The sequence below is a fragment of the Ornithorhynchus anatinus genome, chromosome 14, assembly GCF_004115215.2.
Source record: "Ornithorhynchus anatinus isolate Pmale09 chromosome 14, mOrnAna1.pri.v4, whole genome shotgun sequence".
NCBI lineage: Eukaryota > Metazoa > Chordata > Mammalia > Monotremata > Ornithorhynchidae > Ornithorhynchus > Ornithorhynchus anatinus.
In genome coordinates, this window is record NC_041741.1 from 15,557,540 (window position 1) to 15,845,897 (window position 288,358).

At 44.1% G+C, this 288,358-nt stretch overlaps 3 protein-coding genes and 2 non-coding genes across 8 annotated transcripts; 3 read left to right on the forward strand and 2 right to left on the reverse strand.

The window, feature by feature from the left end:
• Nucleotides 1-359: 359 nt before the first annotated feature.
• Nucleotides 360-497, reverse strand: LOC114816816. The gene has a single exon (XR_003764623.1). It is a non-coding gene; the product is annotated as a small nucleolar RNA SNORA7 (small nucleolar RNA).
• Nucleotides 498-14,081: 13,584 nt separating this feature from the next.
• On the reverse strand, nt 14,082-49,092 carry WIF1 (WNT inhibitory factor 1). Its single transcript, XM_029079550.2, has 10 exons — nt 48,895-49,092; nt 46,183-46,322; nt 27,687-27,795; nt 24,142-24,282; nt 22,164-22,259; nt 19,864-19,959; nt 19,112-19,207; nt 17,601-17,696; nt 16,903-16,998; nt 14,082-14,914 (listed from the first exon to the last, which is right to left on the reverse strand). The coding sequence occupies exons 1-10, from the start codon at nt 49,073-49,075 to the stop codon at nt 14,793-14,795; spliced, it is 1,173 nt and encodes a 390-aa protein (XP_028935383.1). The 5' UTR covers nt 49,076-49,092; the 3' UTR covers nt 14,082-14,792.
• Nucleotides 49,093-61,063: 11,971 nt separating this feature from the next.
• Nucleotides 61,064-104,252, forward strand: LEMD3 (LEM domain containing 3). Its single transcript, XM_039914116.1, has 14 exons — nt 61,064-61,434; nt 61,522-62,089; nt 81,747-81,784; nt 84,288-84,354; nt 87,011-87,078; nt 93,199-93,278; nt 93,370-93,515; nt 94,482-94,583; nt 94,705-94,807; nt 95,067-95,245; nt 100,086-100,167; nt 100,707-100,812; nt 100,890-100,968; nt 102,011-104,252. The coding sequence occupies exons 1-14, from the start codon at nt 61,084-61,086 to the stop codon at nt 102,172-102,174; spliced, it is 2,133 nt and encodes a 710-aa protein (XP_039770050.1). The 5' UTR covers nt 61,064-61,083; the 3' UTR covers nt 102,175-104,252.
• Nucleotides 104,253-109,774: 5,522 nt separating this feature from the next.
• Nucleotides 109,775-223,849, forward strand: MSRB3 (methionine sulfoxide reductase B3). 4 transcript variants are annotated; one of them, XM_029079155.1, is made up of 7 exons: nt 109,934-110,009; nt 124,877-125,003; nt 147,010-147,118; nt 149,206-149,283; nt 163,114-163,142; nt 211,879-211,976; nt 220,838-223,849. In XM_029079155.1, exons 2-7 carry the CDS (start codon nt 124,928-124,930, stop codon nt 221,000-221,002), a joined length of 555 nt encoding a protein of 184 aa, XP_028934988.1. In that variant the 5' UTR covers nt 109,934-110,009; nt 124,877-124,927; the 3' UTR covers nt 221,003-223,849. The 4 variants fall into 4 exon arrangements, with proteins under 4 accessions (XP_028934987.1, XP_028934988.1, XP_028934989.1 ...); XM_029079156.2 differs by lacking the exon at nt 109,934-110,009 and adding an exon at nt 123,529-123,642; XM_029079154.2 differs by lacking the exon at nt 124,877-125,003 and having other exon boundaries at nt 109,775-110,009.
• LOC114816782 lies at nt 203,232-203,369 on the forward strand. Its single transcript, XR_003764590.1, has one exon. It is a non-coding gene; the product is annotated as a small nucleolar RNA SNORA7 (small nucleolar RNA).
• Nucleotides 223,850-288,358: the final 64,509 nt, after the last annotated feature.

Here is a 288,358-nt window from a genome sequence, read left to right on the forward strand (position 1 = left end):
TCTCTCCTTTCACAAATTAGCTGGACTGGCTCTCCTTATCTTCTAAGCCTTCCTAAAATCCCACCACCCCAGAAAGTCTTTCTTGATTAACTTGCAATCCCTCCAGTCATGTCAAACCCAATACCGCTTGTCTTGCTTGTCTTATGCTGTCGAGTCGTCTCCAACTCATGCGATGCCACAGACGCGTCTCTCTTAGAACACCCCACCTCCATCTGTAATCGTTCTGGTAGTATATCCATAGAGTTTTCTTGGTGAAAAATATGGAAGTGGTTTACAACTGCTTCTTTCCACACAGTAAACTTGAGTCTCCGCCCTCTACTCTCTCCCATGCTGCTACTGCCCAGCATGGGTGAGTTTTGACTTATAGCAGTTTGCCTTCCATTCCCTAGCCGCTGCCCGAGCTAGGAATGGAATGGGTTTGCTTCTGCTTGACTCTCCTTCCCATAGCCGTCACTGGTAGAATACTGAAAACTCTCCAGAGGTGATCCTGAGAGGGGATAGTCTCCAGAGATACTGTAAATTCATTGTGGACGGGGGACATGTCTATCAATTCTGTTATATTGCACTCTCCCAAGTGCTTAGTACAGTGCTCTGCACTCAGTAAGGGCTCAATAAATACCACTGACTGATTGTTATGTCTGACTTACTCAGGCCCTTCAGTATTTTGCCCATTGTGATCAGAGGCATGGAGTTCCACAATGTATTTATGGATGGGAATGGGCTGAAGTCATAATAGCAGATTACCTCTGTTTTTTAAAAATTTTTTACAGTATTTAAGTGCTTACCGTTTATCAAACACTATTCTAAGTACTGTGTTAGACACAAGACAGTCATGTTGGACACAGTCTCTGTCCCACATAGAGCTCACAATCTGTTAGAGGGAGGAGGATTTAATCCCCCTTTTACAGAGGAGGTCAATGAGGCCCAGAGAAGTAAGTGAATTGCTCAAGGTCACACAGGCAAGTGGCAGAATCAAGATTAGAACTCAGGTCTTCTGACTTCCTGGACCTTGCTCTTTGGCCTTCCCCAAAAGGAAACTTGGCCACTAGCTCACACCTTGGGGGTGTTCTTCACACTGCAGATCAAAGCACATCTGGCTGAGGGAAATCTGGAAACCCCAACCAGTGTTTGGCAACAGGCTTGGAGGGGAAAACCTGAAACATCTTAACCTCTGCAAATGTCTTGGAAACCAACCACAGATTAGCACAGAGTCTGTAATTAGAATCTGCAGACAAGGTTTCTCCAAAACTAGAAAAAAACCCCAACAGATTTGGGGGTGGTAGGGGAGGCGAGATGAGGCCGTTTCAACATTTTACCTTGAAAATGGGATCAGCAGAATTTGGAAGGAGAGACGATAGTGTGTTTCTAAACTACCTGGCACCAAAACCTGAGTCTTTCATCCCTTAAAATGCAGCTGAAGTGGGAAAGCTGACCATTGGAAAAATCAGCCCATGTCCCAGAGCCAAAATGCACCTATCCAGGTGGATCCAGGAGTGGCCAGATTGGTGGCAACTTCACCTGCCCACCCTCCATTCCCCACCCCAACCCTCCAGTCACAATCTCTATGACTCAACGACACATCAGGTTTGATGTTTGCCATAGGATGCCATGTTAGGGGAAGCAGAATGGCCTAGTTGATAAAGCACGACCCTGGGAGTCAGGAGGACCTGGGTTCTAATCCTGACTCTGCCACTTGTCTGCTGCATGACTTTGGGCAAGGCACTTCACTTCTCTGCACTTCAGTTCCCTCATCTGTAAAATGGGGATTAAGACTGTGAGCCTTAAGTGGAACAGGGACTGTATCCAACTCGATTGCCTTGTATCTACACCAGCCTGGTAAGCGCTTAACAAATACCACAGTTGTTGTTCTTATTAGGGATGGCATTTCATCTCCTTCTGGTGTGATGTTAATGGAGGTGGGGGAGTGAGAAGGGAAGAGAAGAAAGAGGATTTCTAACAGACTCCAAAGGACCTAAGAGATGAAACTCTTTAAAGAGCTTTCAACATCACTAGAGAAAATGGCCCAGAAATTGGGAAATAAGGGGGAGAGATGTCCTAAGTGTCTAGGGCTGTGGGTGAAATGCTTCAGTAGCTGAAGGAGACTTCTAAGCCTGGCAGTTCTGCCCCTTGCCCCTTGAGTTGCATATGCTTGGCATTGGATCAAATGGTTCCCATCTGGCCTATTTGTACAAAGTTTATGTCCCTGTCCTTACTCTGCTGCTTCCTCATCTGTAATTTATTCAAAATTTATTTAAAATAAATTATTGTCTGTATCTCCTACTAGACTGTAAGATCACTGTGGGCAGGGAAGGTGCCTACCAACTCTACTGCACTGTACTCTCCCAAGTGCTTAATACAGAGCTCTGCACATAGTGAGTGCTCAATAAATACCACTGCTTAATGGAAGCTACTCTTCCTCTTTGTTCTCCCATCTTCATATTTTACCTAAATTTTGCTGTGGCCACAGAAAAGCCCTTTCAGCTCTCTTGTAGACCCCTCCACCCCTCTACAATCTTTTCTCTGCCTAAACTGCAGTCCTCAAGTTATGTAATTACTTTCTTTTAGTAAACACTAATCTTGACCCTCCACTTATGACAATTGAGTGTTCTTACCTCCTGGATATTCTTGGTAGACAGGCATGGTACACTTCTGGTTCTTGAGAAATCCCTTTGACCATGGCTTCTTATTTTCTTTTGCTGGGTAGTATTTCTAATAATAATGGTGGTATTAGTTAAAAGTGCTTTCTACATGCCAAGCCCTGTTCTAAGCGCTGGAGTAGATACAAGGTAATCAGGTTGGATGCAGTCCTGGTCCTACATGGGACTCACATTATTTTACAGATGAGGTAACTAAGGCACAGATAATTGAAATGACTTGCCCAAGGTGCACAGCAGATGTGGCAGAGCCAGAACTAGAACCCATGTTCTCTGACTCCCATGACCAAGCTTTTTCCACTAGACCAAGCTCTCTACACCCTGACACCTTAACGTCTCTCCTTAAGATTCGGTTATGAACCCACTAATCTTCTCACTTTATGTTCAAGTTCTCAAAGTCCTTGTAAAGCTTTTTGCAGAAGACTTCCAAAGTTAAACTTTCAGCCCTGATTTCCCTCCCTGCTCTACCTTTTCCTAGTTTATCCTGTCTTGGAATTTTTTTTTTAATGGTCTTTATTAAGTGCTTACTATGTGCCAGGCCCTGAACTTTAAGTAGATACAAGTGAATCAGGTTGGACACAATCCTTGTCCCACATAGGGCTTTGAAGATGGGGAGAGTATTGTCTGTCAGATATGAATTATTATTATTATTATTGTTCTCAGTTATGGAATCTCTTGTCAGGAATTATAGATGAGCCTTGGTCTGGAAGTCTTTGTTGAAGACTTAGAACTCATTCAGAGGAATTGATTATATGTAACTAGAGAGTTAACACTCTCCTAAACACCTAGGAACCACAAATGGTCTCTTTTCTTTTTCAGTCTATCATTCAAACAGTAGCCCATGATACTTGCTAATTCCACAGCGAGTGAGTTAGTCAATCATATTTACTGTATGCTTACTGTGTGCAGAGCATTGTACTAAGCTCTTGGGAAAGTACAGTACAACAATATAACAGGCACATTCCCCTCCCACAAGGTGCTTACGGTCTAGAGGGGGAGACAGACATTAATATAAACAGATTTTCAGTTTTTGTTGTAAGGGTCTCTTTCTCAGGTGGTCTTTAAGAATGAGTTAGATTCCCTGTAGTCCTGCATTAAATTAGGGCTAAAGCAGTCTTATAAATGGCTTTGAGAAATCACCACACCAGGAAGTTTATCTGACATCCTCTAAATCTGGTTTGGCAATTTCCCAGACTCCCCTCTCCTTCTGACCATTTTTTATAATATTGGTTAAGTCCTTCCTATGTGTCGAGCACTGTTCAAAGCCCCAGGATAGATAGAAGTTAATCACGCCAGACACAGTCCCTGTCCCACGTGCAGATCACAGTCTAAGGAGGGAGAGCAGATATTGAATCCCCATTTGACAGTTGAGAAAACTGAGGTACAAAGAAGTGAAACAACTTGCCCAAGGCCACACAGCAGGCTGGTGGCAGAGCTGGGATTAGAACCCAGGTCTCTTGGCATCTAGGCCCATGTTTTATCCACTAGGCTAAGGTGCTTCTGATTCTCTCACCTCCATTCTCATTCTCACTTCCCACACGTATTTACCATCTGTCTAGCCAGGAAAACACAAGCATCCCACCAATAGCCCCAGATGACTGGAAATGACAGAAAGAAACAAATGTATAAACTGTCTTTGTGGACCCTTACCTGATTTCCATCACTCCTCCTTAATTAGAGCAACATGACCTAGTGGAAACAGCCCAGGACTGGAAGAAGGAGACCTAGATTCTAATCTGGGTTTGCCACTTGCCATCCGTTTGTGACTTTGGGCAACTCACTTAACTGCTCTGTGCCTCGGTTTTCTCATCTTTCTTTTTTAATGGTATTTGTTAAGCACTTACTATGTGACAGGTATTGCACTAAGTGCTGGGGTAGATACAAGCTAGTCAGGTCAGACACAGTCCATACTTTACATGGGGTTCACAGTCTTAATCCCTGTTTTACAGTTTAGGCCCAGACTAGTGAAGTGATTTGCCCAAGTTCACACAGCAAGGCTAGGAGAAGAAGCCAGATCATTCTGACCTCCAGGTCTGTGCTCTTTCTACTAGGCCACATTAGTTCTCAAATCTGTGAAGTGGGGATTAAATTTTTTCTCCTTCCTGGTCTCCCATGTACCTGTTTGCCCTTCCCCTTATTTGATAAGCCTCATATATGCCAGGTACCATGTCTGATCTGAGTGTATTATCTACACCAGAACTTCATGTGTTGTAAGCACATAACAAATACATTTATTACTGCTGCTTGTTATTTTCAATCCTGGAGTAGTGGTTATTTCCAAAGCTGAACATGATGGCCACTTAAATTCTTTTTCATCCCTTTGTGCCTCTGAAAGCGAAGGGAAATTCAATCAAATCTTTTGGGAATCCAGTTTGGTTTTGGCCCACATAGAGAAGCAGCATGGCCTAATGGATAGAGCAGGAGCCTGGGTTTCAGAAAGACCTGGGTTCTAATCCTGGCTCTATCATTTTCCTGCCATGTGACTTTGGGGAAGTCAGTTCACTTCGCTGTGATTTATTCCATCATCTGTAAAATGGTGAATTAAGACCTTGAGCCACATGTGGGTTAGGGACTGTGTCCAACCTGATTAGTTTGTATCTACCCCAGTTCTTAGTACAGTCTTTGGCACATAGTAAGCACTTAACAAATATTTAAAAAAAAAAAAAAACCCCAAATCTTATCTGTGCCTCATTTCTTTCATCAGTAAAATGGAAATAAAGACCGTGAACCCCATGTAGGACATGAACTGTGTTCAACCTGGCTTGTTTGTATCTATTGAAGCGCTTAGAAGAGTGCTTGTCACATAGTAAGCTCTTAACAGATAGATAGAAAAAATGTTTGGCTGCTTGGAATTGGGGACCGGGGGCTAGAAGAGAATGGATAAATTGTTCCGTGTTAGGAACGAGAATAATGATAGGGTGGATGAGGTTTCCAAACATGTAACCAAAATCAGACGTATTATTATGGGGGTCGGACAGGTCTGTGACTTCAAGGAAGCAGGTTCAGGGGTCGAATGAGCACATCTCTCTGTTAGTTCAACATGTTCTTGGCTCCAGAAGAATGCTGAATTCCTGCTCCAGCAATGGCTTCTGCTCACGGCTCTGTGACGACGTTTGCATTGATAGCTCTGTCCTGCCAGCAGCTAATGCTGAGGCTCTTGCATCTCAAAAAACATGACAAAATATGATACCCTCTAGACTGTAAGCTTGTTGTGGGTAGGGAATGTGTGTTTATTATTAAACTGTACTCTCCCAAGCACTTAGTACAGTGCTCTGCGCACAGTAAACACTCAATAAATACCACTGACTGACTGATGGTAACAGGAGTTCTCAGAGCCCCTAAATACAGATATTTCAGGTCCCAAACAGGGACTATTTGCTCCTTGCAAGGGTGGCTAATTAATTCTCTCTCACATTTTCTAGGCAACTGCATTCCACCCCAAAATGCTTCTAAAAGGATAGTGAAAATTAGGCATTCTCTTTGGTTGGGGTGTGTGTGTGTGGTGGCAGGGGGGTGGGGTGGAGGGATGGGGGGCCGGGCTCCACTTGCCCAACCATTTCAAGATTTTGTAGTGATTTTTGTGGCTGCCGCAAGCAGTTTTTTTTTCCCCTCGCTTGCCTAGATAATGTAATGGACTTTTAATCATTTGTTTTCTCCCGGCAAAATTGTTTCCATGACCCCATTAGAAATTCTTCTGTAGTGATTCCAGCTGATTTATTGGAACTACTGGTGACAGCCAAGCTGATAAACTGCAGAGTGCCTGCTGAGAAATCCCAGCCAGTGAATATCAGATACCTTTCCTTTTCCCACGAGCCCCCAGAGACGCTCATCACTTTCATCCAGTAAAATGTTTTCTGCCTCACTCAGTTGAAATGCAAATACACTTCAAATGCATACTCTAGCTCCCAGACTGCATCCTTACCTACCTGGCCACCAGATCCAACGGTTTGAAACAACGTGTGTGTGTTTTTTTTAATGGAATGTAAATGCTTATTATGTACCAGGCACTGTACTGCTACTGCTATTAATAATAATAAAAATGGTATTTGTTAAGTGCTTACTTTGTGCCAAGCACTGTTCTAAGCGCTGGGGTAGATACAATCAATCAGGTTGGACACAATCCCCGGTCCACACTGAACTCACAATCTTAATCAACATTTTACAGCATAGGTAACCGAGGCACAGAGACATGAACTGCTTTTGCCCAAGGTCACACAGCAGACATGTGGCAGAGCTGGGTATAGAACCCACATCCTCTGACTCCCAGGCCATGGACCATGGTCTTTCCACTTGACCACACTGCTAGGAAAGATGCAAGCTAATCAGATTGGACACAATCCATGTCCCACATGGAGCTCACAGTCTTAATCCCCATTTTACTGGTGGGCTGAGTTAAGTGACTTGCCCAAGGTTACCTGGGCAAACAAGTGGTGGAGCAGGGATTAGAATCCAGGTCCTTTGGACTCCGAGGCCCGGGCTCTCTCCACTAGTCCATGCTGGGTATTTGTGTTTTGTCAGAAGTCAGGTCAGAGACCTGTTGTATTGACTCTGTTGTCCTGTACTTTCCCAAGCATTTAGCACAGTGCTCTGCACATAGTAAGTGCTCAATAAATACCATTGATTAATGACAGCTCCATGGAATGAAGCTCCTTATATTGCTGCTGTCATGTTAACCTTGGCATGGTAACTGAGACTTTGGGCATGCTGTTGGGAAAATTTTATTAGGAAAGTGTTTGCTTGTGTTTTTCTGGTGTTCTCTCAGAAGAGCCAGGGTAGACTCTCAAAATGAGAAGATTTCTGCCTTGGGAGAGAATTCAGTCTCTCTCTCTCTCTCTTCCTCTCTCTCTCTCTCACACACACACACTCACTCACTCACTCTTAAGCTCATTGTGATCAGGGAATGTGTCTGTTTATTGTTGTATTTTACTCTCCCAAGCATTTAGTACAGTGCTCTGCACACAATAAGCACTCAGTAAATACAATTGAACTGAGAATTGAATCGAGTCTCTAACCTGTACTGTATCTCTCAGTTTGAAGAAACTGGTAAAAATAAAAAATAATGAGGGCTCAGGTCTAGAGCCAGGGTGATGGAGAAGAGGAGTAATACTTGTTTCATTGCACAAGCTCTCTGGTCCATCCAAGGCTGTTTGGCCCAAGAATAAATGTCAAAGACTCCCCTTTTCATTGATTGCACACACATTTCCTCCCTTCCTTTCATGTCGCACAGCAGTGTATGGAGATTACTCAGTAGAGACGGAGTAATCATGGGGATTGGAGGGAATGTTCTGTCATGGATAGAAAACTGGCTAAAAGATAGGAAACAAAGAGCAGGAATAAATAGCCCTTGAGGGATGGGGAAATGTGAAAGAAGGTCCCCAGGGATCAGGATTGTTCAGTGTCTTCATGGTTATGTTGTATTCATGCCAGTGCTTAGTTCAGTGCTTGGTATGTAGTGTGGGTCTATGTTGACATCTTATAGAAGAAAGAAGCAGCATAGCCTAGTGGATAGTGTCTGGGATTGGGGCCTGGGTTCTCATTCTGGCTCTGTCCTTTGCCTGCTATGTGACCCGGGACAGATAAATCACTTCACTTCTCTATGCTTCAGTTCCCTCATCTGCAAAATGGGGATTCAATATCTGTTCTCCCTCCTACTTTGACTGTGATAATGTGGGACCTGATAATCTTGTATCTATCCCAGCATTAGCAGAGTGTTTAGCATGTAGTAAGCACTTAACAAATGCAGTTATTATTATTATCATTATTGTTAGTGTAGCACAGGTATGCCACAGCATTCAGATGGTTTGCCATTTTTTGTGAATCTAGCATTAGACTGTGAGCTTTTGGGAGGGTAGACTAGGATTCTACTTCTATTTCACTATCTCAAAGACATAATATGTGATTAATAAATTCCGATTGTGATGATAGTAATGATATCTTCAATAGTCTGGTCAGTTGCCATGCCTTCACATACTGGTAGATTTTGCAGGGTCTCGTTTTGAAAAGTAGAGGCTACATTTAGGAGACAATTAATGTCCTCTTTGCGTCTCTTTGAGATTTCCTCTTTATCTGTAATGACACTGGAGCCAATTCTTCAGGATTTTGTCACAGTATGAAGAGGGTGATATTTCTTCAATGATGTGTGAAAATTTTGATTTGGTGGCAGTCTGCATAGCCTTGTGTTGCTTCCACTTTGGAAGCGGTATTGCTTAGTGAAAAAAGCACAAGCCTGGAAGTAAGAGGACCTGGGTTCTAAGCCCAGATCTGCTGCTGTCTTGCTGTGTGACCTTGGCCAAGTCACTTGAACTTTCTGTTCCTCAGTTTCTTCATTCATAAAATGGGGATTCAATATCTGTTCTCCCTTCTACTTAGATGTGGGACAAGAGCTGTGCCTGACCTGGTTATCTGGAATCTACTTCAGAGTTAAGTACAGTGCTTGGCACTTAGTAAGTACTTAAGTCATCATTAATGGTGTTTATTGAGCACTTATTATATGCACAGCACTGTACTGAACACTTGGGAGAGTACAATAGAGTTGGCAGACATGTTCCATGACCACATACCGCAATTATTATTATTACTATTATTACTATAATTGCCTACCACCTGTAATGCATGTTCCTTAACTTGGTTAGCTTGTCTGCAATATAGGTTTCTGGAAGCCTCACTTTTGTCTCAGTCATGAGATGCTGCAAGGTGTTTTGGATGCAATTCTTGTTTTGCTACAAGCAGGTCTATTAAATCTCTGTTTTTTCTATCAAATCAGTCTTTATGACTTTGCTTGGTCGTGCCTAAAGTGACTTGCCCAAGGTTATACAGCAGGTAAATGGCAAATTCAGGATTAGAACTCAGGCCTTCTGCGTTAGAACTTCTGACTCACAGGCCTATCTTTCCACTTTGCTTCTCATGGATATGGCATTTCTGACACAGGCAAAGCAATATCTGTACCTACACACAACAATAACAATAATAATAATGATATTTGTTAACAATAACGGTATTTGTTAAGCACTTACTAAGCACTAGAGTATATACAAGCTAATCGGTTGGACACAGTCCATGTCCCACATGAGGCTTATAGTCTCAATCCCCATTTTACAGGTGAGGTAACAGGCAAAGAGAAGTGAAGTGACTTGCTCAAGATCACACAGCAGACAAGTGGCGGAGCCAGGATTAGAACCCATGACCTGTCTCCCAGGCCCGTGGTTTAATGAAAGATGTAATTTATTAATGTCACTATTTGCCAAGCACTGTGGCAGATACATGATAATCTGACTGGGCAGCAGTTCCTGTCACATAAGAGACTCACACTTTAACAGGGAGAGAGAACAGACATTTTATCCCCATTTTACAAATAAGGTAACTGAGGCCCAGACAAGGTAAGTGACTTGCCCAAGGTCTCACAGCAGGCCCGTGACAGAACTGGGACTAGGATCCAAGTCTTCTGACATCCAGACCTGTGCTTGTACCATTAAGATACGCTGCCACACACTGAAATACCATACTGAAAGAATCGCCACGGTCACTGCCGATTCTACACGGCACTTGGTTAGGGCTGGAAGTTTCTTTGCCCGATTTAGAAAGCTCTGTTTTCCAGCTGTGTGGACGTCAACGATTGGAAGATTTTAATCTTTCCCCAGAGGGGAAGAATGTAGTATGGATTTGCAGATCTGGCTTGGTGTGTTAGGGAAGCAACAATGAGACACTTGTGGTAACTTTTAGAAATTGCAGCCCCATCACCCAGTGCCTTCTAGGTAAGAGGAAGCGGCAGTTTCTGATGTACCCCAGGCCTGCACTGCCTTGCCTCTTCTGGGCCTCCAATAAGGAACATCAGGGTCAAGTTGGAATAAACTCATAATTATCCTGCTGGTTAAAACTGATTACAGAATTCTGACAGATCTCTTTCCCTACAAGGCTGCAAACCATAAGCTACACATTCCTTTCCCCTCTTGGTACAACTAAAGTTCAAACCCTTATGACAGAGTTGGAACAAAAAGTAACAAATTATCTTCCCCTCATCCTCCTTTTCCTTCTTTGGTTTGGGGTTGGAACACGATTACCTAGGAGAAACGTGGCAAGCATTTCGGGCAGGCGTGTTCAATAGTTCCTGAGGCCGTGGACTCTCGAATCAGCCCAGGGATCAAATGTGAAGATGAAGAATGAGCTTCTTCACTCCCCCCAGAACCTGGCTCATAATTGTGGGCTGCCCTTCTAAGTCTCTGTCCTGCTTATAGACAATCAGTTGATCGTATTTATTGAGTGCTTACTGTGTGCAGAGCACTGTATTAAGAGCTTGGGAGAGTACAAAGTCCACAACAAGTTTACAGTCTAGAAAGGGAGACAGAGATTAATAATCCAAATAAATAAATGACATATATATATATATATATAAGTGTTGTGGGGTTGGGAGGAGGGTGGAATAAAGGGAGCAAGTCAGGACAACGCAGAGGGAGTTGAAGAAAAAGAAAAGAGGGCATAGGCAGGGAAGGTCTCTTGGAGATGTGCCTTCAATAAGGCTTAGAAGAAAGGAGAGTCACTTTCTGATGGATATGAGGAGGGAAGGTGTTCAAGGCCAAAGACAGGACATTCCAAGCCAGAAGCACGATGTGGGTGAGAGGTTGGTGGTGAGATAGACGATATGAAGGTACTGTGAGAAGCTTAAGTTTAGGGGAGCCAAGTATGCGGGCTGGATTGTAATTGGAGATTGACCAGCCTCCTACCTTCTCTTCACTGGCAGGTACTCAAGATCTTCAGTCCACAGGATATCTGTTCACTGAAGCCAGGAACTTCCAGGAGCACTTTCTACTCTGCAGGTGGCTGAACCACGACTCCCCAGCAGCCTCCTTGGGCAACCGGTTAGTCAGTCAATCTTTTTTTGAGTGCTTATGATGTTGAGAGCATTGTATTAAGTGCTAGGGAGAGTACAATACCCCAGTAACAGACACATCCCCTGCTCATCATCTTCTCACCTGCCAGATCTCAGTCTGATGCCTGGAGACAGACTTGAGATGTAGGAGTGTCTTCTCAGGTCACTGATGGGGCAGGGATTTCTAATCGTTATTACTATATTGTACTTTCCCAAGTGCTCAGTACAGTATTTTGCACATAGTAAGCAATTAATCAATACGAATGAATGAATGAATGATGGCTGACGGAGATGAGAACAAGAATGAATAATTTTCTGGACATTCCTAGTAGCTGTGATCTGATCAGGTTACATTTTTTTAAATAGAATTTGTTAAGCACTAAATATGTGCCAGGCAGTGTACTAAGTGCTGATACAAGGTAATCAGGTTGGACATTGTCCTTGTCCCATGTGGGGCTCAATGTAGCCTGGCACATAGTAAGCACTTAACAAATACCATAATTATTAATTATTATTAATCCCTATTGTATAGATGAGGGAACTGAGGCACTGAGAAGTGAAGTGACTTGCCCAAGAAAGTGAGATGCCAATAAATCAACCCCAATCTGAACTGATTTATTCAACAATATAATTTGTGATATTTATTAAGCATTTACTACATGTCAACCACTATTCTAAGTGCTGGAGTAGATACAAGTCAAACAAGTTGGACACAATCCCTATCCCATTAGGGCTCACAGGCTATATAGGAGGGAGAACAGATATTGAACCCCTATTTTACTGTTGAGAAAACCAAGACAGAGAGGTGAAGTGACTTGCCAAGATCACGCAGCAGGGAAATGGTGGAGCCGGGATGAGAACACGGGTCTTCCGATTCCCATGCCTTTGCTCTTTCCACTAGGACACACTGCTTCAATATGTAGAAAAACGGCATAAACCATTTAAAGGAAGGGTATTTTGGACCACTTTGTCACACATGGGGCACACAGTCCAAGGGAGAGGGAGAAAAGGTATTGAATCCCCATTTTACGTATGAGGAAAAGAGAAGTCCAGTGACTTGGCCAAGATTCATTCAGTTGTATTTATGGAGAGATTACTATGTGCAGAACACTGTAATAAGCACTTGGGAGGGTACAATATAACAGTAAACAGACACATTCCTTGCCCACAACGAGCATCACACAAGCAGATAAGTGGTGGAGCTGGGATTAGAAGCCAGGACCTCTGGCCTCCAGTGCCGTGTTCTTTCCACTAGACCAAGCTGCTCCTCAGTCTTCATTTTCTTGGCTCTGCCCTCAAGTCATTGGATATAAAACTTTTGCTTCCTGGTGTTTATTCTCTGCTGTATTATCAATCACTCTTTGACATTTTCTATGTAGGTCTCCAATTCTTAGATTATTCAAGATGTCTTTTCAGGACTGATTTCTGGTTGTTGATACCAGTTGACGAAGGAGAGTTTAAGTGATTTCGCTGCCCCCTGTCAGTGTAAGTAGGACTTGGAATGCAGTTCTATTTCAAAAGCGACTTGAACTAAGCATAATGGGCTAATTTGAGTATTGTCTTGCACTAATGTTGCACTGAAATGCATAGAAATTCTTCCAGCTCCTAGTTTCTTCCAATTATCCAATCAATCATATTTATTGAGAGCGTCCTGTGTGCCTAGTGGTTGGGAGAACACAATATACTGAAGATGGTGGATATGCTCCTTGACCACAAGGAGCTTACAGTCTAGAGGAACAATTTGCTAAGTCAAATTGGGCAGGTCTTGTTTGGAAAAACACTGCCGATTGAACTCTGCTTAAATAGGCTTAGTTTTGGATAGCGTACTTAAGTTTATAAAACGAAGCTGTTTTTCAGCTGACAAATATGTATGTCTTACTGCTAGTACCATCCTGATGGATTCACATCTCTCATTCTGTTTGCTCTCTGCTATCATTTCCTGGTTTCTTCATTACTGGTGGCTTCTAGATGCAGTATCTTTCTCCCATGGTGAGCCTCTCTTTATCATCTGAAGCTGGAGATTTAGTTAGCAATACTTTCAGGTGTCTAGAAATCTCAGAATTCTCTCAGGCAATGAAGAACAATCTAGAATCGGGGGCTAAATTTTCTCTCTCTTTTTTTAGTGGTATTTGTTAAGGGCTTACTATGTGCCAGGTATTGTTCTAAGCACTGGGGTAGATATGAGCAAATTAGGTTTAACACAGTTCCTGTCCCATATGGGATTCAGTCATTCATTCAATCACATTTATTGAGCGCTTACTGTATGCAGAGCACTGTACCATGCACCTGGGAGAGTACAATATTTAATCCTCATTTTACAGATGAGGTAACTAAGGCCCAGAGAAGTGATGTGACTTGCCCAAGGTCACACAGCAAATGGGCAGTGGAGCCACAATTAGAACCCAGGTCCTTCAAACCTCAAGGCCCATGTTCTATCCCTTAGGTCACCCTTTCTACCCTGCTGACTCTCTCTCTGTGAGGCCCTTCAGAGCCTCTATTCACTGCTGGGGACCTACAACACGGTCATGTTACATAAAACCAGGCAAACACAACACACAACAACATTCAGAAAACTAAAGCAGCACCTTTATTTTATAAAAAGTTTATCTTCTAAGAGCTGTGTTTTGTTTACAATATATTATATTGCCTCCAGCCAATGCGAAATGATCCTACATTAGAGTTCTATTTTATTGTTTACAATATATTATATTGTTTAAATGACACTCCAACAATGTAGTCTTAATACCCAGTTCTCTGGAGTCACGTGAAGATCAAGTTATAGTGTATTGATTTTATTTTTTAAATAGGAAGTGTTTGAAAAACAAAAACCCCAAAATAAAGATCTAAATATGCGATGGTAAGAATACATGAAAGAGTCCCAAACTTGAGTCTTGTACATCACACACTAGCTGGGATTGACATTTTTGGTCCAACTCACTCTCTCTAAAGCTTGGAGTATCAGTGCGTTGTTCTTTGCTGACATGGTCTGAGACCAGATCATGAAGAGCAAAGGTTTTAACTCACTCCACTGAAACCACAGGCCAAAAGCCATCCAAAAGCGCCCCCCGAAAGAAAGCCTCTATCATCCTGCTACAGAAGAACTAGAAAACTTAAAAAGGAAGCGTAAATATCATCTCGATGATTTAAAATGGAGGGTTAATAAAAATCAGGCCAGTACTGTCAACTGCAATGAACAGAATTTTAACATTCCACACTCAAAAGGTTACCGTAGGCTAAGAAGGTGGTTTAATGGAAACCATTTCGGAAGTGAGAGATCACCAGATATAATTGGATTCGGGGGGAACTTGCTTCTCTTCAGCCTTTTTCGGTGGAGGTGGGTGGGGTCTGAGTCTGGGGCTCGCTGGCTGTACGGCTTGAAGAAGGTGGGCTCCGTACCCTGAAAAATAGGAGTCACAGCTGAGGAAGAAGGGGATGACAAAGAGGGAAACTTGAGGTACACTGCTAGCTGTCCCACTGTAAACCTCCGGGCCAAAGCCCACCTGAACAAGTAGGTAGTAGAGGTATAATTAATCTTGGGAAAGATTCAATGTGGTCCAGTGGATAGAACATGGGCCTGTAACTCAGAAGGTCCTGAGTTCTAATGCTGCCTCCTCCCCTTGTCTGCTTTATGACCTTGGGCAAGTCACATCCCTTCTCTGGGCCTCAGTTATCTCATCTATAAAATAGGGATTAAGATTGTCCCTGTGGGACATGGACTGTGCCCAATCTGATTGCATTATATCTACCCCAGACCAATCATTATTTGGTGAAGGAATACTGCAGCCAAAACAGTGCACTGCTGCCTGGCCATTTCTGTTCCTTAATCCAGGCAACATTTTAATTAATGGGTATTGGCTAAAAACCAGCTAATCTTGGAGCCCTCTATCTGCAATCTGATTTACCAAGGGCCCCAAGAGAGACTCCTTTTTTTAAAAAAAACAACGGTATTTAAGCACCTATTATGCATGGCCTAGTGGATAGAGCATGGGCCTGGGAGTCACTTCACTTCTCTGTGTCTCAATCCTCTCATCTCCAAAATGGGGATTCAATACTGTCCTCCCTCCTTTTTAGATTGTGAATCCCAGTGCTTAGTACAGTGCCAGGCAAATAGTAAGTGTTTAATAGAAACCAAAACTATTATTAATACCTTTAACAGTAATGATAATAGTACTATGTGCTTCTTGTGTGCAGAGTACTGTATTAAGCGCTGGGGAAAAAATACCCAGATAAGAGTTAGTCAGGGTCCCAGATTCAACTAGTGCCAAAGGAAGAGAAAAAGCAAACTTGGTAAAGCATTTAGTACAGTGGTCTGCACAAAGTAAGTACTCCACAAACACCACTGATTGATCTGGGTTCTAATCCTCGCTCCTCCACTTGCCTATTCTTGGACCTTGGGCAAGTCACTTATCCGCTCTGTGCTTCAGTTTCCTTATCGGTAAAATGGGGATTCAAAGCCTGTTCTCCCTCCTACTTAGACTAGGGATTGCATGTGGGACAGGGACTGTGTCTGACCTGATTATCCTATAACTATCCTGACACCTAGTATACTGTTTGGCACATAGTAAAGTACCTAACAAATGCCAGAACTATTTATTATTGCTAGACTAATCAAATTAGATGTTAACAAGTGTCATCTGAATAGGTTTATGCTTCTTTCTCATCTTTTTCATATTATCCAATGGAACCAAAACTCAATCAGAAAAATATTTATTGCTTTAATAATAGTGGTATTGAATCGCTTACTACGTGCCAAGCACTGTGCTACAGACTGGGGTAGATACAAGATAATCAGGCACCTCACAGGGCTCACAGTCTAAGTAGGAGGGAGAACTGGTATTGCATCCCCATTTTGCAGATGAGGGAACAGAGAGGTGACTTACCCAAGGTCACAGAGCAGACATGTGGCAGAACCAACATTAGAACTCAGGTCCTCTGACTCCTAGGCCCTTGCCTCTTTCCACTCAGCCATGCCACTTCTTGAATTTTAATGGGAGACTAATAATAATTATGGTATTTGTTAAGCACTTTCTATGTGTCGAGTTCTGTTCTAAGTGCTGGGGTAGGTACAAGGCAATCAGGTTGCCTATGTGGGGCTCACAAGTCTTAATCTCCATTTTACAGATGAGGTAACTGAGGCACAGAGAAGTGAAGTGGCTTGCCCAAGGTCACACAGCAGACAAGTGGCGGAGCCAGGATTAGAACCCATGACCTCTGACTCCCAAGCCCGGACTCCTGCCACTATGCCACGCTGCTTCTCTAATCAACCAGTTAATGGGAGACCGACCTGAATGACAAAGATTCTATCCTTCCGATTTAACCAGTAATAAGTGGCAGAAACCTAGAGGAAACCTCAGTGCCCCCATCTAAATGTGGATTCTCACTCACTTTTGTTGCAGCGTCTTCCATGCCAGCCTTCTTTACATTGGCATTTGTTGGGCTCCATGCAGGTTCCGTGGGCTCCACATCCTGGCTCACAGACGGCTAAAATAAAGGAGATCACCATCAACTGCGCTCAGACTCTCTCAGAAAGAATTGCACAACGGCTTTTCATGAAGCTCCTCAGAAACTGTAAGCCTTCGGCCCCACCTGGGGTTTTTAGTTCGGGTTTTGGTGGGTTGTTTTTTTTCTTTTACGTAAATCTTCACTAAGTTCATTTAGCCTAGAGCTCTGAGAAGGACCCTCAGAGAGATGACAATTGGTTGACACACCCTAAAGTCAGGCAGACACATTCTCTGCCCACAAGGAGCTTAGGAAATGTAATGAAGGATCAGAAATTGAGGTGAGAAAGTCAGCGACAAGTACGGAAATTTTTATTTTTCAATAGCACCTGCTTAATGCTGGGTAGTTTAATGCCTTAAGGAAACTCATAATTCTACATTTGGGGTTTTGTGACTAGTGAGGATTTTATCTCTCACTCCCTCAGCCCATATAAAGGAAAAACACATGTGAGGGAAGAACAGTTATAGTACACTCTACTGAGATACTTGGGCATCATGCAGGAAGAATAGAAGTTACATAAGAAAGGCTGCGGTGCTAATTTCATTATCTTATAAAAGAGATGATAGGGGACAGTTAATACTTACGTTTTGAACAGAGATCTCCGTGGTAACCTTTGGAGCACTTACATTTATTTTTCCCTGTACATTTACCTCCATTTCTACAGGGTTGATGGCATTTGCCTGAAAGAGAGAAGGGTGTAAGTAAATGATACTCGGGGGATTTCCCATCACCAATCAATCCATGATATTTATTGAGCACTTACTGTGTGCATAGCAATCAATGGTACTTAATTCAATTCAATCGTATTTATTGAGGGCTTACTGTATGTAGCACACAGTACTAAGCACTTGGAAAGTATAATTCAACAGAGTTAGCAGGCACGTTCCCTGCCCATAGTGACTTTACAGTCTACAGCACTGTACTAGAGTGTTTGGGAAAGTATCATGTAGCAAAGTGGGTAGACATGTTCCCTGCCCACAAGAAACTTTAGAAATGAAATGAAGGTTCTGAAATTGAGGAGAGAAAAGCCTTGGAATGTTCCCACATCTTCATTTCCTTTCCAGCTTTTATGCATTTTCATTTCAGAAATGGACAGTTCTTCTTTGCCTGTTTTGTTTCCTTCTGAGATCCTTCAGTGAAAGACAGTTTCCCTCTGATCTCAAGTCCAAAGCCCTTCTGTTTCTTCAAGCCTTTGTAGTTCTTGCTGATTATTTTCTTCACTGTGCTCCCCTCAAAATGACCCACCACCTTGGGCCAGAGGTAACTGAGAAGGCAGTGGGGGAAATAGGGTGATAAAGAACACAGACCTCTCTCCCTCCCAGGACAGAGCTGAAGCCACAGTCAGGTCTGGAACATTTTGTACAGAGCTAAAACTCTTGGCTTTTCGTAAACTATGGAACTCGGTCTTCTTTTTATGTTTTGCTACTTTAAAAAGGGTCTTGCTAGACATGCTTCCATGGTCCACTATGAACATTCAGAGAACCCAAACAACTATTTCAAATTTCTTCCATCTCAATCCCTTCTCTGTCCCAATCTGCCTGGTGTGCCAGAGGCTTACACTCTTTAGACCATAAACTTGTTGTGGGCAGGAATATGTCTGCTTATTGTTATATTGTACTCTCACTGGTGCTTAGTATAGTGCTCTGCACACAATAAGTGTTCAATAAATACCACTGATTGAATGATGAGGCTCATAGTCCAAGTAGGAAGAGGTACAGGTATTGAATCTCCCATTTTACTAATGATGAACCTGAGGCACAGAGAAGCTAAGAGACTTGCCCAAGGTCACACAGCAGGAAAGTGGCAGAGTCAGGATTAGAACCCAAGGCCTTTGCTTGCCCTCCTTGTCCCAGCAGGGAAGTAGCAAATGGCTCCCTCCCCTCCCTTCCTCACCCAGTCAACCCGACGTGGGTCCTTACCTGCATCCGATTTAATTGCGTTCTAATTCCCTCTAATTCCCTCAGCACTTAGCAAAATGCTTGGCACAGAGTAAGCACTTAACAAAGTCTGCCATAATAATTACGCCCAACTGTCTGTACAAATGTCACTCCTCCCGATCAAAGGAACAGTAAAATGGTGAGGAGCCGGAACTTACTGATTTCACACTGGTCTCCCTCAAGCCCTGGAGGGCACACACACTTTCCAAGGTAGAAGCAAATCCCTCCATTAAAGCAGGTCGTTGTGCAGTTTGCTGAAAAAAAAAAAAAGCAACAGGACATTACCGTAATCAATGGTATTTATTGAGGGCTTACTGTGTGCAGAGCGCTGTCTTAAGCGCATGGGAGAGTGCAGTGCAACAGAGTTGGTAGGCATATTCTATGCCCACAAGGGGTTTTTACAGTTTAGAGGGAGAGATAGACATTTAAATAAACTATAGATCTGTAAGGAAGTGCTGTTGGGTGGAGGGTGGGGTGAATATCGCGTGTATTTACTGTGAGCTTACTGCGTGCAGAGCACTATATTAAGCACTTGAGAGAGTGGAGTTATTGTTGACCACAGAACTTAGTACAGTTCCTGGAACAGTACTTTACCAGTCTCCACTACGGGAGGGAGAGTCGAGCAGAGGCCTTTCCATTCTATTCCTAGCTTGGGCAGTGGCTAGCGAGTGGAAGGCCACCTAGTACATGTCAAAACTCACGTGTGCTGGGCAGCAGCGGCATGGGAGGGAGTAGAGGACGGAAACTCAAGTTTGCTGTTCGGAAGAAGCACTTCCATATTTTTACCAGGAAAACTCTATGGATCCACTACCAAAAAAACTGCAGCTAGAGGTGGGGTGTTCTGGGAGAGATATGTCCATGGCACCGCTATGGATCGGAGAAGACTGAAGAGCATAAGACAAGCAGTTACCTTTGTCACAGTTGGTGCCGTAGAATCCAGGAGGGCAGAGGCACAAACCAGGAGTCACGCACAATCCTCCATTCATACACTGAGGCATACACAGAGCTGGGGGGAAGACAGAACCGTGATTAAAGCCCGGAAATCCGGGTCGGCCACCACATGGTGAAATGGGAACTGTAGCCCTTGGAACTTTTTGAATGACTCAGACTCTGGGAAGGTGCCTGCCGGGAGCTCAGCATTGCAGTCAGTCAGTCATATTTATTGAGCATTTACTGTGTCCAGAGCAAAGTGCTAAGTGCTTGGGAGTCCTATGCGGGACTGGGACTGTGTCTAACATAATTAATTGGTATCTACCGCAGCACTTAGAACAGTGTTTGACACATAGTAAGTGCCTAACAAATACCACAAAATTAATAAATAATAAATGGGGGAGTACAATGTCACAGTATAACAGACACATTCCCTGCCCATAACAAGCTTACAGTCTAGATAGAGGACTGGCATTTTTGTGGTACAGACAATGTGATTTACCCCTTTCGTGTGTTCGGTTACAAAGGATAAAATCTGGGGTTTTGTCCTGAAATTCCTCTAATTTCTGACTTAGTGTCAGAAACAGTATACTGCAATGACATTACTATAACTGAGACTTGGACACCCTCTACAACTATAAATCATTTCCCGTGGAACTATGCTTTTGAACCTCAGTGCAAAACTGTCATTCTCCCCGCGCCCCACCACCCCAATGCTCTCCCTAAGAATTAAGAATGTTAATACTCATCAGACAGTCCTTATTGTGACAAACGTTCTACTAAGCCCTCTTTTCCCCTACTCTCTCTCCCTTCTGCATTGCTTATGCACTTGGTTTTGTGCCCTTTTAGCACCTGATATTCACCCCACCCTCAGCCCCACAGCACTTATATACAATATCCACAGTTTATTCTAATGCCTGTCTCCCCCACTAGACCTTAAGCTTCTTGTGGACAAGGAATGTGTTGGCCAACTCTGTTGTATTGTACTCTCCCAAGTACCAATTGGATTCTTCTTTTAAAAAAATCTTATTTTTTCAGTTATTTCCTGCACTATTTCTTTAGAAAAGTCTCAGTTTTTTTTTTGGACTGGGAACACTTAAGAAATACCTATTATTTTTTATCAAATATTAGGCTCACAACCATTTTGTACCATGTTGGAGTTTGTTATTTGGGAATCAGAGCTTTGGAAAAGATCATTTCAAATCAGTGCTGTGGCTCCAACAAGCAATTAGAGTCAGCTTCACTTCAATCAATCAGTGGTATTTATTGAGTGCTGTGTGCAGAGCACTGTTCTAAACACTTGGGAGAGTACAAAACAGAGTTGGCAGACACTTTCCAAGTTGGGGACGAGGCTGATGTAGTAGTCAAGGAGGGACAGGATAAATGTTTTTAGTTCAGCATAGTGGTAGTTTGGATGGAAAGGGAAAGGTGGGTTTTAGTAATGTTGTGAAGGTTGAACTGACAGGATTTGGTGACAGACTAGACATGTGGGTTGAATGAGAGAGATGAGTCGAGGACAATGAGGTTATGGGCTTGTGAGATAGAGAAGATAGTGGTATTATCTACAGTTTTTTTTCTTCACATGACAAGAACGTCTCAGAGATGGTCATGTTACCTTCGTAAGTTTGTGCTGATCGGATAGTTGGTGTGTGTGGTGTGAATAGGGTATTATCACTATATTTGTAAAGAATTTACCAGGTGTCAAGAACTGTTCTAAGCACTAGGGTATTAATCAGGTTGGAAACAGTCCCTGTCCCACATGGGGCTCACAGTCTAAGCAAGAGGGCCATTTTGGGACCCCTTTGCTATGAGCTCGATATAGGCAGGGAATTTTTCCGCTAATTCTATTGTACTCTCCCAAACACTTAGTACAATGCTCTGGACACAGTAAGCCCTCAATAAATACAATTGATTGATTGGGCAGGGAATATGTCTACCAATTCTGTCATACTGTACTCAGCCAGGTGCTTGGTAGAGTGCTCTGCACACAGTAAGCAGGCATTAAATATGACTGATTGATTGACTGATTGAGTCTTGAGGGCTATCAGGAATTTCCTAGATGCCCATTTATATAGCTAAACACACTAGGTGCAAAGTTTCCACTTCTCATGAGTCCCTGGGGTGTGACCAGCCAACAGTGGATTTAATAAAGCCATGCAATTTTCTTCAATCAACAGTATTAATTCATCACCATCATCATCATCAATCATATTTATTGAGCCCTTACTATATACAGAGTACTGTACTGAGCGCTTGGGAGAGGACAATTGGTTCCATTACCTTTCTCACAGTGTGGCCCATAGAATCCGTCAGGACAATCGCAGACACGTCTCTCGTTACAGGAGCCTCCATTCCTGCACCCTCCTGGACATTCAGCTTCACCAAACAGAAGAAAAACTTATCATTAACACTAAACATCAATTCAAAGTTTGGAGAACTACAGCCACCGGAACTTTTTTTTCCTAGTATTTGTTAAGCATACACTTTGTGCCAGGAAGTACTCTAAGCACAGTGGTGGATACAAGGCAATCTGGTTTGAGAGAGTCCATGTCCCACATGGGGCTCACAGCCTCAATCCCCATTTTACAGATGAGGGAACAGAGGCCCAGAGAAGTTAAATGACTTCCCCAAGGTCACACACAGCAGACAAGTGGCAGAGTCGGCACTAGAACCCAGGTCCTTCTGACTCCCAGGTCCGTGTCCGTGTCCCTGGGCCAGCCTGCTTTCTTCATTCAGGTAATCTAGTCCTACTATTGGATGCTTTGTGGCTCACTGGTAGCACTAGTGAAATTGTTTCAGAAGTTCCAGGCTAGGTGGAAAGGGAACAGGGACGTAATCCCCACTTGGCAGATGAGCGAACTAAGGCATGGAGTAGTCCAGTGACTTGCAAGTGAAGTGACAAAGCGGGCAGATGGCAAAGCCGGGGTTAGAACTCAGGTCCTCTGACTCCCAGGCCGGTGCTTTTACCACTAGGCTTTACTGCTTCTCTTAAATGCTTACTATATGCAAATCCCTGTGCAAAGCAGTGAGGGGGAGAATACACAGGTGGGAATCAGACATGATTAAAGAGTTTCCAGATAGAGGCTGTTAATGACTTCTGTTTTCTTCAGACTTGTCAAAAAAGCAGTTCATCATTCACATATTGCACGTCTTCTTTTGGGGTGCACCCCTCTAAGCAACAGTCACAGCGAAGAGAACTCACAATAGTTTTCACAGTCCCCTCTCTCCCCTTTCTTCCAGAAGATGGTGAAATCTCCGATATCTCGTGGGTTTTCCTCAGTGTCTCCAAGAGCCTCTGCAGGCACCCAAGAAGAATAAACCCTCTGCCAGTTTGTAGATCTTGGCAAGGGCTCTATGAGCTCCTGCCGCTTTGCCGTTCTTCATGACTCTGAGCGCAGGGGTGATTTAATTAACTGTACTGCAAGATTTATACCAAAGTCATTTTGCTTTAATACAAAGGTCTCTCTCCCCTATTCTCTTCTTTGTGGAGCTAAGACTCCATCACACAATCAGAGTTTCTGACCTGCCTCTAAAGAGCCGGAAGGAGCCAGAATGAGACGGGAAAGATAAACTGTACTCCTGGGCTGTTCCCTGAGATCTGGGCCTTCGGCTCCATCAGAGACTATGCCCTCATTGGGGAGGGAAAGGGATTGATGTCAGTAACATCTTGTGCCCATACTATCCCCACCCCCTTGGGCACCCTCTCTTTGTATTTGCCCACTCTTCCCAACCGGCTTTAATTTATCAGGAAGTTGTCCATCTAAGGAGGAGGAGGGGAGGATCAGTTGCATTATACTCCGTTCTAGTGTACTTTCTCAAGGGCTTAGTGTAGTCACTACACTGAGAAGCATTATGGCCAATTGGTTAGAGTACTGGCCCGGAAATCAGAAGAGCGTGGGTTCTAATCCCGGCTCCGCCGCTTGTCTTCTGTGACTTTGGTGAAGTCACTTCACTTCTCTGGGCCTCAGTTAACTCACTTGTAAAACAGGGATTAAGATTGTGAGTCTTGTGTGGGACATGGACTGTGTCCAACCTCATTACCTTGTATTCATTCAATCGTATTTATTGAGCGCTTACTGTGTGCAGAGCACTGTACTAAGCACTTGGAATGTACAATTCGGCAATCTACCCATGTTAGAACAGTGCTTGGTACGTAGCGCTGAACAAATACCACTAAAAAAAAAAAAGATAGCTCTTCACTTTGGACTCGACAATTCATGATACACTTTGAGATTCTACTGTGATGACAATTCTGTACCTTGCTGACATGTTTTGAAGAATATGGCATTTTGAGGAGTTTGGAGGATAATGTTGCCTTCGGAATTCATGACAATTACAGTTACTTCAAAGGCTGCCACTCCATCTTGTTTTCCAAGGCAGGGAAATCCAACTTGAACAACTGAAAGAGAAGCAGACAGTAAAAAAACCCAATAGCTGACTCTCCCTAGCCAATGATTCAGTTACTTGGTAACAGCAAAAGTGAGAAAGGTTTGGATATTTAATGTTGTTAGGCAAAGATATTCACCTATATTCACTACTTTCAGGGATGAACCAAATTTGATGTATTTCTTGGGAAGCTGTTAATATGGAGACCCTTATTATTATTATTATCATATTTGGTAACTATGAGAGAAGCAGCGTGGCTCAGTGGAAAGAGCGTGGGCTTGGGAGTCAGAGGTCATGGGTTCTAATCCCGGCTCCGCCGCTAGTCAGCTGTGTGACCTTGGGCAAGTCACTTAACTTCTCTGTGCCTCATTTACCTCATCTGTCAAATGAGGATTAAAAAAACTATGAGCCCCACATGGGACAATCTGATCATCTTGTATCCCCCAGCGCTTAGAACAGTGCTTTGCACATAGTAAGCGCTTAACAAATACCACAATTTATTTATTTACTGTGTGTCTTGCACTATTCTAAGTGCCAAAGCTCACAGTCCAAGGAGAACAGGCAATGAATCGCCATTTTACAGATGAGGAAACTGAAGCACAGAGAAGTTAAGTGACTTGATCAAGGTCATACAGCAGGCAATCACATAGATTAGAATTCAAGTCCTTTGACTCTCAGGCCCATGCTATTTCCACTAGGCTGCACTGCTTCTCAACATGTATACTCTGGCTATTAGGTTCTGGGGTTGTGGGAGATCGAGCTGTATTAGGAAAGATCACCTCCTGACCCAGGTCAATAATACAGAATATATCTTAAGGCTGTGGTTCCTTAAACTGGTACTTTATCACCCCCTGCTTCCTTTTCTCCTCCTTCTCTCTTCTCTCCCCACTTATGGCTGCTTTCTGCCGCCCAACCCTCCGGAAAAAATGATTTCCCACAGTAACTGGAGAAGCAACAACCATGCGTCTCTTAATTCTTTCTTCATCTTTACTTCTGGATGCCAGATCTCACCCATGCCAAGCTTGGGCAAAGGCCACAAAGCCAGGGTAAATCAGTTTCCTTTAGAAGTTTTTCATGCGCCTTTTTTAGTTTCTCCAGATAATTGGGCTGAAAATCAGGTTGCAACATTCTGCAGCTTACTGCTTGCAAACCAGCCATACAATCGCTATGACAGGACAACAGAAAACCTCCTGTGTTTTGGCTTTTCCCAATTTTGTTATAGTATACTTCCCCAAATCACTGGGAATGCTCTTTTGCCTGCATATATAAGAAAATAAATAAAAATGTTTTAATTCCAAAAAACAAAATTGTGCATGTCCAATCTGATTAGCTTAAATCTACCCCAGTGCTTAGAACAGTACCCGGCACGTAGTAAGTGCTTAAACAAATACCATTAAAAAAAAAGGAAAGGCAGGGACTGAGTCAGAGAAAGAAGTGGGAGTCAGAGAAAGAAGACAGCAAAAGACCCAAAAAGAGACTTAAGTCAGAGAAAGATGCAGCAAAGAGGGAAAGAACAGAGATTATAGAGAGGCAGAGGCAGACATAAGGGAAGCAGCATGGCCTAGTGGAAAGGGCATGGGTCTGGGAATCAGAGGACTTGGGTTCTCACCCCAGCTCCACCACTTGTCTGACCTTGGGCAAGTCATTACCTTCTCTAGGTCTCAGTTTCCTCAACTGTGAAATGGGGATTCAAGACCTGAGTTCCCTCCTAACTGTAAGCCCCTTATGGGACAGGGACCATGAATATCTTTTATCTACTCCAGCATTTAGAACACTGCTTGGCACATAGTAAGCACTTAACAAATACCATAATTATTCAGGGTGAAGCCCAGAGAGATGGAGAACTTGACAATCACTGAAAGAGATCGGAGGAAACAGGGACAGAGAGGAGTTCTGTTGAGGTTCTCTGAAGGGGTCAACAAGCCTGTGATGAGTAGGGAATCAGTGGACATATTAAATTGTGGGTTTTCAAAAGCTTTTTGACAATTCACCCCCTCAATAAATAAAAAATAGTAGTATTAAAAGTACTAATAAAAAAGTAGCAACTACAGGGTTGAGGGAAAGTTTTGTTGGTCCAGGAAAAGTGGCTTAAAGATAGGAAACAAAAAGTAGGGGTAAAGACCCAGTCTTCAGTGTGGAGAAGCATAAACATTGGGATCCTCCAGGAATTGGTGCCAGAGCAGTTTTGTTTAATGTCTTCATAAATATCTGGAAGGGGGTGTATGCTGCAAAATCTTCAGGTTTTCGGATAATATTAATAATAATGTTGGTATTTGTTAAGTGCTTACTAAGTTCTAACAGCTGGGGTAGATACAAGCTAATCAAGTTGGACACAGTCCCTATCTCACATGGGCTCACAGTCTTAATCCCCATTTTATAGATGCGGTAACAGGGAACACAGGTCTTGAATCCCCATGAGGTAACTTGACACAGAGAAGTCAAGCGACTTGCCCAAGGTCACATAGCAGACAAGTAAGCTCTTCAAGTTGGTGGATGTGGTATCAGTGCGGAAAAATTACAGACTGTGAGCCCCAGGCAGGACAGGGACTGTGTCCAACCTAGTTCACTTGGATCTACTCCAGTGCTTAGAATGGTATTTGACACCGAGCAAGCGTTTAACAAATACCATTAAAAAAAAAAAGCCGAATGGGCCCAAAACGCAGATAAAATTCAGTGTGAGCAAGAACAAATCAAAGCACCTTGTGAAAAAGTCATGCAAATTCTAACTACGTGATAGTCTCTGTGCCATCAGATAGACTGAAGGGAAGAGTTCCTTCATTGTTGACGGAGTGATTGATGGGTTCAATAATATTTATTGAGGACTTACTGTGTGCAGAGCACTATACTAAGCACTTGGAAAGTATAGTTCGTCAACAGATAGAGACAATCTCTACCCAACAACAGTCTCACAGTCTAGAAGGGACAGACAACAAAACGAAACAAGTAGGCACCAATAGCACCAAAATAAATAGAATTAAAGATGTTTCATAATTACCATAATTAATTAATTCAATCAATCAATCAATGGTATCTATTGAGCGCTTGCTGTGTGCATAGGTACTCTTCCTAGCACCGGTTACAGTGCTCTGCCCACAGTAAGTGCTCAGGAAATACCATTGTGTATAGAGCACTCTACTAAGACACTGGGAGAGTACGGTACAACACTTTCCCTGCCCACAGGGAGCTTACAGTCTATAGGGGGAGACGGAAATTAAAAATAAATTATAGATGTGGACATAATTGCTGTGGAGCAATGTCACAAATGTTTTTAGATAATTATGGGAAAAAACTACACAGGGTATAATTTTTTTATAATTTTAAAAAGAAAATTTCTCCTATAGAGGCCTGAAGGCTAGGTGGCTCAAGAGTTTGAACATCAGTGATCGTGAAAGCTTGATTCAAAAGATAAACACCCACCTGATGCCTGGTGAGGGACTGATCCGAGCAGAGGTATATTTATAGTTGGATTAGCCATAATGCCTTTATCCAGTGAACGTAAGGACAGGAACTCATAAAAATACTCAGCCTGTAACAAAATGAGTGCAAAATCAATTATTAGACATTGCATTCAAGGGAGGAATCACTCATTCAAGAAAACAAACAATGCCATGGAACTGGTTGCATCAATGATCCAGCGCTTAGTACAGAGCTTTGGCCCGGATCTATCTATTCCACGTTTCTCTATTCGAGGGTGCGACATAGGACCTGGAAGTTGATATCAGGATACGTTTTCGATCCAAAAGGAATCTCTTCCAACTCAGTGGTCACAGGGCTCTTCGAGTGAGTCACCCACGGCTCCCGGCATCCTGGACTTCCCCACACAAGAGGACATGTAAATGGTTAGGAACGTTTCTGAGGTGTGAGGACCCCCAAATTCCAAAATACCCTTGAGTCCATTTCTGAACAGAATGATCCTTAGGTATGGAGCGGAGGATGGTGGCAGCTCACATTTCACGAGCTGGCGGCCAAGCTGGAATCCAGGGGGGCATAAAATGATGCTAGTTAGAAGAGCCACAGACCTTCCAAACGAATCAAACCCACAGCTTTGAACAGCACAGTGGAAAGGGTGGGTTATGCCACTTATGAGCTAACCCGCACAGCATCTTTCCCAGAGAAGTTAGAGTTCAGTGGCGGGGATCGTTCTGAACAAGCCCGTTCTGAGCCCTGGATATGAATGAAACACTTATCCCGAGCCAGGAAAAGTGAACTCCCCAATCCAACATTTGCAAAGAAACAAAATCTTCATTTGAGGAGTTTGTCAATTCTGCCAGGCATTTTCGTGTCTTGGGTAATGTCAGGTTGTAATTGGCTCTAATTGGAAAACTCCCAGATTGCAGCATTCTTTATGTGTTCCCAAGTGGTACTCTGAAAGTAGAAATTATTTCTCATCTCTGAAACCATCAGAGAACATGCATATTTTCTCTCCATACCTCACATGGAGTCCTCTCCTCCAAGAAGGCTTCCCTTACTAAGCCCTCCTCTTGTTTCTTCTCACTCCCTTCTGCATCACCCTGACTGGCTTCCTTCATTCATCCTTCCTCCCGCCTGCCCAGCCACACAGCACTTATGTATGTGTATGTGTGTGTGTAATTTATTTATGTATATTAATATATGTCTCCCCCTCTAGACTGTGAGCTCACTTGGGCAGGGAATATGTCTTAGTAGTTGTATTGTACTCTTTCAAAGGTTAGTATAGTGCTTTGCACACAGTAAGAGCTCCATAAATATGATTGAATGAGTGAATGAACCATCGAAAGCTCCAAACTATTTTGTGAAAGGTAAATTTCAGACCCAAGAGAAGCAGCAGGTCTGGGAGTCAGAGGACCTGGTTCTAATACTGGCTCCACCACTTATTCGCTGTGTGACCTTGAGCAAGTCACTTCATTTCTCTGTGCGTCAGTTACCTCATCTGTAAAATGAGGATTAAGACTGTGATCCCCCTGGGGGGCAGGAACTGTGTCCGACCTGATTAACTTGTACCTATCCCAGCGCTTAGAACAGTGTTTGACCCAGAGTAAGCACTAAACAAATATCATTAAAAACAATTATAACCTAGTGCTTAGGATAGTACCTGACCCAAGTAAGTGCTTAACAAATACCACAAAAAAATGAATTCTCCAGAGCTAAATGATCATTATCCAGGCTCTTTAAGGGCAAGGTATCATGGCTCTATTGCATTGTACTCTCCCAAATGCTTAGTACAGTGCTCTGCCCAAAGTGAACAACTAATAATTACCACAGATAGGTTACCCAGTGTAGGTCACTAGCATGTTAAGTTAGAATGCCTCAGGAATGGGACAGTGAGCAGATTAGGGTTGCGGGGAGAAGGTGTGGGAAGAGGGTGTGGGAAGGAGGAAATACAGGACAGCTGGGGTATGGAAAGCCTTAAAGAACAGGTGCAACTGAGAAATCAGGCAATCAGTAGTACTTATTGAGTGCTTACTTTGTGCAGAGCACTGTACTGAACTCTTGGGAAAGTACAATACAATAGAGGAAAGGGAGGGAGTGTGGGAAGTGATAGGGCGAAGGGAGAGGGTGAGTAAAGAAAAACAATGTCCAAAAAATGTACCTGGGTGAGAGATGGCTTTGTCAGAGACGCCCTCTGCCCATGGCTCAGAAAAAGACCTTTCCCTCATTCATACAGTCGTATTTATTGAGTGCTTGCTGTGTTTAAAGCACTGTACTAAGCACCTGGGAGAGTACAATTTAACAACAGACATTCCTGCTCATAAAAGTCTTGGAGAGGAGCTCCCAGAACAGACCACCAAAAACTTGTGAATTGTTAAAGAAACAAGAAAACGATAGGAAGTATGATTCCTGTGTTCTTCACTTTCCATGTGGCCCCAGACTTTCATGAACTGGGATAACTGAGGGAAGTCAGTTCATTTGAACGGCTGACTGAATGAAATTCATTTAGTCATATATATTGAGTGCTTACTGTGTGCAGAACATTGTATTAAGCACTTGGGAAAGTACAATATAACAATAAAGAGACACATTCCCTGCCCACAATGAGCTCTTCTTCTTCTTGCTATTACTAATAAATAATAATTCATTAAAACAAACTACTAGCATTAATGATAATTAAAATCAATCGCATTGATGATAAAAATACTAATGGTATTAGAATAATAATAATCGTGGTATTCGCGACTGCTTCTTATGACGATTATGGCAATTTGTTAAGCGCTTACCATACATCAAACACTGTCCTAAGCACTGCAGTAGACACAAGTCAATCGTGTCAGACACAATTCCTGTCCCACATGGGGCTCACAGTCTAACAATAATAACTGTGGTATTAGTTAAGCACTTACTCTGTGTCAAGCACTGTTCTAAACGCTGGGGTAGATACAAGTCAATGAGGTGAGACGCAATCCTTGACCCACATGAGGCTCGCAGTCCAGCAATAACAACTGTTGTATTTAAGCATTTACTCTGTGCCACGCACTGTGCACTAACCACTGGGATAGATACAACTCTCTCCCCTCAGATGTGACTACAGCCTATCACTCTTCCTGGCTCTTAAAAAGACAAAGTGATAACCCCCTCTAGACTGTAAGTTCGTTGTGGGCAGGGAATGCGTCTGCCAAATCGGTTGTAGTGTACTCTCCCAAGCGCTCAGGACAGAGCTCTGCACATAGTAAGTGCTCAATAAATACCATTGATTGGTTCACTGTATCTAGTAAATACCCACTGAGGGGCAATGCACTGTACTAAGCACTTGGAAAGTACAGAACAGAGAAGAAACAGAACGAGCAGCAGAAGACGAATCAGATAGACTGTGACCGCATATTCAGCATACCTTAGTTCTTTCTCCGAGACATAGTAAAGGCAGAGCCGATGGCTCAAAGACAGACAAACAGGCCTTTTGCATTAACAGTTCTTTGCATGGATGACCCTCTGTCATGCATTCCGTCCTACACATTAAGTAAGCAAACATGTGAGAGATGGAAAGCTAACTTTTCTTCCTTAGAAGTTCAGACCTGGCAGGAAATCTGAATGGTTCTGCATATTTCCCCCAAGTGGTGGAATATTTATTTTAAACCATTACATTGGGACTTAATTAAAGGGAAGATAGGAGAAACTCTGCCTACCTAAAAGGCAAATCTGAGCGGCTAACCGCTCCTAACTAATGTGACTCTCATTAGGCATTCCTCAGTAAATATTCTCGCCTGCCAATGTCTTCCATTACCTTTGCAAGTCCACGTACTTCATTTTATTTAACTGTTTCTGTTGGATACCTCCACTTGTGTTTACTATTCATTCAATCGTATTTATTGAGCACTTACTGTGTGCAGAGGACTGTACTAGCTTTACTCTTTACTATTACCATAGGCTTTAAAGCAATCAATCACCTTGCCTCCTCCCATCTTATCTCCCTGATTTCCTACTACAACCCAGCCCGCACACTTCACTCCTCTAATGCCAACCTACTCATTGATGCGTGATCTCATCCATCTTGCCATTAACCCCTGGCCCTACGTCCCGCCTCTGGCCTAGAACGTCCTCCTCCTTCACATCTGACAATCGCTCTCTTTCCACCTGCAAAGCCTTATCGAAAGCTCATCTCCTCCGAGAAGCCTTCCAGACTAAGCCCTCACTTTCTCTTCTCCCACTCCCTTCTGTGTTGACCTCACACTTGGATCTGCACCCTTTATTCACCCCTCCCTCAGCCCCAAAGCACTTACGTCCATATTCATCATTTATTTATTTATATCCATGTCTGTCTACCTGTCTAGATGGTAAGCTTGTTGTGTGCAGGGAACTAGTATGGGTTCCCTGTTAAACTGTGAGTTTCTTGAGGGCAGAGATCACGTCTTATATTAGGTCTTTGTGTTCCCCAAGACAGTAGATACTCCATAATAAATGTCGTTGATGATATCAATGATCTAACCCTTGTTTATATTAAATATTACTATTAGTATTAAAGCAAGATGCTAACTTTCCTCATTTCGCTTTCTCATTTAAATACACTTTAACATATTTGAAATTTTAGCCTATGGATTTTATCGAATCAATTACCCTGGCTCTCTAAAAGATCTGAAAGAATGGTGGCTTCAGAGTTCTTGGAATCAAGAACCATATGGACCACAGGATGAAATCAATCAATCAGTGGTATTTATTGAGCACTTGCCCTGGGCAGAGCACTGTACTAAGCACTTGGGAGAGGACAATACAACAGCGTTGGTAGAACCATTACTAACTCTGTTCTATTGTACTCTCCCCAGTGCTTAATACAGTGCTCTGCACACAGTAAGCGCTCAGTAAATACAATCGATTGATTCCCTGCCTACAACAGATGAGCTTCAGGCTAAAAGACTTTACAGTAAGATAGCCTTAAAATAAGAGTTATGAAACTGATATGACTCCACAGTTAATTAGCTAGTTCCCACTGCTCCCCCTCCCCATCCCCGAAAAAAATCAGACAGATTAAAATACGCTCATCTGTCATCTTTCAGGGACAGCACAGATCTGATGTGGGGAGAGAAAGTTTCCAGGACACAGATAGGTTAATCCGGTTCCTGAATTGAGGGGGAACTGGTTAACTCATTCAGCCTGATTTTGGCTACACTTCAAACCCCTAAGTCTTTGTTCTGAAGGCTCAGAGGACAGCTTTGAAGTTCAGGATAAAACTTCTCTAACACACCATTACCCCCAAAAAACAACCTTTTGATTATGATCTCATGAAAGTATAATCAATAACTTACATAAGTTAAAACTGCAGCAAACGGTGACGGTCCCGGAATCAGATCTTTATTGATTCCACATGTTCGATCTCTGCATTAAGTCAGAGCCCCCTGCATAATAAATACTGTGTCTCTCATCCCAGGCTTAGTTGTTGGAACGTCCTCTAAAGGCTATGAAACTTCTCATCGGCTACTGTCGACCCTTTCAGCTTCCACACTTGCGTAAGTATACAAGATGGTCTATAAGCCAATAAACAATCATTACTGTAGGCTAACAGCACAGGCCGGTGTTTTTATTCATAGCGAGGCAATTTGGTGCTTTTTTTAAAATGGTATTTGTTAAGCACTTACTATGTGCCAGGCACTATACTAAGTACTGGGGTACATGCAAGACAATCAGGTTGGACACAGTCCCCGTCCCTCATGGGGCTCACAGTCTTAATCTCCATTTTACAGCTGAGAGAGCTGGGGCCCGGAGAAGCAAAGTGACTTGTCCAAGGTCACACAGCAGACAAGCGGCACAATAGAACCCAGAACCCAATCAGGTTGGACACAGTCCCTCTTCCGCATAGGAATCGCAGCCTAAGAAGCCTGGAGTAGGATTTAATCCCCATTTTACAGTTTTTGAGGAATTGTAAGCCCAGAGATGTTGGGTGAGTCGCCCAAAGTGACACAGCATGCAATTGGCAGAGCAGGGGTTAGAACCCAGGACCTCTGACTTCCAAACCCGTGGTCTTTCCACTAGACCACGCTGCTGATCTTGCATCTACCCGAGCGTTTAGCACAGTGCTTGGCATTCAGTGAGCACTTAACAAATGCCACTTTTAAAAAAAAAAATGAATATAAATGGGGAGGTGACAACTCTGAACTTTAACATTGCCACCTGCTGACCACGTCTGGAAATGACAACACTATGATTTTTACATTCTACAAGTCACTTGCAGAAAATCCTAAACCCACCCCGGCTGCCGATGAGAAAATCCCCTGAATTTTCAAATGTCAGGAAAGAAAGGTCTTCACTGATCCACCCAAGGGTGTCTCTAGAAACCCAGCTGGGCAAATACGTGGCTACCTTTCCCAAGCGCTTAGTACAGTGCTCTGCACTTTGTGGGATCTCACTCAGTAAATAATAATAATGTTGGTATTTGTTAAGCGCTTACTATGTGCAGAGCACTGTTCTAAGCGCTGGGGTAGATACAAGGTCATCAGGTTGTCCCACATGAGACTCACAGTCTTAATCCCCATTTTACAGATGAGGTAACCGACACACAGAGAAGTTAAGTGACTTGCCCATAGTCACACAGCTGACAGGTGGCAGAGCCGGGGTAAGAACCCCTGACCTCTGACTCCCAAGCCTGTGGTCTTTCCACTGAGCCATGCTGCTGGCTATCGATGGATGCACTGAGAGATGTAATGATGGACTGAACTGAAAGATTTCTGATCTGAAGAGCCATCCTATATGCTGGATGTAAGTTTCTTGTAAACAGGGCTGGAATTCAGACCTAAGTAGCGTGGCTTGGTGGAAAGAGCACAGGCTGGGAGGACCTGGGTTCTAATCCCAATCAGTTGCTTTCTGGGTGAGCTTGGGCAAGTCAGTTAGCTGCTCTGTGCCTCAGTTTCCTCCCCTGAAAAATGGGGGTTGAATCCTACTCCCTCTTTCCTAAACTTTGAACCCCATGTGGGACAGGGACTGTGTCCACCCTGATCAACTTGTAGCTGCCCCAGTGCTTAGAATAATGTGGACACATAGCACAGAACAAATACCATAAAAACCTCAACTCTAAATCTCATATCTACTCAATGTTCATTTTACCATCATCTTTTCTTCCAGGGCAAACGAAGCTAAGCCACCCAGTTTTAACCTCAACTTTCAGCCTAGAGGAACCTATAATTTCCACTTCTCAGCCCAGCCTTTGTTATCTTGTAATAAAGAGGTAACCACATCAACTTTCCTAAGCTCGATGTTAAAAGAATTTGAACCAAGGATCTCTCCAACAGAACCTACCTAACCTAAGAGGAGACTGTGTCCAACTTGATTTGTTTGTATCCACACCAGCGCTTTGGTACAGTGCCTGGCACATAATAAGTGCTTAATAAATACCGTCATTATTATTATTTGGCCCAATGTCAAATCAGTGGTCTCAATGTCTGACTAGCTCAGCTAACAGTAGGAGGATTTCCTCGATGTCAATCAATCAATTAATCAGTGGTATTAACTGAACACTTAATGTGTGCAGAGCACTGAACCAAGCGCTTTGGAAAATGCAATGTAATAGAATTGGTAGATCCCTGCTCGCAAGGAGCTAACAGTTTAGGATGGGAGACAGACATTAAAATAAATTACAGATAGGGGAAGAGTAGAGTATAAGGAAATGGACATCAGCGCTGTGGGACTAGGGTACCAAAGTGCTTACTAATGGTGGCATTTTTGAAATGCTTACTATGTGCCACGTACTAAGCGCTGGGGTCGATACAAGCTGATCAGGTTAGACACAGCCCCTGTCCCACACGGAGCTCGCAGTCTTAATTCCCATTTTACAGATGAGGTAACTGAGGCACAGAGAACTTGAGTGACTGTTCCACAGTACCCAAGTGGCAGAGCTGGGATTAGAACCCAAGTCCTTCTGACTCCCAGGTCACTCAGTAACAACATCATAGCATCCCGCTGGATCAAGGAACGTCAGCTCTGAGAATGTGAACAACGAATGGACACACGTATTCTCGAAGAGCTTAGTAAAGTACTCTGTACTTAAGTGCTCGATAAATGCCCTTGATTGATTGAAATAGAGAGCTACCGGCCCCTCAAGAGAAGCTCCATGGTTTAGTGGACAGAGCACGGGTCTGGGAGTCAGAAGGTCCTGGGTTCTAATTCCGGCTCTGCCGCTTGTCTGCTCTCTTTAGACAAGTCACTTAATTCCTCTGTGCCTCACTTCCCTCATCTGTAAAGTGGTGATTAAAACTGTATGAGCCCGATATAGGACAGGGACTGTGTCCAATTCGATTTGCTTGTATTCCCCCCAGCACTTAGTACAGTGCCTGGAACATAGTAAGTGCTTAACAAATAACACAGTTATTACTATTATTAATAATATCATAGCATCACCACCTGACCAAGGAATGTCAGCTCTGAGTAAGGTCGTGAACAACGAATGGACACATGTATTCTGCCAAGAGTTTAGCACAGCATTCTCCACACAGCACTGTTTGACTGCTCGACACTTGTCAGAGACACTGTCCACCGGGCATCCAGCAAGACCGTGAGAATGGCAGAGAGACCCCAACCAGGCTTGTTGGACAGAAATGATTCAGAGACAAACGAACTGTCCATTCTCCATCTCTAGAACAATAATAATAATTACGGTATTTGTTAATAATAATAATAATAATAATGTTAGTATTTGTTAAGCACTTACTATGTGCAGAGCACTGTTCTAAGCGCTGGGGTAGATACAAGGTGATCAGGTTGTCCCACATGGGGCTCAGTTTTAATCCCCATTTTACAGATGAGTTAACTGAGGCACAGAGAAGTTAAGTTACTTGCCCACAGTCACACAGCTGACAGGTGGCGGAGCCGGGATTCGAACCCATGACCTCTGACTCCAAAGCCCGTGCTCTTTCCACTGAGCCACGCTGCTTACCATGTGCCAAGCACTGCTCTTAAGCGCTGGGTTAGATACAAGGTAATCAGGTCAGGCACAGTCCTTTTCCCACATGGGGCTCACAGTATTAATCCCCCTTTGACAGATGAGGTAACTGAGCCACAGAGAAGCAAAGCGACTTGCCCAGGGTCACGCAGCAGACACGTGGCAGAGCCTGGATTAGAACCCACATCCTCTGACTTCCAGGCCCGTGCTTTTTCCGTTAGGCCATGCCGCTCGTGGTCCCACCCAATCCGATTTCAGCAGCTGCTGAAGGAATCTTTTGAGGAAGCTGTTGGCGATTGCCACAGCAACCACACGCCTCCCGTCCAATCTGTTGAGTCTGACGAACAACTTCAAAAGGCTTTGAAAAAAAAAATGAAGCTTAAGAAGAAATGCACTCAACAGACCCTCCCAGTAGCTAGTGGAACTTAATTCCTTCCTGGGGATCTGTCAGGTTAAATGTCAATGCGGGAATGGTGGGAGGAGGGGAGGAGAGGGGAAAGTGGCGATAGAACTGAACCGTCAAGAAATTTCACACATTTTCATCCCTGGGTGTGAGGGGGAAGGCACATGATTGGACGTTAAATAACTGTGGCATTTGTTAAGCGCTTATTGCATGCATATTGTTATAGTTTACTCTCCCAAGCGCTTAGTGCAGTGCTCTGTATACAGAAATTCAATTGAATGAATGAATGAATGAAAGGCACTGTACTAAGCCCTGGGGTGGATACAAGTAAATCAGGTTGGACACAGTCCCTATCCCCACATGGGCTCCCGGTCTTAATCCCCATTTTGCAGCTGAGGTAACTGAGGCACAGAGAAATTAAGTGACTTTGCCCCAGTCACACAGTTGACGAATGACAGAGTCGGAATTAGAATCCAAGTCCGTCCGACTCCCGGCCCGAGCTCTACCCGCTAGGCCATGCTGCTTTGTTCCTCCCTAAATACAAGGCAGTATATTCAAGGCTTTGAATTCCAAACCAATGTCAGTGAAGCACAAGATCCTTGTAGAAGTCGTCTTCCACCTTTGCCATGTCCTGCCAGCTGTGTGCTTTGCTGCCGTTGGCCACAGGCTGGCTCAGTTTGAGGCCGGGCAGTGGTCCAGGGAGTGGCACCATAGCTGCCCCTGACCCCCTGACTCCTCAAAAACCTTCAGTAGTTGCCCATCCACCTCCCCATCAAACAGAAACTCCTCACTGTTGGCTTTAAGGCACTCAATCACCTTGTCCACTCCTAAATCGCCTCGTTACTCTCCTGCTACAGCCCAGCCCGCGCACTTCTCTCCTCTAATGCCAACCTTCTCACTTTACCTCGATCTCGTCTATCTTGCCGACCCCTCGCCCACGTCTTGCCTCTGGCTTGGAACTCCCTCCCTCCACAAATCTGACAGACAATTCCTCTCCCCCCATTTAAAGCCTTATTGAAAGCGCTTCTCCTCCAAGAGGCCTTCCCTAACTAAGCCCTCCTTTCCTCTTCTCCCAGTCCTTTCTGCATCACCCTGACTTGCTCCCTTTATTCATCCCCCTTCCCAGCCCCACAGCATTTAAGTACATATCTGTTATTTCTTTCTATTGGTGCCTATCTCCCCCTCTAGATTGTAAACTTGTAGTGGGCAGGGAATGTGTCTGTTATATTGTTATGCCGTACTATCCCAAGCGCTTAGTACAGTGCTCTGCACACAGTGCTCAATAAATACGACTGACTGACTGACCAACCCCCCCCTACCCCCAGTCAATCGCCAAAGGTTGCAGCTCTGATGAACTGATACCTCCCCAGAAATAGCGGTTGGGAAAGGAGGAGAGGAGAGAGCAGACAAGACCAACGTACTACTTTCCAAACAAGCTGCCCTCTAAAATCCAGGCCTAGGGGATATTTACTTCACAACAATAATAACAATAACAGTATTTAAGGGGTTACTATGCGCCAAGCACTGTACTAAGCACTGAGGTAGGTACAAGATTATCAGGTTGTCCTTCGTGGGACTCACAGTCTAAGTGGGGGGAAAACAAGCACGAAGCCCCAACTTCATCAGGTAGCCTTGATCACAACGTTTCCCAAGCCCAGCCTATTCCTTAGGGAAATGCTCAGTTCCCAATCACCCTGTCAATCAATCAATGATACTTATTGTGTGCTTACTGGGTGCAGAACACTATACTAAACACTTGGGAGAGTGCAATACAATTGAGTATAATATGCAACATTTCCCAAACATAGAAAATGAGGAACAGCCCCAACCAATAATTCCCGCAGCTATTCACTAGTCTTCCCTTTTCCTAGAAGCAGCATGGCTTAGAGGATAGAGCACAGGCCTGGGAGTCAGAAGAACCTGGGTTCTAATCCCGGCTCCGCCACGTGTCTGCTGTGAGACATTGGGCAAATCAATCCACTTTTCTGTGCCTTAATCCCCTCATCTGTCCAAAGGGGATTGAGAGTGTGAGCCCCGTGTAGGACAGGAACTGTGTCCAATCTGATTAATTTATATCTACCCCAGTACTTACGACAGTGCTTGGCACATAGTACCATTTAACAAGTGTTTAACAAGTACCATTATTATTATTATTATTATTATTATTATTATTAATAATCCTGCAAGTCACCTTCCCATTTTCTATTTCATCCACTGAAGCAACTCGGCTAAAATGAAAGGGCAGACCCCCAAAATGCCAAGCAGGGCTCTTTTTCCGTAATTCTCCAACTCTGCGTAAAAGAGTAATTGTGTAGTTTGCATCATAGGCCATGTAAATTACTAGGGAACCAGATGTAGCTTACAAGGTGCCTTGTAACTCATCGCGGTTAACCAATAAAACCTTTCTTTCTGGCAGACGCTTGAGAACTACTCCTGTTTTCTATCAGCAGATACGACAGATGTCTGGCACATGCCGTTTTAGCAAAATGAAGTGGGACTCCGGGCTCTCCCCGGCATTGATTCCCAGTGGCACGTCTACGACACCGTGATGCAAAATACCACAGCAGAACAGAATCTCAATAGTCAAAGGTTTTTTTTTAGCCGCGCTTTTGATAGGAGAGCCGCCTTTTAAAATGTCCTGTCTGCAGTATGTAAACATAATCGCATTCCCACTTTGAAATTGCGGTACAAAGGTCAGAAAATGAGGCATTTCCTATGTTTGGTGACATATAACCGCAGCGAAGGTACTAATATAAACCCCAGGAGTGCCAAGTTAAGCAACTGCCGAGGCCGAAACTTCTAAAACGTCCGTAATTCCATTGGCGGGGGGAAAAAAAAAACCATGCACAGTACGCATTAAGCAATTTAAAAAATAATAAGTGTTGCCATAACTTCAAGGTTGGAATGAGGTGTTTAACGGTGTTTGGCAGTTCCTTTGAAGATTAAGGGGAGGTATTTGAATTAAAATTCACCCTCGGTTGTTTTGCTTTGATTTTGTCAAAGGAGGGGAAAAAAGGGGGAGATCTTTCAAAACAGTTCTCTTCACCTCAACTAGAGCACGCGAGAGGGCCACTGGACCACTCGTCAAGAGGCGAAGCTGTAAATTTGATCTTTCTGAGACAGATTTTCTTGTTCTCCATGTAATTTCCTCTCGTCACTTTATGAATGTGCCCTACACTCAGATATACCGCATAAATTACTGTGGAACCAGATGTGGCAAGACCCCTTTGTAGCTCATCTCTAACCATTGAAAACTTTCTCTTTCGCAGGATCATCGATGCTGTAATAATAATGATAATTATGGTATCTGTCAAGTGCATACTTGGTGTCGAACACTGTTCGAAGCGTTGGGGTAGATATAAGTTCACCAGGTCGGGAACAGTCCCACATGGGGCTCACAGTCTAAGTGGGAGGGAGTAGGATTTGATCCCCATTTTACAGAACTGAGGCAGAGAGAAGGGAAGTGACTTGCCCAAGGTCAAACAGCAGACAAGCGGCAGAGCTGGAATTCGAACCCAGATCCTCTGATTCCTGGTCCTGTGCTCTTTCCACTTGCCAAGCTGCTATGGAGTTAACGGAGTCTAGAAGGAGCTTCCTAAGATTATCCAGTTTTCCCTCTAGACTGTAATCTCGTTACGGGCAAGGAACGTGTCTGCTAATTCCATTTTATTGTACTCTCCCAAGAGCTTAGTTCAGTGCTCTGCACATAGTAAGCACTCAGTAGGTGCGATCGATCGATTGATTTTCCTCGGACTGGATATTGTTCCTGTATTGCTCATCATTTATAAGGACTGAAGCGAGATTCCAACATTACTTCTACAGTTAGCTCTCCTATTGCCCAAGGGTGTTGCAGCTGCTTTATTTCTCAGCGTGTGCCTCCCACCTCCTGGAATAGATTTTCTTCATGTAGACACGTGGGTCGCTATATTACGGCTGCTGCCCCTGGCAAGGAAAGGCAGGATTCAACTCAGAACAACAGCAGAGGGCTAATTCAGAAGCAGCGTGGCTTAGCGGATACAGCAAGGGCCTGGGAGGACCTGTGTTGTAGTTCCGGCACCACCTCTTGTCTGCTGTGTGACCTTGGTCAAGTCACTTCACTTCTCTGGGCTTCATTTACTTCATATGTTAAATGGGGATTAAGACTGTGCGGCCTATGTGGGACAGGGACTGTGAGCAACCTGATTAGCTGGTATCTACCCCAGTGCTTAGTACAGTGCCTGGCATATAGCGCCTAATGAATACTATTTAACAAAAAAAAAATTATTGGGCCAGGAAACAGAGTTCTACATCCATCCATCCATCCATCCATCCTCTTGGGCATCAACAGAGAATTCCACCCTTCTGACCTTCTTTCCTCACCCTTCAAAATTCATTCATTTCCTTTTTCTAATATCACAAAATTGAGGAAATAAAACTGCCTCAGCTCCACTGACTTGAAAGCAATCAGTGGCATTTACGGTAGAAGTGTGTCTACCAACTCTGCCGTGTTGTACTCACCCAAGTGCTTAGTACAGTGCTCTGTTCAAACTAAGCGCTCAATAAATATGATGAAATGATCAACTAACTGTCTGGGAGGAGGCTCGATCTGATACTTCAGGCTCCTTAATTGCAAAGTACCGTGGTGTTTAAGTGCTTACCCCGTGCCAATCACTATACTAAACGCTGGGATCAATGATGTGAAAGCAGATCGGAAATGATCCTTGTTCCACATCTAAGGAGAAGGGAGAATAAGTATTGAATCCCCATTCTACAGATGAGGAAACTGTGGCACAGAAAAGTTAAGTCGTTTGTCCAGGTAAACGGCAGATTCACACAGCACACAGCAGACAAGTAGTGGACCTGGGATTAGAACTCATGACCTGCTGGCTCCCAGACCCGTGCTCTATCTGCTACGCCATGTGGCTACATCACCTCCTCTGTCTGCCCAGAGGCTTGAGACTTGTTTCGGTGAAGGTTTTCCTAGTGTAAAATGCTTCTTGCTGCCCGAACTAGGATAGGACTCAGCTCAAGACCACAGTGCTGAAATGTTTGGTTGAAGGGGGTGGAGCCGGGCACCAAACTATTAATGCCGCCTCACAAAACTAGAAGAACACCACCTGAGTCGTGATCCTCACCCACCCTAGAGAGCGACTACAGAGCTTTCATAGGCCAAGAAATTTTGCAGTGGGAAGAGAGGAGATTCCAGCATCCTGGCAAACCTGGATAACAGCTGTCAGTCAAGTGGCCTCTGGACCAATAAGGAGGCAAGGCGGAGGACCCACTCTCAGGGCCAAAAGTTCTAATAATAGTGATGGTATTCGTTAAGCGCTTACTATGGATCCCGCTCTGTTCTGAGCACTGGGGTAGGTACAAGCTGATCAGGTTGGACACAGACCCTGTCCCCCATGGGGCTCACAGTTTTTAATCCCCATTTGACAGAGGAGGTAACTGAGGCCCAGGGAAGTGAAGTGACTTGCCCAAGGTCACACAGCAGACAAGTGGCAGAGCCAGGATTAGAACCCAGGTCCTTCTGACTCCCAGGCCCGGGCTCTAGTCACTAGGCCACGCTGCTTCTGCTTCCTCAAGCTCTGGTATCTAGCTCAAGCCAACCCTTAAACGTTACAGGTTTCAAGCCTTCCCAGTTTCCTTGTGGCCGAAGTGAAAAGGGAGCAGAAAATATCTGCCGCATCAAAAAAAAACACCCGGCTCCAGGATTTCTGCCCTCTGCATCTGAGGCGGCAAAGGAAATTTACCTCCAAAATGGCTAATTAGCGAACCACAGAAATGGGCCACCAACCTGGGCTCTTATTCAGCGTGGCGCAGCGGAAAGAGCACGGGCTTTGGAGTCAGAGGGCAAGGATTCGAATCCCGGCTCTGCCACTTGGCAGCTGTGTGACTGAGGGCAAGTCATTTAACTTCTCTGTGCCTCAGTTACCTCATCTGTAAAATGGGGATTAAGACTGTGAGCCCCACGTGGGACAACCTGATTACCTTGTATCTCCCCCAGCGCTTAGAACAGTGCTCTGCACATAGTAAGCGCTTAACAAATACCATCATTATTATTCCCACCTTCGAGCGGGTCTGGGGAACGGTAAGCAGGGCTTTCCAAATGGCCACCTAACAGCCATTAAAGGGTTGCCAACAGGAAAAAGAACCCTTCTCTACCAGGACATATCTACAAATTTAGCCTTTGGGCACTGACTGGGGGTGGAATTCCCCAGGAGCCCTTACAGGTGGTCTTCTGTTTACTGTAGGCAGGGAACGTGTCTACCAACCCTGTTGTCTTGTGCTCTCCCAAGGGCTTGGTACGGTGTTCTGCACACAGTAAGCGCCCTGCTTCATTTGACTGATTGAGTGATTAATTTCCCAGGATGTTGGGTGAGAGCACTGGGGAAGCGAGGAGAGGACAGGGGAAGTTGAGGAAAAGGAGTTTAGGAGTTTGGATGGGCCAGAGAAGCAGCGTGGCTCAGTGGAAAGAGCCCGGGCTTGGAAGTAGAGGTCATGAGTTTGAATCCAGGCTCCGCCACTTGTCAGCTGTGTGACTGTGGGCAAGTCACTTCACTTCTCTGGGCCTCAGTTCCCTCCTCTGTAAAATGGGGATTAAGACTGTGAGCCTCATGTGGGACAACCTGATTACCCTGCATCTACCCCAGCGCGTAGAACAGTGCTCTGCACATAGTAAGTGCTTAACAAATACCAACATTACTATTATTATTATTATGTCCATGAGAGGGGGAAGAGGGAGAGGGTTGGCAAATGAAGTCTCCCCAAGCCATGCCAGCATCTGGAGATGGCATTAGTAAACCATGCCCTTTCCAGGAATATCCCGCTCAGATTATGACCTGAAGTTTGAATCCTCCACTGCTTCTCCCCTGCCTCACTCAACTATAAAAGTCCTCTGGGCAAGGAAGTCACTCATTGGCATTTGGGGCAGAGCAAAGATCTTGAGGGTAGGGAAGGATTTGGGAGGCAGGAGTGGATGACTTTGGGGGAGAAGAGGATGGATTAGAGCTTTTGGGGTGGCCAGGTTGAGGCAAGGTTGGCTTGTACATGATGGGAATGCGGAAAATACAGTCCCACCATGCAAGGCGATTGCTTCCAGGGGAAGTCCACTCTAGAGGTTGCCACGTGAACAAGCGTGTGTGATATGAAAGACGTATTTTAGGTAGAATGAGACCATTCTCTTGAGAACTTACAGCTTCTTAAACTGCCTAAGGACCCAACTTTTGGCTCCAAATGACATTTTTCCAAAAGGTACTTTGGACATGACAGAGGCAAAAGCAATATTAGGAAGCATTCTAATAAAGAAGGTCTTTTTCCACAGATCATTTCCAGTCATTTTTCCTACCTTCTAGTCAAGCAGAGTTTGTTCCAATTGAAGAAAAAGACTCTTTCAAAAAAAAAATTAACAACTTTCCAAGTTTGGACCAAGTGTCCATGAATATGTATAATATGTACTTGAATATGTAGTAAACTAAAAAGGAAAAAAGGTACAGTTTTCTAGGACAAATGGTCATTTGGATGTATGTAGGAATTCGGCAGACATCTGCAAGACCACATCACAAGAAGATTCATTAAAATCTGATCGTTTTCTATTTAAAAGTCTCCTACGTCTGCATTACAGCAAATTATGAGAACCTGCCTTTCAGTAGGAGAGCAAGGTAATTTCGAATCTGGGCTGAACTCCCATCCAGATCAAAACCGTACATATCTAGGTATCTCAGAACAGATATTGTTTTGATGGTAGAGTGCTCTGCACAAAGTAAGTCCTCAAGAAATACCATTTATTGATTGGTCTGTAGGGTTGGGCGGGAGGGTACTGAACGAGAGCTTCCTTTCCACTTCTTCCTCGTACTATCCAAGGGACATTTTTCCAAGTTGTTTGCATGTAACAGTGGGTAGGTGGATTTCAATAAAAAGGAAAGGAAATAAAGGGGAAAGAGGTGAATTGCTGGGGTTCCTTTGGCACTGTTCACCAATAATTCCCTTTTTTAATAGAATATCTTTGAAGAGGAGAAGATGATCAAGGAGGGAAAGGGCTTGATGCAGAACAGAGCTGTGTCAGACACCTGAATCTTTGAAGGAAAAGCAAGAGCTGAAAGAGAGAATTTTAGAAGAGTGGATGCAGAGGTAAGAACTAAGAGAGAAAAAAGAGGACAGATGTGAAATGACCTGATATTTTCTAAATTAGGCCAGTCTGACCCTTCATCTTTCTCAGGTTTGAGTATTTTTATTTTTTGTTTTACTAGTTAGTTTACAGAATGGGCTCATGACAATTGGATCTAAAATTACTAGTCAACATTTTCACAATCCTTTAAAAAAATCCACATAATTATTTCTGGAAATAAAATGTACCTGAGAATAAGGGCACTTAGCCATTATATGTGAATCATTCCACAATTTTCAATCAAATTAGTAATTTATCACAGTTTGCCACCGATAAAAAGTTCTCTGTTATACCAAGTTATAGGAGTTTTACTATCCCTTTTCCTTTTTTTAAAAAATGCCAAGTTATTCTATAGACTGACTTTATGCATGTATCTTTGGACAGTTAATATCTAGGGGTTAATATATGCTAAAGTGAGAATTTAACTAATGCGCGTTCTGAAAAATAAGGCCTACATTTTAATTACCTTTTAAAAAATCCAGAATAATCACTTTGGGACCAATATTATAAAACCAGTATGCAATAGTATGCAACCTTTTTGATCTGAAATTTGGGTCCATTCCAGCTATTTACTTACAGGTCAAAGGTGCAACACATTACAAGATGCATAACGAGATGCCTATTGTTAAGATTATTCAGTTTGGCATTAATTTAAATGTTATGCTTAAAATCCTGAACCCCCAAAGTTTAATCAATAGGATTGGCAGGTCCACCTTACCAAAGTTTTTTTTTTTTTTTAATGTGACTCCTGGTGGTCCCCCAGAAAACAAGGTTGTTCATTTAGGGGTTCACCTTAGGGAACAGCCTGACTGCCTTAGGCCTTTCAGCATTGTTGGAAAAGTCATGATTATCCTGGCAGCCAACCAAAAATCAAGGAGGCCCCGTTCTTTATTTGCTCAACGATTCAGATAAGTTCTCCCTTGATGGATTTTTTTTTTTTTAATACGTGCTCCATGTCGAGCAAAGCCTTTAGCCTTATAAGGCTTATAAAAAGTCATTTTCTATTCCTTCTCAGGGTCCCGGTACCTACCTGTCCCGTGGCTTGCCAGGTAAAATTCATGGACTGGATATTAACAGGAATAGCGGGCATCCTCTGCTGGGCTTTTCTGAAATCATGAGTGAACGGGGCCATTTTCCCCTCCGAAACGATGAGGATGTTTTCCTCGAATCCTGTTGTAAAAAACAAACAAACAAACAAAACCCCGAAGGATAAAACCAGATGAGGAGAAGGGGGAGGAGAGAAAACCGATTAAGAGATGCAGAAAGGCGGAAAGATAAGAGTGAGTTAAAAGAGCTTCCCACACCTGTCTCCTGAGACAGCGGCTGGGATGAGGGATGGGGAAATCTAGCCGCGATGGGAAAAGACAAAACGCTCCCAACAGCATCCCCATCGCTTCCCGGACAGGATTTAAGGGAATCCTAGAGAAGGACACTTCTTCTTCCAGGACTTGCAGGATTTAAGGGAATCCTAGAGAGGACACTTCTTCCAGGAGCTGGATTTTAAAGGGGACAAAAGGAAAGTTGAGGAGGACTGTACTCTGGACTTTCAGCTCGTTCTGGACGGGGAACCTGGGTGCTATTTCTGTGGCATAGTACTCTCCGAAGCGCTCAGTACAGTGCTCCGCACATAGAGAGCACTCAATAAATATCACCGACGGTTTGAGAGCAGGAGAAGCCGTGTTGCAAGGCGCTCAGGGGACGGAACGCCGACGAAATGGGGCTGATTCCACTCCTGTTGTCCTCGCCCAAGCGCTTAGTACAGTGCTCTGCACATAGTGAGCGCTCAGTAAATACCCTTGATTGTTTGAGAGCAGGAGAAGCCGTGTCGAAGGACACTTTCTCCAGGATTTGCACTTTGGAGGGGACGAAAGGAAGGTTCAGGAGATTACTCGGGTTCGTTATGAGCGGGGAGCCGTCCGCTCATTCCGCTGGATTTGTCCTCTCCCAAGCGCTTAGCACAGTGCTCTGCACATAGTAAGCGCTCAAGAAATACCCTTGATTGATGGACAGCAGGAGAGAAGCTGTGTCGAAGGACACTTTCTCCAGGATTTGCACTTTGAAAGGGACCAAAGAAAGGTTCAGGAGACTGTAAAACTGTAGAATCGTTATGGGCAGGGAACGTGTCCGCTAATTCCGCTGGACTGTCCTCTCCCAAGCGCTTAGTACAGTGCTCTGAACACAGTAAGCGCTCAATGAATGTCCTTGATTGATGGAGAGTAGGAGAAACCGGGTTGCGAGGCGCCCAGGGGCTGGAACGCCGAAGAAATGGAGCTGTTTCCACTCCTGCTGTCCTCTCCCAAGCGCTTAGTACAGTGCCCTGCACACAGTAAGCGCTCAATAAATACTCTTAATAGACGGGGAGCAGGAGAAACCGGGTGCAAGGCGCCCAGGGGCTGCAACAGCGACGAAATGGAGCTGTTTCCACTCCTGCTGTCCTCTCCCAAGCGCTTAGTACAGTGTCCTGCACATAGTAAGCGCTCAATAAATACCCTTAATAGACGGGGAGCAGGAGAAACCGGGTGCAAGGCGCCCAGGGGCCGGAACGCCGACGAAATGGGGCTGATTCCACTCCTGCTGTCCTCTCCCAAGCGCTTAGTACAGTGCCCTGCACACAGTAAGCGCTCAATAAATACCACTGAACGGACGAACGAATGACTTAGAGGAGCAGCGTGGCTCAGTGGCAAGACCCCGCGCTTGGGAGTCCGAGGTCGTGGGTTCTAATCCCGGCTCCGCCCCTTGCCTGCTGTGTGACTCTGGGCCAGTCACTTCTCTGGGCCTCAGTCCCTTCCTCTGTAAAATGGGGACGAAGCCTGGGAGCCCCACGTGGGACAACCTGATGACCTTAGGTCTTCCCCAGCGCTTAGAACAGTGCTCGGCACATAAGTATCTGTTGCCAAATTGGACTTTCCAAGCGCTTAGGACAGCGCTCGGCACCCAGTAAGCGCTCAGTAAATAGGACGGAATGAAAAGGGAGTAGTAAGCGCTTAACACATATGCCATCGTTATCATAGTGATTAATAATAATAATAATAATAATAATGATGGCATTAGCTAAGCGCTTACTAGGTGCCAAGCACCGTTCTAAGCGCTGGGGGAGACCCAAGGTGATCAGGTTGTCCCACGTGGGGCTCACCGTTTTAATCCCCATTTTCCAGACGAGGTCACTGATGAGGATGAGCGTGGCTCAGTGGCTTGGGAGTCGGGGGTGGTGGGTTCGAATCCCGGCAACGCCGCTGGCCCGACGGGTGGCTCGGTGGCAAGAGCCCGGGCTTGGGAGTCAGAGGTCGTGGGTTCGAATCCCGGCCCCGCCACTTGTCAGCCGGGGGACGGGGGACTGTGGGCGAGTCGCTTCGCTTCTCTGGGCCTCAGTGACCCCCTCCGTACAATGGGGATGAAGCCTGGGAGCCTCTCGGGGGACGATCCGATGATCCCAGCGCTCAGAACGGGGCTCTGCACATAGTAAGCGCTTGACACATACCAACCTTATTATTATTATTCTGGATTAGAATAATGGATTTAAGGGCATCCTAGAGAGGCCACGTCTTCCAGGAGCTGGACTTTAAAGGGGACAAAAGGCAAGTTGAGGAGGACTGTACTCTGGACTGTCAGCTCGTTCCGGACGGGGAACCCGGGCGCTATTTCTGTTGCCTGGGACTCTCCGAAGCGCTCAGTACAGGGCTCCGCACCTAGAGAGCCCTCAGTAAATCTCACCGATGGTTTGAGAGCAGGAGGGAGCTCTTACCTATCAGCACCCGGGCTTGGTGGGCATCGATCCACATGTCGAGGCTCCCCTCGCTCGGCTGCAGCGGCGGCGGCTGCACGTGTCGCGGCCGCTGCAGCTGTCCGAGCGCCGGCGGCGGGAGGAGAAGCCAGGGGAGGAGGCTGCAGAGCTGCAGGGCGGCGGAGGAGGCGGCGCGGGCCATGGCGCGGCGGGGGCGCGGCGGGGGGACGGCGGGGGGACGGCGGGGGGACGGCGGGGGGACGGCGGGGGGGACGGACGGGCTCCTCCGGGGCCCCGCTGGCCGCGTCCGCCTCCGGGCCCCGGGACGGCGCACCGACGGGCGGAGGGGACGCGGACCCAGCCAGCCACCCACCGGACCCCCCACGGCCGGTCCCACCGGCGCTGCGGGACCCGCACAGGCGGACGCTGGGGGGCGCCGGCGAGCGGGGGGCGGGGTTAAGGCCGGGGGCGGGGCCCAGGGCGCGAGGGTGGGCGGGGCCCGTGGCGCGGGAGGGGCCAGCGGCGTAGGAGTGGCCCAGGCCGGGAGCGAGGGAGGGGCCGGCCGGTGGCGTGGGCGGGGCCGACGGAAGGGCCTGAGAAGCAGCTTGGCGCAGTGGAAAGAGCCCGGGCTTGGGAGGCAGAGGTCATGAGTTCGAATCCCGCCTCTGCCCACTTGGCAGCTGGGTGACTGTGGGCGAGTCACTTCACTTCTCGGGGGCCTCAGTTCCCTCATCTGGAAAATGGGGATAAAGACTGGGAGCCTCACGTGGGACAACCTGATGACTCTGTATCTCCCCCAGCGCTTAGAACAGTGCTCGGCACATAGTAAGCGCTTAACAAAGACCAACATTATTATTATTATTATTAAGGGTATGGGCGGGGCCGATGGGGTGGGAGGGGCCAATGGCGTGGGGCGACGGAGTGGGCGGGGCCGACGGAGTGGGCATGGGCGGGCCGATGGAGTAGGCGTGGCCAATGACGTGAGGGTGGGCGGGACCATGGCGTGGGAGGGGCCGATGGAGTGGGCGTCGCCAATAGCGTGGGGGTGGCCCACGACATGGGCGTGGGCGGGGCCAGGGAGGTTGGAGCGGCCCGTGGCGCGGGCGTGGGCGGGGCCGATACGTGGCAACGGCCAATGGCGTGGGCGCGGCCAACGTCATGGACATGGGCTTGGCCAATGGGGTGGGGGCGGCCAATGGCCTGGGCGGGGTCAACGGAGTGGGCGGGGCCGACGGCACGGGTGTGGGCGGGGCCGGTGGAGTGGGCGTGACCAGTGGCGTGGGAGTAGCCAATGGCGTGGGAGTAGCCAATGGCGTGGGCGTGGCCAATGTCACTTCACTTCTCCGTGCCTCAGTGACCTACCTCATCTGCGAAATGGGGATGAAGACCTGTGAGCCCCACTTGGGACAATCTGAAAAACGTGCATCTCCCCCAGGCCTTAGAACAATGCTCGGCACACAGGAAGCGCTGAGCAAATGCCATCAGCATCATCGTTATTATTATTATTATTATTATTATCGCCCATTCATTCGTTCAATCGTATTTATTGAACGCTTACTGTGTGCCCGGCACTGTCCTAAGTCCTTGGAAAGTACAATTCGGCCACAGATGGAGACGATCCCTGCCGAATGACGGGCTCTCAGTCTGGAAGGGGGGAGACAGACGGCAAAACAAAGTAAGTGGACAGGCATCCATCCATTCAATAGCATTTATTGAGCGCTTACTATGTGCAGAGCACTGTACTAAGCACTTGGAATATACAATTTGGCAACAGATAGAGACAATCCCTCCCCAATGACGGGCTCACAGTCTAATCCATCCAACCGCTGGTCTGCCTCTTCTACGTTTTCCCTGCACTTTTTCTAGCATCAGTGTCTTCTCCGGAGATTAGTGCTCCCGATTCACTTGTATTTGTTAATAATAATAATAATAATAATGGTATTTGTTAAGCGCTTACTATTTGCCAGGAACTGTACAAAGTGCTGGGGTGGATACGAGCAAATTGGGTTTGCTCTCCTTGCTCTTCCATTCATTCATCCAATCTTATTTATTGAATCAATAATTGAATTATTGAATCGTAGCCCCCCCCCCCCCCCCGCCGCAGCACTTATGTTTATATGTCTGTAATCCCATTTATTTATTTTGATGCTTGTTTACTTGTTATGATGTCTGCCTTCCCCACTTTAGACTGTAAGCCCGCTGTGTGCAGGGATTGTCTCTCTTTATTGCTGAATTGCACAGTGCTCTGCACACAGTAAGTGCTCAATCAATACAATCGAGGGAACGAATGAATCGATTGGACACAGCCCCTGTCCCACGTGGGGCTCGCAGTCTCAATCCCCATTTTACAGATGAGGGAACTGAGGCACAGAGAAGTGAAGCGACATGCCCAAGGCCACCCAGCAGATAAGTGGCGGACCCGGGATTAGAACTCACGACTTCTGACTCCCAAGCCCGGGCTCCTGCCATTAGTCCATGCTGTTTCCCATGTAAATTTTATTTTTTTATATTCATGTCTGTCTTGCCCTCTAGGCCATAAACTCGTTGTGGGCAGGGAATGTGTATGTTATGTTCTACTGTACTCTCCCAAGCGCTTAGTAATGATAATGATGGTGGTATTTGTTAAGCGCTTACTATGTGCGAAGCACGGTACAAGGTGATCAGGTTGTCCCACATGGGGCTCCCAGTCTTCATCCCCATTTTACAGATGAGGTAACTGAGGCACAGAGAAGTGAAGCGACTTGCCCACAGTCACACAGCCGAGGAGCGGCGGAGCCGGGATTAGAACCCATGACCTCTGACTCTTAATCCCGGGCTCTTTCCACTGAGTCACGCTGCTTCTCTAAGTACTGTGCTCGGCACATAGTAGACGCACAATAAATACCACTGATGAATTGGTATTTAATCAGTGCCCTCAGGAGGAAGGCTGCTCCAATTGCCCCTGTCCTGTGTGATACCAAGGGTGGAGGTTGGGGAAGGACCGCATTTTTCTCCCGGGCAGCCAGTCGATCAGTCAATCAATCAATTGATTATATTTATTGAGCATTTAGTGTCCAAAGCACCGCACTAAGCACTTGGGAGACTACACCATCACAGAGTGAACAGGCATGTTCCCTGCCCACAACCTTGATTCTATTTATCTTGATTCTATTTATTTGCTATTGTTTTAATGAGATGTTCACCCCCTTGATTCTATTTATTGCTATTGTTTTTGACCCTCTCCCCCGATCAGACTGTAAGCCCGTCAGAGGGCAGGGACTGTCTCTCTCTGTTACCCGATTTGTCCATTCCAAGCGCTTAGTCCAGTGCTCTGCACATAGTAAACGCTCACTAAATACTCTTGAATGAAAAATGAACCTACATCCAATTAAAATAAGCTTTTCCCGGCTTCTCATTTCAGAAGCCATAAAAATCATACAACAAACTTCCAGAAAAATTTGAGTTTCAAATGATGGAATCCCAACTCCTGAAGAGTAACTAGACAAGAAGCAGCATTACGTAGTGGATAGAGGACGGGCCCGAGAATCGGAAGGTGGCGGGTTCTAATTCCGCTCTGCCACTTGTCTGCTGTGTGACCTTGGGAAAGTCACTTCACTGCGCCTCGGTTACCTCATCTGTAAAATGGGGATGGAGACCGTGAGCCCCACGTGGGACAGGGGCTGTGTCCAACTCGATTGGCTTGTATCCACCCCAGCGCTTAGTATAGTACCTGGCCTATAGTAAGCATTTAACAAAATGCCTTTCCCTGAGTGGGTCACGATTACTCTAGGGCTGTGTCATCACTAAATAGCCACCGAAAGATAGATTCATTCATTCAATAGTATTTATTGAACGCGTATCCTGTGCAGAGCACTGTACTAAGCGCTTGCAATGTACAAATCGGCAACAGATAGAGACAATCCCTGCCCACTGACGGGCTTACAGTCTAAGCGGGGGAGACAAAGACAATAGCAATAAACAGAATCAAGGGGATGAACATCTTGAAAGCATATAAAAGTACAATGCATCGCCATACAAAACACGTTTTCCTTTTGAACTCTTCTCCTAATGGGGGCCAAAGATTTACCTGACCTAAAATGTCATGGCACTTATTGATTTCATGCACTTCATATTCATCGATTCAATATTTGAATGGTTTAGGCCGATGGGAAGCATTCTTCACTAAAGTAAATTTCTTCACTTCAATTCCCCCATGCTGTCCATTATCTGCAACAATACTGAAAACAATTACCATTCATATATGTATATATTTATATATATGTATTCATATATTTTGGTTTAGCAGGTGCTATTTTCACTGGATTTTACATTGAGGCTCCTAATGCAAAGTCGCCCTCTACAGGCTATATCGATGAATTACAAGATTATTATTATTATTATTATTAATAATTATTATTATGTGCCATCGAGTCATTTCCAATTCATAGCGACTCTATGGATATATTTTCTTCAGAACACCCTGCCTTCTGCCATAATCCGTAACCTTTCTAATGAGAAGCAGCGTGGCTCAGTGAAAAGAGCCCGGGCTTGGGAGTCAGAGGTCATGGGTTCGAATCCCAGCTCTGTCACTTGTCAGCTGGGTGACTGTGGGCAAGTCACTTAACTTCTCTGTGCCTCCGTTACCTCATCTGTAGAATGGGGAATTGATTGTGAGCCTCATGTGGGACAACCTGATGACCCTGTATCTACCCCAGCGCTTAGAACAGTGCTCTGCACATAGTAAGCGCTTAACAAATACCAACATTATGATCCATCTAGCTGCCGGTCTGCCTCTTCCACGTTTTCCCTGGACTTTTCCTAGCATTAGTGTCTTCTCCAGAGAATTAGTCCTCCTGATTATGTGTCCAAAGTATTGTAATCTAAGTCGAGTCATCTGGGCTTCCAAAGACCACTCTGGCTTAATTTACTCCAACATCCATTTGTTTGTTTTTCGGGCAGTCTATGGTATTTGCAAAAGCCTTCTCTAAATTGCAAGTTACTGAAACGAAATAGAGTAACAGAACTCTGTTGTGTGGGAGAGCATTAAGAGAGCAGATTCATTCTTTCATTCAGTTATAGTTACTGAGTGCTTACTGCTTGCAGAGCACTGTACTAAATGCTTGGGAGAGTCCAATATAACAATCAACAGACACATTCCCTATGCTTAACAAGTACCTTGGACCACCTCAGCACTTTATACATTTCACAGCTGATTGAGTGATTTTCTAGTGTTTCACATTTTTTTAAAATATCCTTTTAACTATTGTATAATTGTCAATTTACTCGCCTCTTCCCCAAGCGTCTAGCACCATGCTCTGCTTAGAGTGGCCTTTGATAAATATGGTGGGTAGTGATCGATCAATCAGTGGTGATTACTGCGTGCATACTGTATAAAAAGCACTATGCTAAGCGCTTAGGAGAGTACAAGACAACACAGTCGGTAGACAAATTCCCTGCCCACCACGTCTAAGCTCATTGTGGGCAGGGAACGTGTCTACCAACTCTGTTATATTGTTATAGCATACTCTCCCAAGCGCTTAGCACACGATAAAGGCTTAATAAATGTGATTGATTGATCAATAAATATGATTTATTGATGGCGATGATGATGATGATGGCGTGGGGTGACAATTGGCTTGGACATTCTCTGTCTCCTTCCGAGGTGTGAACTGGGAATGAAAAGTGGGCTTTCTGCTTTCCTTCTGTTCATGAAATGACCTTTCTAGGCAAGGTTACTAATCTAGGGACTAGATTGAAGCCGAGTGGATAAGGCCAGAGTTCATGGGAAGGGGAGAGTTAAAGGACTTCTTTGCACAGTCGTGAGCCACAATTCCAGGCCAGGAAAAGACCGGGAAAGATACCTAAGGCTTTTATGCTGCATGCACCCTCCCGACCAACACCTCTAGTCTGTAAATTCCTTATGAATAGGTATCATTTCTCCCTACTGTATTGTGTTGCAATGATTGATTGATCATTAATCGCCATGCTTACTGAATGCCACTTGAAGCAGAGCACTGTACTAGGTGCTTGGGGAATATGCAAGTATAAGATATCGGCTCCCAAGGTGCTTTCAATCTAATGGAGAAAGTCACCACACCCTAACTGACAATTATAGAGTAGTTAAAAGAAGGCGATTTAGATTTCATGATTTGAGGTTTACACCGGGGAAAGATGATCACAGTTTGGGGATTTGGGTGGAAGCAGGCCCAATAACAATAAAAATAATAGTAATGGTACTTGTTAAGTGCTTATTATGTGCCAGGCACTGTACTAAGCTCTGGGCACCGTACTAAGTGTAAAAGTAGTTCCATTTGGCTCTTCGCCTTGCTAAATATTTGCTCATTACTGTCTTTGGACTCACCTAAAGATAAATTGAAGCACAGGAATCACCCGCCGCATTGTACAGGGAACAAGAAAGCTCTGAGCTTGAGTCGTCAGAAGGGAGGCAGGTGTATAGCTGAAAGGAATGTACATGAGCATTATATGTGCTGCTGACTTTCAAAATCCATTCCTGAGATTTTAGAGCCTCCAAAGCAAACCTATAGAGTTTGTTACTGAAAACCTCAGGCTTTATCTCAATTCACATGTTTTGATACTCTGTTTTAAGTATGCCAACACAGGAAAGAAGGGTTTTTTTTTTAATAAGAACATGGAATGTGTCTCCTTTTTTCACGCCTACAAAAAGTAGCAATTTCAAAGTTATAAAAAGTAGAGAATGGAATATCATTTGCATTGTAATAAAACACCACACAGGAAAGATGCTATAAATGGCACTCAGCCTGACACAGAGATTTTATCATTTAAATGCAATGCTCACCATTGTTGTTTATCATTTTTACAAGGGTTTTATTTTTTTTTTCATTTGTCACAGGTGGGTATCATTTCCAAACCCAGAAAATGTAATGCAGATAAGCATTAAATGACCATTTTTCTAGTCAAAATAATGGCACAAAAAGGTATCTCTATTCTTCTGTGCATGTGCGTGTGTGTGTTTTACTAGACACTTAGTTTCTTTTAAATGCAACAAATACTGAATATAGACTGGCTATGCCTTCTTTCTAATATATGCAACTCAGCCTTTCTTCTACCCCCCAAAATAAAAAGGCAGGAGACTGTAAACTCCCTCTAAACTGTAAGGTCCTTATGGGCAGGAAACAACATGACTACTAATTCTATTATATTGTACTCTCCCAAGCATTTAGTACAGTACTTTTCACACAGTAAGTGCTCAATGGATACTATTGCTAGTGCTCCAGAGGCAGTTGTTTAGCAGCCTCTTTTGACCATCCAAGAAGAGTTGGGTTTTTTTTTTTTTTGGTTGGTTGGGGGAGCAGAATACATTGCCTTTGATTTAGGGTTGACTTTTGTTTTCCATGAATAATGCCATCCTTTTTGTCCCTCAGATTAATGTCACATGCTGCAGGAAAGTTGCTGACGTTCTTCTGGGCAAGTCATAGGCCACGAGAAAACTTGTCATTAGTATTCATCGGAACTTTCTTTTGTGTGACCAAGTGCCTCGCTATGTATTCAATCGATGGTATTTATTGAGCACTTACTGCGTGCAGAGCACTGTACTAAGCACTTGGAAGAGAATAATACAACAGAGTTGGTAGACACGTTTCCAGCCCACAAGGAGCTTACAGTCTAAAGGGGGAGACAGACATTAAAATGTATTAAGGATAAGGACATAAGTTCTGTGGGGCTGAGGGCGGAGTGAATATCACAAGTGTTTAAAGGATACAGAACCAAGGGTATGGGTGATGAAAAGGGAGAGGGAGTAGGGGAGATGAGGGCTTAGTTGGGGAAGGCTTTTTGGAGGAGGTGTGATTTTAATAAGGCTTTGAAAGAGGGGAGAGTAGAAGAATGTTACATATGGAGGGGGAGGGAGTTCCAGGCCAGAGGGAGAAAGTGGGCAAGGTGTCAGGAGAGAGATGAGATTGAGGTACAGTGCATAGGTTGGCATTAGAGAAGCGAAGTGTGCGGACTAGGCTGTAGTAGGAAATCAGTGAGGTAAGGAAGGAGGGGGTGAGCTGATTGAGTGCTTTAAAGCCGGTGGGAAGGAGTTTCTGTTCGATGAGGAGGTAGACGGGCAACCACCGGAGGTTCTTGATTAGCGGAGAAATGTGGACTGAACTTTTTTTTAGAAAACTGATCCCAGCAGAAGAGTGAAGAAAGGACTGGCGTGGGGAGAGACAGGAAGGCAGGGAGGTGAAAGAGGAGGCTGATGTAGTCATTAATACTTGGACTAATGATTTCACCTGAACCTTCCCTCTCGTGTTCTTTAGCTGGAAAATCAGAGACGCGTTTATGGACATGTTCTTTCACTCTTTTGCTTCCCCTCGTTGTAATTTATTTTAAAGTCTATCTCTTCCACTAGACTGTAAATTCCTTGATGACAGGGATCACGTCTACCAACTCTACTGTACTCTCCCAAGCACTGAGTAGAGTGTTCTGCACAAAACAGTGCTCAGTCAATACTGAAGGAGGGATTGGTTGAGGGAGTGAGGGGAGACAGGCGATTTTAAGGGAGAGTGAGGGGGAGGCTGAGTGGGGGTAAACCGAGATAGAGATAAGGCTGAGGAGTTGGAGGGGTTACTGTGGCAGGTAAGAGAGCGAGTAGCTGAGAGCTACGATTTATACAGTGTTCCTGGAGTCCCCATTACGTAGTCCTTGGGCAACGTACCACTGGACATATTTGGGGTGGAATGCAATTATCAAGCCCAGTATCATCTGCGGCTGGTATGGTAGTGTTTACTTGAAAGGTATGCCTCACCGCTTATGCATGAAAAGTATTTCAGGAAAATCAGGTCAGCTGTTCTTTCTGGGTAACTTTCTGGGACAATCACCATAGTAACAGAATGATATTCTTTTATCATTAGAGTGTTATATTTTTATCCAGTTGGCTTTTGCTCCGTGTTTAAAAACAAAATGCTACAATAATTTAAGGGATTATAATAAAAGCAGGGTATTTTGGCAACATAAATTTAGCAAATAAGAAGGAGAAATTAAAGGATTTAACAGACGAGGCCATAAATTATCTTTGCATGGATGGAACCATGAGGTAGGTGGAACTGGGAGACCACAGCAATAAACCCTTCCTCAGCCACCTTAGCACTATGATTTTATGGGTTTTTTTATAGTATTTGTTAAGCACTTACTATGCAGGCACTGTACTAAGTGCTTAGGTAGATATAAACTAGACAGGTTGGACATCGTCCGTGTCCCTCCCGCAGTGGGGCTCCTCATCTTAATCCCCCTTTTACAGATGAGGGAATTGAGGCCCGGAGAAGTGACGTGACTTGTCCAAGGTCACACAGCAGACAAGTGGAGTAGCCAGAATTAGAACTCAGGTCCTTTTGACTCTCAGGCCTGCGCTATATGCACTAGACCATGCTGCTTCCCTCCTTTTTTTTGGCTGCAAGTAGCTCTTTAATCCCAGAGTTATTCTCATTGATCTGATGCTCGTATCTTTCTCTGGCCAGCATTCTCCACCTTAAAGGGAATCTAGTAACAAGTAGCAGTTAAGAAGCAAGAATCAGGCATGGTCAAAAGGTTGGCTTGGGGTGAGGAGCAAAACGTAAGAGCTGGAGTGTAGTGAGTGAAGAGAGCAGATAGTTTAGATTCGGGACCACGTGCCTTTCTATCCAGATGTTTATTTTCTGCTCCGATCCACCACACCACATCACAGCCCCTGTTAGAGTTCTGCGGCTTGGAGGGGATTTCCGAATTCACATTGGCCTGGGAAGGGTTTCTGGAGCCATTAAGGAGGTCAGGTACTGTGGGAAAAAACAGTTTTAGTACTGGGACAAATTGGCAGCCATTGGCCGCAGCCACAACACATGTGATGTCGCATGCGTCTCGGAGGTCTGGTTTTTTTTGGAGTGCCATCGCTGACTGGCCAACCCCATCGAGAGGCACCAAGGCACTTATGTTCTTTAAGAGTAGGGTATCCTTAGGCAGCTCTCGGCCGCTATTAACCGGTTGAATAATAATTATAATTATGGTATTTGTTTAGTGCTTACTATGTGCCAGGCACCGTATTAAGTGCTGGAATAGATACAAGCACATCGGTTGGATCCAGTCCCTGTCCCACATGGGGCTCACAGTCTCAATCCCCATTTTTCAGAGGAGGTCACTGAGGCCTAGAGAAGTGAAGCGACTTGCCCGAGGCCACCCAGCGGACATGTGGCGGAGTGGGGATTAGAACCCAGCTCCTTCTGACGCCCAGGCCTGGGCTCTAGTCACTATCGTACTCTCCCAAGCGCTTAGTACTATGCTCTGCACACAGCAAGGGCTCAATAAATACATATCCCGATGGGACCATGAGCCCGTCATTGGGCAGGGATTGTCTCTATCTGTTGCCGAATTGTACATTCCAAGCGCTTAGTCCAGTGCTTTGGCTCAGTGGCAAGAGCCCGGGCTTGGGAGTCAGAGGTCATGAGTTCTAATCCCCGCTCGGTCCTTGAGCTGTGTGACCTTGGGTAAGTCACTTCACTCCTCTGGGCCTCAATTCCCTCCTCTGTCAAATGGGGATGAAGACTGGGAGCCCCACGTGGGACAACCTGATCACCTTCTATCACCCCCAGCACTTAGCACATTGCTTTGCACAGAGTAAGTGCTTAACAAATGCCATCATTTTTAAAAATTTATTTCTTATTTATAGTAAGTGCTCAATAAATACTACTGAATGAATGAATGAAAGAAGGAATGAAAGAAGGAATGAATATATGAATGAATGAATAAAAGAAAGAATAAAATAATGAATGAAAGAATGAATATATGAATGAATGAAAGAAAGAATGAATGAAGGAAGGAATATATGAATGAAAGAATAAAAGAAAGAATGAAAGAATGAATATATGAATGAAAGAATGAAAGAATGAACGAATGAACGAATGAAGGAAGGAAGGAAGGAAGGAAGGAATATATGAATGAAAGAAGGAAAGAATGAAGGAAGGAATGAAAGAAAGAAAGAATGAATAAAGGAAAGAAAGGAAAGGAAGGAAGGAAGGAAGGAAGGAAGGAAGGAAGGAAGGAAGGAAGGAAGGAAGGAAGGAAGAAACAAGGAATATGTGAATGAAGGAATGAATATAAGAAAGAAATAAAGAAATAAAGAAAGAAGGAATGAATAGAATAATGAATGAATGAAATAATGTTGGTATTTGTTAAGTGCTTACTATGTGCAGAGCACTGTTCTAAGCGCTGGGGTAGATACAGGGTCATCAGGTTGTCCCACATGAGGCTCACAGTCTTCATCCCCCATTTTACAGATGAGGGAACTGAGGCACAGAGAAGTTAAGTGACTTGCCCACAGTCACACAGCTGACAAGCGGCAGAGCTGGGATTCGAACTCATGAGCCCTGACTCCAAAGCGGAAAGAAAGAAAGAAAGAAAGAAAGAAAGAAAGAAAGAAAGAAAGAAAGAAAGAAAGAAAGAAAGAAAGAAAGAAAGAAAGAAAGAAAAAGTGAATGAAGGAATGAATATAAGAAAGAAGGAATGAATAGAATAATGAATGAATGAAAGAAGGAAAGAAAGAAAGAAAAAGAAAGAAGGAATGAATAGAATAATGAATGAATGAATGAAAGAAAGAAAGAAGGAATGAATAGAATAATGAATGAATGAAAGAAGGAAAGAAAGAAAAAGAAAGAAGGAATGAATAGAATAATGAAAGAAAGAAAGAAAGAAAGAAGGAATGAATAGAATAATGAATGAATGAAAGAAGGAAAGAAAGAAAAAGAAAGAAAGAAGGAATGAATAGAATAATGAATGAATGAAAGAAGGAAAGAAAGAAAAAGAAAGAAAGAAGGAATGAATAGAATAATGAATGAATGAAAGAAAGAAGGAAAGAAAGAAAGGAAGAAGGTATGAATATATGAATGAAAGAAAGAAGGAAAGAAAGAAGGAAAGAATGAATGAATGAATACCGGCGCGAGGAACCAGGTAGGCTGCGGGGCCCCGCGGGGAGGATGGAGGAGCTGCGCGCATGCGCGCCGACGCGCGCTCCTCCCGCCTCAGGTGTCCGTCCCTCCTCCCCCCGCCGCCCCCTCCCCCCCGCTCAGGTGAGCCCTTTCCCGGCTTCCCATTGGCCAAGGCTCCGGAGGCGCTCGGCCGGGTCTAGTTCAGGGTCTCGGGCGTGGACGTCACTTCCGGTGCCGCGGTCGCGCGCGCGCGGGGCGGGGGCGGAGGGGGGGGGGAGGGGCCCCCCCGCTCGTAAAAGACCCGGGAGAGAAAATGGCGGCGGCGTCGGCGGCGCAGAGCCCCGGCCCGCCGCTGTCGGACGAGGAGCTGTTCTCGCAGCTGCGGCGCTTCGGCCTGTCCCCGGGCCCGGTGACGGAGAGCACCCGGCCGGTCTACCTGAAGAAGCTGAAGAAGCTGCGCGAGGAGGAGCAGCAGCAGCAGCAGCAGCAGCAGCAGCAGCAGCAGCAGCGGGCGGGCGGCCGCAGGCCGAGGGGCGGCCCCAACAATAAGACGGCGGCCGCCGGCGCCTCAGGACCGGCCCCGGGCGCCGAGCCGTCCGGCCCGCGGCCGCCCGCCGGGAAGGTGCTGCTGGGCTTCAGCTCCGACGAGTCGGACGCGGGGGAGGCGGACGGCGGCGGCGGCGGCGGCGGCGGGGGGCAGGACCGGCCGCCAGCGCCCGGCGGCCCCGACCCCTCGGCCTCCGCCAGGAAGCCGCACTCGTGGTGGGGCGGCGGCAGGGACAAGCCCCGCGCCGTCAACGGACACCGGGCCCTCGCCGTCCCGGGCCGGGAGGACTACTCCGACTCGGACGACGACGCCGCCGCCGCCGCCGCCGCCGCCGCCGCCGCCGAGCCCGTCGCCCGGCCGCGGAGGGGCCACGGCGCCGTGGTGTCCTGCTCGCCCTCCCGGGCGCCCGCGCCGGGGGGCCCGGCCGACGCCCCCCGCTTCCGCGCCCACCCGCCCAAGAGAGGCAGCCCCCTGCCGCAGAGCCCCGCTGCGGACGCGGCCCCTCGCCGGGGCGGCGATCCCCCGGGGGCCCGAGGAGCGGCCAACCACCTGAACCACAACCACACGCACCCCAAGGGCCCGCCCGGCCCGCCCGAGGAGGAGCAGCTGCTGCAGCAGTTCAAGCGGGAGGAGGTGGCCGCCCCCGCCGCCTTCAGCGCCCACTCCCTGTCCATGTCCCTCCTCACCGCCGCCTGCCTCTTCTTCCTCCTCCTGGGCCTCACCTACCTCGGCATGAGAGGGACGGGAGCCTCGGAGGACGCGCGGCTCAACAGTGAGTATCGACAAATCGCTGGGGAGGAGGAGCAAGAAGAAGAAGAAGAATGATGGTATTCGTTAAGCGCTTACTCTGTGCGGAGCCCTGGTCTGAGCGCTGCGGTAGGTCCCGGCTCATCGGGTTGTCCCACGCGAGGCTCACCGTTAACCCCCGTTTTACAGAGGAGGTCACTGAGGCACAGAGAAGTGAAGTGACTTGCCCACAGGCACACAGCTGACAAGTGGCGGAGCCGGGAGTCGAACCCATGACCTCTGCCTCCCAAGCCCGGGCTCTTGCCACTGAGCCACGCCGCTTCTCTGAAGAAACCTTCCCCCCTTCCCCGTGCCCAGCGATTTTCCCCCCTTTCCGGGGCATTTAGGCATTCACTCATTCGATAGGATTTATTGAGCGCCTCCTATGTGCAGAGCACTGGACTAAGCGCTTGCAATGGACAAACAGAGACAGTCCCTGCCCTTTGACGGGCTGACAGGCCGCTTACGGGGCGCAGAGCACTGGACTGGACACCAAGGAGAGGGCGGTGGATGCCCGGTTCAACCGCAGAGCCCTCCCGCACACTTCCAGGGGAAGGGGGAAACGCTGGCATCTTCAGAATGGTTTTCCTGGAGAGCTTTTGTGGCGCTTGGCCATCCAGTAGTCAATTAGTGGGATTTACTGAGCACCTGCAGGGTGCAGAGCACTGGACGAAGCGCCAGGGAGAGGCCGGTGGATGCCCAGTTCAACCGCAGAGCCCTCCCACACATTTCGAGGGGAAGGGGGAAACGCTGGCATCTTCAGAATGGTTTGCCTGGAGAGCTTTCGTGGCGCTTGGCCATCCAGTAGTCATTAGTGGGATTTATTGAGCACCTGCAGGGTGCAGAGCACTGGACGAAGCGCCAGGGAGAGGCCGGTGAATGCCCAGTTCAACCGCAGAGCCCTCCCACACACTTCGAGGGGAAGGGGGAAACGCTGGCATCTTCAGAATGGTTTTCCTGGAGAGCTTTCGTGGCGCTTGGCCATCCAGTAGTCATTAGTGGGATTTATTGAGCGCTTGCAGATGCAGAGCACTGGACTAAGTGCCAGGGAGAGAGCAGTGGATGCTCAGTTCAACCGCTGAGCCCTTCCATGCACTTCAAGGGGAACGGTGAAAGGCTAGCATCTTCAGAATGGTTTTCCCAGAGAGCTTTTGTGTAGCTTGACCATCCAGTAGTCATCATCGGTGGGATTTGTTGAGCGCTTGCAGGGTGCAGAGCACTGGACGAAGCGCCAGGGAGAGGGCGGTGGATGCCCAGTTCAACCGCAGAGCCCTCCCGCACACTTCAAGGGGAATGGTGAAACACTGGCATCTTCATTCAATAGTATTTATTGAGTGCTTACTGTGTGCAGAGCACTGTACTAAGCGCTTGGAATGTTCAAATCGGCAACAAATAGTCAGTCCCTGCCCATTGACGGACTTCGGAATGGTTTTCCTGGAGAGCTTTTGTGTAGCTTGACCATCCAGTCGTCATCGTCATCGGTGGGGTTTATTGAGCGTTTGCAGGGTGCAGAGCACTGAACTAAACGCCTGGGAGAGGGAGGTGGGTGCTCAGTTCAACCGCAGAGCCCTCCCGCACACTTCAAGGGGAACAGTGAAGCGCTGGCATCTTCAGAATGGTTTTCCCGGAGAGCTTTTGTGTAGCTTGACCATCCAATAGTCATCATCATCGGTGGGATTTATTGAGTGCTCACTGGGTGCAGAGCACTGGACTGAGCACCTGGGAGAGGGCGGTATGACAGTTGATAGGCACGTTTCCTGCCCACAGAGAGCTTCTAGTCATTAGATGCCCAGTTCAACCGCAGAAACCTCCCACACACTTCCAGGGGAACAGTGAAACATTGGCATCTTCAGAGTGGGTTTCCCGGAAAGCTTTTGTGTAGTCTGACCATCCGGTAACCATCATCATCGATGGGATTTATTGAGCGCTCACTGGGTGCAGAGCACTGGACTAAGCACTTGGGAGAGGGCGGTATGATAGTTGATAGGCACGTTTCCTGCCCACAAAGAGGTTCTAGTCATTAGGTGCCCAGTTCAACTGCAGAGCCCTCCCACACACGCAAAGGGGAACGGCGAAGCCCTGCCATCTCAGAATGGTTTTCCGGAAGGCTTTTGTTTAGCTTGAACGTCCAGTGATCATTATCATCATCAGTGGGATTTATTGACTGCTTACTGGGTTCAGAGCACTGTGCTAAGCGCTTGGGAGAAAGCAATACAACAGAGTTAGTAGGCCAATGCCCTGCCCTTAAAGAGCTTATAGTCATTAGAGGCCCAAATCAAATGCAGAACCCTCCCTGCACTTTAAAGGGGTGAAAGGGGGAGTGGTGAAGCACTGGCTTCTTCGGAGAGGTTTTGTTGAGCTTGACTGTCCGCACCTTATCAGCTGTGTGACTTTGGGCAAGTCATTCTCTGTGCCTCAGTTTCCTCATCATGTGATCGTCATCGGGATTTCCGCTAAGCCGCACTGCTTCTCTGTACGACAGAATTGGTAGCCACGTTCCCTTCCCCCCAGAGAGCTTACAGTCATCAGATGCCCAAATCACCCGCAGAACCCGTCCACTCAGTGGTATGGAGTAAGCAGTGTGGCTTAGTGGAAAGAGCATGGGTTTGGAAGTCAGAGATCGTGGGTTCTAGTCCCGGCTCCGCGACTTATCAGCTGTTTGACTTCACTTCTCTGTGCCTCAGATCCCTCATCTGTAAAATGGGGATTAAGACTGTGAGCCCCACGTGGGACAACCCGATTACCTTGTATCTACCCCAGCGCTTAGATCAGTACCTGGAGCATTGTAAGTGCTTAGCAAATACCATTATTATTATTATTACTATTTATTGAGTGCTTACTGTGTGCAGAGCACTGTGCCAAGCCCTTGGGAGAGGACACTACAACCAAGTTGGCAGACAAGTTCCAGCCCACAAGGAGCTCTAAGTCTAGGGGATGAGCACACGGTTTGCCAAAGTCAAACACAGAACCCTCCCCGCACTTTAAGGGGCGAAAAGAGAACTGGCATCTTCAGAATGGTTTCCAGAGAGCTCTCGTTTAGCCTGCACGTCCATTAACCATCATCATCAATGGCATTTATCGAGCGCTTACTATGAGCAGAGCATTGTACCAAGCGCTTGGGAGTGTACAGTACAGCAGAGTTGGCAGTCAGGTTTCCTGCCCTCAACAAACCTCCAGTCTAATGGGGTAGACATTCTCAGACATTGATGAGCTCATGAAAGATGAGTTGGAATTTGCAGATCAGTTATTACGGTTTGCTCACATCGATGAGTGTAAACCTTCAGGCTGGTTTGCACTCATATACTCTTCCTTATACTTTGAAAATCTCTGATGTAGAGCCTTGTGTCCAGTGCATGTGTGTGTGTGTTCGGGCTAGAAAATGGAAGAATAAGAGGAATGGATAACACTTTTTTGCTCTCTTTAGCCATGGCAATAGACAAACTTTTTTGGGGGGGTGGGCGGTGGGGGGAGAGTGGATCCATCAAAATACACTTAATCCTTATGTATTTATAGATGGTGTTTCAGTTTGTGTGAATGGACTCTGTTTCAGATTGGTAGGTTAACATTTGAGAAGAATGATGCAGCCTACCCACAAATGAGACTTTTTCTCCCCATCCAAAGTGCTTTTCTAACCTGGGAAGAGAATCTTTTGTAATGAAAGTCATTTGTTTTTTTCTATGAATGAAATTCCTGACCCCTGGTCTTGCCCAGCGTCTGATGAAATGTGATTTTATATTCATACCAAACACCAAAGAGTATAATCCTTGAATTTTCAAGTAATAGATGTCTGCTGTGTTTTATGTTTGGCTTATATACTTTATTTTTAATTTTAGGGGAATGCATTGGGATAGTCACAGACCACATTTTAGGAGTGGAAGTGAATAGCTCCTTTAAAATTTAGGATCCAAAATCAGTCAACCCAGCTGCTCAGGTAGTATTGACTCCTTTGATAATCCTGTTTGGATCCATTTGGACATCTTATACTTGTTAAAAGAGAAGCAGCATGATCTAGTGGGCACAGCTAGGCCTCGGAGTCAGAAGGATCTGATCCTGGCTCTGCCACTTGTCTTCTGTGTGACCTTGGACAAGTCACTTCTCTGTTCCTCACTTCCCTCCTCTGTACAATTGGAATTAAACCTGTGAGCCCCATGTGGGACACGGACTGTGTCCAAACTGGTTAGCTTGTATCTACTCCAGCGCTTAGTACACTGCCTGCCACATAGCGCTGAGCAAAGACCGTAAAGAAAGTAATGGAACAAAAATGTTTTTCAGAAGCCAAACTGCGCTCATGCTTTATTTTAGAAAATTAATAGATTTTTAACAAGTGATACCTATTTAAATTTTAAGACAAAGTTTCCTGCATTTAAAGAAAAAAATCAATACTTATTCAGTGCCTGTTTTGTGCCGTACACTATACTAAAGCTTTAGGACAGCGCACTTTGATTGGAGAGCGGTCCCTGGCCTCAGCTTACAGTTTGTTGTGTTTTTTTTTTTAACAGGGGAGATTGATAACCAAACACAAGCCATTTACAAGTAGAGAAAGATACAGTCTTTCAGCTGGTGATAGTTGAAGTGTGGAAGATTAAATGTAAATTATTATAAATTAAGAATATGTGCAAATTCTGTGGGTAGGTGACCATGTGTGCCCAGAGGTACTGTTGGCATGGACACATCCAGGGAAAGGTGGAGATTAATTAAGGAAAGCCTTTTGTAGGAGGTGGGTTTTCAGGAAGAATTTCAAGATATTAATAATAGTATTTAAGCTCTTTGAGCTGAGCACTGTACTAGTTGTTGGGGTAGATGCAGTATGATCAGATCAGAGACAGGCCCTGGCTCGCATACAGAGCCCACTTTCTAAGACAACGAGAGACCAGGTATTTGATCCCCATTTAAGAGGAGTAAACTGAGGCACCAAATTGTGGCTTCTCCAAAGCCAACCAGAAGGCAGGTGGCAGAGGAGGGATTAGAACCCACGACCCTTTGATTCCCAGGCCCGTGCTCTATCTGCTTTGACCAAGCTGTAGTATGGTGGATTTGTAGGGGGAGGGCTTCAGATGGGCTAATTTTGGAATGAGTGAAGGGCGTGGGCTGGGATGTAGGGAAAGAGAGCTGATGTACCTTAAAGCCAATGATTGTGGTTGGTGCAGAGAGGGATAGGTAGCCGTTGGAGGACCCTTTTTTTAAAATGGTATTTGTTAAACATTCTTACAAGCCCGACTTGTAAGTGACTTGAGGTCAGGAACTGCCTTCTCTTGTACTCTCCCAAGTTCATTGTACAGTGCTTCTGACACAGTAGGTGACTCGATGTGTGCTATTAATGGATCAAGTTGATCCTGGCTGGTCGATAGTTATTTTCAGGGTTGAATTGGCTGAATTAAGAATGAGTTGCCTTTATGAAACAGCATTCTGTCTTTAGAAAACAAGGTGATAGTTGTGTGAAATACTAGAAACGATGCTACCTTTCCATTTAAATGAAAACCAGGAATAAGTGTAATTTGACTAAGCATCTTCAATTTGAGGTAGTTTACAGGCACGTTGATGTATCACTTCACTTTTCTGCGAGACAGAAAGAAAGCTTTTGTTGAACCCTGGCCAGGATTATTTTTACTGAAGCATATTTTTTCATCATCACCAATAGTGTTTGAGCACCTCTTTTGAGCACATTACTGTGGTGAGCGTTTAGGGACCTTTCCCTAAAAGTAAACACAGCTCCCTACGCTCAGGTGTACAGTCCAAATGGGGAGACAGGCAAGCACAAAATGTAGGCATACAATGGGAACAAGAGTGAAAACCGAGATACAACTGACACAAATGAAGCTAACTAATAAAGGGAGTAAGCAAGCAGATATGGCTAACGAGGGTGGCTGATGGAAAATTATGTGGTCTCACGAGAAGGGCTGTTTTTTTGGGTGTCAGGAGACCGGCTGTAGTTAATTATACTGTTGACCTGCTGCATGACTTTGGGTGAGTCCCTTGACCTCTGTTTCCCCAACTCTTAAATGGGGATGATATGATCTACCTTTCCCTACCACAGAAGAATGTTGAAGAGGATAAATTGAGGTAATTGATGTGAAAGTCCTTTGGAATAAAGAGCATTGCATAACTTAAAACATTATTATTAAGGAATGCTATGATCAGAGAAATGGAGATGAGTTGGGAATGCCTTTTGGAGGAGGTGGCTTTTAAGTGGGGAAGGATGCTTTTGGGTGGATTTGAGAGGGAGGGAATCCTAGGCGGGAGAAAGGGCATGCACAATTCATTCATTCAGTAGTATTTATTGAGCACTTACTATGTGCAGAGCACTGGACTAAGCGCTTGAAATGTACAGTTCGGCAACAGGTAGAGACAATCCCTGCCCAATGATGGGCTTACAATGGGACAGAGACAGGAGGATCAAGAACAGGGTGGATACCAACTTACCTTGGGAAGAGTGGAGAATGTAGGGATACAAACTGCCATTTCACTAGGGGCAAGAAACAACCTCTCAGTGCCTCAGTTTCCTCAACTGTAAAATGGGGGATTCAAAATTGTTCTTCTCTTTACTGTGAGACCCATGTGGGATAAGGATTGTCTAACCTCATTGTCTTGTATCTACCTCAGTGCTTAACACAGTGCTTGTGTAGAGTGAGTGCTGAACAGATACCAAAATCATCGTAGTAAATGCTTAACAAATTCCACTGTTGTTATTATTTCAGTTATTTTGAGCAGAAGGGATGGAAGACAGGTAGCCTAAGAAGATGCTTGATTTGCAGTTAAAAAGGGTGACTATTTAAGAAAGGCTTTCTGAGGTGGGGGGGAGTTAGGTACTTCAAGAAGATTATCGGAGCAATTGACTGTAGATTAGAGGGAAGAATAATAGTAATAATCATGGTATCTGTTAAGCGCTTACTATGTTCCAGACATGGTTCTAAGTGCTGGAAGAGAGGGGCTGGAGGCAGGGGGACCAGAAAGGCGATTCATGCAGTCCTTTATCCAGGAGTTGATGGGGGTTTGGACATGGCTGTTGGCTATATAAGTGGAGAGGAAGGGGTGGACCTGGGAAATACCGTGGCTGAAAATCCAGCAGGATTTAGATTTAGCGAGTGTAGCAGGCGATAGGCAAAAAAGAGTCAAGTGTGTGAGTTTCTGGATGTCTTCCCTTCCTCTTGACCCTTTCCTTCTCATAGAAACTTTCCGGCCTTAGTTTCACCGACAGCATTGCGGAAGTGAAGGTGACCTTTGGGAAAGTTCAAAACTGACATTCTCTTTGCTGGAGAAAGTCATTAGGATTATAAAGAGGAAGGATGGGGGGCACCGTGGGGGCTTTAGGAGGGAGGTAAAGGCTTGGAATAGGTGGGGGGCATGGGGAGGGGGCCCATAGACGTGGGAGTCCGTGTAATGTGTTTGAACTGGTGAAGGGGCAGAGTTCAGCCAGCACACACGAAGGGGCAGAAGTCAGCCTGGCTGGCCAGTTTCTGCCACAACACTAATCTCCGTGGGTGCAGAAGCTGAGGAGGCAGGTTGTAGGGGTTGATAGTGCAAGAGAGATGGCGGGGCAGAGGAATTGAATTTAGTAGAGCGGGTTATATTGAAGGTGTGGAACTTTGCTTTTAGGGAGGACGGGAATGACGGGGACTCCAGGATTGGTGGAGGGGGTCCAGGGGCTCGGGGTCTCGGTGATGAAGGAGACTTGGGAAAGGTCAGTGGTTGCAGGTCGGGTGAAAAGGAGCTTGTGGTCAGAAATCGGTAATTCAGCATTGGTAGGGGGCGGAGGTGGTGAAGTCAGAGCTGTGGTCACTTAGTCATACTTATCGAGCCGCATACTATCTGCAGAGCACTGTACTAAGCACTCGAGAGAGGGCGATTTGACAATGTAACAGACATATTCCCTGCCCACAACGAACTTACTGGTAGTTGAGTTCCATCTTGTCATGTGACTGACGTGAGGTGGAGTGGGGAGGTCAGCAGAGTCTTCTAGTTGGGGGAAGCAGGAGGTGTGCAAGATCAAGTGATGTATCGTGATAACTAGCACCGGTGTCTTAAAAACACATTTGAAACCAGAGAATTCCTGTGATCTGAATCAGTCTCGGAACAACCTGTTAATCTTGCTCATTTCCAGGAATTTGGAACCATCAGGGTTTCTTACTCCTGTCCTCTCGCGGCTTTTGCCCTGTGCATTTCCCTTTCTCTCATTCCAAAAGGCAAATACATTCTAGATTCAAGTGACAAATTCTGTGAAGTTACTGAAGTTGGAAAACTATTTTACTACCTTCAGAGAATGTCAGGAGTGTCTCCATAGGCCAATTTTTTATGGTCACTGTTCAGAAGGAAATACCTTATATTCCACTCTTTGGAACTTGTGCACCAACTCTGTTATATGGTTCTCTCCCAAGCACTTAATACAGTGCCGTGTACAAAGTAAGCTCTCAGATACAGCTGATTGATTTCAAATTTGATAGAAATCACACCTCCTCCTGGAGGCTTTCCTTGATGATTTCCAGGTTCCTCTGTTCATATCCTCCCCCTGCCAAAGAATCGATTAGTGGTATTTATTGAGCCTTGCTGTTTGCAGAGTACTGTAAACCCATGGTGGGCAGGGAATGTGTCTGTTGTTATATCGTACTCTCTCAAGTGCTTAGTACAGTGCTCTGCACAGAGTAAGCACTCATTAACTATTATAAGCACTTGGAAGAGCACAGTAGGGTTGGTAGACGAGATCCCTGCCCTCAAGGAATTTGGTCTAATGGAGGAGTTTACAGTCTCATTGCATTTCTACCCCACCTAAGCACTTAAGTAATAATAAGTGTTGTTGGTGTTTAAGTGTTTACTCTGTGTCAAGCAGGATTCTAAGCCTTGGTGCAGATACAAGTTAATCATATGGGACACAGTTCCTATCCCACATGGGACTCACAGTCTAAGAATGAGGGAGGAAAAGCACTGAATCCCCATTTTGTAGATGAGGTACCTAAGACACAGAGAAGTTAAGACATACAGCAGGCAGTTGGCAAGACCTAGGATTAGAACCCAGGTCCTCTGACTCTCAGGCCCCATGTTCTCTCCACTAGAGCAACCTGCAACCCCAGTTGCCCATGGTATTTTAGAGCTCATCTTGTATAGCCTTTTAACTCAGAACCAACTCATATCACACCTATCCCCCTCTTCCCTGTACTGTGCCTCTTTCCCACTTGATTTTATTCTCCTCGAGGGCAGGAACCATATGTGCTAATTCAATTGTGTTCACCCATGCACTTGGGGCAGTGCTCCTCATACAGTAGGTGCTCAATAAATACTGCCGATTGCTTAGTGGAATGGGAGAAGGAAGCAGGGAAGTTTTCAGGAGACATACACAAAGAATCAATCCTATGCATGACATACCATTATTATTATCTTTATTATCATTATTACTGCTAATAACCTGCTACCTTGTCTGCATCCACCCAATTTCAAATTCTAGCATACAGGGTTGCAGCAAAGTATTCGTTTCCAACTCCATTTTTTAGCATGAAAATTAGACTAGTAACTTGAATGCTGTTGAGCTGGAGGGATTTAATTTTTGTTTTTTGTTCTTAAACGTGCTCCTTGTCCCGGTCTGCTAACAAACTTTTAGGTCCTGAAGCAGGAGTCTCTTGCTTGTTGGTATATCTGTAGTCGCACTGTACATTTTATATGGGTAAGGGTACTTATGCTCCCAAAATAAGGGCAAAGGCGCTCTTGTGCAAAGTTATAAATACCAAAAACTGTCAAACGAATAAAAGTGTACAGAGAGGCTCACAATCTAACATTGACTGTGTAATACCGGCAAATGCCATTTTTATGGGATACATTCAGCTCGGCTATAAAATGTGTTTATGACCCAATTTGAATACAACACGTTCTTTCCCACAACAGGAGTCTGTTCTCCGTATATCACGACTCACAGGTCGGTGCGATTCAGGGTAGAAAGGAAGATTTGTGCACTGGCCCGCCATGGTGTGAGGCTCCTGTGTTTCTCGGCCCCTGTTTTTGCTTTACTGACCTGCATCGTTACGGTATTCTGTATTTTCACAACTGTACGGTAGTGAATGCAGTAAAATAACAGGCAAGTTTATAAGCCTTCTGTTCACGACGGATGTCGTAACAGTGCAGACATTTGTCCTTAAAAATATCAGCCGTTGTGGTATCCCTGAACCTTCTGTCCCCCTTACCCCTAAACCAGTCGTGTCCAGTTTTTACTTTAGCACAATTTTCCCAGAACAGGAAGTTTTTCAAGGACATGCCCTCTGTATTTTAGGTCACCTTTGGACATTTGATCGATTTGTCTGCAGTGTATGGAACTATATCCTTTTACGAAGTTGAGTACCAGCTGCCCAGCACCTTGACACAGGTGACCTTCTCCCCCGAGATACCTTTGTAAATATTCCATTGGAGACCCCAAATCCACAGTTTTCTTGAGGCGCCAACCAAAGCAGGTATAATGCAGCCAGTTGCGCCTGACTGTTGGAGTGATAAGTCCGGCACCAGGCTTTTGCAGTAACAGCCCTGGCGACCTCAAGGACTGCTGCATATGAGGTGGGCAGACAGGACCCTTGAAGGTCACGAAAGCAGGATTCACACAACGGGCGATTCGTTTCTGTCTGGTTCTGCACGCTCTTCTCTTTTTCCAGTAGGATGACACACTCTGTAGAAATACTGCAGCTCAGCTGCCACCCCAAGTTCCCGCTTCAAACTGGGGGTGCTCCAGGTAGGCAGTGTGTGTTTCCCCAGGCGGGTTCCCGGTATAAGTCGTGGGCAGGGATCTGTCGCTCTTCCCAAGCACTCAGTCTCTTGCTTGGCCCAGGGGATAGAGCACAAGCCTGGGCATCAGAAGGACCTGGGTTCTAATCCTGGATCTGCCACTTGTCTGCCGTGTGAGCTTGGGCAACCCACTTTACTTCTCTATGCCTCAGTTCCCTCCTCTGTAAAACGAAGATTAAGACTGTGAACCCCACATGGGATGGGGACTATATCCAATCTAATTAGCTTGTATCTACCCCAGTGCTCAGAAAAGTGCCTGTTACCTAGTAAGGGCTTAACAAATACCATAAAAAACAAAAAAATCCCCGGCATCCTTAAGCCCTTCTCTTCCCCCTTCTGCCCCTCCCCTGTCTAGTGGGCAGATCGGAACAGGGCTGCTCAGCAGACAGTGCACACCGCCGGCTGGCTCAGGTTTCGGAAACTTCCCAGGGTGGCTCATCTGTCACGGGTCCCCCGTGCCAGCAAGCAACACGGCAAGCTGGCAAGACACCTCCTGCCAGTGCGTGGGGAATCCTGGTTGCGGTTTTCAAATCATTATTCTCCTGAGGGCTCCAGGTGAATACTGGCCGTGGCGGATCATCAGAAGTTACGAGAAGCAGTGTGGCTTTTAGTGGATAGAGCACGGGCCTGGGTTCTAATCCTGGCTCCACCACGTGTCTGCTCTGTGACTTTGGGCAAATTGCTTCACTTCCCTGGGGCTCAGTTCCCTCACCAGTAAAATGGGGATTAAGACTATGAGACCCACGTGGGGCAGGGACTGTGTCCAATTTGCTTAACTTGTATCTACCCTAGTTCTTAGAACAGTGCTTGGCACATAGTAAGCGCTTAACAGATGCTATTATTATTGTCATTTTTATGATGATGATGATGATCTGATTGAGCTTGAATTCAGGCCACAGAACTCCGGTTCCAGCCTAGAAGTGGAAACTACTTGTTGCAAGGGGAACCCTGAGAGCCGTGGGTATCTCTCAGGAGAGAAGAAGAGAGAAGAGTGGTTCTCTGCAGAACTCTGGGTTTGGAAACGCTATACCCTATCTTTTAACTGCTGTGCCCAGCTGTGTTGGGGAAATTGGGAATACTGGCCCTCTAAATTGGGGATTCTTGATTCTCCTCCCTCTAGACTGTAAATTCATTGTGGGCAGGGAATATCTGTTTATTGTTATATTGTACTCTCTCAAGTGCTTAGTACAGTGGTCTGCACATGGTAAGCGTTCAATAAATATGATTGAATGAATAGAGCAGAATGAATATTTTAGCCATCAACGATACCAGTGATGACATGTCAAGTGGGAGGTCAGGACCCTTAATGATGTTGATAATTATAATGGTAATACTGGCATGTATGTGCTGTGTGCCGACCCCATACTAAGCGCTGAGGTAGATGCGAAGATCAGCAGGCCCCCATGGGGCTCATACTGTAAGTAAAAGGGATCCTTGCCTTCGAGGAGCTTAAAGGCCTAGTAACCGGAGACAGATGGAAAGTGATTTAGAAATAGAAGAGAAAGGAAAAGTGGAAGTGCAGATGAGTAAGTATTTATAGTCGGGTGTGGAAGCTGATATGTGCTATGGGTGCATAAGTGCATTACAGGAACTACTGGGTTCTAATCCTGGCTCTGCCACTTGTCTGCCCTGTGACCTTGGGCAAGTCACTTCCCTTCTCTGGGCCTTAGTCACCTCATCTGTAAAATGGGGGTTAAGGCTGAGAGCCCCACGTGGGGCAAGGACCATGTCCAACCTTGCATCCACCCTAGAATACAGTATAAATTAGACTGTAAGCTTGTTGTGGGCAGGGAATGTGTCTATTGTACTCTCTCAAGCACTTAGTACAGGGCTTCATACGACTGACTGATTCCCCGGGGGCCTGGCACCTGGTAAGCACAAAACAAATACCATAAAAAAACAAAACTTATGCCTACCCTGCTCCCTTGTGTCCGCAATGAAGGAGTTTGCCAATTCAAGTTAAAGGACACGTTCGTACCCTTTGAAAATATAAACCTTTTTTGGGGTTTTTTTTGTTTTTTTAAAACCCGTAGTGCAGGAACTTTACCCCAAATTGGCCAAAGACTGATTTTTTTTTTCCAGCTGATCAAAGATCTGGTTTGGAAGAGTAAACACAGGAGGTTGGAAAATTTCCCTTTTCATACATTTCAGCTTTCTTAAACATCCTGACAGGTCACAGTGTTCATTTGACATGGGGTGGTCAATTCTGGAAAGAGATTTGGAGGGAAAGGAGAGCAGAAAAGTTTGACTCTTCCATTTTGGAGTATAGTGTTTGAATCCCTTACAACTTCCAGCCCCTCCTTTTAGCTAATACTTCCTTACAGGAGGAAAGACTGAAGTAGGAACAGGCCAAAATAAAAAAATCAATGTTTCTTTTTCTTTTAGACTCAAGTAGGAATTAAAAATATTAGAGCCTAAATGTTGTCTGCCAGTCAATCTAGGAAACTGAGTTGTTTCTGACAAGGAGAAATTTCAAGCTCATTTTTTGGGTGTGTTTAATGGAAATGTGCATTTTGAGAAAGGCGATGGTCCAAACTGAAGTTATGAACTCTCTGCCACACGCATTAAAAACAAAATACACCAAAGTATCCCCATTTTATGACATGGTAACGGGTCAAGATCCAGTAACACCACCAGCTCAGTCGTTCTGAAGCAGCCTTAGAACTATAGGAGCTTCTCAGGGCAACCAAATTTACCAAGTAGGTTCCAGAATTTGTCTGTTAGATGGTGCATGTCAGATGGTTTTGTCAGGTCTCTGGGGCTGTGTAGAGAATTTGCTTCTGTTCCCTCCACTTCTCCCGAATCTGAAGTGCAGCCGAAATCATCTCCGTCGTGCTTCACCGACTTCTCAAGCCACATTGTGATTCTGTAAGAGTGCAGTAAATGCTATTTTTAGCAGTCTAGAAGGACTCTAGCTAGGAGCTCGTCAGCGGTTGAGGCCTCAGTAATAGTCTGATCTTGTTCTCGAGGAGGCTGACGCCGGCGGCCGTGTCTTTGAGATGGTGTGGCAGCTCAGGAGCGGGGTATAGGTGCTGGTAGGTCTCAGCGGGCACGATTCAGGATCCAGATGTGTGTCCGGTTTTAATGCCCTTGATCCCTGTGTTGATTGCCACAGTAGTTGGGAGAAGTTTCTTGCTTTTTGCCTGTTAGGTTCTCTTTCAGTAGGAGAGGGTGCTTTTAGGAGAATATTGGAGTGTGATGATTTAGGAGAATATTGTCTGTGATGAAACCATCTTCACTCTTCAAAGGGCCCATGTTAGCACGGAAAATACCACACAACTTTCTTAACTCTGGGTAGAACGTGGGTCCCTTTAAGTTATCGGAAGCAGGGTGGCCTAGTGTTTAAAGCATGGGAGTCAGAAGGACTTGGGGTCTAATCACGGCACTGCCCCTTGGCCGCTGTGTGAACTTGGGCAAGTCACTTCATTTCTCTGTTATTCAGTCAACTCATCTGTAAAATGGGGATTAAGACTGAGCCCCACATGGGACAGGGACTGTGTCCAACCTGACTAGCTTGTAACTACCCCAGCACTAGGAACAGTGTCTGGCACATAGTACTCTGTGTGTGTGTGTGTGTGTGTGTGTTAAATTATATTAACGTCAGTCTCCCCCTCTAGACCTTAAGCTCATTATGGGCAGGGAACATGTCCGCTGATTCTGTTTTATTGTACTCCCTTAAATTTAGTACAATGCTCTGCACATAGTAAGCACTCAGTGAATACGGTTGATTGATAGAAGTCTTTTGTGTGATGGCAGTCTACAATCCTTCAAATCTCTTTTCCCGGGGCACTGCATCACGGCCTGTCGCACATTTGTTAGCTTGATTTGCTTGCTGCCATGCAGGGATCTGGAAGCCTCTTTTGTGAGTCATGAGGTGGTGCAGGATTGGTGTAGCAATTTTTTGCAAGTTGACATTCGTGCCCCCTCCTCCCTCCCCCCGATCAGTTGCATCAAACCAATCTTGGTGACTTGGCCTGGCTCTACCGATTGTCTTTAAGACTGCATGGGAAACGATATAACAGAAGAATGACCATTAATCCTTGACAGTGGCTTCTGTGGTTGGAGTTCCTTGTGCCAGCAAGGCTGTTGGATATTACCATGGAGCTTATTTTTGAGTTTTCGCTCTCTGTCAACTGAACGTTTAGTCATTTTGACTATGGGGGGCCACTTTTCTGTAGTTGTGTAGTCTATGTGACCTGGATGCTTATTAGAGCACACGTGTCTACTGTCATTTGTACTTAAATTTCTGCTGGACTAGGATCTAGTGAACAAGAGGCCACTTTTTGAATTGTGGATGCATTCAGAATGTTGTGTTTTTTGTTAGAACATTCATATGGAGCTGTGATACGGTCTTTTAAACAGTCCTCTGTAAAGAAGCTGTAGAGACCGTAGCTCCTTGTGGGCAGGGACCATTCCAACCATGTTTACTACTCTGTTATATCGTACTCTCCCAAGCACTTACTACACTGTGCTGCACACAGTAAGTGCTCAGTAAATACCATTGCCCTCAGGATGCAGTTGGGCTCCATCATGCTTCCTTCCAAATGAGAATCCCAAGGACTCCCAAACTTGCCCTCCCCTAGAACGCAGGTTCCATCCAACTCCCTGACCCCCCGCAACCTGTTTTGCTTTAGTATAAATTGAGAAAGCTAAATGAAGTTTCAAGTATGGTGTTTAAGAATGTGACTCTCTAAAGGATGGGTGGTAACTTTTCGTGAATTCCAAGAACCAAAAATGTAATTCACGAATGTACGGAAATCCTTTTCCTCTTATGTATCTACGTCACTCCCCCCTCCAACATCCCCTGTCTTCCTTCCTGCTTTCAAACCTGATTTGTTCTCTTTTTTTTTCCCCTTCGGTTCATCTTCTTTCTACTTCTCCAAATCCCCAATTAGGGGATTGAATTGTGGTGAATAAACCTGACAGAAGCACAAGCCGAGCATCTCCCTAACTTTTCAAATTTATGCAGATGAACTTCAACTTATTTCATGTCTCCTCCTGCTTAGTGCTTAGGCTTTTTTCTCCCTTCATTAAAAATTGCTGTTCTTTACCAAATTTAGTCAATGATGTGAGAATGGTCCTATTTGCATCCTCGCCACCTGTAACTGCCTTTCAGTTTCTCCATTTCATCGGCCCATATTTCTATTTTGATTTTAGTAATTCCACCTTATTCATTTGTTTAATTTTTCCATGTTACATTTCAGAACTGCAAAGTTCTATTCATTTTTTTGCTTCCTCCCTTCGGCAACATTTGCCTTTCAAGAGGTTTTCTCTGGCTCTATTAAGCTGTTGGAAACAATAGTGTTATGCAGTAGGAAACGTTGTTTCAGTCACTCTAAATCCTTGGTGTGGAAAGGCTATGCACCTTCTTTGAGATATACCTGCTGATGTTTTAAAATCCTCTAGAGCTGTTGTTAAGGAGACTGAAACCATGACATTGTATTAATATAAAAGTTTTGTCCCAGTTGTTTAGAGTAATGAATCAAACCGCTGGACTAATTTGCTTCTTATTTTTAATTTTCCCCAGTTATTTAATGAGCATCTAGTTTTTTTCCTTAGGATCTTAAAAGCAAAAGTATAATTTCAGAATAAATCTGTGCTCATGATCTATTGCTCATTGCCTTGGAATGAGCAATATCTACTGTTCAGTTAGACATATTGTTTCAGTATGTAAGAATGAAAGAATGTTTGTATATATGTGTATGTATATATAGAGAGTAATGCATCTCTGTAGCTGATAAAATTAGACTCAGACAGCAGCTTAGTACCAAATACCTTCAAGAGTTGTAGCTCATTTAAACTTGAATTTTATTTTTTGGTAGAAGGGAATGGGTGTTGATTTTATAATATCACTAGGTATTCACACTTCCCTTCAGTCTTACCTTTTAGAGGTGTTGGAGAGAGTAAAGACCTGGTTTTCTGTTTGTTCTCCTCATGTGGCTGAGTAGTATTTATTGATCTTTCTGGGAACTCTAAAACCAAGTACCACACATTTACACTTACCTCAGAGTGGAGGTAACCTCAAATTAAACTAACTACAAGACTTTTTCTCTAAGCAAAATGGTATTCTAATCTTACTAGAACAGATTTAAGCTGGGATGTTTTGCAGTAAATGCAGTTCCTATTTGGGCTGAATAACCTGCCAGAAGTTTTCAACTTTTTTAGAACTCAAACCCCTGCACTGTCAAAATTGAATCTTGAAGTATTGCTCCCTTTCTCCGTACCAGTTTCATTGTTTTCCTTATTTGGGGACTCTTCTGTCTTTTCGCTGTTTCCATCCTCTCGATCTTTTCCTCTGTTCCTCGCTGAAAGTCTCCCCATCTGTTTTTCTCGACTCCAGGGCAGGGAACGTATTTGCTGATTCTTTAGTATTGTACCCTTCCAAACTCTGCATATAGTAAGCATTCAATAAATACCTCTAATTGATTGATTCCTATCCCTCTCCTTTCTTTCCCCCTTTGATTTACCATCTTCCTTCCCTGTCTTCTATTTCCCTGATTCCACTTCTCTGCTTATCACTCACCACACATCTCCCAGCTTCTGGGATTTTTCCTCTTCCTAGCTTCCTAATTCCATACTCCATCTTCCTATGTGCCCCACTCCCAGAAGCCTTCATCATCTCTTCCTCATGTCCTTATCCTCTCTCCGCCTCAATTGTACCTCTAGGTTGACATCCCCCTATCCTCCCCAAACTCCCCTGGTCCCCTTCTCTGTTTTTGGCAATTGTTAATCATATTTACTGCGCACTTACTGTATGCACTGTACTGTACTGTAGAGTACAATTTAACAGATTGGTAAGACACCCTGGGGATTGCTAAAGAATACATGAGACTGGTCGAAATGTCCCCCAAAGTCTTTTTGTTTAGCCTCCCTGCCAAAGCTCTTCCCTGCCAGCCTTCCTTAATAAGTAAGAGTATTTGTTAAGCACTTACAATGTGCCAAGCACCGCACCAAACACCGGGGTACGTATAATACAGTTGGACTCAGTCCCTTTCTGCATGGGGCTCCCAGTCTTAAGTCGGTACCTGGCCCCTTTCGGGGATTTGTGTAAAAATGTGGCTAATTTCAAGGCGTGTTACAATATCCAAAACTGTTATTTTCTGCCACACACACATAGCGTTTTGAAGATTTCTGTCTTAAGGCTTTATTAAGGATCTCACACATGGGGACTAGGACACGCCAGGGAAGATTGAAATGATAAAAGCAGCAAAACAGGATAAACAGAGGATCTCTTCATCCCCTTCCCCCAGAAAAATAGAAAAAGAGCAGGGGCCTAGGAGTCAGAGGACTTGGAAGCAATAGCTTGGTAAGACTTGGAAGCAATAGCCTGTAGTTAGGAAGCTTGCTTTCTACTTGTGGTTCTGACTTGGAGAAGCACAGCAATATCGAGGCCAGCTTTTCTGAGACTCCCTAAAACTAACCTCGGCTCCAGCATTAGCTGTTTAATAATCTTGTGTTAAGCCCTCATTGTGTGCCAAGCTCTAGGGGCAAATACAAAATGAACAATTCCCATATGGTTCCTGTCCCACGAGGGGCTCACAATCTGAGGGAAGGCATCTGTGTGTGTGCGCACACACAAAATGAATTACAAGCAACAATAAAGTACAGATATCTATTTGTTAATTTCTGTCTCCCTCTTTAGACTGTGAGCGCATTGTGGGCAGGAATATGTCTGTTTGTTATTATAGTGTACTCTCCCAAGAGCTTAGTATAGTGCTTTGCACACAGTAAGTGCACAATAAATATGATCAAATGAATACAGATCCAAAAGTTCAGGAAAACAATGTTATTACATTTTTTAAAACATTTTAACTGAGAGTCAACCCTCAGCTTCTTCCCTGCTCCGTGCAATTTTTTTTTTCTTTTTTATGGTATTCTTAAGCACTTTCTATGTGCCAGGTTCTGTTCTAAGCACTGGAGTGGATACAAGCTAATCACGTTGGACACAGTCCATATCCCTCATGGGGCTCATAGTCTTAACCCCCATTTTGCAGATGAGGTAACCGAGGCCCAGAGAAGTGAAGTGACTTGCACAAGGTCACACATTAGACAAATGTGCTGCGGAGCCAGGATTAGAACCCAAGTCCTTCTGACTCCCAGGTCTGTATTTGCGAGGAAGCCAGACAAGGGTAAAAGGTAAAATGAACTGGATGAGTGGAGAGATGCATATAGTGTCTCCTCTGCTTCCTCCCATAGCCATGCCACTATTTTGTACTCTCCCAAGTGCTTAGGAGAGTGCTCTGCACACAGTAAGCACTCAATGAAATTGATTGCTATCTCCGAGCCAAGGGATCTTGGGCAGAATTAGGAATCCTAAGTGGAACTCAGTTTTGGCAATTCAAGTGGCAGGATGGAATCCCCTACTTCATGACTTCCATTCCTGGACTGACATGGAGAAAGAAATTTGGCTGGCTGTGGCTCAAGTTGGGGCAATTGAACTCTGGGCATTGCCACAATGTAGATTTTTTTTTACATGTTTTAAAAGCTAGCTATGGGTTGAAGTAGCGGTTTCAGGCGGATATATTCAGTTGATCAGTCGGTCATATTTGAGTGCTTACTGCATACAGACCACTGTACTAAGTGTTTGGGAGAATACAATATAACATAAGACACATTCCCTGCCCACAACAAGGTTATAGTCTAGAGGGAGTTGCTATAAGGATAATTGGAGAAAAACTAGTTCAGATTAAGGTAAAGTAATTCCGAACTCTTCACCAGTCATTATTGCTATTTGGTAAACTACTGATCATTTTGTGTGCATTTTGGGTTTTGACTATAAATATCTGTAGCTTTAACCAAACTCATAATATATAATCTGCAACTTTTTTCACACGTTTTTTTCAGGGTGTTCTAGGTGATATTAATTATTTTCTTCTTTTTTTCCTCAGTAGTAAAAAATCCCTTTGGTGGAACATTTGAAAAAATACAAGTAAGTAATGCATTGCTCCAGACTCTGAGTTTCATTTTGGGACTATCTGCAAATACCAGTAGGGTGACCTGTATTTCTTAATGGGAATTTAACCAAACGGTCAGGATATTCTTTCCTGTTAAATTTCCCTGTAGCCACCTTAAAGAGAACGTCACTCTAAAGTGTGTCTAAAGTCGACATAATTTTACAGTTTAGATTGGCGCAGTAAATTATTTGGTCCTCATTGAGCCCCTAAATCTTCCTGCTCCCTTGCTATATTCAGCAGTGCCAAAGGAACATAGTCTTGTTAGCTACAGCGATTGTAGTTAATGTGGAGTAATATAGTTGGTTCAACTTTGAAGATAGGTTAATTCCAAAAACAAGTCACCAGCCAACAATTTTCTCTGGCCCTCCCTAATACTTGGGGTGGATGTAGCTGATACGACTGTGTGAAGTAACCTCCACTTCAGTATTGCTGTTGTAGCGCATGATTGTTTTTCAGGCCTGCAATTCAAGGGTCAGTGCTAATGCGCCTGGTTGCCCTAATTAATGCACAATAGGATTCTTTTTGGGAAAGAAAAAAACATTAATTACAAGTAGAAATTAGGTCAGGTCGGGCACTGAGGTAGATATCTCTGGTCTTGCCTTGAAATATGCCCACTGGATTTCTAAGATTTCAAGGGGAACAGGGACCACTGGAGCCCTTTCTTCATCATCATCATCCCAATAGCAATTCATAATTACCTTGTAGCCTTTCTTTAGTAGTAACGCAAATGGATTCGTTCAGTCATATTCATTGAGCGCTTACTGTATGCAGAGCAGTGTGCTACGTGCATGTGAGGAGTGTTTGTGAACCACAGTGACTCCTACATTTTCTTTATGGGACTGTCTCTATCTGTTGCCGACTTGTTCATCCCAAGCGCTTAGTACAGTGCTCTGCACATAGTAAGCGCTCAATAAATACTATTGAATGAATTTATGGTGAGGTGGGGTCATATTCAGTCCTTTTATATTTCATGTGTGTGATCTGGATAGGGAGTATAGAAGCAGCTTGGCCTAGTGGATAGAGCCCGGGCCTGGGAATCAGAAGGACCTGGGTTCTAATCCGGATTCACCTGTCTGCTATGTGACCTTGGGCAAGTCACTTCACTTTTCTGTACCTTAGTTAACTCATTTGTAAAATGGGGATTAAGGCTGAGTCCCACGTGCGACGGACTGCATCCCACCCATTTTACTTGTATCCACCCCAGCGCTGGTGCCTGGCACATAGTAAGCACTGATCAAATACGACAATTATTATTGGTACAGAACATTATCCACAGCATAAAGCTGTCTGGACAGAACGCAGTGTCAGAAGAAACCCTTCTGGGCATATTTGCGATGTTAATCAGTTTCCTGTGCTGTAATTTAACTTTAACACTGGGTTTAACACGAGTTCAACCCCTGCATTTTAGGAGAACTTGTTGTGCTCCTGTGCATATGAGGCACCCTTTCCTTCCCCAAATTTGGGGTAATAGCACTTAAGGCCGGGAACACAAGTGCTTTGTCCCCGCTTCTTTTGGTCCCTATGTCTCTCTCTCTAACTTAGGCATTCTTCCAGTAATTGAATCATCAGGGAGTCTGTTCCTTGATTTGTCCCCAGGCTTCTTGCCACCAACTAGCCAATCTCCCGCCTCCTCGTCTCCCCCCAACCATTTGCCATTTTAGGCCATTTAATTGGATTTTAAAAACAGTTGTCTCAGTCATTCAGTAATGTTTAAGTATCCAGAAGGTCTTTTCCTTGTGTTTGCGAGCTCTCTCCACCAATCGCCAGCTTTACCTTTTCAAACTAAAGAATTGTAACACCATAAAGGGTTCCTTGGGGGAGAGAACGTGGGGGGCGGGCAAGGGAGAAAGGCTTGAGGAAATGACCATAGAGAATTTCCCACATAAAAGGTGCCCTCCCTTAGAACCCTCTCAAATTTAAAAATATTGCTGTCTTCTAAGGATAATATGAGAGAAAATGGCAAGGTCGATAGCATACCTTGAGGGTAGCCCCTTTTACGGTTTTGGATTTGATATTCGGGTAAAAGGCCCGTAAGTCTGTTGGGTTGGTGGGTGAGTGGGGAGAGCGAGAGAGAATGGATGAATCGTAGCTTGGAGAGGAAAAAAGGAAGCTGAGTATTCACTTCCCCTGCCACTGCTACCACCCAGCAAATGTTCAGGGAAACCAATGGTGGTCATATTTGTGAGCATTTCAGTTAGGCTGCCTTGGGATCGTCTACATCAAAGAAGGCTCACCTGCCCCGTAGGAGATTGTGTTTCAGCTACTACGAGTTTTTCTGTTGCTGCCGGTGGCATAGCAGAAAGTGGGGGAGAAGAAGCAGCGGGATTGAGCATTTTCCTCTCAGCCTCCGGCCCCCTGCCCCTCCCTGCCAGGCTCGGCTTCTGCAAATTCTGGATCTGGGGTGGGCAGGGAGTCCCCTTTACTTGGGAATTTTTGTTAAATTTTTGACTACCATTTAATAGATTTTCTTAATTCTAGGCAACAGACAAGAATATCATGATGAACACCTTATACAAACTTCACGATAGATTGGCCCAAGTAGCAGGTAAGTTCTTTAAAATTCACCGTGATTAGAAAGCATTTCCATTCATTCAGTCCTACTCATTGAGCGCTTACTGTGCGTAGAGCACCGTACTGAACGTTTGGGAGAAGACAGAAGAACAATAAAAAGACACATTCCCTGCCTACAATGAGCTTTTGAAAGCTCATGGTACCTGATGCAGCAGTGAGACCATTTTTCCACTCATAGTTACCTGAGCCATGTTAAATGTCTTGAGAATACTTTAGTCACAGGAATTTCATACCCCTGTGGTATTTAAGTACTTACCATGTGCCAGGCACTGTTCTAAGCACTGGGGTGGATGTAGTCTGTGTTCCACATGGGACTCAGTCTTAATCCCCATTTTACAGTTGAAGTAACTGAGGCACAGAGAAGTTAAGTGACTTGCCCAGGGTCACACAGCAGGCATGTGGAGGAGCTGGGATTAGAACCAAGGTCCTTTTAACTCCCAGACCCATGAGGTATCCACTAGGCCATGTTGTGTCTCCTGTTTTCATGAATGTTTTAAGAATCTGAGTATATAATTATTTGTATGTAAAGTATAGTATCCAAAATACATTGGATAAAATGAAAAATTTGGATATCATATGGATTCATCTCTTTCATTCCACCCACATACTGAACTTGTCACCAAATCCTGCCGGTTTTACCTTCACAACATGGTTAAAATGCATCCTTCCCTCTCCATCCAAACTGCTACCATGCTGATTCAAGCACCTATCCTATCCCACCTTGACTGGTGCATCTGCCTCCTCACTGTTGCTGTCTCTCCCCAGTCCACTCCACAATTCACTCTGCTACCTGGATCATTTTTCTGTTAAAAAAAAAAAAAGAAGGAAAGTTCAGTCCATGTCTCTCCAATCCTCAGGAACCGCCAGTGACTGCCCATCGTCCTCAACATCAAACTGAAACTCGTTACCATCGGCTTTGAAACACTCAATCAGATCACCCCACGCATCCTTTCTTACCTCAGTGATGGCCTACATCAGCCCGGCTGACACACACCACTCCTCTACCGCTAGTTTACTCATTATACCCCGATCTCATCTGTCTCTCTGCCTACCCCTTTCCCAGCCCCTCCCTTGGAACTCCGCTTCTGCCCCCATATATGCCAGACCACCATTCTGCTCACCTTCAAAGCATTATTAAGGGTACATCTCCTCCAGGTGACCTTTCCTGATTAAGCCCTCTTCTTCCTGGCTCGCTCTCCCTTTTGCATCTTCCTTGCCTTTGGATCTGTGACCTTTGCGCATTTGATATTCACCTCACCCCCAACCCCATAGCACTTAAGGGCACATTTTTAAATGATATAGTATAAATTATTTATATCGTCTGTCTAGATCTAAGCTTGTTATGGGCAGAGAGCACTGTATTGATTCAGTTGTATCATTTGTACCCTCCCAAGCATTTAGTACAGTGCTCTGCACATAGTAAGCACTCAGTCAATACAGTTGATTGTTACCAGGAGTAACATTACAAATATTAAATCTATACTTGTCACATTTTTCTTTTAACTGAAATACCAGTGGAAAAGCTTGATTTCAGGTTGAAAACCTGAGCCAGTCAAATTTTCAAAGATTCTGCATTTTGCAAATTAATGAAGTTGAGTATACGGTGTGTATATACCTATATTTGTATTTCATAATAATAATAATGTTGGTATTTGTTAAGCGCTTACTATGTGCCGAGCACTGTTCTAAGCGCTGGGGTAGACATAGGGGAATCAGGTTGTCCCACATGGGGCTCACAGTCTTAATCCCCATTTTACAGATGAGGGAACTGAGGCACAGAGAAGTTAAGTGACTCGCCCACAGTCACACAGCCGACAAGTGGCAGAGCTGGGATTCGAACTCATGAGCCCTGACTCCAAAGCCCGTGCTCCTTCCACTGAGCCACGCTGCTTATTTCATAATAAAATAGGATATTTAAAATGGTCTATATTTATATATATTATCTTTAGTATCTTGTTAGTTGTTCAGGAAGTTGTCCTTTGAAAAATATTAATAATGCTCTTTGTAGAGTAGTTATTGCAGAATGAACAGTATTACCTCTAGTTGAGCTGTCTTTTTAAAGGATTTTGTAGGAACTATGCTCTGTAGTCTAGTGGATGGAGCATGGGCCTGGGAGTCAGAAGGACCTGGGTTCTAATCCTAACTCTGCCTCTTGTTTGCTCTGTGACCTTGGCAGGTCACTTCACTTCTCTGGGCCTCAGTTCCCTCATCTGTACAGTGGGGATTAGAACTGTGAGCCCTATATGGGTCAGGGACTATGTCAAATGAGATTAGTAGATTAGAAGATTAGCACTTCTGAACAGTGCCTGGCACATCGTAAGCGCTTAACAAATACCACAGTTATTATTATCATTATTATTATCATTATTAGTAATGATAACAATAGTTTGTTTTCCTTGTATTTGTGTAAGACACTCCCATAATTTTATAATAAATTCCATATATGAACTCTATAATATAAATGATAATAAACTTCACCCCTTCTAGACCGTGAGCCCGTTGGGTAGGGATTGTCTCTCTTTGTTGCCGAATTATACTTTCCAAGCTCTTAGTACAGTGCTGTGTACACAGTTAGCACTCAGTAAATACGATTGAATGAATAACAAACTGGCTGAATTTAATCTTTACAGGAGACCATGCGTGTGGCAATTCTGTCCAGAAAAGACTTTCCATCCAGGAAGCAACTGCATATTTAAAAGTAAGCAAGTAAACTTTGACTTTTATAGCCATTCTCTTTTTTAAGGTTTTCCCTAGTAATCACCACACCAGTCCCAGTGACCGTCTTTTTTATCGAGCACTTACTGTGTTCAGAGCACTGAATTAAGCGCTTGGGAGAGTAGAATGTAACAGCTGGTAGGCACGTTCCCTGCTCACAACAAGCCTACAGTCTAGAGGGGGAGACGGACAATAATATGCATCAGGAAATTACAGATATGTACTTAAGTGCTGTGGGGCGGAAGGAGGGGTGAATAAAGGGTACAAATCCCAAGGGCAAGGATGCCACAGAAGGGTGTGGGAGATGAGGAAATGAGATCTTAGTCGGGGAAGCCTTCTTGGAGGAGATGTGGTTTTAATAAGGTGGGGAGAGTGATTATCTGATGGCTGTGAAGAAGGAGGGCGTTCCAGGCCAGGGGCAGGAAGTGGGAGAAAGGTTGGTGGCGAGATAGAGGAGATGGAGATAGAGTGAGAAGGTTAGTCTTAGAGGAGCGAAGTGTGCAGGCTGGGGTGTAGTAGGAGAGCAGTGAGGTGAAATAAGAGGGGACAGGGTGATTTGAGCGCTTTAAAGCTGGTGGTGAGGAATTTCTGTTTGAAGTGGAGGTCGGTAGTGGTGGCAGGGAAGAAGTGTGCCCTGGGAAAGAAGTGGACGGGAGGGTTGTGAAATTCAGAGCGGGTCCAGTAATTTTAGGTTTGTGGGAGTCCCTTTTGAACTTGGGAAAATCTGGACACTTTATGACTTCATTGAAGTGGCTCTGTTTCGGGGCCCAGAGGAGAGAGGATTACAAAAGTTAAAAATCCCCTTGTCCCCTCTTACCTCACCTCATAACTCTCCTACAACAACCCACCCCGCACACTACACTCTTCCACTGTCAACCAACGCACTCTACCTCTGTCTCGCTCTCTCGCCACCAACCTCTTGCCAACATCCTGCCTCTGGCCTGGAGCGTCCTCCCTTTTCATATCCAACAATTCCTCGCCCCGCTTCAGAGCCTTATCGAAGGCACATTTCCAGGAGGCCTTCCCTGACTAGGGCCTCCTTTCCTCTTCTCCCACTCCCTTCAGCATCACCCTGACCTGCTCTCCTTTATTCACCCTCACTACCAGCCCCGTAAGCACTCAGGCACATACCCTTAATTCATTTATTTAATCATGATGTCTCTCTCCCCCTCTAGACCGTAAACTCGTTGTGGGTGGGGAATGTGTCTGTTATATCGCTATATTGTGCGCTCCCACGCGATTGGTACGGTGCCGTGCGCTCAATGAGCGCTCAATAATCCATCCATTTATCGATGGATAAGATCTAAAGCACGTTATAGCTGGATTTTAAAAGTTAATAGGTCCCCCTAGTGGCGAATCTTAATGCAACATTTCCATGTAGGTTGACTGTGTAGTAGACTGAATCAATCAGTGGTGTTTAATGAGTGCCGCCTGCATCACCATTTTATGTGCTGAACGCTGGGTACAGTGAAAGGAAATATAAAGGCACTTTCCATGCCCTCCTGTAGTTTGCAGGCCTTGAAATTAATGGCCCAGCCCACTCCTGGCAGTTGTATATAATGGCAGTGAACTTTAGTAACCATGAAGAACATCTTTAGCCTTCAAGTTGTAAGAACCAGAGAGTCAAATTTGATTTAACAAGTAATATTTATTTGAACTCTTAAAAGTTTCCTCCTTTTCTTGTTCCTTCAAACAAAGCCGTCATTTCCCCTACGCACCCTCCCCTGTGAATGGATTAACCATGAAGAACATCTTTAGTCTTCAAGTTGTAAGAACCAGAGTGTCAAATTTGATTTAACAAGTAATATTTATTTGAACTTTTAAAAGTTTCCTCCTTTTCTTGTTCCTTCAAACAAAGCCCTCATTTCCCCTAAGCATCCTCCCCTGTGACTGGACTGTGCGCTTGGCTGTGAATCCCTTGAGCACTTTGATTCTCACCCCAGTCTCAAGCCACTTATGCACATCTTTAGACTCTTCTGCTTCCCTTGTCTCTAGTCGATTTTAATGTCTGTCTCCCCCTGCTAGACTGCAGGCTCTTTGTGAATAGTTTGTCAACTGCTGTGTTAAATTTTTCCAAGTGTGCACTACAGTGCTGTTCACATAGTAAACCCTCAATAAATTTCATTGATCGATATAGCCCTTGGATTCTTCGGGAGACATAAAACCGAAAATGGGACCTGCAGAGGCATTTCATCTTTACCTGATTTGAGAGGCTGGTCGTAGACATTTAGCCATTGACTCTTCAGCTGTACTTCAGTACTCTTCAGTACTTTCAACATTGAGGCAGAAGGTTGGCCTCTTAATTAAGCATAATGATAATAATAATAATAATGATGGCGTTAAAGTGCTGGCCATGTATAAAGCTCTGTTCTAAGTGCTGGGGAGGATACAAGGTGATCGGGTTGTCCCACGTGGGGCTCACAGTCTTCATCCCCATTGTATAGATGACGGAACTGAGGCGCAGAGAAAGGAAGTGACTTGCCCAAAGTCACACAACGGACAAGCGGCTGAGGGAGGATTTGAACCCATGACTTCTGACTCCCAAGCCCGTGCTCTTTCCACTGAGCCATGCTGCTTCTCGTGTTTCACTCCACCAGGGCCCTAAATAAAAACACCCCCTCCCCAATCTCACTTGCAGTTCTTTAGTTGGAATTTGGAAATTTTCTGCAGTAGAACTGTAGACTTGTGAGATCCTTGACAGTGATCATGCTAATATCTCTATCGTATTGTGCTTTCCCAAGCGCTTAGTACAGTGCCCTGCCCACCACAAAGTGCTCAATGAATACCATCGATTGGCCCTAGAATGATCTTAATTGTAGGTAGCGCATAGAGGGAAAATTAGCAGGGCTAATTTACAGCTGTACGGCAACCGATATTTCGAATGTATCCATGTGTTCAGAAGCTCAGCAGCCTCGCGTAATAACTTACCAGCCCATCCTCTTTTAGAACTTATATTCCTTTCTAATAGTACCCTTTTGTATTTCCCTCCTATTCGCTTTCTCTGCCCTTTATATCCACATATAGCTCCTTGGTATCTTTCAACCGCAACCACCTCCGCTGTGGCCGTTGGTTTTTATTGAGTGTCTGTTGAGCACCGTATTAGGCTCTAGTGAAAGAGGGAATACGTGGCATTACTGAGTTATTAATTAGGTTGTATTAGTCATCTCTCACTCATTTCCTTATTTGGCAAGGCAAAGGAAAGGACGTGGAAACTTTTCACCTGTTAGATTTGAGAAGCCACCGGGTCAAAGTGCAGTTGTAAGGTGATGTGGTTCCCTCGCTGGCTAGAGAAAATGAATTCCCCGGAGCCGATAGTAAAAATGTCCAGAATTGCTCTATAAAAATATTTCTTTGTAATGCAGTAGTCGATAGACTATTTTAAGTAGTCTCACTTGAGATCTGTTTTTATTATGTCTTTGAGGAGTGGCTAAATAGCAGACTGGTGTTTGAGAGTTATTAAATTCATAGACGGGGGAATTGCGATCTATTATTTCTGAAATTGGCATAGTAAAAATCAAATAACAGTAGATATGGAAGTAGGAAATATCAAAAGTTATTGTTTTCTTCTCCACATCCCTTCCTCCTTTTTTTGTTGACCTCAAAGCAAAAGGCTTTCTTTCTTGTCTTTTCTGTTAATTGTAACTGATGCTGTTTAGAATGATTTTTTCAAAAATTTAATGTGTAAAATTTTCGATCTTTTGATGTGTCCAGGTAACAGTGTTTGGATTTTTCTAATCTGTATTGAGAGCAAGTTAATACTTAGTAATGCACATTTTAAAACATGGGAATATTACTACTTCTAACTACCGAACCCAGTCAGAAAATTTTTTTTAAAGTATTTTTCAATAACTCAGTCTGAAATATAAATTTCAGTTTTACTGCGAAATCTATTCTGTAGAGGCGAATGTTTAGAAAGCAGAGGCGGGAGAGTAAACTTTGATGTCTGAAGAGTGGAAATCTGAAATAATTACTCTGTTGATTTAGGCAATCAGCTTTAATGGAACAAACTTTCCCCTGCATATAGTATCAGCAATCTTCATTTTTTTTCATGTAGAGTCATTTCTTAATCTTGTTGAAATATTAAAATGACTATTTCAATTTTTATTTAGTAATAGTGTGAAAAAAGTTGGAATTGTTTTTTAGCAAAGTATTGTTCAGTTTTCAGAACTGAACAATCATGGGTAGGATTGGAGGGACTATTCTGTCATGCATAAGAAATCGTTTAGAAGTGGAGAGACATTGTGGAGGCGATCATCATTTTTCAAGATGGAGAAGTGAAAAATATTTACTCGCCCCTCCTTCATAAGTACGTAGACTAAAATTTCGTACCTTTTTCAGGTTTTTTTAATTGGCTTAAATGATACAATTATGTCTTACCATTTTAATTTTCTGCAAGCTATATTCATTGATTTTTCAGAGCTATAAATGATTCCACGAAAATCTTGAAATCCCCGCATTTAAAATAGCCTTGGCTTTTGGTCCTCCCTCCAGAAAGGCCAAGGTTTTGGCTGACTCTTCTTGCAGCAACTGGAGTTTCACTCCACCAGGGCACTAAATGAAAAGACGCCCTCCCCAATCTCACTCACGGTTCTTTATTTGGAATTTGGAAGTTTTCTTCAGTGGGACTGTAGACTTGTGAGATCCTTGACAGTGATCGTGCTAATATCTCTATGGTATTGTGCTTTCCCAAGCGCTTAGTACAGTGCTCTGCCCACCACAAAGTGCTCAGTAAATGCCATTGATTAGCCCTAGATTAATCTTAATTGTAGGTAGCGCATAGAGGGACAGTTAAATTCCATAGAGAAGGTAGATGTTCACATCACTTAGGAATTGGGGTGCTGTCTTCTGTACATGCTGAAAACTTCTGGTTTGCTTTTAAGCTTAGCCTGCTAAAGAAGTGTGTTGCAGTAATCCAGTCTGGACATCCAGAAAGTTTGGATGTGTATTCTGAAAACCGTATACTTAAATTATTTCAGTTTTCAAAAAGCTTTTAGCAAGACTCTTCTAAAATCATAGTAGCCATGGGTCGGATTGGATCATCATCATCGGTATTTATCGAGAGCTTACGGTGTGCAGAGCACTGTACTAAGTGCTTCGGATACATCCGGTGGTTACGTTCCCTGCCCACAAGGAGTTTACAGCCTAGAGGGGGAGACGGACGTTAATCTAAATAAGTAACTTATAATAATCGGAGGGACTTTTCTGTCCTACATAGAAGAGTGGCTGAAAGATGAGGGACATGGAGACAGTTGACATTTTTTAAATGACCATATGCTTGAAAGATGTTATTTCTTTTTTAGATGCAAATGGGAAAAGCTCGACCGGGACAATTGTATGATCTGGCTAAGGGTCATTCATTGCACATTAATATATTCTAAAGTTAATAATGATAATAGTGACAATTGTGGTATTTCAATGTGTATTATGTGCCAGGCGCTGTACCAAGCACTGGTTCAGTTACAGGATTATCAGTTTGGAAACAGTCCCTGTCCCACATGGGGCTCACAATCTTAATTCCCATTTTACAGATGAGGAAACTGAGACCCAAAGAAATTGTGCCCTGCCCAAGGTCACACAGCAGACAAGTGGCGGAGCTGTGATAAGAAACCAGGTCCTCTGGCTCCCAGGCCCGTGTTGTTTCCACTAGGCCACATTGCTTCTCAGAGTTGATAGAAAGTGATAGAAAAGTTGAGGGAAAGTGGAAAGTGGATGGAATGGCACCTCATCAATTGTGCACAATGGCTACAAAATCCATCTAGAGATCATCCAGACCAATTATCTGCCTTCAGAGGGGTGAAAGATTAAACTACCTATTCTTAAAGCACTGTAGGAACAGGAGAAGACACAACCCACCACACCCTCACTCAGCCTATTTCAGTGTTTTATCTTCCTGAAGAAGTTATTCCCAAGATCCAACCAAACTGGTTTGTGCTTTAGTTTAAGGCCACATGCTCCGTTTTCTCTGTATTCATGGAGAACAACCTGGGAGTGACATGTCTTCTCCTCAAAACAGTATCTTCATCTTGCTGACCTAAATCTAACTGAAGCAAGAATCCAGATCCCGGGAAATTTGGAAATTTCATTCTGTTTATTTTGCTGGTAGAATTTAGGCCCTGAATATGAAGATGTATTTAACACCTCCTTGAAGTGGATTTTAGATAATGGACAAGATGTTGGCATAAGGTAAATGATTCATTCGTTTTGTTTTCATCTTTCTATTTTCAGGAAATGGCTTGGCCTTAGGTTAACTACCTTTCTTTATTGTTTAAAATAGGTGTATAGGTAATGGCACCGATGAGGAATTGAAAAATATAACAGATGTGCAATTCTTGCAGTCTACCAGACCTCAGATGTCTTTCTGGTGTCGCTTTCGACGTGCATTTATTACTGTAACTCACAGGTTATTGTTACTATGCTTAGGTAAGTGCAGTTTGTTTATAAAAGACATCCCAGTTAATTGTATGGGAGGGCAAATATTTTGTAGAAATTTTGCACAGTGCTGAATTTTTGGTTTGGAGATTAAATATATCAGCTATATCAACTGCCTATCAAGGACTTCTACTTAAAGCTCTGAATATCTAAAATTGACTTTAAAAAGAAAATTAGTATTAGTCTTAGAAGGCTGTGGAAAAGGTATGAGCTCTGAATCTTGATAGAAGCCATGTCAAGAGATTAATAAGTGGGAAAATGTCATGAACCTCTAAGAACCCAGTGACAGAAAAGAGAACTGGAAAGAATTTTAGAACAATGAAGGCAATAACCGCATTCAGTTTCTTCATACCATTTTATTTGGAGTATTTTTCATTTGGGGCGATAAATGTTATGAAAACCCATATTTTGAGTCAGGCTTTTTTGTTAATAGGCATTCCTCCTTTTTCCTCCTTTCTGTCGGCTTCTTCACTCCCCTCTTCTTTCCCCTCCTTCCCCCCTCCCCCCTTTTTAATGACTCACTTGTCTGGAGTGCTGTAAAATGAGTTTGCTATTTGAGGAAGATAATGGGCACAGGTATATGTGAGTACATTTAGATCTGAGGGTAGATTTAGATATGTGGTATATTTAGATCTGTACTCCTTTTGCCAGGGAAAAGTCATTGTTGTGACTCTCTAGAAAAAATCTATTGTGAAATGGAGAAAGTACAGGAGGAAATGTAAATGGACAAGCATTCCAATAAGCAAAGAAAGTCTCCTTATTTCATTCTGTAGTTTAGTGACAAACCTGGGAATTTTAAAAATAAAACTGACCATTTTTGTAAGCGATTTGAATTACTGTTGTTAAAGTAGTATTTCTAGTGTCTTAAAACTCCTTGCCAGCTGTAAGCCTTACTAGTACTAAGATTTGCAAGTTTCTAAGCAATCATATTTTAAAAATGCACAATATTTATTTCAGGTATAGTAATGGTTTGTGTAGTGCTACGTTACATGAAATACCGTTGGACAAAAGAAGAGGAGGAAACTAGGCAAATGTATGATATGGTCGTTAAAATTATAGGTATGAAATTATCTAATAGACTCTAGTACTATTTTTTTGACTAGTAAATATGGCAGAAATCTCGTTTTGAGAAAATAATTTAGCAGAGAGCCATAACAGCTATTTATTATTGGGCTTCCAGATGTTTTGCGAAGTCATAACGAAGCCTGTCAGGAAAATAAAGACTTGCAGCCATACATGCCTATTCCACATGTGCAAGATTCCTTAATACAGCCCCAGGACAGGTATGTTCAAAACGCTGTGTGTGTTGGGGGAAATAACGGTCCGGGGTATTTTCATGCAGCCTTGAAATTAGCCGTCCCGCCCGAGATGGTCCGGGTATTGAGTTATACACTTCTGGCGATAGAGTAGCTACTAGACATCTGCATGGTAATAGTAACAGTATTAAGCGCTTACTGTATGCGTTTCAGTTTGGCGACAGTTTAGGGAGTGGAATGAAAAGCATCAGCAGGATGGAAATAGTTTTCATCTTCCATATCATAGGAAAAAAATGAAGAAAGTCTGGGATCGAGCCGTCGACTTCCTGGCAGCAAATGAATCCAGAGTTCGTACCGAGACGCGGAGAATAGGTGGTGTGGATTTCTTGGTCTGGAGGTGGATACAGCCGTCTGCATCGTGTGACAAAATTTTAGTGATACCGTCGAAAGTTTGGCAAGGCCAAGGTAGGCAGCTGTTTAATTCGTCTCTTCCGTTCCTGCAAGTAAAGAGCGTCTCAGAAAGGGTCGGGCTGGTTCATTATGAACAGATTCACTGCCAGTTCAGAACGGGTTTCTTGACTCGGAGGATCCGAAAGTCATTCCCACTACAGCGTGATGTTTGAGATACGCCATTTGACTAGAACCCTAAGGCATTAGGATACACTAGTGCAATACGGTGGCTGTGACTTGGTCATAAGCTGAAGCAAATAGCTCTGATAATACCGTTCTGTAATACTGTAATCCTAGGTCTATGATACTAATTCGCTGTATACACTTAGTTCTATAATCCTAGTCTGCTGCCTGTGCTAGTTCTATAACATTGATCTGTTAGCACTGGATAGGGAACTAATTGTAACTGCTTTTAACTTCACTTTTTCAGCGAGCGTGGAGTAAGTGAACTTTAAACCGTTACAATTAGTTCCGTCTGTAATGCAAAAGTATTACTGATTCAGTGTCGAGGAATCACCATGGCATCCTCCGAGGGCAGACTGCTTGAACCAGGCTTGGAAAGGATCGTTTTGTTTTCCCCACACCCTCTGACCTCCTCTGTGTACTATTTCAACTATTTTTTAACCTCCTTCCACCGCCCCCATTATTTCCTGCTAAAGCAGTGGTTGATGCACTGCCATTTTTGGATAACACTGGGGTTTTCAAGAGTGCAATTACCACATTATAGCAGGAATGACTGTACTTGCATAAGTAATGATTAGTAAAAAAAAAAAATAATCAAAGGGCTTTACCATCTAGGGAAACATAGGGAGAGCTATTTTGCTTATAGCCTTATAAGGCTTACCAGTCTCTAGTTGAGAAACAAACTTGGAGTTGAATGATTTTAGTAATAGTATTTGTAGAGTCCGTCGTATTTGAGCCTTTACTGTGTGCATACCACTGTACTAAGCGCTTGGGAGAGTACAGTATAGCACATTCCCTGCCCACAGTGAGCTTACAGTCTGGAGAACGCCCAGTTGGAGCGTTGCATTGTATTAGGGGCTTGGAAAGAACACATTCCTTGTCCACAACGAGCTTACATTCTAACCGGGAAGACAGATGTAAAAGCGTTTATACTAGTTATACTAGTGAAATAATTTGAAAAAAATTCAATCAACTAATCGTGCTTATTTAAAAATTTTTTTTATGGCATCTGTTAAGCACTTACTAAGTGCTAGGAAATGGCAGCTGAGCAGGTTGGACCCAATCCATGTTCCACATGGGACTCTGTGTTAATCCCCATTTTACAGATGAAGGAATTGGAGCCCAGAGAAGTGAAGCGACTTGCTCATGGTCACACGGCAGACAAGTGGCGGAGCCGGGATTAGAACCCAGGTCTTCTCCTAGGCCAGTGCTCTATCCACTAGACCCTGCTGCTTCTCTATGTATTGAGCACGTACTGTGAGCAGAGTAGTGTACGAGGCGCTTGGGAGAGTAAGACACGTTCCTTACGCATAATTCATTCATTCATTCAATAGTATTTATTGAGCGCTTACTATGTGCAGAGCACTGTACTAAGCGCTTGGGATGAACAAGTCGGCAACAGATAGAGACAGTCCCTGCCGTTTGACGGGCTTACAGTCTAATCGGGGGAGACGGACAGACAAGAACAATGGCACTAAACAGCGTCAAGGGGAAGAACATCTCGTAAAAACAATGGCAACTAAATAGAATCAAGGCGATGTACAATTCATTAACAAAATAAATAGGGTAACGAAGATATATACAGTTGAGCGGACGGGTACAGTGCTGTGGGGATGGGAAGGGAGAGGTGGAGGAGCAGAGGGAAAAGGGGAAAATGAGGCTTTAGCTGCGGAGAGGTAAAGGGGGGATGGCAGAGGGAGTAGAGGGGGAAGAGGAGCTCAGTCTGGGAAGGCCTCTTGGAGGAGGTGATTTTTAAGTAAGGTTTTGAAGAGGGAAAGAGAATCAGTTTGGCGGAGGTGAGGAGGGAGGGCGTTCCAGGACCGCGGGAGGACGTGACCCAGGGGTCGACGGCGGGATAGGCGAGACCGAGGGACGGCGAGGAGGTGGGCGGCAGAGGAGCGGAGCGTGCGGGGTGGGCGGTAGAAAGAGAGAAGGGAGGAGAGGTAGGAAGGGGCAAGGTGATGGAGAGCCTTGAAGCCTAGAGTGAGGAGTTTTTGTTGCATAAGCAACTTACAGTCTAGAGGACATAATTACAAAAGTCCTAAAGAGAATGGAAGAAAGTCTAAAAGAGGTAACGTTGGCTGAAAGGGTGATCGGGCTCTGGTGTTGGGACAGCACCATTGTGGGCAAGGAACTTCTCTACCAATTCTGTTGCAGCGTACTCTCCCAAGCGCTCAGTACAGTGCTCTGCCCACAGTAGGTGCTCGATAAATGCGATCGACCGATCGATCGAAAGCTTGTTGGCGGAGGTGGGAGTTTGAGATTTGAATGTGGGGAGGGCTGTTGTCTGTCAGATGTGAGGAGGGAGTTCCGTGCCAGGGGAACTGCGGGAGCGAGGAGATGGACGTGGGCAGGTCGAGGGCAAGTCACAGCTAGCAGGTTGGCTTGGGAGGTCTGAAGCCCACAGATTGTGGAATAATGAGGGCTGAGAGCAGAGGGGTCAGGTGAGCCTGGGCGGCTTGGAGCCTTGCAGCTGATCGTAAGAAAGTTTTGTGGGATGTGGAGAGGCACAGGGCGGGTTTGAGGAGAGATGTGGGCTGAAGAACACTTCTGGCAGGTGATCCGTGCCTCAGCGTGTCATTTAGACTTGAGGTGGGAGGGGCCGGAGGCCATGTGACCAGTGAGGAGGCTAATGCACCAGACTAGCCATGACCTGATCAGAGCTTGCACTCAGACAGTCGGATTAATTGAGCACTTAATGTGTTCAGACCACTCTACTAAGCGCTTGGGAGAGGACAAAAGAACAGTAAACGGAGACATTCCCTGCCCACACTGAGCTTACAGTCAGTGAGAGACGCAGCATAGTGTAGTGGAGCGAGCCCGGGACTGGGAGTCAGAAGATCATGGATTCTAATCCCAGCTCCACCACTTGTCTGCTGTGTGACCTTGGATGAGTCACTTAGCCTCTCTGTGGCTCAGTTCCCTCATCTGTAAAAAAAAAAAAAAAAAAAAAAAGTAGGGATTAAGAGTATGAGCCCAATGTGGATAGGGACGGTGTTCAACCTCATTAACTTGTTTCTGGCCCCAGCATTAGAACAGTGCTTGGCCTATATTAAGTGCTTAACAAGTACCATAATTATAATTATTATTAGAGGGGAGGTTTACCAATTGGGAGGAGAGGAAGGGGTGGATCTGGGAGTCAGTAGACATGTTGCTTGTCCAAAAGGAGCTTTCAGTGTTCTGCACAAAGTAACCGTGTAATAAATACTATGACTACTCACTGCTCCAGGATTTGGAGGTGGGGAGGTGGGGTAACACAGTTTTGTTTTTGCAGTTTTTTTCTGACATTTGTAGAGAAGGGTAAAAAAACAGAGGAAATCCAGGTGCAGAGCACTGTGCTAAGTTCTCGGAGAAGTGCAGTACAGTTGAGTTGGTAGATGTGATCAGTATCCAGGAGCCTGCAATCTCTAGGCCAAATTAACAGCTTTAAAGAGGCTTGTGCCGTTCAACTGTCCCTCTGTCCGAAACCTGGATAATCCTACACAAGACACTTGTAGTTTGTTGCCCAGTTACCTGTGTGATACGTAGGAAACAAAAGTCCACATCAGCTGGCACGGCAAGATGTCTAATATGGAGGTCCTGGGACATAGCGAGCTCACCAGCATCGAGGCAGTGAACGCTTGGAGTTTTCGAGCTCTACTAGGCAGACTTTATGAAGAGAGCAAATAGAGAAGCAGCGTAGCCTAGTGGAAAGAGCACAGACCTGGGCATTGGAGGAAGTGGGTTCTAATCCCGGCTCTGCCCCTTGTCTGCCGTGTGACCTTGGGCGAATCAGTTCACTTCTCCGAGCCTCAGCGACCTCATCTGCAGAAGGGGGATTAAGATGGTGAGCCCCTTGTGGGACGTGGACTAGGTCCAACCTGATTAGCTTGCATCTACCCCAGTGCTTAGAAGAGGGCTTGGCACATGGTAAGCGCTTAACAGATACCACAGTCAATTAAGGAGAATAGGTGATGGCATCTTCTGTCCGGGGAACTAAAAGGAGGCAGACCAAACTGAGAGGACAGACACATTATGTGAAAAGACGGTGGAGCAGTCTCATGCAACATGATGGAGTGATGGGCAGACCACTGCAGCAAAACAGACCAGCCTGGCAGCAGCATTGTGGAATAGGGTTTTTCATGCCTCTGTGCTTATACTTGTCATTTTGACCTGCATGCCTGAATAGGATAGCTCCAGGAAGCTGGTCTGTTAATTGTGTTGTACTCTTCCAAGCTCTTGGTATGGTGCTCTGCACATAGTAAGCGCTCAATAAATACCATTCGTTGATAAGCACACTTGAATTCTTCAGTGTGAAAACAAAATAGTATATGGCTTTGGATTATGGATTTTGCTTTTCATGTAGTAGAGCTCTGAAATGAACCAAAATTATAGTTTTCGTGGAACTGGGTGAACTAAGAAGAACTTGGGTTTTTTTTCTTTCCCCAACAGGCAGCTCTATGTTTGGTTGTAATTTTTTTACAACATAGAATTTCTCTGATTTTGAACACATTTGCTTTTTAAACCTAAAGAGCAAAATTTTGACTCTGCGTGTTCCATAGTTTCCAGATTACTCACTTTTAGGTAGAGTGAAATTGAATTCATGCTTAGGGAATATAAAATCTATGAAGTGTGACTTTGTCAACTAAAATGGCATAACCACAAACTGTTATTAAACTGCTTTGTTTTGTAGCATTTCACTTAGATAGAAGAAATTCACCACCCAATAGTTTGACGCCATGTCTAAAGATTCGAAATATGTTTGATCCAGTTATGTAAGTACAGCAATTAAAGAGATCACGTAATTGCCATTTACTCCAAGTACTTCAGAATTAATTACTAAGTCAGCACCGGGGCTGAAGGGGCAGGGGAGGGAAATTTTAAAATTCTGGTATTTCTAGGAGTATTGCTCTGGAGATGCCATAGTTGTTGAAAGTCTGTTTCCGTTCCTTATCTCTTAGCCGCGACCCATTTCTGAGTCTGACATGTTCATATATGCAAAATCTCAGTTCTCCTCGCTTTATATTGTCATTTTTACTAACAAGTTTATCCAGCATATTAATATACTACCCAGTTTTATATAATGTTTATTTTATCCATCTAAATGGAATTATCTGATCTTGCACCAGCTAGTTTCGAAGATTAGGGTCAATACTGACCCTTTAATTGAACTTCCTTTTGTCTACTGCTTCCATAATTAAAGTCACTAATCCATTTGTGGGGATGTATTTTCATTAAGGCTGTGTTTTCCTATATAACAGTTCATAGTAGGTTAAAAAAAAATGTTCTTTTCTTTTTTTTTCTTTGTTTTTAGGGAAATAGGGGATCACTGGCATTTGGCAATTCAAGAAGCAATTTTAGAGAAATGCAGTGATAACGATGGCATTGTTCACATCGCTGTAGACAAAAATTCACGTGAGGTAAGTTTGTTTTCATTATTCAGTACACATTTGGATTTGCTGAAGTTGATCTAACATGAGCGATCTTGTCCCCACAGGGCTGCGTATATGTTAAATGTCTATCTCCGGAATATGCTGGGAAGGCTTTTAAGGCATTACATGGTTCTTGGTTTGATGGTAAGAAACTTGAGTTTCCTAAGCAATTTTAACCAAAGTCTGGGTCTAGGCGTACATCGGTTCCAAACAATACCGGAAAATCTGCCCTAACTGCTGACGCGACCTAGAATCCAAGAGCTTTGTCTGTTTGGTGCAGGGAATTAAATTCCCTGTGGACCCTTCCCTCCCTTCCCACCGTTCACTTTCCGCTCTCCCCTATTCTGATGAATCTTCCTTCCCCCTCCAGGCTCTCTCACCTGCCCCCCACAACCTCCTTTTTTGAAGGAAAACCATAGATTTGGCGGGGGTGGGTGGGGGGAGAGAGTTCGGCGGGGGGGGGGGGGAGGGACGGAGAAGGGTGTTGCTCCCAGCTCCCGCATGTCTGTAGCGTGCAGAGGACAGTCTTGGGGTGGGGCGGTAAGGAGGGAACCCAGGAATGTCCATCTTCGGGGCCCCTCTGTCCAAATTTCCCCTCCAGGGACTCGGGGCCCAGAGGGAGCACACTAAGCAAGGACCCAGGAGGGGAAGGCGGCTGCAGAGGCAGTGAAGCCCAGGGCCACCAAAGGCCCCAAGGAAAATGGCGGGAAAGAGGGGTGGTGAGAGGGTGTTATGTAATTTCCTCTAGATCTCGGTCATATCAGAAACAGGAAAACAGCAAGTTAGGTCTCCCCCCTAGACTGTAAGTTTGTTGCGCGCATTGAACCTGTCTACCAACTGTGTTGTATCGTGCTCTCCCAAGCACTTAGTACAGTGCTCTGCACACAGTAAGCACTTAGTAAATACCATCGATTTGATTTAAAATGGTCCCCAAAGCTTGGTTCACAGTAAACCCACATTTTCAAGGAAGAGATTGAATACGAATCTTGGGGTCATTCCGTATGAAGCCGATCAAGTTAACCCTGTCGGTTGAAGATCGACAATGTACTTGGTCAGCCATTTTTTAGCAGTAGCAAATCTGTTCCTTCGGGGGTGTTTTGGGGCCGGTGTGTTGTTCTGGGGGAATTTTAGTTTCTCTCTGTGCGGTTAACCAGGTCTTAAATCGTTCTTTGTTGTCTTGAAACAGGGAAGTTGGTAACAGTAAAATACCTGCGGCTAGATAGATATCATCATCGCTTTCCCCAGGCTCTTAATTGCAACACTCCCTTGAAGCCATCCAACAAACATATGAACTCCATGTCCCACCTCCGTCTTCGGACAGGCACAAGTAATCCTCAGGGAGGGTCCTGAGAAGACTTTCTACCACTGTTAGGACTGTTATTTGCAGCAGGAAAGAGTTCCTGTTGGGCTGCCCGTCTTCCTTTTTTAACGCTTTTTTGTATGTAATATTTCCAACGATGACTACCGGTCTGTTCAAATGGTCCAGAATCGTACGTTGTCCAAAAGGAACTCAGCGGTGAATGGGTAACGCTGCGAGGGGTTCGAATAATTGTCCCGTACAACTTTGGGAGCTCAAATAAACCGTCGTGTTTAAAAGCTTTGCATGAAGAGGAATGAATTTATTCATCATTTCAGATATGGTGGTTGGGCTTCTTTTCTTCCCTCTCTCGTTTTTTTTTTCTTTTCTTTTTTCTTTTTTTTTTTTTAAATTGTACCAAGAAGTATTTTGATGATCCGAGTGCATGGCAGAGAGAAAACTTCTGGTATTTCCATAGTTTCCTGTGAACTAATGTGAATTTTTATCATCAACCACCGAATACAATTTCTGATGGCTTGGAGGTCAAAGCGTTCATTTCTCACTTTAAACTTAGGTTACTGTTTGCTGCAAGAGATTCATTTGCTAGAGCTGGATCATGGCAAAATAAATTCATCGGGCTTTAGTGATTACATGTAAAGTGTGAAGGGACGCAGATACACTTCAACAGGTTTTTGTATATATGTGTAAAATGCTGGTTGGGGGCAACTGTAGTCTTGTTTTGTGAGGATGTCTGCATTAAAGCAGTGAATAAGCTTCCTATTTTATTCATAATCTGTTTTCTATATTTTGGGCTGTACCATCGCATAGGTCAAATGGCCAAACACCTAAAAGTATTAGATACAAGTTTCAAAAATATCTTTTCTAAGTTTTATATCAAGTGTCTGACTATGACTTTTTGTGAAAGGTCTGATCCCAATTGTAATGGATTCAAATTCACGTGAGCAATAAAGAAGCAATTGGCAGATACTGGAAAAGCATCCCCGTGGAAAGCTGTATTTATTGTAAAGACCAGGGCTGTGACAAAATACCATTGGGAATTGGTATAATTTTCTCAAACCTATTGATAATAAAGTTGCAATTACCCCGTTATCTGTGAAGCTGGAAGCAGGGCCCGTTTTTGGCAAGAAAATGTGTATTTTTCGGACTGATTTAGATTTGCGATTTTGGGTCATGAGAGGTGGAAGGTACAGTCATTGAATGAGTGGCAGTTACTTTATGCCTCAGTATTAAGTTTTGAGTATCAGCGAATAGTTTCATTACCGTTTTACTTGGTAAAACCGTGGCGGGGTAGAGGTAGGTAGGAATCTGCCAACTCGCACGACAAATACCTTGTTGATACGGCTCATCGTTGTCAATCATCCAGATATCGCTGCGCGAGAATGGCAAGCCAGGGAACGCATCCGATCGGACAAGTCGGTTTTAAAGCTGTTTTTGTTTTCATTTTTCGTACACGTGTTGGGTTTGCAGCATGGACTTGCACAGATAATGCACGTTTTCTGGTTGAGTAAACATGATGCACATATTCTGCAACAGAAATTCCTATTGTGCCTTACCTTTGTGCTTTTGTGGGCACCATGTTTATGAAGAATAATGGCGGATTTGTTACCTGAAGAGAATACATTTTAAATTCTCAGTTTACGTCTCAGATGCTAAAGTGTGAAAATATTAAAAAATATATATATATGTGTACATATATATAATATATAAAGTAACTGATCTTGCTGTATTTTATGTGCATCGTAGTAGTTTGTTGACCTGAGCTTAGTGACCCCATCTTGTGACCTGTTGCAAGAGTGAATGTAAAAATAAGCTGTGGCATTTTTAAAGGTCGCCTTTTGGATGCAGTTGCATCTCTTTCTTGCTTCTAAAATATATTTCATGTAAACACTGTACATTTATTATTGTAATATGTACCATTATGCAGCTTATTTTACCCTAAAATGTTAAGCTGACCAATATCCCTTCCTGCAAGACAGATGGGAATGTGTATAATATCTAGACATTTGAAAAGTTCAGATGTTTGATGTAATTTGTCACTTGTCCTGTAAAAAAACAAAAACCCACAAAACACAAAAACTCTAATTAAAGGTTTATTAGGGGTTTTTATATATGTCTCGACTTATTAGATTTGTTTTTTCAAGTCTCTTCCACGTGTCTGAGTAGGCCTTTGGTCTTGTTTCTACAAACGATTGTTGGTTGATGTGTCCTGAATAGCTTTTTTGAAGAAGTTACTCGTTTCACGATCTTCATACGCTCGGACAGGTCTTTTCCGTAGAGACGGGGATGTACAAACGAAGCATGAGGCCTAGTCTGCAGGGAGGAAGTGGAACCACAGGGGGAAATTTTATTTTATAAAAGTCGGGAGTGACCAACCCCCAGGAGGATTTTTCTATCTGTCTTTCCATTAGTAGTCTAGTCCCGTCCGATTCCCAACAAGGCGGTAGGGTGGGTTTTCCATGAGGTTGACCTAGGCGCCCAGCTGTTGCCCAAAGCCGGGGTGATTTATGCTGCTGCTCTCCCCATCGCCGACTTACCTCTGGGCAGGGAAGGTGCCTATTGTTCCGTTGTACTCTCCTGAGCACTTGTTAGAGTGTTTTGCACACGGTGTTCAATACATACAGTGGGATGAATGAAGATGCCTTGGTTCAGGGCAGTGGCCGAGCAGGAGAATGGACTTTTGGGCAGCGTTTCAGACCGTCAGTCGGATGATTTTTATATCTAGGTCCCTAGGGAGGACCTGGAAGGACTCCAGGAGTCTGGAGTTCGTTAGCCTTGTCCCGAGTAGCTTCAAGCTTCCCACAACGTACCACCGGCCCCCTCACCGGCATAGTCCCGGCCAAAAGACGCTCACTGGGAGACGGAGCTATTCAAATACATTAGGTTTAGGCATCGTTGACGTGGCCAGATTTCAGGAAAGGGTGGTATGATCATAAGCGCTTAGTACAGTGCTCTGTGTACAGGCACTCAATAAATGCCACTGATCTGATACCATTACGGTGTTGTCCGCATAATAGGACCCAATGTGCCATGTTATCGAAGAAACCGCTTGCGTGCACGGTTTTGAAATCGGTGAGTACCATGAAAGAAAGTTTCCCTTGATGTGACACTGTGTCAACACAACCCTTGAATGCAGGCAACCAGAGGTAGTCAAGGGACTAGAGTTGTTTCCATTTGAGGTGCTCAATAGGTATTGATTGAGGAAAGGTTAAGACTCTTCATTCAGTAAAGATAAAGGCTAAAAGCGGGGAGTGGTACAAGTTGATCATCAGTTCACGAAGGACACAGTCAATACGGAATTGTTGGCCAATTCTCATTACCTCAGGGTGAGGGGGTTTGAAGGCAGCTTGGAAAAATTGATAGCCAAATGGGTCTCTAGCAGGAAAGTTGAGATGAGTGTGTGTGCCAAGTACTCTTTTCCAGCTGCCAAGTTTAAAAAAAAAAAAAAGACATCTCCCATTCCTTCAAATGTAGAGAGGCATCAGATACCACTGTTTGAGATTGGAGTTGTTTTTTGGGTTCTTTTTAAATGTTTTTTGTTAAGTACTTACTATGTGCCCAGGCACTGTATTAAGCACTGGGGTAGTTTTAAAGCTAATCAGGTTGGACACAATCCATATCCCACATGGGGCTCACAGTCTTCACCCCCATTTAACAGATGTGGTCAGTGAGGCCCAGTGAAGTGATTTGCCAAGGTCACACAGCAGACAAGTGGCAGCGTCAGGACTAGAACCCAGGTCCTCTGACTCGTAGGCCCATGCTTTATCCACCAGGCCTTGCTGCTTCCCTCTGAAGGGATATAATGGTTACCAGAGCAATGCAAGGTGCCAAATCCCTAACTGCTCTTCGTCCAGTGTGCTTCAAGGGCCTATCAGCCGTTCGGGTGATTTAGTGAGTGGCAACCAAAGCACTCGGCTTCAAGTGCCTCTCAGTCATGCAGAGGATTTGATGAGTGGCATCCAGTCTACCCAGCTCCAAGTGCCCATCGGCCCGACAGATGATTTAATGAGCGGCATCCAATCCACCCAGCCGATAAGGTCGAAGGTGTGGGAGAACCAAGGTGGCGGCAAGGAGCTCGGTCCCAAGATCAAAACGGCCCCACCGGAGCAAGAACGTTGTGTCTCAACTTGATCGGCAAACGGGGACTTTCCGAGATCCTGAACGCCTACGTGAGCAGCACTGAAGCTGCCACGGCTAATCGCCGGATTCTTCCCGAGTGCCATCCGGGTAAGAGACTGAGATCTGGGAGTCTTTTGCTGCGGTGCCTTGTCAATATATTCGAGCCTCACTGTCCAAAGCTACCGAAGCATGGTCGGATTCGTACCAGGTAGCCGTTAGACCGATTCCTGAGATTAGGGTCTTTCTCGCTACTGTTGTGTGGCTGTGAAGAGGAAGGAGCTCTCTGCCATACATGCCATTCAGAAAAAGGAAGGGATATAAGTTCAAAGTGCAGTGGAAAACTGATTTTTTTTAGGGAGTTGCAAATCTTTGAATGTGGCTGAGACTATTTCCCAAACAAATTGATCACCCGCAGACATTGTCCTCCAGAGATTTTGTTTGAAGGCGGGATGGAAAAGGGAAACCAAGATTTAAATTATACACTGGGGGAAAAAAAAACTCAACCAGAAAGCCAGCCCCTTAATACCTTGATTAACCTTTTCTACAAAGTTTGATTAAGAGATGACTCATGTCTCAGCCCAGACTCAGGGAAAAACAGGCAAAACAGGAGTTGATTTTCCTTAGCGGTGTCAGCGGGTCACAGATGGATTTCATTCATCATGGGAACTCACCCCGTGTCTCAGACCACTTGTTACAGTATTATGATATTTATGCATAGTACTGCACTTGGTCTTTTTTCCCCCTGTTCCTTCTCAGACTGATACGTTTGCTCGTTTCTCCTGCACGTTCTCCTTAAATGATGTAAATTATAATACCGATATTCTTACAGCATCAGCGTGAAATGGCAAATGATTTTCAGATCAGCTTACACAGTGAAAACTTTAATCATTTTGTAGACTTTTTAAATAGACTTTGTCTCTATCCATGAGCTAGAGACCATGTAAACCACCGGGCAAGGCTCTGTACTAAGCACCGGGGTGGATTCCAAGATAATTAGGTTGGACACGGCTCCTCTCCCCCCTGGGGCTCTCAGTCTAAATCAGAGGGAGGATGATTTAATCCCAATTGAACAGGTGAGGGAACCGAGGCACAGAGAAGTGAAGTGACCAGCCCTAGGTCACCCAGCAGATAGGTGACAGAGCCGGGGTTAGAACCTAGGTCCTCTGACTTCCGAAACCGTGCTCTTTACAGTAGGCCACGGTTGTCTCTCTAGGCCTCACTGGTATAAATGCGGTAAGACTGAGGTAGCAAGCAGAGGGGGCGGTTGGGGAACTTTCCTTATACAGAAACTGAGTTCCGGCCATCTCTGGCTCACTTCCAGGACTGATATGTCCATCTGTCTCTTTCTCATTATAGTAGGGCTTTGTGCTCAGTGGATATCCTGCTGACGGAAATTCACCTAAGGGTATGTATGATATTTCACCTGGGAAAACAATCAATGCAGAAAACACAGCCCCGAATGCAGGAGGGATGCCACCGAAGATGCAGTCTTGCACTGTTTGGAATTCAGAATTCAGATGAGCGTATCTTCAGGCAGTCAAGAAGCACGTATAAACCCTCTCGATGTAATGTGACTTTTATTGTTGCAGAGGATTTGCCATAATACCAGACCGCTACTGCCGTTTAACCAAAGGTAAGGGTGTGCCGAAGTGACTAGCCTTGGAAATGATGTCCTGATCCTCCAGCCCAAGGGCTCCTGTTAATTCAAGCTTGGTAGTAAATTATTTAGAGTAATTAACTCTTCGGTAGAAAATTTGTGATCAAGTTGCATCGCCTTCAAGAGTTGGGGTCATCTGGACTCTTCAGATTGAGGTTTGGGTAGAACCGTCAGACGAACATTTGGAGTGAGGGCTTACCCATTTTAAGGCCAGACAGCCTGAGACTTGGCAGGCGATTGTTTGGCGAGAGAGTCCCTGGGGACCACTGGCTTAATCAGAAATGAATTTATAAAGAATCAACATTTAGGGGGAATCGGGATGAATGGCACTTGCTTTAGAGGCTGGCCATTTCTCTCTCTCATTGTCAAATACGGTGGGAGGGGGAATTCTAGTCGGGAAGGGCAGCGGGAACTAGATGTCAGCAATGGGATAAACGAGAGTGAGGCACAGCGCCTGGGGTTACGCTGAGCAGAATAAGGAGTGCAAGCTGGGGTGCAGTGGGATAAGGGAGTGGGTAGACAGCAATGGCATTTATTGAGTGCAGCATCATCGTCAAAGGTATTTATTGATCACCGTACTTTACAAGAGGGAGAGGGCTGACGAGTGCCTTACAGCCAGTGGTCTGGAGTTTTGGCTTGGAGTGAGGAGGAATGGGCAAGCATTGGAGACTGTTGAAAAGTGGGCATTTGGGTGTGGGGACCAGGACCTTGGTGGTCCTCCAGCGGTCTAGAGCCCCATCTTCGGGGGCGTGGGGGTCCAGGGCCCTGTCGGGGGTTCCAGAGTACCACCTGGGGGGCGGGGTGGTGGTCCGGGGTCCCTTCTGACAGTTAATGGCCCATATGATGGTGCCTGGTCCCATATGTTGAAGGGTGGAAAGCTCCATCTGGGGGGTGTCCAAGAGTCCTGTCAGGGGTCGGGGGAGGTCTGGAGCCTAGTATTGGGGGGGGGGTGTTCAGAGGCCTATCTGTAGGGGGTCCTGAGCCCCGTCGGAAGGAGGTCCAAGAGCCCTGTCTAGGGGGAAGGTCCAGAGCTTTGTCTCTGGGGGGTTAAGCCCTATGGGGAGGGGGTCCAGAGCCCCATCTGGGGGAGGGGAGGTCTGGAGCCTCATCTTTTGGGTGTTGAGGCCCATCAGTGGGGGGGCGGGCAGAGCCCCATCTCGGGGTGTGGGGAGGGTCCAAGAGCTCTGTCTGGGAGAAGAGTCCAGAGCCCTGCCTGGGGGGTTCGGAGGCCCATATGGGGGAGGTCCAGAGCCCCATCTGGGGGATCCAGAGCCCCAACTGGGGGGATCCAAGAGCCTCGTCTGGGGGGTCCAGAGGCCCATCTGGGGGGATCCAAGAGCCCTCTCTGGGGGGGATGACCCGGAGTCTCATCTTTGGGGGGGGATCCAGAGCCCCATCTGGGGGGATCCAAGAGCCCTGTCCGGGGGGGGGGGGGGTTCAGAGCCCCATCTGGGGAAGGGGGGGAATCCAAGAGCCGTGTCTAGGGGGAAGGTCCGGAGCCTCATCCCTGGGGAGTCCAGAGCCCTGCCTGCGGGGTTCAGAGGCCCATCGGGGGGTGGGGTGGGGGGGAGGGTCCAGAGCCCCGTCTGGGCTGGGGCGGGGGAGAGGGGGGAGGGTGTAGGGGGAGAGAAGGTCCGGGTCCCCGCTGCCTGTGGGTGCAGGGAGGGCCGGGTGCGTGTGAGGGGTTTGCGTCCCGTGTCGGGGGTGCGGTGGTGGCGCCGCATGCTCATATTAGGAGTTGGCCGGGCGCAGGAATTTCCCAGCCTGCCCCGCGCCGCCTTGGCCCCCAGGACCGGCCGCCGGAGGGACCCGGGACCCCATCCCACCCCACCCCACCCCACCCCACCCCACCTCACCCCATCCCATCCCATCCAACGGACCCCTCCGGGCCGGACCCCGACGGGCGGGGAAGCGGGGGACGCCCCTGACCCCACCCCACCCGGCCCAGGGCGGGGCGCGGCTCCTCCTCCCGGTCCCGGTCCCGGTCCCGGTCCCGGTCCTCGTCCTCCTCCATGAGCCCGCGGCCGCCCCGCGCCTTCCTCTTCCTCCTCCTCCTCCTCCTCGCCGCCCCGGGCCTCGCCGGGGCGAAGACCGGTGAGCGCCCCCGTCCGCGACCCCCGACCCCCGACCCCATCCTCTCCATCCCCGGGGTGGGGGGCAAGAGGAGGAGGGCTGGGCGCACCCCGGCCCGGGGGTGGGGAGGGGACTGCGGCAGAGCAGACCCCTTTGGGGGAGGGGGGGGAATCCTCTCATCGGATCAGCTCCCTCCCCCCACCCCAGGACTCAAGGATGGGGCAGGGGGACAGAGCAGACGGCACTCCTCCTCCCCTCCCCCCCAAAAGGAAAGAGGACGTGGAGAGATGCACTGGATCAGGACCGGTCCAATGAAATAAGGGGGAGGGGGCAGGGACAGAACAGACCCCCTTTCCTCCCCCCCCCATGATGAATTAAAAGGGGGCAAGGGCAGAGCAGACCCCCTGGAGGGCATGGTGGGGGGTGTTGCCCAGGGATGGAGCCCCAACCTCCCCCATTCCAACGCCTCCCTGCGGGGACCGTGACAGTGATGCCCGGGTGGCACAGTGGTTGGCCCTGGCACGGAGCCGATCTCGGCTCCCGGGGAGGGGGCATCAACAGGGGGGCTCACCAGGGGTACCCCACCCCGTCCCCGGCTACTCATTCCATCCAGGCTGGCATGCTCGATGCCCCACAGGCCTTTAACGGCCTGCAGCCTGGCAACTCCCAAATATTTTGTTGAGGCAAAAGGCGGATGGGAATGTAATCTCCCCTCGCTCCCCCCTCCCGCCCCCCAAATCGTTCACCCTTCCTCTCATTCGAACTTTAGAGTGCGATTTTAGGATCCCAAATATTTAAGCATCAAGCTTTTTTCCAACCTCTTGGAAAACTACGTAAGCGATCGTTATTAGGACCTAGCGAATGCTTGTCATTTTTTTGGATGTACTGAAAACGAAAACAGGCTCAGGTACTTGCCTCCTTGAGCCAATCACCTTTGTTTATCTTCACAACGGAATTGAGATTCAGTTGAAACTTTGCTCCGTGCTATCTCTGCTGCCATAGTCGTTGTTTACCTCTTGAGCTAAAAAATAAATAAATAAAGCGAGTCCAAAACATCCTAGGATGTATGGGGCCGGTCTTGAGGCTTGCAAGTACCCAAGACTAATAATCGACTTATATCCTACTTCAAACCAAATTCAAACCCTCAGTCTTCTTGCCTTCTTATTTCTCTGTGGGGATCATCAATACTGCAGGCTTTATAGAATATCGTGTAATGGGGTAAATAATCCTTGTGTATGTGTATCGATTCAAGTTATTACTAATTTTTGTCATAGATGAATGTCATTATATCTGGAAACTGAAGCACAGTACTTTTACAAGGCAAAAATCCTCTGGCTGTTTGGCAGATATTAGATGCCTCGTCTCGGCCAAGCAAATTTAGCATATTCGGATCCAATTTGTTTTTCAAATGATGACTTTGTTTTCTTTTTTTTCCCCAAGAGAGTTGATTTTCTTTTCATACCCTCTTAGTCATAAGGAGCCATTGTTACTTAGTTCTTTGGCAAATAAACATATCCTATTATCTTAGTGTTTCTTATGCAGATAGGTTCTAAAGTTATTTGTACTGACAGGTGCATTAGCACTTGCTGAGACCAATCGTGAAGGCGGCAAATTTGTTTTTCCTTTGGTTATCATTAGTAGTGATATTTTAAAATGCCGGGACTGTACTAAGCACTGGAGTTATTACAAGAATACAATTTGATACAGACTCATTCCCAAAAGGGACTCAGAAACTAGGAGGGGGAGAACAGACACATGACCAGGACTAAAATAGAAATAGAATGGAAGCAAGTTAAATTTCAGCAATGAAAATGTATTTTCTTTGTGGAAAGAGAGCGGAGTTTGGTAGTCAGAGGTCCTGGGTCCGCAACCCTGCTGGTGGCCGCTTGTGTGACCATAGGTAAGTCACTTAGCTCTTCAAGGCCTCAGTTTCCTCATAAAATTAGGTTACAGAATCTGCTCTTCCTACATCTTAGACTGTGTCGGACAGGGACTATATCCCAATTGGGTTATTTTGTCTGCCCTGCATTTGGTACTTTGGCTTATGATGATAATGGTATTTATTAAGGGTTTTAAAAGTCATGAATGCACACATATACACATACGCACACAAAGATGATAGGACTTAAAGGTTTAGTTCATTGCTCCAGTGAATGAATAGTCGTTGATTTCAAAGCACCATAGCCTTCCCAATGTTTTAACGGTGGGAAAATAAGAAGCAGTGTGGCCTAGTGGAAAGATCCTTTTCCTGGGAATCAGAAGGACCTGGGTTCTAATCCTGGCTCCTCCACTTGTCAGCTGTGTGACCGTGGGCAGACTTCTCTTTGCCTCAATTACCTCATCTATCAAATGGGGATTAAGAACGTGAGCCCAGGGTGGGACATTGACTGTGACCAACTTGAGTAGCTTGTAACCGCCCCAGGGCTTAGTACATAGTAAGTGCTATCAGATACCCTTAAAATCAAACAAAAGAAAAGGCAGGCTCGGTTTTTGGTTTCCGCAGTGGCAAGCAGGAGGAAGGAGGCTGTCCTATGTTGCTGGTGATGTTCAGTATCCCCCGTGGTCCTGTGGAGGAGAGGTCACATGGTGCTCTTCTGCCTATATTCCACTTCTGAGGGGGCGGCTTTTTGGAGTCTCACATCTAGATTGCCATCAATCCGGGAAACGCTTTCTCCTGAATTTTCTTTTTATTCCCGCAGTCATCCCCACCAGTACCTGCCAGGATGGCTCCACACTTTGTAACCAGACCCTCCTCTGGGCCGATTCCGTCCTTGTCCCTTCTGTTTAACCATCCCCCGAGCTGGGGGCTGGAAGAGGTGGTCCTGCCCCTGCCCCATCCCGCCCAGCACCCGTGGCTTTGAGGGTGCCAGGGAATGTGGGCTGAGGGATCCACACAGTGGAAAAGGGACAGGCGGGGCCATGTTGGAATGAGGGTTCCAAACTGAAAAATGTGATTCACTTGCATCCCCCCAACCTCAAACCTGCCCCTCTTCCCGGCCCCACCCTTGTTCCTCCTTGGCAAGACCGGCCCTACATCCCACAGCCCAAACGAGCCAGGTTTTGTTTTGTTAACCTTATTCCGCCACTCCCACATCCCCGTCTCTTCTTTGCCAGGCAGATCTCTTGTAAGGCCACAACTCCCGAGCCCTGGCTGGGACCCTAACAAGCTGGGTGGTCTTCCTTCTCCTCCTCTTCCCCCTCCCTCTTCTCTTGCTGTGTGACCTTAGACAAATCACTTTACTGCTCCTTGCCTCACTTACCTCATCTGTAAAATGGGGATTAAGACTGTGAGCCCCACATAGGACAACCTGATTACCTTGCATCTACCTCAGTGCTTGGCACATAGTAAGTGCTTAACGAATACCATCATTATTATTATTAGTCTCTTCTTCCTCTTTCTCCTTTTCCTCCTTCCTTTCTCTTCCTCCCTTCCTCCCCCAGCTTCTTCCCTCCCTCCCCCTTCTTTTCCTTCCCCTCCTCCTCCTTGTGCTTCTCCTCCTCTCCTCGCCCAACTCCCTAAGGACCTGCACACCAGAGAAGAACCAAGGTTTTTTTGTGTTTGTGTTTTAAATGCCAGGTGGGTTTGGGTTACAGGGTGTGGGACCGGCTCAGCTGTGGGAAAAGTTCTAGGGACGGAAGTTTCAGGAATGAAAGGAGCTTAGATAGCTGCTGGCCTACTTGCCGCCCGTTCTTCAGTACTTCTCCCGAGCTGCTCTGCAGTTGACACCCTCCAGAGTTTCTTCCACAGTTCAGTTCAAGCAACACTTTTGAGGCAGAAAGTGATGAGAACGGGAGCTGATGTGAAACTGAACAGGAGGAAATGATCCAAAACTGATCCTCAACAACAGGAAACCTGCTTTTACCCTTAGAGCCTGTGCAAAAGAATTAGCTTGGAGACAGTGAAGGGAGGAGCCAAAATGGACAAACTGTCTTTATTTGGGCCATATAATACCTCTTTGCTGCTGAAGGAACAAGTGAAGCTTTTTGGAACTGCCAGCAATCTTAATTTAAAACCAATATTTTATTTTTAACTCTAGCACTGTTTGCTCTAATTAAAGTCTTTGTGTACTGTAATAGAAAAGTTCAGTGTAGTTTAGCAGAATGAATGAAATGACTATGTAAAAAAAATGAATAGCATCTTTAAGCATGGGGAAAAGTGTTAACAGAAGTAATGATTTTAAGTGCAAGGTCGATGTGGAGTCATGTTTCACTTCAGTTTTAACTCTATTTGCAAAATGATGGAAAAAAATGGAATTGTGAGTTTATTTTTAAAAAGTCCCAAATTACATCCCTGTTTAGAATAAATACTGATTATGGAAGTGAGGCAAAAGCTCATGTAAATATTTCCTAATTCTCAAAGCAAGTCATTAAGAAAATTGGAATTAGACTTTTGAGCTAATGAGCCACTTGCTTAATTCTCTAAACTCTTTCTTTGGCCAACACTGCTTCTGATTACCTGTTTTGGCCTAAGTAACTTGGCACGTGTTAATAGATATTAATACTTATTGTTATGGAGTCCTTTTTTATTGGTATTTAAGCATTTACTATGAGCCAGGCACTGTACTAAGTATTAGGGTGGATATAAGATGATCAGGTTGCACCCAGTCCATGGCCCACATCATCATCTTCTATTGTATTTATTGAATGCTTACTATGGGCAGAGCACTGTACTAAGCGCTTGGGAGAGCACAATACAACATATTGAGGCTCATAGTCTTAATCCCCATTTTACAGATGAGGTAACTGAAGCATGGATGAGTTTAGGTGACTTGCCCAAGGTCAACCTGGAGGGAAGTGGTGGAGCCAGGATTAAAACCCAGATTCTCTGACTCCCTGGCCCATGCTCTCTCCACTGCACCAGGCTGCTTCTCTAAAAAGGGGTATCCAAGTGCAAGGGCTTGAGGTAAAACTTTGGTGATCATCAATCAGTTAATCAATCAATTGTATTTATAGAGTACTTACTGTATGCAGAGCACTGTTCTAAGCGCTTGGGGGAATATGTAATTTATATTAATGTCTGTCTCTCCCTCTAGACTGCAAGCTTGTTGTGGGCGGGGAATGTGTCTGTTTATTGTTACATTGTACTTTCCCAAGTGCTTGGTACAGTGCTTTGCACACAAGCGCTCAATAAATCAGATCAAATGATTCAATGAATCAATGAATACAGTGTAGCAGAGTTGGTTGGATACGTTCCCTGCCCACAAGGAGCTTACAGTCTAGAGGGAAAATCCTGGAATGGAGAAGCAGTAGAAACAAGGAAGGGTCAGTAAAGAGTCACTGGGAAGTGCGGAGTGGATCTGACTGAAGCTTCGGGGGCAGGGTTAGCAGATGTGGAATGGCAGAATGAAAGAGAGCTTGTGCGAAGAAAGTGGACTTTGATATGGCTGTAATAACGATAATAATGATTGTGCATTGTTTTAAATTCTATACTAAGAACTATACTAATAGCTGGGTTAGATACAAGATTATTAAGTCCCATATGGGGAACCACAGTTTAAGTAGGAGGGACCACAAATTTTTAATCCCCGTTCTGCAGATGAGGGAACTGAGGCACAGATAAATTAAGTGATTTGCCCAAGGTCCCACAGCAAGTAAGGAGCAGAGCTGGGATTAGATCCCCGGTCTCCTAACTCCTAAGCCTTTGCTTTCTCCTTATGGTATTTTTTTAAGTGCTTACTATGTGCCAGGTACCGTGCTGATCACTGAGGTGGGTAAAGCTAATCAGGTGGGACACAATCCACGTCCCACTTGGAGCTCACAGTCTAAAGTAGGAGGGAGAAGGATTGAAACCCCATTTTACAGATGAGATAACTGAGGGACAGAGAAGTGAAGAGACTTGCCCGAGGTCACACAGCAGACAAGTAGCAGAACTGGGATTAGAACCCAGGTCTTTCTAAATCCCAGTGATCTTTCCAGTAGTCCATGCTGCTTCTCTAGAACTGTAGAACTTGGAATGGAAATCTAGATGTGGACTGGTCTTGGTGAATAAATCCTTGTCTTGTCTTATGCTGTCGAAGTCATCTCCGACCCATAGCAACTCCATGGATACATCTCTCCCAGACCGCCCCACCTCCACCTGCAATCCCTCTGGTAGTGTATCCGTAGAGTTTTCTTGGTAAAAAATACGGAAGTGGTTTTCCGTTCCCTCCTTCCACGCAGTCAACTTGAATCTCCGCCCTCGACTCTCTCCCACGCTGCTGCTGCCCAGTATGGGTGAGTTTTGTTTGTAGCAGATTGCCTTCTACTTGCTAGCCACTGTCCAAGCTAGGAATGGAATGGGTATGCCTCTGCTTAACTCTCTCTCCCTTAGCGAGACTGGTAGAGTACTGGAAACTTTCCAGGTGCGGTCCTGAGGGGAGAATAAATCCTACAGGGACATAAATAGTTCTTGGCCATTCCCGGAGCTCAACAGGGGCAAGTGTCAGAGAGGAGCATTCAGGGAGTCAGACTTCAGCGTAGCCTAATGAAAAAAGCACAGGTCTAGATGGTAAGGTTGTTGTGAGTAGGGAATGTTTCTGTTTATTGTTGTATCATGTTTTCCCAAGCGCTTAGTACAGTGCTCTGCACACAATAATCACTCAATAAGTACAATTGAGTGAATGAATGAATGCACTTGGGTTCTAGTCCTGACTCCATCACTTTGTCTCCTGTATGACCTTGGGCCTCACTTAGCCTCCCGGTGCCTCAGCTCCCTCATTTGCAAAATAGGGTTTCTCCCTCCTACTTTGACTGTGAGCCCTATGTGGGACCTGATTATTATAAATAATAATGTTGGTATTTGTTAAGCGCTTACTATGTGCAGAGCACTGTTCTAAGCACTGGGATAGACACAGGGGAATCAGGTTGTCCCACGTGGGGCTCACAGTCTTAATCCCCATTTTACAGATGAGGTAACCGAGGCACAGAGGAGTTAAGTGACTTGCCCACAGTCACACAGCTGACAAGTGGCAGAGCCACGATTCGAACCCCTGACCTCTGACTCCAAAGTCCGTGCTCTTATCTGTCCTATGTTCCAAAGGAGTGATATGTTTTCAGCCCACAGGGAGCTTACACTCCAAAGGGAGAGACACATGTAGAGCTATTTACCACTGGAGAAATAAAAATGAATAAACAAATGTACGATTGAATATGCACGAGTTCACAAGCAGGATGGGTTTCAGTAGATATAAAAGTGGCTGGTGAGATAGACAACTTGGGGTGTAGGGCTTATACAAGGAAAGCTAATAGGAGAAGGTGGGATTTGGGGAGGGCTTTGAACATGGGAAGAACTGGGGGGGAATCTGACAGATTTTAGAAAAGTGGCGGCGGGGGGTTGAAAGGTGCTCTGGTAGCCTCGTGGTTGATTGGAAGGAGCCATGGCCAGTGAACTTCTTCACCCCATGTTACTCAGAGCTACAGTGAGTGGGAGAAGCCGGTTGTCAGTTGGGATTCTGATGAGAGGGAGCAAGTGGACATAGCAGCTTACTGAGGCTGTGGAAACAGGGTGGCAACTGAATGCCAGCCCTGAGCGATGTAACAACTAGAGCAGAGGGGAGAGAGGCCTAGACTGGGGAGAGGGGGACTTAGGAATTTAGTCTGCCCCTCCTCCATGACATAATCACGCTTGAGTTGAGACTTGCCTAAGAAATACTTAGAAATACTTCGAATCCTTGCCTTTGGTCTCACCACAGAACTTACATTTTTGCCTGGTTTAATGTTTCTTCAAGTCCCGCCCTCTGTCCAAGCAGGCACACACAGGCCACGGAGATTGTATTTCCCCAACTCGTTCCAACCGCGTCGCTCTCCGGCTTGGCGGTAATGGCCAGAGTCTAGCCAGGCCATTTTGTGAATGGCAGAGGAAGGGGAAAGTGAGAACAAAAGCGGCTGCTGTTTGCCTGCTTTTTCTGCGCTGCCTGAAGGAAAGATGATGGAATTTCCGCTTGGGGGGCGGGGAGATTTATTTGCAGATTTCTTGGGGTTTTGTGAATAGCAGCACTTTTCGCGAAGCCGAGAGAGAAGATTGGCAACCTAGGAAGAACACTGAAAGGACCTTTCTCCAGGGAATAGGGGTGGGCAGGCTAGACATATTGAACTTCCATTTAGAAGCTGCTAAAAATAGAATGGCATTGCATGACCCAGATATAGAGTAAAATGCATGTGTACACTGTGGAGAGATTTACCCTATGTCATTCACTCTAGATCATAAGTAAGCAAGTGGAGCGCTCCATCAAAGACTCAAAACCCGAATAGCGAGAATTGTCTTTAGGTAAGGAGATTGATTGGCTCGTGTTCAGTATAAATGAGAAGCAGCATGGCCTACTGGAAAGAGCACGGGCCTGGAAGTCAGAGGACCTGGGTTCTCCCGTGGGCTTTGCCGGTTGCTTGCTATGTGACCTTGGGCAACTCACTTCATTTCTTCCGTGCCTCAGTTCTCCTGTCTCCCTCCTACTTAGACTGTGAGCCCCGTGCGGGACAGGGACTGTGTCCAACGTCTTTTTAACTTGTATCTACTCCAGTACCTTGAACAGTGTTTGATGCATAATTAGCACTTACCAAATACCATTAAAAAAATGCAGCTTAAAACTCTCATCTCTGTAGGAGGAGAGATTTTCACGACAGAACGTTGCCTGCTAAAAATTTTCTGCCTTCTGCACTGTCACATTTAGCTAAAGGGCAGCTGCTTCTGGATTGCCCTGGGTTTCTGCTCATGACCAGAAGCTGAGAGGGCATAACTAAGGTGACTAGATGGGATGGTCACAATATTTGGGAGTATAATGGTATTTGTTAAGCACTTACGTTGTTCCAGGTACTGTTCTAAGTGCTAGGGTAGATGCAAACTAATGGGATTGGACACAGTCCCTGACCCACGTAGGGCTTGCATTCTTAATCCCCATTTCCCAAATGAGGGGCCTAAGGCCCAGAGAAGTGAAGCGACTTAACCAAGGTCACACAGCAGACTACTTGAAGGGTCAAAAATGAAGCCTTTTAGGAACCTGTGGTTGGTCAGTGAATGGGAGAATATTCTCTCTTTCAAGAGGACTTCACTGACTAAGACCTCATTGACTCTTCTCCTTCTCCCTTCTGTAACACCCTGACTTGCTCCCTTCATTCATCTTCCCTCCCAGCCCCACAGCACTTATGTACATGTCTGTCATTTATTTATTTCTATTAATGTGTGACTCGCCCTCTAGACTGTAAGCTTGCTGTGGACGGGGAACGTGTCTGTCACGTTGTTCTATTATACTCTCCCAGCGCTTAGTACAGTGCTCTGCACTCAGTAAGCTCTCAGTAAATATGATTGAGTGGCCGACTGACTCAGAGCCGCAGTGAAGCCCTGCCTCTTCCTTCTCCTCTTCCGTGGCAGTAATTACTATCCTCACCATTGGTATTCAACTGACTGCCAACATGGGGCCGGGGGGGGAGCAATTTCTGGAAAGCCGCATGGCCTAGTGGAAAGAGTACAGGCCTGGGACTTAGAGGTCCTGGGTTCTAATTCCCCCTCCACCATTTGTCTGCTGTGTGACCTTATGCAAGTCACTTAACATCTCTGGGTTTCAGTTTCCTCATCTATATAATGGGGATTCAATACCCGCTCTCCCTCAGATTGTGAGCCCCATGTGGGACAGGGACTGCATCTGACCTGATTAAATTGATTCTACTTTAGCGCTTGGTACAGTGCTTGGCACTTTTACAATTGCCACACTGATTTTTATGACTATGATTGGAATCTTGTACTGTCCCTGCTAAAATAGCCCTCCTAGTTTCTGACCTGTGGCCAAAATTTTCCCATTTTTAAAAAAATTGTATTTCTTAAGCGATTACCATGTGCCAAGCACTGTCCCGATTAGACTGTAAGCCCGTCAAACGGCAGGGACTGTCTCTATCTGTTGCTGACTTGTTCATTCCAAGCGCTTAGTACAGTGCTCTGTACATAGTAAGCGCTCAATAAATACTATTGAATGAATGAATACTGAGCACTGTAGATTCCATCTCTGTCTTCTCTCTACCTGGGGCTCCCCTTCCTCTGGTTTAGTATTAGTAGTAAGAGTGTTTGAGTGTTGATACTGTGCGCTGTTCTAGAGACTTGGGGAGTCGCCAATAATAAAGGGATGCGTTCCTTGCCCACAAGATGCTTACATTCTAACAGAGGTTGGAAAACAGAAACATTTATAACTAGAAAGGACAGAAACAAAGCAGATCAATAACGATGATGTCATTTTAACTGTACCTACTACATGTTAAATTCAAAATATTATATTTGAATTAATCAATCAGTGGTATCTATTGAGCGCTTACTTGACTGTAAGGGAATGTGTCAGTTATATTGTTATACTGTACTCTCCCATGTTCTTAGTACATGCTGTGCACCCATTAAGCACTCAATAAGCACTCAATTAAATATGATTGAATGAATGAGTAAACTCTCTCTCACACGCTCATGTGTGTTCCCCCACAGTAGTCTCAGACCTTTGTCCTGTGGGCTGGATGAAAGTGAGCTTCAGGCCTTCACACTTTGCTGCTCCTTGATATATCCTCAGAAAACTGAAGGTCCATCTTTCCCACTCTAGATCTCGAGGGAAGGGGGCTCAATGTTGCGCCGCAGAGTTTGGAATCAGTCAATCGGTGGTATCTATTGAGTGCTTGCTGTGTAGAGCACTGTACTGAGCACTTTGGAGAGCACGGTGCAACAGAGTCGCAGATCCACTCCCTGCACACGAGGAGCTTACTGTGTTGAGCTCCCCCGAGACGACTGAGTCAGCAGCTCTTCGGTGATTCTCGGCTCTTGGGCTCCTCTTGGAGCTTTCAATCAATCCGTCAGTGGTATTGAACATTTAGTCTGTGCTGTGCTCTGGGCTAAGAACGTGGGGAAGTACAGTAGAGTTAGTAGAAATGATCCCTGCCTTCAAGGCGCTTACTACCTATCTGGGGAGACGGATGTTAAAAGAAATTACAGGTAAGGGGAAATAATTGATGGTTTTTATTGAGCATTTACTCTGTGCAGAGCACTGTACTAAACGATTGGGAAAGTATGATACAAGGAGTTGGTAGACATGATCCCTGCCCACAGTGAGCTTGTAGCGTAGGGCACGATATAGCAGACATCCACTAGGCCCCGCGGCTTCTCAGCATCTTGTTAAAATTTTTGACTTCAGCTCATTACACGATCACTGGGGTAACAAAAGAAAAAAATAGCTTCTTTAGTGATGAGTCGAAGTTTGGTGACCATTAGCATTTCCCTGGATTTCCTCAGGTTACCACTCTGTCACATCTGTTTCTTGATCTATAGCTCATGTTGCATGATTTTGAACCCCCTCTCTTGCAGTAATCTTGAAGAGCTGTAAAACATGGATCATGTCTTGCTTTTCTAGCTTTGCCATAAATAGTTTTAAAATTTCTGAATTAAAGGCACTGAACCAGCCTCGGTTGCTGTATTCTTGCCTATCTACAGTTCTTGGAGATGGTGTCTTTTTGCTTCTCTACAGTTTAGAAGGTGTGGGGAACATGGTATACTGAAGGTGTGTGTATTCGCGGTTCACGTTGATACTTGTAGCTGAGATTCCTTGGTTCAGCAAGGCTGCTGGGATGATTTCATAGAGCTTTTTGCAAGTGTCTTTATTTGCCAAAACCTGACCGTGAGCCAACAGGATGGTAAGGGTGATTATTTTCAAAACATTATTATCAATAATAATTATAATAACTTTGGTATTTGTTAAGCACTTAGTATGTGCCAGACACTTTACTAAGCCCTGGGGTAGATAGAAGCAAATCAGGTAGGGCAGAGTCACTGTCCCACATGGGACTCATTATCTTAATCCCCATTTCACAGATGAGGCAGCTGAGGCCTAGAGAAGTGAAATGACTTGCCCAGGGTCACACAGCAGGCAAGTGGCAGAGCTGGGATTAGAACCCAGATCCTTCTGAGTCCCAGGGCTGTGCTCTATCTACTAAGCCATACTGCTTCTCTCTTAAAGCTTTTAGAGCTCTTTTATAGATCTTTTCTATTCATTTTATGGCTGGTTGGAAACTCACCAGAGTGTATGAGATGGTGGTTAGTTCAGTCTTTGGGAGCAATCATGACTGTGGTAATCTGGACATCTTTCAAATCTCGCTGGGAAATGATATAATCAATCAATTTTATTTATATCTAAAGGTATTTGATACTTTGCATCCAACAGAAACTCCTCACCATTGGATTTAAAGCACGCAATCACCTTGCCCCCTCCTATCTTACCTCACTGATTTTCTCCTACGACCCATCCCACTCTCTTTGCTCCTCCAATGCCAACCTACTCACTGTACCGCGATCCCGTCTATCTCACTGCTGACCCTCTGCTCGTGTCCTGCCTCTGGCCTGAAACTCCCCCTTCATATCCAACAGACAGCCACTTCCCCACCTTCAACACTTTATTAAAGCCACATCTCCTTCAATTAGACCTTCCCCGACTAAGCTCTTATTTGCCCAACTCCCTCTCCCTTCTCTGTCACCTTTTGAACTTTTTTTTCACCCCACTCTCAGCCCCACAGCACTTAAGTTTGTTGTGGGCAGGGATTGTGTCTGTTTATTGTTATACTCTCCCAAGTGCTTAGTACAGTCCTCTGCACACAGTAAGTGCTCGGTAAATATGATTGATTAATTGTGTACTGTTGAGCACAGGGCACTGTAAAACAAAACCTCAATGTTCCATCCCTGCTAAAAACTGGGAGTCAGTTGCTGAGAATAGACCTGCATGACACGGTGCCATCGAGAAGGTTTTTCAGTGGTATATAAGTGCTTACTATTTGCCAGCACTGTACTTAATGTTGGGGTAGATGCAAGTGGATTAGGTTGGATGCGGTTCATGTCCCATGTGGGGTTCACTGTCTGAATCCCTATTTTCCAGATGAGGTAATGGGGCCAGAGAAGTGAAGTGACTTACCCAAGGTCACACAGCATTCAGTAGTATTTATTGAGCTCTATGTGCAGAGCACTATCCTAAGCACTTGGAATGTACAATTGGGCAAGAGCAGACAAGTGGCAGAGCCGGGATTAGAACCCAGGTCCTTCTGACTCCCAGGCCCATGCTGTAGCCACTAACCACTGGGCTACGCTGCTCCCCTCCCCCCTGGAGAGGCTCTGGGGCAGAGGCGTCAGGCAGTGGTGGTGCTTAGACTTTTTACAACCTTTACTCTAAAATTCTTCAGTTGCTTTAGAACTTGGCACATAATAAGCGCTTAACAAATGCCATGATTATTATTATCATTATCCTCTAAGTTTTTCATAGCAGAGATGGGCATTTTTCTCTCTAGGATTTATTTTTTCCATGACATTTCAATCTGGGCAGAATGATTTTCCCACTAGATGGAGCCCTCCTATTTGGGTAAAACTACGGATTGCCTTCACCATAAATCAGGGGACCTGGCAGGCCTGAGGCCTCCCCCAAACCCCCCTGCACTTGAGTCAGCCAGCTTTCTAATTGTAGAATACATCTTTGTTGTTCGCCTGACCTGCACAGTGACATCACTGCCTTGTTTCCTGTTGCACTGTATCCCGCCTGACTCACAGGCTTTGACACAAGCCAGATGGCTGCGGTGATTGGTAGGGGTGCAGTCTGCCTGGTACTGCAGCTGATGTAACGGAATAGGAAGACGTTTTATGATCGACCGCGGGAGCACAATAAGACTGCAGTTTTGCTAGGTAATTACGTTTCACCGCACACTTTATTCCTCCCAGTGAAGGTCACGCTGAAAAAAAAAATAAATTTTTATTTGGAGCATTTGTAGGTATAGACCTTTGATCTTTTATTAGACAGTAGTCTGCTGCAAGGGAATGTTCCTTTTTTTTTTTTAATGCAGTTCTGCAGTCACTCGTGAAAATGACATGTTTGTTTATGTTTAATGGCTCCTTCGGGCTGTGCATTGAGATCCTTACCTCCCCCTCCTCCCATGTCGTAACACAAAAATGTTTTGGTTTTGTAGCGAGTTTAGTTTGGAGAAGTCAGAGTTGAGGCATGTTAATACAAGCAGATTTCTGTCAAATACACTCCGGGGTGATTGGGCAAAATATATTACTGTTTCTTATATCTTTGCCCCTAATGTCTCTGGCCCCCTTAAAGAACGGTCCTTTTTTGGGTTTAAGAAATGGAAAGATATCTAAATTGTGGGACGTTTGTGGACTTTGGGGATTGATCTCTCTCTTCCTCTCTCTCCCTCCGTCCTGCTTGCTTTAAATAAAGCTTGGGAAAATTGACCCCACACAGAATTTTACATTTAATCATTTAAGGTCAGTTACTGCAATAAAGTCTTGAAATAGGGTGCACTGCTGTACCTCACTCACCCTTTTCTTGAGGTTTTGGCCATTAAGATGATGAGGCAATTCACATTGTGTTGAACTGTCCTCGCTTATGGGGGATGAGGAACGTTATTTGCTAGAATTAATACTGTACAGGGAATGTTGAACCAGCAGGTGACAACAGTGCTACTTTTTCCCTCTCAAAGGCAAATTCGGCCACCAGTAGGTAATATGATCCCGTCGAGAAAATAAAGAAACCCAAGTTTGACCCAAGTGATCTCTTGTTCTCACCATTACTTCAGTAGAGCCCAAATAGGAGGCTATAACTCTAAATTCATTTTTTGGTAAGAATTGTGTTGCCTTCCTGATTTTTTTTTTTTTTGGTAAGTTGTGCTCCCTATTTAATAGGTAAATTATATCTGTAATCTGCTGTGACAGTGTGTTTGCCAGGCCTGAAAAAATAAACCCCAAAGCTGAAAGCAAAATATTGGAGTCCAATCAAGTGAAACATAGGTATCCGGCCTGTCTTGGTACTGTGTGTTCAGTTCCAGATAAAATTACATCCATCTATTTTTTGCTATAAATATGTCTTAACCTTTAATGATTTAATTTGTTTTCATCTTTTTTTCCCCCTACTCAGCTCTCGCCCCTGTCCTTTGCCTCTCGTTTTGTTGGTGAAGATATTACAGTGATGTCTGCATTCAACCTACTGCATTTGGTGACAAAGAGCCAGCCAGGGTCCTTGCAAGCCTGTGGGCTGCCCTCAGGTTGAATGGGTGCTGTTTGCAGTGTCATATGTACTAAAAGCCTTGTAGGTCTGGGTGTTTCTGCTACAGGAAATGAGAGTCTCTTACATTCTGCTAAATTTAGTCTTTGCTCACTCACGCTCCCCCTTGAAGCCGGAAATTGGTTATAAATCACCACTTTGCTCTGAGTTACGTTCATTTCCACAGTTCTTATAAACCCTTGGTCAATCCTGGTCAGTTTACTTACTCAGGGTACAGTCATCACTGATACTTATTTGATGGTTATCTTCTCGTTCCTTCCTATACCCTGTTAGTTCCCTGTGAAAAAATGGCAGTGTGGCTAAGTGCCTTACAGAGTTCCGGACAGGAACTCCTTTGTGTCATTTAAAGTCGAGAATTCGAGTCTCTTCATTGACTAAATTGCTGTCAGTTTCAGGAACAAACCCTTGGCCATTTGTTTTGTTGATTATTTCTAGTTTAGAAGCAAATTTAAATAGCGAACTTGAGGATTCGAAAGGGGACATTGTGCGTTGCAGTTACAGTGGAAAGATGGCCTCCATGCCTTCAGAGCATCAATGCAGAACATGTGGTTTATCAGATTAAACCAAAGTCCTCACACTCAAACTTTCCATAGTTATGAGCAATGTTGAGCTGTTGGGTAAAAAATGAAAAGTCTAAAAATCCTTGGACATGTCACTTTTATTGCAGTATTGACATTACTCTAATGGCGAATATCATTTCCAAATAATATTTATGTACTCTTCTGTGATCCTGAGATCCCATTAGATGCTGTGCAGAAAATCTTCAATAGACACAACTAATGCTTTTGCCTAATCTTGTATAGAGGCAACATAGGTAGCATAAAAGCCTGAGGACGAGTCCTTAATCTCACAGCATTTAGCCAGTTTAGGCATGGCATTAATAAAGTCCCTCGGGGAATAATGTTAGATTTTATATGAAAATTGTTTTAAAATGACCAAGACTAATGTGGAATCGTATACATTTTACATTCAGATTAGTCGTTCAGGCCAAGTGTGAGCTTAGGGATATTTGCGGTTGAGATCATTCCGATGTTGAAACTGGTGAAATAACCGGTATAAAAATGCCGGAATATGAACTGCAGTGTTTTGGGGGTCAAAATGGGGATTATTTGGTATTTTCAGATTCACATCCATTAGTCGGGATGAACTTCGTAATCATGAGATGAGACAAAGGTCAACAGTTTTCTAAAATTAATTGCATTTTATTTGCATTACACAACCAAGACTTCCAGTTTTGTGACATGCAGGTCTACTCTGTCTCTCCGTATGCATGTATAACTCCCATTAACCTTAATAGGAATTACAAGTGCACATTATTTATAAGAATAGGGTCCATTGTGTCAGTTTGACCTTTTGTTTGCTCTTATATATTCCACTGACCCCAATCTCAAGCCCCAGGGACAATAAAATTTTCCCAAGATTTACAAGACTGCTTTTTGACTTAAAGCTTCCTTTTTTAAATTTAATAAAAACAGATCTGCACCATCAATATTTCAGGAATAATTCTCAAATTATTCAATTACCAATTACTAAGGAAGTGTCATTAGAGTAATTCTTCCTTTTGAAACAGATGCAGAAGCCAAAATCCTTTTCTTCTGTTATACGTTCTAAGGCAGTAAGATATTTGTGCTTGTTCTCCTCTTGGTCAGATATTTGATATAATGTCCTGGTTAACTTCGGTTTTATGATAAACCTGAAGGAACAGTTATTTTTTATAACAAGCAAAACATTTTCTCAGAAAGAGCCAAATTCTGTAAGTAAAATAAAAGACTTGCCACTTGTTCTGTCTCCGCAAGTGGGAAGAGGAGAGGGGAGTAATCTGGGATTCATCACATTAAACTTGTTTGGGGTCTTTTTTTTGGTAATTAGGACAAGTTTTTTTTTTCCTATTCAGAATGGCTTCTTCCTTTCCTGTGATAAACACTCCTCTGAATTTTTATCGTCTGCATCCACTTTAAGTTAAACTCTCATCAAATGTTAAACTAAGCAAAAACAGGACAGGCTAATAATATCTAGGGAACCTGCATAAAAATCTGGAAGAGGAAGTGGCTTTGGCAAGTGAAGGGAGGGCATTCTTATCTCTGAGTCACAGCTGCAGCAATTCTTGGGAGGGTATTGGGGAGCACTATATTGATAAATGTTTAAAATTTTTTGACTATCACAGAAGAATCATTTGCAACAATTTGTGGCTTCAGAAGTCCCTCATGATAGACATACTATTTGGGGATTTGCCTAATCAGTACCTCTAGTTATAATATGGCATGTTTTACTTTACATTAACCTCTCTTTTCCTTTTCAACTGGCCTCCCTTAGAGGAGTCTAAAGGACTCCCTTAGACGTGAGCTAAAGTGAACCATCCCCACAGCACTTATATGCACATCTGTTATTTCTTTATTTATAGTAATGTCTGTCTCCCCCTCTAGACTGAAAGGTCGTTGTGGGAAGAGAATGTGACTGTTAATTGTTGTACTCTCCCAAAGGCTTACTACAGTGCTCTGCACACAATAAGTGCTCAATAAATTCAACCCACTGATTCACATTTGGAGAGAGGCCCACGAGATAGAAGTGAATAATGAATTTGGTCACATCTTACCATCAGTCTATCAGTCAGTCGTATTAAATTGAGCACTTACTGGGTGCAGAGCACTGTACTAAGCGCTTGTGAGAGTGCAGTACAACAGAGTTGGTGGACATGTTTCCTGCCCACAAAGAGGTTCCTGAACTGTAAGCCCGTCAAAGGGCAGGGACTGTCTCTGTAACCGATTTGTACATTCCAAGCGCTTAGTACAGTGCTCTGCCATAGTAAGTGCTCAATAAATACTATTGATTGAGTGGACATTGGAGATGCACAAAGACAGTGTAATTCCTCTCCTGAACGTGCAGCTTACAGTACCTTGAATATTGCCCTTCTACAACTAATGAGTTCCCTACATGAAAGAATTAGTTGAATGTAAAGTGATCCATTTGATCTAGTAAGCAAAATCCATTTGATACAGCAAGTAAAGTGATTTGAAAGTTGAAGATAAATGTATGGGTCATGTCATTCAAAGGGTATGAGGCTTTTCCACTTTCCCACCGTTAGTATGATTCTCAAATAGTGTTAGCATTTTCTGAATGACAGTTACTAAATAAATAATAATGATTATAGGGATTCCATTTAACTATTCACTTAGCAAAAATGGTGGTCAGTCATCAGAAACTCATGCAAAAGTATCAGAAGTTTCTGACCAGTCAATATTCATCTTGCCACTGTCCCTGGAGGAGTAAGAAAAGATGGGGTTCTAATCCTGGCTGTGACACATGTCAACTGTGTGATCTCGGGCAAGTCACTTAGCTTCTCTGTGCCTCAGTTACTGCAGTGGTAAAATGGGGATTAATATGTGCGACATGGGCTGTATTAGCGTGTATCTACCTCAGCATTTAGTACAGTACATGGCACATAAATAAGCACTTAACAAAAATCATAAAAAAAGCATTGTGGCCTAGTGAATAGAGTTTGGGCCTGGCAGTCAGAGGTCCTGGGTCTAATCCCTACTCCTCCACTTAACCTGCTGGGTGACTTTAGGCAAGTCACTTAACTTTTTTGTGCCTCAGTTCCCTCATTTGCACAGTGGCGATTCAATGTCTATTCTCCCTCCTACTTAGACTGTGAGCCCCCTGTGGGGCCTGATGATCTTGTATCTACCCCAGCGCTTAGTACAGTATTTGACACATAGTAAGTGCTCAACAAGTACCGCAATTATTATTATTAACAGAAAAGCTGGCCACAAGGAGCTTAAAGGGAGGAATAGCATGAAGATACAGGTCTCTGATAAATGCGATAGCTGGGCTTCTCATTTGCTGGGTTTCTGGTTCTCTTCCCTCAAAACCTTTTGGATCAGATCTCTGGGACCTACTTTTCCCTGGCCTCCTCCAAGACTAGTACACTTCCTTTCCAGTTCCTCTCCCTTCTGCCTGCCACAGCCTCCTTTCATTCGATCGGGTCCCCAGATTAGTTCAATATGAAGATCAGTATGGAATCCAGACTCCCTCTTATGCACCTTCCACACATGGCCTAGTGCATTTACCCACAGGGCTGAGAGTCAAGAATTCTTGGGTTCTGACTCTTCCACTGTGTCTGACATGCTTTTTATCTTGAATAAGTAATGAACAGTCATTTCTGCTTTAACCAGTGCTGAACGTTTTTTTTTAAAAAAAGAACAACAAAAAAAAACCAACCCAAAAAACATTTCTAGCTGGAACACCAACTTCAGAGGCACTTGGCTCTGCTGCCTGCAGGCAGGGTGGGTGAATAAAGTTTTGGGGGGGTGGAAAGTTGTTCCACCCTTTGTCACCCTGGAACAACTGTGCCGGATGTTTTTTCAGTTCCAGCTTTACTTTCAGTGCTGTCAAGAACACCTACTTCCATGACCTGTTTCGGACAGGACGGTTGTAAGAATCAGAGTGTGTCCTTTCCACAGTTAAGAATATAATCAATGGTATTTATTGAGCGCTTACTATGTACAGAGCACTGTATTAAGCACTTGGCAGAGAACAAACAAGGCGGAGTCACAAGTTGGGGCACAAATAGTTCTGATGTAGAATGAATCAGTTAGGCAGGTGCTTGGGGCCTCAGTCGAATTGAGGGAGCACCGGCCTGGGAATCTGAAGACCTGGGTTCTAATCCTGACTCCACTACTTGTCTGCTGTGAGACCTTGGGCAAAGTTTCTCCTCTACGTTTCAGTTATCACATCAGTAAAATGGGAATTCAGACTGTTAGCCCCATGCACAACAAGGACTGTGACCAATCTGATTAACACATATCCACCCTAGCAATTGGTATAGTGCCCGACCCATAGTAAGTGCTTAGCAAATATATAAAAAAAAACCAACAAGCAAAAATGCATCCCAGCCTGTGCCTGGGCCTTACGGTGAAGGGATGCTCAGCACTTTGCATTTTTTTGCTTTGTCCAATCCATCAATCAGTGGTATTTATCAAACATTTACCGTGTGCATAGCACGGTACTAAGTGCTTGAGAGAGCATAATCCGACAGAATTAGCAGACACCTTCCCTGCCCATAAAGAACTTCCAGTCTAGAAGGGGAGTTTGGGGCCACTTTTATAGTTATAAGATAGTAAAGTGACAGTGACTGACAGGTTGTAAAGCCGTCTAATAGAGATGGCCATCCCGATAACAGGAATTCACATTGAAAAATGGCAATGATGTCGATATCTTTGACCTCCCCCTATTCCCTAATCCATTAATTTCCACTGAATCACCAGTCACTCTGGCACAATTTGCCCCCAGACGCAAGTATTTCAAGAACACAATTACTACACTGTAGCGGAAATGGCGGTCATTTTTCTCTATGCCTCAATCTTTCCATCTCTAACAAAACTAAACTAATGAAGATTCAGTTCCAAGTGATGTGAATCGATCACAGTTTGACACACACTTTGGAAATACTAATATTGCGTGAATGTCACTGGGTGGCGAGAACACGAGGTTAAACTGTTTTGCAGAAGGAACAAGCGAGAGGAGGAGATGAAGTTTAAATGACTTGCGGGAGACCACGCTCTGGGCAAAATTAAGAATCGATTCCCACATTTCTGAATTCCAGTCCTTTGTGTCTAATCACATTCCTGTCACTTTACTCTTTGATCGTTTGTGTTACCTCACATTCCCACCCTCCCCCCCAATTTGGGAATCTTTTCACTTTCACTACTACACTACTATCTCTTGGGTTGTGCTTTGGGGGCCATTTGATTATTTTTGAACGAGTAAGTACAATTTTTAAAGGAAGGAAAGCCTCATCTGAATTCCCCGAAACTCCATCAAACTAATAATATCCAAAAGAGTAAGTGAGCAGTTTATCCAGAAGATGGCACTAGTCTTATGCTCTTTCACCGATAGGACCAGAATGACCTTAGTCATCATTAACACTTAGCTACTCCATGACAACTTAATAAAAAATGTTTCAAAAATCCAGTCAAAGGAATAAGCAGTGATAAAGAGCAACGATTTAGCAAATGTTAAACTCTCATCTTGAAGTGCAAAAATTTCCAATTTCTAAAATTTCTACAATTTCCTAGGCATCGTAGGGCCATTCTATTCTTTATGTGAATTACATTAGGGCCAACATTTTAATTGTCTTCTATATGACTTTTGGAGTGCAATAATGCCCCTCCTTTGAGGATAAAGTAAAGGAATAAGTTCTGTCACATATATGAAATAAAACCATAATGATACAGTTTCTTATATGCCTATTTTCTGTAGCAGACCACCCACGTTTTAAAGAAAATTTCACTTGTACTTTGTTGTGTCCTAAGTTGTGGGCTCTCATTTATTTTAAAATGATTTTTTAACACTTTAAATGTTCATTATACTGCTTGCCGTCATACCTCTCTGTGTGAAATTGAAGTGTTTTATAAAGGGGAGGTGAATCACTTGTAAACTATTGATAATTGAAAGGTATGATGCAGAAAACCTAAAGAAGTCAGGGATAACTTTTCATTTTATAAGCCTTTTCAATAGCTGTTATACAATAGCTTTAACTGATGTTTAGAAATTGCAGAGCAACGTATGATTACTGCTTTGATTTTCTTTAAATATTTGCTGGCAAATGAATATATTTCCAGGTTAAATTGTAATACTTCAATACAACAGGATATTGGGCATATGGTGTAAATTTTATGAGAACTACTTGAACCCTAATTCTTCCTAAGAATTTAGCACCCATTAACCCATTCGGAGTTACACTACCTCTCTGGCAAGGCAAGTGTAGGGTATATGAATGGGAAATTAACAAAATTAATTAGCTATTTTAGTAAAGATGTTGGAAAAAAAAACCAACCTACCCTCTGAGAGTGATTTTAGAAACCGAGAACTAAATGCTACTAGAAAATTCTGTTTGGAGTTTTGGATTTTCTACATTATTAGTATATCATGTAGTTATATTAATTGCTCATTAGTTTGCCTATGCTTTCTCATAAAGTATGCATTGCATTTCTTAGATTGTTGCACCAGATATTTATTAGGTATAATGTAATTAATTAATGTTTCTTAGTGGCAATCTTTAAGAGTGCAAAGACAGTGTGGAAGCACTAATATTAATGGTTATGCCTGTAAAATTTTCATTATAAATCTGACTCTTCCTAAGACTTCTTTATCAAATTTTTCATAGAGTTTTCCTGCTCCCTGTTTAATGCAGCGATTTAAAACTGAAATTACATTTTTTTTACATTACAGAAAAAATTCTGACACATTTTTAATTGATTTTATTTTATTTGAAGAAAAGGGACATTTCTTTATGATTTACAAGTCCCATGAAATTTGTTTAAAATGACCAGGTATTTTTCCAATTATTTTTCATTTCAGACTACGATTTAAAAAAATAGATTGGATCTATAAAATGATTTAAATAATAAGGGTGAGGTGTTTAGAAGAGCTATACAATAATGTGGAGTTAATTCACACAAATGAAGTCTTCTAAAAAGCAAAATTTACTTCCTAAACTCAATCACATTGGCCTGATCAAGCAGACTCTCAACAATGGCTGCAAAATGAAAGCCCTTCATAGCAAGTAAATTGACCTTAAATTGACCATGCTGACTTTAAAATGTGATTTTGATTATTTTATTTTTGGATGAGTAAAGGAAATTTAAGATGTAACAAATGTATTTTCACCTGCATAATTGTATTACCTGGCTCAGGAAATTATCTGTTTTTTAAAAACCATTTTAATGAACACTTTAATAAAATGTTGTGTTTGTTCTCATTTTTGTTTCGATTGTAACAGATACTTTAAGAGTTTTGATCAGCCGTTGTTGGTGGTAATGATAATGATGATGAATTATTTCCCTGGCCATGTCTGCATGGGCAGGTTTATTTTTGGAAAGGATTTCTAAGCGCTAATAAGGTCCCTTTTTGACCTGGTTTTTGAATGGGGCAAATCTTACTCTTAGAACAAAATCGACTTTCCAGAGCGAGTACCCTGAAGACAGGGATTCTATGAGTAGAGCCTCAGTTTCACCTGTGAGTACAGCTCATGTCCCCTGATGCCCGTTTGTCTGATTGATAGTTAGACTTTGCAACTGTGGGGCATGTGGGAAGCCTGGCCTGTCTCCAGCTTTTGATTCCGATGAGGTTGGTGGGACAGGAGAGGGCGAAAGGGAAGAAAATGAGGAGAGCGGCAACTTGCTTAAGGAGTTAGTACAGCTTTCTAAAAGCAATTGTCAGTTGGATAAAACCCTTCTCTATGACCCCAAGTTACTGACTTGAAGCTGATCTGAATTATGGCAAAAATAACCAGTCCCAAATTCCCCTTCCATTCACTTGAAATGAACTTCCGAGTCAGTCAATTGTATTTATTGAGCACATACTGTGTGCAGAGCACAGTACTAAGTGCTTGGAAGGGTTCAATATAGCATGTAACAGATACATTCCCTGCCCGCAGTAAGCTTACAGTCTAGAATGGGGGAGAAATACATTAATATAAATAAATTACAAATATGTACATAAAGTGCTGTGGGGCTGGGAGGGGAGATGAATAAAGAGAGCAAGTCAGGGAGATGCAGAAGAGCGGTAGAAAAGTTAGCAGAATTTAGGAGTTAGCAGAACTTTCTAACAATTGCCAGTTGGTTAAATCCTTTTTTACTGTCCCCAAATTACTGACTTGAAGCTGATCCAAATTATGGCAAAAGCAACCAGTCCCAAATTCCCCTTACATACAGTTGAAATGAGGTAGCAAATCAGTCGATGATATTTAGGGAGCGTTTATCATGTGCAGAGCACTGTACTAAGCTCCTGGGAGAATACAGTAGAACGATATAGCCGGCACATTCCCTCCCCACAGCGAGCTTACAATCTAGAGGTTTGTGAGTGTTTGCACTGGCAAGAAACACACAATTTCAGGATTTCTTCCAGTGAGGACTGGTTGTAACTCTACACCAAAAGTCTTCTGTTAGGTGTCACCCTTTGACCCGGGACAACAGTGGAGAAAGCAATCTTGACCTTCTCCCTCTTTAGACCATAAGGTCATTGTGGGTGGGAAATATGTCTGTTGTTGTAGTGTACACACCCACACGCTTAGTACAGTGCTCTGCACACAGTAAGAGCTCAATAAATACGACCGACTGACCTTAGCTTTCCTTCTAACCCAGTGACTTCATTGCTGTACTTCTACCTTATCATCTGATGATGAGGTCGATGGAGGTTGGTGTATATGGATAGATTCTATAAGGCCAGACATTGTATCAATCCATCACTGGTATTTGTAGAGCCCTTGCTATGTGCTGAGCACTGGACTAAGTGCTTATAGAGAGTACAATAGTAAGTAGACATGATCCTTGTCCTCAAGGAGTTTGCAGTGTAGCAGAGTTTGACATTAACGTGAATTACAGGTGGGGAAACGGTCGAATACCAGGATATGTACATAAGTGCCATGAGTGGGCGCCTATTGCTCAGCGGGGAAAGAATCAAGTGCATAAGAGATGCAGTGTTGGAGGAAATAGGTTGGGGAGTTGAGATTAGTCAGGAAAGGCTTTCTGGAGGAGGCATGATCTTTTTGATGTGAGCTGTGAAGGTGGGAACGTGGACAGAGTCCCTAGTTAATGCTGTGAGAGCAGAGCCAGATTTAGACGTTTGACCCTTCTGAAGTGGAAAATAACTGTGGTATTTGTTAAGCACCTACTTTGTGACAGGCACTGTACTAAGCGCTTGGGTGGATGCCAGCAAATGGAATTGGACACAGTCCCTGCCCGCCCCCGTGGGGCTCACAGTCTCAATCCCTACTTTACAGATGAGGTAACTGAGGCCCAGAGAAGCGAAGTGACTTACCCAAGGCCACACAGCAGACACGTGGCAGAGCCAGGATTAGATCCCACGACCTTCCGACTCCCAGGCCCGTGCTCTATCTGCAACACCACGCTCCTTCCCCAAGTAATCGCCACCCGTCCCGAGAAGTGCAGGTGTTGCTGTTTGCATTCCAGCCTGACGTAGTGTCGTACAGGACATTTTGGAGAAATCTGCCCAAGTCCACCCAAACTCAGGCCAGGAATATGTTCGTATAAACAAATTAACAATGAAGCATTTTAACATTATAATTAGCAGAGCTCAAAATGGTAGTACTTCCAAGTTCTCAATAGAAAATTCTTTTAGAATTTGAGGCTACCCCTCTTTGATAGTGAGCCCGTACGTAGCTGTCCCTCTTACTGCTTGAAGACGGCCCTGGGCAGGGAATGTTTCTCTTTATTGTTATATTGTACTCTCCCAAGCGCTTAGTACACAGTAAATGCTCAATAAATACAATTGAATGAACTTATTTAACGTAATGCCAGTTTACCACAGTCTTCAGCAATGAAGCGCTTGCTTAGTTCTCGTGCTTAATGAGGAGACTCTAAGTTGAGTGTGCTTTATAGTTATAATAATACAAAGCATGAGTTTCTTCTGAGAAACCCCAAGGATCTTTGCAATCCTGACAACTGATCTAAGAAGTAAAATAGTTAGCGATGTGATATTTGTTCTGCAGATGGGGAGAAGTGGAAGGCAAGGTCTGAAATCATAAAGATAGATCCAGTGGTTTTCAATAGAGATCACCCTGCCATCTAAATATTTGGCCTTTAATTAATTTTTATGCTTTAGGCACTTGAGTGTTGAGAGCTGTTTTTGACTACTTATCTTTTTTATTGTGCTCTCCTAAGCGCGTAGTGCAGTGTTGTGTTCACAGTAAGCATTCAATAAATACCCAGTGGTTGATTGATTTTACAGAGAGTAACCAGCTAAACTGTGATCCAGATTTCAATCTTCCACACAGAGGCACAGAGGATATTTAGATATGGTAAATGTATCATGCCACAGAGAAGGTGTGATAAATCCTCTTGTTCCTTTGTATACAGGCCAGACAAAACAGTGAAGTTCGTCGTGATTTTAGTAACTTTAGGACTAGAGGGAAAGGTTTTTTTTCTGCTTCACTGGAGAAGTGGTTTAGAAACACCCATTTCATGCTCTTGTTTATTGATTGATGGTTAAGTGTGTCCAGTTAATAATAACTGTGGTATTTGTTAAGGGTTTGCTGTGTCCCAAGCACAGTGCTGCTAAACTTTGTCCTACATGGGACTCACAGTCTAAGGGGAGGGAGATCAAATATGGAATCCCCATTTTATAGGTGAGGAAACCGGGGTACAGAGAAGTCAACTGACTTGCCCTAGGGTACACAGCAGACAGGTGGCAAAGCAGGGAGTAGAAGTCAGTCCTCCTGACCCCCAGGCCTTATGGAGGGGTTGTGTTCATGTAGAGCCCGGTGAAAAGAACAACTCATATTGTAGTATTCACTGTCTGTCCAACACCACGTGCATGGGTACAACCATTTCTAATAACATCATGTTACCGGAAGAACATTCCCTAATTTAACTATCATGTCCTGGCAGAACTGTGTATTTAAATTCCCCTTTAGATTATAAGATACTTTGGGTCAGGAATTGTGTCTGATTTGTTTCTCTGCAGTTTTCCAAGTTCAGAAATTTACCCAGTGGAGATCCTCAAAAAATGGAGGGTTGTACTAATTGAGTCATGGCCAGAGACTGGGCATATCGGTCTCTCTGATCCCATTCTAATAAGAAATACAACAAATCTAGTGATAATTCTCTCTATTGAGTGCTTACTGTGTGTAGGGCTCTGTCCTAAGCGATTGGAAGACTATAGTATAACAAAGTTGGTAGACACATTCCCAGCTCTCAGTGAGTTTACAATCTAGCTAAAAACAACACTTGGGGTTCTGAGGGGAGAAAGGAGTAGTGCAATTTATTTTATTTTTAATGGTATTTGTTAAGTGCTTGCTATGTGCCAGGCACTGTACTAAGACACATATGGGGCTCACAGTTTAAGTAGGATGGAGAACAGATATTGAATCCCTATTTCGAACATGAGGAAAGTGAGGCAATGAGGAAGTGAAGTGACTTGCCCAAGGTCACGTAGGCAAGTAGAGGAGTCACCATTAGAACCCAGGTCCTTCTGACTCCCAGGCCCATGCTCTATCCACTAGGCCATGCTGCTTCTCTTTGTCTCTGGGGGCCACTGTTACATTGTCTCTGTTGCCGAATTGTACTTTCCAAGTGCTTAGTACAGTGCTATGCACACAGTAAGTGCTCAATAAATATGATAGAATGAATGAAATTAGTGAATTGCCTTGGCACAGCCCTCTAGGAAAGAGCAGGCAAAGATTATGAGGAGAGGAATGTCAGCATTGTAGTAGGTATGGCCCTAGCTTTTTACTACTAGTTTCCACCACAACAACAATGGTTGTCAGAAATTAGAAAAGCACCCAGAGGTCGAGCCTTCACAGCTGTGATAGGGAAGTGAAGGATTAGGGGAGGATCCAGATACTTAGAAAAAGAATCTCCTCTTTTTCTTCCGGCCTTTCATTTCCCCCCAACCTAAATTATCCAAGTGACAGTAGCTGGATAGATTCTGCATGAGTTTATTCTCTCCACGAAGAGGCAAATCTAGACTTGTTCTGTGGATTAAATGTGTTGTCAGCCTCGCTTTAGAGCTTGGTTTATATGATGATATAGTTGTGGAAATATGTGGAGCTGAATAGAAGGGCAATACCAACCTTTTATTTTCCTCTAATGTAGTAGATCTGTGCATTATTTTACATTTCAGTGTAGTTCTGCACATTAATCTGAGGGGAATCTTTACTTCCTTGTTGTGGGTGGCTAGATCCTTGAGCTCTCAGGGTTAAGGGGGAAGGGAGAGAGAGCTGTTCTCTGCAAGACGTTTTGATTGCTTGTGAAACTTCCAATGGAACTGAAGTTGTCTGTTTTTAATTTTTTTCCTTCTGTATGTGCTATGATGTTTTTACTGAATGCCCATACTGGAAAAAAAAATTAAAAACAGGCACCTCCAGCTTGATTATATGATTCACATGAAATCACATAGACTTGAAGTGAACTGACTTTCTCGTCCCCTGTTGCCTCTTAATGACTGCGGTTTATTAGGAAAAAATTCAATTTGAGTAGCCCTACAAGTTAGGAAATGTTATTTAGAGGAAGATACTCTCTTCAGTCGTTCTAAGCTCCTCAGCTGGGAGGCTTTAGAGTTCATAGCAAAATGGAAATCAGTGATTTCAGAGATTCTGAAGTGGATCTTAGAAATCTTAACAAATTTTTTTAAATAAGAGACTGCTGCTTGTGCTGAATCAGCAGCGGATATTTGGCTCTTGGGCATGAGTCAATCAATCAGTCAAATTTATTGAGTGCTTACTGTGTCCCCTGGATTTGTATCTGTCCATAAGTATGAGGAAAACAGCAGGATGGATATTTTAAACTTGACTTTCCATGTTTTTTCAGAGCCCATTTGAGATCTTGAAGCGATTGTCCAGTTGACAACCTTTTATCTTCTCCAGTGCTTAGTACAGTGCCTGGCACAGAGTAAGTGCTAGGCAAATACCATAATTTTTATTATTATCATTATTATTATTGGCTGTTGTGGGAAAACCTTGTTTTGGCCCCCACTATTTTGGGCCGGACTTCCAAACCTCATCTACTGCTGGGCTCTGAAAAGCTTTGAAGAGGGTTGAAAAGAGAAAATAATTTCTGAGAGGGGAAGAAGAGAGAGCCCCTGCAGGCCAAGACTTCCTGATCTATAGCTCTTTGAAATTTGCTTGCTGCTTCCTCCCTGCCCCCATCCACAAAATAAAAAGTTGATGCCTAAGAAATGCCCTCAGAAAACTAAAGCTTGTTCCATGAAAAAGAAGTTTAATCTATGATGGGATCCTAGCGGAATTCATTCTTCTTTTCTTTCAAGAAAAAAACTATCAAAGGAGATAAATGAAGTGCTAGCCAGAGATAATAATAATAGTAATAATTATGATAATGGTACTTGTTAAGCACTTATTATGTGCCAGGCACTCTACTAAGTTTTGGGGTAGATACAAGTTAATTAGTTTGGCCACAGTCCCTGTCCCACATAGAGGTCACAACCTTAATCCCCATTTTACAGAGGACGTAACTGAGGCACTGAGAAGTTATATGATGTGCCTAAGGTCACACGGCAGACAAGTGATGGAACTGAGATTGGAATCCAGGTCCCCTGACTCCCAGCCCCATGCTCTTTCCACTAGGCCATGCTGTTTCCTGCTGCCAAATCATTAAAATTAAGGCTTTGGAGTTGCAATTTTAAATGATTTAGCATTGGATAATAATAATGACGGTATTTGTTAAGCGCTTACTATGTGCCAAGCACTGTGCCAAGCTGATGTCCATAGTCTATTTGCTTTCATTGGTTAATAGAGCTCTCAAACTCTTCTTTCTATCTCCATTCTCTGCTCCCCTGAAATAACTCCATATTCTCAGAAAAGTTTACGTTTGAAAGGCGCATTCTGCTACTAGAAAAACTTGACATTGTGAAGCGAATTGCCTACCTCCTTCAAATATGAAAATCAGATCAGTTTAATCATCCCACTGTGAACTGCTAAAACATTTTAGTTTGCTTAAATTGAAGCTTTAAAATGATCTGTTCTCCTGACATCCTGGCAACGTCCATTGATGTAAATTGGGACTTCGCTTATGGACTAATAAAATATACTAATTGAAATAGATCTGCAGAATTATTTTCTCTGAAGCCCTCCAAATATACAAGAAAGCCTGAAACTTGCACTCCACAAGCCACTGGCACTATAGTTAATTCTTCTCCATCAGGATCAAGTCTCATCCATTGCTCCTGACAGGAGACTTCATTGCAACATGTCAAATGAACAGAGAAACAGAAAACAAACAGGTTCTCATGTATAGTATCCTCTTTTATTCACCTGGCTCAATCTCTGGCACAGGCAAAAAATCAATCCATCTGTAAATCATATATTTATTGAGGGTTACCCTGAACAGAGAACTGTTCTAAGTGGAGAGTACAGTAGAATTAGCAGACCAAGTTCCCTGCCCGTAACAAGCTAACAGTCCAGGGGGGAGCTTACAAACGTGGTAATTAACAAATAACTTCTCGTGGTGGAGGCTGGAGAATTTTCAGCTGCGGTATCCCACCACATCTGTTTGGATGGTGCATCTGAGATGAAAACGCTTCAGCTTTTTGCCACGTAACTTTCAAGAGTTCTTTCTTTCCATTGGCTGGAAACTTTTCATTCAGTGCACCTTTGCTCCTCCTTACTTCTCGGCAATAAGGGCACAGATAGTCGGCTACATAGACGAGGACAATAACTTTTGCCGGGTAATAACTTGAAGACAAGGCAGGTGAAGTTACTTCTTTAAGTCCTTTAAAGCAGCAGTGCAATTAGCACAGACCCATGGACCCAGAGCCCAAAACAAGGAAGGCTTGGCTTAAAATAAATTATACTGCAGGATCGTAAGAATGTTAATATTAATGTAAATGAATGACTAAATCAATCATATTTACTGAGCACTTACTATGTGCAGAGCACTGTACTAAGTGCTTGGAAGAGTACAAATGACAGAGTTGGTAGACACATTCCCTGCCCATGTAAAACTTACCGTCTAGATGGGGAGACGGACATTAATATAATTATGAATGTGTACATAAGTGCTTTGGGCCTGAGGGAGGAGTGAATAAAGGGAGAAAATCAGGATGACGAGGAAGGGAGTGGGAGAAGAGGAAATGAGGGCTGAGTCAGGGAAGGCCTCTTGGAGGAGATGTACCTTCAGTAGGGCTTTGAAGATGGGAAGAGTAGTTGTCTGTTGGATATGAAAAGGGAGGGCGTTCCAGGTCAGAGGCAGGAAGTGGGTGAGTGGTCGGTGGCGAGATAGATGAGATCGAGGTAGTGCGAGAAGGTTGGCATTAGAGAAACAAAGTGTGCGGGCTGGGTCGTAGTAGGAGAGCAGTGAGGTGAGGTAGGAGCGGGCAAGATTATTGCTTTAAAGCAGATTGTGAGGAGTTTCTGTTTGATGCGGAGGTGGATGAGCAACCACTGGAGGTTTTTGAGGAGTGGAGTAATATAGACTGAACGTTTTTGTAGAAAAAGGATCCAGGTAGCAGATGCCCTATATTCCTCAAGACACTGGGCTGCTAACATATATGGTCATGAGATCATCCTCCAACTCTTTGATCTTGGCCAGTGTGGGTAAGGTTAATGAAAATATTTTCGGCTCGTAGAGATTTTTATACATCAAAATATTGTCTGAATTTTAAGGCAGGTGAAAAGTTGCCTCACTGTTGTTGTCATCCTCATCGGAATAATCATCATTATTATCATCACCAACATCCATTTTTTATGTGACACCATCTATCCTGGCTGGCAAAATGAGATTGCTTTTTTTTTAAGGTATTAAGCACATACTATGTGCCAGGCACTGTTCTAAGTGCTGGGTTGGACACAGTCCATGTCACTTATGGGGCTCACAGTCTTAGTCCCCATTTTCCAGATGAGGGACTGAGGCCCAGAGAAGTGACGTGTCTTGCCCAAGGTTGCACAGCAGACGAGTGGCAGAGGAGGGATTAGAATCCAGGTCCTCCTGACTCCCAGGCCCATGTTCTGTTAACTAGGCCATGCTGCTTCTCATGGCCTGTAATAATCAGTTCAATAATCAGTTGAACTCCTTTGTTTCCTGCTTCGGAGAAGTTAAATTCTATTTTGAAAAGTATTAACGAAAGGGGACCACCACACATTTTAAAGAATAATCAAAATAGCCCCACAGTTTAAAATTGTGCCTCAGTCATCAGATATAGCTATGATTTTCCTTATTCTGATTTAAGCATTTTGGTACAATTGTTCTTAATCCCTTAAAAAAATCATATAGAGATTATTAGTCTGAAAATGAATCAGGCTTCTCCAAAATGTTAGGGAAAAAGAATTCTGAGGTAAAGCGATTGAATGACCCTGTTGTGTGTCAACTCTAAGAATGCGTGGCCTAATGAAAAGGATATGGGCCGGGAATGAGAGGATCTGGGTTCTAATGTCGGCTATGCCACTCATCTGCTCTGTGACCTTGGGGAAGTCACTTCACTTCTCTGTGCCTCAGTTACCTCATCTGGAAAATGTGGATGGAGACTGGAAGTCCCTTGAGGGACATGGACTGCGTCCAACCTGATTAGCTGGTATCTACCCCAGTGCTTAGTACAGTGCCTGACACATAGTAAATGCGTAACAAATACCATTAAAAAAAATTGGGATTCCTGCTGGAAATACAGGCATGTGCTCCTTAAGTGGAGTGGCATTACTATGCCAGTGCTAATGTATTCATACTAAACAGAAAAGGCCGAAGAACCAGAGAAATATGATTATGTATTACAAATATATTACCTTGGGTAAATAATTGTTTCACCATTTTTTTCTAACCTTAGGGCCAAAATCAAAGTAGTATAAGGTGAACTTTTGGTTTTGCTTTGTTCTCTCACACAGAAACCTAAGATTTATGACCTAGAAATGCATTAAGATTTGGGGAAGAAATGTGATTTTCTAGGAAATTAAGAAGCTTTCATGGTTTCTAGACTATATGAGACCCTTGTTCGAACCTTGTCGATGACAAGATTTCCTTTGTTGAGGGAACTAACAAGGAAAAGAGACACAGGCTGATTGGCTACTTAACTCTTGGGCAGAAAGTCCAAGCCTTCAGACTCAGATCCTCCAGATTGTAAGCCCCTTCGGAAGCAGGGAGAGTGTCTATCAACTCCATTGTATTGTACTCTCCCAAGCGCTTAGTACAGGGCTCTGCACATACTAAGCTCTCAAGCAACACTATCGATTGATAGATTCAATGGGATCCTGTGTATCCACCATTGATCTTTATTGAACTTTTTAAATCCTTCATGGGTTATTGATTGCATGGTAGCTTTTTTTTTTAAAAAAATGTATTCATTAAGCACTTCCTTGTTGTGGGCAGGGAATGTATCTGCCGACACTGTTATAGCGTACTCTCCCAAGCACTGAGGGCAGTGCTCTACACACAGTAAGTGCTCAATAAATATGAGTGATATGATGTGTCAAACACTGTTCTAAGCACTGGGGTAGATACAAATTAATCGGGATGGGTATTCCTTCCTAAATATTTAATTCCTATGTCCATGCCTCATTTATGGCAGTTTAAAAAAATAGGGCAATTGTAGAAACTCAAAAACGGGTTTTCATTACCATGAAATATCTAAACTACAGTTTTCTCAGTGATATATTCGTGATGTTAGGAAGAATTTGAACTAAAAGATAAACGTTACACCTGTTGATGTTTTGTATATCAGTGGCCAGATAAACGATCATTAGTAGAAAACAAAGGACTCTTTTCACACACATGCTCTCTCTCGCTCTCTTTTTTTTCCTCTCTCTCTCTCTCTCACACACACAGAGTGTGTAAAGTATGCAATTAAATGTATGAACAATGGGCGAGGAAGATTTCCCTCCATACTGCTAAGTTAATTTTTATGTCACATATCAAACATTAGACAAACTTGAAATGGTAAATTTCACTCCACAATAGCAACTATATAGTACCTAATAAAGATGATAAGGAAAGAGTCCACCTCATAAATTTCATTTTTGAGAATTCTAAAACAGCATGGTTTTCTCAAAAGCAGTCATTTGAAATCATAGACTTCTGAAAAATGAGCAAGAAATGGAGACAGAAAGAAAAGAAGAAAAATCATTTCAACTTTTCCCAAACTAGCATAAAGTTGATTTCTTTTTATTGTCACTGGACTGGAGTTAGAGGTAGTAGAGCAGTGAGTTTTACCATCTCACTGTCGTAACCTCTTGTTGGTTACAGTCAAGATACACTGTGAAAAATTGATGAGTCCTAGCCTTGTGGAGTTGCCTAAAACATTTCCTTTTGCTGTTAGCTGCACTCTGAAACGGCTTATTGGTTCAGAAATATCGAGGACAAAACCCTCCAGGTTTGACAACTTTAAATAAGCAATAGTACTTTTTAAGGAGCAAACCTCACTTACAGTTAGGAAACAATATTTATATTTAAGGTTGAAAAGCCAGGAGGTAGGAAAAATTTGCTAATTTGAAAGGTGACCTTTAAGTGCACCAAAACCAAATAATTTGTAGGCTGTGACACAGGGCACATTCCTGCAAAATTTGTGCGAATACTGCTTTAGTGGTTCTTGAAAGACAAACAAAGAAACCTGGAATGAAATTTTTATTCCCCCCCCAAAAAAAAAGAAAAAGAAAAGAAAGATTGAGGGTAACAAAAGGCTGCAACAGCACCCTTTCAAAGCTTGCCATTACAACGAGGGCTCTGTAGCAGTTAATGAGATGGTTCAGAGTGGAAAACAATCTGTTTTTAAGAATGTTTAGATCAAAAGTAATTTCTAATCTATGAAATAGTCACTTCAATACCCCTCATTCAACTAGTAAAGCTTTTTATGTTTGCATTATTTACTTCAATCAGATGTTTTCAATTTTACTTTTTTTTCCTCAATTCAAATACTTGACATGGTTAGTCAATAGTGACCAACAGTATTATTCTTTTTCTTCAAAAAAAGAGAGAGAGAGAAACATCTTTGCCTAAATGATTTGCAAGCATCTGTACTTTAAGCTACTTTTTATGAACACTCCTTAGTAATGACTCAAGGTAAAAAAGCAGAAAAGCATCCAATGTTAGGAAATTTTAGGAAATTGCAATCCAATACCATGTAATTTAAACCTGCAGTTGCTTCCCTTGTACTAAATGACATACAGATGGGTAACTCCATTCCCTCTGCTTTGGGAACACAATTGGCCTTTTTATATGAATGAACCTATATTAGCAGCAAAAATATTTTTTCCAGGATTGTTTATGTCTAATTGTTAGATTTTAATGACCTCAGTCATGAGAAAGAAGTAATTTAAACAAGATATTTTGTCAGCTTAAATGAACAAGTAGTCAGTTTCTTTGACCAAGTGATTAAAGGCGAAATCCTTTGGAGAAAAGGACTCTTAAACGCCAGCTTTTAAGAAGCCCACAATGAATTAAGCGAAATACACTTCTCTCAGAGTGTGTTCAGCTTGTCCCTGCAAAGGTCGCTTTTAGCTTATGAAGAGCTGAGGAAAAATTAGGGCAGAAAACCATCTGTAAGGGACATTGGACCAAATTTAAGGTGATGTTCCTAGTAGAATCAGGAGGTATTTTGAGATTTTAAAAAACCTAAATGGTCCAGCTGAGAGAGAGACTTTTTCAGAGTGGATTGACCTGGTGTGGAAGATAATAATTAAGTGCTTACTTGGTGCCAAGGCACTGTACTAGGCACTGGGGTGGATACAAGCAAATCGGGTTGGACACAGTCCCTGTCCCATGTGAGGCTCACAGTCACAATTCCCATTTTACAGATGAGGGTAACTGAAGCAACAGAGAAGCGAAGTGACTTGCCCAAGGCCACACGGCAGACAAGTGGCAGAGACGGGATAAGAACCCATGACCTTCTGACTCCCAGGCCCATGCTCTATCCATTACGCCATGCTGCTGGATTCCTTTGTTGGTGGATATTGCGTTTGCCTTTTTTTTCCCCCCAGGATCAATGGTGGGGCATTATAGGAGGAGGGTTCCTGCTGGAAACCAGTTCCTTTGGGCAGATCAGGAGAGCTCTGTTTGAGAGCCTGCAGAACACATTCCATGGCAGGCTTATCTGGCCCTCCTTTCCCCATGTTCCTCCCTCCCCCCACCCCATTCACAGCTTTTCAGACAGTTGAGTAATCCTCTGTGTTTGTCTTTGGCTGTGGATGTGTCTCCGTAACTCTTCTCTCCACCCCACAGCCTCTCCAACACTATTTTGGGCAGGGTGCAGCAAATTGCAATGAGCTAGTGATAATTTCATCTTCGGAAACCTACATGCTGCACAATTAGGCATCTGGTGAAGAAACCAGTTGCATCCCAATGACTGAAATGCTCGAAGGGTGAGTTCATATGATGCAGGAGAAAATAAGTGAGCTTTTGTCTCTTGTGGTAATGGAAAACAATGAAAAAAATGACATTTGGACCTCTCTGTGAGAATTCCACCATCGTGATGGATTGCCGAGAAAAGCAATTTCATTGCAATGAGTAATTCTTCTACTCTGGTGGAGGCAGGATTCTTTCTGTCACTTTTCAGGTAAAATGCAATTTTATAGGCAAACAGGTGTTATTCAGAGTTTCTTGCTGCAAGATGTTCCATGTAGATAGAAATAAAAAAACTGCCAGTATTATTAGATCCTTATTCAAACAATTTTACTTTGAAACACCCTTTAATCAGGGAAGCTTTCCTGAGTTTACCCTACTGAAGGAGCTAGTTGAACTTTCAAGTAGATATCGACCTTCTTCTCTCTCCCCCCCCCCCCCCCCATTTTTTGTGGCATAACCTTTTGGGAGAATTTCTAGAATTTGCCTAATGACAAATTCTTTCTCCCGGAGCTCCTTCGACTGTCTTGCAACTCTTCAGATCTCACTCTGAAGCATTCGTTTTCTCGGTTCGTACGACTCTAACGGAGTGGTCCGATGGAGACATTGAGAAGAGTCAGTCCACTCGTAGAGGAAAAACACAGCTCTCTGGACGTTGAGGAAAATCGATCTGTGCTATAATAGTTTCAGTCCACCCATGGTGGAAACGTACTGACTTTAGAATATCTGCCCATTGGAGAATCGTTGAGTGCAAAGGTGTGATTTCCCATCATATGCCCATTATCTTGTTTCTACAGTCCAGCTGTCATAAATGCACAGCGATGCATTGAGCGTAGAGTCCAAATTTCCAGGCGGGATTTTTATTTTTTATTATTTCTTTCTGCTGTGGTAGAAGGGATGTGTTGCATTCCTGGAAGGGCCGTGTGAAAAGGCTCAGCATCGCACACAGAAGGCTTTTGGCCACGGCACGTCGTCACTGCTCCAGTGACTCATCTGGCTCTTGAGCAACCTTCTTTTCAAAGTTGGACCAGAAGAAATAATCAGCTGCAGTTCAGCTGAGCCATTCTCATGCATTAGGGACCGATCTGGTCATTGACAAGCCAATGCAGAAGCTGGGCTGGGGCTGGGAGCCAAAGCAATTACTCAGGATTTAAGCTAAAAAGGTTCCTTCTCCCATATCCTCTCCCTTTCCAGGGTCACGTAGGGATAAAAGGAGCTGTAAGGTGGTCTTTTCCCAAGAGGAACTAAGGAAGCGCCTGACACCCCTGCAGTACCATGTCACTCAGGAGAAAGGGACGGAAAGGTAAGAGACCGAATGGAGGAATCACGAAGCAATAGTCTCCTCCTCACCTGTCCTACATCCTGATCTTCTTTGCAGACTCTTTCCGGGAATTTAGAATTTAGTCTACTAACCTCCACAAATTCACACCCTCGAAATGCCAGAGAGAGTACGGGGCCAATAGTGGATTGTATTTTCTCTCCCCCCGCCCCGCCTCCTAATGAACCCATATATCTTACCAAGTCACAGAGCTTTTGTTTAGGGCCTGTTTTGAGTTTACTACAAAATGTGTGGAAGTAATAGCGGTTTAGGTACATTCTTTTGGAAGATATCCCAGTAAGCAGAACCAAGAGGGACCTGGCCCGATGCCAGGGAGCCGAAATTTTGAACGTGGTCATTGTGAGGATAGACGTTTTGGCTGGAAAAAAAAAAGAAAAAGGTAGCATAATTTAGTTCCTTTCCACCCCACTCCGATTTCTTTTTGAAGCACATGTGGAGAAAGTATTTATTGGCTCATTTGTGGCTGGAATGTCAAAAATTTCCAATAACTGCCCTCACATGGCTTTAGTCCTTGGAAATTTGCCCTAGGTCCTGAAAAGAGAGTGTGTTCAGCTCCAAGACCGGTTTTCGTGAATAAAGTCTCTCTCAGCTGATTCCAGCTCAAAGGTAACTGGCCAAGGCCTAACTGTTTTGTTGTCTAATTTATACCGCAGAGCTTGGCACAAGGACCTAGCTTACCTCTGATCCAAATTTATTAATGATGTAACTGCTTCTTTCCATTCATGACCTGAAAGAGCTCTTTGCCACACAGGGGATATTTGTTAATAGGCAACGCTCTCTTGCTGTCACAGTAGATACTGTTCAGTGAATCGACCAAATAGGACCCTCTAGCCCAACCCCACAGTGAGTTAGCTGGGGAAGCTCTGCTTCCACTCAGGAGAACTTCTACGAAAGGCGGACGGTTGTGTGTGTGACTAGCAAAATGATTTAACACACACAAACAACCAGAGATTAGGTCATTCTTAAAAATTCTGTTTATAAAAAAATTGGACCTCATAAAGAGGGTGAAAGGATAATAAAAACAAGCTGCAGAGCACATAGACTTTTTGTTGGGCTAGCACAGCTGATTTGTATTAGCTGAATGACCTCCTAGCCTCGAAGATTGTTAACTTGGAAAAATATTCCCTTAAAGCTGCAATATTCCTTTTCCAACCAAAAAAAAAAAAGATGATTTGCTTGATGGGAAACCTCGGCTCCTCTACTTCATTTTCAGATGGACGTTTAGGACATGATGGTCAGTGCCGAGACACCGAAAAACCATCTTTTCGTAAATGTTGGGCCGTTATCTTTTAGCTTAGCTAAATGCTCTGTTTAGCATTTGAAGTCAATGAAAATTCCATTAAGAATCTATATGTCAATTTTTAAAGGAAAAGTCAGCCAAAGGGGTGGTAGACACCATCAGAGCCAACTAAGAGACCATCGAATCTAAATTCCTGACAGTTGGAAAATTGCAAAGATTACTTTCATACACATAATCGGATTTTTTTTTTCCTTTCTTTGTCAGCTCTGGTTTGGAGCTGTTAAACATCTTCAGAGATTTCTCCCAAGGTTCCAATTGTGTAATTAGTCTTGCAGTTGTGGTGGAAGTAAGTGGGGAGAAACTGAAGAGAACAGAGGAAGGAGATCACCTCATTAGTAGGTAACTAGTGGCCTCATCCTGGCCAAGTAGTAGGAGGGGAAGAGGAGGAGGAGGAGGCGGCATGATGGTAGCATTATTCTATACTAGGTGCTTTGGAAGTACAGAATAAAGAAGTGATATATTCTCTGCCTACAAGGAATTTACACTCTAAAGAGAAAAACTCCCCTTCCAATTCTCCCCCACCTTTTGCCACTACTCAGGGGCAGTGATCGATTGGAAGTCGACTTAATTAGAACTCTAGATGCAGGTCCTGGGAGCTTTTGAGGACCAAGTAACATCCGCGCTCTGATGATGTTGTAGAGGATTGGCTGGCAGGTTATTTTATCCTAGAGCAAGCCTGAAGAAGTTGGAAGATAAAGATAACTTTTACCTTACTAACCGTCTTTACTCTGTGTTTTGCTTTGTTTCCCAGTGCCTTTGAAGGAGAATTTACACATCACAAAGCCCCCGGCACATATAAGTGTGTCGTTTGTGGAACTCCTTTATTCAAGTAAGTGCAATTGTTAAAAAAAAAAGTGAATTTCTGACCACAAGGTACAGAACATGCTCTTGTATCAGGGTCTGTTTCTTTGCTAAATTATCAACGTCGTCATCAGTGGCATTTATTGAGTGCTTACTGTGTGCAGAGCACTGTCCTAAGCAACTGAGAGAGTATGATCCAACAGAGTTGGGAGGCACGTTCCCTGCCACAATTAAATGATCAACAAATACCTGGAAAGCAAGCATTTTTCCATCTGCCAACCTAAAATCATCTGGGGAGTTTTAATGACAAATTGTTCATATTTCCAATTTCCAAAGCTATCTGAGCTTTAAAATGCACAACATGAGCCTATTCACTTAGCTCAGCAGGAGATCTTGGGGAAGATTCAAATTTATGACCTTCAGGTCACCTCTAGGCGATTGGCCATGGATAGGTTATGGGAGGATAATGATGCTGTAGTCCGAGAAAACCGTATACTTCATGGAATACTGATGGTAGTGAAGAACTCAGGGTTCCCACCCACTTATTGAAGGGAAATGGGCCACGGTAACAGTCAGCTATGCGGGGCTGAAGAGTTATCTTTGACAGGGAATGCTGAAAAATGGCATTTGACCTTCTTCCAAGAAATACAGTCTCTGGTGAAAATTTTTTCTTTGTTTATTTGGAAAACTCTCTCCCCAATCCACCCGGTTCTGTAACACAAGGGTGGCGTTCTTGTGAAACCCCGCGTAAAGGGAAACCGTCACTGGACCACTCACCCGTTCTGAAACGGTGGGTCTGCATTCAAGGAGAGTCTTTGAAAATGAGGCATGTCGAGCCCAAACAAGCTTGCGTTGTCGGAAGGACGTTCCCTAATTCCCTAACCAAAATGGTCATGAAAATATATGTTCTAACCAAAATGGTCATGAAAATATACGTTCGGGCCAAACTGAGTAGAACCACATTTCTGAATCGCTCCTTGGAGCCGGGGATTTCTTTTGATGGGTAGTGCTTCTGGGGGGATATTTGTAGACTAAGTGTTCTACTAGTGAAAAGAGATTATTCATAATAATAATAATAATAGTAATAATTGTGGTATGTCCATATATATGGCAGAAGACAGGACTTTCTGGAGAAAATATATTCTTAGAGTTGCTATGAATTGGAAACGTCTCAACACTTGAAAATAATAATAATTGTGGTATTTGTTTAGGTGTTTGTTAGTACTATGTGCCAAGCACTGTACTAAGCACTGTGGTAGATACAAGATAATCAGGTCCCACAGGGGGCTCATAGTCTAATCAGGAGAACAGGTATTGAACCCCCATTCTGCAGATGAAGGAACTGTGAGTCAGAGAGGTTGTGACTTGCCCGAGATCCCATAACAGATAAGTGGTAGAGCTGGGATTAGAACCCAGGTCTTCTGACTCCTAAGCCTGTGCTCTTTCCACTGGGCCATGCTGCTTCTCAAGACTTTTTGTTCTGGAGAAAAATGAAAACAAGAAATCTGTAGTTTCTGAGTAATACAGTACACAGAGCTGCCCTGCACTTTCATAAATAGCTTACTAATGAGTTCCTATTTGCATGTGTGGGGAGGCCTCAATAACCTACCACACAGGAAGCAGTGTGGCCTAGTGGAAAGAGCACGGGCCTAGGAGTCAGAGGACCTGGGTTCTAATCCCAGCTCTGCCACAAGTCTGCTGTGTGACCTTGGACAAGTCACTTGTGCAGACCACTGTTCTAAGTGCTTGGGAAAGTATAATACAACAATGAACAGACACATTCCCTACCCACAACGAGCTTACAGTCTAGAGGGAAAGTGGGGATTCAGGGAATCAAACTCAGGGCCTCATACATGCAAAGCGTGTGCTCTACCACTGAGCTACACCTCTACACTTCACTTAACCTTGAAGCTGTGCTCCTTTCATGCATTCATTCATATTTATTGAGCGCTTTTCAACGTACCTTTGGTGGGAGGCTCGTGTGAGGGGAACGGATGACAGGGGGATACTCAAACAGCCGCTCTATGGTGAGCTGAAATTGGGCTACCAAAAACAAGCGGTGGGAAGGCGGCGCTTTAAGGATTTCGCAAAATAACGCCTTAGATAATACTGCCTCTCTGTCGAAAACTGGGAGGCAGTTTCCATCGGTGTCATCTTCGAATAAGAAAGACAGCTCTATAGAACGATACTATACTGTCTGGTTCTGGTACTGTCTCCCAGAAGTGAAAATGCTGCCCCCGTGAGCTTCACGCCCTGTAGCATCACTCAATAATAACAGAAATAACAATAATAATAACAATAACAACAATGATCATAATAATAGTATTTGTTAAGCGCCTACTACGTGCCAGGCACTGTTTTAAGCCTCTGGGGCAGATACAAGGTAATCAGTTGGGACACAGTCCCTGTCCTACATGGGGCTCAGAATGTCAATCCCCATTTGACAGATAGGGTAACTGAGACACAGAGAAGTTAAGTGACCTGCCCAAGGTCACAGAGCAGATTTCCACTTTAGAAGCCATTAGTCAATTAATCAATGGTATTTAGTGCATGCTTACTGTGTACAGAGCACTGTACTAAGCACTTGGGAGAGAACAATATGACAGAATTAAGAGACATTTTCCCTGCCCATAACAAGCTTACATTAATGCCTTTACTACTATCCACAGTAGAATCTCTTATTCACACTGTTGTTGTTGTCGTCGTCGTATGCTGTCGAGTCCTGTCCGACCCATAGCGATGCTATGGACACATCTCTCCCAGAATGCCCCACCTCCATCTTATCTAGTCGATAATATAATTGCACAGGACAGTAGTAAAACCCTCCCTCTTATGACACTTCTGCACAAAGTTTTCCTTTTTAAACTACTGAGGGTTAAGGTTTTCCTGAAATATAGAGCTTAACGGTTTCCTTGGAAAAAAGATTCACGAGTTGGAAAATCTTTTGAATCCTACGACCGTTAATAGAGACCTGAAATCTGTTCTGAATTCTTACATGTATTCATGTTAAAAAACTGACCCTTCAAATTGTCATCCATTTCTCTCTCCCAGCTCCCCAGAAAACCCACATGTCTACATTTCAGCACCTTTGATTTGTATCCTGATGGTTGCTCTAACACTTAGGGTGGTTGCTGAGCCAGGTTAAACTTGTTAATATCACAAATGGTAAAAATTGGCAATGTCCCCATTGCTTTTAGGTTAAGCTTTTCCAACTTTCTTACTATCGAGTGATTTAGTTGAGTATTGGACTTATTGTTAAAGAAGACTTGCTGTTTTCAATAAGAAACAGAGCCACCATAATTTAAGGATTTATCCTGTGAGAGTTGAGACCACAATCCTAAAAGCAAGTCTTTCATCCAAATATAAGAAATGGTGGGAGTTAGGTTTCCAAAAATGATAGGACTCGCTCCTTTCTTTTTTTTTGCAGTAAAATTTTTTTTTTATTTTGCAATCAAATCAGTAATATTTTTTGAATATCTATGGCTGGCTGAACACTGTACTAAAAACTTGGGAGAGAACAAAAGACGTAAACAGGAGTCTTTTCCTCAAGGAGCTTACCAGCTAGTGGGGGAAACAGAGAAAAATAGATAAGGAGAAGGAAGATGAGAATGGGAAGATACAGAGATGAACAAAGAAGTCTTTAAATAGTAGAATGCTTAAATCCGTATGTACAGAGGTGCTGTGAGCAGCTGTGGGGTCGAGGTGGTTGTTGAAAGGACCTGACCTGGAGGAAAGATGGGAAAGTATCCTAGTAGAAGGTGGATTTCAAAAGACTTTGAAATAATGCTACTTGTTAAGCGCTTACTATGTGCCAGACACTGTTTTAAGTGCTAAAGGTGGGGAGAGACAAGATATTAGAATCATAATCCCAGCCCTTGATGAGATATTTAGTGGTGGGTGCTCAGAAAGAGAAAGAGCATACCAAGGAAAGAAGGAGGTAAAAGGGAGCAAGGAAAGATGGAGAAATAAGCCTAGAAGTAGCCCTGCTGAAGAAAGGGACATACTACCAATCAATTAGTGGTATTTATTGAGTGCTTACTGTGTGCAGAACACTGTACTAAGCACGTGGGAGAGTACAATGCAACGTAGTTGATAGACATGCCCCATGCCCACAGTGAACTTTTTTTAATGGTATTTGTTAAGCGCTTTCTCTGCACTAGGCACTATACTTAGGGCTGGGATGGATATAAGCTAATCAGATTGGACACAGTTCATGTCTGACATGGGACTCACAGTCTTAACCCCCCATTTGAGGAATTTGAGTTTTTCAAATGCAAGTGCAATTTCCAGACAGCATTCTTGGGGTTCTGCCAGCAAAACAGTGATAGCTTTTTAAGAAACAAAATTCATAAAGGAAACCCCCGACCCAATTCGTAGTTATACAACTGAATGTATTACTCTTGGATTTTACATTGTAAGATTAAAAAAAGGAGCAAAAAAGGGTAAATATATAGTCTCTATACTATTATCTACTCAGACTTTATTTTAGAATTGAAAGCATTGATGCCTAAATTGAGGGAGAATGAAATATGCCAAAATAAGACCACTAGCTGAAAGCAAACTGATGAATTTTAAAAGCCTTCAGTTATAGATGAGGTAACTGAGGCCCAGAGAAGTGAAGTGACTTGCCTAAGGTCACCCAGCAGACAAGTGGTGGAGCCAGGATTAGAATCCAGGTCCATCCTACGCCCAGTCCCGTAGTCTATCCACTAGAACTTACAGTCTAGGGGGGAGACGGACATTACTATGAATAAATCATTTATAATAGTTTATAGTACTATAATTCATTTATTATAATTTATAGTAGTGTAAAAGGTAAAGATAAATGCCTGTAAAAGAGTTTGCTCAATTGCTTTCTTTTGTTTCATTCACATTCCAGTTTTGAAAAAACAACCTCTTCATTCACTTTCTTGCCTCAAGTATACCATATGCTCCATTCAAAAAAAAAAAGCATTCAGAGCAATAGATTCACTTTCAATCTTAGTTCCTTCCTTATATGTATATACACATATATATTTCCTAACAAATAATAGGCTACTTTCTTGCTGCTCGCTAAGTACAAGAACCTTATTCAGTGGCTTCTTCTAATGTGTAATTTATTCCACGGTTCACATTTTCATTTTTTCATGTTCACAAATTTTTACCCAACTAGTTTAGAAATAAAGAGAACAAAACACATTTCTATGTTAGTACTTTACTCATGTCTTCCAGTGAGTAAATTGACCGAGAGGGCAAGAACATTCTCTCCTTTGGTTCTTTAAACGTTTAAAAATTCATATGGGGAATTTATTGCTTATGAAGGGAATTAGATTGATGGCCCTGGGAACAGAAGCTCATTCGTTCCCCAAATTGTAGCCCAACTGAGCCAGTGTGATTTTTTTTTTTCCCATCTTTCCTCCTTGCCCTTTGTCTAGCCTGCCGACATTCATTCAATAGTCTGTATTGAGCGCTCACTGTGTGCAAACCACTGTACTGGGCATTCGGGAGAGTACAATATAACAACAAACGAACATGTTCCTGCCCACAACGAGCTCGTCCGCAACTAGTTTCTGCTGCCGCTAGTTGAATGACCAGAACGGTGCTGATTAAGATATTATTTGTGATAGATCTTGCTATGGGGTCTTGTTTAAGGACTCTGTTTCACTTAAGCAGAGAGGTAAGCAGGCATAGAGTCCAAAGAGCATCGTGGCCTAGGGGTGGAGTTACGGGCCTGGGAGTCAGAAGGACCTGGGTTCTAATCCTGACTCTGCCACTTGCCTGCAGAGTGACCATGGGCATGTGTGCCACTTCACTTCTCTGGGCCTCAGTTACCTCATCTGTCAAATGGGGTGTAGACTGTGAACCCCATGTGGAACATGGACTGTGTCCAAACGGATTAGCTTTTATTTACCCTGGTGCTTAGTACAGTACCTGGCACGCAGTAAGTGCTTAACAAATACCATAAAAAAATTCAGTGCTTCTCCTCCTATCTAGAAACTTCGTCTCATCTCTTCTCCGATCACTGGGCAAAGATACACAAGGGTTTGCCTGCGACACATAACTTTGTGAGTTCCAATCGGTAAACCGAATTCAAAGGCAATAGAAGAGTAGTAGTAGTAATGGTAATCATATGTATTAAACGCTTACGGTGTGCAGAGCACTGTAGTAAGCACGGGGAGATAATACACAGGTCAGTATTAGACATGATCCTTGTCCCTCCGGGGGGGTGGAGGTAGGGGGTGTCACAATTTAAGAAGGTATGAGAGGCAGAAGGAATAGACAGCAAAACAGAAAGGGGAGTTACGAAACCACCTTTATATCCGTTGACTGGTTTCCTTCATCACTGGGGGCAGAAGGTGAGATGAGGGCTTAATCAGGGAAGGCCTCTTGGAGGAGGTGTGATTTCAATAAGGCTTTGATGGTGGGGAGAGTGGTGGTCTGTCATATAGGGTGGTCTGCCATAGAGAGACAGCATGGCCTAGTGGAAAGAGCAATGGTCTGGGAGTCAGAGGACCTGAGTTCTAATCCCATTTATCTGACCTTGGGCAAGTCTCTGTCTCTCAGGTCCCTCATCAGCAAAATGGAGATTCAATACCTGTTCTCCCTCTGCCTAGGCGATGAGCCCTGTGTGGGACTTGATTATTTTATATCTGCCCCAGCATTCAGTACTGTGCTTGGCACAGAGTAAACAGTTAACAAATACCACAATTATTATTACTATTGTGAAGGGGAGGGAATTCTGAACCAGAGGCAGGAGGTGGGCAAGGAGCTGGCAGTGAGACAGATATGATCAAAGTACAGTGAGCAGGGTGGCAGTTGATGAGTGATTCCCCGTTGGGTTTTGTATTAGGAAGGTAGATAAAATAGGAGGGGCCAAGCTGACTGAGTTCTTTGAAGCCGATGGTCAGGTGTTTCTGTTTGATGGGCAACCATTGGAGGGTCTTGTGGAGTGGGGAGACATGGACTAAACTTTTTTAAGAAAAACGATCTGGGCAGCAGAGGGAAGTATGGACTGAAGTAGGGAGAGACAGGAGGCAGGGAGGCCGGCAAAGAGGCTGAGGCACTTATCAAGGTGGGCTAGGATAAAAGTGCTTGGATCAACATGGTAGCATTTTGAATGAAGAATAAAGGGCAGATTCTAGCAGTTAAGAAGGTAGAACTGACAGATTATAGTGACAAAATGAATACGTGGTTTGAATGAGAGAGATGAGTGGAAAATCATGCCAAGATTATGGGCCTGGGAGATGGAAAGGACAGCGATCTGCAGTGATGGAAAAGTTATGGGGAAGGCAGAGTTTGGGTGGAAAGTTAAGGAGTTCTGTTTTGGATATGCGAAGTTTGAGGTGTCGGCAGGACATCCAAGTGAAGAAATCTTAAAAGCAAGAGAGAATGTGACGATGCAGCAAAGAAGAGAGTTCCAGGACTGGAAATGTAGATTTGGGAGTCATCTCCTAGAGATGGTAGTTGAAGCCATAGGAGTGAATGAGCAGGGATTGGAAGGAATTTATTAAGGGCTTACTGTCTGCTGAGTCCTTTACTAAGTGCTTGGGAGCTTACACTACAATAGAGTTGGTAGATGTGTTCCTAGCCTGAGAAGAGGAAGTATATAAGTTTTTCTAAATTTCAAAATCATTTTCCTTCTAAGTAATCTTCTGGGATGATCACTGTTTTTTTAATTTTCTCTGTCTCTTTCTGAAACCCCACTCCCAGAATTTTTCAGGGAGTCAGAGGACCTGGGTTCTAATCTCTGCTCTGCCAATTGCTTACTTTGTGACCTTGAACAAATCACTTAACTTCTCTATGCCTCCCTTTCCTCAACTGTAAAGTGGGGATTGAATACCTGTTCTCCCTCATACCCAGATTGTGAGCCCTAGGAGAGACAGGGACTAAATTAACTAAATTAACCCACCTAAATTAACTCCTACCTACCCCACCTAAATTAACTCCTACATACCCCAGCCCTTAAAAGAGCGTTTGACATATAGTAAGGGCTTAACGGATACCATAATTAAAAAAAGGGAAATTTCCTATGTGAAAATTCAAAATGCGTCCCCCTCCGTGCAAGCACACCCGTGAGACTATAACATTCCAGCTTGTGCATGAAGAATGCTTGCCATATTTCGCCCCCTCCTCTGTCATGTTCAGTGAAATCACCCTCAAGCCGGATTTGAGGATTCCATTCATTCCGTAGGCAACGGAGTCTTCGGAGGCTTCGCTGTGGCACTTTCCCTCTTGCGTATTCTGAGTGTTTCTTCCTCTCCAGCCTTACCAGCTGCTCCAGAGAGCCCTTCCCTGCAATCCGTGCAATATCGTAAAGCAGCTGGGGACAGATCCGGAGCAACAACTTCCTCTGTTGTGAATTCTTTCTGTAAATCATCCTATGAGGGTACAGCAATGCGACGGGAAGGAGGGAAGATATGAAAAAGTCTGATTTATCTTTTTTTATGATATTTGTTAGGTGCTTCTATGTGCCAGGCACTGTTTTTACCACTGGTGTAGATAGAAGATAGGTGGCACACAGGCCATGTCCCACATGGGACTCGCAGTCTTCAACTCCATTTTACACATGGGGTAGCTGGGGCATGAAGAATAAAGGTGATAACTGTGGTATTTGTTAGGCACTTACTATGTGCCTGACACTACACTATGCACCGGTGTAGAAACAAGGTAATCAGGTCCCACTTGGGGCTCACAGTCTAAGTAGGAAGGAGAATGGGTATTGAATCCCCATTTTGCAGGTAAGGGAACTGAGGTCCAGAGAAATGAAGTGACCTACCCAAGGTCAAATAGAGAAGGGGCAGAGCCAGGATTAGAACTCGGGCCCATTGTCTCTACCCTTGGAAATAATCCTCACATAATTTATCCAGCCATATCAGTGGGTGTCAAGGTTCTTCTATTCCAAACCAAATTTGCGGAGACTGGGTTCAGCTGAGCTCCCCTCTGCTGCCAATGACTCCACAGTGAAGTTGTTTTAGAGAAAGGTAGTATCTAAATGCAATCTAAACATTCTCTGGAGCTCAGTTCCCTCATCTGCAAAATGGGAATTCAATACCCATTCTCCATTTTAACTTCTCTGGGCTTTGCTTTCCTCATCTATAAAATGGGGATTAAGACTGTGAGCCCCATGTGGGGCATGGACTGTGTCCAACCTGATTAGCTTGTACGTAGTAAGTGCTTAACAAATACCATTAAAAAAAGATTAAATGCCCATTTCCCTCCTGTTGAGACTGTGAGCCTTATGGACAGTTTAGACTGTCCGTATGGGACAGGGACTGTGTCTGTTCTGATTACTTGTGTCTACCCCTGTGCTTAGTGCGTGCTTGGCGTAGAGTAAGCACTACCAAAAAGAGTTAAAAGGATAAAGAAGAAGATGGGGGAAATCCAAAAGATTACAAGCAATTATCTTTCTTTCTATAGAACTCTAAGGAAAAGCAGTCACAAACAATTCCTAGTCAGTAACCAGCATGGCCTAGTAGAGTCAGAAGGACCTGGGTTCTAATTCCAGCTCTGCCACTTGCCTGCTGTGTGGTCTTGGGCAAGTCACTTCACTTTTCTGTCCCCCCAGTTATCTCATCTGAAAAATGGAGATTAAGTCTGTAAGCCCCATATGGGACAGGGACTGTGTCCAACCTGATTAATTTTTATCTACCCCAGCACTTAGAACAGCGCTTGACACAAAGTAAGCACTTAATGAGTACCATAGTCATTATCATCATTATCATTTTAGCAGATCTCTGAAATTAGCTAATAGATGTAGCCTATTGGATGGCAAGGTTCTGGAATTGCAATAGTGCCCAGACTTTATTTTAGTGGAAAAATGGCTTGGATTTTCTGGTGGCTTGGAATAGTCTTGTATGGAGGCTTATGTGAAATGTCCCATGTGTGAATAGTTTTGTGGGAAAGTTCCAGCTGGAGCCCTGACTCCTCCCGCTCTTACTTGCTGCTTAGCAGATGAACCTTCTGCCATAAAGCCTAAACTTTCCCCAGATTCCAGAGGTCCACGAAGCAGCCGCGGCAGTGTACTGTGGTCTTGAATCTTGGTCCTGCAAGTGCAGACCTGGGAGTCAGAAGGACCTGCGTTCTAATCCCGGCTCTGCCACTTGTCTGCTGTGTGTTTCTGGATCAGTCACTTCCCTTCTCTGGCCCTTGGTTCCCTCACCTTTAAAATGTGAGTTGTGGGATAGGGACTGTGTCCTACCTGATTCACATCTATCTACCTCAGCACTTAGAACAGTGCTTGACACATAGTAAGCGCTTAACAAAAACCATGATTATTATCATTGTCATTATTCTTACCATTCTGGGTGACTTTTGAGTGGCTGTTTATCCTACCAACCTCCAAGGACTGATGGAAATTAATTTGGGTGTATGGACACATAACTTCAGAAGTAAAAGTCCCTATCCCTGCTTTTGAGGATCTCACAATCAATGGGGAAAACAGAGACATAAGATGCCTCCTTGAGCTAACTCTTGAAGACCACTGAGGAACTTGAATTTGTATGAAATTCAGAAGACTGTTCTTTTAAAAATTGGTTTGTATAGGTCCAGGATTGCCAGATTTCATCATCAGCAGAACAGATTTACTTGCCCTGTTGATCATTTGTAAAGCTATCGCGCCTTCCCTTTCTTTCTGAATGAACTTTCAAAGAAAATGGGGCCAGCATCAAACAGAAATTGGACAGTAATGAACAGGTTTCATTCCACTGGTATTGTGTACCATGCCTGACTGTTTTCTTCTGAGAGGAATTAAAATTTTAGTAGAGTATATATAGTATAAATTGTTTATTTAAGTTAATATCCTTGGCCCTTTCTAGACTGTAAGCTCACTGTGGACAGGGCCTGTGTCTACCAGCTCTGTTGTATTTTATTAGTGGAAAGACCACGGGTTCGGAACACCTTCGTGTGTGTTTTGGTTTTTTTTTGGTTTGTTTTTTAAGTGGTATTTGTTGAGTGCTTACTATGTGCCAGGCACTGTACTAAATGCCAGGGTAGAAACAAGATAATCAAGTTAAATACAGTCCACATCCCACATGGGGCTCACAGTCTTAGTCCCCATTTTACAGACGAGGTAACTGAGGCCCAGTGAAGTGACTTGCCCAAGGTCACACAGCAGACGAGTGGCGGAGTCAGGATTAGAAGCCAGGACCTTCTGACTTCAGGCCTGTGCTCTATCCTCTAGGTCATGGGCTTCTCAATTCCCACTGAATGGAGAGACATAGCTTTCTATGGATAAGAACAGCAACTAATTCGCCTCTAAATTCTTCTTGGAGAAATCGTAGCAAATGTTTGTTGCTCTTCTTATCCATCTTTGTGATGGTTTTTGTAACCTGTTGAACTTGAATTAGTGTCTCTCTCAAGAACGTGAATTTATATGTTCCTTTCCGCTGCGTCTCACTAACTCTGTTAAGGAAATGCAACTGTGTCACGTATGTTGTGGGCAGGGAATGTCACTGGGAAGCAGCGTGGCTCAGTGGAAAGAGCATGGGCTTTGGAGTCAGGGCTCATGGGTTCGAATCCCTGCTCTGCCACTTGTTGGCTGTGTGACTGTGGGCAAGTCACTTAACTTCTCTGTGCCTCAGTTCCCTCATCTGTAAAATGGGGATTAAGACTGTGAGCCCCACGTGGGACAACCTGATCCCCCTATGTCTACCCCAGCGCTTAGAACAGTGCTCGGCACATAGTAAGCGCTTAACAAATACCAACATTATTATTATTATTATTGTTATTGTACTTTCCCAAATGCTTAGTAGAGTGCTCTGCACACAGTAAGTGCTCAATAAATATGATTGAATGAATTAATGAATGTAAGAGTACAGGGTAATTAAATGTACTTATGGGTTTTCTTGGTCCCCCAGATGAGCAACTTCCTATTTAGCAGCACTCCTCACTTTGGTTTTCTTACAACCGGACATTGTGCTGAGGGAGGAGCGGAGGACTGGCGTATGTTTCATTTAAAAACAGAAAAAAGAAAAGAAAATGGCAGTTTGTTTTCCACCCTGTCAATCCTGACAGTCATTCAGATTGGATTCAACTTCAGATTGGATTCAACTTTAGCGTCCTCATTCGATTACCTGTATGTTGATTTACTTTTCCCGAAACCTGCCGAGAAAACCCTAAGGAGAAAAAAGCAGTGGAGAGCAGTGTGGCTTATTGGAAAAAACCCAGGCCTGAGAGTGAGAAGACCTGGAGTTCTAATCCCAGCTCTGCTACTTGTCTGCTTTGTGGCCTCCAGCAAGTCACTTCACTCTCTGGGCCTCAGTTCCCTCATCTGTAAAGTGGTGTTTAAGACTGTGAGCCCCATGTGGGACAGGGACTGTGTTCAATCTGATTATCTCCTATCTACCCCAGTGCTTGGTACAGTGGCTGGCACACAGTAAGTCATAACAAATACCATTAAAAAAAAACACATGTTATTTTGTGTGTTATCTTTTTACCTAGAAAAAACATACTCCATGTGGCTGGGCGAAGCTCCCAATGAAACCATGTGAGGGTGAAATAGAATGTAAGTTCGTTGAGGGCTGGGAACATGTTTACCAACTCTGCTATATTGTACTCTTCCAAGTGCTCTGTGCAGCACTCTGCACACAGTAAGCACTCAAGAAATACAATTGATTAACTCCCAGACTAGATTCCTGACATAACATCCTTCACTGCGGAGCAGGGTTTCTGGAGTAGTCAGCGATGAGCACACTATGCTAATGATTTTCTTTCCCATCAGCAATCAGGATCCATTGGGGTATTTTTTTTTCAAGCCAATAAGGAACCTCTTTGAAATCCTCAACAAACAGCTGCGATCCAGGCAGTCTTTCCTCATTGGGTTCTTTTCCCTCCACGACGTCTTTCTTGATCCAAAACGAGGAAACCCGCGGTCAGCTCCCAGCTTCCAAAAATGCGCTGGTCTCTTGGAGTAGTCTCAGAGGATCAAAACTTTCTTTTTCCACTCAGTTTTCACTGCATTTCCTCAGAGAGTTCTTTTCTGTCAGTGGATGACATCCTTGAACAGACTCCTATTGGCCAATTCTTCTGTCTTCCCGGGGCGGCCGTGAACATCTACACAACGGATGGTTAATATGTGATATAAATCTGACTGGGGCGCATGGCCACTAATTGGTTTGAGAGCTAGAGACAGACAATGCTGTCTTAGAGCAGCTTGTGCCGATAGGCCTAGTCATAGGGTTAATTCTGCTTGACAGCCACATCTTGAGAGTAATTACCCGACTGAAGCTTTCCCACAGCTGAATAGAGAGCTTCAAAGACCTTGGAATTTACAACCGGTATTAACCTATATCTGAAACATGATGTTCCCACTGGGGCACAATTTTTTCTCTCTCTTATTAATTGCACAGGTTATTAGGTTCATTTGCTCTCTGCTAAGCACTCAGAAGAAATGATGTGTGGTTCGAGACTGAAAATCTACAATGGTCAACAAAAGACACTTGTACATTTTGGCATTCCTTTTCATTCCGGGGATCGGATCGTTGAAACAAAGTGAAGAGAGTGGCTCCCTGGTTGCTTTTTATGATTCCTCTCTCTCTCTCTCTCGCCTCCCTCGGAAAACAAGCCGAGTTAGTCTTTTTTAGATTAACCTGGCTTCCAGATTTTATGCAGATGATATTTACTTCCATAAACGGGCTCACATATAAACTCACACAGGCAGCTAGAGGCAATAGGTGACTGCATTTTAAAAACGTGGAACAATTGTGTACTTGTGTGTTAACTTGTTCCATTACCTGCCGCTCAACGGCGTGCAGTCTGTAGCTGAGGCATCCTGTTTCCATGCAGTGCTCACTCTTTTCACTTCCCTCCCCAAATCCCAGCCCCCAACACCACCCTGCCACCAACAGTTTTTGTAATATAAAAATTCTCTTTTCCTTTACAGATCAGAAACCAAATTTGACTCCGGCTCAGGTATGTTTTCCTCGACAACGTTGTTCTGAGTATGTTGCGATTAATTACTGTCCAAAGAGTCATTTGTCCACCAAGTTCAGCTTGATTTTATACAGACGGGGCAGGCTGCTTTTCAAAAAATAGCCAACTCTCTGTCTCCAGGCATTTCCACCACAGACCCATAGATTGGCTCCCCGGACGATTGTTTCCGAGGAGCCTCATTTTGCTATTTCTGGAATAGGTATCTGGTGTTTCCTATCTACAGACCGATCCTTTTCCAGACAATTCCAGGGAGGTAGCTGGGAATGGCCATTGCTCTGAGTATGCTATTTTTCTTGCCAGTCGACAAAATCTTTTCTAGGGAACTTGAAGTCTGCACAAACCACGTGTCAGAAAGTAGGTGATGTGTCCCGATTTTGAGTGACAAATGCGTTGATCCATGCAAGTCAGGCTGCCTTATTTATTAGGAGGGAGGCATCCAATCAATCAATGGCATTTATTGTGTGCTTACTGTGTGCACACTATTTTAAGCACTTGGGAGACTACAAAATAACACAGTTGGTAGACATGTTCCCTGCCTACGACAAGCTTACAGTTTAGGGGACACAGACATTAATATAAATGAATTAATTACGGATAGGTACATGAGTGCTGTGGAGCTGAGGTGGGGGCGAATGAAGGGAGCAAATCAGGACGATGAAGAAGGGAGTGGGAGAAGAGGAAATGAGGGCTTAGTTGGGGAAGGCCTCTTGGAGGAGATGGAGCTGTGCCTTTAATAAGGCTTTGAAGGTGCGGAGAATAATTGTCTGTCAGATATGAAGAGGGAGGGCGTTTAAGGCCAATGTGAAAGCAAGATTCATTTAATTTGGGTGGGAATAAATAAAACAAAATAATTTCCCCCAGCTATCTGATATCTCTCCCGGTGAAACGTTTCTAGGCTGTAAGTGCCTGTAGGGCAGGGAATGTGTCTCCCAACTCTGTTGTATCCTACTCTCCCAAGCACTTAGTACAGTGCTGTTGACAGAGTAAACGCTCAGTAAATAACATCACTGATGATGAAACATACAGTTAGAGCCAACAATGGAAGTACACATGAGCAAGTTTTGTTCAAGAGGTTTAGCAGATGATAAGATGTACTTGGATTTGACTAGCTGGCCAGTTTATCTCTCTGGTATTTGTAGAAATGCGGGTACTCAGGGATTAATTTGAGTTGCTTTCATTATAGGTGGAAAACTCATTAGAAGTGGAAAACAAGCCCAGTGTCAGAAATAGGAAAGATGACTCTCTTGAAATGTTCACATTTCCTTGTTCAGGAAAAAAAAAACCAAAACAAACCAAAACTACTTTTTCAGAAAACAAGAGCATTACTCTCATTTTGGATGTGTTAAAGTGGTATGTCCTAAACAAGGATGTTATTCATTATCTTTATGAGGAAAAGACCTTCAACATTGTATTTGTACTTGGGAAGGTGATGAAGATAAAGTGGCTTTAATTTGACATTAGAGAAAGTTTTCTAAAATTATGCACCTTTACAAATCTTGTCCAAATTGATGTGGCCCCCTGAGTAGGAAATTAATTATTTGTAGTTAGTGCAGAACTGATTTGTTTCTCATTTTAAATGCCAGGCACTGCAGTAAGCACTGGGATAGATACAGGCAAATCAGGTTGGAGACAGTCCGTGTCCCACATAGAGTTCACAGGCTTAATCCCCATTTTGCAGATGAGGAAACTGAGGCACAAAGAAGTTAAATGACTTGCCCAAGATCACGCAGCAAACAAGTGGCAGATCCAGGATTAGAACCCAGAGAAGCAGCATGAGCTAGTGGATAGAGCACAGGTCTGGGGGTCAGAAGGACCTGGGTTCTAATCCCGGTTCTGCCACGCATCTGCTGTGTGACCTTGGGCAAGTCACTTTACTTCTCTAGGCCTCAGATATCTCATCTGTAAAATAAGGATTAAGACTGAGCCCCATGTGGGACAGGGACTGTGTCCAACCTGATTACCTCGTATCTCCTCCAGTGTTTAGAACAGTGCTTGGGACATAGTAAGTACTTATCAAAAATCACAATTATTATTATTATTAGTTTGAGACACCATTTGATCATCTAACATTTTCTACTGATTTAAAGCAATGCTCCGCACAAAGTGGATGTTGTTCTCTGAACAATGAGTCAGGTACAAATAATGGTGTCAAAGCTGGACAATGTCTGGAAAACAGCTTTTTTTTTAAAAAAAAATAAGACCGCCTTCTAGGTTCACTGGAAGCACTGTTCTAAGCTGAAATATTAGGCAGCCATTGTCAAAGTAAGTTAATTTATGTTAAATTCAAATCCAAATTAAAGCATGCTCTTAAATTTCTGTATTGATAGTCAGTATTTATCATATGAATAGTTATAACATCTGCCCAGGACACACATCCTCCACTCTTGTGACTGAAGTTTTGTTCTCGAGACTGATTTTTTCATGTGCTAATTTTTTATGTCTCTCATTGACAACATCTGTATGCCTTGCAAACCACAAAGTTCTTCAGACTCTAAAGCTTCTTATGGGAAATAATGATTAAAAGTCAGTTTTTTCTTTCAGTTATGAATTTAAATTCTCAAGGAAGGAATTCAAATAGTTTCAAATTAAGAACACCAAGTAACTTGGTCAATTACTTCATTTTATATATATTCTCTCGGCTTATCCCCGAATTAGAGAATCATGAAAACCCCTGGAAATTTAGTTCTTGGCATTCTGAATCCTGCAAATTATAAGAAGGTAGCATATTGGAACAATTAAATGTCTAACTTTAACAGGTCCGATTTCTCTATTGTTCATCAGATGCTGAAAGTAAATTGGATCTGTTTAATGTTGTATACAGCTCTAGCTGTGTCCTGACAAAGAATGATTTTTGAAATGAAGGAAGATGGCAGTCTTCCTTGGGTGGGGGGGGGAGAAAAAAAATCTTGAAAAATAAACAGTTTGGCTGATAACTAGCCATCAAGGTAATGGTTACACATCCCAATTTCACACATATTTAGGCCCTATTTGAAGAAACTACCCAACGTCCACAGAATTTATTGCACGACAGCGTGCAGTTTGGTCAAAGGTGGTTCGGGTTGTGAAAAACATTCAGGAGAAGTAGAGCTTGAAGTGACAGCGTATGGGAAGAATTTCCAGTAGTTGAATATGCACCTAAAGTGAAAAACTTGGAATGATTAGACAAAATCTCTCCAAGCATGAACAATTGGGTATATATCGCTACTTAAAATAAACACACACACACCCCTCACCTCCACCCCACAAAGGTCATGGTTAGTATCTCACCCTCATTGGCATTTTCTTAAAAAATGGATGAAATCTTTATGTCTATGGGAATGATGGACTGTTGGTTGGATTTTGTTTAGCATAAATTAATTTGGTTTTCATGGGGACTCAGCTGGGCCTTTAGCTGTCTTGAGGTTTTCATCCATCAGCCCATGGTATTTACTGAGCGCTTACTGTGTGCAGATCAGTGTACTAAGCACTTGAAAGAGCACAGTACAACAGAGTTGTTAGTCACATTCCCTGAGCACAACAAGTTTACAGTCTAGAGCAGGAGCCCTAATTTGTTTTCCTGTTTCCGAGATGATGACCGAAACCTAGAGGAAATTAGAAAATGCCCTGTAGCTCTCTCCCCACCCCGCCTCTACGCTTAGAGAAGCAGCATAGCTTAATGGAAAGAGCACGGGCTTGGGAGTCAGAGGTTGTGGGTTCTAATCCCAGCTCTGCCTCTTATCAGCTGTGTGACTTTGGGCAAATCATTTCACCTCTCAGTGCCTCAGTTACCTCTTCTGTAAAATGGGGATTAAGACTTTGAGCCCCCCGTAGGACAACCTGATTACCTTGTATCTACTTCAGTGCTTAGAACAGTGCTTGGCACATAGTAAACACTTAACAAATACCATAATTATTATTATTATTACCCCCTCCCCTTTCCCTCCATTTTCCTTGGGGTGCAGTCACCCTTCCCTAGTGGGTCCTTGCTCAGTCCACCCCCCGGACCCCAGATTTCCCAGATGGGAAATCTCGTGGCCAGGAAGAGGGACATTCCCTCCCTCCCTGCCGCCCCGTCTAGACTGTGAGCTCGTTCTGGGCAGGGAATGTGTCCGCTTGTTGTTATATTGTACAATCCCAATGGCATAATACAGTGCTTTGCACACAGTATGCACTCAGTAAATACGACTGAATGAATGAATGCCGCCAGAGGCTGTGGGGATTAACTCTGTCCTCTGTGCGCTAGCCACTACAGACTAGCAGGAGCTGGGAGTGATGCCCCCCCGCCCCCCCAAATAGTTTTCCTTCAAAAAAGGACGAGGTTGATGGAGAGCCTGGAGGGGGAAGGAAGATTAATCAGAACAGGGGAGAGAGTGAAGTGAATTGTGGGAGGGGAGGGAAGGGGCCAGAGGGAATTTAATTCCCGGCACTGAGAGGACACAATGTCCGGCCGAGCTCCCGGGCCTAGGTTTTAGAGGACCTGGCTTCTAATCCTGGCTCTGCCACTTGTCTACTGTGTGGCCTTGGGCAAGTTACTTCACCTCTCTGAGCCTCAGATACCGCATCTGTAAAATAGGGATAAAAACCGTGAGCTTCATAAGGGACAGGGACTGCGTCCAATCTGATTAGCTCGTATCTACCCCAGTTCTTAGAATAGTTCTTGCCACATAGTAAGCACTTTACAAATACCATTATTATTAGTGGTATTAATACTAATAATCAGGTTGGACACAGCAGACAAATGGCAGAGCTGGGGCTAGAACCCACATCCGTGTGATTCCCGTGCTCTATCCGTGTGTCCATGCTGCTTCTCATTTGCCTGCTGTCTGACCTTGGGCAAGTCACTTAACTTCCCTATGCCTCAGTTACCTCATCTGCAAAATGGGGAGCAAGATTTGGAGCCCCATGCGGGACAGAGACTATGTCCATCCTGATTAGCTTGAATCTGTCCAAGCACTTTGTAAAGTGTGTGGCATATAATAAAGCACTTAGCAGATACCATTTAAATAAAAGAAAAGGAAACTTCTGTAGACACATAGAGGACTGTTGGCTGATCAGATTAGGAGATAAAGCCACATGTATATTCAGATTTATTTGCTGATTAGATTATTAGATAATGTGGCATTTGGTGCTGTTATCTTTCTAAAGTTGTTATTAGAATGAGAGCTTGTTTGTTAATCGTACTGCCAGATCAGCAGGACCTGCTGCCCAAAATAATACTGCTAAATCCAGGGAGAATTTTATGTTGGACTCCCTGAATCCTTTTTGGGTAGATTTCAAAATCTATTACTGGGAATTGCTGCAGACTTTGGAAGTGTCTATAAGTAAAAGATTTCACGTTCCCTGGGAGGAGAAACTAGAGAGGCCATTTGGAGGCAAACAGAATTGAAAAGCAAAACATTTACTCTGGATTAGTCATCTGAATTTTTTTAAATGATATTTCCTAAGTGCTTACTCTGTGCCAGGCACAGTACTAAATGGTGTGGTAGATACAAGATAATTGGGATGGTCACAGTTGTCCCTGTCCCATATTGTTCCCAGTCTTAATTTCCATTTTACAGATGAGGTAACTGAGGCACAGAGAAATGTTTTGCTCAAGGTCACATAGATGAGTGGCAGAAGCAGGACTAGAACCCAGGTCCTTCCGACTAGCAGGCCCTTGCTCTGTCCACTAAGTCTCACTGCTTCCTTGGGATACCTAAATCACTCTCTTATATTTGGAGTTTACAATGGCGATCTGCCAGTCCTCTGGTCCTGTGGCCCTTTGTAGTGATAAATTACACACTCTTGCCAAGATTTCTGCAATTTCTTTCAGCTTCTTCAGAACTTTGAAGATGCCACCTTGTTGTAATGATTTACTTACATATAATTTTATCAATTTTTCTCAAATGAGCTAATTGGTCCCCAGCCTTTCCATGCCTTTGAGTCATCTCCCAAATCTTGGAGTTTTTTTAATCTTTCATTCATTCATTCAGTGGTATTTATTGAGCACTTACTGTGTGCAGAAAACTGTAGTAAGCGCTTGGGAAAGTGCAATACAACAATAAACAGTGACATTTACAGTATATGAGCTGACTATTCTAAATGACTATTCACATATTTCTTCAGTTGTGGTACCTTTGCTTTGGGCACCCATTTCTACAAAAAAAACTCATACTCAGTTCCATTTAGTATTAGCTTTATGTTCCATTCAATGAATAATTCATTAGTATTTATTTGATGCCTAATCTGTGTAGAGCACTGTACAAACACTTGGAAGAGTATGATAGTGTTAGAAGCCCTCAAGGTGTTCACAATTTTAGTGAGGGAGTCATATACAAAATAAGTTACAGAAGAGAGTGAAAAAGTGATTATGTGGATGAATTAGTGCTTGAGACATGCTGGAGGTGAAAGCATAAATGTAGAGGTGGAGAAGAAATGCCAAGGCAGGGATTGGGGGGATACGAACTGGGCAGAAGAAAAGTTAATCAGGGATGGTTTCAGGCTTTGCCTTTAAATATCCACAGTTTTCTTTCTTGTCTACTGTAAATAGCTCAAGTTCTATAACTTTAGAATGATGGTGATGCTTTTTCTTTTTGGTTGCTGTACCCCGGTTGCATAAATTAATGCAGAATTGGGAGGAAGCATAGCTTAGAGGAAAGAGCACGGGGCTGGGAGAGAGGAGACTGTGATTCTAGATAGCACGTATGTTCTTGGTTAAAATTTATTTTAATGTCCGTCTCCACCTCTGAACTGTAAGCTCCTTATGGGTAGGGAACATGTCTACCAACTCTGTTATATTGTACTGTCCCAAGCCCTTAGAACAGCGTTCTGCACACATTAAGTGCTCAATAAATACAATCGATCGATTGATTGATTCTAGTCCTGGTTTTGCCACTTGCCTGCTGTTTGACCTTGGGCAATCACTTAACTATTCTGTGCCTCACTTCCCTCATTTATCATTTATATGGGGATAAAATATCTGCTCTCCCTCCCTCTTAAACTATGAATCCCTTGTGGGACCCAGACGGTACCTGATCTGATTATCTTGTATGTACCCCAATGCTTGGCACATAGTAAGCACTTAATAAATAACATTATTATTACTTTGGAATCATTATATCCACTGCAGCAGAAAAACATCTTTTTCCCCAATTCAAGACTTCTTTGTCATCTACCTTTGCTGTGTTTTTTGGCTATTAGTTATTTCCCACTACATTGCATAGTTATGTTTTCTTTTTTCATATGACCATACAACCTTGTCAATCATTGTTTCATGTTAATTGAAACATAATGAATTCATGTCAACTACATAACATATTTTAAGTTTTCCTTAAATCCAACTTATTTACTTCCAGTAGTTTTTTCCATATGTCTTCACAATCATCTTTAATCCAAAATTGTGGCTTTGACTTAATTTCTTTAACATTGTTTATTTGATGAGTTCCAAGGTATATTTTTGGCCTGACACTGGAATTTTTTCCCTGTTCTATTATCCTCCTGTAAACAGTAGTGCAATGCTAGGTTACCACATAATTGGTACTCTCTTCAGGTCTTGAAAGATGAAAACTATTAAGTAATGAGACAACTTTCCCTCCTGCTGCATTTAGCAATATCATCGCAGCTTCCTAAAGGATCCTCTTTCAGATTTAGTCCACTTGCCTTTAGGAACAAGCCAAACTCGTTGAGAAAAATGTTTTCAGTCTGAGCAATGTTCACTATCTATTTATATCATTGGTCCTTTTAGCTGTTCTAATGTACTGTATTTGCTAACCTAATTGCCTATTCTTCGTAGTCCCTCCACATCCTGCAATATAATTTTTTAGGAAGAAATATATATATATATATTAGGAGTGATAGCTGTGTATTCTGGGTTTAGGAAAGGAGAAAGGTCAGAATGTGCTGACACCAAAGATGCAGACTCCTCCTGGAGACCTTCATCACTGAGATCGATTACTCAATCGATGGTATTTATTGAGCACTTACCATATATTAAGCACTTGGAGGAGACAATAAAACAGAGTTGGTAGACATGTTTCCTTCCCTGAGATGTGTGAATTCCAGGTAAGTCCATCAATCCATCAGTGGAATTTATTTAGCACGTATGGTGTTCAGAATACTGTACTAAGTCCTTGGGAGAGTACAGTACAGTAGAGTTGGTAGTACCTATCCATGCTCTCAAGGAACTTACACTATAGTCGGGGAGAAAGATATTAGAACAAATTGCAGGTAGGGGAAGCAGAAGGGAAAAGGGGGTTAATTCACTGATTGCCTATTGTATGAAGCTCTTGGGAGAGTGCAACGGAGTGAGGAGATAGTTTCAAGTGTCCTCTTATCTTTGGCTTCCTTCTCCTCTCCTTTCCGCCTCCATTTATTTCTGCTCTCTTTTCTCCTTGGCCCCCTATTGCTAAATTTAATTCCCATTGTAAATACTCCTTCCCTGTTCTTGATTTGCAAAAAATGATGCCAAAAATGGCATAATTATGCAAGTATCTTTCTTTCCTCATCAGTTCACATTCCGAGTTGTTTTTAAATGATATTTGTTAAGCACTAACTTTGTGCCTGACATTACACTAAGCTCTGGGGTAGATAGAAACTAATTAGCTTGGCTACAGTCCCGCGTGGAGGTCACATTACTAATTCCCATTTGACAGGTGAAGGAACTGAGGCACAGAGAAGTTAACTTGTCCTAGGTCATATTGCCAACAAATAGCAGGCCCAGGATTAGAACCCAGTTCCTTCTGACTCCCAGGTCCTTGGTCTATCCACTAGGCAATCCTGCTTTTTTAGGCTATGCTGCTTCTCTAAAACGAGTTCTATTCATTCCTTTTTTATGATACTTTTTAAGTGGTTACCATGTGCCAAGTACTGTACTAAGCACTGGTTAGTACATTGCATAATCCTGACGCAATGTCACTTCTATACATTGATAAATACCTGGGTTTTTGATGTATTTGGAAGTATTTATTGGTCAACTTCTATTGCCCCACTCTGCCCTCTCCTCTAAGCACTTCTGCTGCCAAAACTTTCCTTATTCTTAAAGATGAATTACACTCTCCGGACAGGTAACTTGTGAAACCCATTAATGCTAACATTATGGACCGATTTAAGTTTGATCAGTTGCCCATTCCCCCTTCTGAAAAGTAAGTGCACAGATGGGGAGGAGGAACGAGAAACTGAACCACCACCAACCCCTGAACAATTGAAAGTTGGCCAGAGCTTCATTCCAACTTTGCCACCCTTCCCACTTTCTCCACCCTTCTTCATTACACGATTTGCTTCAACCTGGTTAGTGGACAGTTGATGAACATCTTTTCCCTGAACTTCCAGATACAAAGTAGAAAGTACAGCAGGGGAACTATCAACCATCGATATAACATTAAACTACTTTCATTTCCACTCTGAAAACTAATCAAAAAGAGGGAAAAACAGACCGGCAATTTAGGGGTAAAATAGGAATTGAAGACACGAAGGGTAAAAAAGCGCCCACAGTTAGAATCATAGAACCAAAGGACTGAGAGAATAAATATTCTAAGACCTCTTTTGAAGGAATGTAAAAATAGAATACCCTATATCAGGAGGCTTACCTCCTTGCGAAACTAGGACTAGACGTAGATAAAAGGCAGTACATTCTGAAGTTAGAGAGTACCGCTTTATGATTCAGAAAGTGAAGATACCATCTAGAAACCACTTCTTGCCCCTTGGAGGAACTTAAAAATAGAATACCCAATTTCTGGGGGGCTCATTCACTCACAAAGCCAGGACTGAGCCTTGATAAGGAACAGCTTTATGATTTGGAAAATGAAGATACCATCTAGAAACTCCTTCTTGTCTGTAGGACCAACTTGATTGAGAAACTGGACGTAAAAGGAAAGTCTCTGACTACTGATCCTTGTCTCGTTCAGGCTAGTAAGGAAATAGACTCACAGAACACAGCAGCACAAAGGTATACAATTTCAAGAAACCGAATCATGGGGATTAAGAAGCGTAATGAGCCCGGTGCAGCATGGGGAGAGGAGGAGGTAACATGGTATTAAAGCTCAAGACTGTGGAAGAAGGTTAAAGAACCCTAAATGACACGACAATTAAAGACCCAACGGAGTAGAATTACTCTGAAGGCGGAGCGGGGGGAGAAAAAAAACTAAGGAACAAAGAACCACCAGTGTGGCTTCTAAAGTCTGCAGTTAAAGAATCTGGGCCCAATATGGAAAAGAATAAAGCTCGAGGCCAAAGATAACGGCAAAGAAAATAGGTCGAGTGAGTGCTCGGTCACTAGATGGAAGTGAAATGAGGAATTTTGCAAGTTTATGAAGGAAAATATTAGTACAAGAGATTCATACCATTCAATAATAATGAAAGATGAATTGGTATTTCTAAATTGCCCGAGCCAGGGATTTTTCTTGTATAGAAAGTGCATTAATGGAACGATAAGAAAAGTGTTTGTAGTTTAAAATTAATTTCCATCATAATTTCTTATCTCTGAGGTCTGTCTCTGTTTTATTGGTCTCACCCTGAGATCTTAAGCAGAATGTCCCTGAAGCCCAAGAAACAGACATCTGTGTGGAGAAGGAGCTCACTGAGATGGGAGCTAAAGCAGTTTTCTAATCAGATTAAACGCAAGCCTCAGGGGAACTAGAAAATCCTCAGAGAGGACTATACATTGTACAGGCGTCAACCAACCAAGATTGACCTTCTCTGGGAAAATAGCCAGTGTCAGATAATAATAATAATACTGCTAATAATAATAATAGTAATAATAATTGTGGTATTAAGTATTATATTCCCAGCACTGTACTAAGCAGTATTAGATTTATATTAATGTCTGTCTCCCCCTCTAGACTGTAAGCTCTTTGTGGGCAGGGAACGTGTCTACCAACTCTCTTGTATCGTGCTCTCCCAAGCGCTTTTTACAGTACTTTGCGCATAATAAGTGCGAATAAGCACTGCTGATCGATTGGAGTAGATACAAGATAATCTGGTCCCACTTGGGCCTCATAGTCAAAGTAGGAGGGAGAATAAGGATTGAATCCCTGTTTTGCAGATGAGGGAACTGAGGCCTGGAGAAGTGAAGTCAGTTGCCCAAGGTCACACAGCAGACAAGTAGTGGAGTCAGGATTAGAACCCAGGTCCTCCGACTCCCTGACCCATACCCCTTCCCCTGGGCTATGCTGCTTCACTGGGTAAGAGAGATTTCCAAATTGTGAGACCTAGAATAGCATCCTTTTTTAGGTTTATGTGTCAGGGAGACAGTTCTCTAGCTCTCCCTGGTCAGCACAGAGATCTTCCTATCACCTAGAGCCACCATCAGTGTTGTTTCCTCTTTATATAATAATAATACTATATTATTGTTGCATTTGTTAAGCACTTACTCTTTACCCCGTCTTCCACTTTCCCTCTTCCCCATTAGGCCTGGAACTTTACCATTCGTATCTCAGCAGCTCCAACACTGCCATGCCGGCCCCTACCCCGAAACCTCAAAGTCCAAATCTGCTGCAACCAACCAATCAATCATATTTATTGAGCACTTACTGTCTTACTGTGTGCAGAGTAATAATAATAATGATAATAATGATGGTATTTGTTAAGCTCTTACTTTGTGCCAAGCACTGTTCTAAGTGCTGGGGTAGATACAAGGTAATCAGGTTGTCCCACATGGGGTTCACAGTCTTAATCCCCATTTTACGGATGAGGTAACTGAGGCACAGAGAAGTTAGGTGACTTGCCCAAGGTCACACAGCAGACAAGTGGCGGAGCCGGGATTAGAACCCAAGTCCTCTGACTCCCTACCCCGTGCTCTTTCCACTAAGCCACGCTGCTTCTCTGAGTGCAGTGTAACAGAGTTGGCAGACGCGTTTCCTTTCCGCGAGCTTACAAGCAATCACTGGTATTTACTGAGTGCTTACTCTGCACGGGTCACTGTACTAAGCGCTTGGGAGAGTACAGTATAACAGAGTTGGCAGATAATGTTCCCTGCCCAAAATGAGCTTAAGTCTAGAGGGAGAGACACACAATATAAATAAATGAATGACGGATACGGACGGAAGTGTTGTGTGGCTGAGGGTGGGGTGAATAAAGGGAGCAAATCCTAGTCCAAGGGCTATGCAAAAGGGAGTGGGAGAGGAGGAAACGAGGGTTTAGCGTGGGAAGGCTTCTTGGAGGAGATGTGCCTTCAATAAGGCTTTAAATGGGGAGAGAGTGGTGGTCTGTTGGATATGAAGGGGGAGGGAGTTCCAAGCCAGCGGCAGGGCTTGGGGGAGGGGTTGGAGGGCAGATTCACCCATTCATTCAATTGTATTTACTGAGCGCTTACTGTGTGCACAGCCACTGTACTAAGCGCTTGGGCGATTACAACAGAGAGATGAGATGGAGGGACAGTGAGTAGGTTATTTCTGGGGGGAGTGTCTTGGCAGCTTCATCACCGACACACCAACCCCTACCCCAAAACCTCAAAGTCCAAATCTGCTGCAACCAGCCTCCAGTTCCTGAATCCCAATCTAACTCCACCCATCCCCTTTGCTGTTGTTTTTTTAAACAAACAAAAAAAATCATATTCTCCCCTTTCTGCCCCTCTCCTAGTTCTCTCCCCCACTGCACTGGTTTTATTCCAGCCCGTGTTGCTCCAGTAACCTAAAGCCAAGGTGTGGCAGGGAATGTGTCTGTTTATGTTTGCACTGTACTCTCCCAAGTAGTTAGAACAGTGCTCTGCGATCGAATGGTGGAGATGGGGCTTGACTGAGGAGGTTTGGTAGGGTCGGGGTGGGAAGGGCAGGACCTGTTTAAAAATCAGTCATATTTACTGAGTGCTTATTATGTGCAGAGCACTGTTCTAAGTGCTTGGGAGAGTGCAGTATAAAAGAGCTGGTGAACACATTCCTTGCGCCCAGGGAGCTTGTGGCCTAGAGGAAGCAAATCAGCAGGAATGGTCAGGATTTCAGGCTAGAGTAAAGGGGGCAGTGCATGAAGGGAAAGTGCATTTGAGAAGCAGCATGGCCAGGGAGTCAAGGGATCTGGGTTCTAATTCTGGTTCTGCCACTTGCCTGCTTTGTGTCTTGGGCAAGTCACTTAACTTCTCTGGCCTCACTTTCTTCATCTGTAAAATGGGGATTCAGTGCCTGTTCTCTCTCCTATTTAGACTGCGACCCCCCATGTGGGACTGGGCCTGAGACCGACTTTCTTATCTTGTATGTACCCCAGCCCTTAGTACAGTGCTTTTCACATAGTAAGCACTTAGGACATACAACTATTATTATTATTACTAGTTTTAAGGAGTGGCAGGAGCAACGAAGCTCTAAGGGTGGTTTGGGAAGAGGGCGAAAGGTCATGGTAAGTAAAGGGGCAATTTATCTAGATAAATCATAAATCTAGCAGGAAGAGAGTGCGTTAGCAAGCTACATCTAGCTAGTTGACACGCTAACCCATCAGCATCCTCGTGCCGAATGAATGTTTGAAGATGACTACTGAATATAATTTAGAACCAAGATGCAAATGTTGTTGGACTTGTGGTTGTGTGAACAGAAGGAATCATAATGTGGGGTTCTATTTCAACATGATGTCGGTACAAATATAAACACGGCAGCAAATGGTTACAAGCTGTTTCATCTTTAGCGATCATTTTGGAGGTTATAAATTTTTCTCTTCTCGGTAGAAAAATTTCTGATTCCCAATCCATTTCGTAACCCAGTTGTTTTGACAGTTGTGCATTGCTAACAGTCCTTGTACATTGGTAAAAACACAAACTCCACGCAGATGTTGGAAAAATATTACAAAGGACCGGAGATGAACTATCACAAGGAAGCGTTGGTATTATTCACACCAACTCTAATATAGTGCACAATTTTAAATTTGAGGTCATTGGCAACCGTTATTACAGGGAGTGTGTCTGCTTATTGTTATATTGTACTCTCCCAAGTGCTTAGTACAGTGTTCTGCACACAGTAAGTGCTCAATAAGCATGAATGAATGAATGAATGAGTAAATCACAAGGGAAATATCAGTGGAATAATAGAAATACAAACTGTATTCACAATGTATGCAGAAATGCCAGGTTGAAGAATAAAACGAAGGACCAAAGATGAAACATCACCAAGTATTCGTGTTATTCAGACTGTAAGCTCTTTGTGGGCAGGGACTATGTCTCTTGTATAGTTGTATTGGACTCTCCCAAGCACTTAGTACAGTGCCCTGCACACAGTAAGCACTCAATAAATATGATTGATTGATGGACTAACTCTAATATGGTGCACAATTCATAAGTGAAATATCTATGGAAAAAGAATAATCTGAATGTGATCCTGAGTTTATACTTGACCTTTTGGCATGGTTGTAAGAAATTAATTAGAATTCCTTCCATCTCTTTTGAACTTATCTTTTAAAAAGGAAGCATAGAGCACAGCCTAGGCCTTTGCCCTCATTTTTTTTTATTACCTTCACAAGCAGTCTTGAACTTGGCTAATTTATTCCATATATTCTGCGCTTTTCCCTCATTATTTTAATTGCTCATTAGGTATGTTAATTAGGTTGTCAGGACTGTTCTTTTCTAATTATTTATGACTGATTTTGATTTGCCGGACTAATCTGAGAGGTACGAATCTGCATTACAAAGAAATGGGAACTTTTGTATTTATCTGTCATCTGAATTTGGCACTGAGGAAAAATAGATTCCAACTATTTCTGAGTGAGAATGATTTTATGTAGGGTGAGCAGAAACAGGAAAGTTGCAGTTTAAAAAAGTTCATCTGTTTCGTGTTAACTAAGCAGGAGACTCTGGTAGAAATAACATAATTAATGATTAAAGAAGATTAAAATATTTTCACATTCTGCTTTTAATGGTTGCCCCCTTGGCTTGTGCTCTAAATTTGTAACAAATGAAATATTTCTGGTGAGATCGCCTCTAATTTATCATTAAGATAAATGTAATGATTTATAATTAATAATAATATATAATATAATAAAATAATTTATAATTAATAAATGTAAGTATTTCCCTATTCAAACAGATTAAAATAGCATTTTTTTTTGGGTGTCAGTTTGAACCTGCTCTCTAACCAAGAGAACAGAAGGAAAATCAGTTTAATTGTACGTTCCTTGAGGGTAGGGCTATGAAAAATAGCAAAAGTTTTTTCAGCCTGAAGAGAGCATATTTGGTGAGCAGTCTTTTAAGCATCGTATCATCTGTTTTTGGTGAACAACTTCTTTTTAAAGACAACTAGAAGTGTGTATGTATTGAGAGAAGAGGAGGAGACAGGAAAATAGAGAAAGCAAAAATGTCCTGAGACTTGATCGGATTAGTTTTAGTCGACTCCTTAACCTATTGAGCATAGTTTCAGATTCTGTAAGTGTCGGCAAAGAAAAGTTGAAACAAATACTCTTAACCAAGAGAGTAACATTACTCAAGTATTTATATTCTAATCATTGGTTTCCTCCACAACTCTTATTCTCTGCTAGCTGTTCCACTCACCTTCAGTACCCTAAGACTTTACTTTCTTTCTCATGGTATTTCATAAGCACTTTTTTATGTGCCAGGCACTGTACTGAGCACTGGGCAGACACAAGATGATAACCAGGTGGACACGGCCCCTGTCCCACATAGCGCTTGCCACATAGTAAGTGCTTAACAAGTATCATAAAAAAAACTATTACTCCATCCTTCATATTAGGCAATGCATTCCCTCTTTAATTGACAAGGAGCATTTTTTTGAAAGATGTAGCATAATGGATGATACCAGAAAATCCAGAAAATCCAGCCAATATTGATGCCCCCCCTTTTTTTTTTTTTAATAAAATCAGAATAACTATTCTCAGAGCGACTGGGACCTTTCTACCTGTGGGCCTAAATTAAGTTCAGTCCCCACACACTTAATGTTCAGTCCCCACACACTTAATACAGTGCTCTTCACACAGTAAACCCTCAATAAATACGATGAATTGATTGATTTTACATATGAGGTGACTGAGGCACAGAGAAGTGAAGTGATTTGCCCAGGGTCACACAGCAGACAGGTAGTGGAACGGGGATTAGAACCCAGATCCTCTGTCTCCCAGGCCTGTGTTCTGTCCATTAGGTTTCTCCGGGATTTGAGTCTCCTGACAAATCCTCACTCTCGCCCAGCAGCTGGGAATGTGATATAGTCGGGCAAGCATATACTCCCACCTATTTTGGAACCACCAGATGCAGACGTAGACAGACTTGGATAGAAAACTCTTTCCTGCCCTTCTGCTTCGGGTCAGTGCTTGAAGCCACAAGCCGGGTGGCTCCAGTTCAGAAATAGCGGGTGGAAAATTACAAGGCGGAGAATAGGGAAGTGGAACTCAGGGTTAGAGATGAGTGAGTGGTAGTTGGTTTGGAGAGATCCGGGGTATGACTGGGAAGTTTGATGTTAAGTATACGATGTTAGAATTTATCATGTATTATCATCTGGGAAGCAGCATGGCCTAGTGGACGAAGCACGGGCCTGGGAGTCAGAGGACTTGGATTCTGATCCTGGCTCCTCCACCTGTCTGATGTATGACCTTGGGCAAGTCATTTCACTTCCTCTGTGCCTTAGTTTCCTCATCTGTAAAATGGGGATTTAAGACGGTGAGCCCCAAGTGGGATAGAGACTATGTGCAACCTGATAATCTCATATCTACCCCAATGCTTAGAATAGTGCTTGACACATAGTAAGCGCTTAACAAATATCATAAAAAAACTATTATCCCATCCTTCGTATTAGGTTCTGCATTCCCTCTTTAAGTGACAAGGAGCATCTTTTTGAGAGATGTAGCACAATGGACGATGTCAGAATATCCGGCCAATATTGATGCCCAATTTTTTTTTATAAAATCAGAATAACTATTCTTAGAGGGACTGGGACCTTTATACTTTTGGGCCTAAATTAAGTGATACCAATGTTCAAATTGGTTATCTTTCAGACTTTTTTCATTTTTTAAAAAATGAAATTGATTATCATCTTTTCTATTACTGGGATGGGACTAACTGAAAGGGATTCTGACCATTTGCTTGGAGGCTGAGGGTCGTGTTTACCTAAACGTGAAGCTTAAGTAAATAATGATAATACTGATAACGATAATAGTAAGTGCAGTAAAGACCTTTTCAATCGCATTCTCAGGGATAAATTTCATTCCCAGAGACATCATCTATGAATAGGAATAGGAGGGACAATTATATTATGTCTCTACTCTGGGAAAGATCTCAAATCAATTTATATTTTTTGACATTGCATATGATAGTGAATTAAACAGATGGGCATGCCTTCCTGAGTTCACCAGTAGAGGAGCAAGTAATTAAAGAAATATATCTTCCCTGTAACTAAGTCTCTCATTCCTAAATTTAAGATGAACTGTATTATACTACTCTTTAAGAAGTATATGATTAAAATTTAGGATTCCTGATTCTCGTGGTTGATGTTCATACCCAGTTCCAAATGATGGAACCAGATTCCAATGCATGAACTTCTGCTATTTTTCCATGTCCAGTGAACTGTCCGAGATTACAAAGAAAAAAGACATTTAAACATGGGGTGGTTGTCCCATTTTGAAAAGAACACTGAGTTCCAAAGCAAGGAAATTGATCAAAAAATATTTTGAAATGTGTTGAAAATCCCTTCAATCTTATGATTCTCTGTCCTTTAGTTACACCTTGGTTCCCTTGAACAGGAGATAGGTCAGGAGCCCCTTGTCCCTTCTTTATTGTTCAGAAATGTAAGTGATAGATGCACTAGAGAATGTTAAACTTGGCCATTTTTTATCTGTTCTTGGGTATCACTGCTTTAGTGATGTTTGTGAGTTTTACGATATCATATTTGTGAAATGAGAAGTGGCATGGCCCAATGGATAAAGCGTGGGCCTGAATTCAAAAGGACAGGGTTCTAAACCTGGCTGCTGTGTGATTTTAGGCAAGTCACTTCACTTCTCTGTGCCTCATCTCTAAAATGCGGATTAAGACTGTGAACCCTATGTAGGACACAGACTGCATCCAACCCGATTAGCTTGTGTCTTCCCCAGTGCTTAGAACGGTCCCTGGCCCCTAATAAGCACTTAACAAATACCCTAAAAAACATTAAGAAAAATATTTCAGATGACTGTAAGGACTGTCTATGTTAGGCTTAAGTAATCTGCACATGATACCAAGACCTGCATTGTATGGTAAATGACATGAAATTGAAAGATGAAAAATCAGGAAAGGGTAACACTGTGAACTCCAGATTGAGGTTAATATGCTTTGTGTATGTTTCCCATGTTATTTCTTAAATGAAGTCCTGGTCACTACAGATCTTCATCTGTGATATTTTTCACAGAGAACATGAACATGAAAAATGTCATTCTGAGGCACACTGATATATCATCTCTGATCAAAGCACTCAACACAACACCACTTTTTAAATGTCATTTTCCATTTTCTGGCACTTTGTAAAATTAACAATTTGTTAAAGAAGCTCGAGGGATAACGTTAGGACTTCACTTTGTTTGCAACAGTTCTCCAAGTTGAATGTCGCCAGAGACATTTTTATGTCAGCTTCAATGTAAGTTAAAGAATAAAATTATCTGTGAGGCAGACGAACCTGCCTTTAATATGAACTCTATTTACAGAAACTTCTCACCCATATCACATTATTTGAACATTACCGTTTATTTATACAAGGCTACAGAAAGGCTAGTGGATGATGGGAATACAGTCATCTCACTGATTTTAAAAGCATTCAGAGAAGCCAGTGGACATGACACAATTTGGGTGTTAAAAAAGATAGAGAACCAGACAAGGGAAAGATGCTAAAAGGAGGGTAAATCAAAGAAGAGGCACCTGATGAAGGCAATAATAGAAAGCAGCACTTTCAAACACAACTGCAAATATAAACTTAGCCTCCCTTGCTAAACAGAGTCTCGACACCTATTCAGACAATTAGCATGGGATAATAATCCGAATAGTTTATAAATAAGAATTATGACAGCTTTTAACCTCTTAAGGGTCTAAGATGAACATTAAGACTGAGAGTCCCATGTAGGACAGGAATGATGTGAGCGGGGAATGTGTATATTGTAATATTGCACTCTCCCAAGAGCTTAATGCCATGGTCTTCACAGAGTAAGCGCTCAACAGATACAATTGACTGACTAACCTGATGATCTTGTAACAACCCCATCTCCTAGAATAGTAGGCATTTAACAGATAGAATAATAATGATGATAATAACTGTATCATGAATGTTTCACTATTGAAGATCGAAAAATAAGAGTTCGTTTCAATCAATGACATTTGAGCGCTTGCTGTATGCAGAGCATTTCACTAAGCACATGGGAAAGTACAATACAATAGAAAGTACAATACAAAGCTCTTTTTGTTAAGAGCTTACTATATACTATGTGAGTACTGGGGTAGATACAAGCTAATCAGGTTGGACACAGTCCATGTCCCACATGGGGCTCAGCGTCTTGAGCTGGAAGTTAGAAGTTAGAGTTGAAAGACATGCTCCCTACCCTCAAGGAGTTTACAATTTAGAGTTTCCTTGTCCAGGATGCCATAGAGCAGTCTCTTCACTGTAACAGGAACCACAGGACTGTGGTTATTCGTTGAAGTTTTCTGTAACCGTTCATTCTGCATTCAACAAATCCACCGTATTCCTTCGGTGCTCACTGTGCGCAGCACTGTACAAAGAGCATGAGAGAGTACACTAGACATAATAGACACAATCCCTGCCCTCAAGAGGAATAGGGCAACCACTTGTCATCATCACCAAAGCCACCTTTTTTGAACATCTGTTTTTGGAACATTCACACCACCGAAAGCCAAACTATGCATTCTTCGAGCTTTAACCATCTATTGCCTGCTTTTTGTCGAGCAAGTGTTTTGAATTACCCCATATTTCCCTGGAAAACATTTTCTGTGTAATTAAAACAAACCAATTTTTTTGGTTTAAATTTATGAAATTTTAAGAAAAGTGACACATGTAAGTGACTGGGCGCCCTTGGAAAAACGGGGGGACTAGTGAGATAAGTCTAACCATGTGGGGGGAGTTATTTTACAAGCTGTAAATCTAGTAAAAATGATGCCAAATGGATAAAAAGCAAAGGATAACTTGAGTTTTTCATGATTTGCTATTGGCTCCCTCAGTTCCATTTTTTCTGTCGTCAAAGACTGGGAAGCAGCCTGGCCTAAGGGACAGAGCAAGGACCTTGGAGTCAGAAGGACCTGGGTTCTAATCCCAGCTCTGCCACTTATCTGCTACGTGACCCTGGGCAAGTCACTTCACTTCTCTGGGCCTCAGTTCCCTCATCTGTAAAATGGGGATTAAGACTGTGAGCCCCATGTGGGACATGGACTGCATCCAACCTGATTAGCTTGTATGTACCCCAGTGCTTAGAAAAGTGTCTGGCACGTTGTAAGCTCTTAACAAATACCGTATACTTTTAGGCTACTTCAATCAATCAATCAATTGTATTTATTTAGCGCCTACTATGTGCAGAGTACAGAGCACTGGAAAGAGTACAATACAGCAGAATTAGAGGACACGTTCTCTGCTCATAACATGCCCCCTTTCCATTTTTGTTCAATAGAAACAGCCGGGATCCATTCATCAGCAAGCTTGCTTTCCCGAGCAGGCTGGCTTTAGCTCACTCATTTCAGATCAACCTTCCTGCCTGACCTGTGGTCTCCAACTTGATTGTTGAAGTAAAAGACATTTTTCCAGACCTGAGGGGATGGGGTGTTACGAGACACCAGAACGAGTTACGTAGGGAGATGAGCTGGTGTTGGATGGGTGAGGTTTTTTTCCCTGATGGTGGTGGTTACAACTTGAACTTGAGGCAAAGTGTTAAATGGCGGTGTGCAGTGTGACCTAATGGATAAAGCATGGGCCTGGAAGCCAGAGGACCTGGGTACTAATCCTAGCTCCACCACTTCCCCGCTGTGTGACTCTACCAGAGTCACATTTTACAGTCTCGCTTCTCTGGGCCTCAGTTTCCTCAACTGCAAAATGAGGAGCAAAATAACCTATGCTTCCTCCTATTTGACTGTAAGCCCTGACTGTATCCAGCTTGATTAACTTGTATCTACCCCAGTGCTTAGAACAGGGATTGAAGCGTAGGGAGCATTTAATGGGTATCATAAAAAAAAAAAGGACCACCCTCTGGATCTGCCTGGTGAAGTTAACATGGAGATCAGTCCGATGTCATTGTTCTAATGCGTTGAGCAGTAGTTTCCCCGCCCTAATTCCATCCGACTGCCCTGTGTGCTATTCATATTGTTTATCCTGCGCTGGATTCTTGGCCCTGGGAGAGCTCCTAGTGAAGGATTCCTCTCTCTCCTGTGAAGAATATCATATTCTAGACATCGCACTGCTCTTTTCCAGACTAAGGAGGAGGGCCAGCCTCATTCAGACATTAACGGTGTCCACTTACTCCTGGCATCGCAGATCCACAGGCTTCCCTCACCTCAGGACCTCTGCGGGATCATCTCGCTTGGTCTCATCTACATTCTGCCAAATCTGGAAAGAGAATTTTCTTTTAGTGGTATTCATTAAGTGCTTACTATGTACCAGGCACTTTTCTAAGTGCTGGGGTAGATACTAGCTAATCAGGTTGGACTTGGTCCCTGCCCCACGTGGGGCTCACAACTTTCACCCCCATTTTACAGATGAGGTAACTGAGGCACAGAGGGAATGAAGCAATTTACCCAGTGTCACACAGCAGGCAAGTGGCAGAGCCGGGACTAGAAGCCAGGTCATTCTGACTCCCCGGCTTCTTTAGTGCAGGCACTAAATGCCCTGTGAACCAGCCCTGGATTGCAAGGAGGGTTGGAAGGGCACAGACTTCTGTTTAGCTCCTTCCCGGGAAGCGAGAAGAGAATGTAAAGTCTTGGATTCTTGACCTTTCTGCCCCCGACCAGTGCCAGTCTGCAAGTGCCCGTGCCAGCCCAGAGGGGCAGAGAGGACCAATTGAAATGAATTCATCACCTCCTTTCCCAGAACCCACCAAACTGTTGTTCCAAAAGAGCTGCTTTTAGTCACTCCCAACTTAAATTTTTATGTTTTATGGGCTTTGTTAAGCGCTCACTATGTCCCTCTAGACTGTGACCCTCTAGTCCTTAAGCTTGTTATGGGCAGGGAGCATGTCTACTAACTCTGTTGTAGTGTATGGTATTTGTTAGGTGCTTACTATGTGCCAGGCACTGTCCTAAGCACTGGGGTAGATACAAGATAATCGAGTTGGACACGGTCTCTGTCCCACACAGGGCTCACAGTCTTAATCCCCATTTTGCAGATGAGGGAACTGAGGCAGAGAGAGGTGAAGTGACTTGCCTCAGGTCACGCAGCAGACAAGTGCCAGGATTAGACAAGTGCAAGTCTCTCTGACTCCCAGGTGCTTAGTATCGTCCTCTGCACATGGTAAGCACTCAGTAAATTCTGTTGATTGATTGCCAGGCACTCCACTGAGTGCCGGGGTAGATACAACCTAATCTAGTCCCTACCCCATGCAGGGCTCACAATCGTAATCTCCATTTTATAGATGAGATCACTGAGGTACAGAGAAGTGAAGAGACTCACCCGGGGTCATGCAGCGGACAAGCGGCAGAGCAGGGAGCAGAACCCGGGTCCTTCTGACTCCAGGACCATGCTCTGACCACTAGGCCATTCTGCTTCTGACTCCCAGGCCAGTAAACCAGTGACCTCGAGGTGAAAAGCTCCACATCCGATTACCAGCCCAGCCACTCAGTCACTGAATATATTAACTTTTTCTAAAGAGGTGAATATCTGGAACGTGAGCGCGAAAAACCCCAAGTGAACCTGCCCGCGCCGCTGCCTCTGTTTGCAGGGGGAGGAGGACCGAATGATCATGTTCCATCTGCTCTCAGAGCGGGACATCTCTGCTCAGTCAGACAAACACTTTCTGATTTGAAGGATCTAAAAGGCTTGGGGGAAAGCGGCAAAGTTTAACTCCCAGGCTTCCAGCTGCCGCTGTTCACAACACTTTTGACAGTTAAAATACATTACACATTCTCTTGTCCGGCTAATGTAAACATTTACTATTTTCAGTGGAGACCAGAATCAAACCCCAATAGGAGGATGCAAACTGATAAGGTCAGAGATGAAGCTAAGCAGTAGACTAAATCACTGTGTACGTAAAAGTAGCCTGTAGTTCGACCCACAGCGAAATCCTGCATTTTACACCAAGTTTAATTTTTTTTTAAGAGACTGAGCAGAGGGTTTTTATTGCTTGTTCATTTTTTTTTAACAGCGTTTACCAGAGGAGAAGCAGTGTGACCTAGTGGATAGAGCAAGGGCTGGGATTTAGAAGGACCTGGGTGCTAATCCTGGCTCCACCACTTGCCTGCTGTGAGGTTTTGGGCAAGTCATTTAAATTATCTGAACCTCTGCGACCTCATCTGTAAAATGGGGATTAAGACTTTGAGCCCCGTGTAGGATGGGGACTGTGTCTGACCTGACTAGCTTGCATCTACCCCAGCTCTTGGTCTAGTGCCTAGCCCATAGTAAACACTTAATCAGTACTGTAAAAAAGAGAGAATTCCATCATTTAGAATGCTGGAAAGAAAAAGGAAATAAGGACATGTGAACGGAGCATTTTCCCCCTCCATCTTAAAATGATCTGAATCCACAGAAGAAAACCAGGGCAGATTGCTTTCAGACATAATTGACTTCAACCTCATTTCTCTGCAAATTCCAAGCCCTCCAACCTCCGCCACGAGTTCCACTCTAGGTTGTTCTTGAATTGGATTTAATCATGACAAGTAAAAATTCCTCTCGGGGGGTGGCACAGGGGCTGCGACTTGTTGCTTTTCTGTTCTCAGCCCGAGTCTCTGTTCAGAATCCCGGTAGTTGAAAAGGTTAGGGGTGAGTAAAATGCAGCTCTGCCCGCAACATACGGTGCGTTTAGAGCTGATTTGCACCAGAAAGGAAGAGGAAAAAATAGAAAACAGGTTCAAGTTTGTTAAATTTCCTGTTTTGCTTAAGCTTTTGCTATGCTGCAAATAAATTCATCAAACTCCTTTCCTGGTGACAGTTCTTCATTAGATTAGTTTAGTGAGTATTCATGGAGATTTTCATCTTCTGAGTCATAAAATTCTTTTATTCCCCCAAGAATTTCCTGTGTCTGACTGGAATTTCACATCTTTGTAGTCGTAGCCGGACTCCTTGAAGCAGTCGCTCTCTAACTGGCCCAGGTTCTGGAGGTCTGCACAAAGTACCTGGAGTCCTGGCTCGCAGATTGACGCCTGTTTCTGAAGAAAATCGATCCCCCTCGGTGCCTCCGCTAGAGTAATTTTATTCAGAAATTTGCTTAAACTTTTTAACCTTTTCCTTTCATGCCAGTGAAGTTTTCACTTGCTGCCTGTGCAGTTTCCCCAACACAAACCTCCTCGCGCAGATACTCGGGCGTGTTTTGGTCTATTCTGGAGGTTGTATCCCGGTGACTTCAGTGTTAGTGTTCTTGTCTCATCAGGTTTTCATCACTCACTCGGTGTGGAGGAAAAAGAGATAGAGTTACGAATATGTTGGGCCATTTAGCAATTGATGAGAAATGCCTTTTGGATATCCTTTTTCCTCCCTTTTTTCATTCTTTTTGAAGGGGGTGAAATTCAGGTTAGGGTGAAATACCAGAACCCCTGTGTGTTCTTGTTTGAAAGGTTCAGCCAATTGAAGATGATCCTTTCTGACATGTGAGTTTCAGAAATGTTTAGTGATTATAGTGAGAGCGAGCCTTGCTTCCATGAGGATTCTCCATTGTGTGAGCATGTGCGAGACTGTGTTCAAGCCGAAGAGAGGCTTCCATTGGTTATCAGAATGAACGGCTGTCTTTCAATGCTGCGTGGGCTGGGGTTCTTCAACGGTTGGGATTCATTCATTCACTCAATTGTATTTATTGAGGGCTTACTGTGTGCAGAGCACTGTACTAAGCGCTTGGAAAGTACAATTCAGCAATATAGAGAGAAAGTCCCTGCCCACACTGGGCTTACAGTCTACAAGTGGGGAGACAGACATCAAAACAAGTAAAGAGGCATCAATATAAACAGAATTTTAGATATATGCACATCAGAACAAGTAAACAGGCATTAATATAAGTGAACAGAGTTATAGATATGTACAGATATACATATGTGCTGTGGGGTGGGGAGAGGTGGGTAGAGCAAAGGGATTTAAGGTTCGGTGTGATTTCAGTACACATCTAGTCTCAACTGACAGAGCAAAAGTAGCCATTCATTCATTCGATCTTATTTATCGAGTGCTTACTGTGTTCAACAGCAGTGTTTCTCCATGTGGGTAGGGAACGTGTCTGCCAACACTGTGGCCATTTGTCGGCTGGGTGACCTTGAGCAAGTCACTTAACTTCTCTGTCCCTCAATTTCCTCATCTGAAAATGGGGATTGAGAAGGTGAGCCCCATGTGGGTCAGGGACCATGTCCAACCTGATTAGCTTGTATCTACCCCAACACTGAGTACAATGCCTGGCACATGGTAAGCACTTTACAAATACTGTAAAAAGAAACCCAACAATGACATTGTTGTATTGTACTCTCCCAATCTCTTAATACAGGGTTCTGCACATAGTAAGTGCTTAATCAATTGATTGAGTGACCCAGGATGATTCAGAATTGCGTGTCTAGGAATAACTAATTAATTGATCAGTCAATCAGAAGGAGTTATTGAGCATCTACTGTGTGCAGCGCATGGTACCAAACACTTGAGGGGGAACAATAGAGTTAGTAGACGTGGCTCATTCTCTCAAGTAGCTTGCAATCTAGAATGGAAGACAGATGCTAAAATAATTTACAGAATGGACTGTGAGCTCCCTTTGGGCAGAAAGCTCCTCAATCAATCAATCAGTGGTATTTAATTGAGTGCTTACTATGTGGAGAGCACTGGACTAAGCGCTTGGGACAGTACAATGCAGCAGAATTAGCAGCCACGTTCCCTGCCCCTAATGTGCTTACAGACGAGCTTAGACTGTAAGCTTCTGGCGTGCAGGAAATGTGTCTACCAACTCTCTTGTTAGGCTGTACTTTCCCAAGTGTTTAGTTCAGTGCTGTGCACAAAGATGCGCTCAGTAACTATGATTGAGTGACAGACCAATCTGTGGAAAGAGACAAAAGGGAATATGGACAAGAGATTGTGCTTAATTACGTGTATGAAAGCGTAGTGGGAAATCGTGAGTTCACAAGTGCTCAAGAGGAGTAGAAGTGATGAGATTTATTCGGTCGTATTTATTGAGCGCTTAATGCATGCAGAGCACTGTACAAAGCCCTTGGGAGAGAACAATATAACAGACACATTCACTGCTCACACCGAGTTTATGGTCTAGATGGGGAGACAGACCGTAGTTGTGGGGATATAACCCTAGGAGAGCAGTAATAATGAATGATAATTATGGTATTTGATAAGTGTTTACTACGTGTACTGTTCTAAGCACTGGGATAGATAGACTGTAACCTCATTTTGGGCAGGGAATGTGTCTGTTCATTCTTGTATTGTACTCTCCCAACTGCTTAGTACAGTGCTCTGCACACAGTAAGCGCTCAGTAAATACGATTGAATCAATGAATGAATGTAACCTATTCGGGTCGGACACAGAGAAGACCTCTCGGAGGATGTGTGATTTCGGTAGGGCTTTAAAGCTGGGGAGATCTGCCGTCTGTTGGATTTCAAGGGCAAGAGAAGAGCATCAGCAGTAAGAAAGAATGAAATCCAGTGAGTAAGCTACGTTGGGAGAAACAAAGAGTGCAAGGTGAGGTGAAGCGGGAGAAAAGAGTGGATAAAGAAATAGAAAAGAGAGAGTTGGTTGAGTGCCTTTTACAAAAATATTTATAACCCAGTTACTGGAATTTAAAGGGAAATATAAATTTCCCTCTGCAAAGTTAGATTAATCAGAGAAATGAAATTTTGTCTGACGTGTCAAAATTCATGGCTTATGAAACCCTTCGATTATAGCCATTGTTCCATTTCTCTGATGTGTAATTTTATCCTTTTTAATCTCAACATGGGAAGCCATGTTTAAAAACACATAAGATTGCGTCTGGAAAATCAAAAACATTTTAGAGGGCTGATTTCTGCATTATTTTGGAGATGGGAAAAAACAATGAATTAATTATTTGCTATACACATGTATACAGACAACGCAAAATTCTTGGAATGTAGCGGACATTATCGTTGCATAATCTATATCCATATGCTGTTTACAACAGGCTGAAATGTTAGACCCATGAGAAAGGAACCAGATTCCAGAGCAGGAGAGGTTTTTTTTTAGTAAAGAAAGATGACTGGAATCCATAATTAAAAAAGAAATAATTACATAAGTATTCATAAAAAGTTGATGGTAGCATCACAAAGTGAGGATATTGGTGTGGATGTGTTTAGGGCTATGGAGCCTAGCTCAGCAAACATTTTGAGTAATTTAACTGTTTTTTGTTTGTTCGTTTATTGATATACCCCCTTCTCCAAAACCTCCCATGCTCCCTCCATAGGCCTGGGAGTCAGAGGAGCTGGGTTCTAATACCGACTTTGCCATGTGCCTGCTGTGTGACCCAGGTCAAGTCACCCGACTTCTCTGTGCCTCAGATCCCTCATCTGCAGAATGGGGATTCAACGCCTGTTCTCCCTCCTGTTAGAACTGTGAGCCTCATGTGGGGCAGGGGCTGTGTCCAACCTGATTAACTCGTATTTACCCCAGCGCTTAGAACAGTGCCTGACACATAGTAAGTGCTTAACAAATATAATAATGATAATAATTGAGTCTTGTCCCCAAGAGATTTAAGGGATTGTATTTTCTGAAGCTCAAAGTGGGACAAGGAGGGGGCACCCCAAAAATCAATCAATGGTTTTTATTGAGCACTTACTAGATGCAGAGCACTGTACTAAGCACTCAAGAGAGTGCAACAGAGTTGGTAGACACTATCGTTGACCTCAAGGAGCTTCCAGTCTGGCTAGGGTCCTAGAAATGTAGGGACACAAAGATAACTGTGGTAAGCGCATAGTACAGTGCTTTGCCCTCAGTAAGCGCTCAATAAATACGATCTAATGAATTGAATGAACAAGAGAGAAAGGGAGACAGAAAAGCTAGTGAGGGTGAGGGTTGGAGAGAGAGAGACTTGGACAAAGAAGAAGAACCCTCTCCCCAAACAGATAAATCCTTACTATGACTACTACTCATTCATTCATTCATTCAATAATATTTATTGAGTGCTTACTGTGTGCAGAACATTGTACTAAGCACTGGGAAGAGTACAATACAACAATAAACAGACACCTTCCCTGCCCACATCAAGCTTACAGTATGGAGTGACGGGAGACAGACATCAATATAAATAAAGTTACAGATGTGTACGTAAGTGCTGTGGGGCCGGAAGCCGGGAAGAAGAGAGGGAGCTAGTCAGAGCGACGCAGAACATACTACTACTACTAATAAGAATGGTGGTATGGTGAAGCATTATGTCCTAGTGGATGGAGCGCGGGTCTGGGAGGCAGAGGACCTGGGTTCTCATCCTAACTCTGCCACTTGTTTGCTATGGGTCCTTGGACAATTCACTTCACTTTTCCATGCCTCAGATTCCTCAACTGTAAAATGGGGATTAAATAACTGTCCTCCCTCCTACCTAAACTGCGAGCCCCATGTGGGACAGAGACGGTGCCCAACCTGATTAGCCTGTATCGAACCCAGGCCTTGGATCTGTGCTTGACCCATAATAAGCGCTTAACAAATACAATAACAATAAAAAACTGGGTTATCGGTTCAGCACTTACTTTAGGCCAAGCACAGTACTCAGCACTGGAATAAATGCTGAGCTAATCAGGTAAGACACAGTTCCTGTCCCTCATCCGTCTCAGAGTCTAAATAAGAGGGAGAACAGGTATAGAATCTCCCTTTTTCAGATGAGGAAAGTCCTCCCTCACTGCCGCTACCATGGCTTATGGTTTCATAGACCGTGTTTTCCACAGTTCCGTTCCCGAAGGTTGAGTACAAGACGGTTTCACACTGGCTAGCTCCACAGAGCAGCCCGGAGCAACGATAGGACTTCACATCGCGGCCTTCAGTAGTGAGACCGCTTGCTGTTTCTCTGTTTCTTGAGCCACAGTCGTGTCTGACTACCCCACTTTAGAGGACCCTGACTCAGAGAGGGTCATATGGGATTCTGTCGGCCCCCTTTGGGTCAAATTTCAATCCCCGCTCAGAGGTCGATGCCGTTCTGTCAAATAATGACCATAATTCATTCCATCGAATTTATCAAATGTTTACTCTGTGCAAAGCACTGAACTAAGTGCTTGGGAGAGTACACTATAACAACAAACAGACATTCCTGCCTACAAGGACCTTGTAGTCTGTATGCAGGGCACCATACTAAGAGCTTGGGAGAGTATAACTATGGGATTTGTTAAGTGCTAACTATATGCCATGCACTGGGGTAGATACGGTGAATTTAGATTAGACACAGTCTCTGTCCAACAGAGGGCTCCCGGCTTAAGGGAGAGGGAGAGCAGGTATTTAATCCCCATTTGACAGATGAAGTAACCGGGGCAAGGAGAAGTGAAGCTACTTGCCCAAGGTCACACGGCAGACAAGCGGTGGAGCCAGGATTAAAACCCAGGTCCTTCTGACTTCCCAGGCCCGTGCTCTGTCCCCTAAGCCATGATTTTCTCCAAAGCACTCTGAGCTACATGCCCGCCCGGGGATTTTCATGTTCCAGGCATGTTGCCAATAGTGCATTCCCAGTCCCTTGCTGGTGGCCCAGTGAAATAGTGCCAGACTGATAGAGTTTTTTCCCTTGTAAAGAAGTGGAAGTGGCAGGCGTACGCTTCCATGAAATCCCACGTACAGTGTCAAATATCAACGGGTCGATCGATGCATACCTCGCTGCTTGCCGTTGCTGTTTCTTTCCCCTTTCGTCTCAGGCCTCTTTGGACTAGAATGGTCTCGATTTCTGTGGAATTGTGGGTGGCTGCTTTCCTTGCAATATGATATGGATAGGAAATTTGCAGAATGACAGAATCAAGTGAAGAAAAGCAGCAGAGAGGGCATTTAGACCACCGATGATCCGGTCTAGTGACATCAAAGAATCGTTTCAGCCAAGCTTTAGGAAGCCGAGAGTAGAACGAGTGACGATAGAATAAAGAAGCCATTTCGATCAATCAGTCGATCAATTAAAAGTACTTATTGAGCACCTACAGTGTGTGGCGCTCTCTACTAAGTGCTTCAGAGAGTACAGTAGAATGAATAGACTTAGAGGAGTTTACAGTCTAGTGGGAGAGATAGATACTGAACTAAAATTACAGGTAGGGGAAAGAAATAGTATAAAGATATATACATATCTTGGAGAAGCAGGGTGGCCTAGTGGAAAGAGCATGGGCCTGGGAGCCAGAAGGACCTGGGTTCTAATCCTAGCTCTGCAACACGTCTTCTGTGTGACCTTGGGCAAGTCGGTTCACTCTTCTGGGCCTCAGTTACCTCATCTGTAAAATGGGGGTTAAGAGTGTGAGCTCCATGTGGGACAGGGACTGTGACTAACCTGATAAGCTTGTATCTGCCCCAGGGCTTAGTACAGTGCCCGAATCATAGTAAGTGCTTAGAAAATATAATAATCATTATTACTACTACTGTGTCCAGGACAGTACAGTGCTCTGCACATAGTAAGTGCTTAATAAATACCATTGATTGAATGATTGTTCCAGGCTGAGGGTAGGCTGATTATCAAACAAGGTCAGTAAGTGAATTGTATTTATTGAGCACTTACTGTGTGCAGAACACTGTGCTAAGCGCTTGGAAGAGTACAATAGAACAATAAATGGACACAGTTCTTGTGTTGGACAACAGTTTATCCCCGATTCCCAACCTTGAATTTCACCTTTTTAAAAAAAAATTAACCCCTGATTTCTGTCGCTGGAAGAAATGATAAGTCTTTAGGTTTAATGCCACCCTGAGCTCATATCAGATTTGGTGCGTAGCCCTAGAAGGCAAACCACTTTTTTAAAAATTTTTCCTTACTGTTATGCAATTTATGTGGATACACTCAGTTACTTCAGCAAATAAAGTTTTAGCACTGGGAATTTCCCATGAGGATTAACCTGCTTGGGGGCATCCCCAGAATTTATGATGATTTGTCTTGGCTGAGCCTTGTGGTGGAGATGCCTAGGTCCCTATTGGAGATGGAACTGAAGGAAGAGCAGGAAGTGAATTCATAGCAGTTTCCTCCCCCTGGGAACTGTATTTTCCAGAATACTCTAGGTTATAGGAATAATAAGACCCAGATACCAAGCAAGGGAGAACTCTTACATTTGGAAGAGTTGAGGTATCCCCTCTTTAATCTGATAATTACAATTATGATAATTGTTAAGCAATCCCAATCTGCCAGGCACTGTTCTAAGCACTGATAATAATATGATGGTATTTGGTGAGCGATTACTATATGTCAAGCACTGTTCTAAGCGCTGGGGTTGATACAAGCTAATCAGGTTGGATACAGTTCATGTCCCACCTGGGGAACACAGTCTCAATCCCCATTTTTCAGATGAAGTCACTGAAGCCTAGAGAAGTGAAGTGACTTGCCCGAGGTCACCCAGTAGACTCCTTGCACCTTTCTCCCTGGTCTTTTTGCTCATTTTCCATAATCTGGCTGCTCCTCATGGTAAATAAATATGCCCAGACCCAAGAAAACTTGTGTGTTTATATGACTTTGTCAGTGTATTTATGGAAGTTTGCTGGTCTGTTTATGGAAGTTTGTGTATTTATTGAGGCTGGTATAATTAGGGAAGTGTAAGCATTTGGATCCTGTTGCCTTTTCTCTCTCTGTATTATCTTTCTGGGGTGGTTGGAGAATGGTCACGAACAACCGTTAATTTCTTCCTGGTTCCCTCATCATTGATATTGGTTGACCAAATTTCCCAGAATGGCTCACGGAGGGTAATTGTAATCCTATGCTACAGAAGCTGGATCTGAGACATTTAAGATCTGGCACAATCTAGCATGGCCTAGTGGAAAAAACACAGGCCTGGGAGTCAGAGGTTGTGGGTCCTAATCCCGGCACTGCCACTTGTCTGCTGTGCGACCTTGGGCAGGTCGCTTTATTTCTCTGTGCCTTGGTTACCTCATCGGTAAAATGGGGATTAAATCCTACTTCCTCCCACTGAGACTGTGAGCCCCATGTGGGACAGGGATTGTGTTCAACAGGATTGTCTTCTATCTACTCCAGCGCTTAGTAGGCAGGCAACACCACCGTTCTTTCAGTCTCACAAGCCCTCAACCGCGTTATCCTCAACCCGTCTCTCTCTTTCAAGAGGAGCAGCAGGGCGTAGTGGAGAGAGGTCAGAAGGACCTGGAATCTAATGTCAGTTCTGGCAATGGCTTGCTGTGTGACCTTGGGCAAGTCATTTGACTTCTCTGTGCCTGTTTCCTCAGTTGTAAAATGGGGTTACCTGATCTCCCTCCTACTTTATTTAACCCCCTTCTCAGCACCATAGCACCTATGTACATATCTGTAGTTTATTTCTTTATATTAATGTCTGTCTCCCCTCTAGACTGTAAGCTCATTGTAGGGAGGGAATGAGTCTGCTATATTGTTATATTATACTCTCCCAAGTGCTTAGTACAGTGCTCTGCACACAGTAAGTACTCAATAAATACGAGTGACTGACTGATTTAGACTGTGAGCCCCCTGCAGGACAAGGACTTGTGTCCAACCTGATTACCTTGTGCTGATTACCTGATTACCCCAGTGCTTAGAACAGTGTTTGGCACATAGTACACACTTAACAAATGCCACAATAATTATTATTAGTACAGTGCTCTGCACACAATAAACTCTCAATAAATGTCATTGATTTATTGATTGATTGGCACATAGTAAGTGCTTAACAAATGCTTAAATTATTGTCATTATTTTTACTGCTATCAAGTATAATAATAATGCTCCTTCTCCTACTAATAATAATAATGTGACTTGGGAGACAGTGTGGTCTAGTGGAAAGAACTTGGGGCTGGAGCAGAGGACCTGGGTCCTCATCCTAGCACTACCACTAGACTTCTTTGTGACTCTGGATAAGTTGCTTAAACTCTCAGTACCTCACTTTTCTCATCTGTAAAATGGGAATAATGTTGCCTTCCTCTACCTACCATACATGAATGTTTGGAGGATAAAATGTGAAAACTCTTGAGGAAAAAGGAAAAGCACTATAAAAAATATAGGAATTTTTTTTCATTAAGATTTGCCCCAAACCTTTGATCATTAAAGATTCATACTGCTAACCAGTTGTGAAACAAGGATCACATGACTCTTCACTAAACATGATCTAGCCTGAACAGAAAAAGGGGAATTCTGCTATTTTTGCACATAAAATTTCTCTTCACCATTTCTTGTTTTATCCAGATTATTTTTTTTAACAGAAAAAGGAATCTGGGGCAAGGAAAAGGGAGGAGACAGGAGAAATGTGAGAGAGCACGGTAGGCACTCAATGAACATTATCTTTAAAAAGCAGTTGAACGCGTAGGCTAGGAAAAAACAAAGAGGAGGAGGAGATTTTAAAGAACTATTCCTATTACAATCAGTCTTTTGACAATACCCCACCTCCCAACCCACCCACCCACACCTCAATTTGTCTTCAATGCCAACATTACCAAGGAATCTCAATATTTCATTTCTCACCGACCAAGTTCTTAACTGAACTCAAGTTTAGAATTCGATCCATCAGTGGTATTTATTGAGTGCTTGTGTACAGCGTGCCGAGTATTGTATTAAGCACTTGGGAGAATATAGTACAACAGAGTTAGTAGTCACCATCCATGCCCTCAAAGGAGCTTACAAAAGTAGAAAAAGGCACAGATTATAAATAGCGTCCTTGCCTTTCAATCTGAAGGTTATGCATTAACATATTAGTGCCTAGTGAATTTCTAACGAATAATGAATCTCCCCCTCTCGACTATAAGCTCAACGTGATCAGGGAGTGCACCTACCATCTCTGTTAGATTGTACTCTCCCAAGTGCTTAGTAGAGTGCTCTGCACACATTAAGCATTCAATAAATATGATGGTTTGATGGATCAATAATGACAGTTTTTGTCTTCTGTTTGGCTTAACCAGGGTTCTTCAGTAGACACTTAGTCAATAGTATTTATTGAGCACTTACTGTGTGCAGAGCACTGTTTAAGTGCTTGGGAGAGTACAGTGTAGCAAGGTACCAGACACATTCCTTGCCCACAGTGAGCTTACAGTCCAGCCGAGGAAAACAGTCTACTGTCCTTGGTAGAACCGGGACTGTTTCCTCTGTGATTTGCTTGTATCCATCCCAGTGTTTATTACAGTGCCTGGCACATAATAAGCACTTAACAAATACCACTCTCATTCATTAGAAAAGAAGGGACAGTTTTCTAAGGAGGCCATGAGTTGGTCCCGTGCCTTTGTGTTTGGAGTGAGTCAGTTCAGGGCTTTCTGATATATCTTATTGGAAAATTTTAATAGAATGGGAACTGAACAGTGTTTGATAAATGACTTCAACCTTGCCATGAGCCTCCTGCAAATGCAAAACATCTTTTGTCATGTAAACAATTCTGAGCAATGTTTTTCCTCCCCAAGATTTGTTTTTAATAGCTTTTCTCAGCAATCTGTTCTCTTTAGACATGTCCTTCAGAAATGGCTTTCCCACACCACGTATTGAAGGCTGTGTTCGTGAAGTCAATTTTAACATACCTTAATGGCGTGATACAGACCAAACCCTCAGAGATATGTGTGTTCAGGGAACACATGGAAAGGAAGGACTATTTTAATTTCAGATTTTGCTTAAATAAAGCCCAACAGCATGGCTTAATGGATAGAACACGGGCCTGGGAGTCAGAAGGACCTGGGTTCTAATTCCGACTCTGCCATTTGTCTGCTATGTGACCTTGGGCAAGTCATTTAACTTCTCTGGGACTCAGTTCCCTAATCCGTTAAATAGAGATGAAGGCTGTGAGCTCCATGTGGGTCAGGGATTGTGTCCAACCTGATTAACTTGTATCTACCCCAGAGCTTTGAGCTTGGCACATAGTAAGTGCTTAACAAATACAATAATAATAATAACATATTATTATTAATTATTATTACGGGATCTTAATGTTTGACCAGAAGTTTGGAGGAACTGATCTCATTTGGAGAGAACACATTTCAAGAGAAAATACAACTGAAGAAAACAATTTTGAAAACTAGCTGCCTTTTCCAAGAAGAAATCATCTCTTCAGAGGTGCTTCACATCCTACTGGGAGAAGAACCGTTTGGCATTTGATGTGAATTATGAGTTCATTAGAATCAGTTGTCCAACAGCGAGCCTTTTCTTGTTTAATCGAAGACACTAAAATTGAGCTGTGGCACTAAGAGAACTGATAAAGTACTTCAAATGGACTGGTCAGTTGCTCATTCCCAATCTGTACTTCACATAGAGAACAAGGGACTCTGTATTTTATTGCTTGCATTATATCACACTGCCGGCCCTGTTAAAATCACCCCACACTTTCAACAACCACCCCCCTCCCGCTCTCTAAGCATCATTTCTCGGCCTTAAAGAGCCAATAGGGTTTATATAAATTGTAAAGCTCTATGCATTAGCTACGCTGAGCAGGAGAGTTTGGGGAAGCAAAATAAAACAATCATCTAATGTTGGATACTTTGGATGGAGGTTACTAGGTCAACACTAAATTTAAAAACAGTTTGACAGACATTTTTTAATGGCAGTTAAAAATTATAGCTTAAGGTTAGGCTGTTTCACGTGATGTTACTCAGAGCCTTTGACGCTGAAGGTCCACAACTGACTTATGTAGGAGATATATTTTTAAAACATTAGCCATGATTTAAAGGAAGAAGAGACACTGATGGGGCAGGGAAAGAACACCCCATTCCCCCCACCCCAGCTCCTTCTATTTACTCCAGCCCCAGTTTGGTTAAATAGAGTCAGGTTCAGTAGTTTTTTTATTAAACATAAACCAAAAAAGGAATTATTCATAGCCGTTTCTGCCTCGTGCTCCTTTAATATTTCTGACAAGGTTGTGGCTCTTGACAACATGGCATCTCATCCTCCTCATGCGTTCCTGATCTCATGCGTTCGGAGCCATTTTAAAAATCGTGTGCAGCGCTCAAGGAGTTAGTAAAGCCAGCCGAAGCAGAGTTACATTATTAATCTCTAAAGAGAATAGGCACCAGATGTTCACACAGCTCAAGAGACACCTAAGTTGCTCTTGACAGCCTTTCGACATGCTGTTTGTCCTTAATGGGTTCAAATGCCTGAAATAATTCTAGACGTAAAGGATTTGGGATTTCTAAATTTAGAATTTTTTTGTGGTCATTTTTTAAAAAAGCCCTCATTTTTGATAAGCAAGACAAAGAAAGAACAGTTTGGTACCAGTCTGCAAAATTCTAAAACAGATATGAAAAGAAAAAAAAGCCCTCTTTCCTCATTTTTCTAACTACCCCAATAATATGCCAATTCAAAGCAAATGATTTTCATCTGCTTAACTCAGATTCTGAGATTACAAGGCAAAGGATTTTGTGGGTTGTTGTTTTTTTTTTTTGCAGCCATCCTTTGAGTCAGAGTTCTTAATGAATAAAATCAAATTGGAATGTTCATTCGAAACCTCCTCCTCTCCTTTCTCCCATTCTGTGAGACTAACATAGTAAAGAAGGTGCTAGCCATGGAAAGTTGCCAGAAACAAACTTATTTGTTTTGCTAGATGGCCATTTTGTAATGTTTGAAAGGTTTTTATTTAAACCTACCGTCATTGATATCTCTTCCCAAATGCCTCCGACATCTCCCCGCCGGGTTTTGGACTAACTCAACCGTCTATTTTGGAATATTTCTAGCGGTTTCAGTGGTTTCTGACAAGAGTAATTTTAATACAGGAGTCAGAATGAGGCCCAATTATCTGCCAATGTGAAAAGGTGGCTTGCTTAATTACTGAATTTGAATGCTCACAAAGAAAAGCGACAAAACCTGCCTGTTGGATAATATAACTCAGCAGGACTTCATTGCCATTCCAGGTACAAAATGTGAACACTCTCACTCCTGGTAGTAGAAAATTGCCCTGAAGACTTGAGTCTGAAAGTCAGATATGGGTTCCTAGAGTCCTATTTTCAGTGTCGGTTTTCATGGCTGTGGTCAGGACTACCTGTAGTTAGGATCCACATGTGGGAGCATGTTCATTCGTTCATTCAGTTGTATTTATTGAGTGCTTACTGGGTGCAGAGCATGCATGTTGGAAGAACTGTAGAGAAGCAGCATGGCACAGTGGATAGAGCATGGGCCTGGGAGTCAGAAGGTTATGGGTGCTAATCTGGGCTCTGCCACTTGTCTGCTGTGTCACCCTGGACAAGTCACTTTACTTCTCTGTGCCTTGGTTTCTTCATCTGTGAAATGGGGATGATGAGCCCCACGGGGGACAGGGACTGTGTCCAACTTGATTTGCTTGTATCCACCCTAGCACTTAGTACAGTGCCTGGCACATATGGGTGCTTAGCAAATACTAAAGTTATTATTATTATTACTAAGAGCAAACGTAGAGATAACGTGAAGACTGGAGCTACATTCCCTGCAAAGCTTAAAGGCCACGGCAGGCTAGTTCCACAACTGAAAGAGTACTCCCAAAGGAGCTAAATATTGAGGCCAAAAATCAACTCTCAATTATGCCCTAGTTATGAACAGGAGTGGATAATAGAAGACAGTGGATAATTCACCAGAAATAAACTTATTTGTCTTGCTAGATGGCCATTAGATGACATACTTGCTCAAAAACAAAATCAAGGACTCGTGTTTGGCGAGAAAGAGTGCTTAGAAGCAAGTTGTTGCCATCATCGATCAATCAGTGTGGCCTAGTGGCTAGAGCAGAAGTCAAAAAGACCCGGATTCTAATTCCAGCTCCACCACCTGTTGTGCGACCTTGGGCAAGTCACTTCCCTTCTCGGTGCCTCACTTCCCTCATCTATAAAACGGGGATTACTGCTGTGATTCCCATGTGGGACATGGAATGTGTCCAACCTAATTATCTTGTATCTAACTCCGAGCTCAGAACAGTACCTGGCACACAGTAAACACTTAACAAATGCAATAAAAAAAGAGCTTCCTGTCTAGAGATCACCATCATCATTATCAATGATTAATCCATCTCCCCACAAAAGGCCCTTAGCATTTCTGTGTCACCTAAACCCTTGTACTTCTCTCCCCCATCCCGCTACAAAGTTTATACTTATACCTTTACACTCGATCACTTCACCCAACTTGTGAGTTAACGGTTTTCTCCCCTGCTGGATTATGGGTTCCTTGAGGGCAGGGATCCTGTCAGTGAATCAATCAAAAAATTATGTGTGGAGCACTGTACTAAGTGTTTGGGAGAGTATAATATAACAGAATTAGCAGACACTCTCCCTGCCCATAACTAGCTTACAGTCCAGAGGAGAGACAGACAGTAATATAAATACATAATTCATGTTATATCATTTAAAGATATGTACATAAGTGAAGTTGGGAGTGGGGTGAATATCAAATGTCCAAAGGTCACAACATCCAAGTGCTTTGATGCTGCAGAAGGGAGAGCGAACCGGGAAAAAGAAGGCTTAATCTGGAAGGCCTCGACTAACTCTATACTCTCCCAAATGCTTAGTACAGTGCTCTACTGTACTCAGAGTAAGTGCTCAATAACTATGATTGACTGTCTGATTGATGATTGATATGGGAAACTAGAGTTCCAGGTACCTATTCCTCACACCTTTCCATCAGAGAAACAGAGGGGGCAGAGGTCAGTGGGTCCACAGCTTCCTAGGATACAGTACCACATTCCTGGGAGCTCAATGTTGGGAATGCTCTCCAGGAGTCATCAGGACTTGCTTTCAAAATTATAATAGGCCACGTGGAACCGACAGAAATTTATATGGAGTTTGTGTGTTCTAAGGTGGATTTAAATAAACACTTGGCATTGGATCCCTTAGTGTGTGCGGTGGGATGTAGTCTAGAGTCTATTTTTTAGGTGTTAATGTCCTCAGGAGCCTAGAGTTGGGCTCTTTATGAGTGGCTAACCCTAAGTATCTTGGGAGAGTAAGGAGAGTGTTCAGTCTTCTCCTCAAAAACCTCCAGTCGTTGTTCATCCACCTTCTCACGCAACAGAAGCTCCTCACCATCCTTACCACCCTCCTTCCTCACCTCACTGATTTAATGATAATTGTGGTGTTTGTTAAGTGCTTCCCATGTGCCAGGCACTGTATCAGAGTGGATACAAGCAAATCGGGTTGGACGCAGTCCCCATCCCACGTGGGGCTCATGGTTTCAATCTCCATTTTCCAGATGAGAGAACTGAGGCCCAGAGAAGTGGAATGGCTTGCCGAAAGTCACATGGCAGTCAAGCGGCAGAGATGGGATTAGAACCCGTGACTTTCTGACTCCCAGGCCCGTGCTCTATCCAATATGCCATGATTTCCTACTACAACACAGCCCACACACTAACACCAGCCTAGTCTTGTTTGCTCATTCATTGGTTTCGTTTTATTTCTTATGTTTATTTCTCTTTGTACATTTGCCACCGGTTCCCTCCCTCTTTAGATTATGAGTCCCTCAGGGATTGGGCCTGGATTATCATCTTTGTACCTCTTCCCAGCTGTTAGTAAAGGGCTTTAGAGAAAGCACTCACCACGTGCAATAAATAATAACAGTAATGGACTGCCCGGTTATGAGATGAAGTCTCTGTTGGCTCTTAAAATCACTGACTATTTGCCTTGGAAATGTAGAACCTGTCCAGTAAACTCCCTCACCTTCCCCCATTTTTTAAATGGTATTTGTTGAGTGCTTCTTGTGTGTCAAGCACTGTTCTAAGCACTAGAGTAGATACAGGATTCTCAGGTTGGACATAGTCCCTGTCCCACATGAGGTTCACCATCTAAGTAGGAGGGAGAACAGGTGTTTTTATGGTATTTGTTAAGCACTTACTATTTGCCAAGCACTATACTAAGCACTGGTGGGTGGGGCTTGGAGGGATACAAGTTTATCAGGTTGGACACAGTCCCTGGCCTTCATTGGGTTCACAGACTTAAGTAGGAAGGAGAGCAGGTATTTTTTATAGTATTTGTTAAGCACTCACTATGTGCCAGGCACTGTATTAAGTGCTGGGGTAGATTCGAGTTCTCTTCTCAGGGTCGCACCTGGAGAGTTTCCAGTACTCTACCAGACTCAGCTACGAGAGGGAGAGTCAAGCAGAGGCCTAACCATTCTATTCCTAACTTGTCCAGTGGCTAGCCAGTGGAAGGCAATCTGCTTCAAGTCAAAACTCTCCCATGCTGGGCAGCAGCAGCGGGGGAGAGAGTCGAGGGTGGAGACTCAAATTTACCTGAGGAAGGAGGCAATGGTAAACCACTTCAGTATCATTACCAAGAAAACTCTGTGGTTACACTCCCAGACCATTGCAGATGGACAGCGGGGCATTCTGGGAGAGATGTGTCTGTTGCGTCGCTATGGGTCAAAAACAACTTGACGGCAAAAGACAAGATTCGAGTTAATCAGGTTGGACACAATCCATCTCCCATGTTGGGAAACACAGTCTTAATCCCCCTTTTACAGATGCGGTAACTGAGGCACAGAGAAGTTGAGTGACTTACCCATTGTAGATCGTTAAAAGACCCCTGGACTAGACCTATCCACTTACTGAGGAGCATTCTAAACATTTAAAAATTGTGAAATTTTATGACTCATGAAAAAGCATAGGCGGAAGAAATTCAGGCTGCTTCAGATTCATATCTGCAATTACAAAAAGATTCAGGTTCAAGAGATCTACAGATTCATAAAAAATGACAGTCACTGTGATTGTAGTCTTTCAATGCCTAATATGTACTAAGCACTAAGGGCTGGGGTAGATACAAGATAAATAAATCAGAAATTGTGTCCAAATAAATGTTCCACCCAGTATTTTTCAGATGTAGCACCCTTGTATGTGATGTATGTGATGGAAGTGGGTAACCAAAGCACGTACACACACACACACACGCACGCACGCACGCACGCACCCTGCCCCATTTTCCTTCATTTTCAAAGATTTTGCTCTTGATGGCCAGATCTTATTCCTGCCTATGAACTTGCCTGAGTTCCTTGCTATGCTGTTGTTTCCTAGTAGAAGGAGCATGGCCCCGGAGGTCAGAAGACTTGGGTTCTAATCGCGACTCCACCACTTTTCTGCTGTGTGACGTTGGGCGTGTCGCTTAATTTCTTTGTGCCCCAGTTTCCTCATCCGTAAAATGGGGATTCGATCCCTGTTCTCCCTCCTACTGAGACTTTGAGCCCCACGTGGGGTGGGGATTGGATCTACCCCAGTGCTTCATACGGTGCTCAGCACATAGTAAGCGCTTAACAAATGTCTCGGTCATTATTATTATCATTAATATCTCAGTCCTCTGAAAACATCGGCTCAAGTTGACTGATAGTTTCCTGCTTCCGCTCACCAGGGTGGTCCGTCCACTTCAGGAGTCTCCAACAGCCCGCGGCTGTGTCTTTTTGTTTGGTAGTGCTGCAGAATGTCTTTAAAATGTGTGGGCCTCCTTCCATGGTAATAATAATAACAATAATAATAATAATTGTGGTATTTGTAAGTACTTTCTATGTACCAAACACCCTGCTGAGTTCTGGAGTAGAAAGCAAGTCCCTTTCACTTCAGGCTCACTTTCTAAGTAGGAAGGAGCACAGGTATTGAAACCCCATTTTGCAGTCAGTCAATCATATTTATTGAGCACTTACTGTGTCCAGAGCACTGAACTGAGAGAACGGAGCCACAGAGAAGTGAAGTGACTTGCCCAAGGTCACCCAGCATGTACGTGGTGGTGCCGGAATTAGAACCCAGGATCCCTGACTCCCAGGTCCATGCCCTTTCTACTAGCCTGCGTTGCCTCTCATAACCCACATATCTGTAATTTATTTCTATTAGTGTCCATCTCCCCCGCTCTAGACTGTAACCTCGTTGTGGGCACGACTCATGAAAAATTTATTCATTACTGTTATTATTTATTGCATGTGGTGAGTGCTTTTTCTAGAGCCCTTTACTAACAGCCGGGTAGAGCTACAAAGATGATAATCCAGGCCCGATCCCTGAGGGACTCACAGTCTAATGAGGGAGGGAACCAGTGGCAAGTTTATTGTTTTATTGTACTCTCCCAAGTGCTTAGTATGGTGTATAGTGCAACTGTGTTACATTGTATTCCCCCAAGCACTTAGTACAGTGCTGTGCACACGCAGGTGCTCAATAAATAGGATGGTTCGATTTAGGGGGGTGTCGCTGATGCCCAAGTAAACGATGATGGCGTTGAAGGGCACTGGCAACCTCATTCTCTTGTTTTTTGTCTGCGTCTGTGGATTTTCCCGTTCTCTTAATTGCCTCTAATAATAATAGTAATAATGATGGTATTTGTTAAGCACTTACTATGTGCCAAGCACTATTCTAAGCGCTGGGGTAGATACAAGGTAATCAGATTGTCCCACGTGGGGCTCACAGTCTTAATCCCCATTATACAGATGAGGTCACAGAGGCACAGAGAAGTTAAGTGACTTGCCCAAAGTCACACAGCTGATAAGTGGCAGAGCCGGGATTAGAACCCACAACCTCTGACTCCCAAGCCCGCGCTCTTTCCACTAAGCCACGCTACTTCCGTTTTCTGCTTCGGAACGGACGTACCGGAAGGAGTTTCACCCGGAGAGGAGAGGCTCAGTGGGTTGAGGTAGGGAGATCCCAGCCCGTGGATGCTTAATAAATATTTCATAAGAACGGCCTGGCAGCTGAAAACCGCAGTTTTCTGGATTTTGAAATGAGGAAGCCAACGGATCCAATCCAGCCCACCCGATCGTAACAAAAGACCATCACGGTGGTGGGGAAAAGCCACACTGTGTTTACACAGGTCTGCGTGGGACTTCCTTTTAAAAAGAGCATGGAACGTGTCCAAAACAAATAGTTGTGTGAGATGACCAAGAAGGAAAAGCACAGAGAAAGGAGGATGGATGATTTTCTTTAATGTCAAAACTGACATAAACACGTCCCCCGACCCTTTTTCTCTAGATAATTTTCTCAACGAGACACAGATTGCTTCAGTCTTGGCCTATCACCCTCCGAAGCACTGTCCTGATTATTAGGAGGCGGGGGGGCCGGGGGAGAGGATCCTTTGAGGATTTTTACAGCAAGGAAGAGCTCCCTCCTTTAAATAGTTTCACATGATGGAGGAATTCCTCTTCCAAAATACTGTCATCGCTGTGGCTTCTCTGCCGTTGGACTCTTCGTTTTGGAGTAAGGGATGTTCTGGGCTTGATCGCTGGTGGTGAAACCAAACCGGTGAGGGTCCTCTGCAGAACTTTGGGTCGGGTTTCCCTTTTCTGTAGTGGGTGGCAGGAAGCTGGAGGACAGCAAATTCATCCCTTCGTTCATTCATTTCATTGTATTTATTGAGCGCTTACTGTGTGGCAGAGCGCTGTATTAAGTGCTTGGGAGAGTACAGTTCACCAATAAACAGTGACATTCACTGCCCACAGAGAGCTCGCAGTCTGAGGCAGGAGGAGACAGACATCAATACAGATAAATAAAATGACAGATATGTACATAAGTGCTTTGGGGCTGGGAGGCGGGAAGAGTAAAGAGAAGCCGTGTGGCTCAGTGGAAAGAACCTGGGCTTGGGAGTCAGGTCATGGGTGTGAATCCCTGCTCTGCCACTTGTCAGCTGTGTGACTGTGGGCGAGTCGCTTAACTTCTCTGTGCCTCAGTTACCTCATCTGTAAAATGGGGATTAACTGTGAGCCTCATGTGGGACAACCTGATTACCCTGTTTCTCCCCCAGGGCTTAGAACAGTGTTCTGCACATAGTAAGCGCTTAACAAATACCAACATTATTATTAAAGGGAGCAAGCCAGGAAGCAAATGAGGAGGATCAACAGGGTTCAGTTTGGAAAGGGACAGGCCCTGACAGGAAGTCAATCAATGTTATTTCATTCAATCGTATTTATTGAGTGCTTACTGTATGCAGAGCACTGTACTAAGTGGTTGGAAGAGTACAATATAATAATAGACACATTCCCCGCCCCAGCAAGCTTAGTGTGTACAGGGGGAGACAAGCATCAATAGAAATAAATAAATGACAGGTACAAGGGTGATGAGAAGCAATGTAACCTAGTGGAAAGAGCACGGTCCTGGGTGTCAGAGGACCTGGGTTCTAATTCCGGCACCACCCTGGACCTGCTGGGTGACCTTGGGCCAGTCGCTCCACTTCTCTGTGGTTCAGTTCCCTCATCTGCAAAATCGGGATTCAATACCTGTTCTCCAGACTGTGAGCCTCATGTGGGGCCTGAATAGGTTCTATCTACCCAGGCGCTTAGTACAGTTCTTAGCACAGAGTAAGCGCTTAACGATATCAGTTATTCAGTGTGGTCGCCTTTATCTCCTGTTCCTCTTGCACTTGAATCTGTGGCCTTTGGGTATTTGTTATTCACCCCACCCTCAACCCCAAAGCACTTACGTACATATCTAAAATGATTTATTTACGCGAATGTCTGCTTCCCTCCCCAGATGGTATGTAGGCAGGGAACAGGTCTACCAACACTGTTGTATTGTACTCTTGTACTTTACAGAACCTTTTTTTAAAAAGAAATTTGTTTGTTGAGTGCAGAGTCGGTGCCAGGCACTGTTCTAAGCGCTTGGGTAGATACAAGCTAATCAGGTTGGATGCAGTCCCTGTCCCACATGGGGCTCACAGTCTTAATCCCCATTTTACAGAACAGGGAACTGAGATGCAAAGTCACCTGCCCAGAGTCACGCAGCAGACAAGCAGCAGAGTCGGAATTAGAACCCGGGTCCTTCTGACTCCCAGTACAGCATTCTATGTGCACACAGTACACGCTCAGTAATCGCCATTGAGTGATTGATGGAGTCCAGAACTTTCCTCCGCAACGTCTGGCGAGGGCTATTGAAAGCGCCGTTGGAAGAATGGTGTTCCTCGAAAAATTCGCTGTGCTATCCCACAGTGCTCCCTTCCCTCAGAACCTCTCCCAGCATTTAGGGGATGCCAAGGTAAACAAACGAATGTCCTTTTTCAAGCGTCGACACTTTCCCAGCACACACTGAAACCATTTGAGACTTCCTCCCCACTCCACCCTTTGCTAAAATCTGGTGGGAAATCCTGTAAATAGCATATCCCTAGACATGACATACATTCGTCTTCATAGTCTAAGAGATTGCTATCATTTTTGCAAAGCCCCATTAGCAGCAAGTGTTTAGCGTTATTAGCCCGGATTCAGCGACGGTTCCCTCTACGTCCAGAGCACCGTATTGGTTATCGAAGAGTGTTAAAAAAGAAATGAGAGACAGACTTCCTGTGGTCACATCACTTTACATCTAATGGAGGAGCCGGGAAATACGCTAATATATACATATAATCCAAACTGGCAGGACCCAACTGTATTCACTCGTACCCGACCGAGCGCAGCTTTTCAGGAATAAATGCAGTGTGCTATAGAGCCAGGTAAGATGTGGATGATGAAGGAAGGAGTCGAAATTCTCCATTTCTGTTTCTGGAAGGCATTACCCGCAGGTCCTTGCATGTTTCAGCGAGGCCTAGTGGATAGAGCATGGGCCTGGGAGTCATAAGGACCTGGGTTCCAATCCCGGCTCGGCCACTTCTCTGCTGTGTTACCTTGGGTCAAGTCACTTAATTTCTCTGTGCCACAGTTACCTCATTGGTAAAATGGGGACTGTGACTATGACTACCATAGTCCCAACCTGATTAGCATGTATCTACCCCAGCGCTTAGTACAGTGCCTATCCCATAGCACATGCTTAACAATTACCATTTAAAAAAAGGAATTGCAATGTTTCGTTTTTGGTTTTTAGGGTATTTTTTTCCCACATGATGACAGTTAACATTAAGCCCGATGCTCCCACTGTCTGTGTTTATTCTTGGGGAGCCCTTGGAAGGAATATTGTACTTTTTGACCGAAGGGATTATCTAGTTCCCAGCAAAACTGTATGTAGTATAGGTAGTTAGATGCACTAAAGTGGGGCCTGTAAGAGTTATATATAGGCCTAATTTTCTTCCAGGATGTAAACTTGGAAATTAGGAGCTTCGGTTCAGTGCTATCGGCCTGGGATTAATTTTATAGTTATGCAGCAGTGGTAGAATGTTCAAGATGGTAGCACGATTGATTTCTGCTGGTCTCTGTATCTCCATTATTAGCTTTCTCTGGCTTGTGCTGTCTCTAAATAATTTATGTCTGCTGGCGTCCCCCTTTAGATGGTTAGTTTCTTGAGGGCAGAAAATGTGTGTTTTGCTTCTGCTAAATCAATCGGTTGTATTTTTGAACGCTTACTCTGTGCAGAGCACAGTACTGAGGGTTTGGGAGAGTATAAGAGAATGCTGAACTCTCTCAAACACTTAGTACAGTGCTCAGTATTTAATAGGGGTTCAGTAAATGCTACCGTTTTATTGATCGATTCCCCTTAGGCAGAGATGTCCTAGCGCTTTCCTCAGGAGATGACTGGATCGTGACTCAGAGTCTTGTATTGAGTAACTAATGAAGCTTTCGTACCTCAGTCACATGGGATTTGTTAAGCACTTACTATGTGCCAGACGCTGAGGTAGATTCAAGCCAATCAAGCGGGACGGATTAGACTACAGTGCCTGGCTCATAGTAAGCGCTTAAGGAATACCATTTTTTAAAAAAATTGCAACCTTTCTAAAATGAGCAAACAAGACCGACCAACTCACTTAAATGGTCCAAGATAGAAGAGGTCATTTGTGTTGACTTCTCGGTCTGAGAAGGCAAAGACTACCTACTTTTGTGAACCGTCGCTTTATGGTGTAAACCATTAAAGTTTTCCTGGTGATTTGTGGACATCTTGAAAGCAAACTAATCTAAATTTAACTTCCCTTAGTCAATCTAATAGTCACCGCTGAATGCAATACTGTTGGATTTGGTTGGGTTTTTTTTTTTCCTCTACAGAGTTGGCCCAAACTAATTAGTTTTTCTTTGAAACCAGAAGTCTGTTAAATGTTGAAATCTGTTTTATTTCCTCAGTCCTGTTAACAGTACAGGGCACACTTTTCAAGAGCAGTCACCTTTCTGCAGGAATCAATTTTGTTCCTGCAAAAATGCACCCGTGATTCAGCAACTTCACACGTCTTTCATCATTTGGGTGCACAAGCCCTCCAGCAAGCCTCACATTAGTGTCTGTGGGCTTATTTTGGGGGGAAATTTACAGAAAATGGAATCCTTAGGACTTGATGAGGAAAATCGGAATGTATGTCAGTGCTCAAGCAGTTAGTGGTATTTATTGAGCACTTACTATGTGCAGAACTTTGTACTGAGCACCTGGGCGACTACAGTACAACAGAATGAGCAGACACATTCCCTGACCATAATGAGTTTACAGTCTAGAGCTTACAATGGTGGTAAACTTTTCTCATTCGGCTGATTCCGGGCTTATCACAGCTCTGAATGCTCTTCCAAAAACATTAAGCTAAACCCATTTTAAAGTTGGGGTCTTTAAACCGGGTGCCAAAGCATACTCTGGAGCCATGATGGTGTAGAGAATTGACTTTCAAATGGAAGAAACATTTTTTTTTATGGTATCTGCCAAGCGCTTACTATGCGCCAGGCACTGTCATACATACTTGGGAAGATACGAGATAATCAGGTTGGACCCAATCCCTGTTTCACATGGAGCTCACAGACTTAATCCCCATTTTACAGGTGAGGGAACCAAGGCCATCTAGCAGACGAGCGGCGGAGTTGGGATTAGGATCCAGGTACTTCTGGCTCCCAGGCCCGACCTCTATCCACTAGAAGCTTCAGAGACTGTATTCTATTCTCAGAAGTTCTATAGTTTACTCCACTTCTCACTCAGGGAAGTTATTTAGGGAAGGAGCTGAACAATGTGTTTTAATTGAACATGAAAGACAGATTGGAGCTTTCTAGAGAAGCGGAGACTGGGTGTCCTTTGGGTCTGAAGCTGAATTTCCATCAGTGGGTGTGAATCAGTCAATCGATCAGTTACCTCATCCATAAAACGGGGTAAGTTGTGAGCCCTCTGTGGGACGTGGACTGTGTCCTACCCGATTATCTTGTATCTAACTCAGAGCTTAGAACAGTGCCTGGCAATAGTAAGCGCTTAGCCATTACCATTAAAAAATATGCTGCTGCTGCTGATGATAATCAGTGAATCGATTGTATGTATTGAGCACCTACTATGTGCAGAGCACTCTGCTAGATGCTTGGGAGAGTACAATATATCAGAATAATGGAGTTGGTAGACACGGTCCCTGCCCACAACGAGTTTTCAGTCTAGAGGAATGATTGGTCAACCAGTCATATTTATTGAGTCCTTACTGTGTCCAGAGCACTGTACTAAGTACTTGGGAGAGTACAGTATAACAACATAACACTATAACAGTCACCATTCCCTGCCCACAGGGAGCTTACAAGTCCAGAAGGGAAGACAGATGTAAATATAAATAAATGAATTACAGATATGGACGGAAGTCCTGTGGAAGATAAGACTACAAGTCCCTGGAATGAATAATGGGGTTTTTATGTAGTTGATTTTAACCATAGTAGAAAGAAAGCCATGGACCATAACATACATCCTTTACCTCATAAACATACTTTACCTCAAAAAGGGCCAGTTCCTTTCATTTTGACTTTCTCAAATCGAAAAGTTAAGTGTGAGACATGAATGGAGGATTTCCATTTTGTAAAATTGCATTTCTAATCCAAACCCATTTTATCTCTTGTGTCTGTGTCCCATCTCTGTTCCAGGGTGGCCTTCCTTCTATGACGTGATCGGCTCTGATGCGATTACACTCACTGACGACTTCTCCTATGGAATGCATAGGGTGGAAACAAGCTGTTCTCAGGTCAGTTTACAACACATGAAAACTTTGGCCTCAAAGTGCCAAAGATCCATTTTCTCTCTCCCTTGCAAAACCCTTTTGCAACTTTTGATTGTGTCACAATGTGCTTTAAATGACCGCACTGTAGATCACATTGAAAAGCAGCATGGTCTAGTGAATGGAGCTCAGGCCTGGGAATCTGAAGGAATCTAGTTCCGGCTCCACCACTTGTCTGCTGTGTGACCATGGGCGAGCCACTTTACTTCTCTGTGCCTCAGTTAACTCATCTATAAAATAGGGATGAAGACTGAGGCCCCATGTGGGACAGGAACCATGTCCAACCTGATTAATTCCTATCTACCTCAGTGCTTAGAAAAGTGCCTGCCACATAGTAAGCACTTAACAAATTACTTATCATTTATAATAATAATAATAAATAAATAATAATTATTATAATTATTATCATAAGAATGACAGGAAAGGAGGATAACTTATAAGTCATCATCATCCTCATCAGTCGTATTTATTGAGCATTTACTGTATCATGCTGAACAGGGCCAGTGAATCAATGCCACTTATTAGCTCCCGCTTGTAAAATGAGATTGTGCAGGAGGAATTGACCTATCTCAGCCCAATTCTTTCTTGCATTTCTCTGCCCTCTTCTGTTTCACAGGCTGCCATTATTTTTGTGTATCCTTATATTTCCAAATAATCAATCATTAGATGGCATGCATTTAGTATTGAATATATTGCACTCTCCCAAGTGCTTAGTACAGCGTTCTGCACACGCTAAGCCCTCAGCAAATACGATTGACTGATCCATTGACTGATTTAGCTTTAGCTTCAGCTGTGAAGCTAATGTCCTCAAGGGGGCTTGTGTTGGAAAGTCAGAACCGATGAGTTGTAAAGCTCAGTTAGTCTCACTATAGACACACTGAAAGTAGCTTCTAATAAGACTTATTAGCCAAGAATTGACTGGCATTTGCTTTGTTTCTTGCCATTTGCCTGTTTTTGGAATGACTCAGACAAATGTCAGAATGGAAGAGGGAGAGATTGCCCAACACGTAAAAAGAGAAAGCAATCCATCAATCCATGGTATCTATTGAATGCTTACTGTGTGCAGAGCACTGTTCTAAACTCCTGGGCGTGTACAGTGCAACAGCATTAGCAGAGCCATTCCCTGCTCGTAATGAACTTACAGTCTAGAGGGGAAGGCAGATATTGAAAAAATAAATAATTTTTTTAGAAAGTATTTAAAGCTATGGGCAAGAGAGAAACAAAAGATCAATCAGTGATATTTACTAAGCCCCTAACGAGTTGCAGGGTACCTCACTAAGTAACAGGGAGAATATGCTGGAAGCAAAATGCATATTCCTACCTCAAGAATATGCCTGGCACATAGTAAATGCTTAACAAATACCACAATCATTATGATTATTAGAGGCTATGAGAACTTCTGAGATTGGCAGGTACCTACAAACTCCAGAATACGCCAGAATATTTCTTGATTTGACAAGGTGGTGGATATGGGATGGTAAAAAGGATATTTACTCAACTTTATGTACCTCAGGATTTGAGGGGTGGGTGGGGATGGGTGGGCTGATTTGCTCAGTGTTCTCACCAGCTAGTAGATCAAACTGGAGGAATGGTCTGACTTTGCTGGGAAAGGGAAATGGGGCTAAGTCCCTGACTAAGCTCTCATTTCCTCTTCTCCCATTCCCTTCTGATTTGCCCTTACACTTGGATTTGCTCCCTTTATTCACCCTTCCTTCAGCCCCACAGCACTTATGTACACATCTGTAATGTATTTATTTCTATTAATATCTGTCTCCCCCTCTAGACTGTAAGTTCACTGGAGGCAGGAAACGTATCTCAATTTCCTCATCCTTAAAATGGAGAAAGAATGCCTGTTCTCCCTACCCCTTAGTCTGTGTGAAGCAGCGTGGCTTAGTGGAAAGAGCAAGGGCTTGAGAGTCCAAGATCATGGGTCCTAATCCCAGTTCTGCCACTTGTCAGCTGTGTGACTTTGGGCAAGTCACTTAACTTCCCTGTGCCTCAGTTACCTCATCTGTAAAATGGGGATTAAGACCGTGACCCACATGGGACAACCTGATTACCTTTTATCTACCCCAGCTCTTAGAACAGTGCTTGGCATATAGTTGGCACTTAAATACCTTTATTATTATTATTATTCCCTGATGGGTCAGGGGTTGTGTCTTCCTCATTATGTTGCATCTAACCCAGTGCTTAAATACAGTGTTTGGCACATAGTAAGCCCTTAATGAATACCACAATGAAACCAGGTTTTGTTTATTGGGTTCCCCCCGCTATCCAAAGAAATAGTAGCCTCCAAAAAAAAATCGGAGGTTTTTGACAAAGGCAGTGTTATGCCTTGTACAGCCTTTTAAGATGATGATACCTGCAGCTATATTCAGGATATTAAGGCAGAGAGGGTTTTGACACAGGGAGACCAGACTTTTACAATAATCCCGCCAAAGAGTGATGAGGGGTGGTGGAGAAGAGGGAAAGGATTCTTCAAATACCTTAGCAGAAGGATTGTCAGGAAGACAGACTGAACGTGGGAGGTAAATGACAGAGAGAAGTCAAAGATGACATCAAGGTTACAAACTGCTGAGACAGGGAGGATAGGATGTTGTCTGTAGTGATGGGAGAGTTAAAAGGAGCAGACAGTTTAGGAAGGATGATAAATTCTGCTTGGGGGCATCCTGAGTTTAAGGTATTGAAGGGTCATCCAGGGGGAAATATCCCATGAGGCAGGAGAAAGAGCAGGCTGAAGACATGGATTTGGAAGTTATTTCCTTAGAGGTGGGAACAGAATGTAATTGTTTTGCTCTTGCTCTGGGCCAAGCACTGGGGTAGATAAGAGATCATCATGCTGGACACAATGTCTGCCCCATCTGGGGCCCTCAAGAGGGAGAAAAGTTATTAAATCCCCATTTAATAGCTGAGAAAGCTGAGGTCCAAGGAGGTCAAGTGATATCTGCCCAAGGTCACACATCAAGCGTCAGGCCCGTGATTAGAATTTAGGCCCTCTGACTCCTATTCCCTGTATTCTTTTCTAGAGGCGATGCTGCTCAGAGAGAGGATGTAGAATGAGTAAGAGGAGAGGACTCAGAGTCTTGCAGAACTCTCACAGTTTAAGAGTTTGCATGGTATTCTCCCTAGTGCTTCGTACAGTGCTCTGCACACTGCCTGCTCTCTGGTGCGATTGGGATTGGCCTCAATCATATCCCAACTCCCCCCACGGCCCCACTGCCCGCCCCACCATGTCCTCCCTTCCTCTAGATTGTAAATTCATTGAGGGCAGGAAACACGTCTACCAACTGTCATCCTGTTCTATTGTACTCTCCCAAGCACTTAATACAGTGCTGTGCACACAGTAAGTGCTCCATAAATACCATTGATTGATTGACTGATTTTCCCGCTCCCTGTCACTAACGAAGAGACCTCGTCCATCAGCCGGAGCAAATGTCCCCCTCAGGCAGCCCTTCATAGGGAGGAATAGAAAGGAAAATAAAATCACCTAAAATATATTTTAGCCGTGCCACGGGACTTTAAATTGGGGCCAGGCTCTTGGGAAAGTGTTTCTCTTCAGGGTAGAATTAGTCTTCTCCCTCAACTTAGCAGGTAATGTCCCAACAGGAAGTAACTCACAGCCAAGAGTAACCAAGATGGTAGATCAAGGGTTTCAGGGACCACAGACAAATTCAACATGCATGCCAAGAGGAGGTAATGCCCACCCCCATCCGAGATTAACTTTGGTACTTCCCCCAGCCGAACAGCTGGCCGGGTTCCCGGTCTTTGGAACTTTCAGAACAATCCACTTTCCTCCAGGCTGCCTGACTCACAGGGAACTGACACTAAACCATATCCCTCTGGCGGGGAGGGGAGAAGCGAGGGGTGTCTCTTTCAGCCCAGCCCCCTTCATTTCTATTACTTAGAAATCAGTTCTCTCCCCAGTCACAGCTTTAATTTTAAAGACAAGGGAGAGGGAAAATGCCTTCCACCCTGGCATGTAGTGTACAAAAACGTATGCTCCTTTAAGTGAGTTACATGCCAACTGTAGGAATTAATAAGGCTCAAACCAGAATACACTGTGGGTTGTCCCTCCCCCAGATGTATGGAGTTTTGGGATGGCTGCCAGGGAAATACAATACATTGTGGGAACACGAACAAATAAATTGGGATTTCACTAACTTAAAAAGTTGCGGGCGCATTTTCTTCCTTCCTCTTTGTCTTTTTGTTTTTGTCTTTCGCACACTTTCTCGGTCTCTTCACTTTTACCTTTTCCTTTTTTGGGTTTTCTTTTTATCCTTTCCTCATAAATTTTATTTCCTTCTCTCTTTGAAAAAAGTTCTAATGCTTTCCATACTGGCCCATCTCCTCCTCCTCCCTTCCTTCCTTCTTCTCCTCATCAGCCAGTTTCTTCACCTGGTCCATAGCTCCCAACTGAAGACCCGTCTTTCCCATTAGCCTCCACTCCCTCGTTCTGTTTTCTCTTTCCCCCGTCTTCTCCTCAGAGCACTGCTTTCCCTCTCCCACAGGAATAGTGAGCAACTACCCCAGAGAGCTTCAGAGCCTTATCCTGTGAGGGGTTCCTCCCTCTTTTTCTGGGGAGGCGGGGAGCATCAAGGGGAAAAGAACCAGTGGGTGACCAGTCATGGTCAACTCTATTAATGCAGATGATTTTTTAATAATGGTACTTGTTAAGCACTTACTATGTTCCAAACACCATTCTAAGTGCTGGGGTAGATACAAGTGAATCACGTTGAACACAGACCCTGTCCCACATGGGGCTCACGGTCTTAACCCCCATTTCTCAGATGAGGGAACTGAGGCCCAGAGAAGTGAAGTAACTTGCCCAAGGTCATGCAGCAGACAAGTGGTGGAGTGGGGATTAGAACCCAGGTCCTTCTGGCTCCCAGGCCCGTGCTCTATCCACTAAGCCATGCTGCTTCTCTCTGCTTCTCTCAGTCAGTAGCAGCTGATCATTTCCCCAATCCCTTCCGCTTCTTCCACCACTGCCTTTTCTAATTGAGGAAAGGTCCCAGGGTCTACACTCAAATACAGCAAACTGCTCTCTATTGCTGGACTTGGCATTTCTTCGCATCGCTGCCGGTTCAGTCAATCAATCAAGGGTATTTATTGAGCGCTTTCAGCGTGCAGAGCACTGTACTAAGTGCTTTGGAGAGTACAACACAGCAGAATTAGCAGACACTGTTCCCGGCCCAGAAAGAATTTACAGACACTCAATCATTCATTGCATTGTATTTATTGAGCGCTTACTGTGTGCGGAGCACTGTTCTAAGTGTGTGGGAGAGTACATTGCAACAAACAGACACATTCCCTGCCCACATCGATCTATAGGATTAGATTAGATTGATTACATGGTTCATTCATTCAGTCATATTTTTGAGAACTTACTGTGTACAAAACACTGTACTTAGTGCCAGCCATCCTTCATAGAGAAGAGCTTCTCAGCTTTCTTCTTTTTCTCTCGATGGCTACCTTGTATAGCTTTCTCACCCTGGATTGATTCCCTTGCTCTCTTCAGGTGCACAAGTTTGCTTCCCCCCACCAAAATAGTACTGAATCCAAGTTCTCCGGCCACCAATAAACCTATCACTTCCATCCCCACTCTTGGAAATAAAATCAGTTGGCAGTTGCCCTCCCAGTCCTCTCCAGAAACGCACTTGCTCAGTGTAAGCTCATCGAGGGCGGGGAAGTATATTGCTGTTTGTACTCTTCCAAGACTTTAGTACTACACCCTACACACGGTAAGTGCAATAAATATGTTTGATTGATTGATTGATTGATTGATTGGTTTACAGTCCAAGCGAAGGGAAAGAGGAGATAAGCCTGCCATCTCTCTCTGGTTTCAGCTACAGTTCAGTGAAACCAGGCTCTTTTGGAAACGTTTGGGGAGTTCTCCTTTCTTCAGATGAAAATTTGGCCTCTGGAGCAAATGGGAATCCCATAAATCACTTAATTTTTTTTCATAAAAATCTATAAGGAAACCATTGGGTCCTGATATTTTCCCCTGCTGAAGGCTATTTATGGCTATTGTTATTACTCCTTGAATTTGTGGTGGAGTTCTTTGGATTTCTTTGAGCTCAAGATTCATTTGTGCCAAGTCAGCTAAATCAACCAAAAGGTAAATATCCACTGATAGAAAAGGTTTTTGTTGGGGTTTTTTTCCTCTTTTTTCAGAAGTTAAATGGTTCTTGGTATAACCCAAAACCATATTAATCTTTTGCAGATGACAACCATATATATTGCTGATGATTAAAGATACCCATGTGTTTCACTAGGGGTTTCAGACTCTCCACCATCTCTCTCTCTCTCTCTTTTGCTTGATCTTTGAGTAAAATCCTAATGCTAAACTGGTGACTTCACAATCATTTCCTTGGCAACAGATATGGTATCACAAGCACAAGGGGAAATGCTCTTATTTAAACACAAGTGTCTTCAATAACGGCAGGAGGAAACAGAAAACTACTGGCAGAGTAAATTGCCTTTCTTATAGCCGCTCTCTCCCTACTAAACCCTCCCCGTTTTGCCCAAGCGTAAAAGTCTATCTTTGAAAGTGCCTCATCTTAGAGATCAAACACTTTGGAAGAAAATTACAGTACTAAAGAAAAAAACATCCTAGGAAATAAGTGGGAGGAAAACCTCCCTAGACCATTGGAAATACATCACTGCAAAAGTATGTCAAGTGCCACATATGTTATCTGGGCATGAAATGGAGAATTGCAGTCAGATTGCAGGATTCTATTTTATCACATTGGATGCCCATGCTCTTTTCTCTGCATGGAGACCTCCCACCCCCTACCTCCACCCCAGGATCTCTGCAGCTTGTGCTATCGCTAACTCCTGCTTTCTACATTTCGGGGAAGGAGGCAGAAGGGAAAGAGAGGAGCAAGGAGAGAGCTGGATCCTTTATCTTTCTAAATGGCATTCTTCTTCGGGATTGGGCTGATGGGCCACCTCTTGCTGCCACCCTGGGTCGGGCTGTCCCTTGACCTATAAACTTGGTGGACATTTATTTATTTTTTTATGGTATGTGTTAAGCACTTACTAGGTTCTAGGCATTGAACTAAGGGCTGGGGTAGATATGAGACAATTGGGTTGGACTCTGTCCCTGTCCCAAGTGGGACTCACAGTATTTTACAGTCTGTAAGTCAGTCAGGCAGTCGTATTTTTTGAGCGCTCACTGTCTGCTAAGCACTTTACTAAGCACTTGGGAGAGAACAATATAAAAATAGAACAGACACATTCCCTGCCCACAACAAGTTTGCAGTCTAGAGGAGAGAGACATTAGTATAAATAAAGAAATAACGGATATATGCGTGACTGCTGTGGGGCTGGGAGTGCAGATGAATAAAAGGAGCAAGTCAGGGTGATGCAGAAGGGAGTGGGAGAAGAGAAAAAGAAGGCTTAGTTAGGGAAGACCTCTTGGAGGAGATGTGCCTTCAGAAATCTTTAAAATGGGGGAGAGTGATTGTCTGTCAGATATGAGGAAGGAGGGCATTCCAGGCCAGAGGCAGGTTGTGGGCGAGAGGTCGGCGGGAACTGAGGACCGGAGAAGTGACGTGACTTGCCTAAGATCACATGGCAGCCAAATGGCAGAAGCCGGGATTAGAACCCAGGCCCTCCCGACTCCAAGGCCTGTGCTGCTTTTAGGCTAGGGGTTGAAGAGGGATCATTCGGGTCATTGAGGCCGTGACTTATAAATCCCCTCAGCCTCACAGCCTCCTCTGCTGGGTTCCAAGGGCTCAGGATGCTTGTCTGCTGTTAAGTTTTACCGCCCGTGAAAGCAAACATCACCTGCCATCACGGACAGTTGAACAGAATCTGGCTAAAGCCAAAAGGGGAAGAAATGTTCAGCTGCCACCCTTCCTACCCGAAGGAGGTAGCATGTCAACTCAGTTCACAGAATCACTTGCCATTTTCAGCTTTCCCAGTGAATTCGAGATCAGTGTGGCCTAAAAGAAAGAGCGTGGGCTTGGGAGTCAAAGAACCTGCATTCTAATCCTGCCCCCGCCCCTTGCCTGCTGGGAACCTTGGGTAAGTCACCTAATTTCTCTGTGCCTCAGTTTCTCATCTGTAAAATGGGGATTAAGACTGTGAGCTCCATATGGGACAGAGACTGTCTAACCAGATTACCGCATACCTACTCCAGCACTTAGCACAGCACTTAGCAAGTAGTAAGTGCTTAACAAATACCATTATTATTATTATCTGTGCCTCAGCTTCCTCATCTGTAAAATGGGATTAAGACAGCGAGTCCCAAGAGGGACTGTGTCTAACCAGATTACCTCATATCTACCCCAGTATTTTGTACAGTGCTGGGCACACAGTAAGCGCTTAAGAGGTACCATCATAATTATTATTATTAGATTTTAAAATCCAGTGGTTCTTCTCTGATTTCTGAGCCAAAGCGTCCCAGGTTTTCTCTTCAGTGTCAGCGCTGATGGTTTCTGACAGTCCATTCCAAGGAAATATTCCAAGGTAATAATGATGATAATAATTATAATGGTATTTTGAAGTGCTAATTAGGTGCCAGGCACTGTACTAAACTCTGGGGTGGATACAAGCAAATCAGGTTGGACACAGTCCCCGTCCTACATGGGGCTCGCGGTCTCAATCCCCATTTTACAGATGAGGTAACGGAGGCCCAGGGAAATGAAGTGACTTACCCAAGGTCACAATGCAGACAAGTGGTGGAGCTGGGATTAGACCCCACAACCTTCTGACTCCCAGGCCGGGCTCTATCCACTATGCCATGGTGCTTCTCGAAACAAATGTATCTGTCAGTCCTGATTCTTACAGATCTTCCCTTGTCCATGGCTGTTCTCTTTCAGTGTGGTGCTCACCTCGGGCACATCTTCGAAGACGGGCCCCGTCCGACCGGCAAAAGATATTGCATAAATTCGGCTTCGTTGTCCTTCGCGGCCGTGGAAGAGAACATCGACAAAGAAAACGGCAGCGGCGACAGCCCTATTCAGCCGGGCAAAACTGAGCTGTAAGAACAAGCAGAAGACCGAGCAGATGTTCTTACCTCATGGCTTAGTAGAAAAAAAAAATTAAATCACCTGCAATCTTATTACATCATTTAAAAAAAATTATAAGGGAAGTTTGTCACTATTGAAGTTTTCTTTTTTTTTTCTTTCTTTGCTTAAATGGTGGCTTCACTGCCAGTGTATTTTGCTATTGATTAGACTCTTAGCCATTTATGAGAAACACAGATTTTGTTGGGGGAGATGGTTTTATTGGAGAAACAGCACTGTTTGTTTTAACCTGAGACATTTGCTCCTTTTAGGGATTAGTTCTCCTTGCTTGGTGACAGGGGCCATTTGGTCTGCAAAGTGTAAAATCAGGTTCTCCTCCCCGTAGGCTGTGAGCTCCATACGGGATACCCATCCATCTTGTATCTACCCCAGAGCTTAGTACAGTGCTTGTCCCCAAGTAAGTACTTGACAAATATCACCATTATGACTTATAATTATGCTCAAAGTCAGCGCTGTTTGGGGAGGACAGAGCAAAGAGGATGAACTCATTCTGTCTGAGCAGGAGGTGGCCTTCGACAGCAGTGGATCTGTTTTGAGCCGTAGTTGATAAAGATTTGGAGTGTCTGACCAAACCTCTGGGCTTTATGGAAAGCTCGAGCTAAAGCATTCATGCTCTAAGGGAGTGTATGTTTAAAGTCTTTCCTGATGTTAAACGGCTACCAGATCTGGGTGGGGGGAGGGAGAGCAGCAGTTTCTCCCATTCATGCCTTTATTTTATTTTATTTTATTCAGTTTCCACTGAGGAAAGAGGCAATGACCTTGCAAAATGTGGAGATGCCTTTTGTTCGGGCTTCACCAGAAGAAGTAGACGCTCCCCCAAATCTTCTCTTTTCCTTCCCTTCCCGCCTTCACCCAACACTAGCTGCAAATGAGACTAACGTTTCTGGAAATGTGAAATGTCTAGAACTTTAAAGTCAGGCAGCCTGAAAAAATGTGGAAGAGAAACGAAAGGGCCCCGGATGCTGGGTAAAAAAAGTGACTCAGGCAGGGCACGTTTAGCCATCTTGAAAATGTCTCAGGAAAGATACGTGGCCCCTCTCGGGTACAAAGGGTTCTGGGAAATTAGGCGTCTCAAGCTCTTAGTCCCTTCCTTGCCCATGATCCTTTGGGGGTACAAGGGCAAACCCCTTAAACCACTCTGTGCCTCAGTTTCCCCATCTGTAAAATGGGATTGTTCTATTTGTAAAGAGCATCACAACCCTCAGGACTTTGGCTCTAGCTTGCTGTTCCATAGCATTAGGATTTTCCTTCCCATATGGTAAACTAAGCCTCCTGGGTCACAGGTGCATGGATGTGAAGTGGAGGAGAGGAGGGACTTGGTATACTGACCTGGAAATAGTTGGGCCTAGAACCCCGTCCCTCAGACCCGATGAGAGGCAGTTTTATTCTGAGGAGACACACCCAGCTGCTTCTGTAGATCTCCTCGGGCTGTGGGTGGACATCATTGTGAGCAACGAGGCTGTCATGGGTCTGGGGGATGGGTAAACCGTACACCAGAGCCCCACTGGGCTCGGCATATTTCACTGGCCCAATCTAGACTTAGCAGAAAGATTCCGACGTGTGATGGGCACTGCCACATCATCCTAGCCAGAAACCCTAGTTGGCAGCACCGTTCTCTTTTGACTCTAGACCGTAAGCTCCTTGTGGGCAGCGAACGCGTCTACTAACTCTGTTATATGGTACTCTCCCAAGCGCTTAGTACAGTGCTCTGTCCATAGTAAGCGCTCAATAAATACTATTGATCGATGGATTGAAATAAAGAAAAACTTAGACGCTCACAGATAAATCAGCAGGCAGCCTCCGGATCACCAAATCGAAGCGGAGAAGGAGAACGTGAGGCTTGGAAATGAAAGAAACGAATGAAGTTAAGAGATGTGATCAGGGGAGTGAGGCAACATGGCAGGATCCTTTCTGGTCAGAGCGATCTTGCCGGGTTTAACATTTCCCTGGAGAGGGACAGAGTTCTGGTCCTTGCTTTGTGTTTCAAGGAAAACCAGTTTTTCTCCCACCAACATCAGCTTTAAGAAAATGCATCAATAAGAAAGTGGGGGGCATACATGTGGTTTTGGATTGCTTTCGGATTGAAGTGTTATCAAATTTCAGTCTATTTCTGTCTTATGTTAAAGAACTATATTACTAGAACTTCAGTGAGCAATAATGTCAGCTGTCATGCCCTAGATTTATTTTTGCAGGATATGGAGTGAAATGAACTGAGTCAATATGGTGAGGTGTAGGTGACCTTTGGGAGTTACACCATTTAACAGAGGAAATTCATTGTACTTTCTTTCTTGGCACTCTGAGGGTGGTGCAAGGTAAGACCAATTTTCTTATCGTGCAAGTTTGAAGACGCTGAAATCTGGTGGTATTAAAAAATTGAAACTTAGAAGGCCAGCTTGCGGATGTGACGGAAGGATTTGAGAGAGCAGCACATTGTTATATATATATAGATATATATTTATATCGTACCTATTGAAAGTACATTTATGTTTTTAAACTTTGCACTTCTTGGATGCTTACAAATACTAAATGCAAATGTAGCAATAGAAAATCTATTTTCAAGAAGCCTCATTTTACTGTTACACAAATATGAAGAGCCTAGCTTTAAATCGCTGTTAGGAAAAAACCGAGACAGGGATGCGAGTATGAAATATGTCATAAATGGAAAGTTATTTCCACCTTAAGTACTTTTGTAATAACCTTTCCTCGATTAAGTATTTTTCAGAAAAGACACAAACTTTTCCATGGGGAAACTTTTCATATCTATTGTATTTGACTGAATAAACAATAAATTCCTTTATAAATTCATGTTTCCCATTTTATTTCCTCAAAACCCTTCTGTTTTGCAGCAAGTACGCTGACTTGCAGCAGGCGTTCATCACTAGCAGCATCGTGTACCTAGCTCTCTGGCTGTTAGGCTTGCAGCTTGTGTGAGGGGAGGCCACCTCAGTCCGACTATTCTTTGGACACCGGAGGGAAGGAGGAAGCGTTCTGTCTTATCCCCAAGCCAAGTCCTATGTTCCAAAGAGAATCGAAATAGAGAAGCAGCACGGCCTAGTGGAAAGAGCAAGGGTCTGGGAGTCGGAAGGACCTGGGTTCTAATCCCAGCTCCTCCGCTTTCCTGCTGTGTGACGTCGGGCAAGCACTTCACTTCTCTGTGCCTCATTTACCTCATCTGTAAAATGGGGATTAAGACTGTGAGCCCCATGTGGGACGTGGACCGTGTCCAACCTGATTAGCTTGTTTCTATCTATTCCGGTGCTTAATACAGTGCCTGATATGCAGTAAGTGCTTAACAAGTGCCATAAAAAGAGAAAGGCAAACTATTAACTGAAGAGTCAACTTTTACTCAGAAGTAATAGCAGCAGCAGCAGCAGTAATAGAGTACTACTTATGTGTCTGTTGTATTCTACTCTCCCAAGTGCTTCGTACAGTGCTCTGCACAGAGTAAATGTTCGATAAATACTATCGACTGACTGACTGGTAGTGAGAGCGGCAGCAATAGTAATACTGATTCTAGCAGTAGTATTTATTGAACGCTCACTTGGCGCTGTGCACTGTACTAGGCACTGGGGAAATGCACAAGCTCACTCCTGCTCACGAGGAGCTTACGCTCTAATGAACGAGACCGAGGAAATGCGATTAGAGAAGGTCCAAAAAAAAAAAAATCAAGTACACATAGATATACTCGAATGCTGAGGTTGGCTATGGAAGGGTTCGTAAGTGTCAGCTGATGGAATCCTGACAGGTAGCTGGGAGATTAATCGAGGAAAACAGTTGGAAGAGATGGGCTTTGGGAAGGCTTTGAATCGGGAGGGTGAGTGTGGTCCGACACAGGGAGAGAAAGCAAGTTCCAAGCTAAGCAAACAGCAAAACCTCTTCTGCCAGTTATTCATTTATTCATTCAATAGTATTTATTGAGCGCTTACTATGTGCAGATCACTGTACTAAGCGCTTGGAATGGACCAATCGGTAACAGATAGAGACAGCCCCTGCCCTTTGACGGTCTTACAGTCTAATCGGGGGAGACAGACGGACAAGAACAATGGCAATAAATAGAATCAAGGTGATGTACATCTCATTAACAAAATAAAATTATTTATTTTACAGTTATGAAGGCTTTAGAGAGTTCCACCCATCTAGCCCTGAACAGTTATGTGTCCCTCTCCAGAGCAGAAGCCTTCCCTGACTAAGCTCTCATTTCCTCTTCTCCCATCCCCTTCCGCATCACCCTTGCACTTGCATTTGCTCCCTTTAATCACCCCTCCCTCAGCCCCGCAGTCTCCACGTACACATCGCTAATTTATTTCTATTCATTTCTGTGTCCCCCTCTAGATCGTAAGCTCTATGTGGGCAGAGAACATGTCTACTGACTCTGTTAGATTGCACTCTCCCAAGCACTTAGTATGGAGCTCTGCACATAGTAAGCGCTCAATAAGTACCATTGATCAATAACGATGATCGATGGGTCCATTATCGCTGTATCTCAAATTCCTGAGTTTTCGTAAATTCCTGACGTATTTCGTAACCGCAGGAGATTGCAAATTTGGGGTTCCCCCCAGGTCTCTTCGTCGTACTCCGAACTGAGGCGGGGGGCAAACAGTGGAGCATCTGTTGTTGGTTAAATGACCGTGTTGCCTCATCATCTCGGTGATTGCTACAGGAACATCCTCTCCTAGCTTTCGAGTTCTCGGAGAGACGAGCACAAGGCCCCTAACGGGTCCATCCGGTTTACATTTTCATTACTGGGCTTCTCACATACCTGTCTGCATCTGGAAAAAATCTCCAGGTGAACCTCTTGGGTTCTTTCTCTGAAGAGTCGGTTCAATCACTGGAGCCTTATTCACATTCAGCCCCACATAGGTATGCTGTTGGCCTCCAGCCAAGAAGCTGATCTTGGCTAAAAGGAGATCATTTCCCTCTGCTTATTGGAAGCCCATTAGTAAGAAACCCCAAAATCTGCACCGCCTGGCTCCAGTGCTGCACCTCAAGTCCTTCTGGGACCCAAAGGTAGAAGAGGTTTCCAGAGGCCGCTTACGCACTTTGTTCCTCTAATGCTAACCCTCTCACTGTTCCTCCATCTCATCTATCTCGCCGCTCCTCTCTCGTCCACATCCTGCTTCTGGCCTGGAAAGCCCTCCCTCCTCATTTTCGACAGACAATTATTCTGCCCCACTTCAAAGCCTTATCGAAGGCACATCTCCTCCAAGAAGCCTTCCCTGACTAAGCTCTCCTTTCCTCTTCTCCCGCTCCCTTCTGCGATGCCCTGACTGGCTCCCTTTATTCATCCCCCATCTCAGCCCCACGGCACTTATGTCCATATCTGTAATTTATTTATTTCTATGAATGTCTGTCTCTCCTTCTAGACTGTAAGCTCGCTGTGGACCGGGAATATGCCTGTTATATTGCTACATTGTATTCTCCCGAGCATTTAGTACAATGCTTGGCCCAGAGTAAGTACTCAAAAAATACAATTGACTGCCTGACTGTCCGACTGGTGCTATCTAATATGCTGTGGTCAGGGAATGTGTTACATTGTTACATTGTACTCTACCAAGCACTGAGTATGGTGCTCTGCACACAGTGAGAATTCGATAAATACGACTGATCGACTGATCGATTGATAGAAGCAATAATTATTGTAGTATTGGTTAAATGCTCACTCCGTGCCAAGCACTGTACTGAGCGATGGGGTAGATACGAGTTAATTGGGCCCAACGTGGGGATCACAGTCTAAGCAGGAGGGAGAATAGGCTTGGAATCCCCATTTTGCAGACGAGGGAACTGAGGCACAGAGAAGCGAAGTGACATGCCCATGGTCACACAGCAGACAAGTGGTAGAGCTGGAATTAGAACCCAGTTCCTCTGACTCCCAGGCCCGTGCTCTTTTCATTGGCCATGCTGCTCCTCACAGAGAGGGGAGGGGAATGAGGGCTCAGGGTTGAGTCGGGGGAGGACGTAAGTGGAGCTTCGTGGGGTAGTCTGGAATGATCGTCTCTGGCCTGGTCAACTCTACCCCTGGCCTGCTGTCCCGCTATTAGATGCTTTGATTAAATCCCATTGACATGAAAAAGTCTGTGTTGTTCTCCAAGGTCATCGCTCGTAGAGCCAGAACCAGCCACTTAGTACAGCACCTAGCACATAATAAGCGCTTAACAATAAAAACAGTTGTAGCTAGAGAGATTTAGGTTGGCCTGAGGAAGAAATTCCTGACCACAAGCGTTGGGGAAATTGACATACGTCCTCACGGAGGTTTGTGGAGTCTCCTTCTCTAGGGATTTTCATAGACTGCTCTTTTTTGGGGGTGGTTTTTGTGCCATCCTGTATGAAAGCAGAGAGGTAGGGACTGAGTGACACTGTGAGGTCCCTCTCAGCCTTATGGTTCAGTGGGGTGAATGAATCTACTGTTCTGAACCAAGGCATCCCTGAATTTAAGACCCCGCTCTGGAATCTGGTGGTAGGATGGAAGATGACTCACTTTAGCACATAAATCTGGGCATCTGGGACTCGTCTCCTGTCAGGATGGGTTGCCCTGTTGCTTACTTTCCTTTACCTTAACTGCCATCTCAAGGTGTTCGTTTCTTTACTACTTAGAGATGTGATACGTGATCATGGGGTTTGAGGCAGAAGCCAAAAACTCAGAGTGACCAGGTGAGGTTAGGTTAGAGGTGAGAAAGCCACTCTTGCTCCCCTGTTGTCTTTGAAAATGGACAGCTCATGTTCAGACTTTCTCACTTTCTCTCTCTCTCCCTCCTTCCCTTTACCCATCTCTCCCTCCCTCCTTTCCTTTTCCCTTTGTTCCTTCAGTTCTCTCTCCTTTCCCATTTTTTTCAGTGGTATTTGTTAAGTGCTTACTATGTGCCATGCACTGTACTAAGCTCTGGGGGAGACACAAGGTAATCAGGTTGGACGCAGTTCATGTCCCGTATGGGGCTCGCAGGCTTAATCCCCATTTTACAGATGACGGAACTGAGGTATAGAGAAGTGAAGCGACTTGCCCAAGGTCATTCAGGAGGCAAGTGACAGAAATGGAATTGGAACCCAGGTCCTTCTGTCTCCCAGCCCCGTGCTCTATCCACTAGACAAGACTGCTTTCTCTTCTTCTCCCAACCTTGATTTCTCTCTCCTTCCCATCTTCCTCGATTCCTGTTCCTCTCTATTCCTCCCTACCTCATTCTCTCCTTTCTCCTATCCCTCCCTTTTCTTATTTAAAGAAGTATATTATATGTAAATATATACATTTATGAACATTAACAAGGTAAAGGACAAAGAGTATACTTAGTGTCAGCTAAAAGAACCACGATCCTAAGAACGAAACATTAGTTCAGCATATTTCTATTCTCTGAGTTATGAGATAACTTGGCTTTTAACTTAGGAAAGTATGTTCAGGCATGAGGTTTTATTTGAGAAATTTCTGAGGAGAACTGTCAATTGCATTTGAAGTAGGGGAGGGAGATTTATATAATGGACTGTTTCATTTTGGCTGTGAAAAAAAGCTAATTCAAAACAAGTAAAATGTCAGATGGAAAGATGTAGCACATTTTTTCTGAAGACACAGTTTCCTGAACAAATGCTTTCATTCCAAATGACCTGCCCTTAATAATCACTGCTGTTGACGAGATATCCAAGTCGGCAGGATGGGAATAGGCAAAAGTCATTCTGAAATTCGATCCAATAGGATTCTGACGATAGAACTGATTCATAGGGTGCCAGTCAAAGGCTACGTAGTTTCCATGAAATCGGTGGCCTATATAGTTGTATATGCTGAATTCTGTCATGGTTTCCCAGGAATCTCCCAACCACCGGGAAAATCACTCTAACTGGACCTCTAGCCACTGAGAAGAAATAATGATCACAACTCACAGTGGAAAAGAATGGTCCTGGAAAATTCAATCCAAAAGAGGCAGCAGGAGGAAGCAGTGTGGCCTAGTAGAAAGAGCACAGGTCTGGGCATCAAAGAACCTGGGTTCTAATCCTGTCTCTGCCAATTGCTTGCTATGTGACCTTGGACAAGTCACTTAACTTCTCTGTGCCTCAGTTACCTCATCTGTAAAATGGGGGTTAAATCCTCCTCTCTCCGACTTTGTGAGCCCCATGTGGTACAAGAAATGTGTTCAACCTGAAAAAGACTTGTATCTACCCCACTGCCGAGAACAGTGCTTGACAAAGTAAGCGGTTAACAAATACCATTTAAAAAAACTATCAGGTCACTTGCACTCCTCTACGAAGGATTGAATAGGAATGGAATCCAAATCTTGGGCATGAGTTCTTGGGATTAATCAATCAGTTGTATTTGTCGAGCCCTTTCTGCGTGCAGGGAATTGTACTAAGCATTTGGGAGAGTATAAGATAGCACATTTCCTGCTCACAATGAGCTTACAGTCTAGAGGGAGAGAAAGACATTAATATAAATAAATTATGGATATGCGCATAAGGGCTGTGGGGCTGAGGGAAAGGTGAATGTACAGTTTAAGGATGATGCAGAAGGGAGTGGGAGAAGAGGAAATGAGGACTTAGTCAGGGAAGACCTCTAGAAGTAGACTGTGCTTTTAATAAGGCTTTGAAGAGGGGGAGAGTGAATATCTGTTGGAAATGAAGTAGGAGGAAGTTCCCAGACAGAGACATAAACTATGATTTTTGGGGGTTTTTTATGGTATTTAAGTACTTACTATGTGCCAGTCACTGAACTAAGCTCTGGGGTACATACAAGATAATCGGGTTGGAAACAGTCCCTGTCTCACATTGCCCTCTCAGTCTTAATCCCCGTTTTACAAATGAGGGAACTGAAGCAAAGAGAAGTGAAGTGACTTAGCCGAGGTCATACAGAAGACAAGTGGTTGAGCTAGGATTAGAACCCAGGTCCTCTGAATGCCAGGTCTGTGCTCTTTCCACCAGGCAAGCACTGCTTCTCATGAAAATACTCTGCCTTTGAAAACAGACTCTTCCATTAGATCAATACTCCACCAAATGGCGTCCCTGCTACGTGGAGATCCCTGCATTTGTGAATGGGAAGTAACTGTTGCTCTGAAAAGATCAAATTACAGCTGGTTCTGTTATGTTACTGAACAAGCCTGTACTGAATGCGGAGAAGCTGCCCTCAGCGGCAATAGAAGGGGAGGGAGAGTCATTACCAATACGGATTTTGATTCAGCCATAGTGTTGACTTACAAAAACTTGATAGTTAAAAGCCAGTGGGGACCATCTTGGCCTCATGGGTACAGTGCAGGCCTGGAAGTCAGAGGACCTGGGTTCTAAATCTGGCCCCGTTACTTGCCTGCTGCGTGTCCTTGGGCAAGTCAGCTGGTGTCCAAGTTTCTTCATCTTTAAAATGGGAATGAAATACCCATTCCACTTCTTCAACTGTGAGCCCTATGTTGAAAGGGACTGTGAGCTCTAGATTGTGAGCTTGTTGTGGGCAGGGATTATCGATCTTTATTGCTGAATCGTACTTTTCCAAGCGCTTAATTCAGTGCTATGCACACAGTTAAGTGCTTAATAAATGCGATTGAATGAATGAATGAATTAAAGGGACCATGTCTGATCTAATTATCTCATATGTACCCCAGTGCTTGGACACTATTTGGCACCTGTTAAGCATTTAAAAAATGCCACAATTATTATTTCATTTTTCTAGGGTACCTGTTAAGGGCTTACTATGTGCCAGGCACTGTACTAAGCGTGTGGCCCAAAGAGAGGCATTCATAAAATGAGTCATAGGAGTAGGGAAGAGAATTCATTTGGTTTCTAAATGGTTATAGTCATTGTAGCACGTGTTGTTTACCCACTTGGTGCAGCACACTGTGCTAGGTGCTTGGGAAGTAGGGAATAATGAAGCAACATGGTTCCTGACCACAAGGAGCTTTCGCTTCAGTATGGGGCACGAACAAAAATATTTACCGCTAGTGAGGGCAGAAATAAACAAGTGAAAGTGATGTAGATTCGTCAAGGCTGAAGAGGCTGTAAATTAGTGCTATACTTGGCTTAAGGAACGATATGGCTCAGGGGGCTGGGAAATTGATCCGGGAAGGGTTGAGGGAGGAGGTGGAATTTTAGGAAGGATTAACTGTCTGTGGTTTGGCACTTTTGCTTTCACGCCAGGACGAGACACTAAGTAGACTGTGAAGCTCGGGGCCAAACTAAGCATGCTTCAAAATGACCCTGGGCCCTGGGGGAATCCATTTTCTGCTTTTTCCTCATGGTGGTGTCTGAACCTTTCCATTCGGATCTGTTTATCTTTCCAGGCATTTGATCTTTCATTAATTCAATCGTATGTACTGAGATTTTACTGTGTGCAGAGCACTGTACTAAGTGCTTGGGAGAGCACAATATAACAATAAACAGACATGTTTCCTGCCTGCAATGAGCTTATCGTATGTCTGGCAATTTACACGACCAATTTTCAGGGACAGAATGCCTCGAGCTCCATCCGTCAAGTACCAAACTTTCTCCTCTTTCTATTGCGGAAACGCTGTGCACACAGTGAGCACTCATCATCAATCAAGCATGATTATTGAGTGCTGACTGCGTGCAGAAGACTGTACTGGGCGCTTAGACTGTAAGCCCGTCAAAGGGCAGGGACTGTCTCTATCTGTTACCGATTTGTACATTTCAAGCGCTTAGTACAGTTGCTCTGCACATAGTAAGCGCTCAATAAATACTATTGAATGAATGAATGAATAAATTATTATGGAGTCGGTAGACACGTTCCCTGCACCCAAAGATCTTACAGTCTAGAGGGGGAGACAGACATTAATAGAATTAAATAAATTACGGATATGTACATGAGTGCTATGGGGCCGAGGGTGGGGTGAATAAAGGGTGCAATCCAAGTGCACGCAATAAGTACCACAGATTGACTGATGGAAGTTGCAGATTCAAATGGTGTCGAACAGATTTTCTTGCTGAGGAGAGTTCACTGGGGTCAGTGCCTTTTTGTTGGATGCCCGATTCCCAAGAGAGCAGTGATACAGTTCTTGTCTTCCAGAGTTCCTGGCCACAGCTGCAGCTTCCAGGATTTCCGGAACTCCAAGAGGGAATGAGGGCGGAGCTTCCAATAATAATAACGGTAATAACTGTGGTATTTGTTAAGTGCTTACTACATGAGAAGCAGCGGGGCCCGGGATTGGGAGTTAGAGTCCACGGGTCCTAATCCCAGCTTCACCACTTGTCAGCTGCGTGACTGTGGGCAAATCACTTAACTTCTCTGTGCCTCAGTTACCTCATCTGGAAAATGGGGATTAAGACTATGAGCCCCAAGTGGGACAACCTGATTACCTTGTATCCCCCCAGTGCTTAGAACCGTGCTTGGCACATAGTAAGCGCTTAACGAATGCCATCATTATAATTATTATTATTATGCCAAGCACCGTTCTAAGCAATGGGATTCAGGTTGGACACAGTCCCTGTCCCACGTGGGGCTCACGGTCTTAATCCTCATTTTACAGATGAGGTCACTGAGGCCCAGAGAAGTGAAGTGACTTGCCCAAGGTCGCACAGCAGACAGATTAGAACCCACGTTCTCTGACGCCCAAACCTGTGCTCTTTCCACACTGCTTCTCAGCCCAGTCTGGCTGGTTGCCCTAGTTGGGGTCTGGCTCTCTTGAAAAAGACTAGGCACTTGGGATAGAAAGCGCAGCCCACAGTCCTAGAAACGCCAGACGGTGCACCCGGAAAAAGATGATCCAACCTGCGTACTCTGGCTATCATTCTGGGTCTCAGGAATAGAATCTTTGGTCCTTCAAAGGAACTGCGGGTGGCAGGACACTAGCAAGACCAACACAAGGCTGGGTATCAGCAGGAAAAAAACTCAAGTGTTTTTTTTAAGGCATTTGTGAAGCGCTTATTATGTACCAGGCACTGTCCTAAGCACTGGGGCAAATACAAGCCAGTCGGGTCAGACACAGTCCCTTTCTCACGTGGGGCTCACACTATTAATCCCCCTTTTACAGATGAGGGAACTGAGACCCAGAGAAGTGAAAAGACTTTCCCAAGGTCACACGGCAGAAAAGTAGCAGAGCTGGGATTAGAACCCATGACCCGTGTACTATCCGCTTCACCATGCAGCCTGAACTACAGTCCTGAGGGAGCAGAGTGGGTGGACAGCTCACCCACTTACTGCTGGATTTAATTCTCTCTCCTCCATGAACGGAGCAGCCGCTCCCACCATGGCAGCCTGTGAGCTCAGGGGACGAGCTGGGCCCCGCTCGCCCTTCTTTTGAAAAAGCTTCCGGAGTTTCCGTCCCCTTGTGTTGAATTCGCCCCTTTGCCACGCTTAAACTAGCAATAGGAACCTGGCAATAATGGCAGCACGTCGTAAATCCCACAAGTTGGAGACAACCAGAATGCCAGAATGAAGGACTTTGGAAAAAAACACAAGGTCAACCATAAAGAGGACACCATTGTAAGTCTCCCTGGCTGTGCTTTTCATCCCAGGATGCAGTGGGGTTCAGAAAACATACGGGGGGCTACGCTAGCAGAACTATTAAAGCACTTATTGCAAGTGAGTTTAGTATTTCACGCTAATTGGTTTGACATTTCCAGACTTGGGCTAATATTAGTCTCCATTCTGCAGCAGAAGCCCATTTCCCTCTTCTCCCACATGAAAGCAAAATCCACCTAAATGCTACACTCACAGGGAGTCTGGCTTTGGACCAAAGGCTGTTTGTTTAAGGGAAATCTGAATGGGGGCTTGGTCTTATTAGCTAGTTTCTAATTCTACTTAGCCTGGTATGTGGGAGTGCGGAGGTAAGAGAAAGAAGGAGAGGGAGATGAAGAGAGACGGAAAGGGAGAATGAATGGAGGTCGGGGGAAAAGGGAGGAAAAGATGCAGTGTGGCCTAGTAGAAGCAGCTGGTCCTACGTATATTTAGAGTGGCCCTTCAAGTTCAAAGAAGTCGGTACGGACAGCGAGGCTTTAACCTTTGGACAGCGGGCTCGAATACATCTTCAGACCAGACATTTCAGCTATTTCAGGAGGGTGAACTTGTGGACCTGAAATATGATTATCCCTAGGTCAGTTTACCACTGTAGTGAGCTGACCTAATTTAATAAACCTGTGGGCAGGGAACGTGTCTATAATAATAATGTTGGTATTTGTTAAGCGCTTACTATGTGCAGAGCACCGTTCTAAGCGCTGGGGGAGATACAGGGTAATCAGGTTGTCCCACGTGAGGCTCACAGTTAATCCCCATTTTACAGATGAGGTAACGGAGGCCCAGAGAAGTGAAGTGACTTGCCCCAAGTCACACAGCTGACAAGTGGCAGAGCCGGGAGTCAAACCCCTGACCTCTGACTCCGAAACCCAGGCTCTTTCCACTGAGCCACGCTGCTTCCCAGTTTATCAACTCTGGTGTATACTTTCCCAAGTGCTTAGAACAGTGCTGTGCACATTTTAGTCGATTATCTAATTTATCAGTGATATTTATTAAGTACTGTGTCCAGAGCACTTGGGAGAGTACAACAGAGTTGCTGGAGTTCTTCCCTGCCCACCAAGATTTTACACTCTAGAGGGGGAGACGGACATTAAATCAAATTATAGATGTGGGCATAGGTGCTTTGGGGCTGAGGGTGGTGTGAATATTAAGTGCTTAAAGGAGACAGATGTTTTCAACTCAAAAAACGATACTGCTCAAGGGGGATATTTCTCCCCAGGTATAGGCTGAAAAGGCAGATATGGAACCACCAGTTCTTCTAGACTGTAAGCCCGTTTGGGCAGCGAATGTGTCTGTTCTCTTGTACTCACCCGAGCACTTACTACAGTGCTCTGCTTGGCAGAGTGGATAGAGCACAGCCCTGGAAGTCAGAAGGTCATGGATTCTAATCCCATCTCTGCCACTTGTCTGTTATATGACCTTGGTCAAGCCATTTCACGTCCCTCTGCCTCATTTACCTCATCTGTAAAATGGAGATTGAGATTGCGGGCCCAATTTGGGACAGGGACCGTGTCCAACCCGATTTGCTTATATCCACCCCAGCGCTTAGTACAGTTCCTGGCACACACTAAGCGCTTAACAAATACCACAATTATTATAATTAATTACTACTCTGTGCAGAGTAAGCGCTCAGTAAGTACGATCGACTGACGGACTGATTTACGAGGCTCCCAGCACCCACAAAGACGGGCTCCTTTTGCGCCTACGCATCCGTCGTTAGCAGCGTCTGCTGCTTTGGCGTTGGCCCCTTCGTTCCACAGTCCGACCGCGGGCCCCGCTCCAAAAGAGCCACTTCTTCCTCGATGGCAGCGCTCCAAGCCGGTCTGTTGGCCACATTGTCTCAAGCTGAACTTGACTGCATTCTTAGAGTGTTTCCCCTGCCCTTCCTGCTGTCAGTCACCCCATTTCAGCTCACCATATGGCAGCTCTGTGGGTATCCCGCCGTCGTTCCATCCTATGTCTACCTCCCACCCACGGAAGCCGGGCAGCAGTGGTCAATCGAATCTACGGAGCGCTTCCTGTGCGCAGGGCACTTACTAAGCACTTAGGCAAGTCCAACAGAAAAATATAACAGACACGTTCCCTGCCCACAATGAGCTTACAGCCTAGTGGGTGTGACAGATGTTAATAGAAATATACACAATCCAGATCTGACCACCATAGAGAAGGTTGGATAGCGCTACGGCTCTGTAAGCTTTCTTTTGGTCTGAAATCGGATGCTTTGCAGTCATTACTCTCTGTCTCCTAAATGACTCCCTGATCACCTCGATTTGATTTCCACCCTCTAGACTGTAAGCTTCTCTAGACTGTAAGCTCAATTTGGGCAGGGAACTTGCCTACCCACTCCGTTATACTGTACTCTTCTAAGCGCTTAGTACAGTGCTCTGCATACAGTAAGTGCTCAATAAATACCATTGATTGATGGATTAGTTGACCCAAAGCCTCACTGGATGATGCTCTGCTGAGAGAGAGAGAATTCAGAGCTGTGATGTTGATTTTTGTGGGCAGAGAACACATTTACCAACTCTGATATGTCTACTCTATCAAGTGTTTAGTACTTGAGGAGCAGCGTGGCTCAGTGGAAAGAGCACGGGCTTTGGAGTCAGGGCTCATGAGTTCGAATCCCAGCTCTGCCACTTGTCGGCTGTGTGACTGTGGGCAAGTCACTTAACTTCTCTGTGCCTCAGTTCCCTCATCTGTAAAATGGGGATTAAGACTGTGAGCCCCACGTGGGACAACCTGATTCCCCTATGTCTACCCCAGCGCTTAGAACAGTGCTCGGCACATAGTAAGCGCTTAACAAATGCCAACATTATTATTATTATTATTACAGTACTCTGCATACAGTGAGCACTCAATAAACCCCATTGATTGATATTTTATGATACTTATTAAGCACTTACTCTATGTAAAACACTACTATCAGTCCCTGCCCTACAATGGGATCACCGTCAAAGTAGGAGGGACTAAGATTTAATCCCCATTTTGCAGATGAGGGAAGTGAGGTACCGAAAAGTTAAAATGAGGTGCCCAAGATTACACAGCAAAGTGACAGAGCCAGGATTAGAAACTAAGTCCTCTTACTCCCAGGCCAGTGCCCTTTCTGGTATTCCCTGTTATCCTTGAAGAGCTTCATCTATGTGCGGGGCTTTCTTCGTTTGGATCCATAGATTGCCACAGGTTCTTTAGAGTTAATAACCCTGGATTAGCTATCCAAGCAGGAGGATAAATAGTGGGGTGAGAGAGAGAGAAAGTGAGAGAGAAGAACAGAGAGAGAGAGAGAGAGAGAGTTGTGTAAGTGCCTTGAAGTTGCAAGCAGCAAGATTTAGATCCCATTTTGAGCCTGAAAAACAGCAAGATTCATAAAGGGCAGGAAACCTGTCAACCAACTCTGTTATATTGTACTCTGTACTTAGTACTTAGCAGAGTGCTCTGCACACAATAAACACGTGATAAATAAGATTGATTGATTGGATTTGGGGAAAGCTTAACAGCTAGCTGGCCTGGAGGCTCCCTAGAATCCATTTCCTGCTTTTCCCCATCCTTTCCCTGGGCATATCTGACCCACCACCTCATTCTCCCTATCTTCAAAGTCCTTCTCAGAAATTGCATCTCCTCCAAGAAGGTTTCCCTGACTGACCTCATCTGTAAAATAGGGATTAAGACTGTGAGTTCTACGTGGGACAGGAACTGTGTCCAACCTGGTTATTTTGTATCTACCCCAGTTCTTAGAACAGTGCTTATCACATAGTAAGTGCTTAATACCACAATCACTATTATCTCTTCCAACCCTGTTCTATTTTACTCTCTCATGTGCTTAGTGCAGTGCTCTGCACACCGTAAGTGCTGAATAAGTGCTATCGATTGATTGACTGATAGACATTTGGTTTAATTCTCCCTCACCTCTCTGAGAAGAGAGATTTGGGAGCTTCCTGTAAGGTCTGTGCAATATTGGCCTTGATTGTATTTAATTTTGACAGAGAGCAAGAAGATGGTCACGTGACTGGGTGCTTGCCAGGGATATAATAGAACCTCAAGCTACAGGGAATACAAGTTTTTTCTGAAATTCTGACATTCTCCCGTACCTTCACGGTGGTCAACACAGAGACCAGTTGCAGGTTTCCCTTCATTTTCTATTTTTTGACCCACAACCTGAAGAATTTCACCACCTCATTTTTCATTGTCAATCTCTCTCTCTCTCTCTGACATAGGACATCCTTTAAATCTCTAGTGTGATTCTCCTCCTTTACTTCTTCCTCCCATTCCTCCATGAAGACTGTATTCCAAGCTCACTGTGGGCTGGGAATGTGTCTATTTATTGTTTTGTTTTACTCTCCCAAGGCCTTAGGACAGTAAGCACTCAATAAATCCGATTGAATGAATGAATGAATTCCTCTGCAGTGATTGATTGGGTTCCAGGTGGAATCACCTCACAGATTCCTGGTTTTTAAATGGATGAGCTTTTCCTCAGGGAGGGAAATGCTCAGGAGAAAACTTCTGTCTGTTCTTCCTGTTTCCTAGAATGTAAGCTCCTTGTGGGCTGGGATCCTGTCTACTAATTCTGTTGTTTTGTACTCTCCCAAGCACTCAGTACAGTGCTCTGCATCCGGTAAGCATTCAGTAAATACCACTGGTTGATGGATTAATGCGCTTCCTCTAGATTGCAAGCTCGGTGCCGATAGGGAATGTGTCTGATATATGGTTATACTGTATTCACTCAAGTGCTTAGTGCAGTTCTCTTCATACAGTAAGAGCTCAATAAATACGATTGATTAATTGATTCTAGTAGCTTGGGAAGGATTCCCCCTGCTCGTTTTTGTTAAATGGCATTTATTAAGCATTACCTTTGTGCGAGGCACTATATTAAGCACTCGGGTAGATAAGCAGGTTGGACACAGTCCCTGTCCCAACACGGGCCTCACAGTTTTAATCCCCATTTTAAAAATGAAGTCACTTGGGGACAGAGAAGTTAAGCGACTTGTCCATAGTCACACAGCAGACAAGAGATGGAGCTGGAATTAGAACCCAGACCACACTGCTTCTGCTTCCTTCCTCGAAGTGTGGGACGGGTTTGAGTGAGCATCATAGAGGAGTGAGTTAGCATTCTAGATCAGGAAGTCGAGCTTCCTCAGATCCTGGAGAGAAAGGATATTTGCTCTGGACACTGACACTTTCCAAAGAAATGTCCTTTGAATAGTTTGTTTTCTGGTACTTGTTAAGTACTTAGTATGTGTCCAATACTGTTCAAAGTGCTGGGGTAGGTGCAAATCAATTGGGTCAGACACAGTCGCTGTCCTGCATGGGGCTCACAGTCTGAAGTAGGAGGGAGAACTGGTATTGAATCCCCATTTCACAGTTAAGAGAACTGAGGCCCAGAGAAGTGAAGTGACTTTCCCAAGGTCACCAAGCAGACAAGTGGCGGAGACGGAATTAGAAACCAGGTTCTCTGATTCCCAGGCCTGTGCTCTTTCCACCAAGCCATCCTGCTTTGGCTTATGGCTCTTTCCACTGGGCACAGTATTCATCATTTTCCAATTTATGAGGCCTTGGAACGTAGCCGGTTAGTGTTGGCTGTATTTTAGCCCTCTGGGACTTCACGTCTAAAGAAGAGCTTCTGATTGGTGACATCATCAACTTCCCTGGGTCTTTTACCTCCCACATTGTCTGTCTCTAAATCCAGCCCGTTCTTTTACCACATCATGTCCCAACTCTGCCTCTTCTCTCCCATTTGGATTGCCCACTCTGGTTCAAGCTTTTGTCATCTCCCATTAGATTACTGAATCAGCTAACTTTTTAGCTCCCTGGATCACTTCTCCTCAGGAATACAATAGTGAGATTCTTTAGATGCTTACTAGGCCCTAAAGACTGCACTAACTACTGGAATAAATCCAAAATAAACAGATAAGACAAAGTCTCTGTCCCACATACGGCTCACAGTCTGAGAAGGATTTTAATAATAATTGTAGTATATGTTAAGCACTTACTGTGTGCCAAGCACTATACTAAGAACTGGGGCAAATACAAGATAATCAAGTCTGGGTCACGGTCTAAGGGAGAGGGAGAACACATAATAAATCCTCATCTATCAATCAATGGTATTTATAGAGCACTTTCTATATGCAGAGCATTTAGTACAGTGCCTGGCACATAGTAAGTACTTAACAACACAATAAAAAAAAGCAAAAAATAAGAGGAAATTCCCAGTTCCAGAATCGTATTTCAGCAGTAGTCAATTTTGAGTTCATGCACTTTCCATTTTAGCCACTATAGAGTGAGGAAAATATAGATCATAGAAAACATAAATATTATCTCTCAGTCTGTGCTTCTCTTCTCTTTCCCTGTGTTCTTATCACTCTCCCGACTTGTGGAGGAGTTTCCGCTGGCTGGATACTCCCACTGCCTCCTCTTCCTTTCCTCCAACTTCCTTCTTGACCCTCTACAATCTGGTTACTGCCTCCTTCAGTCCACAGAGACGGCTTGCTCTCTCCAAGGTCACCAATGACCTTTCTTGGCAATTCTAACAGACTCTACTCCATCCTGATCCTCCTTGACCCGTCAGCTTCCTTCAACACTGAACCTCTCCCGTCTCCCGGAAACACTCTGCAACCTTGGTTTTTCGCCATTCTCTCCTGGCGCTCCTCTTTCCTCTCTGGCAGCTTCTTCTCTGTCCTTTTTTCCCTCTCTTTCTAATTGTGGACGTTACTCCGGGCTCTTATGTCTGTATCTGTAATTTCTTTATTTCTATTAACATCTGTCTCCCCCTCTGTGTCTGTGCATTGCTGAATTGAACTCTCCCAAGTGCTTCGTGGCCTGATGGAAAGATCTGGGAACTGGGAGTCAAAAGAACCAGTTTCTAATCCCAGCTCTGCCCTTTGCCGACTGAGTGACCTTGAGTTAGTCACTCAACTGCTCTGTGCCTCAGTTTCCTCATCTTTAAAATGGGGATTCAGTAGCTGTTCTCCCTTAGATGGTCAGCCCCCTGTGGGACAAGGGACTGTGTCCAAACTGATTACCTCATATCTGTCCCGGTGCTTGGCATAAAGTAAGTGCTTAGCACAAACTACAGTTGTTATCTGGGGGAAATCCAGTTTTCCCTGACATGGAAAGTCAGATGTGACGATTTCCCTACAACCCTTCGATTTGTCCCGATACTTCTCAAATCTCCAGGAAATGCCACTTTTCTTGGCCAGAGTGGAACTGCTTAATAAGACTGTAAGCTCATTTTGGGTAGGGAATGTGTGGTTTATTGTTATATTGTACTCTTCCGAGCGCTTAGTAAAGTGCTGTGCACACAAAAAGTGCTCAGTAAATATTATTGAGTGAATGAATGAATGAATGAAAGGCTCTTCTGTGCTGCATGAGTGTTGTTTGCAATACTTGGCACTGTTTTTATCTTGTCCTCAAATTAAAACATTTCAGCCATCTTTAATCTCAAAAAAAAAATCATTTTCCAGTTACGTTAGTCCCATGTCAACTTATGAGACATACCACATTAACCTTACTCTATAAAGTTTACTACTCTACCCTATAAGCTGTTCTTTAGACAGTAAGCTCATTTTGGGCAGGGAACATGTCCACCAATTCTGTCGTATTGTCCTCTCCCAAGCTCTCACTACAGTCCTCCACGGAATGTTACTCCAGCCTGCCGAGGGAGAATGGATAAGTACCGATTCTTCCAGGACACCTTGTTTTCCCTTAGATTGCTTCCCTCCCATTTTAGTCCAGTAAGCAATCGTGATTAAGCTTTCACAGGGTTTTCAAATGTGGAGATTCAGAAAATATCTCTAAAATAAATGGCGTTGCTTAGTCTCTTCATATGAAAAATCTCTCAGGCTGATGGTTTGCAGGCCTAATTAAAGAGCGGGAGTCTTATCAAGAACTTAGGAGTTCACCATTCTTGGCTTCTGGCAAGCGATCTCCAAGAGGAAAACCTCCCTAGGGAATCTCCCATTGTTAGTCCTTGAAAATAGCCGAGATTCTGACGGCAAGAACACTTCAGCAAAACACTGCAAATCATTTCTAAGAGCATTCCCTTGGCAAAAAATGCTATTTAGTGTTTAAAATGACACCTCCCCTGCCCACGTTCATCGCCTCCTATCAATCAATTGTATTTATTGAGTGCTTCCCGTGTGCAGAGTGCTGTATTGAGTTCCCGTCCCTTCCTTGCCCACGTCTCACAGCTCTATTGCTCCCCTCTCACTAGAATCAATTGATAGTATTTATTGAGTGCTCACTGTGTGCTGAGCACTGTACTAAGTGCTTGGGAGCATCCAGTGCACTAGAAATGGTTGACACGGTCCCTGTCCACAAAGAATTCATTGGTTAGAGGAGGAGCTTGCTGTCTAGAGTAAGAAGAGAGAAACATTTTCTTTGGAAGAACTGAAATGGAAGGAGGAGAGTCCTTCAGTAGTATTTATTGAGCGCTTACTATGTGCAGAGCACTGCACTAAGCGCTTGGAATGTACAAATCGGCAACAGATACAGTCCCTGCCCATTGAGGGGCTTACAGTCTAATCGTGACGGGCTTATAGTTTAATTGGAAAATATCCATTCCCTCAAGGAATTTGTCACTCCCTTTGCCTCCCAACATCCTTTGCATATGCTTTGTTGAAAGAGGACATTTACCTTCCTGGCTGCCTTTCACTGCTGGAGAATTTGTCTGTTTATCAGACCCTGGTGGTATGATTTGTCCAGACTGAAAAATGTGTCTTCTTTGTTGCTTTATTAAGGTATTTGTTAGGTGCTTACTATGTGCTAAGCACTGTACTAAGCCTTGGGGTAGACACAAGATAATCAAGTTGGACAGAATCCATGTCCTACCTGGGGCTCACAATTTTAATCTCTATTTTACAGATGAGGTAACTGAGGCCCAGAGAATTTAAGTGACGTGCCCAGATCCACACAGCAGACAAGCTGCAAAGCGGGGATTAGAACCCAGGTCCTGCTGACTCCCGCCCCTGTGCTCTATCTCCTGGGCCATGCTGCTTCTTAATCAGTGGTAAGTATTGAGCAGTTCTTGTATGCAAGAGCACTGTACTGAATACTTTTGGCGAAGTAATGGTAGAAATGCAATCTTTGCCTTCAGAGAACGAACAAGCTTACAGCGCTCAATCCGTAATATAGAGTCAAGCATAGAGCACGTTGCAGTTAGGACTTTAAGAGACTGTAAGCTCACTTGTCTACCAACTCTGTTGTACTCTCCCAAGAACTTAGTACAGGGCTCTGCACACAGTAAGTACTCAATAGATACCACAGATTGATCGATTGATTGACTGATTTAATATCAGCTCCTGGTTATGATTGGCCCGTAGACAACACATTCGGAATTCTCTCCTCAGATACCCACGCAAACCAAATCAAAAGAGGATAGGAGAGCGGAAGAGTCAATTTGATTTCTTCGTTCACTGGAGTGTTTCCCCTTGGTGGTCTCAGTCGATTAATGAATCTATCAGTGGTATTTATTCAGCACTTACTATGTGCAGAGCACCACACTAAGTGCTTGGGAGAGCACAATTCATCAGAATTAGCAGACAGGTTCCCTGTCTATAAGGAGCTTACATTATCAGCTTCCAAACTCTCTTTGCTCTATAACAACCCACACCAGAGGCTAAAATCATCTCCTTATCTATTGCTTGGACTCTCCTCACTCCCCCCATCTTTTTTCTTAATGGTATTTGTTAAGTGTTTACTATGTGCCAGGCAACGTTTTAAGTGCCAGGTTAGAAACGAGTAATCAGGTTGGACACAGTTGTCCCACATGGGGCTCACCGACTTAATCCCCATTTTACAGATGAGGTCACTGAGGCACAGAAAAGCGAAGCGACTTGCCCAAGGTCACGCAGAAGACAAGCGGCAGAGCCGGGATTAGAACCCACGACTTACTGACTCCCAGGCCCGTGCTCTTCCCACTAGGCTACGTGGCTTCTCTGGGGCATCCAGTTCCCCACGTCGCCACTCGACCCTTCCTTCTGAGCCACCCCTCCAAGCAGTAGCCCCTCCTTCCCAGCCCCCTCCTCAGGTTTCATGGAAAATGGGGCCACGGGACTATCACTAGGAGAGATCGCTTCTTGGGGTCAAAGGGCATGGCAGTTCCCAGGATAAGTCGCAGGAGGGAGGTATTTTCTGAACGTGGAAGTACTCCAAAGCGGCTAATGTGCAAAATAGTGATCCAAGATCCAAGAATAATGATCCAGAGAAGCAAAATGGTCTAGAGGACAGAGCCCAGAACTGGGAGTCGGAGATCTGGAAGCTAATCCCGGCTCTGCTGCTGGTCTGCTGTGTGACCTTGGGCAAGTCACTTCACTTCTCTGAGCCTCAGTTATCTCATTAGTTCAGTGGGGATTAAGACCGCGAGACCTATTTGATATAGGGATTGTGTCCAACCCGATCATCCTGTATCTCCCCTAGAGCTTAGTACAGTGGCTGGCACATAGTGAGCACTTAACAAATGCCATTAAAATAAAATGAAATAAAAATATGGCCACAGCCCTCAGGAAAGTCTCTGGAACATCGAGATGGAACAGTTTCAAGCCGTGGTCTGAGCAGCCCTCAGGAGGGCATTGCCTTCTGGGGTTATCTGATATGGTGCGATTAGAGACGTTCTTGGGGCTTTCTACTCTCTCGCTTTGGAAATCCCTATTTACTCATGCAGGAGTGCTCCTCCAAAGAGGTGGGAGGTCAGAAGGGCTCAATAAATCCATCCGGCTATGCTCTTAATGAACAGCCAATCCAACCATATTTGTTTAAGTTCATAGGTCCTTTTGGACGATGGCTTTCTAGTGCAGGCTGAATTCCCTGTTTGCAGGTACTGGGGGCCCGGGAGTCAGGGAAAGCTTTTTCGAATTCATCATTTCTTTGGGCCAGTGGATAGATTTCACAGCAATGTGGGAAGCAAATGTTTCCTCACTTCCTTTTATCAGCCTATCTGCTCATTCAAGAGGAAAGATTTTTCTTTGGCGACAGACTCTGGCACGCAGGAAAATTCCATTTTCAATCCCGGTTGTGTCTCCCAGGGAAAAGGGAAAATGGATTTTAACTGCACGGTGGGTCAGTGGGATAGCTTCGGTATTTTCCAACTCCCATTGACTCCTAGAGTTTTTTGGTAGCGGTATGGATTAATAGAAAGAGTAGGGGCTGGAAGTCAGGAGACCTAGGTTCTAATTCTAATTTAGAGAAGCAGCATGGCTCAGTGGAGAGAGCATGGGTTTGGGAGTCAGAGGTCATGGGTTCAAATCCCAGCTCTGCCACGTGGCAGCTGTGTGACTGTGGGCAAGTCACTTCACTTCTCTGTGCCTCAGTTACCTCATCTGTAAAATGGGGATTGAGATTGTGATTCTCACGTGGGACAATCTGATTACCCTGTATCTACCCCAGTGCTTAGAACAGTGCTCTGCACATAGTAAGGGCTTAACAAATACCAACATTATTATTAATTCCAGCTCTACCACGTGCCTGCTGGATGACTTTGAGTGAGTCACAGCTTCTCTATTCCTCAGTTTCTTCATCTGTAAAGTGGGGATTCAGTACCTGCTCCCCCTGCCACTTAAGTTTTGAGCCCCATGTGGGTCAGGGGCTGCATCTGATTTAACTGTGCTGTATCTATCCCACACTTAGCACAATGTTTGGAATGTAGAAGTGCTAAACAAATGCTAATATTACTATTATAAGGATTTCATAATGCTGTGGTGATTTTGATTGACTCTACAGACTCCTCCCAGATAGAACTTGCCCTAAATTGGAAAACAGAAGTGCTTTACAGATGCCAATATTACCATTACAATGATTTCAAAATGCTTCGGTAATTTCAGTTGACTCTGAAGACGCCTTGCAAAAAGAAGTAGTCTGAAAGGGGAGGAAGGATAACAGAAGAGGCAGTTACAAAATTAAAATTGTCAGGGGTTTTGCTGGATTTGAATACAAGCTTGAAAGGCTTGTCTCTTCTTCTTCTGTGTCATTTTGGAGTAGCTGGGGTTTGTGTTTCTCAGAAAAGGGGACAAAGGCTGAGGAGTCGGTGGTGATAGAACAGGATGATATGATTAACTGTGAACCCCGTGTCGGACAGTGACCGTGTTCAACCTGACTATCTTGTATCTACCTCAGGGCTTGGTACAGTGCCTGGCACATAGCAAGTTCTTAACAGGTATCATAAAGAAAAATCCAACAGACTATTATTTTTCCTCCTTCAAAGTCTTAATGAAGGCACTTCTCCTCCAAGAGGCCTTCCCTGACTAAGCCCTCCTTTCCTCTTCTCCCACTCCCTTCTGTGTCACCTTGATTTCGCTCCCTTTACTCATCCCCCCTCCCAGCCCGACAGCACTTAGTACAGATCTGTAATTTTATAATTAACTTCTGTCTCTCCTTCTAGACCATAAAATCATTGTGGGCTTCTCAATGATAGAGTAATAGCAATAATAATAATGGGGGTAGCCGTTAGGTACCTACTATGTGCCAAACACTGTGGTAAGTGCTGGGGTAGATACAAGATGATCAGGTGGGTCACAGTTCCCAACTCATGTGATAGCCCACCCCGCCACCAACATTTGTTCTTTAGTAACACTACTGGTCCTGCCCTCCTTGAAATCTGTTCTGTAAGACCAGTGATAAATGCAGAGAACATCTTGAGGTTTTTTTTCTTCATAACTGTTAAGTGCTTACTATGCGCCAAACCCTGCACTGAGTATGGGTTGGATACAAGATAATCAGACGGGCACGTAATCATGAAGCGTTCCCTATTTTTTATATATCCATAATTCTATTTATTTATATTGATGCTACTGATGCCTGCCTACTTGTTTAGTTTCGTTGTCGGTCTCCCCCCTTCTATACGGTGAGCCCGTTGTTGGGCAGGGATTGTCTCTCTCTGTTGCCGAATTGTACTTTCCAAGCACTTAATACAGAGTTCTGCACACAGCAAGTGCTCAATAAATACGATTGAATGAATGAATGCCTCCGTCCCTCCCTGGGCTCACGGTCTAAGAGGGAGTAGGGATGTTGAATCTCCATTTAATGAGGAAATAGATGAGGAAACCCAGGCACCGAGAAGTTAAGTGACTTGCCCGAAGTCACACAGCAGGCGGATGGCAGAGCGGGGATCAGTCGTCTGACTCCCAGACCCGTGCTCTTTCCGCTAGGCCACGCTGCTTCCTAACGCTGTTTCCTAACACTGCTTGTTTCACTTTTCAGCAGGTTATTTTTTTTCCTGAAGTGATTCACTCTGTGGGGCTAGTCCTGGAAAAGGGGCTTTCTGATTCAGTAAAATCCTCCGGGGCTTGTTATTCATCTTCCTGCACTGGGCTGGTGCAGGGAGCATGGCCAGAAATATCTTATCTCCTTTCCTGGTGCCCCTCCCGGAAACACAATAAAGCTTTGGCATCATTAACACCGCTTTATGACTAACTCCTCCGTTCCTAACTTAGCGTCGCTAATGCATGTTGCTCAAGGAAAGCAAATGGCCCCACACAGTTCTTTACAACCGTCAGGAATCTTGGAGCAGTCTGTGCCAGGCCTTTAGTCGGTTTGCCAAATCCTTATTGCTTTCCTAGGTATTCGTTGTAAGAGGATGAATCATGACACATCCCTCTGGTATTTGCATAGCTGCTCAGGACCCTCCACTGAGCTGACTCTGCTGCAGAACAGTAATAATCACAATTGTGGTATTTGTTAAGCACTTACTATGTGCCAGGCACCGTTCTAAGTGCTGGGATAGATACAAGCTAGTCAAGTTGGACACAGTCCCTGTCCCACTTGGGACTCACGGTCTTAATTCTGTTTTACAGATGAGGGAACTGAGGTGCAGAGTCGTGAAGTGACTTACCCAAGGTCATGTAGCGGAGCAAGTGGCGGAGCCGGGATTAAAACCCAGGTCCTTCTGATTCCCAGGCCCGGCCTCTATCCACTAAGCCACATCGTTCCTCAGGCAGAAGCAGGTTATGGGGATGGGGGCATGAAAGAGGACAGTCTTTAGGGGCGCCTGTATCTCGATCTTGTCTATCTCACCGCGGACCTCTAGTCCACGTCCTGCCTCTGGCCCCGGAACGCCCTCCCACTTTATATCTGACAATGACTCTCCCCACCTTCAAAGCCTTATTGAAGGATACGTCTCCTCCAAGAGGCCTTCCCAGACTAAGCCCTCATTTTCTTTTCTCCTCCTCCCTTCTGTGTCACCCTTGAAGCAAATGTGGGATTTGCTTCCTTTATTCACCCTTCACTCGGCCCCACTGCACTTATGTACCTATCCATAATTCATTCATTTATATTAAGGTCTGTCTCCTCCTCTTAGATTGCAAGCTCATCGTGGGCAGGGAACGTGGCTACAAGGCTCTGTTATATTGTACTCTCCCAAGCACTTAATACAAGAGCTCAACAAATACAATCGATTGACTGATTGATTGGCTGAGGCCCAGAGAAATGAAGTGACTTTACCACAGGCACACAGCAGGCAAGTGATTAGAACCCAGCCCTGTGTTCTTTCCTCAAGTCCATGCAACATTCAAGGGCAAACTTGGGAGAGCAGATTAGTGGCTCAAGACCCACAGGTCCATAGTCCAGCCACACCCTGCATCTCTAGTAGCATAATCATCGTACTAGGTTCTAATCCAGACTCCGCCACTTGTCTGCTGTGTGGTCTTGGACAAGTCACGTCACTTCTCTATGCCTCACTTGCCTCATTTGTAAAATGGGAATTAAGAATGTGAGCCCCATGTGGGATAGGGACTGTGTCCAACCCCAATTTGCTTGTTTCCATCCCACTGCTCAGTATAGTGCCTGGCACATAGTAAGTGTTTAAGAAATATGATTGAATAAATACGACTGAAGGAATGAAATATCACAGTTTCCTTCCAGACTGTAAGCACACTGTGGGCAGGGAATGTGCCTGTTTACTGTTCTATTGGCCTCTCCCAAGCACTAAGTACAGTACTCTGCACACAGTAAATGCTCAATAAATATGATGGACTGACTGACTGACTGCTTCCTAAACACTTACTGTATGCAGAGCACTGTATGCAGAGCACAGACTCTTGAAGCAGTGTGTCCTAGTGAAAAGAGCACAGGCTTGGGAGTCAGAGGACCTGGGCTCTACTCCTGGCTCTGCCAATTGCTTGCCGTGTGTGATCTGGGCAAGTTACTTCTCTATACTGCAGTATCCTGAACTCTAAAATGGAAATTGATAATAATAATAACTACAGCATTTGTTAAGTGCTTACTAAGTGCCAGGCACTGTATTAACTACTGAGGTAGATACAAGATAATTGGATTGGATACAGTCCCTGTTCCACATGGGGCTCACAGTCTTAACCCCCATTTTACAGATGAGGGAACTGAGGTGCAGAGTAGTTAAGTGACTTGACCAAGGTCACACAGCAGGCAAGTGGCGGATTAAGACTGTGAGTCCCAAGCTAATCAGGTTGGACACCATCCCTGTTCCACATGGGGTTCACAGTCTTAATGTTTATTTTCAGATGAGGGAACTGGGGCCCAGAGAAGTGAAGTGACTTACCCAAGGTCACACAGCAGACATATGGCTTTAGTACAGTGCCTGAGACATAATAATCGCTTAATAGATACCATAGAAAAGAGTCCTCATCAATATTGTGAGAAACACTTGCTCCTGGACCCAACTCTGACCTTAATTTTCCTCCCTGTTTTGTTTTTTCCAGACCTTGAAAGTGCCTGGTTGTCCTTTCTGTACATCTGGAGGTCTCTCAGTGAGTAGCAAAGGAGCTTTTTTATTAATAATAAAAACAGTAATAATCGTGGTATTTATTAGGTGCTTTCTGTGCTCTGAACACGGAGCTGAGCCTTGGGATAGATATAAGATGATCAGACAGGGCACAGTCCCTGACCCACATGTGACCCCTAGTCAGAGAGAGGGAGAGAGAGAGGGAGAGATCAAGCAGTGTGGCTTGGTGGATAGAGCCTGGGCCTAGAAATCAGAAGGACCTGGGTTCTAATCCCCACTCTACCACTTGTCTCCTGCATGACGTTGAACAAGTCACTTCAATTAGTACAGTGCCTCAGTTACATCATCTGTAAAATGAGGATTAAGACTGCAAGCCCTATGTGGGCCGGGGACTGTATCTAAACTAATTAAGTCGTATCGACCCCAGCGCTTATTACAGTGCTGGGCATAAAGCAAACGCTTAGTGAAATCCATAAAAAAAAATGCAAGCAAACAAAGAAAAAAAGGTACATCTTCCCATTTTGCAGATGAGGAAACCAGAACAAAGAGAAGTGAAGTGACTTCCCCCAGGTTACACAGCAGGTAAGTGGCGAAGTCGGGATTAGAACCCGGGTCTCCCGACTCCCAATCCTGTGCTAGTTCCACTAGACCACACTGCATACTTTTTTCCTTGGAAGCGGCCACACGACTGCTGAAGAGAAAGCTCGCTGTAGGCAGTGAATGTGTCTGCTTACTGTGGTCCTCTCCCAAACAATTAGTACAGTGCTCTGCACACAGTCAGCACTCAGTAAATACAATCGAAAGAATGAATGAAAGAGGCCTACATCATCTCAGCACCGCTGACAGATCCAAGCAGCTCTCCTACATTAAAAGAGGCAGAGTGATCAGAAGAAAAGAACCAGCCTCGCACTGCCTTCTTAGAAGGATCTTTTTGGGCAACAAAGTAGAGATGGAAGGGAGCGGGAGTCATCCATCTCTGGATCATTTGTTTTTCCCTCCCAGGTGATGAAAAACCCTTGATAACCCCAGGAAGGACAGCAGTATAAACAGGTTTTAGATCTTCTTTGCCATTAACTGAGAGAAAAGTTATCTCCAGTCTCTGTGGGAGCTCTGTGTTTATCTCAGTTACACTGAGACACTATTTTAAATCAAACACTCTATTACTGCCCTTGAGTTTTACATCAGTGTTTTTTTTAAGTGACATGATAGAATGTGATATTCTGCTTTTACTTGACATAGGATAAACAGAGGAACCCAAATATTATAACGAGATTTCTCCCAAGCAAAGAAAAGAGAAAAAAAGCAGCCTTTCCACAGTGATGTTCTAAATTGGTAGACACCACTCTGCCTTTTCAGTTAACTATTGGCGTTTTTGTAAAACACTTATAAGTCCAACTGTCAGCTGGTCTTGGGGAGGGAAAGCATCTATTAACTCTGTTGTATCGTACTCTGCAAAGCCCTTAACTCAGTGCTCTGCACACACTAAACACTTAACATATACGATTGATTACTATGGGCCAAGCATTGTGTGAAGCGCTGGAGAAGATGGGATTTAAGCAGATTAGACACAGTGTCTGCCCTACATAGAGCTCAACAACCTATCAAGTCACTTAAAAAAAACCACTAATGTAAAACTCAAGGTCAGTAATAGAATGTTTGATTTAAAATAGCATCTCAGGGTGTAGCTGAAATAAACACAGAGCTCCCACAGAGACTGGAGATAACTTTTCTCTGTCGGGCAGTGGGGAAATATCTCAATCCAAATATCTGCCTGTGGAAACTTCCCCTCTGGATGTTGGGAAAGGTAGGGAGCTCCCCAGCTGCCTGATGTCTGGACGGGCGCTTAGTACAGTCCTTTGCATATAGTAAGCGTTCAGTAAATATCTGGAGAAGGTCAGTAGTGTGGTCTAGTGGAAAGCGTATGGGCCTGGGAGTCAGCGAACCTGGGTTCTAATCCCAGATAGGCCACCTGCCTACTGCATGACCTTGGCCAAGTCACTTCACTTCTCTGTCCCTCAGGTACCTTATCTGTAAAATGGGGAATAAGAGTGCGAGCCCCATGTAGATCAAGGACCATGTTCAAGCTAATTAGCTTGTGTCTACCCCGGAACTTAGTACAGTGCCTCGCATATTCGGTAGCACTTAACGAATATCGTAAAAAAAAGGAACTTAGTTTCTTTGGGTCTCAGTTCCCTCATCTGCCACTTGCCTGCTGTGTGACTTTGGGCAAGTCACTTAACTTCTCTGTGCCCCCATTATCTCATCTGTAAAATGGGGGTTAAGATGGTGAGCCCCACGTGCTTCACATACAGTAAGCACTTAAGGAATACCATAAAAAAAGGAACTTAGTTTCTCTGGGCCTCAGTTCCCTCATCTGCAAAACGGGATTCAACCCCTGTTCTCCCTCCTACTTAGACCCTGAGTCCCATGTGGGACCAGATTATCTCCCAACTACCCCGGGATTTAGTACAGTGCTTATGAGAAGCAGCGTGTCTCAGTGGAAAGAGCATGGGCTTTGGAGTCAGGGCTCATGAGTTCGAATCCCAGCTCTGCCACTTGTCGGCTGTGTGACTGTGGGCAAGTCACTTAACTTCTCTGTGCCTCAGTTCCCTCATCTGTAAAATGGGGATTAAGACTGTGAGCCCCACGTGGGACAACCTAATTCCCCTGTGTCTACCCCAGCGCTTAGAACAGTGCTCGGCACATAGTAAGCGCTTAACAAATACCAACATTATTAACATTATTATTACAGTGCTTGGCACATAGTAAGTCCTCAACAAGTAGCATTACTATTATTATGGACCTGCTGACACTTTCGGTAGCAGCTAATAATAATTGTGGTATTCCCATACCCTCAGGACAGAGACTTATCTATTTGGAGACAGTTGTCAGGATGGAATTAAATAGTAAGTCACTTTAGAGCCAGATTCCCTCAGGTAGATTTCCCATTTCACCCTGGGGTCACTAGATGTCCAAAGGCAAAGGAGTTTCAAGAACTAAGCTCTGAGAGACAGACACTCAGTTTCTTATCTCCGGAGCTTTCTGGAAAGCAAACAGCCATTTCCTAGGGCATGTTATTTCTGCTGTAGTGTTCTAAGTCGGATGTGATATCATCAACTCCAAAGCTGCCTTAAAGTGGTTGGACTCCTCTTCAGCTCTTCCACTCTGCAGCTATCACACGAAAAGGAGTACATCTGTTATTTTTTAAATTTCCAGTCACATTCATTTTCTCTTCTAAGCTGCGAGGAGTTGAGAACACCCAGATTTACTTTGAAGTACCTCCTCTTAAAAGAGAGATATAAGAAAATCTAGACGTGAGGCAATCCTTGAAATATGAATATTTCTACAGCCTTTCCAAGCTTCATTTAATACATTCAAATAAGGACAAAAAGCTTACCTTTGCATATTAAATCTAGATTCTAACATCCTTGGAAATTTCCAACAAACATGATTAATATCAGCTCATCTCGTGGAGTGTATATTCACCTATAAACACATTCCTCTTTGGTGGGACATACGTATTCCTACTGTTTTACAATGATCTCTTTAATATTTCTTACACATGAGGGTATCGTGATGTTATATTTCCAAAGCAATAGTGAATCATGGGTTATGTTTTCTGCGATGAGCTTTTAACTTCCTGTTTGGAGGCTCAAATAAAAACAGTCAGCTGTGCTGACTCTGGCTAGAATATAATTGGGAATGATGTGTCAGTTGGTTGTAAGTCAGTGGTAGCACGCTAGTGGCAGCATGTCAGTAGTAATATGTTAATAAGAACATGTCAGCGGTAGCATACGCTTTCGAAAGAGAAATAGACCCCAGTGGTTCAGTTAAGAATGCTACCTGGTGGTTAGAGCACTGGCCTGGGGGTCAGAAGGACCTGGCTTCTAATCCCAATTCTGCCACTTGTCCGCTGTGTGACCTTAGGCAAGTCACTTAGCTTCTCTCTGCCCCCATTGCCTCATCTATAAAATGGGGGTTAAGATTGTGAGCCCCATGTGAGACATGGACTGTATCTACCCCTGGCACTTGGTAGAGTGCCTGGCACATAATAAGTGCTGAACAAATACAAAAAAGAGAAGCCAATAGGAAATGGCTTTGGGAGTTTCGTGTCTAGAAAAAATATGAACTTTTACTTTATTCCACCTTCATTTCTAATGGTATTTTTTAAGCACTTACTGTGTGTTGAACACTGTTCTAAGTCTTGGGATAGATACAAGTTATTTAGGTTGAACACGGTTCCTGTCCCACATGCGGCTCCTAGTCTAAGTAGGAGGGAGAAGACTTACACCAAAATGCTCTTGAGAAAAAAATGTGGACCTTGATAGTTTGCTCCCAAAACACTGTCTCTCAAGGACCTTCACCTTTTCTATGTTAACCGAACAATTGCGTGTGAGAAACAGGTCAAGTGAGCTCTATGAATACCTAATTAGTGGCTTGAGGAGTATGAGCCAGCTCCTATATTTATAAAATCACCCTGAATTGTGGGATGATTCCATTTTCTGGCATCTCAGGGCTCCACACTCATTTCCTGCATTTGCAACTCAGGCCTCTTTAAGCGTGATAAAATGCTCACTTATGCTTCTGAAATGAGTTTAAAATCTTCCTCCCCACCCGGGTCCTCTCTCCTTCCACAGAGAATGTCCTTTCTGCCATCAGAAGGTAGAGAACAAAGGCCTTCTCCAGAGCAGGTCTGGCCCACTGATCATTTGCCATTGCAAAACTTTGGCGAGAGAGTCGGTCAGTGGGTCACATTTATTGAGCACTTACCGTGTGCAGAGCACTGTACTAAGCACTTGGGAGAGTCCAGACTGGTCAATTAGTGAGTCACAGGGAGTAAGGGCTAGGTGGAGTGCGTCTCCACTGAGACAGCTGGCCAATGTCTGTGTGGGCCTGCTCAGGGTTGGAGAGCTTGGTGGACGGGGTGAGGGGGCATCCACTGCCCACTCAGCTTCCCGAGGATAGCTTTGGCCTTCTACTGGGCGGAAGCTAGACTAAAGTCTCCAGGTTCGGTTAACTTGGCGTGGGCACTGCTAACGACTGTGCGTGAGGTTGTGTGGTGGCGGGTGTTTTCTTTGGGGGTGGGGGGAAGCATTCACAACTTTCCTGTCAGTCTACCCTCGCCCGGTCAGGTGTACAGTCAAGCAGAAGTGCTCTGCTCGTTTATTAGACTGTCATCCTTCAGGTCCCAGACAAAACCCAAAGCCGCCATCTCCCCGGTCGCGTGGATTCTTGCATCTAAACTGGATGTTTAACTGTCCAGCCCTATGGGAGGAAGTGGGTTTATTCAAACAAAAGGCAGATGGAACCGAACCATAAGCATATTACTAGCATACTACCGGACGTGTCCGCTGTGTGATCTTGGGCAAGTCATTTCACTTCTCTGAGCCTCAGTTACCTCATCTGAAAAATGGAGATCAAGACGGTGAGCCAGGCCCTTGTGAGACGGGGCTGTGTCCAACCCGATATGCTTGTATCCACCCCGGCGATTAGTACGGTACTTAGTGCATAGTAAGTGCTTAACCAATACCACAATTATTATTATTATTGGTGTCCAATAGCACCGTCCATTATTTGGTGTCAGAACCAGAAGAGTCTGTGATGCTCATCACTGTAAGATCTTGACACTAAGCTCATAATGGGCAGGGAATGTGTCTGTTATATTGCTCTATTGTACTCTTCCAAGTGCATACTTCGCACCCAGTAAGAGCTCAGTGAATATGATTGACTGATTTAGTGACTCATTAATTGACCAATATCTGTCTATCAATCAGTCAATTGTATTTATTGAGTGCTTAATGGGTGCAGAGTACTGTACTAAGCACTTGAGAGAGACACATTCCGTACCCACAAAGAGCTTACAGTCTAGAGGAGGAAACAGACATTAATAGTAATAAATAAGTTACGGATATGGACCTAAATGCATTGGGGTTGGATGGAGGGATGAATAAAGGGACCAAGTCAGGGAGACAGGAATGGGAGAAGAGGAAAGGAAGGCTTAGTCAGGAAAGGCTTCTTGGAGGAGAGCTGTAGCATTATAATACTAATAATAATGTTGGTATTTGTTAAGCGCTTACTATGTGCAGAGCACTGTTCTAAGCGCTGGGGTATACAGGGTGATCAGGTTGTCCCACATGAGGCTCACAGTCTTAATCCCCAAATTTACAGATGAGGTAACTGAGGCACAGAGAAATTAAGTGACTTGCCCACAGTCACACAGCTGACAAAGGGCAGAGCCGGTACTCAGGTCTGGGCCCAGACTGCCAAGCTGTGTGACCTTGGGCAAGTCACTGCATTTCTCTATGCCTCTGTTATCTCCTCTGTAAAATGGAGATTGAGACTGTGAGCCCCATGCGTCCAATTTGATTAGCTTGTGTCTACCCAGCGCTAGTACAGGGCTTGGCACTCAGTAAGTGCTTAACAAATATCATTTAAAAAAACAGCTAGGCCACCACCCAATCTCCCCATTACAAGCTTCAGAGGTGAGCCTCCCTTTCCAAAAATGCCAACTGCTTGGGAGGGAGAGACAGTGGATGGGAAGGGGGTCGCTGAAGGTGGGATTTGGGTCTGTCCACACCCTCGGCACTAGAGCATGGGAGAGCTCCCATAAAGTTTTTACTGCCTCACGTCTGAAGGAGGGGTGACCCATTTGTTAACCTGACTCATTCCCAGTAAAAATTTTATAGCATATCCCATGTTACCCTTCGGACCCCTCCTGCTGCTCACTCCTTTGTTCGATCCCATCCCTGGAAAAATTCTCTGGAGTGCTATTCCATAGGACGATGGGAAGCGTGGAAATTCCCGAAGAGAACTTGGACAGGGACCAGAGCTTAGCCACGCTCTTATTTGTTGGTTTGGGAGAAGCAGTGTGGCTAGAGAAGCAGCATGGCTTAGTGGACAGAGCACAGGCCTGGGAGTCAGTGGACCTGGGTTCTAATCCCGGCTCCGCCACACGACTGCTGTCACTTAACTTCTACATCGCCAAGATCCGCCCTTTCTTCTCCACCCAAACGGCTACCTTACTATTACGGGCTCTCGTTATATCCCGGCTAGACTACTGTGTCAGCCTTCTCTCTGACCTCCCTTCCTCCTCTCTCGCCCCGCTCCGGTCTATTCTTCACTCCGCTGCCCGGCTCATCTTCCTGCAGAAACGATCTGGGCATGTCACTCCCCTTCTTAAACAACTCCAGTGGTTGCCTATCGACCTCCACTCCAAACAAAAACTCCTCACTCTAGGCTTCAAGGCTCTCCATCACCTTGCCCCTTCCTACCTCTCCTCCCTTCTCTCTTTCTACCGCCCACCCCGCACGCTCCGCTCCTCTGCCGCCCACCTCCTCGCCGTCCCTCGGTCTCGCCTATCCCGCCGTCGACCCCCGGGTCACGTCCTCCCGCGGTCCTGGAATGCCCTCCCTCCTCACCTCCGCCAAACTGATTCTCTTTCCCTCTTCAAAACCTTACTTAAAACTCACCTCCTCCAAGAGGCGTTCCCAGACTGAGCTCCTCTTCTCCCTCTACTCCCTCTGCCATCCCCCCTTTACCTCTCCGCAGCTAAAGCCTCATTTTCCCCTTTTCCCTCTGCTCCTCCACCTCTCCCTTCCCATCCCCACAGCACTGTACCCGTCCGCTCAACTGTATATATTTTCGTTACCCTATTTATCTTGTTAATGAATTGTACATAGCCTTGATTCTATTTAGTTGCCATTGTTTTTACGAGATGTTCTTCCCCTTGACGCTGTTTAGTGCCATTGTTCTTGTCTGTCCGTCTCCCCCGATTAGACTGTAAGCCCGTCAAACGGCAGGGACTGTCTCTATCTGTTGCCGACTTGTTCATCCCAAGCGCTTAGTACAGTGCTCTGCACATAGTAAGCGCTCAATAAATACTATTGAATGAATGAACTTAACTTCTCTAGGCCTCAGTTACCTCAGCTGTAAAATGGGGATTAAGGGCGTGAGCCCACTGGTAGGTACAAGCTAAAAGTACCTACGCTGGCAGTCAGTAAAATGCTTGGCACACAGTAAGTGCTTAGCAAGTACCTTAACCAAATTAATAAATTCCACTGATTGACTGAAGGACAGTTTTGAGATTTGTTGATGGGCTAGGGACAATCATGCTTTGAAAAAAGGCTGTGGAAAGGAATTGGGGAGCTTCTCCAATTCTTTCTCTTTTTCCTCTGAAAAGGAAACATATCGGGCATATAGAGATAGATTGGAAGAAGGCAAATCTTGGTTTATGGGGAAAATTCCTACAACATTTTAAGGTATCAAGTAGGGAATATTTGGGAAAGCACAGCTTGATTAAAGACAGCTAGCATGGTTGCAGGAAGGGGAGATCATGCTGAACTAATTTGTTGGAATTCTTTGAGGAAATTATTGCCACGGTAAGCAAAAGTGGGGGGTGGGGAGGGAGATAGCAGAGACCCAGCTTTTCAGAAAGTACTTGACAAATTCTTCACTGTGGGTTAAAAAATGTTTAAAATCCAAAGTCGTGGAGCAGGAGGTTGATTGGGTCACTGACCTAAGATTGGGGAAAGCGGGGATATGGATAACTGAAGAATAGCCAAAGGGAAATGTATCGGTCCAGAGTCGAGTGCTGTTAGAGGAGAAGAGTACAGTGGTAAGCGCTTAGTATAATGCTTTTCATATAGTAAGTTCTCAACAAATACAACGAATGTAAGAGTCAAAGTAGCTTTCCTGGGAGCTGAAAGTGTCCCTTTGGGACTCAATGGTTTTTGGAAGGTTTTTGGTGGTGGTGGTTGTTTGTTTTTATGGTATTTTAAAATCACTTACTATGTGCCAATCATCCATTCGTTCAATCGTATTTATTGAGTGCTTGCTGCATTCAGACCACTGCACTAAGTGCTTGGGAGAGAACAATGCAACAATAAACAGTAACATTCCCTGCTCACAAAGAGGTTACCGTCTAAATGAGGGGAGACGGACATTCGTACAAAAAAATAAAATTACAGATATGTACGTAAGTGCTGTGGGCCTGGGAGGGGGGAAGGGCAAAGGGAGCAAGGCAGGGTGACGCAGAAGGGAGTGGGAGATGAGGAAAAGTGGGGTTTAGTCTGGGAAGGCCTCTGGGAGGAGATGTGCCTTCAATAAGGCTTTGAATGGGGGGAGCGTCACTGTCTGTTGGATTTGAGGAGGGAGTGCGTTCCCGGCCAGAAGTAGGACGCGGGGCAGGGGTCGGCGGCAAGACAGGCGAGAAGGAGGCACAGTGAGAAGGTTAGCACTAGAGGAGTGGAGTGTGCGGGCTGGCTTGTAGAAGAAGAGAAGCGAGGAGAGGTAGGAGGGGCACAGTGGCCGTATGCTCTAAAGCCAAGGGTGAGGAGTTTTTGTTTGATGCAGAGACACTGTACTAACCTCTGTGGTAGATGCAAGCTAAACACGTTGGACACATAGTCCATGTCCCACGCTGATCTGATCGTATTTTATCTATGACAGCATTTGGCATGTAGTAAGCACTTAAATGCCATTGTCATACTATTATTAGTAGCAGTAGTATTACTATTCTAATTGTACAGATTTTACAAAAGTATATTCTTTCCTAGCAGTGCTCAGCCCCAAATAGGCACTTAATAAATACCATCGATATTACCATTACCACCCGTTAAATTCCATAACTAATTCATACATAAATCAGTGTAGTTCGTTGATCCAGCTTCTCAAGTTGCCTCCATCCTACTTAGACTGTGAGCCCTATATGGGACAGGGACTGTATCCGGCCTGATTATCTTGTAACTATCCCGACACTTAGAACGGTGCTTACTACACAGTAAGCGCATACAGATACCTCTTTTTTTTTTTTTACATAAAGGTGCTCCCAGCAGGAAAATATAAAATTTCTCATTTTTACTGGAGCTCTTCGTTGATGTCAGCGAATCAAAGATCAATCAAAGATGTTTTTGGTTTTAATATTTCCAGAGAAAAATCAGAAATTCTTATAACACATAGCAAGGAAGCAGCATGGCCTAGTGGAAAGAGCATGGGCCTGGGAGTCTGAGGACCTGGGTTCTAATCCCAGTTCTGCCAATTGCTTGCCGTGAGACCTTGGGCAAGCACTTCTCTGGGCCTCAGAGTCTTCAACTGTAAAATGGGGATTAAATACCTGTTTTCCCTCCTATTTAAACTGTGAACTCCATGTGGGACAGGGGCTGTGTCTGACCTAACTTGTAGTCAGTCAATTGTACTTACTGGGCACGTACTGCATGCAGAGCACTGTACTAAGCGCTTGGGAGAGTACACTATAACAATAAACAGACACACTTCCTGCCCCTAATGAGCTTACAATCTTGTACATATCCCAGCGCTTAGAACATTATTAGAATATTGTTTCTATTAATCTGCCTCCCCTTCTAGACTATAAGCTCATTGTGGTCAGGGAATGTGTCTGTTTATTGTTATACTGTACTCTCCCAAGTGCTTAGCAGAGTGTTCTACGCGCAGTAAGAACTCAATATATACGATTGAATGAATGAACAGTGTTTGACACACAGTGAGTACTTAATGAAAACAATAAAAAAAAAAATGGTAACTCTTTTCAGGTTGCTCAGAGTTTTTCCGCCAAACATGGCGGTCTTCCCCCTCACCGAAGCCCCCTCCCACCCTCTCCATCCCATGTCTTCCACTTGCTGAATACCAGGCACAGGGCTGGTGGAGCTGCCACAGCCACTTAAAATGATACCTGCGGTTTGTTCGGGATTCTTCTGGCCTCCTCCCCCTCTGTTGTGAGTCATTAATAATCGTAAAAAGGTTTATAGTTGGCCTTCCTAGCTGAGTCAGTGATACAGAACAGGAATAACAGATGGCTGAGATTTGCCCCATGCCCCCACCACTCCCCTGACCCCAGGAAGTCCAAAGTCCTTTGAAAACACAGAGGCTCCAGCAGATCCATCCCCTCCCACCCTCCACCACCCCCAAAAAAATAATTGGGTTAGGGCTCTACCATCCTGAAAGTTTGAATTCATTCATTCAATCATATTTATTGAGCATTTACTGTGAACAAAGCTCCGTACTAAGTGCTTGGGAGAGTACAATACAATAATAAACAGACACAGAATAGCTGATCTCGTGCACTGATCACTCTCCTAAACCTCCTGGGTTGTGAAGATGGAAATTCTGGAACCCAGAAGAGAAGTTTCCTTGATTTTCTTAAATGAGTCCCATCCTGTAGCCCCCTGAATTGCTGTTTGGGCTGGGAGGAAATTGGAGGGGGAAAGATGGCATTGGCTTTGCTGAGGAGGTAACAAGCTCCCCCCAACCATGTCTTAGAGCTCAATGCCCTAGTCAGTCAATCATAAATAAGAGAAGCAGTGGCCTGGGAATCAGAGGGTGTGGGCAAGTCACTTCATTTCTCTGTGCCTCAGTTCCCCACTAGTGGGGGAAGCAACAGAGTTTAAATAATAACAGTGGTGGTATATATTAAGCATTTACTATGTGCCAGGGACTGTATTAAGTGCTGGGTGGATACAAGCAAATCAGGAGCAAATCAGGTTGGACACAGTCCCTGTCCCACTTGAGGCTCACAGTCTCAATCCCCATTTTACAGATGAGGGAACTGAGGCCCAGTAAAGTGAAGTGACTTGCCCAAGGAAACATAGCAGACTAATGACAGAACTGGGACTGGAACCCAGGTCTTTCCGACTCTCAGGCCTCTGCTCTATCCACTAGGCGATGCTGCTTCTCAAAGTTTAAAGATAGGTACTTTAGGTGCTACCCTGGGGAGAGAGGTGGGGTTGATTCCCAAGTGCTTAGAAGGGGAGGATTTAAGTGCAAAGGTGATCCAATAGGAAGGAAGCTGAGATTAAAAATCAGGGAAGTCCTTTTCGAGGAGATTTGATTTCAGAAGTACTCTGAAGATGGGGAGAGCAGTGATCTGCTGGATATGAAAGGGAGGAGGAAGACAGGAGAGAGGGTGTGAGCAAGAGGTCGACGTAGCGGGAGGTGAGAGTGAGACACAGTGTTTAGGTAGGCATTAGAGGAAGGGAGTGTGCAGGAGGAGGGGAGGAGCAAGAATTGGTAATGGAGAGAAAGTTGATTGAGCCAATTAAAGCTGCCTTCAGGGAGCCTCACGTCTGTTTAGGAAGTAGCAGGAAACTGTGCTTCTGCTGGGCATGAGCACCAACAGAGAGAGGGACAAGGAAGTTTTCTTCCCTTCTGCAATTCTGGTGGGCACATTATTGTTTACTCTGAAACGCGAAAGGAAAAGGAAGAATCAATCAGTTTGTTGAGGGCAGGGTATGTGTCTACCAACTCTGTTATATTGGACTCCCCCCAGGTGCTCAGTACAGTGCTTTACACACGGTGAGTGCGCAGTAAATACCATTGATTGATTGATTACATTCTCTCTATCCTGAAAGGCTCACTGTGGGCAGAGAATGTGTCTACCAACTCTGTTGTATTCTCTAAAATGCTCGGTACAGTGCTCTGCACAGAGTAAGTGTTGAATAAATACCTTTGATTGATTCGTTGAATCTGAGTAGATAAGCAGCATCTCTCTGTACTATAAACTACAAAGTGATAATGTGGTGAATAGTGATGGAAAGAGAAGGCACTGCCTGGAAGTCAAAAACCAAGCAGAGATCTCAGCTTCACCAGTTGCTTGGAAATACTGTCTGAATCCATCATTGCTGTTTAATTAAACTCTGTTTGAAAAGGGGCTTTGGGGAGATTTTCCATTCCCAGATTCAGTAAGGAGAAATGAATCTTGAGCTTTGAGTGTCAACCCTTGGATTTCATCTTTGTCTCTGACAACTTGGAAGTGGCACCAACTTTGGCTCAGGTAGCAGACATGGCTCTGGGCCTTTCAAGGCTATTATTTGAGTGAAAATGGTTTTGGAAAAATCACATCCCATTTTCTTAAAATATTTCATAGTCACTCATTAATCGGGAGAACTCCCCCGCACCCCAAACAAAGTGATTTACAGACTACAGTTACCAGGCAACTGCTAGCTTCTCTTTCTTTGATGTTTGGGGAGTGAATTAGTGGAAACGGATTCTCTTTTTCTTGTGTGGGACTTTTGAAATCCACCGATCAATCACCGGTACTTATTAAGCACTTATTTTGGTGTAGAGCACTGTACTAAGCACCTGGGAGCATACCATAGAGTTCATAGACATGATTCCTGCTCTCTCGAGGAGCTTACAGTCTAACGGAGGAAACAGATATTACAATAAATTCCAGGTAGGGGAAGTAGGGGAAGTAAGTAAAAAGATATGAACACAAGTGCTGTGAGAAGCTTTTGAAACCCTTTTTTCATTAAGCTAATTGTTATATGGTAACTTCAAGTGGGACATTTTGACCCGGGGACGGGAAGGAGGGATCATTTAGAATGACAAACTCTGGGCACTCTTTCATTGTTTTACTCTTGGAACATCTGTCCTTCCTAGAAACCAGAACAGTTATTTCTGTGGAAATGTGGTGGGTGTCTGGAACCAGGATTTGTAAATGAATTGCAAGGGCACAGTTAGAAAACCTCTGCTGAAATAGAAAACCCCCCCACTCTGAATCTTATTTATCTGGAGTTGTAAAAGTCCGCCAGGATAATAATAATGGTAATTGTTGTATTCTATAAGGACTTACTTTGTGCCAAGCACTGTACCAAGCCCTGGTGGTAGATACAAGGTCATCAGACCAGATATAGTTCTTGTCCCCTACATGCACAGGAGGGAGGAGGGAGACTAGGTATTGAATTCCCATTTTACATATGAGGAAAGCAAGACACAGAGAAGGTTTTGGTTTTTGGTTTTGGGGGGCTTTTTTGGTGGGTTTTGGGGGGGTTGGTATTTCTTAAGTACTTTCTGTGTGCCAGGCACTGTACTAAGTGCTGGGATAGATCAAGATTATCAGGTTGAATGCAGTCTGTGTCCCACATGGGGCTCACAGCTTTAATCACCATTTTAAAGATGAGGCTAATTGAGACACAGAAAAGTTAAATGATTTGCCCAAGGTCACCCAGCAGGCAATGGCAGAGCCAAGATTAGAACTCAGGTCCTCCTAATTCTCAGGCAAGTGCTTTTTTATTAATAATAATAATAATAATGATGGTATTTGTTAAGTGCTTACTATGTGCCAAGCACTGTTCTAAGCACTGGGGTAGATACAAGGTAATCAGGTTGTCCCACTTGGGGCTCACAGTCTTAATCCCCATTTTACAGATGAGGAAACTGAGGCACAAAGAAGTTAAGTGACTGGCTCAAAGTCACCCAGCTGATAAGTGCTGGAGCCGGCTTTAGAACCCTCGAGCCCTGACTCCCAAGCCGTGCACTTTCCACTGAGCCACGTTGCTTCTCTTTTGGGTAGATCAAACTGCTTGCTACCTTCCCTCTAGACTGTAAGCTTGTTATGGGTGGGGAATGTGTCTTTTCATTGTTGTATTGTATTTTCCCAAGTGCTTAGTACAGTACTCTGTGTTCAGTAAATACCACCGATCGACTGATACCATCACCAAGCTCTGCTGAATCCTTCCATGTCCCTTTTCTACAAGTTTGGAAGCACCGAAAGCACCAGGGTTTTTCTGAAGCTCTTGGAGTCCTTCTAACTGCACAGCAATTGCCAATGGCAAACAGTGGGAATTTTGGCTTATTTTCCAGAAATAGAGGAGGCATCATGACTCCAAATTTGCACACTGATGATGTCTCAATAAGGCGAGGGTAGAGTTCTCAGATTCATCATGGTTTTCTACATGCAGGGTAACTGTTCCAAAGTTGAGCCACAGCTGCCAAGTTTTAAATTGATCAATCGATGGTGTTTATTGAGAACAAGCTCCGGCCAGAGCACTGTACTCGGCACTTGGGAGAGAACAGTAGGGTAAGTACATTCGATGCCTGCTCTCGAGGAGATGACCATCTAGCGGGGAAAAGGCGATCCCCAAAAAAAACCAGAATAGGAGTCTCCCGTCATGATCGACGGACACGCTTCACTCCTGTTGTAATGCCTGAAGCGTGGCCTAGTGGCTAGAGCACGGGCCTAGGAGTCAGAAGGACCTGGGTTCTAATCCCGACTCAGCCATTTGTCTGCTGTGTGATCTTGGGCATGTCACTCAACTCTCTGGCCTCCGTTCCCTCGTCCGCACAATAGGGATTCAATATTATGCTCCCTCCTTCTTAGAGAGGGAACCCCATGTGGAACCCCCAATTCTCTTGTATCTACCCCAACTCTTAGTACTGTACTTGGCAGATAGTAAGAGCTAAACGAATACTATAAAAATAAATAAATCCTCCTCATCTTGCATTCTCACTCTCCCACCGTAGTGAAATGGTGGGGGGGTCAGGCTCTGGAGAGATAGAGATAGAACTAGAAGGCTGAGGAACAAGCGAAATAATTAGCATCCGTCGGGGGGGAAGAGATTTGAAAGGGGCTACATCACCCATGACATCAGCCCAGGGAAGGCAGTGTGAACTCGTCTCAGAGTTACTGTGTCTGTTCCAGGCGGGGGCTTTCCGAACCAAGGGCTGAGCTTCCGGACTCTGGAAGCAGGAGGAAGAGCCAGCCCTGGTGGCTCCGAGCCCATTGCTGACTGGCCTGGAACCAGAACAGTCAGCTAGTTCCCAAGCGGCTTCCAGGATTCCAGCCAGAGGCCTCTCTTCTGCTGAGGGAAGCCTCGTGCCAGTTGGCTCGGCTGGACTTTTGGACGGAAAGTTGATTTCACTTGTTGCAAACTACAATCTGTCTCACAGCGAGAAAAACTTCTAGAACGGAAACAAGCGTCTACATGGATGTGACCTGGAAACGCCGGGCGGAGTGTGAGGATTTCTCAAACGACTCTTGCCCGAATGCGAAACTAAGACTATTTCGCAGGGGTGATGGAGGCAGAAAACTTCCGTCTTCCCCTCCTGACCCACTCTAGAGGCAGGACCCAGTCGATCCATGTGCAGTGGTGTTTAAAGGCCACTGCCGTGAGACCTTGGGCAAGTCATTTCACTTTGACGTGCCTCATTTCCCTCTTCTGTAAAATGGGGATTAAGACTGTGAGCCCCACTAGGGACAGGGGGTGTGTCCAACCTGATCGACTTGTATCTATCTCAGCATCTAATACTGGTATTTGTTAAGCGCTTACTGTGTGCAGAGCACTGTTCTAAGCACTGGGGTAGATACAGGGTAATCGGGTTGTCCCACATGAGGCTCACAATCTTCATCCCCATTTTATAGATGGGGTAACTGAGGCACAGAAAAGTGAAGTGACTTGCCCACAGTCACACAGCTGACTGGCGGCAGAGCCGAGATTCAAACCCATGACCTCTGACTCCCAAGCCCGGGCTCTTTCCACTGAGCCACGCTGCTTCTTTTTTTTTTAAAGAGTCGGGATTCAGGGAACTTCCGTGCTGTGGGCTCTGGGCACACCCAAGGGGGTTTCTTGGGCCACTGAAAAATTTTCAAGAAGCCAGCCATTGCACACAGCAGAGCAGAGCAGATCTGTCGGCACCATTGCTGGCCTCAGAGAAAAGCTGTTTGCCAATTCGCTGCTAGGCAGGAGTACTGTTAGTACCCGGGTGATAAATCTGGTGGCCTCACCACCTGCTCTTTCTTACGGCTTCCTTCATCATCTGCTTGGTTTTCGTGTGTGTGCGTGTGTGTTCTGGGAACGATTGTATCTCTGGGTGTGAAGATCTCTGTGAATGTGTGTATCTATGTGAGGGTCTCTGGGAATGTAGCTATCTGGGTTCTAATCCCAGCTCTGCTACTTGTCTGCTATGTGACCTTGGACTAGTCACTTCACTTCTCTGTGCCTCAGTTACCCTCATCTGGAAAATGGGGAATAAGACTGTAAGCTCCATGTGAGACAGGGACTGTGACCAACCCAATTAGCTTGTATCTACCCCAGCGCTCAGTACAGGGCCTGGCACCTACTAAGCCCTTAAAAGATGCCATAAAAAATGGGTGTGAGGGTCTCTGGAATATGGGTATCTCTGTGAGGGTGCTAGGGTCTCTGAGAATGTGGGTATCTGTGAGGGTGTGTGTCTCTAGGAACGTGTGCATCCAAGAGTCTGGGAGGAAGGATAAGTATGTTGGGAAAATGCATATATCTGTGTCAGCATTGATACTTATTTCCTCAGGTGTGTCTGTCTTCCCCGACTCTTTGTGAGGTTGTGTGTGCATGTGTGTGTGTGTGTGTGTGTGTGTGTGTGTCTGTCACCCCACCTCTGTGTCAACCTCTGTTTATTTCTTTGCCTGGCTCCATCTGCCTTTGTCGGTCTCATTCCCTGCCTGGCTTTTTTTTTCCCTCTCCTTTCCCCGACCTCTCCCCTCTAGGCTTGGATGCCCAGAAATTCACCTTTTAGTCCCACATCAGATAGAAGGACCACCTTTAACTGAAATCATTTAGTGGCTTCCTGCCTATTTAAAATGTCCTTGAAAAAGTGTACAGGAAATGGAAATGGGGCATTTTACATTCCATTCTATCTATTGCAGGGCCTTTTAGGGAAATACTGTGGCCTTTTAGGGAGTCAGAGGACCTGACTTCATCTTTATACTCTATTTCCCCTCTCTGAAATTTATTTTAACGTCTGTCTCTCTCAAAAACTGTAAACCCTAGGTAGGCAGGGATCATGTCTACCAACTCTCGTATTGTTCTTTCTCAAGTGCTCGGCATACAGTAAGCACTTGATAAATATCATTGATTGACTGATTGGAAACTAAGATCAGGATGATCATCTCATGCCTGTGGAAACGCTTCTCCTCACCAGTCGGTACATCACCAGAGCAGAAAACCCAAATGGGAAGTTGATATAAAGGGATGCCTGATGGTACACCAAAGGAGAAAAATAGGATTGTTCTAGAAAACTGAGGTACTAATAATAGTAATAGTGGTATTTTCTAAGTGACATTATGATTGGTTCAGTCAGGTGAGGGGTTTGTTCTCTATTAACAGAGACTTTGAGAAGCTGGGAGTCAGAAGGTCATGGGTTCTAGTCCCAGCTCTGCCACTCATTTGCTGCATGATCTTGGGCAAGTCGCTTCACTTCTCTGTAACTCAGTTCTCTCATCTGTAAAATGAGGCTTGAGACTGGGACCCCTATGTGGGACAGGGATTGTGTCCAAACCAATTTGCTTGTATCCACTACGGTGTTTAGTACAGTGTCTGGCACATGGTAAATGCTTAAAATATACACAATTATTATTATAGAAAACAGTCATGAAACCAGCATCAGGCAGAGTAAGTACTGAACAGTGTGCTGTTAACTGTGTATCAGTCATTTTCACCGCAGGTGCCCAGAGAGGATGGAGAAAGTTTCTCTCTCTTCCTAAGGCAGGCTGTCCAAAAAAAAAAGGGGCTCAAAAGCGAAAGAACTTGGTCAGTAAATTTAAATGAAGAAAAATACCGCTATAGCTTGTAGTCAACCTGAGGAATTGACTGAATTTACTGTCTCAGGAGGTGGTCCGGGGGAGGGTTTGGTAGGATTTAAGAAAGGATTAGATCATTTTATGAGCATGACCAGCATTTGTAACTACGCGAATGAGAACAAAACGATAGAAGGAAATTAAATCTCCTGCTCCGGGATGTAAATTGAGCACACTTAAAGGGAGGAGTGGGAAAGAATTCCCATCTCCTCCACCATCCTGGCCGGATTAAACGATTGATAAATACATGTGACTGACTGACTGATTAAACAATTGTCCAGGTGGCTGATGGTTTTGGTGATTGGCTGGGCTTGGTGATGTTTTGGCTTTCTTCTGAACGGAAGTGAGCACATTAAGGTGGATGAACAAGAATTTGCTCCAATTGATTAATTTTGAAAAGAAGTCTAAATGTTTCCAAATCATTTCAGTGTCCAATGTCTACCTCAAAACACACTGCCCTATGGATCATATTCCCTGCTCTGGCCCAAGAAGTGATGTTTCAGACCCATGAAAGCCTGAATCTTTCAGTCTGCCATGGGCAGGTTTTAGTGATAACTAATGAGGCTTTAGGTTGACACAAACAACCTCATTCTTTCAGGAACAAGAATGAAAAATTTCAGACCAACAAATTGCTACCACTATATCTAACAGGAAGAGTTCATAAGTGAAAATTAGGCTATCAGTGATAGCCACCATGGTTTTTTGTTTGTTTGTTTTTTGTGGTATTTTTTAAGCCCTTACTATGTGCCAGGCACCATACTAAACTTTGGAGTCGATACAAACTAATCAGGTTAGGCACAGTCCATGTCCCATGTCTTAATCCCCATTTTCCAGATGAGGTAACTGAGGCACAGAAATGTTAAGTGACTTGCCCAAGGTCACGCAGAAGCAGACAAATGATGGAGCCAGCATCAGAAACCCGTTTCTTCTGACTCTCAGTTCCGTGTCCTAACCACCAAGCCATATCGCTTCTCATGTTCAGTCTGTGAGAATGGTAGTCTATCGTCAAGGACTGGAAAATTTCAAAGATCCTTCCGTTTTCAGCTGGGAAGCAGCATGGTCTACTGGAGCTTTGGCATTTGACCAAGAGATGAATTGGCAGCTCCAGATTGTGCCAGGCAGGATTCTCAGTTGGCATCAGTCTGGGGGACGATTCTCATTGGTCCCCAAAGCTAATGACCAGCGGGGGGGAAAAAAAAGATCAGCCCCTGGGGAAAAGGCAAATTCACTCAGCCTAGAGAGATTTGAATTGACTGGACTCTGTCTGTGGGGAGCCCTATAAGAAGATGGCAATACCAGGGCTCTTGGCTGTCTGCAGGTGTTTGCTTTTGGGGGGTATGCGCTTACTACAGTGTAGCTTAGTGGATAGGGCACAGGTCTGGGAGCCAGAAGGACCTGGGTTCTAATCCCGGTTCTCCCATTTGTCTTCTGTGTGACCTCGGGCAAGTCACGTCAGTTCTCTGAGCCTCAGTTACCTCATCTGTAAAATGGGGATTAAGACTGAGAGCCCCATTTGGGACAGTGAATGTGTCTAACTCCATTGCTTGAATCTCTTCCAATGCTTAGTAGTGCCTGGCACATAGTAAGCACTTAACAAATACCACAATGTTTATTATTATTATTGGGGGGGTCAGGGCTTAGGGAGAAAGCTTGGTGTTCAGGGGCGTGAGATGGAGAGGGTTGACAAGGACCGGAGTATTACGGAAGGTGACTTGGGAGACGTGCAAAGATGGACTAAATCATCCATCATTTGGGTTCCCAAGGCGGCCCATTCATTATCACGGTCAGTTTATTATTACTCCATACTTCTCGAGTATCATCTTCAGCCTGCGGGGCCAGAGGCAGGCTCATAAAGATACAGCCCTTGCCTTTGAGAATTTCACTTCCTAAAAATGTTTCGTGATATCTTCTTAATCAGAATACTTGGGACGATCCATTCTTATCCGTCCAATTTTGGAAATAATGAGCTGGCTGGAAAAAATGTCTGATTTCCAACAGAACCTATCCTTTTCCCAAGGACTATCAGAATAAAAATGTCTCCAAGTGCTTTCTCCCCTCTATAACTATAACCCATTCCATTGGCCTGGGTCATTCCTCTCTATCATCGAATCCCTGGAGAGGTCCGACCTTTTTTTTCCTTTGCAACAGACAGATGAGAATAACTAAGAAACTGAGCAAGTTCTTGTACTAAATGTGCCTGGCATTTGAAGAGGCAGTAAAGAAACAAAGCCGAGGCCCAGGGTGAGCACGGTGGTCTTTCTAGATACAGAACAGGAATTTCTGTAATAATACTGTCTAAAAAAGGGCAGGAGTTTGGGTTTTCTTCTTAATTCAACAGTTGTACGTTGAGGGACCCGGGGAGACTCATCAAACTTCTCGACGGTATGCTTTTCTCCATATGTAAAATGGAAATGAAGTTGCTCAGAAATAGGAAGGTAATTACAGTCCTTGTTATGGGCAGGGAACGTGTCTACCAACCGTTATACTGTATTCTCCCAAGTGCTTAGTACAGCACTCAGTAAAATATGATTGAAGAAATGAATGAATAAACTGTGAGGCAGAAGAGTTCAAACAGAGGAGGAGAGTACAAGCAACAGAATGTCATTCTCAACATTCACTTATAAAGAAAATTCCAAGGCATTTGACATATTTCAGGGTCATGCCCTAGACAAAACCAAAATCCCGGTACCGGTCAAAAAAGTATCACCCCTGAGCTGTTAGAGAAGCAGTGTGACTTAGTGGAAAGAGTACGGGCTTAGGAGTCAGAAGATGTGGTTTCTAATCCTGGCTCCGCCACTTGTCTACTGTGTGACCGTGGGCAAGCTACTTACCTTCTCTGTGCCTCAGTTACCTCATCTGTAAAATGGAGATTAAGACTATGAGCTCCACTTGGGACAATCTGATTATTTTATAGCTACCCCAGAGCTTAGAACAGTGCTTGGCACCTAGTAAGCGCTTAACAAATATCATTATCATTATAATTATTATTAGGGTTTTGAAGCAGGTAATTGTCCTCAGCAGGTATCCCACCCCTCCCTCACCGTACACAAATGAGATCGAGACCTCCAGCTCCTCCAGAACTGATGTATTTTACATTCAGCCTGGTGAGTGTAGAAAGTTCTTTTTAATGAGTTGGAAAAACGTATGCTCTTCCTCTCTCCCCCTTCACCTTCTCTCCCCAAATCCTGTTTCTGCCAAATTCTTTTCCCCTGTTAGCAAGCGGTCAGCTTTTACACTCCAAAATTCATAAACCAAGAAATGGTGAGAAGAATTCCACCAAAAATAATCATAAAAGTCATTCACGGTTCAAGTGCCCAGCCCGAGCTATATTTATAGAAGGGTTCCATCGTTTGACCAAAAAAGACCCATGCGTAAATTAAACGGCAGAAGGCTGGTCTAAATTATACCCTGGCCATTTCCAGAATGTGGCGTTTTATGTGACTTTTTACTCTCTTGTTCAATAAAACAATAAGTAGTTGTATGGGAGCCAGACGAGGTAGTGATTCATATTCACCTAGGAGATGGCAAGTTCTCTACCTTTTGAAGGAAACACACTCATCCGCGTGTAATGGGAACCTTTGGATTTCCTGAAGTGATTCAAGGATAAATGGAATTCCCAAAGAAAATAAGTCTGAGCTAATATAATGCCCAACGCTGTCGACCTGGGATTTTCAGTTGGCCGAGTGAAACCGTTCTTCATGGACTGTGAGAGACTGCTCTTTGGGGAGAATTCTCCCTGTCCAACGAGAAGTCTGGTTGGGGAATTTAGCTTGTTTCCTGTTCCTAATATAGACTCCATGGGAGAAAGGGCCGACTGTCACGGCAGACGGACAAAGAACTTCTATCTAGCCTGCTGATTGAAGCGTGCAGCTCTTATGAGAAAGGTGACGCTAGAGGTCTCCTGTCACGACAGGGTGGTGAAGCTCACTATGGATGTGGGACCTCTCTCGACAGGGCAGTTTGTCTTTAGGTCGCCGGTTGAATTATGCAAGGACTCTGTAGCCTTTGTACTTTGAGAAGCAGCATGGTCTAGTGGCTAGAGCATGTAGCTGGCAGGCAGAAGGACCTGGGTTCTAAACCCGGCTCCGCTGCTTGCTTGCTGTGTGACCATGGGCAAGGCACTTCACTTCTCTGGGCCTCAGTTCCCTCATCTATAAAACGGAGATTAAGACTGTGAGCCCCATGTGGGGCTGTGTCCATCCAGATTACCTTGCATCTATCCCAAGTGCTTAGAACAGTGCCTGACACACATTTAGCAAACACCACAATTACTATTAATAATAATAATAATAATGGTATTCATTAAGCGCTTACTAGGTGCTGGCACTGTGCTAAGCGCTGGGGTGAATACAAGCTAATCGAGTTGGACACATTCCCTGTCCCACCTGGGGCTCACAGTCTAAAAACCCTAGGTGAGAGTACAATATAATAATGTAAAAGAGTTGGTAGACTGTTGTACTCTCTCAAGTGCTTAGTACAAAGCTCTGCACATGGTAAGCCCTCAATAAATGCCACTGATTGATTGATTGATTGGTTCCTGATTTCCCAGGGGAGAACAAGTACTGAATCCCCATTTTACAGATGAGGAAACTGAGGCTCAGACAAGTTAAGTGACTTGCCCAAAGTCACACAGCAGGCAACTGGCAGAGCCAGGATTGGAACTCAAGTCTCCTGACTTCTAGCCCTAGGTTCTTTCCACTAGGCCATGCTGCTTCTCCACCTGGGAGTATCAGGGAGCTAAATGCTCTCCTCCCCCCATCTAAATCATCATCACCATCATCCTCATCATCAATGGTATCTATTGAGCATTTACTACATACAGAGCACTGTACGATACTCCCGAGTTGGCTGACGTGTTCTCTGCCCACACCAGTGAGCCAAACTCATCTTCCCACGGGTTGTAGTTAGCTGCTTTTCTCTTCAACCTCAACGGGGAGACTGGACAGAGTAAATGTCAACGTGTGTCTCGCTGTCCCCATTTACCTTTCCTAGTGGTGTTTCTGAAGGAAATCTGCTGCTCTTCCCTTTGGTACAAATTCTCACTTTCCACTCATTGATTTGATCAACAGGTCAATGCGATGGACTTTCAAAATCAAATCCTAAGTGTGCAAGACAGAATTAAAAGTACCCAGCCAGGGAACTTTGAGGTGGACACCCAGAAAAGCAGCTCTCTGCCATGTTCCCAGTCCCTGGCAGGCAAGGAAACAACCAGATTTTCATCTCTACTTCGGAAGGGAGGCCAGCGCGTGAAGAAACACCTCCAAATCCAAAACGGCTAAAGTGCTCTCGTGACCCATCAGCCCAGGATTGTGCTGGCAAATTTGATCCCGTTTAAGAGCTGCTTCTCTGACTTCCAACGGTCCCGATGATTAACAACTTACAACTGAAGCTACCGGCACTGGAGTATAAAGCTCCGTTCATGGAGTTTCGTGTCTTGGCAGGTTTCTTCATCCACTCAGGCATAACGGGAGTGTCACACGCTAAGCGGCAGAAGAGTTCCAGGTGAGGGAGAATATGCAGAGTCAGTAGAAATGGGTCACAAGATTTTTCCTAAAGCTCCTTTCGGGCAGAGATCGTGTCCACGATCAGTACTTAGAACAGGGCTCCGCACAAAGGAAATGCTTCATAAATAGGGAAGCAGCATGGTCTGGAGGAAAGAGCACTGGATTGGGAGATAGAGACCTGGGTTCTAATTCTAGATTTGAGACTTGCCTGCTGTGTGACCTTGGGCAAGTCCCTTCCTTTTTCTGGGTCTATTTCCCTATCTGTAAAATGGGGATTCAGTACCCGTTCTCCCTCCTACTTGGACTGTGAGTCCCATGGGGGACAGGAACTGTATCCAACCTGATGATCTTCTATCTAATCCAGTGTTTAGTACAGGGCTTGGCACATAGTAAGCGTTTAAAAAATACAGTCATCATCATAATCACTCTTCCAAGGAAGGTCTGTCTGCTCTCAGGGAAAGGAAAATTTGAAATGAAAAGACAGGAAAGAGCTTTTTTCCCTTTTTAAAATGATATTTGTTAAGTGCTTGCTAAGAACCAGGCACCGAACTAAGCACTGGCATAGATACAAACTAATCAGATAGGACAGTCTTTGTCCCACACAGGACTCACAGTCATAATCCCTATTCTATAGATGAGGGAACTGAGGCCCAGAGAAGTGAAGTAACTTGCCCAAGGCCACACAGCAGGTAAATGGTAGAACTGAGATTACTCTGCTTTTATTTTTTTGTTTGTTTCTGGCATTTGCTAAAAGCTTACTATTACTATACTAAGCATTCAGTTTGGACACAATCCCCCTCCCATGTGGGGCTCCCAGCCTTAACGCCCATTTTACGATGAGGTAACTGAGGCAGATAAGAGGCTGGGCCAAGATTAGAACCCAGGTCCTTCTCCATCCCAGCCCACGTTCTATCCACCAGGCCAGGCTGCTTCCTGATCTTAGACCCTGCAATTTGGATCTTTCTGTCTAAGACACCTTAGTACCATTAATCCCTCACTTTGTCATATACCATGTACAAAAGGGAGAAAAAAAAAACACCTTACCCTCTGGTCCCTGGAGGCTCACCAACCACAGCCACGGATAGGAATCTGCAGTTGGGGTTTGGGGGAAACTAGGCCCCCTGAAGCCCCCTGCCAAATTCAGACTGGAGCCACCAGTAAAGTCCTTTGAAAGATGTCATTGTTGGAAGGGCCAATTACCGGCCAAAGCTATAGATTCCCTCCCACTCCATCACCAGGAAATTCTTTAAAGGGAATGCAGACTTTGGTTAAACTATTTTCTTTGGAGATCTCCTAACTTTTTTCGGCTTTCATTCCTGTACTTTGGAGACCATTTAATGTGAGGGCTGATTAAACTGATGAATGGAGTTTGTAATTTTGGTGTAGAAGGGGAGTATTGTGGAAGGGATATTAGAGGAAGGATTTTTTTTCTCTGCCTAAATCAGATTGGGTCTGAATCCTTTCCAAATCAGAGGACCAGTGCCTAGCTATTTGGGACATCATGGGGCAGGGAAAGGTAGGGTAGGGTAGTAATAGTAGGAATAGTGTTTATTAAGTGTTATTTTATTTTATTAAATGTATGCAGAGCACTGTACTGGGAGAAAATACAAAGGTGGTAATTACACCTGCGAGGCTCACACTTCAATCAATCAATGGTATTTACTGAGCACTTACTGTGTGCAGAGCACTGCAAGTCACTTCACTTCTCTGTGCCTCAGTTATCTCAACTGCAAAATACAGATTGAGACTGTGAGCCCCATGAAGGACAGGGACTGTGTCCAACCCGATTTGCTTGTATCCACCCCTGGGCTTAGTACAGTGCCTGGCAACATAATAAGTGCTTAACAAATACCACAATTATTGTATTATTATTACTGGGAGAGTATAACCCAATAGAGTTGGAAGGCACGTTTCCCATCCACAACGAGCTTACAGTCTATAGGGCAAGACCCGATTTTAATAAATCCTTTTAATAAAAGTTAAAAGTGGGGAGAAGGGATTGGAGAAGGACACATGAGGAGTGATAAAACATTAATGCACATCACTAACAAAGGGTGGGTGTAAGAGAATTCATGACACCTGATATAGAAAAAAAAAGCCCATAACTTCAGCATGAGAATACTCAACCAAAGAAATGTAAGCTCTCACTGTTCCAGTTTGGGCTGGAACTCAAGCTCATTATCACTTTACCCCTCTATCTCCAGTCTACTCGCTGCACCTCCAACTTGTCTATCTCACCCCAACCCCTCTCCCACCTCTAGCCTCTGCCTTGGAACTCCCTCCTTCTTTGTATCCTCCAGACCACCACTTTCCCCACCTTCAACACTTTATTAAAATCACATCTTTTCCGAAAGGCTTTTTCCGACTAAGCCCTTATTTCCTCTACTCCCTCTCCCTTCTGTTTTGCCCTTGCACTTGGATTCACACCCTTTATTCACAATACTCTCAGCCCCACAGCACTCGGGAAATGTTTGTAATTTATTTTTTGTTTTCTGTCTCCCCGTCAAGGCCCTGAGCTCCTAGTGGGCAGGGAACATGTCTACCAAACCTGCTCTGCTGTATTCACCCAAGCATTGAGGACAGTGCTCTGCACAAGGTAAGCACTCAATAAATATGATTGATTCATTAACTGATTGAATGTGAAAGCAGAATCAACTGTAGAGTCATTTGATTTCAAGCTTCTGATGGATCAGGCTTCAGCCACTATGGATGGTGGTGTGATTATCCCTTCAGAATAATATTAATAATTATTATGGTATTCGTTACTATGGGCCAAGTACTATTCTAAGCGCTGGGGTAGGTACAAGGTAATCAGGTTGAACACAGTCCCTGTCCCACATGAGGCTCGTACTCTTAATCCCCGTTTTACAGATGAGGTAACTCGGGCCCAGAGAAATGAAGTGACTTGCCCAAGGTCACACAACAGACACGTGCCGGAGCCAGGATTAGAACCCATGACCTCTGACTCCCAAGCCGGTGATGCAGGAGGGAGAAGCAAAGACAGCTCCAGGCACTGGGATCAGCGTCACCCTTTTTTTAATGGTACTTTTTAGGAGTTTACTATGTTCCAGTCACTTTTCTAAGTGCTGGGATAAATTCAAGGTAATCAGATTGAACACAATCCCGGTCCCACATAGGGCTCACATCTTAATTCCTGTTTGACAGATAAAGTAACTGAGGCCCAGAGAAGTGAAGTGATTTGCCCAAGACCACTCAGCAGACAAGTCGCTGAGCTGGAATTCAAACCCAGGTCCTTCTGACTCCCAGGTCCCTGCTCTATTCACTGCTTATGATTTTGTGGAAGTCCATCGTAGGACTCCAGAACCTAGAGCCTTACTCTGGGAAGAAGAAGATGAAGAAGAGGGGAAGGAGATGATGAAGGAGGAGGAAGAGGAGGAGAAGGAGGAGGGGGACGTAGAGAAGGAGGATACGATGATATGCACACACACACAAGCACAAACACACATGCATACACACCGCGGAAAAATTCTCTTAGCAGCAGGGGTCCTGCATTAACACATGCATGGGAGCCTCCTGATGAGCCCAGGGTGACTCCTGAAATTTCTACCTGCTCCCCTGGCTTGGACAGGAATGCCACAAGGGTCAACCATCACCCAAGTTCTTAAGGTTTTTAAGCCAACCGATGGATCTTCAAATGTGGGAAATGCTTATCTGGAAAACAATCTGTCCTGAGAATGATTCCTCTGTCCCTGGCCCCCACTCCTGCCCACTACACCACTCCTGAGCTGTGAATCATAAGGTCGGAACAGGAAAAGGGGCCTAGTTTCTGTGGGGCTGGGATGTTTGATGCCTAATTCCTAGTGACTCTTGTATGTCTCATCAAGTGACTCATAATCCCCTCTGGAAGAATGGATGACCACACTGGGTCTTGCAAAATCCCTGGATGTTCCATCTTTTCAGGAAAGTACAAAGGTTGGGCATATCCCCTCACCACCACCACCCCCACCCCAGCCCCCACACGCACATGCTTTTTTGAAAATGACATCCATTCATGACTGCTTGAAGGTTGAAAAGGCCAGTGCACAAGCTTCAGTCTATTCCTCACTGTAATCATAACAATAGTAGTTTTTTATGGTATTTGTTAAGCATTTAGTATGTGTCAAACACTGTTCTAAGCACTGGCACTAGGCCACACGCCTTCCCTCTTTCATGCTAGGTTTCTTTTTTTACCAATTTTCTAGGAAGTCATTTCCCTAATTTCTCATTCCCACATTCATTCAATGTCCCTCTTTCTTTGCATAGGATTTATTTTGTCCTGTTAGCTCACCTTTTCCCACATTTCCCACTCATTTTTTTCTCTCTTCTAAGTCATCTCATTCACGCCTTTATCCTTTATCCTTTCCACCACTGACTCTGTGTCAGTCAGTGAGTTAAGCCCTTACAATGTGCTAGCTAACCACTGGGATAAACACAAGATGAACAATTCAGAAGGGATCACTGCAAAGATTTCTTCGAAAGCTGCTAAAATGGGTAGACGGGACCCTCATCTTCATTCATGAGGAAATTTTTATTAGAGTCAAAACGGTGAAGAATGGTAAAAGACGTGGATCTGATGGAATTCCCAGAGTAAGAATTAGGGATTCTATTCATTGAACACTTCTATGTGCCAGGAACTGTGCTAAACAGTGGGGTGAATATAAGTTAGTTCAGACACAGTCCCTGTCTCAACTGGGGCTCCCAATTCAGATGGGATGTGACAAATAATATGGAAAAGATCGATAAATTACAGGTGATGATGGCAGTTAAAAACGTAAGAAAAAAGATTACGGGTAAAATAAATAGATAACTGTGGTATTTGTTAAAATTTTACTATGTATGCTAGGGAAGATGCAGTGCAATCAGATCAGACACAGTCTCTGCCCCAGTTAGGGCTCAGAGTCTAAGGGTGGGGGAGAACAGCTAATAATAATAATAATTATGGTACTTGTTAAGTGCTTACTATGTGCCAAGTACTGTTCTAAGTTCTGGGGTAGATTCAAGGTAATCAGGTTGTCCCACGTGGGGCTCATAGTCTTAATCCCCATTTTACGATGAGGTAACTGAGGCCCAGAGAAGTGAAGTGACTTGCCTAAAGTCACTCAGCTGATAAGTGATGGAGCCGGGATTAGAACCCATGAGCTCTTACTCCCAAGCCCGTGCTCTTTCCACTAAGCCATGCTGCTTCTATAAAATAACCTTTTTACAGATGAGGAAACTGAGGCCCACAGAAGTTGAGTCACACTGGTTACGCAGGAGGAAAGAGGTGTAATAGTAATAATAATCATTGTGTCTTTGTTGAGTGCTTACTGTGTGCCGGGCACTGTACTAAGCGGAGAGGTAGATAGAAGCAAATCGGGTTGGACACAGTCCCTGACCCATGTGGAACGCACAGTCTCAATCCTCATTTTATAGATGAGGTAACTGAGGCACAGAGAAGTAAGTGTCTTGCCCAAGGTCATACAGCAAACAAGTGGAGGATCAGGAATTAGAACAAATAACTTCTTGCCTCACAGGCCCGTGGTCTGTCCACTCACATGCCATGCTGCTTCTCAAGAAGCATGTACTCTCCTTAGCGCTTAGTACAGTGCTCTGCACATAGTAAGCGCTCAATAAGTGCGACTGAATTAATGAATGAATGGATTAGAACCCAGGTCTCCTGACTCTGTGCTCTTTCCACTAAGCCATGCCACTTTCCAGCATAAGAATGCTGTAAGATCCAATTTTTCTTACAGGAAGGAAGGAAGGACTTAATCATACTTGGCTGCCTATGCATTCTTTCAACATATGGAACACCGAGGAGATGCCACAGAACTTCAAAGTTGTGGTCATAATTGCCATCTTGAAGAAGAAAGATGAGAGAGAGTTCAGTGCAGAAACTACTGCGGTTTCTCACCAATTTCCCATTGTCAGCAAGATCCCTGTCAGAGTCTTTCTGGGCAGGCTACAAAAGAATATTATTTACCATTCACCGGAGTACAATGTGAGCAACATAAAATCCTCTCTTCTGATTCACAGTGTCTATAAAAGCACCTAAAACCATTAACAGAAGTTGACTCTCGTAGCAACCTGAGAAACCGCTTGGCCTAGTGGAAAGAGCCCGGGAGACAGGAGACCTGGGTTCTAATCCTGACTCTACCACTTGCCTGCTGGATGATTTGGGCAAGTCGCTTAAGCTTCTCTGTACCTCTCAGTTTTCTCATCTGTGAAATGGGGATTAAATGCCTATTCTCCCCACTTTAGACAGTGAAGCCCATACGGGACAAAGATTGTGTCTGATCGGTTTTTGTTTGTTTTTTTCTGATATCTGTTAAGCCCTTATTATGTGCCAGGAACTGAACTAAGCACTGAGATAGATACAAGCTAATCAGATTCGACACAGTCCCGGTCCCGAATAGGGCTCACAGTCTCAATCCCCATTTTACAGATGAGGTAAATGAGGCACAGAGAAGTGAAGTGTCTTGCCCAAGGTCACACAACAGGTAATTGGAAGAGCCGGTATTAGAACCCAGGTCCTTCTGACTCCCGGGCCCGTGCTCTATCCACTAGGCCATGCTATTTCTTTGATTATCTTTTATCTACCCTAGAGCTTGGCACATAGTAAGCACTTAACAAATGCCACAATTATGATTAATATTAAATTATCGGTCTATTCCTCGGTTTTAACATAATAATGATAATAATAATGTTGGTATTCGTTAAGTGCTTACTATGTGCAGAGCGCTGTTCTAAGCGCTGGGGTAGATACAGGGTAATCAGGTCGTCCCACGTGAGGCTCACAGTTAATCCCCATTTTACAGATGAGTAACTGAGGCACAGAGAAGTGAAGTGACTTGCCCAAAGACACACAGCTGACAAGTGGCAGAGCCAGAATTTGAACCCATGACCTCTGACTCCCAAGCCCGGATTCTTTCCACTGAGCCTCTCTCTGTTGTCGATGTCAGCTGGTTTTGTTGATGATGGTATTTGTTAAGCACTTACTATGTGCCAAGCACTGTGGTTTTACATTGGTTCCTGGAATTTTGTTAGTCTTCATGGCTCTAACTACACTGGAGACTCTCACATGTTGGAGAGAACTAGGTCTTTACACAGAAAGCACCCCCCTCCCTGGAACATCTGCATGCAAACCAGACCAGACCGCCAAAGAATAAGGAGGGAACACACCACTCGGAAAAGAATAAGTGGAAATGATAAAATGAAAAAGAGGAATGAGATTTAACAAGTGAATGGAGACAGTTGGGTTCTAATCCCTAATCAATTTTCATCCGTTTCTTCTCGTGTTCTACTTCCTTAATTCAGTTTATGCCTCCTTTTTAAAATAATAATAATAATGATGATTATTGATTTGTTAAGTGTTCACTATGTGTCAAGCACTGTTTTAAGCGCTGAGGTGGATCCAAGCTAATCAGGTGGGACATGGTCCCTGTGCCCCGTGGGACTCACAGTCTTATTCCCCAGTTTACAAATGAAGTAATTGAGATACAGAAAAATGAAATGACTTCCCCAAGATCACACTGCAGGCAAGTGGTAGAGCTGCTTAGTAAACTGACCTCAATTTTATGATTCTGAACCACAAACTCACACTCATGTGGAGCCCAACCTGGGCCACTTCAGTCAAGATGGCTGCTGCCCATGTGACTGAGCTAGGTCACCTCCCCAGCCTCCGCCATAACTTCCCCCCAGTACCATGATGGCTTTACTGGGCCACCGCACAGGAACGTTCAGGACATCACCACCCCCAGATGAAAGATGGGGTGTATATTGCAGCACCCCAGCCCACCCATGCCAGGCGTCATTAGCACCACCTGGCAGAAACAGTGGTGAGAGCAGAGGAAATCAGAGGAACTTAGGTTTCAATCTTGACTCTGCCCTTGTCTGCTGTATGACCTTGGGAAAGTCACTTAATGTCTCTGTACCTCAGTTTCCTCATCTGTAAAATGGAGGTGCAATACTTGTTCTCCCTCCCACTTAGACTAGGAGCCCCTGTGTGGGACAGGAAACTGAGTCCAACCTGATTTAGCTGTATCTACTCCAACTTGGCATACAAATATCCCAATTCTTCTTCTTCTTCTCCTTCTTCTCCATCTCCTCCACCCATTCCTCCTTCTCTCCTCTTCCTTCTCCTTCTTCTTCGCTTTTTTTCTTCTTCTCCTCCTTCTTCTCCCTCTCTTCCTCTTCCTCTTTCATCCTCCTCCTTCTCCTTTTTCTCCTTTCCCTTCCCTTCCCTCTTTACCCCCTCTCTTCTTCTTCCTCTTTCATCCTCCTCCTTCTCCTTTTTCTCCTTTCCCTTCCCCTCCCTCTTTACCCCCTCTCTTCTTCTTCCTCTTCTCTTCTTCCTCCTCCTCCTCCTCCTCCTCCTCCTCCTCCTCCTCCTCCTCCTCCTCCCTTGCCTTCTTCCCTCTCCTTTTCCTTCCTTCTCTCTCTCTTTCTCTCTCTCTCTCTCTCCCTCTCTCTCCCTCCCTCTCTTTTTCATCTCCCCCCACCCAGAATCCAGCATACCTCACTTCTCTTTCTGGCCCCACCCTCCTGGAGACCATAATCAATCCATCAATCAACTGTATTTACTGAACACTTATAGTGTACAGAGCACTGTACTAAGCTCCATTAAAAAATTCCATACATTCATTTTTCTCAATAGCCCTGGAGAATTTCCAGATGCAGACTATCCTCAACATATAAATTCTACCCTCCTGGTGGAGCAATCCACTCTGCATCTGAGCAGTCTTCTTCATTTCCTTCCGAACGACGCAGCGCAACACAAATTCTGTAGCTCATTCCCAAAAGAGCCTCTGGGGGAAATTATAGATTTATATTTCAGCAGCTCCAAGAGACTTCAGCTTATTTATGACAATAGAATAATTATGACTCATTGAAATGCGGTATTCCTGGAGAGAGGTTCCATCTTGCTAAATCCACTGTAAATCAACAGAGCTTCCCCAATTGTTTCCGACTTTATTTTTTTTTCTTTGATATAGTGGCATTAAAGTCTCTACTGGTTAATATTAAGGCCCATAAGAAAATGCATATTTTACTCATTCTTCGTTTTATAGCTTTCCCTGGCTTTTGCTGAAAAGCCGAGTGCCCTTATTTGGTCCTAAGAGTATTCGATGGAGCGGGGTTGCCTGACTTAGTCATAAGCAGTATATTAGTGAAGAGTGTGGGCCGGGGACTCCAGAGTGCAGAGAGGAGAACAGATTTTTCCAAGGAAAAATTGACTCTGCCTTTCAGTGCATGAGAAGGCCAGTAATCACAGGAACTGTTTATTACTGGGTTGAAACTCTTAATGTTCTATTGTTCACAAAGAACCAATTACCAAATGGGCCAGAAATGGTTTGCAGAGAATTATACCCATGTGCAGAATGGCATGTGTGTGCATCAGTGTGTATTTAGTTCCGGGACCACAGTCATGATTCCATTTCATCAAGAATAGATATAAAATCGGGTGGAGGTGGACTGAAGTTCAAGAAACATATTCATTTAAAAGCAGAACCCAGAAACAAGGACCACCTATAAACAAAACAGTATCTGTTCTCCCTCCTCCTTAGACTTTGAGCCCGATGTGTGACAGGGACTGTGTTTGATCTGGTTATCTTATATATCTACACCAATGCTTAGTACAATACTTGGAGTATAGGAAGTGGATAACAAATAGCAAAATGATTATTATTACTATTATTTCTAGAAGTGAGAAATAATGTAGTTAATAACAATAGTTTTAGTATTTGTAAAATGCTTACTATGTTCCAGGCACTGAATAAGTGCTGGGGTGGATACAGGCAAATCAAGTTGGACACAGTCCCTGTTCTACATGAGGTTCACAATCCTTATCCCCATTTTACAGATGAGGTCACTGAGGCCAGAGAAGTGACTTGCCCAAGGTCACGCAGCAGACAAGTGGCAGAATCAGGATTAGAACCCAGGTCCTTCTGACTCCCAGGCCCCTGTTCTTTATATTAGGCCATGCTGCTTTTTTGGGAGCAATGACCACGTCTGCCAAAACTGTTGGACTCTCTCAGGACTTAGTACAGTGCTCTGCACATAGAAATCACAGATGACGATGTCGATAAGATGGTAAGATTGATACATAAAGGGAATTTAATATAGTAAACATGACAAGTTCTCAGATATTCGAAGTTGTTTTTCGCGTTAAAAGTTCACCACGCCTAGAAGTGTTTAATCATTTAACAGATTCACCGATCTTTGTCGGTTTCAGCATTCCATAGGTGCCCTGCACACTCAAACCCGGTGTCATGGACATGGAGGTGAGAACTCCATGCTTCCAATCCCATCTGCTTCCAATGAGCAACTTGAGATTCCTCCAGATTTATGGGGAGTGGGAGGAAGCTAGCTAAAGCTGGGATCCAGTGCCTGGTAGAAAGTATATTAAAAGGTGAAAACCATATTTTGGTGGGGGAAGAATATTAAATTACCATGGGTTCTCAATCATTCAATCAGTGGTACTTACTAAGCACTTACTATGTGCAGAGCATTGTACTAAGCCCTTGAGAGAATGCAATACAGTGGAGTTGGCAGGCGGGTTCTCTGCCCACAACAAGCTTACCGCCTGGGGTTGGGGGGGAGGGCGGAAGTCAGGACCATTAGAGCAAATTCCTCATACCCTTTGACCTCTTCCTAAGTCAATCAACTCTCCTCCTTACCATCACCGAGACCTTTTTTCTCTCTTGAGGCTTGTAAGTCTCTGCTGTTGTCTTCCAAAAGGGTTTCAGTTTCTCCCACTCTCCACAACAAGAGTGAGGCACAGGAATTTAGACAGTACAAAGGTTGCCAGTTGGGGTGTTGTGGAAGAAGAGAGTAAATAAGTATCAATCAATAGAAAGCACCTACTTTGTGCAGGGCATTGTGCTAATAGCATTAGTAGACATTATCCCTGCTGTCTAGGAATTCATACGCTAATGGAGGAGACAGACATCAAAATTCATTATTATGATTATTATTTATAATAATCATAGTGGTATTTGTTAAGCACTTACTATGTGCCAGGCACTGTAGTAAGTGCTGGGTGGAGACAAGCAAATCGGGGTGGACACAGTACCTGTCCCACCTGGGGCTCACAGTCTCAATCTCCATTTTACAAATGAGGTAACTGAGGCCCAGAGAAGTGAAGTGACTTGCCCAAGGCCACACAGCAGACAAGTGACAGCATCAGGATTAGAACCCATGACCATCTGCTCCTAGACCTGAATAGGAGGAAAAATACAGTATAAAGAAAGACATGTACGTAGAAGCAGCATGGCCTATTGGAAAGAGTCTGGGCCTGGGAATCAGAGGACCTGGTTCTAATTTCTATTCTGCCACTTGTCTGCTGTGTGACCTTATGCAAATCACTTCACTTCTCTGTGGCTCAGTTCCCACATTTGCAAAATGGGGATTCAACACCTGTTCTCCCTGCTTATTATTATTACTCATCTGGGCCTCAGTTTCCTCATTTGAAAATGGGGACAGGGCTCGTGCCCAACCTGATTATTTTATATATGCTCCAACACTTAGTGCAGAGTTTGGTAGACAGTAGGTGCTTCAAAAAACCAACAATTATTATTATTAGAAATGCAATGGAGATGGGAGGGGGAATGCGAATGTGGGAATCTCCAAGTGTTCAGATGATGCAAACTATAATGTCCATTTAGGATGGGGTGGGGGGAGAAGGGGAGATATAGAGTGGGGAGATAGATTAACCAGGAAAGATGTAATTTCAGAGAGAGCTGATTGAGTGCTTTAAAGCCAAAGGTTAGGAGTTTCTCCTTGACGAGCAGAGGAAGGAACACCAGTGGAGACTTGCGAATAGTCGAGAGACGTACTCAGCATGAAATAAGATCTGGTCAGCAGAGTGACGTAGGGACTGATGTTTGCAGAGACCGGAAGAAGAGAGAAAAGCCTGGAGTCACACTGGGATCTAGCAATCCATCAATCGTATTCATTGAGCTCTTACTATGTGCAGAGCACTGTTCTCAGCACTTGGGAGAGAATAATACAACTGAATTAACAGAAATGTTTCCTGCCCACAACGAGCTTACAGTCTAGAGGAGGAGACAGGCATTAACAGGAATAAATAAGTAATGTATAATAAATAATTTAAAGATACATTTATAAGTCCTGTGGGGTTGGGGTCATGGCAAAATCAAATATAACAAATAACTGGAACAGTGTGCTGGTCTTTCAGATGGAGAGGAAGGAATGGATTCTGGAAAAGTTGTGGAGGAAAAGGTGTCAGGGTTTCATTATTCATTCATTCATTCAACCGTATTTATTGAGTGCTTACACTGTGCAGAGCACTGTACTAAATGCTTGGAAAGTACATTATGGAAACAGAGACATCCCTACCCAACAACGGGCTCACAGTCTAGAAAGGTGGGGGTTGAAAGAGAGAGAAGTCAAGATATATAAGCTTGAGAGTCAGGGAGAACTTCTCTATTTTGGGGTTTTTTTATGGAATTTGTTAAGCATTTATTATGTGCCAGGCACTGTACTAAGCCTGGGGTAGGTATAAGCTAATCAGGTTGGAAACGGTCCATGTCCCACATAGGGCTCACAGGATTAATCCCCATTTTACAGATGAGGTAACTGAGATGCAGAAGACTTAAGTGACTTGCCCAAGATCACACAGCAGACAAGTGGCGGATACAGGACTAGAAACCTAGGTCCTTCTGACTCTCAGGCCCATGCTCTATCCGCTAGGCCATGCTGTCTCTCTGATTGTATTGTCAGCTCTGCAGAGAAAGAGAGGTGGAGGAGAGGGTTTGAAGGGGAGGATGAGAAATTCAATGTTAGACATAGTCAACTTAATGTACTGTCCGGTCAGAAATGTAGAGATATCTAGGAGAAAAGGGTAAATCCAAGATTGCAAAGAAAAGAGGTCAGGGCTAGTGACGTAGAAATCTGCAAAGAGGTGGTAGGTGTTCCATGGGCAACTAGAAACATGAAAAATTGACATGGTAGAAGAAAATATGAGGTTTCTAGATCTACAAGTGCTTAGTGTAGTGGTCAGGCTTAGTTAAAGGCTCCTGAACACTGTAAAGTGATCTTCCCAGCTCAGAATGCAACCCCCTCTTCTGTCAAGATGCCAAGTAGAAAAAGGAAAAAATGGCCTGAAGAAGCCAATAAGTATGTGGATTCTGATATGTGAATCTGAACCAAAATTGCTAACAGGCAACTTTTAAATCACCCAAGGCATTTGAATTCAAAAAGCTATTCATTTGTCTTCTCTTGAGGTAAATCACACAGAAGAGGGGAGCCTTTCTCTAGTCTGTAAAATCAAATTACCCACCTTTACGAGATGCCTTGATGTACTTAGGTTCATTCATTCACTCATTCACTCTATTGTATCTATTGTGCACTTACCATGTGAAAACCACTGTACTTAGTGCTTGGGAGAGTATGGTACAACAGACTCTCCTAGGTGCCTAAGGCTAAGCCAGATGACCAGTTTGATTTACCTCTGCGGGTCCATCTTGCATCCATGCCACCTGTCAATGTGGAAGTCATTATCATCATTATCAACCCTCGAACTGCCAACAAGGATACTTAATATGAGCCCTCCGTGAGGAGCAGTGTGGAAGAGGCACAGGCCTGGGAGTCAGATGACCTGGGTTCTAATTCCTGCTCTGCCACTTGCCTGCTGTGTGACCTTGGGTAAGTCACTTCTCTTTGCCTCAGTTCCTCACCTGTAAAACGGGGGATTTGGTACCTGTTCTCCCTCCTACTTAGTCTGTGAGCCTCATGTGGTACAGGGACTGTGTCTGACCTGTTTAGCTTGTTTCTTCCCCAGCGCTTAGAACAGTGCTTGACACAGACTAAGCGCTTAACAAATACTGCAAAAATAGTAATAATAATCACTGCCAATAAATCATCCACAGTAACTGCTGTCATATTACCCATCACCAAGTGTCTTGTAAACAGATCAGACACAGTCCCTGTCCTATGATCTAGCTGAAAGGAGAACAGATATTGAACCCCCATTTTACAGTTGGGGAAACAGAGGCCCAGAGAAATTAGGTGACTGGCCCAAGGTCACACAGCAGGCAGAACCAGGATTAGAACCCAGCTCTCCTGACTCTTAGGCCCGGGTTCTTTTCACTAGACACACTGGCTTTCAGGGGACTGTGCTATGAAACTAGTGCTATACTCGGGGTGCAAACAGCAATGTTTCAAACTGACGATGGGTAGTAGGACTAGTTAAGGTGTGAACTATTGGAAACCATCCTCTGAAACTTAATTGCACCTGTGATAATCAAAGGGTCAGAGTCAGCTGGGAATATTTAACTGCATTTTTCAATAAACTGGGGAGCTTAACTGTGAACATTTATTCTTGGTCAGTGGGAAATGAAAAGAAAAAAAGCAAAAGAAAATGTAATTAAGATAATAAATGAAAGGGCCTTCTTTTCATCATTTCCTCAAGGACCTGAAATATCTGCTGGAAATGATTATATCAGTCCAGGCTGGATTCTGCTTAGATAATGAAGAGTGAAGTTTTCATTATGTTCCATTTTAATCATCACTTCACAACTTTACATTTTAATGTCTGACCTTAGGATATCCTCTTCCCCCATCATGTTAAGAATGTTAAAAGGCAACAGGAAGGTCTGCTAGTGACATGGTTTCCCCCAGAAGAACAGTGACTAACGGCCTAATGCGGTCTGAGTTTTCAGACGAAGACCAGCAGCAGTCCATTGACTGTCTAGATTCATCACATCCTTGCACAATGAAATTCCTTTCCGCTTATTAGCAAAAATACGCCTAAGGTAATGGTTGGTCCCCTCTTTGCGTGATGTTAATAAAGTCAGGATTGGACTGTAGGTTTTGACCCCATTACATATGTAAACTGAGGTGGTAGCCAAAACAAAGCCCATTAAAAAATTCAAAAAAGGGCCAGAAAGCACAATTGCAGCTGGGCTTGACCTCAGGATCCCAGCAATGGCTCAAAACCCCCTATGGAAATTAATTGTCCAAGTCATTAAGCTGACCGTGTTTGGCAACCAGATTCTATAACGTCAGTTATGGGATACGAGGCTGAGCACTAAGGATGAAAGAGGAAGGAAGAAAAAGTGTAGCTCGGTGGTGGTAGTAGTAGAAGTAATAATGATTGGGGTATTCGTTAAGAGCTTACTATGTGTGAGGGACTGTACTAAGCGCTGGGGTGGACACAAGCCAAAGGGGTTGGACACGATCCCTGTCCCACATGTAGTAGTAGAGGTAGGAGAAGTAGTCATACAGGTGGTATGTATAATAAATAATAATATATTATTATAGTAATATAATAAATAGTAATATAATAATAAAGACTACTATTATTGAGAGCCCACTTGGTGCCATACGCTGTATTAGGTGCTTTGGAAATGCAGAATAAAGA

Bases quoted from the DNA above. Each gene is read 5' to 3' on its own strand.
- LEMD3 (XM_039914116.1), top strand. From the start codon at position 61,084: ATGGCGGCGGCGTCGGCGGCGCAGAGCCCCGGCCCGCCGCTGTCGGAC. The intron at 62,090-81,746 runs GTGAGTATCGAC...TTTCCTCAGTAG, and splicing joins GGAGGACGCGCGGCTCAACA to TAAAAAATCCCTTTGGTGGA. The intron at 87,079-93,198 runs GTAAGCAAGTAA...TTTTGCTGGTAG, and splicing joins AAGCAACTGCATATTTAAAA to AATTTAGGCCCTGAATATGA.
- MSRB3 (XM_029079154.2), top strand. From the start codon at position 109,928: ATGAGCCCGCGGCCGCCCCGCGCCTTCCTCTTCCTCCTCCTCCTCCTC. The intron at 147,119-149,205 runs GTAAGAGACCGA...TTTGTTTCCCAG, and splicing joins CAGGAGAAAGGGACGGAAAG to TGCCTTTGAAGGAGAATTTA. The intron at 163,143-211,878 runs GTATGTTTTCCT...TCTCTGTTCCAG, and splicing joins CAAATTTGACTCCGGCTCAG to GGTGGCCTTCCTTCTATGAC.
- WIF1 (XM_029079550.2), bottom strand. From the start codon at position 49,075: ATGGCCCGCGCCGCCTCCTCCGCCGCCCTGCAGCTCTGCAGCCTCCTC. The intron at 27,796-46,182 runs GTAGGTACCGGG...ATTTTGTTACAG, and splicing joins CCTGGCAAGCCACGGGACAG to GCTGAGTATTTTTATGAGTT. The intron at 19,960-22,163 runs GTAATGGAACCA...TCTTCCCCCCAG, and splicing joins TGGGCCACACTGTGAGAAAG to CTCTGTGTATGCCTCAGTGT.